The sequence below is a fragment of the Dasypus novemcinctus genome, chromosome 9, assembly GCF_030445035.2.
Source record: "Dasypus novemcinctus isolate mDasNov1 chromosome 9, mDasNov1.1.hap2, whole genome shotgun sequence".
Classification (NCBI taxonomy): domain Eukaryota; kingdom Metazoa; phylum Chordata; class Mammalia; order Cingulata; family Dasypodidae; genus Dasypus; species Dasypus novemcinctus.
In genome coordinates this window covers 8,599,982-8,888,339 of record NC_080681.1, presented here as the reverse complement: position 1 = coordinate 8,888,339, position 288,358 = coordinate 8,599,982, and the positions used below count along the sequence as shown (strand labels likewise).

At 39.6% G+C, this 288,358-nt stretch overlaps 3 protein-coding genes, 1 long non-coding RNA gene and 1 pseudogene across 9 annotated transcripts; 1 reads left to right on the top strand and 4 right to left on the bottom strand.

Annotated features, from left to right (window-relative positions):
- Positions 1-46,456: 46,456 nt before the first annotated feature.
- On the bottom strand, positions 46,457-47,246 carry LOC101431260 (large ribosomal subunit protein uL29m pseudogene; annotated as a pseudogene).
- A 75,964-nt stretch (positions 47,247-123,210) lies between these two features.
- BCAS2 (BCAS2 pre-mRNA processing factor) lies at positions 123,211-136,995 on the bottom strand. Its single transcript, XM_004462956.5, has 7 exons — positions 136,808-136,995; positions 136,608-136,700; positions 133,265-133,335; positions 130,000-130,161; positions 125,967-126,017; positions 125,286-125,366; positions 123,211-123,738 (listed from the first exon to the last, which is right to left on the bottom strand). Exons 1-7 carry the CDS (start codon positions 136,898-136,900, stop codon positions 123,612-123,614), a joined length of 678 nt encoding a protein of 225 aa, XP_004463013.2. The 5' UTR covers positions 136,901-136,995; the 3' UTR covers positions 123,211-123,611.
- A 99-nt stretch (positions 136,996-137,094) lies between these two features.
- LOC131279688 (uncharacterized) lies at positions 137,095-138,659 on the top strand. The gene is made up of 2 exons (XR_011649596.1): positions 137,095-137,172; positions 138,418-138,659. It is a non-coding gene; the product is annotated as an uncharacterized lncRNA (long non-coding RNA).
- A 352-nt stretch (positions 138,660-139,011) lies between these two features.
- On the bottom strand, positions 139,012-243,559 carry DENND2C (DENN domain containing 2C). Of its 6 annotated transcripts, none has more exons than XM_058303007.1 (20): positions 242,719-242,836; positions 224,081-224,186; positions 179,697-180,705; positions 179,024-179,160; positions 178,492-178,604; positions 177,780-177,950; positions 174,285-174,381; positions 168,691-168,735; positions 166,003-166,190; positions 162,011-162,120; positions 160,651-160,720; positions 159,741-159,818; positions 159,027-159,167; positions 158,388-158,536; positions 157,707-157,884; positions 153,582-153,623; positions 152,523-152,628; positions 142,272-142,511; positions 141,965-142,051; positions 139,012-140,949 (listed from the first exon to the last, which is right to left on the bottom strand). In XM_058303007.1, the coding sequence occupies exons 3-20, from the start codon at positions 180,500-180,502 to the stop codon at positions 140,918-140,920; spliced, it is 2,790 nt and encodes a 929-aa protein (XP_058158990.1). In that variant the 5' UTR covers positions 180,503-180,705; positions 224,081-224,186; positions 242,719-242,836; the 3' UTR covers positions 139,012-140,917. The 6 variants fall into 6 exon arrangements, with proteins under 6 accessions (XP_058158990.1, XP_058158992.1, XP_058158987.1 ...); XM_058303009.1 differs by having other exon boundaries at positions 142,272-142,508; XM_058303004.2 differs by having other exon boundaries at positions 224,104-224,186; positions 242,719-242,806.
- Positions 243,560-244,588: 1,029 nt separating this feature from the next.
- AMPD1 (adenosine monophosphate deaminase 1) lies at positions 244,589-266,274 on the bottom strand. The gene is made up of 15 exons (XM_058303003.1): positions 266,130-266,274; positions 261,416-261,587; positions 259,976-260,141; positions 257,369-257,534; positions 254,081-254,300; positions 253,048-253,177; positions 251,889-252,083; positions 251,490-251,621; positions 250,667-250,830; positions 248,099-248,225; positions 247,771-247,934; positions 246,938-247,058; positions 246,126-246,299; positions 245,849-245,959; positions 244,589-245,488 (listed from the first exon to the last, which is right to left on the bottom strand). Exons 1-15 carry the CDS (start codon positions 266,149-266,151, stop codon positions 245,330-245,332), a joined length of 2,223 nt encoding a protein of 740 aa, XP_058158986.1. The 5' UTR covers positions 266,152-266,274; the 3' UTR covers positions 244,589-245,329.
- Positions 266,275-288,358: the final 22,084 nt, after the last annotated feature.

Genomic DNA, 288,358 nt, shown 5'->3' with positions numbered 1-288,358 from the left:
CTATTTGTTTAAGAAAAAAATAGAAGTGGGATTTCTAAGGAAATGATTGGGCAAATGCCCAAAAATAGGAGAACATCTGTTGCAACATTGTTAAATAATGTTTGATTCATGTGTACAATGGATTGATTGTGCCTTGGAGTAGAGTTCAATAAAAGAAACTGGAGCAATGTCCTTCAAATTTATGGATTTCCCCTCCATTTTAATTTCCATATAATTGGAAGGTCATTCACTGCCCTCCACCACTGGCTCCCCACCTGAGCCTAAGTTTCAGGGAATTGGGTCAGAGGTTCTTAACTAGGAGGAAAGAAAGCACTATCAAAGGAAAGGAAGGAAAACACTGTTACCAATCCAAAATAAGACTCAGAAAAAAAAAGGTGGGGGGAAGGTGAGAGAGGAGAACATCCCAGCTGCAGTTGAGTTTCTGATAGTTCTGGGAAAGAGAAGAACCTATGGAATTTGAGGATCTTGAAGTTGATTTCCTCCAAGTTTCCCCTACCCTCGTACACCATGGCAAGTGTTCGTACCTCCCTTGTGGAAGCTTCTCCCAGTTTGGAGACTCCTGAGGTGATGCAGGTAAAGGAATCTAGTATGAAAACATGCAGTGCTCATAGTTAAGGGATCCCCTATGTGCCCCCAAGCCCTAATCCTGGTCTGATGTTAGAGACTTCTCCTCCTCTGACCTCCAATCCCATATACTGTCAAATCTTGATGCTGTTATTTTAACATTTCTTGGGTCTTTTCCTTCTCTCTACACCCTTGTATTAGCCAAAGGGGTGTTGACGCAAAATGCTAGAAATCTGTTGGCTTTTATAAAGGGTATTTTGTGAGTGAGCTGCAGGCGTCACTCCTTAAAGATGGCGCCAAGCCTCGCGGTAAACAACTGTGAGCCATTCCTAATTCTTCCCCAGGCCTCAGCAACAAGATCCCATGAGCCAACCAGCCTCGCTGAATTAGCATAACCAATCGGGTGCTTGCACGACGCCTAGCTTCCCCCCAGCCACCCATAAAAGTTGTTGCACTTCCTCAATAAACTAGACCTGTGCCACCAGCCTGTGGCTCCAGAGCGGTTACTGTGTGTTGTCTTGCTCTGTTTGTCCTTACCTCTTCTGGAGCGGAGCCGCTGGACGGCACCACAACAGTATTTATTTGCGAGTAGGAGCTTACAGGTACTAAGCCATAAAGCATAAGACTTCCACCAAAGTCTGTTGCCATGTGTTAGAGCAAGATGGCTGCTGATGTCTGCCAGGGATCAGGCTTCCTGGGTTCCTCTTTTCCTCATTCCTCTGGGCCAGCTGCTTAGTTCTCTCCACAAGGCCAGCTGTGAACTGTCAGGCGAACAGCTTGTCTCTCTTCCCAGGGTGTCTGCCATGTCTAATGGAATCTTCTCTCCTTCCTCATGTATCTGCTTCTCTGTGTATTTACTTCCTGGGGCTCCATCATTAAAAATTCCAACTAATTCTGTGCCTTGTCATTTTCTCTGTGAGTCCCCACCCACCAAGGAGCAAGGACCCAACATCCTACTGACATGCCCCGATCAAAGCCTTAATCATTATTCAATCAAGTAAAAGTGAAACCTCTGAATCCAATATAATCAATATGCCCAGAGGAACATACCAGTTTACAAACGTGATCCAATATCTATTTTTGAAATTCATAAACAATATTAAACTGCTACAACTCTCTTCTTTCTTGGGGCCATTGGTTAATTCTTGGGCCCACAGACATCTCATGGTCCTCTCCTGGCCTTCAACCTTTCCCTGAAGCTCACATGTAGGCAATCAGCCTACTGCTTCAAACAGATCAGATGCTAATTGTTAGGGGTTGACTTGTGTCTCTCAAAAAGACATGTTCAAGTCCTGTGACTGTGACTTCATCTGGAAATAGGGTCCTTATTAAGTAAGATGAGGCCAAACTGGATTAGAGTGGACCCTAATTCAATGTGACTGGTTTCCTTATAAAAAGAGGAAATTTGGACAGAGAGATGAGGGGAGAATGCCAAGTGATGACTGAGTCAGATTTCCAGCCTCAGAACTTTAGACAAAAAAATCTCTGATGTTTTAACTCCCCCCCCCCAAAAAAAAAGTTAAATTAGAAGAAGAAAAGATAAAAGGGGAATTGGGATTTCCAAAACCACAGAAATTTTGACTTACTTTATTGCTGTAAAGAAGGAACATTTCAAATTAAGGACTGAGGGATGTCCTTGGTCTTCTGAATTAACACAAGGGAAATTCCAGTGGACTTCACATGGAATGCAAATGCAGGATACTCATTTTGAGAAAGCAGATATTTCACTGTTCATTGGCCCTTTGCCCTCGATCTTTAGCTATAGGGAAACTATCATTTATCATCCAAACCAAAACATTTAAGAGTGAAAGAGGATGCTATTAATAAGAACAATGGGATTGTCCCGGGAAAATTGGGGCATATGGTCATACCTATTTATATGACATATGATTTTGCCATACTTGAGGAAAAACAACAGGTCCACCCAATTTTCTTCTTACCTGGCTCCTCCTTTAAAAATAGACTGATATTATTATAATTATTTTTACAGCTTCTTAGTCTGTTCTATTTGAAAAATGCTCTTGCGAGTCCTTGAGTTTGTTTTTTCCTTGAAAGATTCATTTATTACCCTCGCACCCACCTGCCATGCCCCTGCATGTCTGCTTGTCTTCCCCTTTAGGTGGCAGCGGGAACTGATTCTGGGACCCTCTGGAGTGGGAGAGAGGTGCCCAGTCTCCTGGACCACCTCAGCTCCCTGGTCTGCTGCATCTCTTTTTTTTTTTTTTTTTAATTATTTATTTATTTTTAAAAATTACATTAAAAAAATATGAGGTCCCAACCCACCCCACCGCCCCCACCCCCCACTCCCCCCACAGCAACACTCTCTCCCATCATCGTGACACATCCATTGCACCCGGTAAGTACATCTCTGAGCATCACTGCACCCCGTAGTCAATGGTCCACATCATAGCCCACACTCTCCCACGTTCCATCCAGTGGGCCCTGGGGGGATCTACAATGTCCCGTAATTGTCTCCCCTCTGTGCCTCTTTCTGTTGCATCATCTTGCTGCACCAGCTCTCTACGTGGGCCAGCTCACCTTCACCAGGAGGCCCCTGGAATCGAACCCTGGCCCTCCTATATGGTAGACGGTCCTAATCACTTGAGCCACATTCTCTTCCCTGAGATTCTTGTGTATTTACATATGTTGAAGTCTGAAAGGGAAATAGCACCAGGTACAGTAGGTTGGCTCACTCGAGCTTGATTCCAAACCCTTTTTTGCTTGCCTTACTCTACCATAGAGCTCATGTCCCCAGATTCTCTTATAGCCAAGTGTGACTGTGTGGCTCATTTCTGACTTAAGAGACTTAAGTGAAGGTCGTCTGCTGCTGCCTCTTCCTCTTTCTCTTTCCTCCTTGGAATGTATAAAATATCTGAAGGGCAGTATCCAGCAATTAGAGACAGAGAAGGAAGATAAAAGGAGCCCGGTTCTTTGTCAGCATCATTAAATTCCCTATACCAGTCCTCTACTACCTACTGATGGGCATATAAAACAAATAAAATTCTTTCTCAACAGCCTAATGCAGCCAAACTACACTTTCTGGTAATTTATAGCCAAATTAATATAGAAATCATAAATGGAAGTAATATATGGAGTATATTTTTAAAAATAACTTAATAAAAAACTGGAAGCTAGATTTGAGTTGGCTGACTGCTATAACAAACAATTCCAAAAATCTATGTCACCTAACTCAATGAAAGCTTATTTCCCTCTTTCATACCACAGTACAATGCAGAGGCAGGATGGAAGACAGGAGATGGAGATTAATTCAGGCTCATTTTATATTGTAGCTGTCAACTCATAATTTCTAAGACTAGTGAGAAGGTAAATATATTTAGCTTGTGTGTGGAGGATCAAATATCACTTTTGTATACCAAATACCGCTGGTTGTATACTTTGAATGAATTTTATGGTATATTAATATGTATTGATAAAATTGATTTGTAAATATATATATATTTATATAAATAAATAAATAAATATATATATATAATTTCTGCCCACGTTCCAAGGGTAGAACTAGTGATATGTATCACCAAGCTGAAAGAGCTCCTGGGAAAATGTAGTCTTCCATTGCACAGAGGAAGACGAGCTGGTTTAGTGAACACATCAAATTGTCTTCACCATGGTAAATTTTGTGGTGAAGGGTAGAGATCAAGAGCATCAAAACCTAGGATTCAGGGAAACGGACTTTGGCCCAGTGGTTAGGGCGTCCGTCTACCACATGGGAGGCCCCCGGTTCAAGCCCCGGGCCTCCTTGACCCATGTGGAGCTGGCCCATGCGCAGTGCTGATGCGCGCAAGGAGTGCTGCACCACGCAGGGTGTCCCCCGCATAGGGGAGCCCCACGCAGGGGAGCCCCACGCGCAAGGAGTGCACCCATAAGGAGAGCCGCCCAGCGCGAAGGAGGGAGCAGCCTGCCCAGGAATGGCGCCGCCCACACTTCCCGTGCCGCTGACGACAACAGAAGCGGACAAAGAAACAAGAAACAAGACGCAGCAAAAAGACACAGAAAACAGACAACCGGGGGAGGGGAGGGGAATTAAATAAATAAAAATAAATCTTTAAAACAACAAACAACAACAAAAAAAAAACAAAAAAAAACCTAGGATTCAGGGGAGCAGATGTAGCCCAAGCAGTTGTACTCCCAACCCCCACATGGGAGGTCCCAGGTTCAGTTCCCGGTGCCTCCTGAATAAAACAAAAACAAACAACAAGCAAAACAAATGAAAACACCAACTCAGGAGAGCTGATCTCTATCCTTCTCCACAAAATTTACCATACCATACTGGTAAATTTACTAGGTTTGGTTCCCAGTACCTCAAAAAATAAAGCAAAACAAAAAAACCTAGGATTCAAAAATCATATGTAGGGAAGCGGACTTGGCCCAGTGGTTAGGGCGTCTGTCTACCACATGGGAGGTCCTCGGTTCAAATCCGGTCCTTGACCCGTGTGGAGCTGGCCCATGCGCAGTGCTAATGTGCACAAGGAGTGCCGTGCCATGCAGGGCTGCCCCCCGCATAGGGGAGCCCCACGCTCAGGAAGTGCGCCCCGTAAAGAGAGCTGTCCAATGCGAAAGAAATTTCAGCCTGCCCAGGAATGGTGCCGCACACACGGAGAGCTGACACAACAAGATGACGTGACAAAAAGAAACACAGATTCCCGTGCCACTGACAAACAACAGAAGCAGACAAAGAAGAACATGCAGCAAAATGGACACAGAAAACAGACAACTGGGGCAGGGAGGGGGAAGGGGAGAGAAAAAAAAATCATATGTAATAAAATAAAAATTAAGAAAGTAATTTTTAATATATATTGCTACACCTGCTTTCCTCAATACAATAGAGTTCAGCAGAAACTTAATTCATTAGAGGTTTTGAGAAGTGTAGTATTTTGCTAACCGAATTGTATTAATAATTTAGGAAGAGCTCCCAAACTCTTGCTCTTTTGATTTTTGTTTAAAATCATCCTAAAATCTTATTGTGATCAATATCTCAAGTAATACAACATACAAATATTTATGTTACCAGTATGTATCTGTACTACCCTCCTAGTGCTGCTGTAACAAATTACAACAAATACACTATATTATACTTCTAGAGGTTGGAAGACTGAAATGAGTATGACTAGACTAAGATAAGGAAGTCTGGCAGCTCCATGGAGAATCTGTTTCTTTGCCTTTCTAGTTCCTAGAGGCTACGTGCACTCCTTGGCTGGTGGCTTCTTCCTCCATCCTCAAAGCCCACAGCATAGCATCTTCAAATGATTTTTTATTTTTTATTTTTTAAATTTTATTTATTTCTCTCCCTTCCCTCCACCCCCTCCCATGATCTGCTCTCTGTGTCCATTCACTGTGTGTTCTACTGCATCCGCTTGCATTATCAGGTGGCACTGGGAATCTGTGTCTCTTTTTTGTTGCATCATCTTGCTGTGTCACCTCTCCATGCGTGCAGCACCACTGCTGGACAGGCTGCACTTTTTTAATGCAGGGCAGCTCTCCTTGCGGGGTGCACTCCTTGCATGTGGGGCTCCCCTATGCAGGGGCACCCCTGTGTTGCACACACTCCTTGTGCGCAGCAGCACTGTGCATGGCCCAGCTTACCACATGGGTCAGGAGGTCCTTGGGATTGAACCCTGGACCCTCCATATGGTAGGCAGATGCTCTATCAGTTGAGCCACGTCCGCTTCCCTCAAATGTTTTTCTGCCTCTCTGTTTTACATTTAAAGGACCCTTGCAGGGAAGTGGATTGACTCAAGTGACAAGGCCTCCACCTACTGCATGGGAGGACCCAGGTTCAATCCCTGGGACCTCCTGGTGAAAAAAGAAGAGAAAGCATGCCTGTGCAGTGAGCCAGTGCCCAGTGGTGAGCCCAGTGCCCTCACGAGTGTCCAGTGGTGAGCCAGTGCCCATGCGGTGAGCCAGTGCCCGCACACGTGAGTCACGCAACAAGATGATGATGTAACAAAAGAGAGACAAAGGGGAGTCAAGGTGAAGTGCAGCAGAGACCAGGAACTGAGGGGGCGCCATTGACAGGGAACCTCTCTCCACATCAGAGGTCCCCAGGATCGAATTCCTCTGAATTCTAGAGGAGAAAGATGAGAACAGAAGGCAAAAAAAAAAAATAGATTCAGAAAATCACACAGGAATGGACAGACAGCAAAACACAACAGGGTGGGGACAGGGGAGGGGAAAAATAAATAAATCTTTAAAAAATAAATAAATAAAGGATCTCTGTGACTACCTCTGGTCTACCCAGATAATACAGGCTAATCTCTTTATTTTAAAGTCAATTTTTGGCAACCTAATTCCATCTGCAACATTAATTCCTCTTTGCCATGTAATATAACAGGTTCCAGGGGTTAGGGCATGGATGTTTTGGGGGGACAATTATTCTGCCTACCAAATGTCTTTAAAAAAAAAAAAAATCTGGGAAGCAGATATGGCTTAAGGAGTTGAGCTGCTGCCTACTACATGGGAGGCCCAGGGTTTGGTTCCCGGTGCCTCCTGGAGAAGACAAGCAAGACAGCGAGCTGGCACAATGGGCAGTCACAGCAAGATGATGCAACAAGATGATACAACAAGGAGACACAAAGAGGAAAGACAATAAGAAACACAACAAAGCAAGGAGCTGAGACCACTCAAGCAACTGAGTGCATCTCTCCCATGTGGAAGGTCCTGGGTTCAGTTTCTGGTGCCTCCTAAAGGGAAGATGAGCAGAACAAACAGCACACAACGAATGGATAGAGAGAGCAGACAGCAAGTGCAAACGACAAAGGGGAGAGTAAATAAATCTTTAAAAAAACTTTTGTAATAAACTACATTTATTGTAGAGAAATGGTGATATATAGAAAATTACAAAAAATTAAAATTAAAATAAGATGATTTTGCCACAACTGCTATTAACATCTTGTTGTATATCATTTTTAAATTAGATATGTATTTTTAAAACTGGGTTATACTGTATATTCTGTTTTCATTGAATATAAACATCTTTCCAAGTAAACAAATATGATTCAATATCATTGGTATCTTTTAAATTTTATATTCTAAATATTTAAAATATTTATATGGTTCAAAAGTGAAAACAACAGGGAAGCAGACTTGGCCCAGTGGTTAGGGCATCCGTTTACCACATGGGAGGTCCGCGGTTCAAACCCCGGGCCTCCTTGACCCGTGTGCAGCTGGCCCATGTGCAGTGCTGATGAGCCCAAGGAGTGCCATGCCATGCAGGGGTGTCCCCCGCGTAGGGGAGCCCCATGCGCAAGGAGTGCACCCCGTAAGGAGAGCCGCCCAGTGTGAAAGAAAGTACATCCTGCCCAGGAATGGCACCACACACACGGAGAGCTGACACAGCAAGATGATGCAACAAAAAGAAACACAGATTCCTGGTGCCACTGACAAGGATAGAAGCAGTCACGGAAGAATACACAGCGAATGAACACAGAGAGCAGACAACTGGGGGGCAAGGGGTGGGGGGAAGGGGAGAGAAACAAATAAAAAATGAATCGTTAAAAAAAATGAAAACAATATACAAAAGTATATTCAGAGACATCTTGCTCTTTTTTTATCCTCTATACTTCATTTCCACTCACCCCTATAATAACCTTTTTCAATTAGTTTCTGGTTTCTCCTTAAGATATTATGTCTTTGGGGTTTTTTTTTCATTGTGTTTTCAAAATGTGTATATATTCATATTTATAATTTCTTATTCAGAAGGCAGCATACTGTATGTACTCTTTTGAAGCTTATTTTTTTCATTCCTCATCAGAACATAGAGATCTTCCTCATTCTTTTTTATAACCACAGAGTACTCCATTGTACAATTTTTTAAAAGGAGAGCCACATTTTAATAAAAAGAAAAACAAATAAACTTAATTGCATATTAACAGCCACAGAGAGAAAAGAATTAATTTGTATTTTTTAACACAGGCTTCTCACTGTACCCAGTACGACATGATTTAAAAGGCAAAAAGAGCTACAATCTTGAAATAGTACGTAGGAGATTTGTTGTTGATAGTGATTTCGTTGTTGCAACTCTGAAACAGTTTTGTGAGTAATGTAGAGAAGAGCAGTTTATTTAATGTTGGGGAGCTGAGGTTTCACTTTGGGAAAGGAAAATACAAATATGGAATGGAGGAAGGCGAGAAAGAACCTTATGATGTTGAATTTGAATCAGAGGTGTCAGAGGAAACTCATGTCTTTTGTTTTATTCTGTTTTTTTTTTAAAGATTTATTTTTTATTTATTTCTCCCCCCCCCCCCCGCCCTGTTGCCTGTCCCCCCACCATTGTCTGTTCTCTGTGTCCATTTGCTGCGTATTCTTCTTTGTCCGCTTCTGTTGTCAGTGGCACGGGAATCTGTGGGGATTTTTTGTTGCGTCTTCTTGCTGTGTCAGCTCTCTGTGTGTGGGGCACCACTCCTGGGCAGGCTGCACTGTCTTTTCACGCTGGGCGGCTCTCCTTACAGGGCGCACTCCTTGTGTGTGGGGCTCCCCCACGTGGGGGATACTCCTGTGTGGCACGGCACTCCTTGTGTGCATCAGCACTGCGCATGGGCCAGCTCCACATGGGTCAAGGAGGCCCAGGGTTTGAACTGCGGACCTCCCATGTGGTAGACGGACGCCCGAACCACTGGGCCAAGTCCGCTTCCCTTTATTCTGTTTTGAAATGTATTTTCTAACTGTGCCCACAGAAAGGGCCTAGAAGGAATAACTACCCAAAATTAGTTTCTATTTTTTTTTAAGATTTGTTTTTTATTTATTTCTCTCCCCTTCCCCTTTCCCCACGCCCCCCTCCCCCAGTTGTCTGCTCTCTGTGTCCATTCGCTGTGTGTTCTTCTGTATCTGCTTGGATTCTTGCCAGCGGTACCCAGAATCTGTGTCTCTTTCTTTGTTGTATCATCTTGCTGCTTCAGCTCTCCATGTGTGCAGCCCCATTCCTGGGCAGGTTGCACTTTTTTCACTCTGGGCGGCTCTCCTTACGGGGCGCACTCCTTGAGCATGGGGCTCCCCTACGCAGGGGACACCCCTGTGTGGCAGGGCACTCCTTGCGCGCATCAGCACTGCACATGGGCCAGCTCCACACGGGTCAAGGAGGCCCGGGGTTTGAACCGTGGACCTCCCATGTGGTAGGCAGATGCTCTATCCATTGAGCCAAATCCGCTTCCCAACCAAAATGGTTTCTAAATACCACTCTCCATTATAAAGAACAAGACCTCCCTGGAGAAATGGCAAAGTCTAGGCCTGGGGAGAGAAAGTACAAGGTGATACTGGAGAGTTTTGTTATGCCAGACATTAAGGAAGTGTTCAGAGATTATCGAGAACATATTGTAAAGACAAAGGAAGATCAAGATGGCGGAATGAGAAGCGTCAAGGCTCTGTCCCTCCCATAGAAGCATTGAACAATCAGGAGAAACTGACAGAAACATCTTTCTAAAAGCTCCAGAAAACAGTAAAATGTTTGCAGTAACAGGGCAAGTGCCAAATCAAGAAAAAGGCAGCTTGTAAGTGGTATAATCTCCTCCTTCTCAATTCACTACGGAGCTGGCCTGTGCTCCCAGTACAGATCCCTTGTCCCAGTTCTGGAGGAAGCAGAGTAAATAACCCTCGTGCACATACCGGGAGCATGGATGGGTGGGTGGCCCGATCTGTCTGGAGGTGGCCTGAGGGACTTGCTGTCCCGGAACTTGCCCTGCCTGGAGAAGGCAGGTCACAGAGCACACCTACAGGAGAGAGCGGGACAGCCTGGGGCTACAGGACATACAGCACAGTGCTAGGGAGATGATCAAGCACGCCAATATAAGCACCGTGAACTTTAGATTTGAGATTTAGATGATAGTAATGTATCAATGTCAATATCCTGCTTTTGATGGTTGTATTTTAGTTAGGGAGGAAAATGCCTTGCCTGTAGGAATTATACATTAAAGTATGCAGTAGAGCTGGGGCAGTGTGTTAGCCACAAATAGTTCAGAAAAAATAAAAGTTCTTTGCATTACTGCTGTTTTCATGTGAGTTAAATTATTTCAAAATAAAAGAAGTTTTTTTAAATAAAAGTAAATATTTCCATTTACAGATACTGTGGTGGATTGAAGCTGTTATGTGACCGAGAAAGACAGGTTCTTAAATTGAATCCATTCCTGTGGGTGTGGACCCATTGTAAGTAGGGTCTTTGATGAGGCTACTTCGGGGGAGGTGTGACCCACTCAGTCAGGAGGGGCCTTAATCCTCTTACTGGAGTCCTTTATAACAAAATGAATACAGAGAGAGAGAGAAAGCCACAGGAGCAAGAAGCTGAAATCAGCGGAACCCGGAAGAGAAGGGAGAGACCAGCAGATGCCGTCACCGGCCTTGCCATGTGGCCAAGGAAGAAAGGATCACCAGCAACTGATCTTTGGGAAGAAAGCATCACCTTGATGATGCCTAAATTTGGATATTCTTATGGCCTCAAACTGTAAGCTAATAAATTCCTATTGTTTAAAGCAACCTATTTCATGGTATCTGCTTCGAGCAGCCTAGGAAACTAAAAACGACAAAGTTAAACAAAATGACTGAAAGAGGTAAGATATTTTTAATCCCTAAACTCAATATGGGATTAATAGCTAAAATACAAGTAACTCTGGGGAATCAATAAGAAAAAATCAGCAAACCCAAAAAACAAACAAAAAAAAAATGGAAAAAGAATATGAAGAGGTAATTGAGAAAAAGAGGAAACTAAATAACTGATCAAGTACAAGAAGGGATGCACAAACTCATTGATAGAGAAATTTCATTTAAAATAAAAACAATATGTTACTTTAGTTATTACATTGTTAAAATTTAGAAGCTGGATAATGCAGGTGATATGGTGGGTCTATGGGTGAATTGGTCAGCTGATGCAAAGTACCAGAAATCTGTTGGCATTTATAAAGGGTATTTATTTGGGGTAGAAGCTTACAGTTACAAGGCCCTAAAGAGTCCAACTCAAGGTACCATAAGAGGTATTTTCTCACCCAAAGTCATCGGCCACATGTTGAAGCACGATGGCGGGCAATATCTGTGAAGGTTCAGCCTTCCTCTTTCGCTTAAGGCTCCGTGGTGCCAGCTTCTTCCAATATCAGTTGTAGGGTGGGATATGTCTTGTCTGTCTCCCAAGGCTCATTTCTCTCTGGGTTCATCCACTCAGGGCTCTGGTCTCTGTAGCTGCAAACTATCTGGCAAATGGCTCATCTCTCTTCCTGGGGCCTCTGCCTTGTCTAAGGGAGCCTTATCTCTTTCCTTACATTTCTGCTTCTGTGTGTGTTTACTTCCCAGGGCTCCAGCATGAAAAAATCCAACTCTCTCCTCTGCCCTGTGGTTGTATCTGTGAATGCCCACCCACCAACAGGGTCTGACAGATGTTGCCCAATCAAAGCCCTAATCATAATTTGATCAAGTAAAAGTGAAATTTCTGAAGTTAATGCCATCTAATATGCCCACAAGAACAGACCAGTTTGCAAACATAATCCAATATCTATTTTTTTTGTAATTCATAAACAATGCCAATCTACTACAATGGGCATAAGAGAAGCCTCATGCTACTGTGGTGGGGAGTGTGGTTTGGTGCAGGCTTCTGGCATGCTCTGGCTCATGTTAGTCAAATTAAGGGTATCCGTACCTATATCCAACATTTTCCCTCCCTGGCAGTCTACAGTTTGACTACTACATGTGTCTGGGCACTCCTTCTTAATTAAAAAACACAGGAATAGAAAGAAACTTCCTCAACATAATAAAAGGCATTCATGGAAAACCCACAGTAACATCGTACTCAGTGGTGAAAGACTGAAATCTTTCCCCTTAAGATCAGGAACAAGACAATGATGACCACTGTCACCAATGTAAAAGTCAGTATTATATTGGAAATTCTAGTCGATGTAATTAGTAAGAAAAGAGATAAAACACATTCAGATTGGAAAGGAAGAAGTAAAATTTCCCTATTTGCTGATGATATGATCTTATATACAGAAAATCCTGAACAATTCACATCAAAGCCACTCAAGCTAATAAACAAATCCAGCAAAATGTCAAGGTACAAGACCAACATGCAAAAACAATAGTGTTTCTATTCCCTAGTAATGAACAATCTGAAGAGGAAATTAAGAAAAAAATTCTTTTATAATAGCAACTAAAGGAATCAAATTTCTAGGAATCAATTTAATCAAGGATGTAAGGGACTTATATGTGGAAACCTAAAAAACATTGCTAAAAGAAGTCAAAGAAGACCTAGACAAATGGAAGGACATTCTGTGTCCATGTGTTGGAAGACTAAATATTGTCAAGACATCAATTCTACCCTAAGTGATTTACAGATTCGATGGAATCCCAATTAAACTTCCAACAGCCATCATTGCTGAAATGGAAAAGCCAATAATGAAATATAAATGGAAGGGTAAGGGTCCCCAAATTTCCAAAGCCATTTTGAAAAAGAAGAATGAAGTTGGAGGATTCACACTACCCAATTTTAAAATGTAGTACAAAGCTGCAGTGGTCAAAACAGCATGGTACTGGTGCGCTACCCAGCTGGTCCTGCTTAGTGTTTTCAGGAAACATGGAAGCATTGGTGATATTTGGTGTCCAAGGACTCTTGTGATGGCCTCCAGATGTCCTCTGAGAGGAGAGAGGAGGATGCCACTGGAATCATCTTCCACTTTGTTGCCACTATCCTTCCCTTCTCCCTTACCCTCAGTACCAGACAATATTACTAACCTTCCTCTCCTCCAACGTCTGACATCACTTTCCAGGAGGTGAAATGTATTCTGCACTAGTTTGTCTGTTGGTCAGGCCCCCAGTGTGAATGTTTCCTATGGGACCTGGTGGCTGAGACAGTGCCAGGAAAATTGCAGCCACAGCTGGATGGTCTAAAGCAACTTATTTGTCTGGGGCAAACCAACCACCTTGTATCTTTGAGTGCCAGCTACATCTTTGGGATCATTGATTTCGAGGCTGGGCTGCACAGGAGTGCAATGAATTTGTCAGGCAACTGGAGGTCAGGGAACCAGAATTCATGGTAAAGTTTTACCAAGCAGTGGCTGCTACAGCTGGTAAGGGCCGGTAGGCATTAAAATCAAGGAGAAGACAACCGCAGTTGATGGAGTTGAGGCCATGACCCTACAAATAGAACTCAATTCAGATGTGTCACTTAAAGAGCTGGAGATGGAAACCCAATTATCTGGCTGAACACATAAGCACAGTTGTTTTAACATTAATAGCTTATCAACTGAACTCCTATTGTACATTTTTTCACCTAAGAAAATCCAGATATCAGCGTGCCTCTTAGCTTGCTTTTTTCTAAGAGATGTCAAACACCCAAGAATTTGATGGCTTCTGTTGCAATGCTAACCAAAAGGAGCCACAGCACTGTAACACAAGTTTTGATCTGCTGCTGGCCTGTATGGGGTATGAAGTAGAACCCTCCTATCCCAGAAACAAGAGAGATTACGGGTAACATAATGTCATGTTTCTATAGTTTAACTGGATTCAGATGACTAGTTTCACCACCCTTACCAGAATCTGGCATAACTATGTGACACTCCAGCCTCTAGCTTTCCCAATGATGATTTAATAAAATTGTGGAAAACCAGGAAAGCAAGATAATTGGTTATACCCTCCTCCATTGATGATTGTTTGAGTCCAAATAGGTTTTGAACTCAAAAAAAAAGCTAAATGTTTTTTTTTCTTAAACTATATGTGATATCCTTGGTAGCAGGTGTTCCTATACTCTAACTTTGCTCTGCAATAATATAATCACTCTTTATGGACTGAGGGTTTATATTTTTGTACTAAAATAAAGTACATATTTTCAGAAAAAAAAACCCAGCATGGTACTATCACAAGAAGTGACATATAGACCCATGGAATAGAATTGAGGGTTCAGAAATAAAACTTCACATCTATGGCCAATTGATTTTTGACAAGGGTGCCAAGTCCACTCAATGGGGAAAAAGCAGTCTGTTCAAAAATCTAGTGCTAGGAAAATGAGATAACCATATGCAAAAGAATGAAACTAGATCCTTATCAAATACCATATACAAAAACTAACTCAAAATGGATCAAACACCTAAATATAAGAACCAGAAGTATATAACTCCTAAAAGAAAATATAGGGAAACATCTTCAAGACCTTGTGTTAGATAACGGTCTCTTAGACTTGATACCCAAAACATGAACAACAAAAGAAAAAACTAGATAAATTGAGCTTCACCAAAATTAAAACCTCTTGTGCATCAAAGAACTTCATCATGAAACTGAAAATACAACCTACTGAATGGGAGAAAATATTTGGAAACTATAGGTCTGATATGAGTTTAATATCCAGAATATATAAAGAAATCATACAACTCAATAATAAAAAGACCAACAACCCAATTAAAAAATGTGCAAAATATTTGAAGACACATTTCCCCAAAGAAGATATCAAATGGCTAAAAAGCACACGAAAAAATGCCCAACATTACCATCTATTAGGGGAAATGTATATCAACGCTACAATAAGATACCATTTCACAATCATTAGAATTGCTGCTATTTTAAAAAAGAAAGAAAAATAGCAAGAGTTGGAGAACATGTGGAGAAATAGGAACACTCATTCATTGTTGGTGGGAATGTAAAATAGGGCAGTCACTCTGGTGGTTCCTCAGAGATTTAGGTATAGAATTATCATATGACCTGTCTATCCTATTTTTTATTATATACCACAAGAATTGAATGCAGGGACTTGGACAGATTTTTGCACATTAATGGTCATAGCAGCATTATTCACAATTACCAAAAGATGGAAGCAACCCAAGTGTCCATCAACAGATGAAAGAAGAAACAAATTGTGTTATATCCACACAATGGATTTTTTTTAGGAGATGCCGGGACTTGAACCCAGGACTTCATATATGGGAAGCAAGCATCAACCACTGAGCTACACCCACTCCCCCATACAATGGGATATTATTTGCCCATGAAAAGGAATGAAGTTCTAATATATGTGACAACATGGATGAACCTTGAAGACATCATGTTGAGTGAAATAAGCCAGACACAAAAGGTCAAATAGTATATGGTCTCACCAATATGAAATAATTAGAATAAGCAAATTCATAGTATCAGAAGCTAGAACATAGGTTACCAGGTACTAGGGTGGGTGTAGGGAATATGGAGTTTCTGCTTAATTGGTACAGAATATCTATTCTGGGTAATGGAAAATTTTTGGTAAAGGATGGTGGTGATGGTAGCACAACATTATGAATGTAATTTAACACCACTTAATTATATAAGTGTATTGGTTAAAAGGGGGGAAATTTAGGTTGTACATATGTTACTAGAATAAAAATTAAGAAAAAACACCATAAGCCTGTACAACACAGTGAACCCTAATGTAAGTAATTGACTATAGTTCATATTACCATTATTTTTTTTAATTTTTTTTAATTTGAACAAAGTTCTGTGGTTTTTTTGTTTTTTTTTTTAATTTTTTTATTCATTTTTTAAAAAATATTACATTCAAAAAATATGAGGTCCCATTCAACCCCACCACCCCGACCCCACCACTCCCGCCACAGCAACACTCTCTCCCATCATCATGACACATCCACTGCATTTGGTAAGTATATCTCTGGGCATCGCTGCACCTCATGGTCAGTGGTCCACATCATAGCCCATACTCTCCCACGTCCCATCCAGTGGGCCCTGGGGGGATCTACAATGTCCGGTAATTGTCCCTGAAGCACCACCCAGGACAACTCCAAGTCCCGAAAACGCCTCCGCATCTCATCTCTTCCTCCCATTCCCCGCACCCAGCAGCCACCATGGCCACTTTTCCCACACCAATGCCACATTTTCTCTGTGGACCTTGGATTGGTTGTGTCCATTGCACATCTATGTCAAGAGGAGGCTTAGATTCCACATGGATACTGGATGCAATCCTCCTGCTTTCAGTTGTAGGCACTCTACGCTCCATGGCATATTACCATTATGATAATGTTTTTCTTCAATTGTAACAAAGGTACCACATCAGGGCAAAGTATTAATAATGGGATATATGGGAACTCTGTATTTTCTATATGATTTCTCTGTGAACCTACAACTTCTTTAATTAAAAAAAAAATCATAAAATGAGGGTGAAATTAAGTCATTTTCCCAATAAAGAAAACTGAGGAAGTTCCTCACCACTGACCAGCCCTAAAGAGATGACAGAGTTATGCAGGTTGAAAGGAAAAACAATAGACAATAGATTGAAGCTGCAGGAGGAAATACATAGTTCCAGTAAGGGTAATGACATGAGTAAACATAAATTCCAGTCCTATTGTATTTTTTGTTTGTAATGCCATTATTTACTTCCTACAAGATCTAAAAGGCAAATGCATAAAATGTAAACTAAATTGGTGATTTTGGACTCATATACACATATAATTTGTGGCAAGAATTACATAAAGATGGAGGGACAGAGGTATATAGAACATAGTTTGTGTATACTATTGAAGTTAAGTTGGTATCAAAGTAAATGAGATTGCTATAGATTTAGTATGTTAAATTTCCTACAAAGTAAATATCAGAGAACATGCACGCTAATAGAGACAGAAATTAGATATAGGTTGCCAGGGGTTGGAGGTCAGGGGGATAGGGAGTCAGTGCATAATGGGTGTAGGGTTTCTATTTGGGGAAATGGGAGAGTTTTAGTAATGGAAGGTGGTAAGGGTACCACAATATTGTGAATGTGATTAATCCTAATAAATGGTATGCTTGGGAGTGGTTGAGATGGGAAGGTTTGATTTGTATATATGTTCCCACAATTAAAGAAAAAAAAGAGCAACTAAAGAGACAACGACAATTAAAAACAATACATAATCCTGGATGGGATCTAGTAAGGGGTGGGGAAAGGCTCAAAGGAACACTATTCCGACAAATGAAAAAATTGGAATATAGACTATAAGCTTTCTATCAATGTTAAATTGCTTGAAGTTGATAACTACATTTAAGGTAACTATAACTCTATAGATGAATATCCTTGTTAGGAAATGTACATGACAGTATTATGTACTCAAGAGCATGATGTATACAACCTACACTCAAGTGTTCAAAAAAGAGATGATTAGATAGATAGATAGATAGATAGATAGATAGATAGATAGATAGATAGATAGAATGATATGGCAAATGTGGCAAAATGTTAAAGTTGGTGAATTGGATATCCTTGGGGATAGGGGTATGTTGGAGTTCTCTGAACGGGGTTTGTATTACTTTTGTAATCTTCTTCCAAGTTTGAAATTATTTCAAAATAAAAAGTTACAAAAATAAAAACTAACGTACAGAATGGCAGTATTTGGCCAGTACAAATAGAATTGAAATGATGCCCTTTAAAAAATACTTAATTAAATTATTATCTGTTCTAGCTCTGCTTCCATTGCTACATGTTGTCCTCTTTTTCTTTTAGTTCGCCTCTCTATTTTGGTTTGTGAGTATATATTTCCCTGGGGCTGTTGCCTACTCTTTCTGGTAATTCCTACAAGAAATGAATGGGAAGCCAGACCATAATCTTTGTCAAACTGGAAGAATTTAAGTAGAGAGGAGAGGAGCAGTCTTAGGCTGTAAAGCCGAAACACTATAAAATCAGTTAACTCCAACCTCCTGCTATTGCTCCAGGTAGTAATTTAGCATTTTCCTTCTTGGGTAAGAACCTTTGGGAAGAAGCACTTCCTAGATTGTCATTCCGTTGGTTTGGAAGGTAAGGGAAAAGGAATAACGCTCAAAAGTTTTCCCAGTTATTCCAGCATGTACCAACTCCAGTGACTACTAGGACCAGGGGTCTTGGGCAATGTAGATTTCTGTAGTGAAGGCTCGTAATGACTGTTCCAATGCCAAGGGGATGAGCAGGCAAGAGGAATGTGAATTGTTTTTCTCCAAGTTATTTTCTCATTCTCAAACCAATATTCTCTGCCCAAAGATTCAGCCACCACTGCTACCCTAAGCCCCAGTACACTCACACTAGTTCAAAGCATCCTGCTGTCTTCCATGGGGGTTCTTATGGTTTGCTTGTTATTTCCTAGAAACACCTAGTTTCTACTTATTTGACTTTCGGGAAAGGAGCCAGCAGCCAATTTTTACCATATTGGTCAAAATATACTATTAAATACATTAGAATGCTGGCATATGAGAACAGGGGAGATGGGACTAGAGTATGGGGGCGAAAGGGAATTAATTAATTCCTTATATTGGGCAAAAAAAATCAAATAGTATTTGGGGCTTATTATAAGAAAGAGCAATTCCTTGCTGTATCACACTCTGTCCCAATTTCACAACACATATTGTTAATCTCCTTTAGATTTATCTTTTCCTATTAATCTTCATATACTAACCTTTTTATTTCTTGATATTCAGTTTTAGACATTTTCTATTGATTATAAAGAAATATTTATTGTGAAGCTAGTGAAACAGAAGTTTCATGGTCCTTCACTTAAACAGGACACTTCCAAGTCTTCATACTTAACTTTGAATTAATACTTTCATATTTTTTAAAAAGAGAATTCCTGGGAAGCAGCTGTGGCTCAATCAGTTGGGCTCCCGTCTACCATATGGGAGGGCCTGGGTTCGTGTCCTGGGGCCTCCTTGTGAAGGCAGGCTCACCTGCTTGTTGCAGAGAGTCACCCAGCCCTCAGGCGCCGCGGATAGCCGACTCAGCAAGGGATGCAACAACAAAAAAAGGGAGACAAGCAAGAACACAGAAGAGCATGCAGCGAATGGACACAGAGAGCAGACAGCAAGAGGGCCTCAAGAGGAGAGGGGAAATAAAAATAAATAAATACAGACATGGAAGAATGCACAGTGAATGGACACAGAGAGCCGACAGCATGCAAAAAAAAAAAAAAAAAAAAAAAGCCACGGGAGGGAAGGATTAAAAAAAAAAGAGAGAGAATTCCCCCAATTGTACAAGATTCCTACAATACCTGAATCCACTCTCTGATTTACTACCTACTCTGGAAGATGAGGATTTAGCTAACTTATATTCCACCCCCTGCACCACTCCTAAGACTGCGTAGTGAAGTACTTAAGCTTGTCCAAAGGGAGATCTGAACTTTGCCTCAGCTTCTGGGAGGTAATCTCTAAGCCCTTGGGATATTGTACCTGTTTAGACTGTCTTTGTCTGCCTGGGTCTTTGGGCAGTCAGAGAGTAAAAATGTGATTTAGGTGGGGGTTTTGGGTCACACAGTATCACCTTGACTCCCTGAGGGCTGGAGTCTAAGATCAGCCACGTGGGAAGTTCACCATGCTTACATGAAGGAGCCCTAGAGAAGACGATAGACATTAAGCCTTGGGTAAGCTTCCCCGGTTGGCAATACTGTGTATGTTGTTTAACATTGATGCCAGGAAGGTAAAGCTGTGTATGTCGACATGGAGAGAAGACATTGGAAGCTCTGTTTTGGGTACTTTCCTGGACTCTGTCCTATGCAATTCATACCTTGGCTGATTTTAATCTGTATCTTTTCCCTGTAATAAACTGTACCTATGGTTTATAACAGCTTTCAGTGGTGTCTGTGAGTCCTTCTAGCAAATATTGACCTGAGGGTGGTTTGGGGAAGCCCCTGAACTTGCAGATGGTGTTAGAAGTGAGGACAGTTTTGTGGACTGTGCTTCCTCTACTATGTGCACACTTCTAACATGCACATACTTCCTCTGCCCCAAACTCCCCATATTTTTTTATTTTTTATTTTGGCTCACCTATCATGTTATAACCTACAAGTGCTCTTTCTTATTACCTAATTGTTTCTTTTCCACACTACCCTGCTCTTGCAGAAGTAATATTTTATCTTTCTGGTTCTTTTGTAGAGTTTTGTTTCTGTTGGTTATTGCTTGATTTTTTTGGTTTAATTTCGTTTTGTTTTATTTCCTGAATTGTCTGTTTCTTCTAAGTTCTTTTTTCTGGATAGTTTGTTATTGTCTCTCTTTTACATTGGAGACTTTTCTTAAATGGATGATGATCTAATCACATTTAAGAATGAAGCACTTGGGGAGCAGATGTAGCTCAGTGGTTGAGCTCCTGATTCCCATGTACAAGGTCCTGGGTTCAATTCCCAGTACCTCCTAAAAAAAAAAATGAAGAATGAAGTACTAAAAGCTGATCAGAAGCTCAGATGGGGACATCTTGCTAAAGTACAGGTGTGGTAAGAAGCCTCTAAGGAGGCTCCCAATGATCTCTTCTCGTGGTATGCATACTCCCATGTAATTCTCTCCCTGTAAGTACGAGCTGGACTTATTGACTCACTTATAATAAATAAAACATGACAGAAGTGATGGGATGTCACCTCCAAGCTTAAGTTATAAATAAGCTGGGGCTTCCATCTTGGGCAATCTCTCTTGGATTGCTGGTTCAGGAATAGAAAGCTGTCATGCTCCAAGGCAGCCCTAGGTTGCTGAAGGACCAACAACCACACAAGTGAGCTTGGAAATAGATCCCCATTCTGGTCGGATTGTCAGATGAATCTCCAACTCTGGATATCTGCCTGAATGCAATCTCAGGAAAGATCTTGAGCCAAAGGCACTCACCTAAACCAAACCATGATTCTTTTTTTTTTCTAATTTTAAAGATTTTTACATTTCCCTCCCCTTCCCCCTATTGTCTGCTCTCTGGGTCCATTTGCTGTATGTTCTTCTGTGTCCAGTTGCATTCTCAGCAGCTCTGGGAATCTGTGTCTATTTTTTGTTGCATCATCTTGCTGTCTGTGTGTGCAGCACCCTCCTGGGCGGGCAGCACTTTTTGTGCAGGGCGACTCTCCTTGTGGCGCACATTCTTTGCACTCCTCTATGTGGGGGACACCCCTGAATGGCACAGCACTCCTTGAGCATGGCAGCACTGCACATGGGCCAGCTCACCACATGGGCCAGGAGGCCCTGGTTTTGAACCCTGGACCTCCCATATGGTAGGTGGATGCTCTATCAGTTGAGCCACATCTGCTTCCCTACACCATGATTCTTGACACACATAATCTGTGAGGTAATAAATGTTTGTTGTTTTGAGCCACTAAGTATTTGAAAAATTTGTTTCTCAATTATAGATTAATATAGTGTGCTATAGTGGAAGAAGATCAGGTGAACCTAGGTTTTGAGTGTCCACAAATATTTATCTGGAGATATTTCTTCTGGGGCCATTTGATTTCTATGTAGAACTCTCCAGTCTCCCACTGCATATATGTCTGGCTGCCTGAGTTCTGGAGAAAGACTGGAGAAGAGACCAAACTTTCATATTCTCTCCATTATTATTCCCAGGGCGAATTCCTTCCCGCTGCTGTGCTTGGAATGCCTATATCATTTATCTTGAGATGTTGTTGCCTATGGAGAAGGGGCCTTAGGGGTTTAATTGTTTTGTGTATAGACTTCCAACCATTTTCCTTGTGTTCAGTCCAGATCCTTGTCCCCTCCTTTAACAGTGACTAGTACCATTCACAAAAATCAACACCAGGAGAGTTATGATCTGTCATGAAAGACAGAAAATATAAAGCTTTTGGAAGATAACATAGAAGAATGTCTTCATGACCTCAGGGTAGAAAAATGTTTCTTAATATAGATTGAAAAAACATGGGAAGCAGATGTGGCTCAAGCGATTGGGGTCCTGTCTACCATATGGGAGGCCCAGGGTTTGATTCCTGGGGCCTCCTGGTGAAGGCAGGCTGGCCAGAGCAGGATTGCTGGCCCACATGACGAGCTGGCACAGCAGGATGATGCAACAAAAAGAGACACAGAGGGAAGCAGACTTGACCCAGTGAATAGGGCGTCCACCTACCACATGGGAGGTCCGCGGTTCAAACCCCGGGCCTCCTTGACCCGTGTGGAGCTGGCCCATGCGCAGTGCTGATGCGCGCAAGGAGTGCCCTGCCATACAGGTGTGTCCCCTGCATAGGGGAACCCCATGCACAAGGAGCGCGCCCCGTAAGGAGAGCCGCCCAGCGCGAAAGGAAGTGCAGCCTGCCCAGGAATGGCACTGTACACACGGAGAGCTGACACAACAAGATGACCCAACAAAAAGAAACACAGATTCCCGGTGCCACTGATAAGGATAGAAGCAGTCACAGAAGAACACACAGCAAATGGACATGGAGAGCAGACAGTGAGTGAAAAACAATGAGGGGGGAGAAATAAATAAACCTTTTTTTCTTTTTAACTCACAACCATAAGAAAAAAATGATAAATTGATCTACATTAAATATAACAACATTTTTCAACTAAAACACCATAAAAAGAGAGTAGAAAAACAAGACACAGAATGGGAAAAGATATTTACAAGACATATAACAAGAAAGCAGGTATAGTTCAGTAGTTGAGCACCTACTTAGCATATATGAGGTCCCAGGTTCAATCCCCAGTACCACATGAAAGAACAACAACAACAATGAAAAACACATATAACAGACAAAGGGCTCATAACTATATAAAGAGATCTTAAAATTCAATAAGAATCTAAAGGCACCCAAATGTGAAAATGGGCAAAAATAACTAAAAAGGCAATTCACAATTGAGGACATTTAGATGGTCAAAAAACATATCAAGAACTGCTTAATATTACTGGTAACCATGGAAATACAAATGAAAATCTAAATGAGTTACTACAACACATCCATGGGATACAAAGCAATTGTCCATCAGCAGAAACGTGGTAAGTAAATTATGGTTATTTTCAGACAATAGAATATTATCCTGCCAAGAAATGCAAAAGAATAGATGAACCTTGAAACACATCCTTAAATAAAAGAAGCAAAAGACAAAAGAGTAAATACAGTATGATTCTATTTATATATAAAGTCCAAAATCAGGACTATATTATTTATGAATACATATATAAAAGGTAAAAACTATAATTAAAAGAAAGCATATAATTATCATAAAGATTACCTAAGGGTGGGGGATGGAATTATGATCAAGAAAGGGTGCTAATAATGTTGTATTTCTTGACTCATGTTGTGTTTATGGAGTATTGGCTTTATAATTTTTTATTATTCTACAATTTGTATTTTATGTGTTTTTCTCTATGTTATAGTTAACACTTGAGAAGTCAAATTTTAAAAAAAATTTTAGTAGATGAATTAAGCCAGTTTATATTTGTTGGTGTAATTACTCTATTTGGTCTTAATTCTGTTTTTTGTTTGTATGTTCTTAGTCTTTCACTATATTTTTTGTTGTTACTATTACTGTAGTTCTTCTGCTATCTAAAAAGTTCTAGTTTATTTTCCTCATGGTTACATTTATATTTATATCTTTATATAATACCCTTATTCCTCTCTTTGTTTTAGCACTATTTCATGTTTCCCTGCAATGTGCAACAACACAGAGTTTATAACTTCTTCCTCTACTTTCAAGTCTACTTCTTCCCCCATTCAGTTTCAATCAATAACATTTCTTGACTCAGGGTTTACCATTGTTCTATGAAATATCTTTCTCTAACCTGATTTGTCACCTTTAAATAATTTCTTTTCGGATTAAAGATGACGCTTTCAAAACTTATTCTAGTTCCAACTTATATCTCTCTTCTCCTGCTTTTTGCATAATTATAATGTTCCTACATTGCCGGAGCATGTAGTATTCTGTCACCCTCTTTCTCACTTTCATCTTATTTACTTGCCTATTTGTTTTAGGTCTGAAATTTAAAATATTTGATTCTCACTGCCAGTCCTTTGGCTGAAGTTTGCCCACATTTCTCTTGGTTGGCTGCAGTTAGGCTTCTAGGAGTTTCCTCAAAGAGGGTTCAGATAATCAATATTCTTTGTTTTTTTGCTTGTTTAATACTGTTTGTCTTTGCCCTTAAGGTTTGGAAGACAGTTTGGCTGCATAAAAAATAATCATTGGCTCAATTTCTTTCCTTGAATGCATTGTAAGTATCGTGTATATGTCTTCTGCAATTAGATTTTGCTGTGGAGAAGTCCAATGCCAATCAGATTTTCCTTTCCTTTTAAAATAGTTTTATCTTTCTGCATGACTCACCAAATAATTATTTCTGAAAATTTGGGTAAATTTAATTTTTTCTTGAATTTATTTACTGTTGTTGGTTCTAATATAGTTATGATGGGGAAGCGGTTGTGGCTCAACTGATAGAGCGTCTGCCTACCACATGGGAGGTCCAGGGTTCAAACCCAGGGCCTCCTGATGGTGTGGAGCTGGCCCATGCGCAGTGCTGATGTGTGCAAGGAGTGCCCTGCCATGCAGGGGTGTCCCCCGCATAGGGGAGCCCCACATGCAAGGAGTGTACCCTGCAAGGAGAGCTACCCTGCGCAAAAAAAAAAAAAAAAAAAAATATATATATATATATATATATAGTTATGATGGATATCCTGTTTTCTTTGCCTGTGTACCAACTGAAATGTCTAGACAAAGGCCTTACCAAGAACAAAAACAGAGGCCAAGGACTTACACACTGGCACTTTCTTTAAGAGGTGTTATCACCCTGGTCCAAAATAATCCTGCCCCTGTTAACTCTATTTTTCTAGATCCTTGCTGGGGAGTGACATTAAAAAGAGAGAAAGAGGGAAATGGATGTGGCTCAACCAATTGGGCTCCTGTCTACCATATAGGAGGTCCAGGGTTCAATGCCCAGGGCCTCCTGGTGAGGGCGAGCTGGCCCATGTGGTGAGCTGGCCCTTGCCTGAGTGCCGGCCCATGCGGGAATGCAGCCCCATGCAGGAGTGTCATCCTGTGTGGGAATGCTGCCCAGTGCAGGAAAGCTGCCCTGCACAGGAGTGCCGGCTGACATGGAGAGCTGGTGCAGCAAGATGATGCAAGAGACACAGAGGAGAGAAAATAAGAAGACAGCAGAACAGGGACTTGAGGTGGCACAAGAGAGTAATTGCCTCTCTCCACTCCAGAAGGCCCCAGGATCGAGTCCCAGAGCTGCCTAATGGGAACATAAGCAGACACAGAAGAACACACAGCAAATGGACACAGAGAGCAGAAAACAGGGGGAACAGGGTGCAGTGAGAGATAATGAATATCTCTACCACCTCCAAAAGTTTCCCTATGCCCCTTTTAAACTATTACATTTGTGGCTTCATTCCTAAGTATCTATGATGGCTTACAGACTATAAAAAGGTAAACCATGTAAGACATTTGAATATTACTTCAAATTCATATGTATTTATAATTGTTTTGTTAATTAAATTTCACTTTGGAACTTGATAGAACTTTTAAATGCAAAAAGGCCGATCTTACTGATGGTGCAAGTTTTTTAAAAATTAGATAGAGGAGGATTGTGGGAAGGTGGAGGAATAGAAAGCTCCAGGAATCAGTTCCTCAACCAAAACAGCTGTTGAACTGGCTGGAATTGTCTGAATTAACTATTTTCAGACTCTGGAATCTAGTGGAACACTGTGCAGCATCCAAGGAGTATCTGGGGGAAGAGGCTGGTAAGTTATGGTGATTTTTGGTGAATTTCACCCACCACACAGGGTTACTACCCCATCCCCCAACCACGTGGCCGGCAGCAGTAGGGGCTGCTTTACCGGCTCCTGCAGCCTGCTTGTACTGGGGAAGGCTGTAAGGACCGGGTCCTCTAAAATCTGGGGTGTGTGTGTGTGCTCTTATTGCTGATCACTACTTTCAGTAAGCTACTTCACATTACTGGGGGGCTGGACAAAGGCCTACAAGAACCAAGAGCGGTGGTTCAAACCCCCCTCAGGTCAGAGCAGCCGAGGAGTCTTACAGAGGCTGTACCTTTTCTCCTCTTCCTCCTCCTGCTCTTCCTCCTTCCTTTCTCTTTTCACTCCTATTTGGGAGCAAAAATGGTTTGGAAAAGTCACAAATTGATGATTCCGTCCCTCGATACAAACAAACTAGCAATTCCAGGGGAGTGGGAGATTTCCAGAGTGATAATAACATAATACCAGTTCTCAACAAAATATTACAAAACACACAATGAAATATGAAAGAATGACCCTGTGGCAGTTCGATATTATTTATGAGTTCCAAAAAGAAGCATTGCTTATGTTTGTAAACTGGTCTGTTCCTCTGGGTGTGATACCCCTTTGATTGTATTAAATTCAGAGGTTTCACTTTTACTTCCCTAAATCAAGATTAGGGCTTTGATTCGACCACATCATTGGGGCAATGTTTCAGTTAGAGTCCCTGCCCCATTGGTGGGCTATATAAATGGACACTCAATCAAGAACACAGAAGTAGAGACACAGAAAAGAAGAACACAGAGAAAGAGAGACAGCTCCAAAGATGTGGCAGAGGCCCCAGGAAGAGAGAAGAGCCTGATAGTTTGCAACTGAAGAGAACAGAGCAGCTGAGAAGCCCTCAGAAACAAGGCTTATGCCAGCCTACAGCTGTGATAGGAAGAACCTGAAACCATGGAGCCTTGAGAAGAAGAGAGACTGAGTCCTCACAGACGTCGCCCGCCATTTTGCTTCAACATGTGGCAACAGACTTTAGATGAGAAAGTACCTCTTATGGTACCTTGATTTGGACTATTTAGGGCCTTGTGACTGTATAAATACCCTTTATAAAAGCCCACAGAGTTCTGGTACTTTGCATCAGCACCCCTGTGGTTGGTATATGCCCATTTGCAGGAAAAAAGAATTTGCTAGAAACCTTTCCTGAGGAAGCTCGGATATGGAATGATTAGTCAAAGATTTCAAATCATTTTTAAAACTATGTTCAATGAGCTAAAGGAATCCATATGCAAAGAGCTAAAGGGGATAAGTAAAACATTGTCTTAAAAAAATAAAGAGAAAGTATAAAAAAGAACCAAATGGACAATTTGGAACTACAAATTGAAGTGAAAAACTCATTGGATGGATTAAACAGCAGATTTGAAAAGGCAGAAAAAAGGATGAGTGAACTTAAAGAAATGACAACTGAAAGTATCCAGTATGAGGAGAAGAAAGAAAAAACAAAGAATAAAAATGAACAGAGCCGGAGGGACCTGTGGGACACCATTAAGCATACCAATATATACATCATTAGAGCCCCAGAAGGACACAAGAGAGAGAACGGGGCAGAAATGGTATTTGAAGAAATAATGGCCAAAAACATCTCAAATCTGATGAAAGTCATGAATATATATCCAGGAATCTCAATAATTCCAAGCAGGATAAACAATATAAAGGGGGAGAGGTGGAGATATTGGAGTAGAGAGCTTGTTTATACTGAAACTAGGTTGGTACTAGTTGAACAGGGTGATATTAGTTTAAGATAGTAATTGTAGTTACAAAGTAGCCACTAAAAAAACACTTACAATTTTAGAGAAGATGAAAGGAGAAAGTAGTCAACATGGTACATTTAAAAAAGCAACTATATACAAACAGGTTGTTTTAGTTTGCTAAGCTGCCAAAAGCATATACCATAAAATTTTTTGGCTTTTAACAATTAGAATTTATCAGCTTATAATTCTGAGGCTGAGAAAAATGTCCAAATCAAGGCATCATCAGGTGCTGCTTTCTTCCCAAAGACTGGGTGCCAGTGATACTGCACTCTAATGTTACATGCTGGTCTCACCTTCTTTTCTGGGTTTTGTTGTTTTCAGCTTCTTGTTTCTAGGGCTTCCTTTCCTCTCTTTCTATTCATTCTGTTTATAAAGGACTCCAGTAAGAAGATTAAGACCCGCCCTGGCCAAGCCTTAACTGAAGTAGCCTATTCAAAAGGTCCTACTTACAATAGTTACACCCACAGGAATGAAATAGCTTTAAGGACATTTTCTGGGGTCCATTCAGTTCCAGAACACCACAGGCAGTAAGAGTAATTGAGGACTAAGAAACATACAAGATGTAGGGAACAAATAGCTAAATGGCAGAAGTGAATCCTTCCTTCTTAATTATCACTTTAAATGTCAGTAGATTAAACTCTTTTAAAAGGCAGAAATTGGAAGTATGGATGAAAAAGCATGATCCATCTATATGCTCTCTACAAGAGGCTCACTTCAGGGACCAAGACATAAAGAGATTGAAAGTAAAAGGGTAGAAAAAAGACATTCCATGCAAACAGCAATGAAAAGAGAGCCAGAGTGGCTATAATATTGTCAGACAAAATGGACTTTAAGTTTAAAAAGGTAACAAGACAAAGAAGGATATTAAATATTGGGAAAAGTTTCAATCTAGCAAGAAGATACATAATGATGGTGACCATATATGCACCTCACAACAGAGCCCCACAAGGATGTGGAGAAATAGGAACCCTTGCATATTGTTGGTGGAAATGTGAAATAAAGGAGTCATTTTGGAAAACACTTTGGTAGTTCCTCAGAAAGTTAAACATAGCATTACCATATGGTCTGACAATTCCACTCCTAGGTATGTACCCCAAAAAATTTAAAACAGGGACTTGGACAGATATTTGTACACTAATGTTTCTTGTACCATCATTCACAACAGCCAAAATTGACACAAGTATCAATCAATCTATGAATAGATAAAATGTAGTATATACATACAATGGAATATTATTCAGTCATAAAAAGAAGTGAAATACTGGCACATGCCCGTATTGATGAACATAGATGAACCCTGAAGACATCATTTTGAATGAAATAAGCCTGACACAATAGGACAAATATTGTATAATTTCTCTTATATGATGTATAGTCAGCCAAAGGGGTGCTGTTGCAAAGTACCAGAAATTGGTTGGTTTTTATAAAGGGTATTTATTTACGGTAGGAGCTTACAGATACCAGGCCATAAAGCATATGTTACTACCCTCACCAAAGTCTATTTTCACGTGTTAGAGCAAGATGACTGCTGATGGCTACAAGGATTCAGACTTCCTGAGCTCTTCCTTTCCAGGGCCTTGCTTCTCTCTGGGTTCAAGGTTCCTTTCTTCCCAGGGCTTGCTTCTTCCTGGGCTCAGCATTCCTTTCTTCCTGGGGCTGGCTGCTCTTTCCTCCATGTGCTTACTTCCCATGGCTCCAGCTTAAGGCTTCAGTATTAAAGTCCAAAATCAAAACTCCAACATTAAAAATCCTCAACTCTCCCAAGTGCAGAGGCAAAGACCAACAAGGAAGGATGGTCCAATAATGAGCCCTGATGACTATACTTATGAGCCCGTGTGCCTGAAATATGCATTAGGCCTAGAGCTGCAGGGTGCCTAAGAGTTACCTCCTGAGAGCCTTCATGTTGCTCAAATGTGGCCACTCTCTAAGCCAAACTCAGCATGTAAATCCATTACCTTTCCCCCAGCATGGGACATGACTCCCGGGGATGAGCCTCCCTGGCACCAAGGGATTACTACCAATCACTAGCTGGTGATGCAACTAGAAAGAGACGTTGAATAAAAGGATCAACTCAGATCAGCAGAATATCTCAGCCTACATGTAGGATCAGGTGTTAAAAACTGCTTTTTGACCTTGAATAAAAGGAGAAAATGGCAAAGACAAATGAGTTTATATGGCTAAGAGTCTTCAAAAAAGAGTTGGGAGGTCATCAGAGGGGTCACACTTACACATGCCTCAGCAGGACCCCAGAAAAAGCCAAAGTTAGATACAACTCTAGGTACTGGCTCTCCTGAAGGCTATGGAGACCCACAGAGTATATGGTCATGGCAAATGGATTTGGAGTTCTGTGCCATATCAGAGGGCCCTACTTTGGAATTTATGCTCCTGAGTGTGGTAGAGCTGGACTCAGATGTGACCTTTCTACACATGCCTCTTCTGTCAATTTTACTGAGCCTGTGGCTAGCACTAGGGATGGTCCATACTCAGGAGACTAGAATCTCTGGACTGCGCATGTGCCAGCTGGGCCCTGAGCCTCAGCAGAGTTGCAGCTCCTACTCTCTGGTTCATTGGACTTACCCAGGTCAGCTAACAGGGAGGTGAAGATGGTTAGCCACCACACCAGGGAATCAAGAGTGCCTACAACTGCAAGCAGAATTGCTCCATCATCCATGTGGTATCTAAGCCCCCTCTTGATCTAGAGGTGGAGTGGACATCACCATCCCTGGGTCCCCTGGATGGAGGAATAAAATATGGATTAGAGTGGACTTGCTGATATTCTTCTATAAAACTATTTTGACTAGTAATATAAAGAATTGTAGCATTGAGGTGGAGAAAGTGGCCACAGTAGTTGCTGAGGGTAGGGAGAGGGAAGAAGAGATGTGATGTAGGGGCATTTTTTGTACTTTGAGTTGTCCTAAATGATATTGCAGGATCAGATGCTGGACTTTGTATATCCTGCTGAATGTACTGGGGGAGAGTGTGAACTACAGGGTAAACTATTATCCATGTGGTGCAGCAGTGCTCCAAAATATGTTAACCTAGTGTGATGAGTGAGTCACAATGATGGGGGAGGTTGTGGGTGTGGGAGAAGTGGGATGGGGAGGTGGGGGGTATACGGGAACCTCTTATGTTTTTTAATGTAACATTTTTTGAGATGTATATATCTTCAAAAAATACAATTTACAAAAATGATGGGGGTGGAGGGTTGGCAAGTGGGTTATATGGGAACCGCTTATGTTTTTTAATGTAACGTTCTTTGTGATCTATCAAGTTTAATAAAAAAATGTGTTTTAAAAAATCCTCCACTCTGTCCTTTGCCATGCCCTAATGATGTAGCCCAATCAAAGCCCTAATCATAACTTAGTCATGCCCAGGTACAGACCAGATTACAAACATAATCTAATATCTATTTTTGGAATTCATAACCATGTCAAACTGCTACATATGAAATACTTATAATAAGTAAATTCATAGTCAGAAAACAGAATGGTGGTTACAATGGGTGGGGAGAGGAGAGGATGGGTAGTTATTGTGAAATGAATATGAATTTTGGATTGGAATGATGGAAGTAGTCTGGAAATAGTGGCAAAAGTTACACAGTATTGTACTTAATGTAAAAGAATGTTCCACTTAAAATGACTGATCTTTATGTTATGTATATTTTCCCACAATTTCAAAAAGGAAATGTTTTTTAAAATGAATTATAGAAAGTAAAATATATAGAAATAAAACTGAGGGAAGCATCCAAATAAAAGATCAGTAATGGAAGTGTAACCTAACTTAAGTTTAAAGTAACTGGTGCTACATAAACACCAAAGATAAGATTATGGAATTCACTATAATGAACTTCTTGAAATATCACCTGAAAACCTGTTAATAAAGCAAACTAAATTTATCCAAACTCACTGCCATCAGGGAAACTACTCTGATGGAATCTTAGCACCATTTCAGAAGGGCACAGTCAGAAGGGGATATTTATATGTAATTGGGGAAGGTTTAAGGAATGTCATTCAAGGTAGGTAAAAGGTTGGAATTGTATAAAATTTGTAGTATAATATTTTATGACTGGGATACATAGCAAAGCAAAATTCCTGAAGTTATTCTTGATAAGTGAGCTGTTTGTCAGGTGAATAGACAATTGAGGAATTTCTTGAACAACCAATAAAATTAATCATTTGTTTACAGTTTTGTCTTTCCTGGACAAAGATTTCCTGGAAGAAATTCATATAATACAGGTGGTCTAAGGTCTTATCTAAGTTAAATTGACACAGACAGTGTCATTGTCATTTATTGAGTATTTTCCAAACTTCCCTCCTACTATTCAGACTTTAGCTAAATTTTCTCCGGCTGAACTGGTGCTAATCTGATAGAAACAGCAGGGGTAAAGTTGTCTACAAGAAGCTTCAGGGCTTTCTAAGAAATATATCTTTAACTGAAATGCTTTGACCTTTGTCTAAGATAGCCTCCAGCTTTCTGGAAGTCCTGATAAAAGGGAAAAAATGTCCAAGTTGTGGCTTTTTTGATGACATGTTTTATTATAAAACCCTGTATGCCTGGTCTTTTGTGGATAAGAAAATATTTTTTATTTCCTAGACCTTCCCTGTATCGATCTTTCCTGCCCTCTCCCTAACAATTGCTGGGGTTTGGGCCAATAAAATTAGTCTCTGGCAGAACAGTGCCAACATAATGCAAAGCTTGGTTTCTTTGAGAGACTGAATGAGTTTTTTCTAGGTTTCTTTATATTACTTGTCCTTTTCTAGCCTCATCATGACTTCATGCCTTTTATAGATTCTTCTGGTTTCAATTAACTCTAATTATGGGTTTTATTTTTGATGTTCAAATGTTGCTTCTTTACCTCCAACAGCTACCTCTTCTGGGTGGACTCTCAGGAATCTCTGAAATCACCTTTTTTTTTCCTGATAGGATGTATTAATGTATCTTTGGCTTATCTTCACTTTGATTTCTCCCACTTCAAACATAGCCTGAGGAATGTTCCAAGGACTCTTGTTTCTTTTAGTGGAGAATAGTATTAGAGATCAAAACCTGGAACTGGGTGCATATCAAATAGATTTACACAACCATTGGTGATAATTAGGATGGTATCAGAAAGGAGGCTATTTACTTCATAGTGTAAAAGCAGAAAAATGATCTGTTGGGATTGTTTTCCCCAATGACCTGGTTTTTTTAGTCCATGTTGATATTAACTAAGATGTTTCCCTAAACTATGTTCTAATATGAAAGCTTATGGATACATTGTTATTTTCTTTTTTCACTTGTGTTGTAGTTTGCTAATGCTGCGCAAAGCAAATATCATAAAATGGTTAGTTTTTAACAGTGGGAATTTGTTGGCTTACAAGCTTACAGTATCAAGGCTGTGAAAACTAGCCAAATCATGGCATCATCAGGCATTACTGCCTCCCAGAAGACTGGTTGCCAGAGATCCTGGACTCCTCTGCCACACGGCACGGCACTTGGTGGCTTCTGCTAGTCTCTGCTTTCTCTTCTGGGTTTCCTTGTTTTCAGCTTCTTGCTTCAATGGCTTTCTCTCTCTCTGTCTGAACTTCATTCTCTTTTGAAGGACTCCACTAAGAGGATTAAGACCCAACCTGGCTTTACATGTCTTAATTTATGTTAAGATCCTACTCACCAAAAGATTCAATTTACAATGGGCCCACACCCACAGGAATGGATTTACTTTAAGAACATACTTTTCTGGGGTTATATACAGCTTCAAACCATTACAACTTGTTTCTACATACCATGTTATAACATATTTTATGAAACGTTTAAATTACAATGTTGAATGCTCAACATCACTAGCCATTAGGGAAATGCAGATCAAAACTACAGTGGGACATCATTTCAAGCCTTACGAAATGGCCATTATTTAAACAACAGAATAATGCTGGAGAGGGTGTGGAGAAATAGGAACATTCCTTTACTGTTGGTGGAAATGTGAAATTATGCAGCCTCTGTGGAAGACAGTTTGGTGGTTCCTCAGGAAGCTAAATCTAGAACTGATGTATGATCTGGCAATCCCACTATTAGGAATATATTCAGAAGAACTCAAAGCAAGGACACAAACAGATATTTGCACACCAATGTTCATAATGGCATTATTCACAATTCCTAAAAGACAGAAACAACCTAAGTGCCCATCAATGAATGAATGGATAAACAAAATATGACACATACATATGATAGAACACTATTTAGCTGTAAAAAGTAATGAACTTGGGATGCATACAACATGGGTGAACCTTGAAGATTTTATATTGAGTGAAATTAGCCAGACACAAACGGATTAATATTGTATGGTCTCACTGATATGAACTAAATATCATGAGTAAATTTATGAAGTTAAACTATAGAGTATAGGTTAGTAGGAGACAGAATGTGGGTTGAGAAGGGGGAGCTGATACTGAATGTATGTAGAATGCTTAATAAGGTTGATTGTGGGTATGGATAGAGTTGATGATAACACATTATAATGAGTATGACTAACACTGCTGATTTATAGATGTCATTGTGGTTGAAAGAGATTGTCTAGGGAGGTTAATGTTAATTGAAAAATAGCTTAAGGATAATCTAGGAATAGTATAAGTGATTTTGGTGGTAGATGAGGATTGTGGTTAATAATACAAATACAAAAATGTTTCTCTATTACAAGGTGTTAAGAATATGGTGACACATGGGAAAAATACAACTGATGTAACTTATAGACTATAGCTAATAGTAATATTGTAATATGTTTGTAGCAAAGGCAAAGAAGGTACTATATTCATGCTAAAGATAAAAAAAAGAGAATATGGGATTTAGTTTCATGAGATATGAATATGGTCAAACTTTTTTTTCCATTTTCTTTATCATCAAGGAGACCTTGGTTATGTTATTTAACAAATCTGTGGTCATTTATTCATCTTTCTGAACACTAGAAAACAATTTATTTTGTTTTTAGGATTAAATAAGATAAATGTTCCTGGACTGGATTTTTTAAAAAATTTTTTAAGGAGGTACCGGGCATTGGAACTGGTATCTCATACATGGGAAGCAGGCAAGCAACCACTGAGCTATACTCACTCTCTTGGACTGGATTTTTTAAAGTAATGTTTCCATAATTTGTTAAGCTGTCTTCTGTCTGTTATTTATTTTTTGAAGGTGAAATAAAGTTTACTAATTTTGAAAAAAAACTACAATGCTGACCTCAAATTTTAGAACTTTATTGCTCTTTCTCTTTTTTACTTTTTTACAGCTACCTAGTTTTGGCTCCAATATAGGTGAAACCACATAATCTCCTCAACAACCTCATTTGACCACTAATCCTCTGAAAAGAAAAAGGAATTCCAGCCTTTTTCTCCAAAAGAATACTAAAGAATACATACAACAGGGCACCTGCATCTCAGCTAAAGTCACCCCAAAACAAGTCTTTGAGGTTTTACCTAAACTTTCCTTTAAGTTTTTGTTTTTATGGGCAATAGGATTTTACTTATATCTTATCCCAAATATCTTTATTTTGAAATCCACTATCTTTATTAAAAGTGTTTGTGTAAATACTTATAATTACTATTAAATACATATATTATCATTATATAATTACTATAAACTCCAAATTTTGAATAAGCTATTTAAGAATTTAGAAAATACAGCCTACTACTATGATAATATAATTGTCATAATCCTTCAAAACCATATATAGGTTTGTATTATTATAATATTGTCTAAGCTTAAAAGAATCAGCTCATAAAAGATACAGCATTTTTGTTACAGCGCATTTAAGTTACAATTTAATATTCACATTACATTTGGTTTTCCCCCAATGCGGCAGTTTGATATAATAATGAATTCCAGAAAGAAATACTGATTATGTTTGCCAACTGGTCTGTCTCTCTAGGCATGATACTCTTTGGTTATATTAAATTCAGAGATTTCCCTTTTGATTAAATTAAGATTAGCTTTGATTCTGACACATCAGTATGAAGTTGGGTCCCTGCTCCCTTGGTGGGCAGACACACACAGAAAACAACAAGGCAGAGGAAAGAGTTTTAGTTTTTGATGCTGGAGCCCTGGGGAGAGAGCCAAGCTGTTCACCTGGTAGTTTACAGCTGACCTTGTGAGAGAGCAGAGCAGCTCGGCCTGGAAAAAGATGAGCCCTAGGAAAGAAGACAAGCCTTACGCCAGCCTACAGCTGAGATTGGAAGAAGCTGGGACCATGGAACCTTAAGAAGAAGAGGAAGGCTGAACCCTCACAGAGACCAACAGCCATCTTGCTCTAACACATGGCAAAGACTTTGGCAAGGGAAGTAACTTACTCTTTCTGGCCTTGTGATTGTGAGCTTCTACCCCAAATAAATACTCTTTATAAAAACCAAAATCCAATTATTAAATGTACAAAATCAAGTTTAAAAAGATTAAAAAGCCAACAGAATTCTGGTACTTTGCCCCAGCACCTCTTTGGCTGACTAATACAGAATCTGGTACCAGGAGTGGGGTGGTGCTTTTGTAATTACCAAAATGATGGAACAGTTTTATAAATGGGTAAGGGGTATTTTTTGAAGGAATTGTGAGATGCTTGATAGAAAAGGCCTAGAGTGCTTTGAAGAGGCTGTTGGTAGGAATATGGAAGCTAAAGAGACTTTTTATGAGGTCTGAGAAGTAAATAATGATACTATTATTGGAAACTGGAGGAAAGGTGATCCATGTTTCAAAGTTGCAGAGAATTTAGCAAGCCTTGATGTTTTATGGAAGACAGAATTTGAAAATGGCAAGCCTGGTCATTTAGTGGAAGAACTTTCCAAAGTTAACTCAGAGAATGCAGCTTGGCTTCTTCTTGCAGCTTATAGTAAAGTATTAGACAAGAGAGATAAGCTGAGAACTGAATTGTTGGGCACAGCAAAACCAGAAATGGAATCTCGGCATTCCAAGCCTCTAGAAATCAAGCTCCCAGATGAAAGTGCCCTGTTGGAGGACTTAACTCAACTTGGAACTGTAAATCAGGATTGAAAATGCAGTTATCTAGGAAAGACTTATGAAAAGTCATACTGTCTGATGACTTGGACCCCTGCTTCTTGCATGCTAAACCAACAAGCTTTTTGCAAGAGCTGTATGAACAAAACCACTGGCAGTTTGGACTAAAAGGGACATAGAAAGGAGAAAAGGAAGGGGAAACAGCTTTAAGAGGAAAACCATGGAAACTGAGATTTGGAATTAAGACATCACCTTGGGCCAAGAGAAGAACCCCACCCATGTATACAAAGAGGGTGAGTTTCCCCCAGCAGTTGAAGAGGGTGGATGCCCCAACTGACTGTTCAGGGAGAGTTTTGCTGCCCCAGGCTACTGAGAGGGTGGAACATATTCCCCAAGGTTTGGGGAGAGTAAGGTCAATACCCCATAGGTCTGAAAGGGATGGGCCTGCCTCCCATAGACTAGGAAAGGCCAGGTCAACAACTCATTGCACTGAGAGGGTTGGGTTTGTAGGCCAGAGATTAGGGAGAATGTTGCCTTCCCATCATAGTACTAAGGGGTTGAGACTCTACCCCAAAGATTGGGTAAAGTATGGCCTATCACCTCAATGTTCTTGGAAGGTGAGGTCTATAGCTTGGTTACCACCCAGATGCTTGATGAGTGTCGAACCAAGAAAATGGCCATTGGGCAAGCCTATGGAAAGGATGGTCCTCATGAGGCCCCAGAGAGAAGAAATCATCGTCCTGAGAATGACTGTCAGACTATGAAATCTAATGAAGCATGCCCCACATGTTTTCAGAACTGCAGAGGACCAGTGACTCATGTCTCCCTCTCAAATTCTCCTTATGGTAATGCAAATGTTTATCCTTTGTCCATTTGTGTATTGGAAGCAGATAAATTGTTTTGTAAGTTTCAGAGGTCTACAGCCAGATGGGACTTTTTCCCAAGAAAAATTGTATTTCTATAAACTGATTATGATATGATTTTTACTTAACAATGCTATCAAAATAAGATTTTGGGGGGGAATATTGTAATGTCTTTTTGGAATTCAGAGGGTAGAGTGTGGCAGTTGATATTATTGACCAATTCCAAAAAGAAATATTGATTATGTTTGTAAACTAGTCTGTCCCTCTGGGCGTGATACCCTTCGATTGTATCAAATTCAGAGGCTTCACTTTTATTGATTAAAGTAAGTTTAGGGCTTTGATTCAGACACATCAGTAGGAAGGTGAGTCCCCACCCCCTTGGTGGGCTGACACTCACACAGAAAACAACCCAGGAGGAGAGAGTTAGTACTGATGCTGAAGCCCCAGGGAGAGATCAAGGCGTTCACTTGACAGTTTACAGCTGACCTTGTGGAGAAAGCAGAGCAGCTGAGCCCAGAAAGGGATAAGCTCCGGGGAAGAGAGAAACCTATGCCACATTAAAAAGGTAAAAAATAACAGGTGAAATCAATTTTAATAAAATGTTTTAGTTAGCGCAATATATTCAGAATATTATCATTTCAACAGGTAATCAATACACTAAAAATGTATTAGACATTTTACATTCCTTTTTTGGTTCTTAGTCTTCAAAATTTATTGTGCACTTTACATTTACATCTCAATTCAAACTAGCCACATTTCAAGTGCTCAATAGCCACATTGGACCAATGGCTACCAAGAGACTGATTAAACAAATGGACAATGACCTGGAAACTCTGATCCACTATCAGCAGTATTGGATCCAGGAAAGTTTGGCCCACGACCTAGAACTATGGGTCTAGGAAGCTGGTCATTATCTACAGCAAACATCCCAGAAAGAGAAATTATAATCCCTGTAGCAATTGTTTCATAATAGCAAAGATTTGATCAATAACTGGCAGTTTCTCTAATTTTTGCCCCTACTTCCAATTTATATCTAACCACAGAAAGCCAAATATGCCCCCCTAACCAATTTCCCCTTCTAATTAGCCCTCCTCCAGCTTCCCCATGCAAACAGCATCCAATGAGCTCATACCTGAAGTCTTCACTTTTTCTCACTATCAAGCTTCCCCACTTGTCTGCCTGCCTTTGAGTCGCCACCAAATGCCAGTGATGGTGGCTGAATCCCTTGTGTAGTAACGCTGAATAAATAGCTTCGGTTTATTCTCATTTGGTTATCCTTTGCTTATTTACAAACTACCATGTTGGACACTGCAGGCTTAATTAGCTTCTGCCACCAATGCAAGTGGCCACTGAGGGGGAGAAAATGAAAATTCCTGGTCCTCTCACCCTCACATTGCCTTAACATAGTACACAGCCTGCTTTCTCTTTCAAATGTTCTACATTCAGAGCATTTTAAAAAAACACACACACACACACACTAAATCTGTATCTTCTCCCTCCACATTCTCAGGGTGCATTTTTTTCACCAACATCTGGGGAGTGTGGTTTTGGTTCCACTAGGTCTCAAAAGACTCCCTCTCACCTATCTCTCTAATTTCTTCTTTCAACAAAACTAGGCTGGAGCTATGTGTGAGTTGGGTCCGCAACTTCCTGGGAGCTCTCTGCATAAGCTGCCAGCACAAACTCCGGCTCTTTTCCCATATTCCTGACTCTAGGACTCCTGAAAAACTGATTCACTCCAGTACTATTTTTCTATAATAAACTAGATTTTTTTCCCTCTTCAATATTATTCATTTAATAATATTGAATTGTTTGAGCCCCAGTTTAAACATTTTCAAGTCTTCTTTAGCATTCCCCACTTTCTACAGCAACTCTATCCCACCTGTAATTTTATTTCCCAGGTCAAAAGCCATGGATTCAAGCTTAGGTTCTAAAATGACCTGAAAAAAACCAAAGTGTATATATGTGTACTTGTGTGTATTCCACCAACTCCCCCAAAAGCTGTGAATCTTAATGAGACCCCAAGACTACTGCCTGAATTAACTAAGCACCTGAATGTATACCTCCACATTTCTCATCCCCCGTACAGTTAGGTGGGACCAGACAACTAAACCAGTTAATGGGCTGAAGGATTTAATGCCAGTGAGTAAACTTCTAGACTGCAATGACCAATATGGCGGCTGCTAGACATGTGTGGCTATTGAGCACTTGAAATGTGACTAATTTTAGTTGAGAGATGCTGTTAAGTGTAAAATAGTATTGCATTTTGAAGACTTATTTTTTCAGTAGCTTTTAAAGTTTTTATTGCAATAACATATAAGTAACATAATATTACCATTTTAGTCATTTTAAGTGTACAACTTAGTGGTATTAATTACATTCACAATGTTGTGCAACCATCACAACCATCCAGAACTGTTCATCGCCCCAAACAGAAACTCTGCACACATTAAGCATTAACTCCCCATTCCTCCCTTCCCACAGCTCTGGTAATCTCTTCTACTGTATGTCCCTACGAATTTACTTATTCTAGATATTTCATAAAAGTGGAATTTTACAGTATCTGTTCTTTTGTGTCTGACTTATTTCAGTTAGCATATTTTCAAGGTTCATCCTTGTTGTAGCAGGTATCAGAACTTCATTCCTTTCTATGGCTAAATAATGTTCCATGATGTATATACTGCATTTTGGTTTTGTATTGCTTCTGCCTTTTCACTATTAACTAATGCTGCTATGAACATTGGTGTACAAGTATGCTTGAGTCCCTTTCTTAAATTCTTTGGGTGAAATTGCCATGTTATATAGTAATTCTATGTTTAACTTTTTGAGGAATTACTAAAATGTTTCCACATCATTGCAGAATTTTAGATTCCCACCAGTAATATTTTTCCACATTCTTCTCAACATGTATTATTATTATTATTTTAAATGGTAGTCATCCTACTGGGTGTGAAATAGTTTCTCATTGTGGTATTGATTCACATTTCCTCAGTGGCTCATGATGTTTTTTATCTTTTCATGTGCTTTTGACCATATGTGTATCTTCTTTGGAGAAAAGGCTATTTAAGTCTTTTGTCCATTTTGTTCTATTTTGTTTTTTCAAAAATTTGTTTTATTGTTTATTTCTCCCCCACCACATTGTTTGCGCTCGCTGTCTGCTTGTTGTGTCCTCTCTGTCTGCCGGTCTTCTTTTTTCAGGAGGTACGGAGAACCAAACCTAGGACCTCCCATGTGGGAGGGAGGTGCCCAATCACTGGAGGTACATCCACTTTCCCTTTTGTCCATATTCAGGCAATGGAAGTCCTCCCATGTTGCTCTTCTTTTTTTCAGAATGCTTTGGTTATTCAGATGCACTTTCCCTTCCAAATAAATTTGTTAATTGCCTTTTCTATTTCTGTAAAGTAGGCTGTTGGAATTTTTATTGGTGTTGCATTGAATCTATTATTCAGTTTGGGTAGGATTGACATTTTCATGATACTTGGTATTCCAATCCATGAACACAAAATGTCTTTCCATTTGTTTAAGTCTTCTTTGATTTCTTTTAGCATTGTTTTGTAGTTTTCTGAATATAGGTTCTGTACTTTTTGATTAAATTGATTTCTAGGTATTTGAGTCTTTTTGCTGCTATTGTAAATGGAATTTTTTTTTCCTGATTTCCTCCACTCTTTGTTCAATACCAGTGTACAGAAGGAGTACTGATTGTGGCATGTTGGTCTTGTATCCTGCCACTTTGCTGAACTCGTTTATTAGCTTAAGCAGCTTTGTTGTAGACATTTCAGAATTTTCTAAATATATGTTCATGACATCTGCAAATAGTGAGAGTTTTATTCCCTCTATTCCTATTTGGATGCCTTTTTCTTCTTGTGTAATTTCTTTAGCTAGACCTTCTAGCACAATATTGAACAACACAGTGGGCATCCTGGTTTTGTTTCTGATCTTAGAGAGAAAGCTTTCAACCTTTCCTTATTGAATATGAGGATGGCCGTGGGTTTTTCTTATGTGTCCTTTATCATACTGAGGAATTTTCTTTCTATTCCTATCTCTCAAAATCTTTTTATCAAGAAAGGATGCTGGATTTTGCTGAATGCATTTTCTGCATCAATCAAGACGATCATGTTCTTTTTTCCCTTCAATTTGTTAATATGCTGTATTACTTACATTGATTTTCTTATGTTGAACCAGCCTTGCATACCAGGAATAAATCTCACTTGATCATGGTGTATAGTTCTTTTGATATGCTCCTGGATTCTATTTGCAAGTGTTTTTTTGTTTGTTTATTTGTTTGTTTGTTTAGAATTTTCCAATCTAGGTTCCTTAGAGAGATTGGACTGTAATTTTCGTTTTTTGTATTATCTTTATCTGGCTTTGCTATTAGTGTGATGTTGGCTTCATACAATGTGTTGGGTAATTTTCCATCCTCTTCAATTTTTTGGAAGACTTTAAACAGGATTAATGTAAATTCTTCTTGAAATGGTTGGTAGAATTCACCTGTGAAGTCATCTGGTCTTGGATTTTCCTTGGGAGACCTTTAATAATTGAGTCAATCTCTTTAAATGTAATTGGCTTTTTAAGTTCTTGTATTTCTTGTAGCGTTGGTGTAGGTTGTTTATATGTTTCTAGAAATTTGTCCATTTCATCTAGATTGCGGAGTTTGTTGAAAGATAGTTTCTCATAATATCCTCTTATGATCCTTTTTATTTTTGTGGGGTCAGTCATAAATTCTCCCTTTCAGTTTTGATTTTATCTGCATCTTTCCTCTTTGTTAGTCTAGCAAAGGTTTTGTTAATTTCATTGATCTTGTTGAGCAACTAGCTTTGGGTTTTGTTTATTTTTTCTCTATTTTTGTTGTTGTTGTTGTTCTCAATTCCATTTATTTCTGCTCTAATCTTTATTATGTCTTTCTATCTGATTTCTTTGGGAATGGTTTGCTCTTCTTTTTTTAGTTCTCTAGTTGTTCAGTTGGATCTTTTATTTTATCTCTTTCTTCATTCTTAATATAGAAGTTTAGGACTACAAATTTCCCTCTCAGCCCTGCATTTGCTGTATTCCATAAGTTTATTTTTTAAAAATATTTATTTTATTTATTTCTCACTCCCCCCCCCGCATTGTTTTGCACTCATTGTCTGCTCTCTATCTGTTCATTGTATGCCCACTTTCTTTTTAGGAGGGACTGGGAATCAAACCCAGGACCTCCATGTGGGAGGGAGGTGCCCAATTGCTTGAGCCCCTCTGCCCACTGCTTGTTGTGTCTCATTGTATTTCCTTGTTGTGTCATGTTGTTCCATCATCTTGTAGTGCCACTTCACTGTGCCAGCTTGCTGTCTCACTCATCTTTAGGAGGCACTGGGAACTGCACCAGGGACCTCCCATGTGGTAAGCGGGCAGCCAACTGCTTTGAGCCACATCTGCTTCCCTGCATAAGTTGTGTTCTCATTTTCATTCATCTCAATATATTCACCAATTTCACCTAAAATTTCTTCTTTGACCCCTTGATTGTTTAGGAATCAATTGCAAATTTCCCCTTCCTGTCTGTTATTGATTTCGTTTCATTCCATTATGATCTTAGAAGGTGCTTTGTATAATCTCGAACTTTTTATATTTATTGAGGCCTGCCTTGCAACCTAACATGTGGTCTCTCCTGGAGAAAGATTCATGAGCACTTCAGAAGAATGTATAAACCACTAATTTGGGATGCGTTGTACTGTATATGATGTCTGTTAGGTCTAGCTCATTTATTGTATTGTTCATGTTCTCTGTTTCCTTACTGATACTCTGTTTAGTTCTATCTATTTGTGAGTGGTATGGTAAAGTTTCCAGATATTATTGTAGAGATATCTATTTCTTTTTTCAGTTTTGTCAGAGATTGTATTGTGTATTTTGGTGCACCTTGGTTAGGAGCATATACATTTATAACTATTATTTCTTCCTGGTGGATTGTCCCTTTTATTAATATATAATGACCTTCTGTATCTCTTACAAAATTTTTCCATTTAAAATCTGTTTTGTCTGATATTAGTATAACTACCTCTGCTCATTTTTGCTTACTATTTGCACGGAGTATCTTTTTCTAGCCTTTCACTTTCAACCAGTTTGTATCCCTAGGTCTAAGGTAAGTTTCTTGTAGGCAGCATATGGGTGGCTCACATTTTTGTTTAATCCATTCTGTCAGTGTAAATCTTTTGATAGGGGAACGTAGCAGTTTGATATTATTTATGAATTTCAAAAAAGATATTTGATTATGTTTGTAAACTAGTCTGTTCCTCTGGGTGTGATACCCTTTGATTGTATTAAATTCAGCTGAGAAAAACAGATTTAGCTCAACTGATAGAGCATCTGCCTACCATATAGGAGGTCCAGGATGCGATAACCAGGGCCTCCTGGCCTGTGTGGTGAGCTGGCCTATACGCAGTGCTGTCATGCACAAGGAGTGCCATGCCACACAGGAGTGCCCCATGCGCAAGGAGTGTGCCCCACAAGGAGCGCCGCTCCATGCAAAAAATGTACAACCCACCCAGGGGTGGCATCACACACACGGAGAGCTGATGCAGCAAGGTGACACAACAAAAAAAGACACAGATTCCTGGTGCTGCCTGGCAAGAATGCAAGCGGACACAGAACACACAGCAAATGGACATAGAGCAGACAATGGGGGAGGGAAGAGAGGGGGAAAGGGCAGAGAAATAAATAAAATAAATCTTTTTTTTAAAAAAAGATTCAGCTGAGATGCTTTTGATTAAATTATGTTAAGAGTAGGATTTTGATTCTACCATATCATTAGGGCGACTCAGTCACCACCCACTCTGTGGGCTATATAAATGGACAGTCAATCAAGGAGACACACAGAAGTAGATACACAGAGAAGATACACAGAGGAATAGAGAGCGCCATAGACACACAAGAGGAGAGAACTTGTCAGCTTTGATCCTACAGCCTCAGGAAGAGAGATGAACCATTTGCCTGATAGTTTACAGCTGATTTTGTGAAGAGAACAGAGCAGCTGAGCCCAGAAATAAATGAGCCCTCCAGTCTTTAGCTGAGATGGGAAGAAGCTGGGCCCATGGAGCCTTAAGAGGAAGAGGAAGCCTCACAGACATCACCCACCATCTTGCTTAAAAACGTGGCAGTAGCTTTTGGTGAGTAAGTACTTCTTATGGTCCCTTGAGTTGGACTCTTTAGGGCCTTGTAATGTAAGCTTCTACCTCAAATAAATACCCTTTATAAAAGCCAACAGATTTCTCGTACTTTGCATCAGCACCCCTTTGGCTGACTAATATAGCAAACCTAATCCATTGACATTCAATGATATTACTGTAAATGCATTATTTACTTCCACCATTTTATCCTTTGGATTTCATGTCATATCTTACTTTTGTCTGCCTTTTTACTCTTTTGATTAGCCTTCTGCTATTCTTGCCTTCCACACTCTCCTCTAAGCATCTTCTTCTTTTAGGCTGCAAAGCTCCTTTTAAGCCTTCCTCAAAAGGTGGATTCTTTTTTTTACCAACTCCCTTAGTTTCTGTTTACTTGTGAATATTTTAAACTCACCTTCATATTTGAAGGACGATTTTGCTGGGTAAAGAATTCTCAGCTGGCAATTGTTCTCTTTCAGTATCCTAATCCTATCATACCACTGTCATCTAACCTCCATGGTTTCTGATGAGAAATCCACACCAAGTCTTACTAGGCTTCCCTTATATGTGATGGTTTGCTTCTCCCTTGCTCCTCTCATAATTTTCTCTTTATCTTTGACATTTGACATTCTGAGTAGTATTTGTCTAGGAGTAGGTCTATTTGCATTTATTCTGATTGGGGTGTGCTGTGCTTCTTGGACATGTAAATTCATTTCTTTAATAAGGCTGGGAAATTCCCAGCCATTATTTCATCAAATATTCTTTCTGCCCTTTTTCCTTCTCTTCTCCCTCTGGAATTGTTGCAGTTAGTGTTATCATTTAACTCCCTGAGCCCCTGCTTAATTTTTTCATTCTTTTCTCTCTGTTCTTCTCTCTCTTAAATTTCAGCTGTTCTGTCTTCTGCACCACTTATTCTTTCTTCTATCACTTGAAGTCTGCTGTTGTATCCCTGTAATGTGTGTTTTTTATCTCACCTATCATATATTTCTTTCCCAGTAGCTCTGTTATTTTTCTTTTTTTTAAAAGATTTATTTTATTTATTTCTCTCCTCTTCCACCACCCCCACATTGTCTGCACTCTGTGTCCATTCACTGTGTGTTCATCTGTGTTCACTTGCATTCTTAGTGGCACCGGGAAACCGCATCTCTTTTTTGTTGCATCATCTTGCTGCGTCAGCTCTCCATGTGTGCAGCACCACTTTTTTTCACGTGGGGTAGCTCTTCTTGTGGGGTGCACTCCTTGCATGTGCGGCTCCCCTACGTGGGGGTGCCCCTGCATGGCATGGCACTCCTTGCGCATGGCAGCACTGCATGTGGGCCAGCTCCACACGGGTCAGGAGGCCCTAGGTATCGAACCCTGGACCCTCCATATGGTAGATGGATGCTCTATCAGTTGAGTCATGTCCGCTTCCCACTGTTATTTTTCTAATCAGGTTTTCAAATTTTTCATTGTTCTCACTCAGTGTCTTCTTTTTTTTTTTTTTTTTGAATTCCAAAAGTCACTTTTATTGCCTTTCTATGGCAGTTGACATACACGTACAGAAAACAGGAACTAGAAGAACCCGCTTTAAAATGAGAATTTATGAAACAGGATTTAATTTGAACTTTATACTTGATTTTTTAAAAATTCATGATCATTTCCACAATTACTATGCCACATGCACATTTAGAACAATTTATAAGTAAATAGTCCTTTGGCTGATAATACAATTCCTTTAATAAATCCCTTGTTATATATTTATTTTCATATATATAGACTATTATTAAAAAAAGTGGTTGGGGTTCAGATGTCTTAGGCAAGACTTGACTTCTGGGTTTCAGAAAGATGGAAATTTTTTCTGAAGAAATTTTTCTTTCTTGTTCTGTAAGTTTTTCCTTCTTGCTTTGATATGGGCTTGCTTCTCACTTATGTCTGACAAAACGTTCCACATAAGGCATTGAAAAAAATCATTTCCTATTGTATCTTTTATTTAGGTGCCAAGGTATAGACCATTGCTTGAACTTGTACCAGCTAATTCTTCCAAAGATGTCTCTTCTCCAAGCACTGGGTCTAGCTTTTTCTTGACCAGTCTGAAGAAGCCTTAGGGCATCTTCCCTTTCCTGGACAACTTTATCTAATGCATCCATGGAATCTACCACCTTTTCTAATCGCTCTGGACTTGGCATTGGCAATCTCTGTCTCTTGGCCTCCTGTCTAGAGTTAGGAGTATGTTTCTTTCTTTCAACAGGACATACCAAAGTTTATGTAAATCTTCATTACTTTTGTTCCTTAATTGCTGACAGGTCCATGAAGCTCCAGATTTCACTTTTTCTCCCCCACCCCCCCCTAATTCTTTGGGTCATCAAAAAATTCTTCTAGTCCTTTCCTTGATAACATGGTATGAAGTAATCTACACTGGTGAAAAGATGTGACATTTGATGTATTCTTGGACAATAAACTAAGAGCAAACCTGAAAGCTGGACTAGCAGGGGTCTGAGAAATTACCAATGCTCTGAAAGCCTTCAGGGAGGATGGGACCATTTGACAAACAACCGTGAAACAAGACATTGTCATTTTTTCACATAATTCTCAGTGTCTTCCTGATGTCCTTTATCTCTTTTGCCATATTGTCTTTCAATTCATTAATTTGATTTTTGAAATTAGTATGAATCTCATTGATTAGTTGTCTCAAATCCTGTGTCTCATCTGGGGCTTTGATATGTTTCTTTGCTTGGGTCATTTCTTCCATTTTCTTAGTATGGCTTGTAATTTTTTCCTGATTTCTGGGTATGTGATTATGATGGTGAGCTTACTCTGCTACTCGTTTTTTCCCTCTTTTATGGGGATTTAGTGTCAGGAGGCTGTAATTCTGCCTTTCTTTCATTCTTGGTTCAACCTGTTCCTGATCTTTAGAATTGGCCCTTTTAGTTGCTCAACTCTGGGCCCTGGGCCCAGTAATGGGTCGCAGACCCACTTCCAAGGGCCTAAGGGAGGGAGGCTGTAAAGGCTGGAAAAAGCCTCTCTTCCACATTTAGTTTAAATTTCCTCAGGTGCACTTCTTTGGTCAGCCAGAAGATAGTGCTCTTTGGCAGACCTCTCTGTTCAAAGCCTGATTATAGTGTGTTTGCTGCAACACCTATTGGATCAATGTGACAGAGGGTCCTGTGTGGGGCCTAAGAGCCTAGCAATTTAATCTTTCTCAGAGGCTGTTCTCCAACCTTTGCCAGCAGTCTCTTTCTTTTCCTGGGTAGGAAATAATCCCACTCCCCTCTGTGTCCTCAATGCCCAGTGCTTGTCAGTAGGGAGGGTGACTGAATGGGTCAGGTCTCTTTAGTTCTATGCCAGCTCCCAAGGCAAAACATGGCATGGCCCTACCTGGCCTGGAGGCTTTACTGAAACACAGCAGACCACAGAGTGGGCCAAAAGAAGACTCAGCCTTAGGTTACATCCCTTTTTTTCCCCTTTCCTGGGAAGGTGGATCCTCCTGCCTGTTTGTTTGTAGCAGCCATTCTGAGGCAGAGAATTCAAAATTGTCTGCTCATAGGGTGGGGTAGGGGCACTGGCAGCTGCAGCTTCTACTCACAGTATTTCTGTGGAGATTCTTTTCCAGTGCCCCTCTCTGTTCTGAGTGGTGTCCAGCCTGCCCCTAGTGTCCTAAATCTTAGAACATTTTTTCCAGGCCATTTCTGCCTCTCTTCTAGCTACTTTTCTGTGAGAGGAGATGTCTCTCTAATATCCCATCTTCCTGGAAGTTTCCTATGACAGTTGTTTTAAAGTCTTTGTCTAGTAAGTCTGGACTTCCTCAGGGAAGTTTTCTGTCCCATTATTTTGTTCCTTTGAAAGAGTCATCCTTTCCTAATTTTTTTGCATTCCTTGTGGTTTTTTTAAAAATCTGGACATTTGGATATTATAATGTGATAACTTTGTCAGGGAAGTTTTCTGTCCCATTATTTTGTTCCTTTGAAAGAGTCATCCTTTCCTAATTTTTTTGCATTCCTTGTGGTTTTTTTAAAAATCTGGACATTTGGATATTATAATGTGATAACTTTGAAAATCGTTTTCTTCTCCTTGCCAGGGTTTCCTGTTTTTTGTTTGTTTGCTTTTCTTTCTTTTTTAATGTCAAAGACTTTACTAGTCTATGATTTTTCCGAACTATTTTTGCAAAGACTATTTTCTTTTTTTTTTAAGATTTATTTTATTTATTTTTGCCCCGTCCCATCCCCCCCCCCCCCCATTGTCTGCTCTCTGTGTCCATTCGCTGTATGTTCTTCTGTGTTTGCTTATCTTCTCATTAGGCGGCTCTGGGAACCGATCCTGGGACCTTCCAGAGTGGGAGAGAGGGGATTACTCTCTTGTGCTGCCTCAACTCCCTGTTCTGCTATGTCTTCTTATTTTCTCTCCTCTTTATGTCTTGTTGCATTATCTTGCTGTCCCAGCTCTCCGCATTGGCTGGCAGTCCTGTGCAACATGGCTTTCCCGTGCTGGACAGCATTCCCATGCAGGGTGGCACTCCTGCGCATCATGGCATTCCTACATGGGCCGGCACTCCACGTGGGCCAGCTGCCCTCACCAGGAGGCTCTGGGCATCAAACCCTGGATCTCCTATATGGTAGACAGGAGCCCAATTGGTTGAGTCACATCCATTTCCTGCAAAGACTATTTTCTTGGTTATTTGTGGTCACTGAAGTCTTTTATTCAACTAGTGTTTGACAGAGATTTCCTTGACCACCTAGAGTTTAAAATAAACAAACAAACATATAAAGGAAACACCTCTACCAGTCTAGCTAGGCTTGCACTGAGTCTAGAGATCAGCCAAGGTGAAAGCTGAGGTCTTTGCTGAGCAAATGTCTTGCCCTGTGTTTGCAGCATGGTTTTCTAAATTCCCCCATATACATCTCATTCCATAATGTATTAATTTTCTGAGGAAACTTTCCCCAGCATTTCCTCCCAGGCCCAGGTGCTCTATTGCATCTTCCCAATCTTTAAGATTGCCATCAAGTCAGGGAAGTGGTTGGGCAGGCACTAATAAAAGTGGCACATGTGGACCATTGACCATGAGGTGCAGCGGTGCTCAGAGATGTATTCACCAAGTGCAATGAATGTCTCATGATGATGGAGGAGGTTGTGGTTATAGGAGGAGTGGGGTGAGGGGGTGGAGGGTGTAATATGGGGAACCTCATATTTTTTTAATGTAATATTAAAAAAAAAAAGACAAAGAAATAAAAAAAAAATAGTAAGAAAAACCAAATGACTAAAGGAAATTGAAAGTGAGATGCTAATATGCCCAAGAAACCTGTGCTTAGATTTTTTAAAAAAATTTTTGGCAATGACGACTTTTATTAAACTCCCAAATTTCTTTATACTAAAAATAAAATAAAATAAAAGTGACACAAAGCTTTCCTGCTGTTTTTACGTTGCCTTTTTCTTGATTCAGCATTTACTTTTGACTTTTGCAGAGTTCTGAGAAAGTTGGTTCTGACAATTTCTAACTGTTTTTCAATGTTTCTATTCCACCATTTGTCTTTAATAACTTTTAAATAATTAAATGATATTTTGGATATAGCAGATCAAATAAAATTAATTTCATCTGTTTTTCACTCCATAAAATTAGCTCCAGGGAGCTAAAGGCAAGGATGTAGCTAACAGTAGAACTATATAAAAAATTTTAATATGCTGGGGAAAGATAACATAGGGCCAGTTAAATCCTATTCTTCTAAACAGATTAATCAATTGATATAAAAGTAACCACCAGAAGGGTGTAGTTGTGCAGGGGAGGAATGTGAGAGTGGTGCCGTGATACTTTTGGGTTGGGCAGTGCTAGTGTGTCAGGGGGGTAGGGTGTGGAGGGTGGGTTGGACTCTCCATGGAACTGGGGGGATGGTAGGGGGAGGGAGTAGGTGAGCACTGGAGACTGGTGGGTACATGGTTAAAACTAGAGTGTTGGGAATGTTCTTTTGGCAACATGGCAAGGGAGGGTTACTGGTTTAGCATCTTGGAATGTGAGGGGCATTCAGGACAGGGCACACCTGGGGCAGGCTTCCAGGGAGTGTGTGAGTGTTCATCTTGTCATAATGGGTTGTATCAGTGGGTGGAGACACACATAATGAGTGGGAAGGTGTTGGACTCTCATCCTGGGGAGTCCTGCTGTGTTCTCAAATAGAGGGACGGTAGTCTCTCAAGAGCATAGGCAGTGCATCATAGGGGAGGACATAGCGGTGTGTCAAGCCCTCTATGTTGTTGCAAGTAACTATGAATCTTGTCCTTCAAGGAGTGAACCCTGGTGGTTTCCATGGGTCCCGAGGGGAGGGAGAGGCAGGAATAGAATAGATGGAATGTGGGGCATTTTGGGGGTGATGGAAGTGTTCTACATGATCTTTGCAATGATGGATACAGGCCATGTTAAATTTCATCAAAATTTATAATAGGGTATGGCCCAAAATGTAAACCGTAATATAAACCATTGACAATGGTTAGTAGCTATGTTCCAATATTTGTACATCAATTGTAACAAATGTACCACCCACATATAAAATGTTACGAATAGGGGAAAGGGAGAAAGGGGGAGGATATTGGGTATATGGGAAACCCTATATTCTGTATGTGACTTTCCTGTAAACTAAAACTTCTTTAAAGGCCAAATGGAAAAAGTGAGACACTAGAGGAATAAACAGAAGAAATTATCACTATACACTCAAGACAACAGATCTGACAGCTATGAAAGATATAATGTCAAAAAATTTTTAATATTTTTTCATTATTTTTTATAACTCTGTATTAGTCAGTCAAAGGGGTGCTGATGCAAAATACCAGAAATTGGTTGGTTTTTATAAAGGGTATTTATTTGGGGTAGGAGCTTACAGACACCAGGCCATAAAGCATAAGTTATTTCCCTCACCAAAGTCTATTTCCACATGTTGGAGCAAGATGGCTACTGACATCTGTGAGGGTTCAGGCTTCCTGGGTTCCTCTCTTCCACAGTCTTGCTTCTCTCTGGGTTCAGGGTTCCTCTCTTCCCAGGGCTTGCTTCTCTTTACTCTATGAGCTTACTTCCTCCAGCTTAAGGCCCTTACTGGGCCTCCAGCTTAAGGCTTTAGCTTCAAACTCCAATATCAAAAACCCTCAACTCTGTCCTTTGCCCATGTCTTTTCCCTAATAATGTGGTCCAATCAAAGTCCTAATCATAACTTAACCACACCCAGGTACAGCCCAGATTACAAACATAATCCAATATCCATTTTTGGAATTCATAACCATATCAAACTGCTACATATTCTAAATCTTTATTTTTTATTTTCTTATTTTTTTTGTATTTTATTTCTTATTTTTAAACTATCATTATTATTTCATTTCTTTATTAATTGTATTTGCCTATTTTGTTGAATTCATTTTTGAAGAAGTTTTGGCTCACAGAAGGGTTACAAGTATGATAGAGGAGGATCATTTATGTGGGGTGTCACTAATGGGGGATACATGGGAGGAGGGTCACCTGGGCATACATACAAGGCATATGAATGTGTTCAGTTATTCATGGGGCATTGTCATGGTGGGTGGAGATTCACACAATAACCAAAAGAATATCAAATTCCCATCCTGGGGAGTTCTGCCACATTCTCTAATAAAACAGCAAAAACCCCCTGAGTACAGGGCAATGTCTAGTGAACGAGGATAATCCATTGATGGGCCCTTAATATTCATGATGGTACTTATGAACTGCTACTCTTGAAATTGAAACTTAGCCTAGTATTATAGGGTGTGTAAGAGTCACCTCCTGAGAGCCTCCTTGTTGCTCAAATGTGGCCTCTCTCTAAGCTGAACTCAGCATATAAATGCATTACCTTGCCCCCAGCATAGGACATGACTCCCAGGAATGAACCTCCCTGGCACCTAGGAATTACTACCAAGCAACAGCACTTAGGGATTACTACCAAGCACCAACTAGTAATGCAACTGGAAAAGATGTTGACCAAAAGGGGAAAAGGTAAAGATAAATCAGTTTACATGGCTAAGAGACTTCAAAGTGAGTTGGGAGGTCATTCCAGAGGTTAAGCTTATGCATGTTTCAGCAGGATCTCACTGACTGCCAAAGTAAGTACTACCTCAAACAGTGGGGCTTGTGAGAGCTCTGGAAACATCCTATATCCTGCCCTATAATCAGGGCAGACAGCTCAGGATTTTGGTGCCTTCCCAGTGGGCCTTACTTTGGTGTCTGGGCTCCCCTGGTGACAGAGTTGGACTCAGTTGTTATTTCCTTAAAATGACTCTTCTGACCCTTCTATTTGAACCTTTAATTAGTACTAGGATTGATAGGTATACATTCAAGAGACTAAAATCTTTGGGCTGTCCATCTGCCAGCTGGACCCTGAATCTTAACGGAGTTGCAACACCCACTCTCCAGTTCACTGGACTCACCCAGGACAACTAACAAGGAGATGATAATGAACAATGACCATCCCAAGGAACCGGGATAGTCTGCACCTGCAAGCAAGAGAGTCCCATCTCTCTGCCCCATGGGATTGAAGTCCCTCTCAATTAGAAGTGGAATGGGCATCACCATCCTAGAATCTTCAGGAATGGGGAATGAACTATGGACTAAAGTAGACTTATTTGTATTCTACTATAGACTTACTGTGATTCAAACAATGGAAGAAATTATATCATTGATATGGAGGCAGTGGCCTCTGGAAGTTCTGAGGGCAAGGAGAGGGGAAAAATAGGTGTAATATGGGGGAGTTTTCAGGACTTGGGAATTGTCCTGAATAACATTACAATGACAGATACAGACCATTACATATCTTGCCATAACGTACAAAAATATGCAGGAGGGAGTGTAAACTACAATGTAAATTATAATTCATGCTTAGTGGCAATGCTCCAAAATGTTTTCATCAATTTAACAAATGTACCTCGCTAATGAAGGATGTTGTATTGTGGGAAAATGTGGGAGGTGTAGGGAGTGGAACATATGAGAATCCCCTATATTTTTATATAACATTTATGTAATATAAATGTCTATTATATATATGTATATAGATACTATATGTGTGTGTGTGTTGTGTGTGTGTGTAACCACCAGAATGAACAAAATAGAAAAAATGTAGCTATTAAAAAATCACATACTTGACTCACATTCTACTTCTTTTTGGACAGTGTAGTTCTAGAACTCTCTTCCCCACCTTCACTGATCTGAAAGCCACGTGCTGAGAGGCTTCCATCATAGATTGCAGCAATCTGGACCGCTGAGGCATCTGGGGATTTCCAAGGATGTCTACCATGGAGAATTGTCCAATCCACACCAGAGTTTATATAATCAAGAATTAAACCACTGAGATTTTGTGGTTTGTTTTCATAGAATATAATAGCATATTTTGGTGACAAAAATGGTAACAAAATGCTGCAGTAACAAAACTTTAAATATTGCTATTTTCTTTGTGATAGGGTAACAAGCAACAAGGAAACTGAATTGGAGACTGGAAGTGTGGTAATCCATGTTATACAGTAGCAAAACATTTGCTAAAACTATTCAGTGTAATTACTTGGAAGGCAATAATAAATTTGTAGCCCTCAAGGAAGAGATTGAAAATAGAATCTTAAAATAGTTTATCTTTTGCAAAGTGTTACAAGAAAAAGATGAACTTAGGAAAAGTTGGCCAGTTAGTAATCAGAAAGAAAAGAAAGGAGAGCTTAGATATCAAAGTAGAAAAAGCTTCTGCACCCCAAAGTGAAAGAGATCAGATTTTAAAAGACTTCGAGAGAAAAATACCCACTAAATCTTATCACTTGATTAAAATGTCTGCAGGCAAATATCCCATAAATGAGTGGCCTTCATACCTATTATTAAAATTCCTCAATGTTTTAAAGTGCCTCAGGGAAAAGTTCAGATTAAAGTGTGGAGCCCAGTAAAATTTCTCATTTGGATAAAATGACTCAGGGCAAAGATCAAATTAAGGTAAAGTCTTTCTACCTATCATTTTGGTAATTTAAAGGGACTCACCATTAAGTTGAAAGATCTTTTCCCCAACTTTAAAAAAAGTTTTCGTTATTAAAATCTCATTTTGAAAATTCTCAAATCTACAAAAAAGTTGTAATAGTACAATAAATGCCCATATATCTTCACTTAGATTCATTAATTGTTAACAATTTGCCATGTTTTCTTTTTTTCTCTGTCAACAGTTTCATAAACACATATGCACATATTTTTACTGAAACATTTATAAGTTAGTTGCAGATAACATGACACTTCACCACTACCATAAGAACATTCTTCTATAAACCACATTGTAATTTTCTCATTCAGAAAACTTAACATTGCTGTGACATTATTGTCTAGTAGAATTTCCTTATTCATCTTTTAGCGGGGAAGCACTGTTTGCAGAACACTATGGATTCTGGGTTTCTGGGATCGTGGCTACCTCACATAAAGGAATTTAAGGACACCTCATAGGGTAGGCAAGGTAGTAAAGAGTTTATTAAGAAACAAGAAAACTAGAAATGAGATAATACACATCGTGAGACATGGATTGTGGTTGTGCTGCAGGGTAAGAGGCACATGTGAGGCTCAGGTTAGGCTTTTTAAAAGCCTTTCCCCGTCCCCTTTTCTAATGATGGGGAGGCCCAGCTGTTTGCTGTGCTGATTGGCTGCCCACCTTTTAGCTCTCAGGGGACCAATGGAGAGGCCTGCTGTTTGGAGGCATCTGGGGCTTCCCCTTGACCCCAGGAAGAACTCCAAATGGGACCTTGTGTTCAGAGTCTTGGTGGGGTCTTTCTGTCTTTGTTCTTTAGCAGCATCCTTCCCCTCAGGGGGCTTCTGGATGGGGTCTCACAGCCATATTCTCTGCCAGTACCAGCTGTGCCTCGTCTTCCCTTTCCCTAAGATAACCTGCCCCAGTGCCTCCCTCAGAGAGTTTACACCCTTGTTCTTAAGGGGGAGCTGAAGCGTGAGGGTCATTCTTCTGTAGCTGCTTCCTGCTGGATAGGGGCATTGGCCCTGCCTGATGTAAAACCCTCTGGCTATTCTGTTGAGATGGAGGGAAGATGGGTCTGGCACTGTGGTTGGAATTGGATAAAATCCCTGGATGACTAATATCTTGTTCTGGAAGGCACTCATTCTGGAAGAAATAAACTTAGTTAGAATTTAAGATACATGATCATACTAAAAAGGTTAAAGAAGTTGGTGGTGAGCAGGCCCAAAAATTGGGCCAGCCATGACATACTGGACCGCAAGAGGGAGAAAGTCCAGGTGCCTCAAGAGCCTTCATCCTCCCAAGGTTGATGGGAAATAACATTCTTCCTTAAGTTCTTTTATGCTGTTGGTTAATTCTAAAGAGAGATTTTGGTAGACCTGATGGTTTGGTATGAACTGTCAACCCCAGTTCCCATGGTGGTGGTATAGCTAGGACAGTTAGGAGAGATATGAAGAGAGGCGCTGCCCTAGACATAAACTCACAAAGACAGTATAGTCAACAATAAGACAAGCACATGGCAAGCAAAATAAAGACAGTACTTAAGAGAGCCATTCCTTTATCTTACAGGCATATTCATTGACTTCTTAGAAAATGAATTGTTTGCCAAGACTTTTAACATGTTCAATATCCTTCTGCATATGATTTAGAATAGAAAAGATATTATGATAGTCATCAGGCATCTAGGTACAGTAATTGATACTAATAAATACACCGACCAATGCATAAGTTCCTCTTTGAGCTGCAGTTAATAGATCTGAGCATCAGTTAGCAATACCGTATATATTGTCTCTCCATGGGACCAGGCCATAATGTCCATTATGTTTGTCTAAGTTCTGTTCACATTACCCTGATAATTATTGCTCCACTTGGTATTTCCTTCACACAGCCAGCTTGTTGCAACACCATCGGTCCTAGAGGGAGGCTCCAGTGTTTCCCTGGCCTGGAGCAGAGCCCTGTGTTAGCCAAAGGGGTGCTGGTGCACAGTATCAGAGCTCTGCTGGCTTTTATAAAGGGTGTGTATTTGGGGTACAAACTCAGTCACAAGGCCCTAAAGAGTCCAACTCAAGGTACTGTAAGAGGTACTTTTTCACCCAGAGTTAACACAATCTAATATGTCCAGAGGAACAGACCAGTTTACAAACATAATCCAATATCAATTTTCCTGGTCACAAGAGAGTCTGACAATATTGAAATCTATCTCTTAATTTTTAAAATACTTTCTAAATACTTCCAATGCTGTATATAACATATCAAATGAACTTAACTATTTTTAGTACTTTACTTTTTACTTTTATACCTTTACCATGATTAATTAAAAGATATTTTACTTTAGCAGTACAGGAAAAACTACTTTCTGCATTATTATATGAAAACCTAAAATTCCCTATAGAGTCAAGGTTATCTTCTCCCCTATCACCACTTTCATATGCAGATTGAGGTGGCCTCTGACAGGTTTCCCTGTTAAGAACTTACTTAGTTATCAATATCAGTTTAGGTTTCTAATTAATAATGGCTTCCTGGAATTAGCCATTTAAAAACTTCTATCTAGGGAAACGGACTTTGGCCCAGTGGTTAGGGCGTCCGTCTACCATATGGGAGGTCCACGGTTCAAACCCCGGGCCTCCCTGACCCGTGTGGAGCTGGCCATGCGCAGTGCTGATGCGCGCAAGGAGTGCCCTGCTACGCAGGGGTGTCCCCCGCTTGGGGAAGCCCCACGCGCAAGGAGTGCGCCCGTGAGGAGAGCCGCCCAGCGCGAAAAGAAAGAGCAGCCTGCCCAGGAATGGCGCCGCCCACACTTCCCCTGCCGCTGACGACAACAGAAGCGGACAAAGAAACAAGACGCAGCAAATAGACACCGAGAACAGACAACCAGGGGAGGGGGGGAAATTAAATAAATAAATAAATCTTTAAAAAATAAAATAAAATAAAAATAAAATCTTCTATTTAGATAATGCTTTTACAAACTTCCTATAACTAACCAGGCTACTTTTTGTTATCAATATCAGTTCAGGTTTCTATTTAATAATGGCTTCCTGGAACTAGTCATTTAAATATTTCAGTTTAGAAAATGTTTTTGCAAAGTTCCTATAAGCAACCATAACCATATAGACTAATCACTCTACCTTTGAATAAGCTTATTAAATTACAATAGGCAGGAAGCAAATGTGGCACAAGTGATTTGGCTCCCATCTACTATATGGGAGGTCCAGGGTTCGATTGGGGGGCCTCCTGGTGAAGGCAGGCTGGCTGCATGGTGAGCTTGCCCACGTGGAGAGCTGGCCTGCATGGAGTGCTGGGCCACACAGTGTGCTGGCCGTCACAGGAGCTGGCCTGCACGGAGTGCTGACCCATGCAGAGAGCTGGTGCGGCAAGATGATGCAACAAAAACAGACACAGAGGAGAGACAATAAGAGATGCAGCAGACCAGGGAGCTGAGGTGGCTCAAGAGCTTAAGCACCTCTCTCCACTCCGGAAGGTCTCAGGATTGGTTCCCAGTGCTGCCTAAAGAGAAGACAAGCAAGCATAGAAGAACACACAGCGAGTGGACACAGGTGCAAAAACACCAAAGGGAGCAAGGAATAAGTAAACAAATAAATCTTTTTTAAAAAATTACAATTAGCAACCAATTAAATTTAGCTTTATCCATTTAAGAGTCTTTTTTTGTTTTTTAAAGATTTATTTATTTTTAATCCCCCCTCCCTCCTCCGGTTGTCTGTTCTCTGTGTCTTTTTGCTGCGTCTTGTTTCTTTGTCCGCTTCTGTTGTCGTCAGCGGCACGGGAAGTGTGGGCGGCGCCATTCCTCGGCAGGCTGCTCCCTCCTTCGTGCTGGGCGGCTCTCCTTATGGGGCGCACTCCTTGTGCGTGGGGCTCCCCTATGCGGGGACACCCCTGCGTGGCAGGGCACTCCTTGCGCACATCAGCACTGCGCATGGGCCAGCTCCACACGGGTCAAGGAGGCCCGGGGTTTGAACGGACGCCCTAACCACTAGGCCAAGTCCGTTTCCCCATTTAAGAGTCTTATCTTACATTTCTCATTCTGTTCTGTGAAAACTAGTTATTTCACTTTAGGACATCTATAATTCATTAAACATGAACTTGGAATTTCTTCTTAAAGATTTAATACATATAATGCTAATTTATTTAATTGGTAATCTATAAACCTAAGGAGATAACACCCAAGCTAAATAAAATTGAAACCATTATAGCTTATGCAAGAAATTTTCTCTTCCTTCACAGGAGGATAAAACATCTTTTTTTTTAAATAAAATTCTAAAATTGTGAATAATCTTAAAAGTATACTGACTGCCAGGTTCTGGAATAATTATAATTGTTTAATTTGTTTTAATCATAATTTAGAAAAGATCTTTCCATAGCTTTAAGGACTTTACCTTTACTTACTGAAATTTGGCAATAGGATTATTAACCACCCTTATTTTAAGGGCATTACAGATTTACATTGGAGAATTAAAAGATAAACTGTGATTCTTAATTCCCCAGCCTAGAAGATAGTTTTTTTGTTTTTTTTAAAAAAGATTTTATTTTATTTATTTCTCTTCCCCTCCCCCCCATTGTCTGCTCTCTGTGCCCATTCACTGTTCTTCTGCGTCCACTTGCATTGTCAGGTGGCTCCGGGAAACTGTGTCTCTTTTTTTTTTGTTGCATCATCTTGCTGCATCAGCTCTCCGTGTGTGCAGTGCCACTCCTGGGCGAGCTGCGCTTTTTTTCACACTGGGCGGCTCTCCTCATGGGGCACAGTCCTTGTGCGGTGGGGCTCCTCTATGCAGGGGCGCCCCTGCGTGTCACAGCACTCCTTGCACGCGGCAGCACTGTGCATGGGCCAGCTCACCACATGGGTCAGGAGGCCCTGGGGATCGAAACCTGGACCCTCCCATATGGTAGATGGGCGCTCTATCAGTTGAGCCACGTCTGCTTCCCTAGAAGATAAGAGTTTTAAAGTGTCACACCTTGCCCTTCCCTCACCGCTCTTGCAAAGAGAAGGCCCTGGGGCTGGGTGAGTCAAAGAGCTTAGGAAAAACTTTTTCCTTTTCCCCAATGGTTTCTATATTCAGATTTCTATATGGCCTTTCCATTCTGCTTAGCCTAATTTGGACTCCACAATATTCATTTACATATATAAGAGCATATTTAATTTTTAACAATTAGAATAGAGTTCTTTTAAGAATTTTCACTTGCTAATTTGATATTACCATCCCAATGTGTGAAAATATACATTTAGCAAATAGGCAGCCCCAAATAGAGAATTAGACACAGAAACACACAACTCACTAAAGTTATTTATAATTTTCATTCTCTTCCAAAATAAGTTTAACTGTAAAATAACGTTCAAAAGATCTCTTTGAAAGCTATTTCTGATTATTCTAACTTGCACTGTGACCATGCAGTTTTGCACAAGAATTTTGTTCCTTTTAGTTATTAGCTTATACACAAACTGTTCCCAATGCTTTAAAATACACTCTATGACATTTTCCTTTACTCCAGAGCTCTGCTTATTTCCCATTTTGACTTTGACAGACCTTGAATGAGCAACACTAATTCCAGAATCTACTCACTGAGGTCACTGAAGTCTCAAGGTTAACTGTTTTTGTTTTTTTTAATTACCTACTGCTTTCAGAGTTCATGATGCTCAAGGTGGGAGGTGTTCTCCGCCCCACCCCTACCACCACCCGCGTTCCCCAGTCCTCAGAGACAACCGGACTCTTGTGGTCGCTGGCCGGGAAAGTGGACGTCCAACCCTGAGGGCCAAGGATTCACCCCACACGGAGATTTCCTCAGAGGTCACGGGGTCCCTCTGGGCTCTTGGCCTCAGTAGGTAAATTGGATCCACACCTGCACTGTCGAGAGAAAGCAGGGATATTAGCACCAGTGGAAGGGCAGGAGGCAGGGTTTTCTCAAATTCGCCTTCCCCTGAGCCATGGGGGGCAGGAGTTGCCATGCCTGCAAAGAGGGGAGAATACAGTGGGGTGGCAGTTTGGTGTTGTTTATGAATTTCAAAAATAGACCTTGGATGGTGTTTGTAAACTGGTCTGTTCCTCTGGGCATTTTAGATTGTATTAGATTCAGAGGTTTCACTTTTTCTTGATTAAATTACGGTTGAGGCTTTGATTCGGCCACATTAATAGGATGTGGAGTCCCCAACCCCTTGATGGGGGGACACATAGGGAAAACGACACGGAGAAGGAGAGCACAGAGGAGAAGAAGGCAGGATTAGAGGAGCTCCGTAGACACAGCAGAGGCCCCAGGAGGAGAGTGAGCCCACTAGCCTGCAGCTACCGCTGAGCCTGGAGAGGAATGAGCCCCAGGAGAGAGATGAAACTTACCCCAGCCTACAGCTGAGACCAGAAGCTGGGACCACGGAGCCTCAAGAGGAAGAGGGAGGCTGAACCCTCACGGACACAGCCCGCCATCTTGCGCAAGTTGTGGCAAACGACTTTGGGTGAGAAAGTACCTCTTATGGTACCTTGGGTTGGACTCTTCAGGGCGTTGTGACTGTAAGTTTGTACCCCAAATAAATACCCTTTATAAAAAGCCAAGAGAGTTCTGGTACTTTGCACCAGCACCCCTTTGGCTGATTACTACAAGTGGTTACCGCTACAATGGTGAGGCCAGTCCTGAAATAACCATAAGCAATGGCAAATTCAGTTCAGAATAACCATCACAAGCTCAAGTCTAAGGGCAAAGCTAGTAGCTACTCACAAAATAACCATAATCAAAGATAAGTTTAATCTAGAATTATCATCACAATAGTAGGTCTAGGCTAAATGCACCCAGTTATAGCAATTTCAGCTTTTGCTCTTATATAATAAAGGCATCTTTATAATGATCTTAAATCTTAGTTTGTAGTAAGTTTTCACTCCAAAACAAATTGGGCACATTCACTTATTAACTAAGAACTAAAACTATTTTATTAGTAACATTAATTTTGCTAAGTTTTCCCACTTTTCTAGCAGCTGAATCATTTCCATTTGTGATTTCTCTTATACATCAAAATCAATTGCAAGATACTGTTGAAATTTAAAGACTCATTTTTATGTCACCTTTTTGAAGGTATTCCATTTGTAATAGGTGAACCCCAAATCTGATTTACAAGTTCCTAGGCACAAGCAGATTGACAAAGTTAAACTAAGCACAGGTTCCATCAGAAGAGAGAATTTTAGGCATAGCATAGGGTAAGACCTGACGGGAGCCATTCTCCAGGAACGTTTTGATCTTAGTTGATGGCACATGAGGAGGCTCCTTATTCTAGACTGGAGAGGTTTAGTAAATGGCCTGGATCTTAACTGCCCGTTCGATCCCCTTACTAGGCATCACCAAGGCTAGAGAGATGGCAGTTGGGATCGAGTAAAGTGGCTCCCATGTTAATTAATAAATTAGGATTCTTCCCTGCCACGTCAAGGGTCACCTGAGGCTCCTGCTGGCTGAAGGCTCACGTGTAGCTTCAGGCCCCTCCTGCCCTGCCCTGGGACCAAGCCCCAGTGGTCCAGGTGGCAAGACAGCTTGGGGCCGGGGGCCTGCCTCCACACTTGAAGCAGGCTCCTGCTGATGTGCAAGCCTGAATTCGGGTAGGGGGCTTTTAATTGCGGCAGTTAAAAGGGGACCCTGCTTCTGGGCCCTGTGCCTGCTCCCTCCCCACCTGCTTCTCCTTGGCAGCTCAGCCTGGATTGTTGAAAACTGCAAAGGCTCTTTCTAAAAGGAAGTTAATGGAAGTCTGGCACCCGGGGAAGGGTTTTGCAACTTCCTACAGATGTCCGAGGCAGACTGGCTAATAAAGTGACAGGTTTGGTAGTGCATTTCCTACCCCTTTAAGGAGACATGGTCTCTGACCCTCAGATCTGCCTGTCCCCTCCTTCCCTCTTGGGCAGGTTTAACTGGAATTCAGGGTCCCCTACAGAGCCCACTCTTGGTCAAACTGCAGCCTCATGGTGTGGCAGGAAAAAAATAGCCTCTTCCTTTTTAGACCATCAGTAGGCAGGTTGTCCCAATTCCTGAGAAGGCACCCAATGGGGAGTCTGCTGGAGTGCTAGAGGTCATGCCCATTGTTCTAGGGAGAAATGGAAAAAAAGCTCTGTTAACCAACCTGGTGTCCCAGATCCCAGCCTGACTAAACCTTCAGCCTCCATACAGAGGTGCCCAAGTTGCCTAAGTCTTGAGAGATGTATGGAGTTGCTGCTCTCATTCTTGGCATCTCCAAAATCACATGTTCCATGCCCTGGGCATCCCTGGGGTGAACTAGGACTTGGGCGATGTCTGGACCTAGGTTCTGGACTGAAGCTGCCACGCTGAATTTTCTCCCTAGAGAAGTGGCTGGCTAGAGACTTCCTTTTAGCCTACTCTTGCAGAGGTCTTAGAAAGGTTGGCCACGAGAGAGGCCACTGCCAGGGGCTGAGTTTGCAGTTAAACAGGACATTAAGAGGCACGTTAAAAAGCAGAGGCTGAGCGTTCTTCAGCTTAAAGGCAAACAGCCTCGGGGGGCCTGGAGGTAAAGGATTAGCAGGAATCTCAGGGCCTGCCGGGGGCTGAGTAAGGAACAAACCTCTGTGCATGGCCCAGGGTGAGAGTCCCAGGGCCCTTGCTAATAAAACAAAAGAGGGCACAGACAGGCTTTAGTTGAAAACTCACCCCGTCTTCGGCAGCAGTCAGGGAATGTTACTTGCTTTATCTCCTGGTTGGCTCACCAAATATATTAACAGAATGCTCTGGATTCTGGGCTTCTTGGTTCTTGGCTATGTTGCATAAAAGAATTTAAGGACATGCCATAGGGTAGGCAAGTAGGTAAAGAGTTTGTTAAGAAACAAGAAATAAGTACACAACCCAAGACTTGGGTTGCAGGTGTGCTATGGGGTAAGAGGCTCACGTGGGACCCCAGGTCAGGCCTTTGTAAAGTCTTTCCTCTTCTTCCTTCCCAATGTTGGGGAGGGGCCCGGCTGTCTGCTGTTCTGACTGGTTGCCTTATGGTCCCCACGTGTTAGCTCTCAGGGGTCAATGTTGTTGGGAGGTATCTGGGGCTTCCCCTTAACCCCAGGAAGAGCTCCAAATAGGGCCTCGTGGCCAGGTCTCAGCAGGGTCTTCCCAGCTTTGTTCCTTAGTAGCAGCTTTCCCCTTAGGGCAGGGGTTCTTAACGTTTCTGCTCCACAGACCCCTTTGCCAGCCAGGTGAAAACCACAGACCCCTTACTAAGCCCACACTCTACTATGTGTTGTTTAATAAATAGGTCACAACCCCACCAACATGTCTCCACAAGAATAGTGTTTTTATGAATTTCAATTCAAGTTCACAGACCCCTAGATAAGAAGCCCCGCCTTAGGGACTTTCTGGGGCGGGGCAGGGGGGGGGTGTCTAAGCCCTGTTCTCTGCCAGGTACCAGCTGCAACTTGTCTTCTCTTTCCTCTAACTAACTTGCCTTCACACCAAAAAGCTGCCTAGAACCCTCTGCTTGTGGGTGGGTCCTATCAGCTCTGGTTTTCACTGCAGGATAATCTATTCATTTCAGTGGGGAACCCTTGAAGTCAGCGTCTTACACTTGGGCTGGCCAGATTTCCCCAGTGAGGGCTTGCAATCTCCTGCCTGAAGAAGGCTGCCAGCAGAGGGTGGGGTGGGGGTGGGGGGGGAAGATGGGGAAATTGTGCTATTAAGTATGTGAGCTCTCACTTAATCCCTCTTTCAATATTGAACACTTTTCCCCAACTGTGCTTGATGTTCCCCAAACCTTTGTTTTAATCTCTCCTGAAAATAGACCTCCCAAATTCTGCTTGCATTGGTGAAGAGCAGTTGCCCAATCATTTGGAGTTAGAGGGGGAATCTGAAGATCTAACGTTTCTTTTTCTTTTTAAACATTTATTTTAGTTATTTATTTCTCCCCATCCATCACTGTTTTTTGCATTTGCTGTGTCTGTTTGTTGCTTGCTGGTCCTCCTTTAAGTAGGCACCAGAAACCGAACCCAAGGCTTCCAGTGTGGGAGGGAGATGCCCAATCATTTGAGCCACCTCTGCTCCCTACTCTATTGTGTCTCTCATTATGCTTTCCTCATGTTTCTTGTTGCATCAGCTCACTCCTGCCTGTGTCAGCTTGCTGTCTTGCTCATTCTCTCCAGGAGGCATCAGGAACTGAAACTGGGGCCTCCCATGTGGTAGGCAGGAGCCCAATCACTTGAGCCACATCTACTTTCCCTAATTGTTTCTGTTTTTTTTTTTTTTAGTTTTGCTATTTTTAAATTTTTTATTCATTTAAAGATTTATTTATTTTTATTCACACATACAGATATCCCTGTCGTCTGTTCTCTGTGTCCATTTGGTGTGTGTTCTTCTGTGTCCGCTTGCATTCTTGTCAGCGGCACCATGAATCTGTGTTTCTTTTTGTTGCGTCATCTTGCTGTGTCAGCTCTCTGTGTGTGCGGTGCCACTCCTGGGCAGGCTGTGCTTTTTTCATGAGGGGCGGCTCTCCTTACAAGGTGAACTCCTTGCACGTGGGGTTTCCCTACACGGGGGCCATCCCTGCATGGCACAGCACTCCTTGCGCGCATCAGCACTGTGCGTGGGCCAGCTCCACACGTGTCAGGAGGCCCGGGGTTTGAACCCTGGACCTCCCATGTAGTAGGCAGACGCTCTATCAGTTGAGCCAAATCCACTTCCCCCTAATTGTTTCTTGAAGTTTATTTACAATAGCATATTTGGGGGACACTTAGGGGGGTATATATTTAGCTAATATCATCATGTCAATGTTTAATTTCATTTTTAGAATCACCTTTACCCTCTCCTCTTTTTAGTATCACTTTTAACTGCCCACCCTCTTCTAGAGGTCACTGGGTCACTGGTGCCACTAACTCCTGGTCCCAAAAGGGTTTGTTGGATGAATAAAAGTGCTTTTTAATTTAATTTAATTTTTGCTTTCTCCACTACTGGTTTATGGTTTAGCTTCCTTGTGCCTCTTAAATTCTTTGCCCCTCTTCCATCTGCTTTCCATCTCCAGTTTCTTGCTGTTGTCTCCTTACCCTTTCTCTTTGTTCTTGTGGGCTTGCACCTTTGAAAAATCCCTTTCCTCATGTTCTAGTGAGGTTTGGGGAGGGAGTAGACGGCAGGGCATGCACGTATGTCCCCATCTTTAACCTGAAGCTTTCCACTCTTGATTTCAACTTTAGCGTTACCCAGCAAAAACGGGGGCAAGGATGTGTCTCTGTCTGATGAACTTAAATGAGCAATTACTGAGACACCAGGGTTTCAAAGAGAAAGAGTTTATTGCTAAGCATTGGCCTAAAATCTGTCTTCCTGAGTCGAAGTTGGTGCAGGGTTTTATGGATTCAAACAAGGAAAGATGGAGTTGTTACCATTACAATAGCAAGTATAAACTAGGGCTGGGGCTAAGCTAAAATAACCATTATAACAGTGTAAACACTAGTCCACAGTTACAATGTTTCTATGAATGATAGCGCTCCAAGGACACAGCTTACTTGCAGCCTTGTCTTCAAGAGGAGCAAACTTAGTTCACACACATTGATACATAGTTACTCAGAGCAACTGACATTATTCCAGCTTTTTATTTTTCATAATTTCAAACCTAAGGATAGTATAATGCACACCCATATACTCTTTTTTTTTTTAAGATTTATTTACTTATTTCTCTCCCCTCCCCCCCGCGGCTGTCTGTTCTCTGTGTCTATTTGCTGCGTCTTCTTCTTTGTCCGCTTCTGTTGTTGTCAGCGGCACGGGAACCTGTGTCTCTTTTTGCTGCGTCATCTTGTGTCAGCTCTCCGTGCGACACCATTCCTGGGCAGGCTGCACTTTCTTTCGCGCTGGGCGGCTCTCCTTACGGGGTGCACTCCTTGTGCGGGGGGGCTCTCCTACACGGGGACACCCCTGCGTGGCAGGTCACTCCTTGCGTGCATCAGCACTGCACATGGGCCAGCTCCACACGGGTCAAGGAGGCCCGGGGTTTGAACCGCGGACCTCCCATGTGGTAGATGGATGCCCTAACCACTGGGCCAACTCCACCGCCCCCATATACTCTTTACCTAGGTTCACCTTATAGCTAATATTGTGCTACATTTGCTATCATCTATCTATCATCATCATCATCTTTATTATCTATCAATCTTTTGTGTATGTACTTTGTTTCTTGCTGAAACTCTTGAAAATAAGTCCTAGACACCATGACACTTCATCCTTAACAAACTTCAGCATGTATCTTGGAAGAACACAAACCTCAATACCTTTATCATCATGGATGGAATTAAACATTGACAAATATTATTTAAATAGAGTTCCCCAAATATCCCCCCAAATGCCCTTATTTCTGTTCTAACTTAATTTTTTCCCCTTTTCTCTAATTTGCAGGACTTCAGCTCCTCCTTTGTTTTCTTTGTGTTGCCAAGGAATCCTGGCCAGTGAAAGTAAAAGCTTACTTCAGGACCACTCTCATCCATGCTCACTTCTAAGGTCTCGGCAGTTATCCAGCTTCTGCTTGTGAATTTGCTTGCTCATGTTAGTGTGACTTGAGTGAGTGCACAATCCTTCTGCCAATGCTATTTTTTAGGAGGAGGATTGAACCCAGGACCTCGTACATGGGAAGCAGGTGCTCAACCTCTGAGCTACATCCGTTCCCCAACAAAAGCTGGTTTTTTCCTTTTGTTCGTTTTGTTTTTAGAAGGCACTGGGGAATGAACCTGGGATCTCAAATAGGGGAGCAGGCACTCAAGCACTTGAGCTGCATCCATTCCCCAGCACTAATGTTTTAACGCAGTTGTCTGTCCCAGATATCAGGGTCTACGGTTTTAAGTTTGGCTGCTCGTACAGACCTAGTTAACTAACTCGTCTGAAAAACCTCAGGATCCTCAGGAAAACCTCCGTGGCCTGAGCTGCTCTGGCAGGAGGTGACGGAGGCAACCATGTGACTATTCTTTTGGCCTCTTTGAATGTTGGTATTTTTCCAGTCGGTGCAAAACCACTTGAAGTCAAGGTGTGAGTGCCAAACTCCTTTAAGTTGGTTCCCTCCTCTTTACAACCCACAAACTTTTTTTGTGGTCTTGTCCCAAGGGTGGTCTGGGCACCATCCTATAAACCGTTTTTTTTTTAAAGGAGGTACCAGGGAATGAACCCTGAGACTCATATATGGGAAGCAGGTGCTCAACCATTGAGCTACATCCTCTCCCCCATCCTATAACTCTTGCATCATCTTTCTCTGCTTCCATTTCCCGACATCTTCCTTCAAATTACTTTAGGAAGTAGGGGCTTTGAGCTGATCTCACTTCCGATACCATCTTTATAGTTGTCAAACGGTGATGAGGCATCTACAGACTCCTTTAATGTAGGTGAACACACAGGAACTTTTTTAAAAAATTTCATTTATTTATTTACTTACTTACTCACTTCTCTCCCCTTCCCCACCACCCACCTCGGTTGTCTGTTCTCTGTGTTCTGTGTCTATTGGCTGTGTCTTCTTTGTCCACTTCTGTTGTCAGCAGCATTGGAATCTGTGTTTCTTTTTTGTTGTTGTTGTGTCATCTTGCTGTGTCAGCTCTCCCTGTGTGAGGCACTATTCCTGGGCAGGCTGCACTTTCTTTCGCGCTGGGCGGCTCTCCTTACGGGGTGCACTCCTTGCGCGTGGGGCTCCCCTATGCGGGGGGCACCCCTGCGTGGCACGGCACTCCTTGCGCGCATCAGCACTGCGCATGGCCAGCTCCACACGGGTCAAGGAGGCCCGGGGTTTGAACCTGGACCTCCCATGTGGTAGACGGACGCCCTAACCACTGGGCCAAGTCCGCCGCCCACACAGGAACTTACTTCCATGAGGGCAGCCAGCTGCGGCCGCCATAGCACAGCTGTCAGCGTTTTCTTTAGCTGCCTCCGCATGCACAGTACTTTGGCTGAGCCTCTTGCCTCAGCGCTGACTGGACCTTTGGCAGCGTTTAATAGCAACTTTTCAACCCTGGGCCGGGGGGGATGCCCCAGAGCTTAAACCCACATACCGCCACCACCCAGACCACCCACACACCTCACCTCAAGCCCAGAGCCCATCTCCAGGGAAAGCTAACCATCCCCACTGCCTCCGGACCCCCAGCCCTTCCCCTTTTCACACATTTGCTTTTGACTCGGGAGGGAACGCTCCTAGCCTGCGCCCCTCCACAGGAGAGGCACGGTAAGCCCGCAGGCCCCCCTCACCCTGCTGTGTGCTCCCCGCTTGCTGGTCGAGCCCCTGAGCCGACCGCTCCTCCCGTTGACCCCTCAGGGCACCTCACTGCCCGGTACCCGCGTGCAACACGGTTTATTTTGTTTCCATGCATTAAGGCCTCAGTTTCCCATTGGGTCACACCTGACCTCCACCCAGACCCAAATTCAAAATCTAACTTAGCTAATTCAGACCAGACCAGCTTCCCCGGGCTTGAAGTCCCTGTGAGGGCACCCAGCCTTTGCTGAATATCCTGATGAAGGCAGAGGTACCATCAGATCTTCCAAGACGCTCTCTTGCCATTCATTCTCTCAGGACTTTTAAACCCTCCAGGTCCTCCCAGCTTTTCTGGAGCTTCTAGCTACGTGCCTGCGTGCACATTCAGTACAATTGATTGGCAACAATTCCAGTCCATTTGACAATAATTCCGGTCCATTCCTGGATTTTGACTGTGAATGTGGGAAAGGAAAGTTGATTTCTTTTCCGTGCATATCATCCCTCTTTCAAGCATAGGCGTTAAGTCTGCCTGATGATTATCTTTGCAACAGAGATACTAGCATTTCTGCAAAAAGGGCAAAGGGCACCTTTTTTTTTTTTTTTAAAAGATTGATTTATTTATTTAATTTCCCCCCCTCCCCTGGTTGTCTGTTCTTGGTGTCTATTTGCTGCGTCTTGTTTCTTTGTCTGCTTCTGTTGTCGTCAGCGGCACGGGAAGTGTGGGCGGCGCCATTCCTGGGCAGGCTGCTCTTTCTTTTCACGCTGGGCAGCTTTCCTCACGGGCGCACTCCTTGCGCGTGGGGCTCCCCTATGCGGGGGACACCCCTGTGTGGCAGGGCACTCCTTGTGCGCATCAGCGCTGCGCATGGGCCAGCTCCACACGGGTCAAGGAGGCCCGGGGTTTGAACCGCGGACCTCCCATGTGGTAGGCGGACGCCCTAACCACTGGGCCAAAGTCCATTTCCCTAAAAAAATTTTTTTTCAGTCCTTTCAATTTGCCCTCTTAAAAGGTTGTAGCAATTTATAGCACTTCTTGTCCCGTCCTTACCCCCAACATTATGAGAGCTCCTTTTACCCCTAATCTTCTGTAACTTTGGGTATTATCAAAATTTTTTTTTTTTTTTTTGAGGTCTCAGAGCTGGGGATTGAACCCAGGATCTCTTTTGTGGGAAGCGAGTGCTCAACCACTGAGCCACATCGGCAACCCAGAGATAGTTTTTTTGTTTGTTTGCTAGTTGTTTTTTTTTTATTTTTTATTTTTTATTTTTATGAGGCACAGGGAACTGAAGTTGGGAAATCCCATGTGGGAAGCAGGTGCTCAACCCCTTGAGCCATATCTGGTTCCTATCAATTATTTTTATCTTGGCCAATCAGCTGGATTTAAAAATGAATATATCGTTGATTAAATTTGCATTTAAAAATTATGTCTACCTTGAAAACCACGGTTTTATTTTTCTAACAACTTGTAAATCTTTATTTGTAAACTGTCTTTATTACCTTTTGCCCAATTTTTTTCTATTGGATTGCTTGTCCTTTTCTTACCGTGTTTCCCTAAGTGCTGACCATATAAAAGATATTAGGGGGCAAACAGACTTGGCCCAGTGGTTAGGGCGTCCGCCTACCACATGGGAGGTCCGTGGTTCAAACCCCGGGCCTCCTTGACCCGTGTGCAGCTGGCCCATGTGCAGTGCTGATGCGCGCAAGGAGAGCCCTGCCACGCAGGGGTGTCCCCCGCGTAGGGGAGCCCCACGCGCAAGGAGTGCACCCATAAGGAGAGTCGCCTAGCATGAAAGAAAGTGCAGCCTGCCCAGGAATGGCGCCACACACACTTCCCGTGCTGCTGATGACAACAGAAGCAGACAAAGAAACAAGATGCAGCAAATAGACACAGAGAACAGACAATCAGGGGAGGGGGGGGGGAATTAAATAAATCTTTAAATCTTTTAAAAAATAAAAGATATTAGGGGAAGCAAATGTGGCTCAAGCAATTGAGCTCCTGCCTACCATACAGGAGATCCCAGATTTTGTTCCTGGTGCCTCCTGGAGAAGATGAGCAAGACAGCAAACTGACACAACAAAATCATGCAACAAGGAGACACAAAGAGGAAGCACAATGAGAGAGACAATAAAGCAGGGAGTGGAGGTAGCTCAAGCAATTGAGTATCTCTCTCCCACATGGGAGGTCTGAGGTTCAGTTCCTGGTGCCTCCTAAAGAGAAGACGAGCAGACGCTGAGAGCACAGAACAAATGGACACAGAGAGCAGACAGCGAGTGCAAACAATGGGGCGGGGAGGCCAATAAATAAAAATCTTTTTAAAAAAGGATATTAGCAGAAAAAGGATTATAAATATATTTTTAAGTAGCCATTATTTGTCTTTTGACTTTGGTTATAATTTTTCCCCTAAGTTTTAGTTAGTCAAATTATTACTATTTTCTTTTTTTGGCTTCTGGGTTTTTAGGTAGGCTTTTAAAAAGACATTCATGCTGCTCCAAGAAGTTAAAATAATTTAACCATACTTTCTTCAAGTGTTTTTAATGATTGTATTCATTATCTTATAATTTTTAATTTATGTAGAATTTATGCTCATATCATTTTTGAGAAATCTACCTTTTCCCATGGATTGGAAAAGGTGTTTATACACACCAAGTTTTATATATATACATTTAGGTCTGTTTTTCTACTTTCAGTTCTTTCCTTTGATCTAACTTAGGTCCATTTCTGCACCAGTGTTAATATGTGTGAATTATTATAGCATTATAATGTTTTATTATTATCTGGTTATTTGGTTTAGCCAGTCACACATTACTTATCTTTGTCAGATTTTACCTGCCTCTTCTTACACATTTTTTCTTCTAGATACATTATAACATCATTTCATCGAATTCCAATCAAATAAGTAACAATAACTAAACCAACTGGTATTGGGAGACATGTTGAAATAGCACATTGATTTTTTTGCAAATTGGTATATTTATAACCTATTTAGCATTCCCACCTAACATTAAGATATATGTATATATTTAATTTAGTCAAGTCATTTTTTAAAAAAGATATTTTAACAAATAGTTCTTTAGTGCCCAATGTGTCAGGTGCTATGCTAAGCATTGGGGATAAAAAAAAATGTATAACATCCCTCCCTAGGAACTCACATCTTTTGGGGAGTACTGACAAGTAAACAAATAACTTGAACATAATTTGATAAGTGCACATAAAAGTATGCCTGCAACTTTAAAGAACATAAATAAAGAAGAGCATAACTGTGCCTAATGGGGAAGGGCATTAGGGAAGGCTGCAGAGACGCTATAAATCTTAACACGCGCCTTAAACGAAGAGCCTAGCAAAGCAGGGAAGGTATTCCAAGGAGGGGAAGAAGCCTATGAGAAGGGACAAACTAGGGAAAGGGCGTGTCATGGTGGGTTTGGAGCATTATGAAACTTCATTATGGCTTGAGAATGGGGTTCAGGTTATGGATTAGCAAATGAGATTTAACGGGTAACTTGTCTTAGATTGGGAAATGATAATAGCAGCCCTTACTGTGGGTCAGGGACTGTTCTTGCCACTTTGTGTATTCATTCATGTAATCCTTACAACCCTATCAGATAGTTAGGATTATTGTGCTCATTATTCACATGAAAAACTGAGACACAGAGAAGTAAATGAACTTGCCAGGGGTCACATAGCTACTAAGTGACAGGTTTCATTTCCTGGCAGTTTGGTTTAGACACTAGGCTCATTTCTCTGCCTCTCTCTCCGAAAAATTCTGTATGCCATGACAAATATTAAATATTTTATTGTTTTGTCAAAAGTTGCAGACATTTCTAAGGAACAAAACAATCAGTTGTCAAGGACAATGTGAAAACTGCCTTATCCTGAAAGTCACATTTTTTCACAAACATTAAATAACATTTTTTGGAATCATAAAAAAAACAGTTATAACACAACTCCTTATATAGATATATGTATACACATTTTGCTTGGGAGATCTGTTCTTTTATTATAACTCACTAGTATAATGAATTTATAGCCTGTATATCAAAAAGAATTTTCAGGATTTATACTTTCTATTTTACTGAGTATTGGTGTAGTGGAAAAAGGGCATAATTTCTTTCAAGATATTACTTTGTCAACAGAAGTTTTGGGAGGAAGTGATTCTGGGAGAAGACCCACGATGGCGACAGAGCGGGACATTCGAACAATCAGCTCATCCCGCGGGGCAACAATAATCAGCCAGGATCTGTCTGGATCAACTGTCTGGGGACTCTGGGGACCAGAAGAACACAGAGTACCGTCCAGGGAAGAACAAGAAGAGGAGATTGACAATCTGCAGTGAAGGTTCCTGGGTAGCTTCCTCCACGTTGCAGAGGCGGTTGCCCATCACCTGCTGGCGAGACAGACCACCCGGGACCCACTCACTGGCTGGAAGCAGAAACTCTTTCCCAAAAGCAGGAGAGGAGAAGTGGCCTGGCACCAGTTATAGCTGTTGACTGGCACAATCGGCCAGCTGAATTCCAATCTTGAGCACAATGGAGGTTTAAACCTGCCCAAGCCACAAAGAAGCCCCCAGCAGTTGTGCTGTTGCCCAGCCCTGGCAGGAGTGGAGGCAGGGGTGATGGAAAAACACACCAGTCCTCCACGGCTGTAGGGATCAGATCCAGCGTGCCCAGTTTGGAAAGCCACTGCTCAGGCCCCCACACCCAGCACGAGTGGAAATTGGGTGCAGTCTGAACACTTTCTCAGGAGTGAGCAGGCAGATCACACTGGTCCAGATGCCCCCTGAAGGGGACGTGTGCGCTCTCTAGGGGCAGTGCCTGCCTTGAGCCTCTCCTGCACTCTCATCCCCAAGGTGCTCCGTGAAGGAGAAGAACCGAGAGTGGTCTGATCACTCTCTCAAGACAGTGCAGGCAGAGTCACCCTGCCCACCTGGGGGTGGGGCATGTGGGACAGGGGGTGGCGGTTGATGGGAGAACTCAGCTCTCAGGGGCTGGGAGCTGTGCAACAGTTTCTTCCTAGGTAGGCTGGCAACCTCAACCTCGCCATACCCCCACCAGGAGCCATGTCAGCTGAGAATTAAAGTCCCAGATAACCTTAGGGCAGCAGGGAATAGCTGAATAAAGAGGGTTATCTTCTGGGTACTTTAGAAAAGCCTAGATTGGGGGAGACATCAAAGAGAATATTGGAGGCCTTTAGGGTCTCTTCCCTAAAGCACATTGGAATTGATCTACACTCTCCTCATAAGTACCCTGGGACTATTTTGACAGGAAAACCAAAGCTGGGAAGGTTTTATCCAGGAGTACACTTCTATCAAAATTAGTCCTCCAGGAAAAGTAGTGAGAAAAGATGAAAGGAGTATTAAAAAAACACAGAGGCAAATAAAAACCAAACAAAACAGACTAATATTCATGGAGGAGGAAAAGGGGAAGCTTTAGCAAAAAGCCAACCAGTAAGATAGTCATAGGCTAAAGAGAGAAACTGAGCAGAGCATAAACACAGATGCCAAGACATCAGCAAAAAATTACAAGCCATACTAAGAAAGAGGAAGATATGGTCAAGACAAAGGAACAAATTAAGCCTTCAGAGACTTCAGATTTGAGACAACTAATCACAGATATCCAAACAAGTCTCCTTCATAAATTCAATGAAATGTTAAGGAGATTAAGGATTTTTAAGAAGACACTGGTTGATCACAAAGAAGAATTTGGAAGTTTGCAAAGAAGAGTAACAAATCTTATGGGAATGAAACACAGTGGAAGAGATTAAAAATACCCACATTGGTGGGTATTGGAACCCTGATAAAAATCCTGGATGCTCAAAGCCCAGCAGTTGAGGAGTTCTGGGAAGATAGCATTGGAATAGGCAGGCAGGGCACAGATAAATCACAAAAACAATGTAGAAAGGGCCAAAAGCTGTCTGAGGGAACTGTGTTGGGGATAGGCAGATCAGGACAGTGTTGCACAACTCTTAGGAAGGTGAGGGACAGAGAGGTGAAGAACCTGAAAAAACAAAAATGAGATACTAAACCCCCATAGTGGCTGATGAGGGTCCCCTACCCTACCCTCAAGACATTAAGCCAGGATACAACCCCTGACTCACTGCTGCCAACTGAGAGGAGAACAAATGTCTTCCTCCCTGTCAACTGTTACAAGGGAAGAGGGAGGGTGAGTCAGATGACTTCTCCTCATTGAATTCATCCAGTAGAGCTCTCTTTGAATTAGCTCTGCCCAGACCAGAAACATGAGAAAGCAGAGGAAAGAAACACCTCCAAGGAAAGGTTTGCCAATGAGTATCATCTGCTGGCCAGCAAGGAAATGGCAAGGAGAAAAAACTGTTCTAAGGTTTCTCTTTAGCCCCACCACTGGGAGAGAATCTGTGCCCCATTAGTTAGTCCCTGACCTGATTCTGATACCTTAAGCTGGGCAATTTTAAAGACTTAGAGTAAGTTGAACCAAAAAACAAAGAAGAGCTGGGGAAGAAAAACACTAGGCAAGAGAGAAATTGACCATTAGAGTAAAGTCACCAACATATTTAGATGTCTATACATCAGGAAAAAATTACAACCATGCTAGGAAACAGAAAGAGATGGCCCAGCCAAAGGAACAAACCAAATATCATGATAAGATACAGGATTTAAGATGACTAACAATGATAATCACACAAATCTCCTAAATTAATTCAAAGAGTTGAAGGAAAATATGAGTAAAGAGATAAGAGATATTAAGAAGATACTGGGTGTGCACAAATAACAGTGTGAAAGCCCACAGAGACAAGTAACAGAGCTTATGGGAATGAAAGACAAGATGGGTAAGATTAAAAATACATTAGAGGCACATAACAGGAGATTTGAATTGGTTGAAGACAGAATTAGCAATTTTGATGACAGTACATCTGAACTTGAAAACAGGAGAAAATAACGGAAAGAATGGAACAGGGTCTTGGGGAATTGAATGACAATGTGAAACACACTGCATAGTAGAAGAGAATGGAAAAGAGGCTGAAAAATACATGAGGAAACAATGACAGAAAGCTTCCCAACCCTTATAACAGGCATAAATATCAATATCCAAGAAGGGCTATGCACCCCAAACAGAATAAATCTGAATAGAACTGCTCTGAGACACTATTCAGAATGGCAAATATCAGAGATAAAGAGAGAATTCTGAAAACAGCAAGAGATAAGGAAAGCATCACATAAAAGGGAACCAAAATAAGATTAATTGCAAACCTCTCATCAGAAATCATGAAGGGAACAAGAAAGTGGTATGATGTATTTTAGGTACTGAAAGAGAAAAACTACCAACCAAGAATCATATATCTGGCAAAACTGTCCTTTAAAACTGAGGGTGACAGGGGAGCTCTGTCACATTCCCCAATGGAACAGCAATAACCCCCCAAGTGCAATGGCAAAGACCAACAAGGAAGGATGGTCCAATAATGAGCCCTTGATACTGATGACTATGCTTATGAGCTTGTATGCCTGAAATATGCACTAGGCCTAGAGCTGCAGGGTGCCTAAGAGTTACCTCCTGAGAGCCTTCATGTTGCTCAAATGTGGCCACTCTCTAAGCCAAACTCAGCATGTAAATCCATTACCTTCCCCCCAGCATGGGACATGACTCCTGGGGATGAGCCTCCCTGGCACTGAGGGATTACTACCAATCACTAACTGTTGATGCAACTAGAAAGAGACCTTGAATAAAACGGTAAACTCAGATCAGCAGAATATCTCAGCCTACATTTTGGATCAGGTATTAAAAACCACTTTTTCACCTTGAATAAAAGGGGGAAATGGCAAAGACAAATGAGTTTATATGGCTAAGAGTCTTCAAAAAAGAGTCAGGAAGTCATCAGAGGGGTCGTGCTTATGCACACCTCAGCAGGACCCCAGAAAAAGTCAAAGTAGATACAACTGTAGGTACTGGTTCTTCTGAGGCTACAGAGACCCACAGGGTATATGGTCATGTCAGATGGATTTGGAGTTCTGTGCCATGTTAGAGGGCCCTACTTTGGAATTTGTGCTCCTGAGTCTGATGGAGCTGTCCTCAGATGTGACCTTTATACACATGCCTCTCTGTCACTTTTACTGAACCTGTGGTTGGCACTAGGGATGGTGTATGCTCAGGGGACTTGAATCTCTGGACTGCCCATGTGCCAGCTGGGCCCTGAGTCTCAGGAGAGTTGTAACTCCTACTCTCTGGTTTGTTGGACTTACCCAGGTCAGCTAACAGGGAGGTGAAGATGGTCAACCACCACACCAGGGAATCAAGAGTGCTTACAACTGCAAGCAGAAGAATTACATCCATCATCCATGTGGAATCTAAGCCCCCTCTTGATCTAGAGATGGAGTGGACATCACCATCCCAGGGTCCACTGGATGGAGGAATAAAATATGGATTAGAGTGGACTTACTGATATTCTACTGTAAAACCATTGTGACTAGTAATAGAAGAAATTGTAGCACTGAGGTGGAGAAAGTGGCCAAAGAAGTTACTGAGGGCAGGGAGAGGGAAGAAGAGATATGATGTGGGGGCATTTTTTGTACTTTGAGTTGTCCTAAATGATATTGTTGGGTCAGATGCTGAACTGTATATATCCTGCTATAACCCACTGAATGTGCTGGGGGAGAGTGTGAACTACAGGGTAAACTATTTTCCATGTGGTGCAGCAGTGCTCCAAAATGTGTTCACCAAGTGCAATGAGTGTGCCGCAGTGATGGGGGAGGTTGTTGGTGTGGGAGGATTGGGGTGGGGAGGTGGAAGGTATACAGGAACCACTTAGGTTTTTTACATTTTTTGAAATGTATATATCTTCAAAAGATACAGTTTACAAAAATGATGGGGTGGGGGGTGGCAAGTGGGTTATATGGGAACCTCTTACGTTTTTTAATGTAACATTCTTTGTGATCTATTAACTTTAATTTTTAAAAAGTGTAAAAAATTAAAATAAAAATGAAGGTGAGTTTAAAGTCTTCAGAGACAAAAACTGAGAGAGTATGTTACTAAAAGACCAGAATTACAAGAGATACTAAAGGGAGTGCTTCAGCCTGAAAGGAAAAAACAAGGACAAGAGATGGAGAAGAGAATAGAAATGAAGATTATTAGCAAGGGTAAATTAAAGGGTAAAATACAGACAATAGTAGGATATAACAACAGAAAGCCAAAGGAAAAAATGGAGGAAGTAAGTAGTGCCTTTACAGTAATAACATTGAATGTTAATGACTTGAACACCCCAATCAAAAGACATAGACTTATGGAATGGATTTAAAAATATATGATCTATCTATATGCTATCTAAAAGAGAGGCACCTCAGATGTAAGGACACAACATGAAAATGAAAGTTGAAAAAGGATATTCCACGCAAATAGTAACCAAAAAAGAGCTGGAATAGCAATACTAATATTGGTCAAAGTAGATTTTAAATGCAAAACTGTTATAAGGGATAAAGATGATCACTATATATTACTAAAAAAGGACAATTCACCAAGAAGAAATAAGTAAAATATTTATGCACCTAACTGAGGTGCCCCAAGATACATGAGGCACACACTAGCATAACTGAAGGGAGAAATAGATGTCTCTACAATAAGTTGGAGACTTCAATGCACCACCCTTAGTATGGGATAGAACATCTGGACAGAGGAGAAATTAACAGAGAGCTTGAATAATATGATAAATGAGCTAGAAATAGCAGATATTTATAGAACATTGCACCCTAAAACAGCAGGATATAAATTCCTTCAAGGGCCCATGGATCCTTCTCCAGGATAGACTCTATGTTAGGTCATAAGACAGGTCTCAATAAATTTTAAAAGATTAAAATTATACAAAACACTTCCTCTGATCATAACAGAATGAAGCTGGAAACCAATAATGGATAGAAAAAAGGGAAAATTCATAAATATATTGAGAGTAAATCACTCTTAAATAATCAGTGGGTCAAAGAAGAAATTGCAAGAGAATTCAGTAAATATTTGAGACAAATGAAAATGAAAACACAACATATCAAAACCTATGGGACACCAGAAAGACAGTGCTGAGAGGGAAATTTATAGCCCTCAATGCTTACATTAAGAAAGAAGAAAGAGCTAAAATTGAAGGTCTAATTGCATACCTCAGAGGAACTAGAAAAAGAACAGTAAACTAATCCCAACCAAGCTGATGGAAAGAAACAGTAAAGATCAAAGCAGACATAAATGAAATTGAGAACAGAAAACAATACAGTGAATCAACAAAACCAAAATTTGTTTCTTGGAGAAACCATTGGCTAGGCTGACAAAGAAAAAAATAGAGAAGACACAATTAAATGAACTTAGATATGGGATGGGGGACATTACTACTGACCCCACAGAAATAAAAAGAGATCATAAAAGGAAACTGTGAACAACTGTGTGCAAAAAAAAAAAGCTGGACAATGTAAACAAGATGGGCACATTCCTAGCAACAAATGAATAACCTACACTGACCTTAGAAAACACAGAAGAACTCAACAAGTCAATGACAATAGAAGAGATTGAAAGAGTTATCAAAAACCTCCCAAAGATGGAAAGTGCAGGCCCAGATGGCTTCACAGGTGAACTCGGCCAATCATTCAAAGATGATCTAATGCCTTGCTCAAGCTTCTCCAAAAAAAATGAATAGGAAAAAAATGCTACCAAACTCATTGTATGTAGCCAACATCATCCTAATACCAAAGTCAGATAAAGATACCATGAAAAAAGAAAATTACAGACCACTATCTCTAATGAATATAGATGCAAAAATTCTCAACTAAATACTTGCAAACAATATCCAAAAGCACATTAAAAGAATTATACACCACAATCATGTGTGTTTTGTCATAGGTATGCAAGAGTGGTTCAACACAAGAAAATCTAAAAGTGTAAGAAACCACACTGATAAATTGAAGAAGAAAAATCACATGATCCTCTTGATTGATGCAGAAAAAGCATTTGACAATATAAAACAGGCTTTCTTTTATTATTTTTTAAAGATTTATTTATGTATTGCCCTCTCCTTTTTCCCTCCCCATGCCCTGCTGTTTTTATTGTCTGTGTCCATTTGCTGTGTGATTTTCTGTATCTATTTCTCTTTTTGTCTTCTCTTCTCATTTTTTCTCCTCTAGGATTCACTGGGATTTGATCCTTGGGGCCTCTATGTGGAGAGAGGTTCCCTGTCAGCTGTGCCACCTCAGTTCCTAGTTTCTGCTGTGCTTTGCCTTGACTCTCCCCTTCATCTCTCTTTTGTTACATCATCATCTTGCTGCATGACTCACTTGCATGGACACTGGCTCACCACACAGGCACTTAGCTCACCATTCAGGCACTTGGCTCACATGTGGGTACTGGCTCACCACACAGGCACTCATGTGGGCACTTGGCTCATTGTGTGGGCACTTGGCTCACCATGCAGACATACTTTCTCTTCTTTTTCACCAAGAGGCCCCAGGGATAGAACCCGGGTCCTCCCATATGGTGGGCAGAAGCCCTATCACTTGAGCCACCTCCACTTACCATGACAGACTTTCTTGATAAAAACACTCCAAAAGATAGAAATAGAAGGAAGTTTCTCAGTATGGTAAAATGCATATGAAAGCTTTCCCACTGAGATCAGGAACAAGACAAGGATAAACACTGTTACCACTGTTATTTAATGTTGTGCTAGAAGTTCTAGCCAGAGCAATTAGGCTAGATAAAGAAATAAAAAGCACCAAGATTGGAAAGGAAGAAGTAAAACTTTCACTATTTGCTGATGATATGATCCTTTATCTAGAAAATACTGAAAAATCTACAAGATACACAATTAATACACAAAAATCAATGGTGTTTCTATACACTACTGATGAGCAATCCAAGGAGGAAATCAGAAAAAAAAATTCCATTTATAATAGCAACTAAAAGAATCAAATATGTAAGAATAAATTTAACTAAGGATATAAAGGGCCTATGTTCAGAAAACTACAAAACATTTCTAAAAAACAAAGAAGACTTAAATAAGTGGAAGGACATTCCGTGTTCATGGACTGGAAGACTAAATATCATTAAGATGTCAATTCTATCCAAAGTGATTCAATGCAATCCCAATAACAATCCCAACAGCCTTTTTTTTTTTTTTGCAGAAATGAATATGCCAATTATCAAATTTATTTGGAAGAGTAAAGGGTCCCAAATAGCTAAAAATGTCTTTAAAAAGAAGAATGAAGTTGGAGGATTCTCACTTCCTGACTTTAAATCATATTACTTAGCTACAGTAGTAAAAAAGTAAAAAAAAGTAGGCCAATGGAACTGAATTGAGAAGTCAGAAATAAATCCTCATGTCTACAGTCAAGTGATTTTTGACAAGGCTCTCAAAGCCTCCCAGCTGGGCCAGAAGAGTCTATTCAACAAATGTTGCTGGGAGAACTGGATAGCCATATCTAAAAGAAAGAAAGAGGACCCCTATCTTACACCTCATACAAAAATTAACTCAAAATGGATCAAGGATCTAAATATAAAAATGACAACCATAAATAAATTAAACACTTTTGCACCTCAAAGGACTTTTTCAAAAGGATGAAAAGGCAGTCAATTCTATGGGAGAAAATATTTGGAAACCACATATCTGATAAGGGTTTAATATCTATGATAGATAAAAAGATACTACAACTCAACAATAAAAAGATAAATGACCCAATTTTTAAAATGGGCAAAAGGCTTGAATAGACAATTGTCCAAAGAAGAAATACAAATGGCAATAAAACACATGAAAAATGTTCAACATCCCTAGGGATTGTGGAAATGCAAATCAAAACTACAATGAGGTATCATTTCACACCTATTAGATTGGCCACTATTAAAATGTCAGGAAGACCCAGGAAATTGGCACCCCATTACCTCCACAATGTATCAGAATTAGAATATAATTTTCCTAGACATGATTCTTCTGCCCCTTTTACTTGAACCTATAATTAGCACTATACCCATTAATTGTATGTCCCAGAGACATAAGTCTTCCAGCTGTTCCTATGCCAGTTGAGCCCTGAATCTCAGCAGAGTTGCAGCCAACTCCTACTCACCAATTCATAAGACTTACCCAGGGCAACTGGAAAAATGATGATGGCGGATGTATTAGTCAGCCAAAAGGGGTGCTCATGCAAAATACCAGAAATCTGCTGGGTGTTATCAAGGGTATTTGGAGTAGGAACTTACAGATACCAGGCCATAAAGCATAAGTTACTTCCCTCACCAAAGTCTATTGGGAGTAAGATGACTGCTGACATCTGCAAGGGTTCAGGCTTCCGGGGTTCCTACATTCCTGGGGCTTGCTTTTCTCTGGGTTCAAGATTCCGTTCTTTCTGGGGCTGGCTTCTCTTTCCTCTGTGTGCTGACTTCCCAGGGCTCTGGCTCAAGTCTTCAGCATCATACTCCAACATCAAAACTCCAACATCAGAAACCTGCAACTCTGTCCTTTGCCATGTCTTTTATCTGTGAATCCCCACCCACCAAAGGGTGGGAATTCAGTGCCCTAATGACATGGCCTAATTAAAGCCCTAATCATAATTCAATCAGTCCCAGGAACAGATCAGATTACAAACAAAATCCAATATCTATTTTTGGAATTCATAACCATATCAAACTGCTACAGTGGACAATGTCCATTCCAAAAAATGAGAGTATCTACAACTGTAAGCAACACAGTTACATCCATCTGCTCCATGGGATCTAAGCTCACTCTCAAATGGAAGCAGAATGAGCATCACCATCCCCAAATCCTCAAGATTGTAGAATAAATGAACATAAGGAGGAAATGCAACTATGAACTAAAGTAAACATATTATTATTTTAGTAACAGAAGAACTTGTAACATTGATACAAAGACAGTGGTCACCAGAGATTCTGGAGGGGAGGGAGAGGGAAAAATAGGTGTAACATGGGACATTTGGGGTCATTGGAATTGTTCTACATGATATTGCAATAACTGATACAAGCCATTATGCATTTTGTCAAAACCTATAAAATTGTGCAGTGCCAAGTGTAAACCATAATGTAAACTATAGACCATGGTTAGTAGCAATGCTTCAGTATGTGTTCATCAATGGTAAAAAATGTCCCACACTAACGAAAGATGTTAATAGGGGAAAGTGTGAGAGGGGAAGGAGGTGCGATATATTGAAATTCCCTATATTTTCAATGTAACATTTTTGTAATCTAAAGTTTCTATAAAAATAAAAATAAAAAGTATATTTAAATCTGGTAAGTGGTATGGAGTTTTCCTTCTGGAGTAATGAAAAAAATCTAAAAATTTTTGTGATGATGACTGCACAACAATATGATTTTACTAAAAGGCATTGATTATACACTTTAGATAGATTGTATGGTATGTGAATACATCGGTTTTTTTAAGATTTACTTATTTATTTCTCTCCCCTCCCTCATCTGCTCTCTGCATCCATACACTGTCTGTTCTGTGTCTGCTTGTATTGTCATTAGGTGGCTCCAAGAACCGATCCTGGGACCTTCCAGAGTGGGAGAGATGCAATCATTCTCTTGCACCACCTGAGTTCCCTGATTTTGTTAAGTCTCTTTTTGTCTCTCCTCTGTTTCTTTTTGTTGTGTCATTCTGCTGAGTCAGCTCTCTGCATTGGCCAGCACTCCTGCACAGGCAGGTACTCCTGCGTGGGGTGGCATTTCTGCACAGGGCAGCACCCAGTGTGGGCCGGCACTCTGTGTGGGCCAGCTCACCATGCAGGCCAGCTTGCCTTTCACCAGGAGGCCCTGGGTATTGAACCCTGGGCCTCCTATATGGTACACAGGAGCCCAATTGTTTGAGCCACATCCACTTCCCTCTTAATAAAACTGTTTAATAAAAAACACACAATAACAATGCAATAACAACCAGAAATAGCAGCTATGTGCAGCAGGGGAAACAGATTGAAAGGTGAAGAATTCTGTCTGTTTCTTGTTTATTATTATTATTGTTGTTATTGAAAGAATGAAAATGCTCTAATAATGATTGAAGTGTTGAATGCACAACTATGTGATTATACTAAATACCACTGATTGTACACTTTGGATGAATTGTATGCTTTATTAATATGTATCAATAAAATTGACTTGTTAACAAATTAATTCTTACATTTCTTTATAAAGTTTTCTTTTTGAAGAAAAAAATCAGAAAACTACAAGTGTTGGAGAGGATGTGGAGAGATAGGAACATTTATTCATTGTTGGTGGGAATGTAGAATTGAACAGCCACTGTGGAGGACTGTTTGGCAGTTCCTAAGGAAGTTGAATATAGACTTGTCATGTGACCCAGCAATACCACTACTAGATATACAGCCAGAAGAACTAAGAGGAGTGACATGATCATACATCTGCATGCTGATGTTCATAGCAGCATTATTCACAATTCCCAAAAGATGGAAACAACCCAGGTGTCCATCAACTAAAGAACGGTTAAATAAACTGTGGTGTATACACACAATGGAATATTATGCAACTATAAGAAATGAAGTCATGAAGCATATGATAACATTGGTGAACCTGTAGGACATTATGCTGAATGAAGCATGCCAGACACAAAAGAAAAATACTGCATGATTGTGTTATTATGAACTAAAAATATTGTGTAAATTCATGGAGTAAATAATTAGAATATAAGTCACCAGAGAATAGAATGAGAGTAGAGAATGGAAAGGTGAGGTTTATTCTGCAGAATATGTAAAAAGTTTGCATGTAAATCTTTGGAAATAAATAGAGCTGGTGAAAGCACATGATAGTGTTTGTAACTAGCAGAGCTATTATATGGGTACAACAGTGATTGAAAGGAAAAGTCTAGGGTCATGCGTATTAGTAGAAGGAAAGCCCAAAAATATAACATGGGACTGTTTAACATAGTGAAACCTTGGGAAATACAAATATGGGTAATATTGCATATATAAGACAGATTTTAGAAAATATAAATACAAATAAACTAGAGACAGAAAAATATCAGCAGGAGAAAGATAGAGAGATTGAGAGGTAATGAGTTTTTGTCTGTAATTTATTTATTATTATTTTTGGAATAATGGAAATGCTCTAATAATGATTGAAGTGATGAATGTACAGCTATGTGTTTATACAAAATACCATTGATTGAACACTTTGGAGGGATTTCTGCTGTATTAATATGTATCAATAAAATTTATTTGTTAAAAAATAAGAAAATACATTGGCAGCATATAATAGCAGATTTGAATTGGTTGAGGATAGAATGGGTTGGAGGACAGAGCACCTGATTTGAGGAGAACAGAAAGAGAAAAGAATAGAAAAAAAATCAAACAAGGTCTCAGGGACTTGAATGACAACATGAAATGCATAAGCATACATGTTACATGTGTCCTAGAAGGACAAAAGAATGGAAAAGGGGCAGAAAAATATTTGAGGAATTAATGACTGAAAATTCCCAATTCTTAAGAAAGACATAAATATCAATATCCAAAAAGTAGAACACACATCAGACAGAATAAATCCAAATCGACCTACTCTGAGACATCTACTATTCAGAATGTCAAATACCAGAGATAGAGAGTTCTGAAAGCAGCAAGAGAAAAATGATTCATCACATACAAGGAATTCTCAATAAGACTAAGCACGAATTTCTCAACAGAAACCATGGAGGCAAGAAGGTAGTGGTATGATATATTAAAGGTTCTGAAAGAGAAAAACTGCCAGCCAAGAATTCTTTATCTGGCAAAACTGTCCTTCAAAACTGAGGGTGAGTTTAAAGTCTTCATAGATAAATGAAAACTCAAAGAGAATGTCACCAGGAGACTGAATTTACAAGTGATACTAAATGGAGTGCTGCAACCTAAAAGGAAAGGACAGAAGAGTGAGGCCTGGAGAGGAGTGTAGAATGAAGATTATTAGTAAGGGTAGCAAAAAGAGAGAAAAGACAGATACTATTAAGGTAGGCCAATGGAAAGTCAAAAGATCTAATAGACAAAGTAAGTAATGGCTTTACAGTAATAATGTTGAATTTTTTAAAAAGATTTATTTATCTATCTATCTATCTATCTATTTATTTATTTATTTATCTCCCCTCCCCCCACACACTCCGGTTGTCTGTTCTCTGTGTCTTTTTGCTGCGTCTTCTTTGTCAGCTTCTGTTGTTGTCAGTGGCACCAGGAATCTGTGTTTCTTTTTGTTGCGTCATCTTGTTGCATCAGCTCTCCGTGTGTGCGGTGCCATTCCTGGGCAGGCTGCACTTTCTTTCATGCTGGGTGGCTCTCCTTATGGGACACACTCCTTGCGCGTGGGACTCCCCTATGTGGGGGACACCCCTGCGTGGCAGGGCACTCCTTGCACGCATCAGCACTGCACATGGGCCAGCTCCACATGTGTCAAGGAGGCCTGGGGTTTGAATGGCAGACCTCCCATGTGATAGATGGATGCCCTAACCACTGGGCCAAGTCTGCCGCCCAATGTTGAATGTTAATGGATTGAACTCCCCAATCAAAAAACACAGACTGATAGAATAGTTAAAAATATATCAGCTATCTATATGCTGACTACAAGAGACTCACCTTACATGCAAGGGCAAAACTAACTGAAAGTAAAAGGTTGGAAAAAGATATTCCATGCAAACATTAATCAAAAAAGAACTGGAGTAGTGATATCAATATTGGACAAAATAGACTTTAAATACAAAACAGCTGTAAGAGATGAAGAAGGGCATTATAAATTAATAAAAGGAGCAATTCATTAAGAAGAAATAACAATAATACATATTTATGCACCTAAACAGGGTATCCCTAAATACATGAGGTACACATGGACAAAACTGAAGAAAGAAATAGATGTCTCTACAACCATAGCTGAAGACTTCAATATAACACTCCCATATTTTGATAGAACAACTGAACAAAGGATCAATAAGGAAACAAAGAATTTGAGTAATAAGATAAATTAACTAGACCACAGACATATATAGAATATTGCATCCCAAAACAGCAGGATATTACATTCTTCTCCAGTGCTCATGGATCTTTCTCCAGGATAGACCACATGTTGGGTCACAAAACAAGTCTCAATAAATTTTAAATGATTGAAATTACACAAAGCACTACCTCTGTTTATAATGGAATAAAGCTGGGAATCAATACCAGGTGGAGAAAAGAAAAACTTATATGGAAGTTAAACAATACACTCTTGGTAGTGGACTTGGCCCAGTGGTTAGGGCATCCATCTACCACATGGGAGGTCCACGGTTCAAACCCTGGGGCTCCTTGACCCGTGTGCAGCTGGCGCATGCACAGTGCTGATGTGCGCAAGGAGTGCCCTGCCATGCAGGGATTTCCCCCGCGTAGGGGAGTCCCACGCGCAAGGAGTGTGCCCCATAAGGAGAGCCACCCAGCGCGAAAGAAAGTGCAGCCTGCCCAGGAATGGTGCCGCACACACGGAGAGCTGACACAGCAAGATGACACAACCAAAAGAAACACAGATTCCCATGCTGCTGACAACAACAGAAGCTGACAAAGAAGCCGCAGCAAATAGACACAGAAAGAAAAAAACAAAACAAAACAGACAACCTGGGTGGGAAGGGGAAGGGGAAAGAAAAAACAATACACTCTTAAACAATCAGTGGACCAAAGAAGAAATCACAAGAGAAATAATTTCTCAAGATGAATGAAAATGAGGAAACAAAATATCAAAACTTATGGGATGCAACAAAGGCTGTGTGGAGAGGAAAATTTATAGCCCTCAATGCTTACATTAAAGAAGTACAAAGAGTTAAAATCAAAGACCCAACTGAACACCAGCAATAACTATAAAAAGAACAGTAAACTAATCCCAAAGTAAGCAGAAGGAAAGAAATAACAAAGATTAGAGCAGAAATAAATGAAATTGAGAACAAAAACAAAAAACAAAAATAGAATTTGATTCTTTGAGAAGATCAATAAAAGTTAAAACCTCTTAACTAGACTAAGAGAAGATACAAATAAATAAAATAAAAAATAAGAGGGGGGATGTTACTACCAACTCTACAGAAATAAAAGAGATGATAAAAGAATACTATGAACAACTGTACACCAACAAACTAGATGATGTAGACCAAATGGACAAATTCCTAGAAACACACATACAACTTATACTATAATAAAAGACCTCAACATGTCAATCACAAATAAGGAGATTGAAATAGTCATCAAAAAGCTCCCAAAGGGGAAGCAGATGTGGCTCAAGTGATAGAGCTTCTGCCTACCATATAGGAGGACCTGGTTTCAATCCCTGGGGCCTCCTGGTGAAAAAGAAGAAGAGAAAGTGTGCTTGCACAGTGAGCCAGTGCCCATGCACATGTCTGTGTGGTGTGTGAGTGCCCACACGAGTGCCCATGTGGTGAGCCAGTGCCCTGCACAAGTGAGTCCCGCAGCAAGATGATGAGGCATCAAAAGAGAGACAAGGGGAGAGTCAAGGTGAAGCACAGCAGAGACCAGGAACTGAGGTGGTGCAATTGACAGGGAACCTCTCTCCCCATCAGCGATCTCCAGGATCAAATCCTGGTGAATCCTAGAGGAGAGAAAATGAGAAGAGAAGACGACACAGAAAGCAAAAACAGCAGGGTGGGAGGAGGGAAAGGGGGGAAAATAAATAAATAAATCTTTAAAAACAAAAAACCTCTCAAAGGGAGCAGATGTGTCTCAAGTGATTGGGCACCGGCTTCCAACATACAAGGTCCCAGGTTCAATCCCTGGCCCCAGTACCTCAAAAAACAAACAAAAACAAACAAACAAACAAAAACCCTCCCAAAGATGAAAACCCCAGGACCAGATGGCTTTACAGGGGAATTCTGCTAATCATTCAAAGAAGAATTAAAACCAGTCTTGCTAAAACTCTTCCAAAAAATAGATTAGGAGGGAACGCTACCAAACTCATTCTATGAAACCAACATCATGACCCTAATACCAAAGTCAGATAAAGAAAACATGAAAAAAGAAAATTAAAGACCAATTTCTCTAATAAATATAGATGCAAAAATCCTCTACTTGCTAATTGAATCTAACAGCACATTAAAAGAAATATACATCATGATCAAGTGGGTTTTATCCCAGGTATGCAAGGATGGTTCAACACAAGAAAACCAAAATAATACATTGCATTAGTCAGCCAAATGGGTGCTGATGCAAAACACAGAAATCTGTTGGCTTTTATAAAGGGTATTTATTTGGGGTAGAAGCTTACATTTATCAGGCATAAAGCATAAGTTACTTTCTTCACCAAAGTCTATTTCCAAATGTTGAGGCAAGATGGCTACTGATGTCTACAAGAATTCAGGCTTCCTGGGCTCCTCTCTTCCCGGGGCTCCATGTCTCTCTGGGCTCAGCTGCTGTGCTCTCTCCACAAAGCCAGCTGTAGACTATCAGGCAAATGGCTCTGTCTCTCTCCCTGGGAACTTCTGCCTTGTCTAAAAAGCCGTCTCTATTCCTCTGTGCTCCCCTGTGTATTCACTTCCTGGGCTCCAGCTCAACATTCCCAACTCTTCCTTTGTCACATATTTTCTCTGTGAGTCCCTGCCCACCAAGAGGAGAGGACTCAACACCCTATTGACATGGCCCAGTCAAAATCCTAATCCTAATTTGTCAATTAAAAGTGATACCTCTGACAGTTTACAAACATAATCCAATAACTATTTTTGGAATTCATAAAAAATGCCAAACTACTACATACATCATATTACTAAATTGAGGAAGAAAAATAACATGATCATCTCAGTTGATGAAGAAAAGGCATCTGACAATATCCAACATCCTTTCTTGATGAAAACTCTCCAAAAGATAAGAATTGAAGAAAACTTTTTCAACATGATAAAATGCATACATGAAAACCCAGAGCTAACATTGTACTCAATCAGAAAGACTGAAGACTTTCCTGCTGAGATCAGTAACAAGTCAAGGATGCCCAGTGTCACCACTGTTATTCAGTAGTGTGCTGGAAGTTCTAGTTAGAGCAATTAGGCAAGAAAGAGAAATAAAAGACATCCAAATAGGAAAGGAAGAAGTAACTGTTTGCTGATGACATCATCCTATATCTAGAAATTCCCAAAAAAATCCACAGCAAAGCTATTAGAACTCAGGGACAAGTTCAGCAAATTGGCAGTGTACAAGATTAATATGCAAAAATCAGTACTATTTATGTAGAGTACTAATGACAAATCTGAGGAAGAAGTCAGGGGGAAAAAACCCATTTACAATAGGGACTAAAAGAATCAAATATTTAGGAATAAACTTAACTGAGGACATAAAAGACTTGTATTCAGAAAACTACCAAACACTGCTAAAAGAAACCACAGAAGACCTAAATAATTAGAAGGACATTCTATGTTCTTGGATTGGAAGACAAAACATCTTTAAGATGTCAATTCTACCTAAACTTATTCAACAGATTAAATGCAATCCCAATAAAACTTCCAACAGTTTTTTTTTTTTCTCACAGAATCAGAAAGGCCAAATATTAAATTTATTTGAAAGGCTAAGAGGTCCTGAACAGCCAAAGATATCTTTAAAAAGAATAATGATGAGAGATTTTGGGGGCAAGATGGTGGCTGAATGAGTGCACCTGATAATCTCTCCTGTAAAGAAGTGGCTGGGCAGTGTTGGAAATTCTTTGGGACCAGGCTGTTTCGGGATTTTGCAGGGCAGGAGGTGTCTGGACATCCATTTGGTGGGAAGATAACAGAGAAAATTTGTGTATAAGGTAAAATTGAGGCTCTATTACACAGAGTTGGGGGCTGCAAGTGGGACGCTCCCTCCTGGGGTGGGTGGATCTGTGGCACCAGCACTGTAGCAGTGATTCTTGGAGGCTCTGTGGTACTGGGGAATTCATAAGCCATGAGCAGGCTATTGGGAGGCTAACAGGGCAGGAGGCCTTTGCAGGCCTTTGGGGACACAGACGGGAATTGTTTGCAAGGCAGGGAATTTTTTATTTCTGACATGAATAATAGCACTTCCGGCTAGAGCCCCGCCCCCAAAGCAGGCTGCTGATCTGCAGCAGCCTTAAATAGTTTGCAATAAAGAGACATCACCAGGAGGCTATTTCGGGGGATTGCAGGGTGGGAAGTGTCTGGAACCTGATTAGGGGAATCTTTTGTGAAGCGTGGGACTTTTGGTTTCAGACACTGATACAGCGCTTCTGGCTAGAGCCCCGCCCCCTAGGCCTGTCTGTGGATCTGAAGCATCCTTAAATTGGCTGCAATATAGAGGCACCCCCAACTGGCTGTTTCGGGGGCTTGCAGGGCGGTAGGTGTCCTGAAGTTGAATTGGTTATACAGCCACAGAAGAGACCCTAGAGAGAGGGGGAATTGCGGGTTTCGGACACATAGGTCAGAGTTTGCGGATGTGACCTCTCCCATAGGGCTGGTACCCAGCTGCAGGGATCCCTGAAGGCTGTGTTGCACTGCAGTGCTCCCAGGCTCCCTGTTAACCGGATTTGAGGTTGCCAGGTCTGTGTCCCCTAAACTCTGGTGGCCCACACCCCAGAGACTCACAACTCTTGAGTGCAATATCACAGACTTTCTATCCCTGAATCCACCATGCCCTGAGGCCCATCTAAGGTCCTTGATTGTCCTAGCCCTCAATGTTTGTGTTTTTTTTTTTATTTTAATTTTAATTTTTAATTTTTAATTTTTTATTGTCCTGGTTGCTAATATTGCATTATTTCCTAGTCTTTTCTCCCATTGTATCTCCAAGGTCTTTTTTTTTTTTTTCATTTATTTAGGGGTTTTTTGTTGTTGCTGTTGTTGGTGTTCTATATCTTCTTTTCTTTTCCTTACTTGTTCCCCTCCCTTTTGTTTACCCACACCCCCCTTTTTCTTTCTTTCTTTCTTCTCTCTTTTTTTTTTCTCTCTTTTCTCTTGTCCCTCATTTTCTTCTTATTTTATTTTATCTTAATTATACAATAGGTGCTGCAGGGAACACCTCATATTTGTTGGGTTTCCTCATCCTCCGTTGCCTCATTTCTGTGTGAATTGATTTTGGCTACCTACACTATCCCCTTTCCCCCACATCTTGATATCCTCCATCATCTACTGTCTCTCCTATATTCCACCTCCCTTTCTTTGATCCCCAAATTGTCTAACTCTTAATTTCTGATACCTTTATTTTGTTTTCTGTCTTTTATCCACTCTTGAAACTATTGCCATTCTTTTCTCTTTCCCTCTCTCATGAAAACACTAGCTTTTAAATTCATACCATATTCCTCCCATAGTAAGTCAACTACCTCATTATAGGTACTCTACCTACTGCTATAACTCTACACAACTTAGATGAATCTAATATCCATCCTCCCAGATCTCATATTGTTGCTCTGTTAACATTTATTACCAATACTACTTTACACATTTTCCTTTCTTACACAATTGCCTTTCCCTGGCCCTAATACTTTCCTTTAAAGTGAACTCAGCCAGCAATAAGAAATTAGAATAAGAAGAACAAAATGACAAAGAGAAGATATAACACTTACGCAGAAACAACAGCTAATTAATCCCCAAGACTAGACAAAGAAGCTAAGGAACTGATTAAACCTGTCAAGATAAAATGATGACCAGACAGCAACAAAAATCTACAAACCAAACCAGTAATCAGGAAAACATGGCTGAATTCAATGAACAAACTAAAAACCAGAAAGGGGAGCAGAACTTCACACAAGTAATTAAAGATCTCAGAACATATATCACAGACAAATTTAATGAAGTAAAGGAAGAGGTTAACAATATGAAGACAACACTTGGAGGGGAAATTGCAGGCATATGCAAAAAGATAACAGATATAATGGGAATGAACACCACAATTCAAGAAATCAAAAATACACTCGCAGCAAATAACAGCAGATTAGAAGAGGCAGAGCAGAGAATTAGTGATGTGGAAGACAGTACATTGGAAATCAAACAGATAGTAGAATTGATCGATAAAAAGATAGAAAAAATCCAGCTAGGACTTAGGGACCTGAATGACAATGCAAAATGCACAAACATACATATTATAGGCATCCCAGAAGGAGAAGAGAAGGGAAAGGTGTCAGAAGGAGTGTTGCAGGAAATAATGGCTGAAAACTTCCCAAATCTACTGAAAGAGACAGATGTATATATCCAAGAAGCACAGTGCACCCAAAACATCATAAACCTCAACAGACCCACCCCAAGACATATACTTGTCAAATTATCCAACGCTCAAGACAAAGAGAAAATTCTAAAAGCAGCAAGAGAAAAGAAAACCATCACATACAAGGGAAGCTCCATAAGATTAAGTGCTGATTTCTCATCTGAAACCATGGAGGCAAGAGGGCAGTGGTATGATATAGTCAAGGTACTAAAAGAAAAAAATTTCCAGCCAAGAATACTCTATCCAGGTAAACTAGCATTCAAAAATGATGGAGAGTTCAAAATATTCACAGATAATTGAAAGAGTATGCCAACAAGAAACCTCCCCTTCAAGAAATTCTAAAGGGAGTTCTGCAGGAAGAAAGGAAAAACAGGACAGGCAGAGTTGGAGGAGAGTGTAAGAGCAACAAAAAAGACAAAAAGAGAAGAAGAAAAAAAAAAACAAAATATGACAAACACAAGTCCAATCAAAATATGGCTAACATAAATAATTCCTTGAAAGTAATAACACTGAATGTCAATGGATTAAACTCACCTATCAAAAAATTCAGACTGGGACATTGGATAAGGAAATATGACCCATCTATATGTTGTCTACAAGAGACACATCTTAGACCCAGAGACTCATGGAGGCTGAAAGTGAATGGTTGGAAAACAATCTTACAAGCAAACAATAACCAAAAAAAGGCAGGAGTAGCTATATTAATATCAGACAAAATAGACTTTAAATGCAAAACAATTCTGAGAGACAAAGAAGTAGACTACATATTAGTGAAAGGGACAATCTGTCAAGAAGAACGAACAATCATAAATATTTATACTCCTAACAAGGGCGCCTCTATATACGTGAGGCAAACGCTGGAAAAACTAAGTGAAAGAATAGATGCATCTACAATTATAGTGGGGGATTTTAATACACCACTATCAACTCTGGACAGAACATCTCAAAAGAGAATCACTAAAGAAATGAAATATTTGAACAGTATATTAGAGGAGCTGGATCTAATAGACATATACAGATCATTACACCCAAACACAGCAGGATATACATTTTTCTCAAGTGCACATGGATCATTCTCCAAGATAGACCATATGCTAGGTCACAAAGAAAGGCTTAATGAATTCAGAAAGTACGAAATCATACAAAATAATATCTCTGACCCAGTGGAGTGAAGCTGGAATTCTGCAAGGGCCAGAGGCCCAGATTTCACACCAAGATATGGAAATTAAACAGCACACTCTTAGAAAAACAGTGGGTCAAAGAGGAAATCTCAAGAGAAATCAATGACTACCTTGAAACAAATGATAATGATAACACAACATACCAAAATTTATGGGATGCAGCAAATGCAGTACTGAGAGGGAAATTTATAGCCATAAATTCACACATCAAAAAAGAAAGAGCAAAAATTGAAGAACTAACTGCACATTTGGAGGAATTAGGAAAAAAAAAAAAAGGTAATCCCACAGGAAGAAGAAGGAAGGAAATAACAAAGATAAGAGCAGAACTAAATGAAATAGAAAATAAGAAAGCACTTGAAAAGATAAACAAGACCAAGAGCTGGTTTTTTGAGAAGATCAATAAAATTGACAAACCTTTAGCGAGACTAACAAAGAAAAAAAGAGAGAAGATGCAAATACACAAATAAGAAATGAGAAAGGAGATATCACCACTGACCCTACAGAAATAAAGACTATCATAAGAGGATACTTTGAAAAACTATATTCCAACAAAAATGACAATTCAGAGGAAATGGACAAATTCATAGAAACACATAAGCAGCCTATATTGATGAAAGAAGAAATTGATGATCTCAACAAACCAATCACAAGTAAAGAGATAGAATCAGTCATTAAAAACCTCCCAACTAAGAAGAGCCCAGGGCCAGACGGCTTCACAGGTGAATTCCGGAAAGAACTAACACCAATCCTGCTGAAACTCTTCCAAAAAATCAAAACAGAAGGAACATTGCCTAACTCCTTCTATGATGCCAACATTACCCTAGTACCAAAGCCAAACAAAGACACCACAACAAAGGAAAATTACAGACCAATTTCTCTAATGACCCTAGACGCAAAAATACTTAACATAATACTTGCTAATCGTATTCAACAACACATTAAACGAATTATACACCACGACCAAGTGGGATTCATTCCAGGTATGCAAGGATGGTTCAACATAAGAAAATCAATCAATGTAATACACCATATAAACAGATTGAAGAAAAAAAATCACATGATTATATCTATAGATGCAGAAAAAGCATTTGACAAAATACAGCACCCTTTCTTGATAAAAACACTCCAAAAGATTGGAATATAAGGAAATTTTTTGAACATGATAAAGAGTATATATGAAAAACCTACAGCCAACATCGTTTACAATGGAGAAATCCTAAAATCCTTCCCTCTAAAGTCAGGAACAAGACAAGGGTGACCACTGTCTCCCCTTCTATTTAACATTGTCTCAGAAGTACTTGCTCGAGCACTGAGGCAAGAACCAGATATAAAAGGCATTCAAATTGGAAAGGAAGAAGTCAAAATTTCATTATTTGCAGATGACGTGATCCTATACATAGAAAACCTTGAGAGGTCTGCAACAAAGCTTCTAGAACTCATAAATGAGTTTAGTAAAGTCGCAGGTTATAAGATCAATGTACAAAAATCAGTAGCATTTCTGTACACCAATAATGAGCAAGATCAGGAGGAAATCAAGAAACAAACACCATTCACAATAGCAAATAAAAAAATAAAATATTTAGGAATAAATTTAACTAAAGATGTAAAAAACTTATACACTGAGAACTATACAAGACTGTTCAAGGAAATCAAAGAAGACCTAAATAAATGGAAGAATATTCCCTGTTCATGGATAAGAAGACTAAATATTATTAAGATGTCTATCCTACCAAAACAGACCTATACATTCAATGCAATCCCAATAAAAATCAACACAGCCTTCTTTAAGGAACTAGAAAAACTAACTATGAAATTTATTTGGAAAGAAAGAGGCCCAAATAACCAAAGACATACTGAAAAAGAAAAACGAAATTGGAGGAATCACACTACCTGACTTCAAAACATACTACAAAGCTACAGTAGTGAAAACAGCATGGTATTGGCATAAGGAGAGACACATAGACCAATGAAATCGAATTCAAAGTTCTGATATAGAACCTCATAGATATAGCCATATAATATTTGATAAAGCCACCAAACCCTCTCAACTGGGAGAGAATGGCCTATTCAACAAATGGTGCCTGGAGAACTGGATATCCAAATGTAGAAGAATGAAAGAGGATTACCATCTCACACCTTATACAAAGATTAACTCAAGATGGATCAAAGACCTAAATATAAGAGCCAAGACCATAAAGACCTTGGAAAGCAGTGTAGGGAAACATCTACAAGACCTTGTAATAGGAAATGGCTTCATGAACATCACACCAAAAGCAAGAGCAGCAAAAGAACAAATAAATAAATGGGACTTCCTCATAATTAAAGCCTTCTGCACCTCAAAGGAGTTTGTCAAGAAAGTGAAAAGGGAACCTACACAATGGGAGAAAATATTTGGCAACCATATATCCAATAAGAGACTTATAACTTGCATATATAAAGAACTCCTATATCTTGAAAATAAAAAGATAAACAACCCATTTAAAAAATGGGAAAAAGATTTAAACAGACACTTCTCCAAAGAAGAAATACAAATGGCTAAAAAGCACATGAAAAAATGCTTCAAATCTTTAGCTATCAGGGAAATGCAAATCAAAACTACAATGAGATACCATCTTACTCCCATAAGATTGGCAGCTATGAAAAAAACAGAATAATACAAATGCTGGAGAGGGTGTGAAGAAATGGGAACACTCATCCACTGCTGGTGGGAATGCAGAAGGATCCAACCATTCTGGAGGACAGTTTGGCAGTTTCTCAAAAAACTAACCATATATTTGCCATATGACCCAGCAATACTACTGCTGGGTATATACCCAGCAGAACTGAAAACAAGGACACAATCTGATATATGCACACCAATGTTCATAGCAGCATTGTTCACTATCGCCAAAAGTTGGAATCAACCCAAATGCCCATCAACAGATGAATGGATCAATAAAATGTGGTATATACATACAATGGAATACTAAGCAGCTTTAAGAACAAATACACTACAAACACACGTGATAACATGGATGAATCTTGAGAAACTTATGTTGAGTGAAGCAATGCAGGCATTGAAGGACACATACTACTTGACCTCAATGATATGAAATAAGCAAGCTGCCTCAGAGAGCTAGAGACTGGAAGATAGGCTTACAGGAAATCGGGGGCTAGAGGAAGCATGTAAGCTGACATCTACATGGGTGAAATCTATGATAAGCTGGTGGTAAGTATGTGCACAAGGAAGAGATAAAATGGGGGCATAGGGTTAACTTTGGGTGGGGCTTTGCGGGTTTGAGGGGGGCTAGGGATGGGCAGATGGGTAATACTGCCCAAGAAATTGGGGGGAGGGAGGGGCAACATACGAACATAGGAGATTGCCAGGTGTTGGTTGAAAGTAAAATGCTGAGAAAACCTTTTCAAAATATAATTAGGAAAGTTACCTGTTTAAGATACTCAAAGGGGATAATCTGACGCAGGACAGACTCCTAGGGAATATCTGAATGCTCACTTTGCCAGAGTGGGTTATACCATTGGGTAGAGACCCATACAATGAGAATGAAGGTAGACCCACATCCTGGGGAGGACTAATGCCATCAAATAGAGGGAACCGTATCTCTCAAGAGAAATGGTGGCTCCCAGGGCATTAGGGCAGTTGAGCAAGTCAAGCCCTCAACACTGTTGCAAGTATCTCTGAACGTAGCTCCTCAAGAAATGAAGATTGACTGTCACTGTGGGCCCCAAGGGAAGGGGGAAATAGATATTGAATAGATGGAACCAAAGTAACTGTGAGGGCAAAAGAAGTGTTTCACAAGAGTACACAAGGATGGATATAAAACATGTAATATTACACCAAAAACATATAGGGGACGACAGACTAATAATGCAAACCATAATGTAAAACATAGGATAAAATAATGTAAACCATAATGTAAAACATAGGATAAAAAAATTTAGAAAACTGTATAGCCTAAAGTATAAACCACAAGGTAAACACAAATGTTACCTTGTTTGAAAGCTATTGTCTCAATATCTGTACATCAGTTTCAGTAAATATGATACGAATAAGTTAAAAGATTATCACTGTGGAAGGGAAAAGGTTTTATAATGGATATGTGGGAGTACCGTATATTGTTTGTATGAATTACTGTGACCTAAGGCTCTTGTGAAGAGAAGCTCAATAATTAGGAAAAAAGAAAAGAAAAAGATAGGATGTAGAATTTTTCCAAATCAATATGTATTCTATATCTAACCTTTAAACTCATCGCTATATTCCATTTTACTAGTAAGGGAACCTGACATTATATTGGGCTTCACTTTTCAGGAAGTTTTGGATCACAGAGTGGTTCAACAATGGCAGCAAGGAATACTGGTATGGGATGTTATTGACAGGCGATATATGGTTGACAGGGAGTTATACAGGACATGTGTCCAGGGTTCATGGAAATGTTTGGATATACTCATAGTGGAAACAATTAAAAACGACAGCTGGGGGGGTACTGGGTTCCTGGCCGGCGGGGGGGTGGGGCTCTGTCGTGGTCCCTAGGGGAGAAGTGGCAGTCCCCCAGGTGCAACGGTAAGGACCAGGAAGGAATTAGGGTCCAACAGTGAGCCCCTGATACTAATGACTATGCTTGTGAGCCTATACATCTGAAATAAGAACAAGGCCTAGAGCAGCACTGTGCCTAAGAGTTCCCTCCTGACAGCCTCTGTGTTACTCAAATGTGGCCAGTCTCAAAGCCAAACTCAGCATGTAAATGCAATGCCCTCCTCCCAGCGTGGGACATGACACCTGGGGATGAGCCTCCCTGGCACCGAGGGATCACTACCAAGTACCAGCTGATGATATAACTAGAAAATGACCTTGAATTAAAGGTTCAACGCGGACCAGCAGAATATCCCTGTCTACATATAATAACAGGAGTTAAAAATGCTGTTTGACCTAAAATAAGAGAGAAATGGAAAGGACAAATGAGTTCATATGGCTATGAGTCTCTAAAAAAGAGTCTAGAGGTTGTCAGAAGGATTGCCCTTATGCATACCTGAGCAGAGTCTCAGAGACAGATAAAGTAGATACAACCCCAGGTATTGGTCCTTTTGAGGGCTAAAGAGACCCACAGGTTCTATGGTCATGGCAGATGGGGTTCACTGCCATGTCAGTTGGCCCTTCTTTGGAGGTGGTGTTTCTGCGTGATGGAGCTGGACTCAGATGGGATCTCTTTTCACAAGCCTTTCATGCTGCTTTACTGGAATTGTAGTTGGTGCTGGAGTTTAAGATATATCTAGGGGATTTGAATCTCTGGACTGACAATGCAATGGCCAGGCCCTGAGCCTCAAGAGACTTCAGCTCCTACACTCTGATTATTGAACTTACCCCACTCAGCTAACATGGAGTCGAAGAATGTCAACCACCGCACCATGGAGCCTAGAGTGCCTACAACTGAAAGCAGGAGGATTGCATCCAATATCTATGTGGAATCTAAACCCCCTCTTGACATAGATGTGGAATGGACACAACCAAGCCAAGGGCCACAGGAAGGAGGAATACAGTAAGGATTAGAGTGGACTTAATGATATCCTATTCATGAACTATTGTGGTTAATAATCGAGAAAATGTGGCATTGGTGTGGAAAAAGTGGCCATGGTGGCTGCTGGGTGCAGGGAATGGGAGGAAGAGATGAGATGTGGGGGCGTTTTCAGGACTTGGAGTTGTCCTGGGTGGTGCTCCAGGGACAATTGCCAGACATTGTATGTCCTCCCATGGCCCACTGGATGGAATGTGGGAGAGTGTGGGCTATGGTGTGGACCACAGGCCATGGGGTACAGCGATGCCCAGAGATGTACTCACCAGATGCAATGGAGGTGTCATGATGATGGGGGAGAGTGTTACTGTGGGGGGAGTGGTGGGGGTGAATGGGGACCTCATGTTTTTTGAATGTAATATTTTTTAAAAAGTGAATAAATTGAGTAGAATTTGGAAAAAAAAACAAATAAAAAAAAGATGGGTGTGGATGTGGGGAGTGGGGTATATGGGAACCTCATGTTTTTTAATGTAACATTTTGTGTGATCTATTAACTTTAAAAAGAGATAATGAATAAAATAAAATTAAAAAAATAAATAAAAAGAATAATGAAGTTGGAGGACTCTCATTTCTGACTTTAAAGCATATTATTTAGCTACAGTGGTTAAAACAGCATGATACTGGCATAAAGACAGATATTTTGACCAAGAGAATAGAATTGAGTGTTCAGAAATAGATCCTCAAATTTATGGTAAAGGGATTTTTGACAAGGCTTTCAATCCTGCCCAGCTGACCCAGAACAGTCTATTCAACAAACGATGCTGGGAGAACCAGGTATTCATATCCAAAAGAAAGGAGGGCCCCTATCTCACACCTTATACAAAAATTAGTTCAAAATGGATAAAAAAAAATTTTTTTAAACAAATTAAATATAAAAGCTACAACCATAATGCTCCTAGAAGAAAATGTAGGGAAACATCTTCAAGATCTTGTGGTTAAAAAAAAAAAAGATCTTGTGGTATGTGGTAGTTTCTTAAGCCTTGCCCCCAAAGCACAAGCAATGAAAGAAAAAACAGATAAATGGACCTACTCAAACGTAACAATTTTGTGCATCAAAGGACTTTGCCAAGAAGGTGAAAAAAGCAGTCTACTGACTGGGAGAAAATATTTGGAAACCACATATCTAATAAGGGTTTGATATTCTTGTTATATAAAGAGATTATACAACAACACTTAAAAGAGAAGCAACACAATTTAAAAATGGGCAAAAGACTTGAGTAGACATTTCTCCAAAGAGGAAATACAAATGGCCAAAAAAGTACGTGAAAAAATGCTCAACACCATTGCTATTAGGGAAATGCAGATCAAAACTACACTGAGATATCATTTCACACCTTATAAAATGGCTATTATTTTTAAAAAACAGAAAACTACAAGTGCTGGAGAGATGTAGAGAACTAGGAACACTTCACTGTTGATGGAAATGTAGACTGGTGCAGCCTTTGTGGAAGTCAGTTTGGTGGTTCCTCAAGAAATTACTTTAGAACTACCATATGATCCAGCAATACTGTTACTAGGAATATATTCAGAAGAACTGAAAGCAAGGACACAGACATTTGCACACCAATATTTACAGCAGCATTATTCACAATTGCTAAAATATGGGAACAACCAAGTGTCTATCAACCAATGGATGGATAAACAAAATTTAGTATACACACACAATGGAATACTATTTAGCTGTTACGAAGAAATGAAATCGGGATGCATGACAACATGGATGAACCTTGAGGACATTATGTTGAGTGAACTAAGCCAGACACAAAAGGACAAATATTGTATGGTGTTATTAATATAAACTAAAACAATAAGTGAATTCATGGAGGTAAACTCTAGAGTATAGGTTACTAGGAAATAGAATGTGGGTTGAGAATGTGTGCTGATGCTTAATGTATGTACAATTTTTAATAAGATTTATTGTAAATGTGTGGAAATTAATAGAGTTGATGGTAATACATCATAATATAACTAACACTGCTGATTTATAAATGTGATTGGGGCAGAAAGGGGTAGTCTGTGGATGTAATATTTCAATTGAAAGGAAGTTAGAGAATAACATAGGCACTGTATAACAGTGATTTTGGTGATAGATGAAGATTGTGGTTAATAGTATAAGAATGCTCTTCTTTTAAAAAGTTAAGAATATGGTGATACACAGGAAAATTACAACTAATATAACTTATGGATATAGTTAACACTAATATTGCAGTATTTTTGCAGCAATGGCAAAGAAGGTACATCAGTTCTAAAGGACAACATTAGGAGGGTATAAGGGGGTATGGGATTTTTCCTTTTGGCGTAATGAAAACATTCTAAAGTTCACTGCGGTGATGACAGCACAACTTTGTGATGAATATGACAGCCACTGAGTGTACACTTTGAATAGATCATACAAAGCATGGGACTTTATAACACAATGAATCCTAAGGTAAAAGTCGAACTGTGGTTAACCAAACAAATATGAGAACATTCTCTCGTAAATTATAACAAGTATATAATACTAATACAGGGTGTCAATAACTGAGCAGATTGGGGCGGGGGGGGCGATACACCAAATGCAAGATTTTGGCTATAGTTAGTAGTAATTATTTTTTAAGGAGGTACTAGGGATTGAACTCAGGACCTTGTACGTGGGAAGCAGGTGCTCAAACCACTGAGCTACACCCACTCAGTAGTAATGGTTTCATGATGCTCTTTCACAGTTTGTAACAACTATTTCACCATAATGCAAGGTGTTGGCGGTGGGGTGTCAGTTCCAAGCCCCTCAGTCAGAGGGGGGAGTCAGGGCCGTTAGCAAAAAAAAAAAAAAAAGGCACATGGAGCCGCAGGGACTTTATGTATATTGAGTTTATTCCATGCTCTTTCCCTTCCTCTGTTCTCTCTCTGCTCCTGTTCCTTTAAGATTTGTTCTCTCTGCTCCTCTGTTTACAAGGGAGCTGCTTTTATGTTACTAGGAACATAAAAGAGTTAGGAAATAGGATTGGGAAATATGTAAATTGTCAATCAGTCTCCATTTATAAATTATAAAATTTTCTTACTGCTAAACAGGACAACTTTATAATAACAACAGAAAGGAAAAAAATTTTTAGACTAAGAAGAGCCTTTATTATAGCATAAATCCCAAAAAAGGTAAATAGTTTTTAAAGGAAACTTCCACTTTTCTTACTAGCAGTCTTTGAAAGGAAATCCCTTTTCTGGTTTTAATTTTGAGAAGTCTGACCTAGGCACTGCTCCAGCTGAGAACTTGCTACAAGTTCCTCCAGAGATGTGTGGTCAAATTCTGATGGTAGCTGATACCCAGGAAAAAAATACGGAAGCAGCTCCCTTATATTAGATTTCAGTTTTCTCACCATGTCCTTGATAGAAATGCTTTGTGACTTCGTCAGAAGAGACGCAACTTTACAATCACCATTCACAGAAACTCTGGCTTTGGTTCTGGACCCAAAAGGATGCCTAACTGGCATACTTTCCCGGTTAGGTAAGGAAGAGTTCTTTTCTTCTGGAGCAACATTGCACAGCTCCTACTTTATTTTGTTCATAAAAGGAACTTCTTTTCTCTCGTTTCAATGAAACATTGGTGTAGTTTTAATTTAAAACCGGGATTATACCTGGATTGTTGGTTTCAACTTTGATCAACACCATACATTTCCCAAGAAGATGCCTTTGGCAGTGAAGTTCATCAGGTGTAGGGAACTCACTGATGCTGCTTGTTGTACAACCTGAAGCGTGGCTGCTCTTCTTCCAGTCTTTTTTGATACCTCTGGAAAGATTCTCCAAGCTGCTTCTCTTTCTCATCTTTTGATGGTGATAGTATGCTCATGGTGCTCAGGTGAATGGAAAGAAGATGTCTGGTCCTATGACAACTGGATCCTGGACTATACCAGCAGTCTCCTCGGAGGTCTGGCTCAGCCCTTTGCTCTAAGTCCTCTTCCAAATTACTCTTCACTCCCAATAAAGGTTTTTAAACAAAGGAGTGGCCTTATTAGATTAATTTAGGGGGAAGATTACTTTGGTAGCAACTTGGAAAGTGAACTAATGGGGAAACAAAGGTTACAAAGAGAACAAGAGGCAACTTCTATCACTCAGAGACAGGGAAGGCCTGAATTCATGACTGGCAGTGAACATAGAGATAAGGGTTGGTGTGAAATTTCCAAGGTAAATCAGTAGGATTTGGTGACCAATTGGATTAGGGAGGAGTTAAGGACAAGTTGAGACAGAATATTGCAGAATACCCACGTAGAGCTGTCAGCTGTAATAAACTGGAGAGAGAGCAAAGAAATAGGTAGATTAGTGCGTCATCCAGTTTATTGGTGGTATCTGACACTTATGAGAAAGGATGGCTCAGGTTAGATGGCCCAATACTGAGCCTCGGTGTAGCAATTTGACATTACTTATTAATTCCAAAAAAAGGATTATGTTTGTAACCTGGTCTCTTCCTCTCGATGTGATACCCTTTGACTGTATTAGAGTCAGCTGACAAGCCTTGATTAAATTACCTGTTAGAGTGAGGACTTTGATTTGACCCCGTCAGTAGGCCATGGCTTAGAGCTGAGTTCCCGCCCCGTTGGTGGGCTAATATAAACGGGCACTCACAGAAGAAGGCACACAGGAGAGAGAGAGAGCTCCATAGGCACAGCAGAAGAGAGAATGTAGATCCTGCGGCCCCAGGAAGAGAGATGAGCCATTCTCCCGATAGTTTGCAGTTGAGCCCAGAAAGAAACAAGCCCTATGCCAGGCTGTGGCTGAGAGAGAGGAAGGCTGCGCCCTCACAGAGATCAACAGCTGTCTTGCTTCAACATGTGGCAGCTGACTTTGGGAGAGGAAGTCCCTCTTATGGTACCTTGAGTTGGACTCTTTAGGCCTGGTAGCTGTAAGCTTCTACCCCAAATAAATCCCCTTTATAAAAGCCAACAGATTTCTGGTACTTTGCATCAGCACCCCTTTGGCAGACTAATACAGGAATGCACATCAGTTCAACTTGTGAAGAGAGTAGTAACTATGAACAGCTAAGCATAAACAATGAATACCAGTCCAAAGTGAAGAATGAGTTTGTGGCAATCACATCTTACCAGGTTATATCTTTGACTAATGGAGGACATCGCTGCTAATGGAGTTTTAATACTGCTGAGGGTACAGGTGCCCCCCCAGAGGCTATATAAACCTGGAATTTTTATAGATTGTTGTTTTGGGTCACAAAGAAATTGTGACACCATTTGATTTTTTGTGTGTGCAATTCTCAAAACATCTTATTTTATATACTTGCTCTTAGCACCATTATTTAAAAATTACCAGCCATAGCACAACCAGAAGGCTTTCAGCTAAGCACCTTGTAGCAGTGTGATATGGTTATGAATTTCAAAAATAGATATTGGATTATGTTTGTGATCCGGTCTGTACCTGGGCGTGATTAAGTTATGATTGGGGCTTTGATTGGGCCACATCATGAGGGTGTCGAGAGGGGTGGGGACTCACGATAAAAGGCATGGCAAAGGACAGAGTTGAGGATTCTTACTGTTGGAGTTTGGATATTGGAGTTTGATGCTGAAGTCTTAAGCTGGAGCCCCATGAAGTAAGCACACAGAGGAAAGAGAAGCAAGCCCTGGGAAGAAAGGAAACTTGAACCCAGAGAGAAGCAAGACCCTGGAAGGGAGGAACCCAGGAAGCCTGAGCCCCTGCAGACATTGGCAGACATCTTGTTCCAACACCTGAAAATAGACTTTGGTGAGGGAAGTAACTTTTGCTTATTGACCTGGTATCTGTAAGCTCCTACCCCAAATACATACCCTTTATCAAAACCAACTAATTTCTGGTATTTTGCATCAGCACCCCTTTGGCCAATACACACGTTATTCTTCTTTAGCTTAAAAGAACCCTATAAAAGTTCAGAAATTTAAAACAATGGAAGGAAAACAGGCCACAAAATATTGACATTGTAAAACTGGCAGTAAAGTGATCAGCATTGTTAGAATGGCTGTCTCAAAGTGTCTACAATATCAAAGTGCTTGCACAAAATACGTTGCTTAGAAGATGACTGAGATGATTAGTCTGATACCTTTTGAGAGGAAGGAAGGGGTAGGAGAGAAGGGTGAAAGAGAATGGCCATCCATATACTGATAGCCTGTGTCACGTTTTTGTCTTTATGATGTCTTGTTTTTCAAAATATCTTCCCTCAACAAGATTAATAGACGCAATTTTAGAAAAAAATTGCCTTTATTTGCTCACTGAAATTATCGAGTTTTTAATTCTGAAGTACAAGGAGTTGCTTGCATTTTTTATGACACATATGAATTCTGTAAAATGAAACATGTATTGAAAATGCTGGGTCTGCAATGGACATATTGCCAAAAATAAATTATATCCTGTGCTGTTATTATGTATTCAGCAATAATGAATACTTGGAGAAAATAGCAAAGTAGTAATTATACCAATTACATCTGATTAGTTGGTATTAACATAAAAAGATGTGCTCATTTTATTATAATCTATTATGCCACAAGAAAGCACTGATATATTAAGATAGCTAATCCCTTTTTATTTTGAAACCTCTTTTATAATTAATTAAATATAGTGAATTTGAAAGGAGATTGGGGAATTTGTATTATTAACCCAAGATGGAATTTTATTTAGTTCTGCTACAAATTTCATTGTTTTATGCCACTATAGCTTCTAATTTTCTAATCTGTTTTCCTCAGTGTTATTAGAATAGTCTTACTGCATTTTAAAAAATAAAGCAATTAATCCAAAAAAACTGTAATAACTGAAGTTCATCAATATCCACTATTGTTTACTTTTTTGTTAGAAACTGATATTAAAGGTGGGCCATGTAATTGCTATTCTATATCAAGCAGAAATTCTGTTGCTTTACAGACTGCCAAAGTGTGAATTTGACAGCTTAGTAGGACACATTGATAAACTTAGAATCTTCTGGTAAGTTGGATAACCTTTAGATGTTTAACAATGAAAGTGAGGTCTACATGAGATTAAATTCAATCTCCGAAAAAAATGAAAGATTCTCCAATATCTCAAACTCCAAAGTAAATCTAATTATCTCCATTTTCTGAAGTCCTGGAAATGGAGAGCAGACAAGATAGTAGAAATTGCTACATGGGTAATTTGTTTAAATTTTAGTGATTTTCTGCCCTCTATAGTCAACCAAGAATACTACAAAAAATAAGCAGCTTCTTTCTTAAAGGCAGGGGAGTATTAAGGAAATGAGGAAGACCTCAATACCCAAATTACTTGACCAAAATTTTTTTGAAATCTAGAGAAAAGTAATTTATGTTGGGGAGACTATATTTTTTTTCTTTTGTTCTATTTTTTCTTCTTTATTTTCTTTTAAATGTCACATTCAAAAAATATGAGGTCCCCATATACCCCCCACCCCTCTCACATCAACAACCTCTTTCATCATGGTGGCACATCCACTGCACCTGGCAAATACATTCTGGAGCACCGCTGCACCACATGGACAGTGGTCCACATTGTAGTCCACACTCTCCCCCAGTCCACCCAGTGGGCCATGGCAGCACACACAACATCACCCATCCGTCCCTGCAGCACCACCCAGGACAACTCCAAATCCTGAAAATGCCCCCACACCATATCTCTTCTTCCGTCTCCCTACCATCAGCAGCTACCATGGCCACCCTCTCCACATCACTACTACAATTTCTTCCCTTACTAATCACAATAGTTTCCCAGCAGAACACCAGTAAGTCCATTCTAATCCATACTCTATTCCTCCATCCTGTGGACCCTGGGATGGTTATGTCCAGTCTCCCTCTACATCAAGAGGGGGCTTAGATTCCACATGGATGATGGATGTAATTCTCCTGCTTGCAGATGTAGGTGCTCTTGGCTCCCTGGTGTGGTGGTTGACCCTCTTCACCTCCCTGTCAGCTGGCCAGGGTAAGTGGGGTGACTGTATTAACACCCCTCATTCTCCTGTTGTATTTAAAGCATTTTTTTATTAGAGAAGTTTTTTTATTAGAGATTTACAAATATAGTGATTACTTCATTATGGCTGAATAATATTCCATTGTGTGTATATACCACATTTTGCTTATCCATTCATAGATTGATGGACACTTGTGTTGCTTCCATCTCTTGACAGTTATGAATAATGCCACTATGAACATTGGTGTACAAATATCTCTTTGAGACCCTGCTTTCAATTCTTTGGGGGTATATACCTTATAGTATGATTGCTGGGCCATGAGGTAACTCTATACATAACTTTCTGAGGAACTATTAAACTGTTTTGCACAAGGGCTACACCATTTTACATTCCCACCAACACTGAATGAGTGTTCCTATTTCTCTACGTCTTCTCTTGTAATATTTCATTTTTTATTTCTAATGGGTATGAAATGGTATCTCACTGTGGTTTGGATTTGCATTTCTCTAAAGGCTATTGCTGGAAAGCAGATGTGGCTCAGTGATAAGGCCTCTGCCTACCATATGGGAGGACGCAGATTTTGATCCTGAAAAAGAAGAGAAAGCATGCCTGCCTGACAAGCCAGTGCCCGCAGTGAGCCAAGTGCCCACGCAGTGAGCTGAGTGCCCATGTGGGTGCCCATGTGAAGTGCCTGTGCAGCAAGCCTAGTGCCGGTGCAGTGAGCCAGTGTCTGCACAAGTGAGTGACGCAGCAAGATGATGATGCAACAAAAGAGATGAAGGGGTGAGTCAAGGTGAAGCGCAGCAGCAGCAGAGACCAGGAACTGAGGTGGCACAACCTCTCAGTTGTTCCCTGCAGACAGGGAACCTCTCTCCACATCAGAGTTCCCTAGGATCAAATCCTGGTGAATCCTAGAGGAGAAAGATGAGAAGACAAAAAGAGAAATAGATACAGAAGATCACACAGCAAATGGACAGAACAGCAAAAACAGCAGGGCAAAGGAGGGGGAAGGGAAGAAAAATATCCTAAAGGCTATTGCTTTTGAGCATTTTTTCATATACTATTTGGCAATTTGTATATCTTCTTTGAAAAAAATGTCTATACAAGTCTTTTGCCCCCTTTTTAATTGGGTTGTTTGTTGTTGAATTGAATGGTTTCTTTTTATTTTCTCAATATTAAACCCTTACTGGATATGTGGTTTCCAAATATTTTCTCAATTATATAGGTTGTCATTTTACTATCGTGATAAAGTCCTTTGAGGCACCAAAGTTTTAAATTTCCATGAGGTCCTATCTATCACTTTTTTCTTTTGTTGCTTGTGCTTTGGGTATAAAGTCTAAGAAATCATTGCCTAATTCAAGGTCCTGAAGATGCTTCCTTATGTTTTCTACTAGGAATTATATCCTTCTAGATCATTTATTTAGGTCTTTGATTTATTTTGAGTTGAATTTTGTATATGGTGTGAGGTAGCAGTCCATCTTCATTCATTTGCAAATGGAGATCCGGTTTTCCCAGTACTGTTTGTTTAAGAGACTGTTCTTTCTCAATTGGCTGGTCTTTGCCGCTTGTCAAAACTAAGTTGGTCATAAGTGTGAGGGTTGATTTCTGAACTCTTGATTTGAGCCTATTGGTCTATATGCCTTTCCTTGCACCAGTAACATGCTGTTTTTGGTTACTGTAGCTTTGTAATAAGTTTTAAGATTGGGAAGTGTCAGTCTCTTTCTTCTTTTTCAAAATAGTTTTGCCTATTTGCCATATCAGTCTGATTGACTTTTCCATTTCTGCAAAGAAGGTTGTTGTAATTTTGATTGGGATTTTGGTGAATCTGTAAATTGCTTTAAGTAGCGTATTAGTGAGAGGAAAGATAAAGGTACAATGGAAAGTTATTTTTCCTTGTCCAACTTCTTTTTCCCTTTCTGGTAGAAGCACCAACCCATCTTACTCTGGGGAACTCTTACTCCAATCCAGTTAACTGCTAACTGTACCATCCAGACCACAAGTACATGATCTAGGCTTGGCCAATCACAGTATTCCAAACCCCTGGCCATAGCTCTTAGTCCAAGGATTGAACATGTGATCCAAACCAGATCAATCAGAATGCTTCTTTGGAATTTATATATGTTGCTATAATGGCATAAATAATCTCAAACTGCCACAGTCCACCCTCTGAATTCCAAAAAAAGACAATACGAGATTCAAACAACCTAAATCCTTTCAGTTAGCAATGTTAAATACAAAATTACATTTCAATCAGTTTATAGAAATACAGTTTGTCTTGGGGCAAAGATCTCTCTGGCTGTAAACTTGAGAAACTTAGAATTTATCTGTTTCCAATATATAAAGGGACAGACATTTGCATTACCATAAGGATAGTTTGGGAGGGAAATATGAGTCACTGGTCCCCAACAATCCTGAAATCCTGCAGGGCATACATCATTAGATTTCAAAGTCAGAGAGTCATTCTCAAGATGATGGTTTCTTCTCCCTGGGGCCTCATGTGGACCCACCCTTTCCATGGGCTTGCCCAACAGCCATTTTCTTGGTTCTACCCTCATCAAGCATCTGAGTGGTGACCAAGATCCAGACCTCACCCTCCAAGAACATTGGGGTGATGGCCACACTTTCCCCAGTCTCTGATGTATAGTCTCAACCCACTTCGTACGGTGAGGTGGTTGCAACATTTTCCCTAATCTCTGACAAACAGGCCCAACCCTCTCAGAACAGTGAGTTGGTGACCTGGCCTTCCCTAATCTTTGTGGGACAGGCCCACCCCTCTCAGAGCCCTGGGGTGTTGACTTCACTCTCCCCAACCCTTAGGGAATGTGCCCCACCCTCTGTAGCATGGAGCAGCAAGTTTTCCCCTGAACAGTGGGCTTGAACATCCACCCTTTTCAAATGCTGGGGTAAACTCACCCTCTTTTTACACGTGGGTGAGGTCCTTCCTGGCCCAAGGTGATATCTTAATTCCAGACCTCAGCTTCCATGGTTTTCCTCCTAAAGCTGTTTTCCCTTCCGTCTTTCCCCTCCATGTCCCTTTTATTCCAGGCTGGCAGTGGTTTTGTTCATTCAGCTCTTGCAAAAAGCTTGTTGGTTTAGCATGCAGGAAGCAGGTCATCACATAATAAGACTTTCTACAAGTCTTGTCTAGATAATTGCATTTTCAATCCTGATTTACAAGGTCCAAGTTTAGTTAATTCCTCAAATGGGGCACTATCATCCGGGGGCTTGATTTCTGGAGGCTTGGAATTTCCGGGATCAGTTTCGGCTTGCTTTGTGCCCAAGAATTCTGCTATCAGCTCATCTCTTTCCTCTAAAATTTTGCTATAAGCTGTAAGGAGAGGTTAAGCTGCACTGTCCACATTTAGTTTGGAAGTCTTTTTGGCTAAATGTCCAAATCTGTAATTTTCAAATTCTTCCTTCCATATAACATCAGGAGTCTTACATGGAACTCTTTATAACTTTTGCTAAGTTCTCTGCAATTTTAGAACATGGATTGCCTTTTCTCCAGTTTCCAATAATAGCTGTATCATTTCCTTCTAAGGCCTTATCAAAAGTCTCTTTAGCATCCATATTCCTACCAACAGTCTCTTCAAAGCAATCTAAGTCATTTCTATCAAGCATCTCACAATTCCTCCAAAAAATACCCCTTACCCATTTATAAAACAGTTCCAACATTTTTGGTAATTGCAAAAGCATGACCCTACTTCTCCTGGTTCCAAAGTCTGTGTCAGCCAAAAGGGGCACTGATGTAAAGTACCAGAAATCTATTGGCTTTTATTTGAGGTATTTATTTGGGGGTAAAAGCTTACAGTTATAAGGCCCTAAAGAGTTCACCTCAAGGTTGATTTCTCACTCAAAGTCATTTGCCACATATTGAAGCACGATGGCAGCCTTTGTCTTTCTTTTAGGGCCATGTGGGGCCAGTTTTTTCCTGGCTCAGCTGCTCTGTTCTCTTCACAAGGTCAGCTGTAAACTATTAGGTGAATGGCTCATCTCTCTCCTAGGGTGGCAGGATCAAAGTTCTCTCCTCTGCCATGTCTATGGATCTTTCTTCCTCTGTGTATTTCTATTTCTGTCTCCTTAATTGACTGTATGTGGTATATAGCTTACCAAGGGGCTGGGGACTCAACCCTGAGTCCCCCTAATGACATAGTCAAATCAGAGCCCTAATCTTGATTTAATCAAGTAAATATAAAATCTTTGAATTTAATATAATCAAAGGGTATCATGCTCAGAGGAACAAGCCAGCTTACAAACATAATATCTTATGGGAATTCATAAATAATCTCAAACTGCCACACGGCTTTCCTCTTAGACTGCTAAATTAGGATGATGTAAATCTGGAGCTGCCAGTGACGTTGGTTCCTGTTGTACAGAGAAGACTTCCCTGTAGGAGGAGAGAATAAGGCCAGAAAGGGTGGGGGTTGGGGGGAGATGAAAAAAACACTTATGACATTGAATACCTGGATTTAGTCGACCCTGCAGTCAGTTCCACCCGTCCTTATTAGTTAAATCAACCAATGCATCCCCTTTTACTTAGTTTTAGTTAGCTTTCTGAAACTTGCAAATAATTTCAATAGATAGAAATACATTCTAAGGATGGAGGAAGCAAAGATGATCTAACTATAACACATGCTATATATATAATATATAATGTATAATGTTTATTTATTTTTTATTGACTTTGTAATAATATTACATTAAAAATATATATGTGAGGTCCCATTCAAATTGTTTATTTTATAATATATAATATGCACATAGCCAAACACTTCCAGCAGGCCAGGGAGGGGAGAGCGGGAATTTCATCAGGATACAGGTAAGGCAAGTCAAGTACAGATGAGAATGTGGGCCAGGCTCATGAGGTCATTCTGTTCCTCAGGTAGTAAAATGGTCTGAGCATCTTATTGATGACAGCTCTCTTAAGTCACAATACTCCAATCTGAACTGGTTGGCCTCTAACTGGTGCACAAATATAATCCTGGGATCTCCTTTCACCAATCTTCTTGGAAAAGTCCCTTTATCTCTTCCCCATGTTGGATCAGAAAAGTGCATCCTCCAGTAGCTCAAAAGAGGAAAATCAGGAAGTAAATATTTTGAAAATGTCTTTCTTCTATCCTCATGCTTGACTGGGAATAGGTTGGAATAAATTTTCTTCTGCAGACACAGTTCCGTTGCTTTCTAGCTTTCAGAGTTGCTGTTGAGAAGCCTGAAGACATTCTGATTCCTGATCCCTTGTCTGCTGTATCTTCTCTTTGTCCTTGTTGTTCTGAAACATTACAAATAATATGCCTTGGATATGATCTGTTTTCATCCATTGTGCTGAGACCTTTGAATCTGGAAACTCGTATTTTTCCATTCTGGAAAATTCTGAATTCTTTTGTTGATGAATTCCTCCCCTCTCTTTACTGTTTTCTTTTCTGAAACTCATTATTATTCATATATTGACCTTACAGATTATTCCTATTTTCGTATATTTTCCCTATTTTCCATTTATTGGAAAACCTTCAACTTCAGCATCTTTAGATCTTTCCTCTTGGGTTAGGTTAGTCAGATACTCTAGAAGACCCCTCAATTTTTTCCTGCTAAGAGGGATGATGAGGGCTTGAAGATCCCAGCATTTGGTATGCACTCATCCATGTAATTCCTTTTTTTCAGTACAGTACCCTGACTCTCAATTGTATCTTAATGTATCCCTATCCTAGTGACCCTTTTTCATCCTCTCCAGAGTCTAAACCTCTAAGCTAGTTGTAGAATGGGTTACTGGGTTGTACAGCAGTGTGAATAAAGGAAGGAACCTAGGGATCCAAATGCATTTCAGACAACAATCAATTCTTTTTAGAACTTCCCTCCTTTTCTCTATTTCTAGGGTACTTGGACTCTTAGCCATTCTTTTAAAGAATTTAGATGGCTCCCACTTTTCCCTACTGCTGGTTTTATGATTAGACTTTTAAATATCTGCCAAGTCCTATCAGTCCTCTATCTGTTTTCCAATTACCAAAATGCTATTTCTTTTTTCCCTAATCTGCTCTTCTCATACTTGGGAATTTATGCCTTAAAAAAACACACACACACACAAACTAAAAACATCTCCTTTACTGAGGTTTTAGTAGAGTTTTCCTGTAGAGGTATTTACCAATTTGTAAGCTAATGAGTGGCTTACAGGCCAAAGTGGCAGCTAGGAAGCTGAGAAGTTGAGCAGAGTTCAGCAAGAGACCTTCACTATGGAGGTGAGACAAAAACTGGGATTCAGAGTCCATTAAGGAGGAAGTGGGAAACACCCTAGACTTTTAGCTGGAACTCCTAAGGGTTACACCCTAGGAGCAAGAGCAAATAAAAATAAAGCAGCTTTCATAAAGACTGACTCACAGCTTCATTTATCAGCTCAATCCCAGACTGGATTAAAGGCATCAGACTGGACTGAGGGGACATTCCTTTACCTGATTGACAGAAGTAAAAGTAAATCTTCTCTGGAGAAAGAGAACATATTCAGGACGTCAAATTATCTTTACTTTTCTCAAAATATGTTCCAGCATTCAATCAAAAATTACCAAGCATTCCAAGAGAAAAAAATAAATGATCAAAAGCCAAGAGATGAAAGACAAAAGAAACATATCCCCAGAAAAGTCTTTTTATTGGAGTTATACTGACTTTAACGGTGATGAATATGTTCAAGAAAACAGAAAATATGGGCGTTTCACTTGAGAACTGTAGTAGAATATATAAAAAAGAACCAAAGGCTCACATGGCTGTGGGGATGCTCACGTGGCTGTGGGGATGGGCAAGTCCAAATTCTGTATGGTAGGCTGCAAGCTGGGCACTCCAGGGAAGGTTCCCTTTTTTTTTTTTTTTAAAGATTTATTTATTTATTTAATTCCCGCCCTCCCCCGGTTGTCTGTTCTCTGTGTCTATTTGCTGCATCTTGTTTCTTTGTCCCTTCTGTTGTCGTCAGCGGCACGGGAAGTGTGGGCGGCGCCATTCCTGGGCAGGCTGCACTCTCTTTCGTGCTGGGCAGCTCTCCTTACGGGCGCACTCCTTGCGCGTGGGGCTCCCCTACGCGGGGGACACCCCTTGCGCACATCAGCACTGCACAGGGACCAGATCCACATGGTGGAGGCCTGGGGTTTGAACCACGGACCTCCCATGTGGTAGACGGATGTCCTAACCACTGGGCCAAGTCCGTTTCCCATCCAGTGAAGGTTCTTGATGAATTCCCCAGGAGAACCTGACTGCTGCAGTAGGCTTGGAAATTCTCCCTTCTGACTTCTGAAATCATCACTTGTCCTTTCAAGGCTTTCAACTGATTGGATGAAATTTCTCTAATTATTGAAGGCAATCTCCTCAGTTGATTGTAATGTAAGCAGCTATAGATGCAATCAATTTACTGATTATGTAAATCCACAAAATATCCTCACAGCAGCAATCAGGCCAATGCTTGCTTGACCAAGCAGCTGGCACCATAACCTGGACAAACTGACACATGAACTTAACCTTCGCAGTCCATCCCTTGTCAATTAGGCATCCATACACATCTCCTTAATCCATACTTAATCTCTAAATAAAAACAAGTCATTTTTGCCTAACAATATTCAACTGTCCTGTATACAACTGGAAATTCACTAACTCTCCCCAGAATATGGTACAAGTCCTTAGGTAATATTCACACTTATATTTGATATCCTATATCTTAAATACTACAACCTGAAGTTAATATAACCTTATGTCATATAATAAGAGGGAAGATAGGGAAGAAAACAAAGATATTTGTTTTACGTATATATACAAACACACTTAACAAGGAATAGTCATTGTTTCTGTAACTGGTGACATGGTGGTAGCTCAGATTTATAATTACCTTCTTCCACCACCCATTCCATATTCTGGTTACCCTCAGCAAGCACCTCAGCTGGCCATGGTTCTTTGCCTGGTGAAGTGACCCAAACCTTCATTCCTGAAGTTTCTGGGCCATTGGTAGTCCTGCCTGGATTGGGTTTTTGCAGTTTTCCACCCTAGGGGATCTCCTGTATTCCAGGCAAATTCTTGTTTACATCCATTGTGTAGTTACAGTCCTATTTCCCCTTGATAGTCAGGATCAATCACCCCAGCCAGTACAGTAATTCTCTTCTTTTCCTGTTGATTCTGAGGCATGAGGGGCCCAAAGGAGCCAGGAGGCACTTAACTTCCAGCTCAATGGAATCTCCTGGTGGAAGCACTCCTAAGACCTAAAGAGCAGCAGAACTTAAGGCTCCAGGGATAGGAAGCAAAAACTTTCTTAGTGGATCACTAAGGATAATAGTGAGTGGTGCCACTCCCACTTCTATCCCTTGATTGTTGGGCCCATGTATCCTGACTATGGGAGAAATAGGTGATGCTGATTTAGAGCATACATAGCCTCCTGGAGCACACTGCCCCAGACCTGCAAGCTATTGCTACCTAGTTGGCACAATAATTAGGTCTTCAAAAGGCCATTCCACAATTCTATCAATCCAGTTGCTTCAGGATGATGGGTATATTAGTCAGCCGAAGGGTGCTGATGCAAAATATGGAAATTGGTTGGTTTTTATAAAGGGTATTTATTTGGGTGAGGAGCTTACAGATACCAGGCCATAAAGCATAAGTTACTTTCCTCACCAAAGTCTATTTTCATGTGTGGGAGCAAGATGTCTGCTGACATCTGTGAGGGTTCAGGCTTCCTGGGTTCCTCTGGGCTCAGCTCTTCTGGTTTCTCCACAAGGTCAGCTGTAGACTATCAGGTGAACAGCTCTGTCTCTCTCCCCGGAGCTCCAGCTTAAGATTTAAGCATCAAACTCAAACATCAAAACCCCAAAATTAAGAACCCTCAACTCTGTTCTTTGCCATGACTTTTATCTGTGAGTTCCCACCCACCAAGGGACAGGAACTCAATGCCCTAATGATGTGGCCCTAATCATAACTTAATCATGCACAGGTACAGATCAGATTACAAATATAATCCAATATCCATTTTCGGAATTCATAACCATACCAAACTGCTACAATGGGAAACATGGTAAGAGCAGTGAATTCCATGGACATGTGCTCATTCCTGCACTTTATTTACCAAGAAGTGGTTCCTTGATCAGAAGCAATGCTGTGTGGAATAACATGACCGTGGATAAGGCATTTTCTAAGTCCACAGATGGTAGTGTGGCAGAGCATTGAGTGCAGGGAAGGCAAACCCAGATCTGGGGTGTATTAGTCAGCCAAAGGGGTGCTGATGCAAAATACTGGAAATTGGTTGTTTTTTATAAAGGGCATTTATTTGGGGTAGGAGCTTACAGCTACCAGGCCATAAAGCCTAAGTTACTTCCCTCACCAAAGTCCATTTTCACGTGTTGGAGCAAGATGGCTGCCGACATCTGTGAGGGTTCAGACTTCCTGGGTTCTCTCTTCAGGGGTCTTGCTTCTTCCTGGGTTCAGAACTCCTCTCTTCCTGGGGCTGGCTTCTCTTTCCTCTGTGTGCTTACTTCCCAGGGCTCCAGCTTAGGACTTCAGCATCAAACTCCAACACCAAAAACCCTCAACTCTGTCCTTTGCCATCTCTTTTATCTGAGTCCCCCACCACCAAGGGGCTGGGTCTTGATGCCCTACTGGCACAGAGGTTTACTTGATTATTGAATCCAATATAATCTAGTATACCCAGAGGAAAAGACAAGTTTACAAATATAATCCAATATTTCTTTTTGGGATTCATCAGTAAAATCAAACTGCTACACCAAGTGTGTCCATTTCAGTTAGAACAAAATGTTGCCCCTTCCATGATAGAAGTGGCTCAATGTAATCAACCTGCCACCAGGTAGCAGTCTGATCACCTCAGGGAATGGTGCCATATAAGGGATTGAGTGTTGGTCTCTGCTGCTGGCAGACTGGGCACCCAGCAGGGGCTATAGCCAAACCCTTGGAGAATAGAAGTCCACATTGTTAAGCCTATGTGTAACCTCCATTTCTACCACCATGGCCACTTTGTTCATGAGCTTTTTGGGCAATGATAGAAGTGGTCGGAGAAAAAGGCTGGCTCGTATCCACAGAATTATCCACTTGATTATTAAAATCTTCCTCTGCTTAAGTCGCCTTCTGATGAGCATTCATGTGGGACACAAATATCTTCATGGGCTTTGCCCATTCAGAAAGGTCTATCCATATACCTCTCCCCAAACCTCTTTGTCACCAATTTTCCAATCATGTTCCTTCCCTGTCTCTGACCATCTAGTCAAACCATTAGTGACAGCCTATGAATCTGTATACAAATCCATCTCCAGCCGTTTCTCCTTCCACGTAAAATGACCAACCAGGTGCACTGCTTGAAGTTCTGCCCACCGGGAGGATCGACCTTCACCCCAGAAAGGGACTGTAGTGCTTCACCTCCACTTTCAGATAGCACCTGGATATTGTGCAGAATTGCCTGTAAACCAGGCCCAAGTTTCCTCTTCCTCAGTCAACCGATCATAAAGAACTCTCTAAGAGGCCACAGCTGGGGGCTAGGAAAGAGAGGGTAACATGGCAGGAGAGGGGGCCATGGGCATTTGGGCCGTTTCCTCCTGTACCTTGCGTCTTCAAGACCTGCTCAAACCCTATGTTATATACCACTTCAGTTTAATGATGGAGTGCTGCTGTGCATGCCCAACTTTATGGCTTGGTGGGTCAGACCACACCTATAACTGATTTTGATGAGTCTGTACACTGCACTGTTTCTGAAATGACTTAAGGCTTTTGGGATGCTGTGAGGGTAAGAATGTATTTTGCATGTAGAAATAACATGTCTTAGAGGGGCCTAGATGGTAGAGTGTGGTGGTTTAGAGCTTTTTGTACCTCTAAAAATCATGTTCTTATATTTAATGCATTCCACTGAGTATGAACCCATTCTAAGTAAGACCTTTTGATGGGGTTACTCTAGTTAAAGTGTGGCCCAAATGAATCAGGATGGGACTTAATCCTTTTACTGGAGGCCTTTACAAGCAAATGAAAGTCAGACATAAGAGAGTCAAAGGGAGCAGCCAAAAGCTGAACATCACAGGAACCCTGGAGAGAAGTTAGAGAGCCAAGACATGTTGCCATGTACCTTGCCACATGACAAACTAAGGACCAAGGGTCACCAACAGCCAGCCCCAGAATGCCAGTCTCTGGGGAAAATGCTTTCTTCATTTTGGCTTTTCTTCACCTCGAAACCATGAGCAAGTAGGTTCCCATTGTTTAAACCAACCCATTGATGGATGTAGGATGACCGAATACTTAAAGTAACTTGTTTGTCTCCCTGTTGCTAGGATACAAAGAAAATAATTGTATGTAAATCAGAAGGTAATGAAATGGAACCCTCTCTTTGGGCCAAATTCCGCTTTTGGTGGTCAAGAATATCCTGCTGAAGCGATGAAGTATGAAAACCAGCTTCAACCAGTTGGCCGGACCTGTACAGAAGTAGCCCCTTGCTGTCCTCTCTTCAACTTGCTTAATTAACATAGTAAAATTCCCACCCAGGGGTGGAGTTATCCACCCCTTTCTTGATCATGCAATGTATGTGCAAGCATGATTTCCTGAACATGCTAATCATACAATTATATAACCAGCTATGTGTGTTCATCCATATGTATAAAAACTAATGCATAATCAAAGCAAATACTAAGTAGTAACTTGGATATTTAAGCAAGAGTGAAACTGCAGCACGGGGAGCCAGGTCTGAGTCACTATGAACTGGCCTTGGCTCCTTACCTCTGCAGATGTAATAAATATGAGTTTGCCTAACTCTCACGTTGAAGTTTTCTTCATGCCATCTCTGGTTATTCAGAAAAGCCTTGTTTTGAGGCCTAACACCATTGCATGGTACTTGCTTGAGAAGCCAAGGAATTTTAAACATGGGGACTCTGGGAAAACAGTGGCTATGGTAGGTGTTTTTTGTGTTTTTTTAACCTCAAAATTTTCAACAAATATAGACAGCACAAATAACAAAACCAAAAACTCAGGACAAAACCTATATAAAAACGGGTAACGAGGTGGTGATCCTGGCAGCAGCGGCCAGCAGCCCAGCTTTATGAAGGCTCTCTGCGCCCCGTGTCCTGCAGCACCCAGCTTGTGCCCCCCCCAGATGCAAAGATGCCTAAGAAGAAAGTCAGCTCACCTGAAGGGATGGTTAAGGAGAAGCCCATGAAAGAGGACCCCGAGAGATCAGCAAGGTTGTCAGTTAAACCTGCTCCTGTGAAAGTGGAAAGAAAGCCAAAAAAGGCAGCAGGAAAGGATAAATCTTCAGATTAAAAAGTACAAAGGGCAAAGAAACCAAGTCTGAAAAATATCACACACAATGTCTTAGCCAAGATCTCTGTACCTCCTTGTACAATCTAGAGGATTATTTTTTTTATCAACTATTTTGCAAACCCAAGTTTTTTAGTAGCTCCAGAAGAAACATTTTTAATGAGATCGGAATCTCATCTCATCCCATTTTGTAAGTGGAAATGCTTTTTCTTTTTAAGAAGTGAAATTATTTGCTGGTTGTCTGTTCTTTGGTACAACCAGAAAACAGTGAGATATTGAATTACTGGAGGTTCCATCTTGGATGCCAACTTAACATTGCATAGGTTTTAATATTGCTGGATTTAATTTGCTATTATTTTGGTTTTACCTTTAATGTCAGCTCATAAAAATATTTAAAAGAATATTTTTTCCCTTGTATGAAGACAGCAGATAAAGGTACCACTCTGAACTATATACTGTGAGATAAACATTGTAAAAATCAGGTCTTTGGCTGCATGTGTTACAACCCTTCAGAAAGGCCTGGATATTTTATCTTGAGGACTGTAAGTTTATGTTGCAAGTGGTAGAAAACCCATCTCAAAACAGAATAGGCAATTTATTGGCTCACATATTTAAGGTAGGGTTAGGTAACTTGCACCATTAGTTCATTCAATATCACAGACTCAGTTCCTCTTAATTTTGTTGGGTTCATCCCCAAACTCCATGTGGTTATTTACAAACAGAGTGTTCTGGTGAATGGGACAAAACTAAAGGAGTATGTTGAACCTAAAAAATCAGAACTACTACCTTTATTTAAAGGCTTGTCCACTACAAAAGGCACCTGCTTTTCATGGGGTAATACACCATGAACTTGACACACCAATTTCACTTAGGCCAAGAAATGTGCAGGCTTTTTAGCAAAACAGTCCGACAGAATCAGGAGGTATGAATTTTGCAAGGAGCAGGTATTACCTGAAGTCCTCTCTCAGGGAAGGGCTGGAGAAGAGGAACTTCTTAAGGCTGAGTAGAAGGTGCAACCAATTAGACTATGTGATAGAATGAATCCTTCCTTCACTTAAAAAATAAGTCAAAGATTATAACATTTGGTGGTCATGGCAGGTCACTGCAGGTGATAAGCCTCAGGTTAAACCACCATCCCTCCACTCAAAAGGTGGTATTCATCTTCTCCATTAAGAAAAACTGAAAGGCACTGTTTTAGCACTTCACCTTATTCTCCCCAAGAACTCGATTCAACAAAGACCATAGTTAGGGGATGTGAAGGGCAAGGGGATGGTGGGACTTGAGGTAACTGAATAGTCATGTCTACCAGGGAGGAACCTTTCTTGCATTACAGACCCCTTTGAGAACCTGATAAAAGCTATACTTTCTATTAAAAAATGCATGCACAGATCCACACAAAATTTTACACGTGGTTTGGAATACTTTATGGAAACCTTGAAGCCCATTTTAGGTAAAATTTAATTTTACCTAAACAAGACAACCTAGTGTATACTTGTTCAGATATTGCCCACAGGAGGGAAAGGTTTTTTTTTTTTTATATGAATCCCTGAATATGTTTAGAAAAGTGAGAAATAAAAATAGTGGTGGGGGAGGGGGTGGAATGACAGTTGTTTCCTGAAAGCTAGAAGAAAAATCCTAAATCATAGTATTTTTTCCCATGCATGTTGCTAACTTTAAAAAAAATGTATTATCAACTCTCATCCTTAAGAAAACATCTGTTATAAGGGAAAATGTTAAATGTAATTCTTTTTTCCCTTTTCATAATAAAGAAATGCATAGCAAGCATTTACCTCATCAACAGTTTGAACATAAGACCACGGACCTCCCCTGAGATTCAGATCACTGGAATGCATTCTGGATGCCAATTCTCAGTTTAAAAGATTTTACTTCATCGCTATACCTTTTTGATGTGGATAAGTATTTAATACATTTCCTAATTTTCTTTTCCACTGCAATTAAGTCAACTAGCTAAAGACCAATGGACCTCAAACTTAGGCTAAAGGTTTGCCAATTTAATGATATTATATATTTCCCAGTCCTTTTTACTTAAAAAAAAAGGCAATGTAAGAAAACATTCAATAAATTACATAATTACTGCTATACAAAAGAAGGGCAAAACCGAACCTTCGGCTGGCATCAGCACTACCTCAAAATGTGAAATACCTGTTTGGCAGCTCATACAGGAAACTCCAAATTTAATGAGTAGTGAGTGTATAGGAGTGTCAACATATATGTTTAAAAAAAGATGATTAAAAAAAATCGTAAGTGGGTGATGGTAGTACAATATTGTGAATTAATGCCAACCAATTGTATAGTTAGAAGTAGTTAAAATAGGAAATTTTATGTTGTGTGGCACCACGTGTACACAGAAAAATTTCATAAAAAAGGTATTATAGGGGAAGCAGACATGGCTCAACTGATAGAGCGCCCATCTACAATATGGAGGGTCCAGGATTTGATCCCTAAGGCGTCTTGACTCGTGTGGTAAGCTGGCCCACGTGCGGTGCTGTGGAGTGCCATGTCACGCAGGGACATCCCTGCGTAGGGGTGCCCCACTCGAAAGGAATGCGCCCTGCAAGGAGAGCCACCTGGCACGAAAAAAAAGTACAGCCCACCCGGGAGTGACGCCACACACACGGAGAGCTGATGCAGCAAGATGATGCAACAAAAAAGAGACACAGTTTCCCAGTGCTGCCAGATAATGCAAATGGACGCAAGAGAACACACAGTGAAAGAACACAAAGAGCAGATAAAGAGGGGGCGGGGGAAGGGGAGAGAAATAAGTAAAAAATAAATCTTTAAAAACAAAAGGTATTATACAAATTGTTCTTTAACCTGTTTTTCCTAAACACACATTTCAAAAGCACTGACCACTATCAATACCATACAATAAAAAGTTCTAGCTTTATTTTGTGTTATTAATGCGCTAAAGATCTTCACATGTTTTTCCAGTGGGCTATTCATCTCTCACTAATTTGAAAAAAGCCTTTGTACATTAAGACTATGTATCCTTCAATTTGCTGCAAACATTTTTTCTCAACTGGGCAGTAATCTTTTATACTTTTTAATGTCTTAAGAAGTAGAGGGGTAATAACACAAATTTGGTGCTAGACTAGGTGGGTTCAAAATCTGGCTCTGGTACTTCCTACCTATAAAACTGTGGCAACTACTTAACAGGTATCTATTATGTGCCTGCAAATGGGTACCTACCTCCTTGGGCTTTTGTGAGGATCAAATGATTTTATTCACGTAGATTTAGTTCATCTGCCTAAAGCGTTTAGAAAACTGCTCAGCATGTATTAACCTCTATGTAACTGTTACCCGTTATGATGATGATGATGACAACATATACAGAACCACTGCATTTCTGAATCTTGCTCAGTAATCAATAAGTTGTTTAGACCACCTCTTTATTTGACAAATATATATATAAAAGCTTCCAACTTGTTGTATATGTTGAAAGTTTTCGAAAAACAGATCACTTGGATATGAAATATGGTCCAAGTTGCCCAAAATTAATTCTATGACAGAGTATTAGTCTAAATACTCTTGAAAGCCTAGTGTTTTCTTCCTCTCTATGGCTATCAATTTTTCACCAAGTTGAAAATTTTTATTTTGGTAAGATGTACAAATGGAATTAATACAACAGTCTACACATTCTGTAGTTTCTAAACATTTACCACTGATGGTGTCCATAAGAAGTTGCTGTCCTTCACAGTTAGAAAGAGTTCAGAGGCTTGAAATTCTGTGAAAGTCCAACTTTTCCTTCTTTCTATCCAAATTAATTTTTCTTTTCAGAAGTCTTGCCGGATGTTTTCTTTGTTTGCCTCTCCATGTTGCTGCTTAATTTGATAGATTTCATTTTCTAGTTGTACAATAGTCCGTTCAATCTCATAATTCTTACTAACCAGGGATACCCAACTATAACAGAAAAAAAAAAAGGAAAAATTATCCAAAGAAAGTAAGTCATTGAAGGTATATATATTTTCACCCAGGGCCCTAATATTACCTTCATTTTCTAACTTTCCATTTAAAAAACTGAGGCAAAATGACAGGAAACTGGGTAATGGGTACATGGGATTTCTGTATTATTTTTGTAACTACAGTTATCTCAAAATAAAAAGTTTAATTGAAAAAAGCAAACTATGGAGATGATGTAGCTTAGTGATTGAGCACTTGCTTCTCATGCACAAGGTCCCAGGTTTAATCCCTGGTACCTCCAGAAAAAATAATAAAGGTAAAATGGTTACAACTGAAGAATTAGTAAAACAGAAGGAACGTGGAAGATACAGTGATGGAAAATAGCATTTAATTAGATTACAGAAAAGAAGAAGATAACAGAGTTGAGGCATTACTTAAAGAGATACAGATTCCCGGTGCGACAGACAAGAATACAAGTGGATACAGACAGCAGACAACCGGGGGCGGTGGGGGGAGACGGGGAGACGGGGGAAGAGGAGAGAAATAAATAAAAAATATATCTTTAAAAAAAAGAGAGAGATAATGGTGGAAAAGTTTCTAGAACTGATTAAAAAAAAAAAAAAAGGCAATCCCATAGTTTCAAGAAGACTCCTCTCCCCAAAAGAATCACTAGGACAAAAAAGAAAAGAAAAAAAGAAAGGAAACATGCATGCAGAAATCTTTGTTTATAAGATTATATAAGCTTAAAGAAAAATGTGAAAGGATGTATAATAGGTTGAGAACACAGGGTATTTAGGCATGGAGGGGAAAGAGAGGGTGAAGCAAGGAGAATGACATGGGTGACAGAGGAAAGCAGTAAAAAGTCAAAAAAGGAAAGAGAAAAGACAAAAATTCATGATTATATTTTGGGATTTATATAAACTTACGAAGGTACACATATGTAGAACAACATTTAAAAATGAAATGTACAGGGAAAGTATGTAGCTCAAGTGGTTGAACACATGCTTCTCATGTATGAGGTCCCGGGTTCGAACCTCAATATCTCCTAAAAACAAACAAACAAACAAAAAAAACCAACTCTTGTTGGGGAGTAGATGTAGCTCAGGGCTTGAGCACCTGCTTCCCAAGTATGGGGTCCTAGTTTCAATCCCTGAGAGCTCCCCCAAAAAAAGTATATGAAGGGAAAAATAACCGAGGCACAAACCAATTATCAAGAAAGGCATGGCATTTGTTTCCTGCAAGATTTAAGAGAAGACAATTTTTTAAAAAGGAGAATACTGGTAGAATACTATTCAGAACCAGAAATACTGGACTGCAACAGGGCTCTCTAAGCCAGGACCACTTAGCAGAGGTTCTACTCTTATTGCTTCTCATCGCATTCTAAACTCACACCTCAGAAAGGACAAAGGCAGCAAAAGGCAGAACACAGAAAGCATCACTCCTTTCATATGTGTAAGAATCCTACTTGAAGACTAAATCATGTGATCAAATATTGACCTTAAAATGTGCTAAGCAATTAAAAAGATGATGGAATTGAGGATACTCACGTTGACTCCATTTCTCTCAGTTTAGATCCAGCTGTTAGTTGCATGTTCTTTCGCTGCCAGTTTAAATCTTGAATGTGCTTCCTGTAAAAAATTATTTGCATAACCCAACTACATTTTAATCTGAGACTAAAATCATAGAAAAACCAAAAGTCAACACAATCCCTTTACACACACACACACACACACAGAGTTATAAACTACTTCCAGGTAGTAATTTCTAATTATTTTTCAATTACAAATTTAATAAAACATGCACTCCATGAGAAATGAAAACAGAGAGACACAGATTAAAAACTGAAAGTCCATCCTCCCACATGCTACTCCCTGGTAACTGCTGTTCAGCTTGGTGGGTGTCCTTACCAACTCTTTTCTGTATGTGTATGTACAGATTAGCTTTTCATATAAAATCAGACTATACCTGCTGGTCTACAATCTTTCCCCCTTCTAAAAGTACCTTTTCTAAGTCTGCAAACTTGCAAGTTGCAAATGATCAGGTAGAGATGTTTTCAGACCTCAGGCATATTTCTCCTGTACTCAGGCAAACCTAGTGCCAGACACTGGAGTAGTTCAATCTTTTATTCTCATATGACTAGTCTCATTGGTTTTTCTTCCTATTCTCTATTATATCTATTATGGGTTCACCTAAACTATATTCTAAAATAATGGGAAAAAATAATTTACCTTAACTTCTGGAGCTCTTTCTGGGCATGCTCAATCATATGAACTAGATTTCTAAAGAAGAAAAAGAGACATTTAGATTAAGGTACATTAAAATCTTATTAGAACCAACTAAAAGCCAACTAGGTGATACAAAGTCAAGTTTTACTTCTAAAAATAGTTAATATTTACTGAGCTCTCAAGCACCATATTAGATACAAGTATTAATTTGATTCTTACAGGAATTCTTTGGGTTATACTACTCCCCTGATGTTTTTTTTCCACTACTACCCTGATTTTGAGTACTTATGTCACTTCTGAAAATGCCATGACCACAAGTGGATGTAGCTCAAGTGGTTGAGTGCCTGCTTCCCATGTATGGGTTCAATTCCTAGTCCCTCCTAAGAATAAAACAAACAAATGAAAAAGGCAAACTCTTATTGGGAAGCGAATATGGCCCACAGGCTGAGCACCTGCTTCCCATGTATGAGGTCCTAGGTTCAATCCCTGGTACTTCCTTTTAAAAAAAAGCCATGACCTCTGTTCATGGAAAAGACAGAAAATACCTGTACAACTATCCTCATTTGGTTTACCTCCATAATTATGTATCTATATTTATCTTGTCATTCTCCCTGTCTGTTTACTGCTAATTAGAGGAAAGGAAAAGAAAGCTGGAGATTCAGATTCCAGGCCAAGTCTGCTCTCACTAGTACAGGGGAAATGATGATCCATACAGATTAACATGTGGTGGTTACTGTTATACAGTGTTTCAACAGACGTCAGTTTCCTTAAAAATAAACACCAGCTTTATTAATATAATTCACATACTATTATCGATTTCCTTTTATGGCTGCAGTTCAATCATGTCTGGGGTCTATTTCAACCACATTGGTCCTGATGTGCTGTCATTCCAGATTCAAAATTGCTGGCATTTGTGACGCAAACCTGTTGCTGCTCACTTGAGTTACTGTCCTAGCTCTACCAACTGTTTTCCTTTCACAACTGTAATTGCCTCCACAGCCTATCTCTAAACGGCTGTGCCACCGATTCCCCTCAGCTCATCGCATTCTACTTGGCTTCAATACTCACTCTACCTGAGAACTATTAAATTTAAAACTCTAATCCCGACCTCTAACCATCAACAGGGAGATTTCCTTTGAATTACCTCTTCTGAAAGCCTAGTTTGTAGTCTTCTCCCTTCTTCCATTCTCCCTCTTATGTAACAGGTCCTTCCTCAAGCAATTTGAACACGTCTATCATCCTGGAAAACTGAAGACTTGGGTTCTAGTCCTAGCTGTCCCCAGCAGCTGTGTAAACTTATCATGAGTCACTTGATGCCACTGGGTTGCTAAGCCTACTTATTTGTAAAATCAGGGCTGATGCTGAAGATTTCTAAAGGTTTACCTGGAAATAAAATTCTAAGTTGTAAGTACAGTATTTCTACCTCATTAATGAAGTACTACTTCTTTAGCAATTCTGCACCAAAATCTGAAAGTTAAAAGCTGTCTACCAGCATGCCTGACCCTCAAAACCTTTCATGGGAAAGAAAATTTATTTTGATAAGATACAGTACAGGGAAATGGATGTGGCTCAACCACTGGGCTCCCATCTACCACATAGGAGGTCCAGGGTTTGATGCCCGGGGCCTCCTGGTAAGGGCAAGCTGGCCCACGTAGAGTGCCCCCCCCCCACAAGAATGCCATCCTGCATGGGAATGCCGTCCCATACAAGAAAAGCCACCCTGCACAGGAGTGCTGGCCGATGCAGAGAGCTGGTGCAACAAGATGACACAAGAGACAAAGAGGAGAGAAAATAAGAAGACGTAGCAGAACAGGGAGCTGAGGTAGCACAAGAGAGTAATTGCCTCTCTCCCACTCTAGAAGGTCCCAGAATCAGTTCCCAGAGCCACCTAATAAGAATACAAGCAGACACAGAGGAACACACAGTGAATGGACACAGAGAGTAGACAATGGTGATGGGGGGCAATAAATAAAATAAATCTTAAAAAAAAAAAAAGATACAGTACACCTCCTCTGGAGAACTGTCCAATGGGTTTGGAGGAGACAAAATATGCTCAAGGGAAAGTTAAACACTATACTATATCATGTGATTAAACGGAAAACAAGTGACCCACAGTAATTAGAATAGTTATTTAGAAGGAGAGATTACTAGAAGCAGAATTTCAATCAGGGAACACAAGTCACCTGACTTGAGTTGGGTCTTAAGTTAAACTGGAATAGAATAAGTAAGGACATTCTAGGAGGCAGCCAGGCATCAACAAAAGGCCAGAGCCAGGGTTTATGATGATCATCAGTGAGAGAACTAGTTTGGATTGAGTGAAAGTCTACAAATGAGGTTTGGAAAGTCTTGGATACAATGTCAAATAGTCTGGATTTATCTTGCAGGTAATGGGGAATTATTAGTTTCCAGAGAGCAGACTGACAAGGGGAAAGCAATGTTCTTTGCAATTCAATATTCCTTCCCCTGCAACCATTTTTCCCCATTCCTAGAACTCTTTCCTCTAAATATCCAGATCTCACACTTCTGTACTGACCTTCATTTTTAATGTCCTGTCTCTGAATCTCCCAGTTTACAGACCAGAGCATATAATATAGCACTTTTTAAAATATTATCAAAAAATTGGGCTATCGGTTATTTTGAATAGAACACATATTGTCTCAACTAGATAAACCTTCTTGAGAAGCATCACATTTTCCCACTCTATGAAACACATATTTTTGATTGATCTGCCTCTTAATTTCTTAATCACCCCGACTCCATTTTTTTTTGACACATATAATTCATCCAAAGTGTACAATCAATGGTATTTGGTATAATCACAGAATTGTGTATTCATCACTTCAATTGTTATTAGAACATTTTTATTATTTCAATAATAATAATAATAATAATAATAATAATAAACTAAAACCAGACAAATAAGAAAATTCTTTTATCTCTCAATCTATGCTTCCACTGCCATACAAAGCTGTGATTTCTGGCTATTCTTGCACATTTATTTTTTAAGTCATTTTATCATATTATATTCACATTCCATATGATCTATCCAAAGTGTATAATCAATGGCTTTTAGTATAATCACAAAATTCTTCACCTCTTAATCTATGCTTCCACTGCCACATAAAGCTGTGATTTCTGGCTATTCTTGCACATTATTTTTTTTTAAGTCATTTTATCGTATATTTGCATACCATATGATCTATCCAAAGTATATAATCAATGGCTTTTCTATAATCACAATGTTGTGCATTCATCACCACAAAAAGTTTTAGAACAATTTCATTACTCCAAAAAGAAAAATTGTTCCATTCCTTCTTTTTACCCCTTGCAATGTATTCACAAAAGAAACTGAGTTGTCTGTTCTGTAGTGTTTCCCAAATTTCTGGATCCTCATGTGGTCACAAATTTAAAACATTCTCTGGAGAGTTGAGAAAAGGTATTTATCATTTTGTAGTTTTACTTTATTTTATACAGTCATGTTTCAGGAACATACATACAGTCATATTTCAGGAAACATAATCTAACAAATAGTTTTAAATACATTCATGAGGCTCAGTGACTTTTCCTTCCTTAAACACATAATAGGCACAGGCGGTTTTAGGACTTCATGGGGGCACAGAGATAAATAAGGAAAATGAACTCTAGTTAGATAATAAATGCTAAAGCTAAAGCTAGCTACACAGAACAGAAAAGGTGGTCAACAGTTGTTTTGGCAGAAAAATCCTTTGGGTATTAATTCTCTAGGTTTAAGCAATCTCTACCTTTCTATCATATGGGGATTTGTAAACCAGACCTCAGAACTCACTTCCTTACAGTATTAAATAATAAATGTGGTAGTTAGATTTAGGTCCCCTTGGCATTACTGAACTTTGAAGTGGATCTCCAAGTAGTAGCTTTTCATATGGGTTGGAAATTCTAGGCCATGGTCCCTAGTAAAATCTAGTTATACTTACTGTCATCCCACTTCCTTTATCCTACTCTTCACACTTCTTAAAATTCCAAATGGGTTTAAAAAAAAAAAAAAGAAGCTTCTTACTCATTATATACTTTCCAGGCATTGCATCCATGCTGTGACATTAGTTCCAGATTCTCAATTCGAACAGCCTGATGCTCTAACTGGGCCATAGAATTGTTAACACATTCTTGCCATGCAGTAATATCATTTTTCTGACCTGAGGAAGGAGCTGGGAGCTCATATCTGAAATTAAATAGCAAAATAAAAGAAAGCCATATATCCCACCAAATCTACATTCCTCCTTTCAAAAGAATGGCTCACATGTTTATGCATACTGTAAAGACTAAAAAAGACTAAATATACGACGTGGACCTTACAATAATAAGAAGCTATGTATTTTAAGAATCAATCCATTAACAGAGAACATTAGGTACCATTATATACAATAACAAAAAAATTGTTCACTTTAATGTCTAATATAAGGAAACTGATTAAATAAACTAAAATTTTATATATAAAATTTTCTATATTAGCTATGAGATGCTACAGAACACTTAAATATTAAGATTTTTATAGAGTAAGTGAAAAAAGATACAAGAAGCTATGCAATCTTTTTTGTAAAAATCACATATATGCACACCCCTCTAGAAGAAAAAATGTTGAGGATATAGCAATTCTTTGCATTTGGAATTCACCGCATTATCTCTCTTCATATCACACTTTCCTTCATCACTGCCAAGATAATCAGTAAATCTGCTCTTCGTAAATTAATGAATTACTACAAACGAAGTTTAACTCTCTACTTTTTACTATTCTTACTAGAGTTCAAATGATAAGTTTTCCTGTGAAAATCTGAAGGACAGAAACTGGGATTAAGAGATGATAAACTATTTCTTTTTTTTCAACAAACAGGGAGTGGGGATGTGGCTCAAGCAGTTGGGCACCTGCCTACCACACAGGAGATCCAGGTTCAGTTCCTGGTGCCTCCTATAGAAGATGAGCAAGACAGTGGGCTAGCATGACAGGCTGGCACAGTGGGCTGATGCAACAAGGAGACACAAAGAGGAAACACAATGAGAGACAAAGTGAAGCAGGGAATGGATGTGGCTCAAGCGATTGAGTGCCTCTCCCCTACATGGGAGATCCTGGGTTCAGTTCCCAGTGCCTCTGAAAGAGAAGCTGAGCAGACAGAAAGCACACAACGAATGGACACAGAGAACAACAAGCGCAAACAACGGCCCTGGGGACACGGAGGGGGAGAAATAAATACAATAAATCTTTGGGAAAAAAAAGAAACAAGCAAAACAAATGAAAAAACCAACTCAGGGAAGCCAATGTAGCACCCGCTTCAAACAAACAAGGTCCTGGGTTCAGTCCCCAGGCCCCAGTAACTCAAAAACAAACAAAAGAACCCAAAATAAAATAGCTTAAAAGATACACCATAAATATAGCATTTTTAAAACTTTTAATCTTACTCCACAGCAAAAGATATATTTTACAATGCAATGCAGTACACGAATAAGCATAGTTGAACAAATGTTTCAGGAAAAAATACTCATATCTCTGTATGTAATGCACTCTGTTCTCTTCCTTTAAAAAAGTATTGCTGGTGTCTTACTAAATTTATTTCATTGCCTGCTGCTTAACAGGTCATTTTCCATGGTTTGAAACATAGTGCCATAAAGGAATTACTATCATTATGAAACCTTTTATTAGAGTAGAGGTAGCAGGAAATGGAAATACTGAGGAGTCTTGGAAGGTGGCTACCTCACAGATCTGTCCTGCCTTCACCATTCAGGTCAGACAGGAAAATGGGGCATAAGAAAGGGAAGCGATGGGAAGCGGACTTGGCCCAGTGGTTAGGGCGTCTGTCTACCACATGGGAGGTCCGCGGTTCAAACCCTGGGCCTCCTTGAGATGCGCGCAAGGAGGGCCCTGCCACACAGGGGTGTCCCCGTGTAGGAGAGCCCCACACGCAAGGGGTGCGCACCGTATGGAGAGCCGCCCAGTGCAAAAGAAAAGGGCAGTCTGCCCAGGAACGGTACCACACACACGGAGAGCTGACACAATAAGATGACGCAACAACAACAAAAAAGAAACATAGATTCCCATGCCGCTAACAGAAGCGGACAAAGAAGAACACACAGCAAATAGACACAGAGAACAGACAATTGGGGCCGGATGGGATGGGATGGGATGGGGTGGGGTGGGGTGAGGGAGGGAGGAAGGGAGTGGGGGAGAAAGGAAGGAAGGAAGGAAGGAAGGGGAAGCGAGGAGCGGATGAAGCTCAGTGGTTGAGTGCCCAATTCTGATGTATGAGGTCCTGGGTTCAATCCCTGGTACCTCCTAAAAAAAAAAGGAAGCACTGAAATGACCCCTTGGGTACAAAAAAAGAAAAAACCAAACAAACCTGAGATCTAGATTTGAGTAAGATGCACACAGATCAGATCAGCTCTGAAAAATACATACATCACTCAAAACATGACCATCAGCAGGTTTTGAAAAATTGGTGCTGTCTATAGGGAACAATTTAAAGAAGGTATCTTCAGTGTACTTTTTTTTCCCCTCAAAGGTTTATTTATTTATTGCTGCTTCTCCCTCCATTGTCTGCTCTGTGTCCATTCCCTGTGTCTTTTTCTGTGTTTGCTTGTCTTCTCTTTAGGTGGCTCTGGCAACTGATCCTGGAACTTCCGGAGTGGGAGAGAGGCAATCATTTTCTTACACCACCTCAGCTCCCTGGTCTGCTGTGTCTCTTATTATCTCTCCTCTGTGTTTCTTTTTGTTGCGTCATCTTGCTGCGCCAGCTCTCCATGTGGGCCAGCACTCCTGGTTGGGCCAGCTCACCACACCGGCCAGCTTAATTTGAACCCTGGACCTCCTATATGGTAGACAGGAGCCCAAGTACTTGAGCCACATCTACTTCCCATACATATTTTTTAAAAAGTGAAGCAATCATCATTATAAGCCATAACACTGGTTACATACACACATACAATCAGTGAAGAACTAGATGGCTAATCAGGATATCGAGATATGTGCTTGGGAATTCTTAAGCACGAATTTCATTACAATGTATATTAATGTCATCACAATTTAATTACCATTCCCTTGTTGTTGAGTTTTAAAATATTTTGCACTTTTAAATAATGGTGCAAAGAACATCTTTCAATATTAGAAGGATTAAATGAACCACTGTTATTTGGAAAAACACAAATACATAAAAATGGACAAGAATATTTTCTTTTATACATTTACTCTGACGTGGCCACAGCACTGTTTAACTAATGAATTGAAGTTAAAAGTAAACGACGACTTGAATCAAGCTGAATCCAGAAATAAGACTTACCGTTTCATACTGAGCAATTCAGTTGGTTGTCGGGCAGCCAGTCTTTCAAATTCATTTCTCATTATGTCGGTCTAATGTACAAATCAGAGAAAGAATCATCTCCAAGATCAAAACTACAAACTGAAATTAACAGTCATAAAACAACGAATTAACCTACTCAGGTATTTACATCCTCTAATATACTGAATCATTTCCCTTCCCCTAAGTCTTCTCTGAGGTAAATGCTCTCTAGGAGCCGGAGAAGGAAAAACACACAAACAGTAAATTCACACTTCTTCAAATCCATACCAATTTCAGGCAGGAAAGACAGCATATACATAGGGAGCGCACAGAGAAAAAAAATTAATCCTAAACTGGTGGTTCTTAAGCACATTAGAATCAGTTGGGGAGCTTTGAGAACAATATAATCCCAATCACCCCTAACCCTTCTCCACACTTCCATTTAATTGGTCTGGGTGGATCCTAGATGTAGTTATTATGATTTTCGTTTTTAATTCACCAGTTGATTATAAAATGAAGCCAGTGTTCATTTTACTAAGAACCACGGTTATAAGTTTTCCTTAGGGATGGGGGAATAAGGGAAAGGGCTTGGACATAAAATACTTTGCTTTGGGGTTATTTTGGTCCTGGCTGTTATTTTCAAACTTTTCTCTTTGCAAAGAAAGGAGGAAAGCAAGGAGAAGACACAAAAAGAACTGATTTCTGTCACCTCATCTAGCAATTTTATCAGTTTAAAAAGAATATAGTGGGAAACGGACTTTGGCCCAGTGGTTAGGGCATCCGTCTACCATATGGGAGGTCCGCGGTTCAAGCCCCGGGCCTCCTTGACCCGTGTGGAGCTGGCCCATGCGCAGCGCTGATGCGCGCAAGGAGTGCCGTGCCACGCAAGGGTGTCCCCACGTGGGGGAGCCCCACGCGCAAGGAGTGCGCCCGTGAGGAAGGCCGCCCAGCGTGAAAAGAAAGAACAGCCTGCCCAGGAATGGCGCCGCCCATACTTCCCGTGCCGCTGACGACAACAGAAGCGGACAAAGAAACAAGACGCAGCAAATAGACACCAAGAACAGACAACCAGGGGAGGGGGGGGAAATTAAATAAATAAATCTTAAAAAAAAAAAAAAAAAAAGAATATAGTAACTCCATCTGCCTCGAGGAGCCCATACCAAATCTTGGTGTGTATTTATGTCTTTTTCTCTCCCATTTCTCAGCAAGCTCTGTCCTTTCCCCTATTTCCCTTTCTTTATTGGCCTAGCTAAAAAAAAAAAAAAAAAAGAATGTAGTAGAGCTGGGCCCCTTTAGGCATTTTGGGGATCAGTATCTAGATCAATACCCTATTGTAGTTCTGTTCTGCCCATTTCCTGCCACAAGTACTAAAAACTGTTTAAGTTTTTATAATTATATTGGTATCTCAGCTAACCCATGCAATTTCAGTTTTCTGAGGGCTTCAACTTCTTAACAATGAAAGACTAAAAAAGTAAGCAAAAAAGACCTTTCAGAAGCCCTGACATCTATTTAAAAGTTCGGCAATAAGCATTTCTCATTGGAGACTGCGGTTTTTTTCCCCCTTAGTTATATACAACTCTAAAAAAACATGGATATCTAGTTTCCTACAGAAAACCATGACATTTTAGCTAGAGAGCTATGTACAGTGACAAGGAGTAACTACTGACAGGTAAGAGAGAAACTGTAACAATCTAGTACAAGAAGTCCTTAGCAATATAACATAGAAGCCCTTACCTAAATCCCATCACTGGAAGTGATAGATCTGGAATTTTAACTTGTCTCCAAAGACAGAGCCTACAGTCAGGGCTCTTGTGAAGATTAAATGAGGTAAAAGTCACGAAAAGAATTTCTAGGCATGTCTGGCACACAGTAAGTATTCATTAAATAAAACTGCCTTAGAAGCTGTTCATAGATTCAACTGATAAATATTTGGGGTCTACTGTGGGCCAGGCACTGTTCTAGTTGATGGAGTGATAGAATGAAGAGTCATGGAACTAACATCAGTTTCATCTCAGCTTAGAGAGGCCTTCCTCAGTCTCCTCAGTCATCCAACAATCTAATGTAGCCACCTGCTTGCTCTATCACATTACAACTCTAATTCTCTGAGTTCCCTTTACCATCAACATAACTTTCTGATTTGTCTGTCACAACACTCTAGAACATAAGTTCTAGTAAGGATCTTGCTTATTCTGTTCCTCACTGCCTGGCACACGATAGACCACCATAAACAGTTGTTAAATGAATGAATGTAAGAGTAGTTTCAAAGAGTAGTTAAGGTCTTTGGAAAATTAGTTAAGCTCTCTAAGCCACAGTTTTCCTATCTAAAAAATGAGGATAGGAGGATGTAGCTCCAGTGGCTGAGTGCCTGTTTCCCATGTATGAGGTTCTAGGTTTGATCCCTGGTACCTCCTAAAAAAAAAAAGAATAAACATATTTCATAGGGCTGTTTTGAGGATTGAGCCCAATACACTCTTTAGCTCCTATTAAGGAGAGAGTAAATGATCAGTTTACTAATTATAAAAGTAGGAAGCATATGTTGTATTTAAGAGTGCTTTTAAAAAAATCAAACACTGGTTAAAATATTTAAACGTTTTTGGATGTAGTTATCTGAAATCTTCAGAAATCAGTCCAATAAGGAATCATTACTGAATTTCGTTCTTAACGCACAATCTACATTTAGAAAAAATATGGAGGAAAAAAGCATTTAGTAGGACCAACTCCTACTTAAAACTTAACCAACATTTTTATATATAAGGGGGGGAAGGGGGACCCAAACATATAATGTATTACTACCTAACAATTCAATAGTTTAGAAATAATATTTTACATTTCATTTAGCTGACCAGATCCCAACTAGCATCTTGGGTGCACTCTAAGCTAACCAATTTAAAATGTCGTACAGGTGACTTAGATATGTTTACCCATTCATTCGCACAGATCTTCCGTAAGCGCAAAGCCCGCCATCTAGTGGTTCTAAAGAGCCCAGGTATAAGAATTAGGAATACAGAGAAAACGTAGATCGCTCGTTTTAGGGTGCGCCTTAGAAAGCAGCGGATGCCTTTGAGAATTTGTCTCTGGGCCCTACCACGGAAAAGTGTACACGCAAGTGTTTGTTTTAAGGCAAGGGGCTTGTAAACGCGCAGAAGGGTTTCAGGAAGAGAATCGCGGGGGATTCTTATCCTTCTCGCTGTTTTCAATGGACTGATACCTGAACGACAGGTAATAGCTAAGCAAGCAGCAGGGAAGGCTGAAATCTGAAATTCACTTCACATAGCTGTGACGCCCAGTCGAAAATAAACAAAGGAACTCTCGCCGGACGCCGGGCTCGAGACATCACACTTACTTCAAAAGCGGAATAATCCGGGGCCGTGAGGTAGCTCAGGTAGTTCTTGGTAGGCCGGTACCGGCGAGTTTCTTCCTCCACCAGCGCCGCAGCCTAAGAACGAGAACAGGGGCCGGGGTACGGGCAGCGCAATGCACCGGGCTCCCTCCAGCACTGCAGGGCCGGAGGGCGCGGGGGCTACCCAGGCGCCCCTCACTCACCGCTTCCCGCACGCCAGGCGCTTCATAGCCTTGATCAAAATAGGGCAGCGCATCCACCACAACCTCTCCGGCGACCAGACCCGTGCCCGCCATCCCAGGAACCGTCGGTGGGCCGCGGGGTTCCGAGGGCGCGCCCGCCACCGAAGAGCCTACGTCACCGGCTGACTGACCCACGCACGCGCAGCTGATAGTTCCGAAGGTGCGTTCGCCAGGCTGTTAGGAATTGCTAGGCGGGTTCATCTTGGACGTGACGTCACTTCCAGATTTTTTTTTTTTTTTTTTTTGCCCGCGTCAACGGAAGATCTCAATTTTCTTCTTCCGGCTTGCTCCACTTTTCCACCTCCGGCTGGAAACGGTTTGATAAGGCAAGGGACTTTTGGTTTGGACGCTGTCTGGGAAGGGAGCCCTTTAGGTATTTTTGCGGGAACTAGCCGCAACGTTTGGCGGGGAGAAACAGGTTTTCTAGTTTGGTTTAATCCCCTACCCTTCCTCCTTCCCTTGAACGTTGGTCCCTTTGCACCGGGCTTTTTTTCTTTTGCGCTTCCTTGCTGTAACCCCGCTTTCCTTAACTTGGTGCCTTGAGAAACTCTGCATTAAGTTCAGTTCTTTCACAGACTCGAGTGGTCGCCGGTCTCCAGTTAAAATTAGGAAACTTTAGGGTCTGCATAATAAAAGGAATCTTATCCCTGCCCAGAGCGAGCCTAGTAATGACCCACAACCCCAAATATTAACAAGCCCGTCTTTTGTCTTTAGAGGGTATATAATATACAACTATTTTGCCTTTAGAGATTCTGGTAATAGTGTTCCTCACTGCCTCTCTTCTGTGCCTGCTGCTGCATCTCAGCTACCTGGCTCCCCATTCCCTTTGAGAGAGCAGGCAAGAACTATATAATCTGGCGGCTATGCAATCTAAACACAGATTTAGTCTCCTAAGAGCTGAAATGTTGGTCACAGTTATTAAGCCTGGCTGGTCTAAGAACAATTCTGATTAATCTACTATGATGGTTAATTTCATGTGTCAACTTGTCTATGTTATGGTCCAATGGTTTGGTCAAGCAAGCACTAGTCAAAATTGTGAGGGTATTTCATAGATCTAAATCAACAGTTGATTGCATCTAGGACTGATAACATCTATAATCAATTTAAAAAATACTTTGTCTCCACCTCCCCTCGTTGTTTGCACTTGCTGTCTGTTCATCTTGTTTCTTTAGGAGGCACGGGACACCAAATCTGGGACCTCCGATGTGGGAGGGAGGCATCTAATCGCCTGAGCCACCTCTGTTCCCTGCTTTGTTGGGTCTCTTGTGCCAGCTTGCTGTCTTTAGGAGGCACCAGGGACCTCCTGTGTGATAGGCAGCAGCCCAATCGCTTGAGCAACATCTACTTCCCCATCTATAATCAATAAAAAAGATTGCCTTCAGCAGTTAGAAGTCTTATCATCTATGATGGTTTGAAGTTATGTACCCCAGAAAACCAAGTTCTTAATCTCCATACATTCTTGCAGTGTAAGCCTATTTTAAGTAGAAGCTTCTGATGAGGTTACTTCATTTAAGGTGTAGCCCAACTCAATCAAGATGGGTCTTAATCCTATTACTGGACTCCTTTATTAGCAGAATGAAATTCAGAGACAACCACAGAGGGAGCAGCCAGAAGCTGAACATCCGTGGAACTTGAAAGAAGGGAGAGGCCAGGAGAGGCTGCAGTGTGCATTGCCATGTGACAGAGTAGCCGAGGACCAATGATCACCAGCAGCCTGCCCCAGAACACCAGTCTTCCTGAAGAAAGCATTGCCTTGATTTGAACTTCTCCTAGCCTGGAAACAGCCAATAAATTCCGTTATTAAGCCAACCTATCACATGGTATTTGCTTGAGCAGCCAAGGAAACGAAAATATGATCTAATCGTTGAAGAACTTAAAGGGAGAACTGAGGATTTCGGTAGCTAGAAAATTATTTCTGTCTCTACTTCAGACAGCCAGCTTTTCCTGGGAAACTCAATGTCACCTTCATCAAGTTTCCAACTGGTGGCCTGCCCTATGGAATTCAGACTTGCCAAATGCCACAGTCACATGAACCAATTCCTATAATCTCAGTATTTACATATACATGCACACACACACGTTTTGTTTGTCTGGAGGACCCTAACTAATATACTACCATTAGTTAGATAAATGTGCTAGGTTTAGGTATTAGTGAAATAAAAGACTTTTACATCTTAAGCAATTTTATTTAAAATCCTCCAGGATATCTATGGGATTTTTATGTGTTTATTCTTTAAAAGATCTGTAAACAACATTTTATATATAAATCTCAAGCAATTCCTTTACACACATGTCCACAAATCTTAATACTTTACAAAAACAAAACACAACAGATCCAAGGAAAGGAAGCAGCTTCAGATTGTAGCGATAAAGTAGGTCCCCATCCCTGAAGTACAGGTTTCCTTGCAGAGCATGGATGACCAGGATTACCACAGTAATATTCCTTACCCCATTTTATAAACACTCGTTTCCCAATTGCAAATTGGTTGTTACCTCAGGGTTGGAGTGTTAGAAGAAACCAAATAGGGAGGTATCTGGTAGGACTCCCATAGGGTAAAAGCTGCTTAATAAACATTTTTAAGAAGACATAGGCTCAGTTCTATTCCCTGGACCCACATCTATAGAAATTATGTTATACAGCACCAGTCTTTAAATGGTGTCTGCTGCAGACATATTCATGCATTCCTGATTGGGTTGTAATGACAACACTGTACAGATAAATAAAGTGTATCAGAACACAATTTACAAGGTTTTGTTAAGTTTGAATTAACATTTTTTATGTCAGTTTAAACCATCAGTACAAGTTGAAGAAAATAAACTGACATTTATTAAAACATTTACAATTAAAATTGCACCATCACTGATATGTTTCTATTTCCAATGACTAATACTACTTTAGATTTTAAGGGTCTGGGTGATTAATTGGCATATGCCCAGGGAAACAGTCATATTATATAAGTCCAATTTAATTAGAGCAAATAGTCTAATAATTCTAGGGGAGCCAAAACGTCTCATCTAAGACACTATAGTTTGAAGTTCTTCATCCTCATAGCTGGGAGGTGGTTCTGGTACACTTCAACTTAATAGAAAAGTATTAAAATAGCTGTAATTCCACAGAGTTCAAATTTCCCTCTGCAGGACTAACCAACTGTCTCTGTATTCATAAAATAATAGTCTTGGCCTTCAGTACAGGCTCTGTTGTATAGCTTTGGGCAAGTTGTTTAACCTCTTTGAATTCCAGTTTCTTCATTAGCAAAATGGAGAGTTGATTTAAGGATTAAATGAGATGACATACATATATGTAGCATAGTGCATGGCACATGGTGGACTACCCCCTCCCCGGCCAAAAAAAAAAGGAGTTCCTATGCCCTTAAAAGACATTTAAAAAATAGCCAAAATTCTACAAAGTTTAATGTTGGCACATGAGGGACAGGCTACCCGAATGCCACATATCATGGAGGAGGAGCTGCATGATGTGTATGTACTTTTGTACTTGATAACAGTGCTAACAAGTAGAGTTCCACAAGCATGAGATTCCTCAAGGAAGAACAGCAGACAAAAAAAAAAAAAATGGAGATGTATGATGAGAATATTACTTAGCCTGGCTCAAACAGCTCATGGGGTTAAAGCTGACATATTTCAGTTAATAAAATTATGCATGTAGCGCTAACATTTTCCACTTCCATCATGCCTACCTAGTATCCTAAAATCAGCATATCCCTCATTCTGCTCTTCTTTGCACTGTTTTTCAAATATAATACCAAGTCTTTCCCTTGCAAAACACAAGTGCTTCACAGACTAAGCACAAAACAGAGAATAAGTACAAGATGAAGTAGAAAAATCCACTTTAAAAACTGGAGGCAGAGTGAAGAAGGCACTAGTTTCAGATTTCTCCCAACAATTCTCCAGTGATTACTACAGCAGCAGTAGGAGAATCTTCCTCTGAGAACCTGATCTGATCTGAAACCTTTAAACTTCCAAGATTTTGTAGAATACTTCAAGGCATCCTGACTCTTGGAAAAAATATTTTCTTTGGCATTTTCTGTTCTATTTAGGATGTAGACAAAGGTTTCATTTCTTCTGCAGAAATTTCATTTTACTTCCTAAAGAGAGGATAAAATAGTGTGAACTCTCATAATTCATTTTTATTTACTGTAGATTATTTGAGGCAAGGGATGAACAATCCAGTCATTCAGAATAGCACAGGAGTAAACTGCCATTCTAACCTATCAGCTTCAGAATGTATATTCTGAAATTATATTTTAACATTATCCACCCCCCTCCACACCCCCCTAAGTGTCTAATTATTGCAATAGAAGAAGCTCAGATATCATCTAATCCAGTGGTTCTCCACCCTTGACCATAGGTTAAAACCATCTGACCTGCTCCCTGGACATTTGTTAGAGCCAAGGAAAAAAACATTTTTTAAGCTCCCTAGAGCTGGTTTAAAGAGGAAACAGCAGCCAAGGATATAGTTTAACCATGAGAACCATGGTCTCTGAGCTATTAAGGTAGGCCTAATTAGGGACATATATTTCAAAGACCACAGAATGTAGGTGCTTCATTGTTTTGCACTAGCCATACCCCTGTACTCCTATATCATGATAGATGAATAAAAGCTAACTCTAATTGAAAAATCATAACTGTTTCTTTATAAAGTATAAAATTAAGAGGTAGAATGCTTCAGATTCTGTCTAAATCAGGTGCTTTTAATCTGGAATCTATGGATGAGCTTCAAGGGGTCCATGGACTTCCTAAAATTATTTGCAAAATTAGTTTGTATACCATAGGTGTATGTTTTTCTGGAAAGAAGGACCAGAGGTTTTATAAAATTCTCCAAGGGTTGTTGCTTAGGATATGAAAAATCTTATGTCTAAAGGAGCTTTCATCTGCGGGAAATGATTCCATGGGCCTTGGACAGGGAATCCAACCTAAGAAAAACTCCTTTTCTTCCAAAAACTTGGGAATGTTGGTCATGATTTCTGGTCAGCCTACTAGAGGTTATCCATACTCACATATATTGCTCATATGATTATGATTATAAAGCCTTTGTGATGAGGCATGCTTATTGCTACAGTTTTTTAAGCCACATTAACTCAAGAAAATACAGCAACTCACCAAGACTTCGCAAAATTCTGTTCACCCCACTAGGCTCAGACTCAGGAATTGTTTCCAAATACTGGAGGGCCCGGACCTCAAACAAACCTATCAGGAAAACTCATGTTGGTGAAATTATCAACATTCAAAACTAAAATTTAAATAAAACTTGTATAAAACTATATTACAAAATAAATAATTTCCATTGTAAACAACTCAGATCTTGAGCCCTTGTAGCTATTATACTGTGTTTTTTGTGTTTTGTTTCTATGGTTCTCCAGTTTTTCAAGTACTTACAAATAGAGGGAACTTTCTTATAGAAACTGACCTTTCACCCCACTTTTCCGAAGCTCTCGGTCCTGGATGAATCCTGCAAACATCTGAGTTTCCATGAAGAGATCCAGAAAGTGGCGCACACTTCGGGAAGTGTGGGACTTACGGAATGGCTCCCTTTGGAATACACGCTCCCCACGTTCAGTGACAGTCATGCTCAAAGAATAATGTCCCACCAGCTCCACAAAAAACCTCACAAATGCTTCAGACACCAGAGAGTTGAGTGTCACATCTGCTGCAGGAAGGAAAAAAGAAAAGAAAAAATTTCCTACGTTTTGTGTATCTGGGAACATCAGCTCTGGTTATGGAAGTAATGCCTAAGATGTCATTCATTAAAGGACTGAGAATAAATCCTGATTCTTAGCTTTCTTGCACTCTTCATGACTGCAGAAAAGCAAATGGTTTACACCCTTAGCTTTGTTTTCTTATCATACCTACTCTCATTTAGTCTTGCAACCAGCTTGCACATCTGATTTCACCGAAACTGCTCTTTCAAAGGCCACCAATGAGAACTAGCTAAATTCAATCTGCTTTTCTATTTTTATCTTCCTTTAAACCCTATGCTGCATTTGTGCTGATCAATCATTCCTCTTATCTCCCACTTTATGCTCTCTTGATTTCCTGATTCTTTTCCTGCCTTTATGATGAAGCATTTGTTTTCTTGTTTCCTTCCTCTTCCTGAGGTGGTCTCTTCAATACTCCTTTCCTTTGAGAGCTATTTGGCATAGAGAGAGAGCTAGCTTTCTGGGTTGGAATTCCAAATCTGAAATTTCCAGCCCTGAAATTTCATTAATATTTCCTCTGTACATTTTCAGGCTGCCTATGGTGATCATTGTTTGGCATCCCATTAACACCTTACATTCCATTTGCTTACCAGTCACTGTATCAGGTCTTTTTTGCAATTTGGTAGAATATAAATCAATTACATAAACAATACATGTCTAAAACCAAATTCATTATATTCTACCATCATATCAGTTTTCCTCTCAATGTTCCCATTTTGTATAGTACCATGATTATGCCATAATAAAATTCACTGAGAGCTTAAAGTATGTGAAGCACAGTATTAAGTGCTTTTACAAACATCATAATCACATGGGGTAGGTATTATAATTCCCCTGTTAGAGATGAGGAAACCTAAGACTCAAAATGATTAAAGAAACTCTCCAGGATCATCCTGTCCAATAAGTGGAGGAGCTGCCACACTTCCAAGCAAGGCGCTTTACTAAGCACTGTAATATATTGCCTCCCAGGTCCAAGGCTTAAATCTCAGATTTAACTAACATTTCCCCGTTTTCTTCTATGTACAAATAGCACTTTTTTCCCTTTAATCATGTCTCTTGCTCTTTTTCACGGGCTCCAGCCTGGATTAGGAATCGGAAACCTAGGTTTAGTCAGGGTTCAACCATGAAGCAGCTGTATGATAGTGGGTAGCTCACTTCACCTCTCTTGGCCTCTCTCTTTTCTTTTTTAAAGGTTTATTTTATTTCTTTATTTCTCCCCACCCCTTGTTGTTTGCATTTTGCTGTGTCTGCTTGTTTTCTTTTCAGGAGGCCCTGGGAACCAAATGCAGGATCTCCGATGTGGGAGGGAGGAGCTTAATTGCCCGAGCCACCTCCACTCCCTACTTCGTTGTGTCTCTCATGATGTTTTTGCCTCGTGTCTCTTGTTGCCTCATCTTGTTGCGTCAGCTTGCTATGCCTGCCCCATCACGTCAGCTCGCCCATCTTCTTTAAGAGGTGCTGGGAACCGAACCTGGGACCTCCCATGTGGCAGATGGGAGCTCAATAACTTGAGCTACATCTACTTCCCCTATTTGTTTTTAGTTCTTTTTTAAAAAAAATTATTGAAGTACATCACTCACACATGAACATAAATAAATAATAAGTGTTTAGTAATAGTTGAGAACTTACAAAACAAACATACATAACATCAAACAGGGCTCTCATACCTTACCCTACCACCAATACCTTGCATTGTTGTTACACATTTTTTAAGTAATGATTAAAATCATCCTCAAAATATTACTACTAACCAAAGTATTTTTCCCTCAATCCACCCTATTTTATATAAGATTTTATATTGCCAAAATCTTACTAATAATTATAGTCCTTATTTTACATTTGGTGTATTTTCCCCCCAATCCACCCTATTATTATTTTTTAAATATATCTTTATGACAGAAGTTGTAAACTTAAAAAAAAACATGTACATGTGCAGAATTCCCAAGCAACACCCTTGTGTCAACACACCACACCATGGTGGAACATTTGTTACAGATTATGAGATAATATCATCCGATTATTACCAGGTCCATTGCAATATTTGGCACATTTTCCATACTCCCCCATTATCAACAGAGTGCATCTTTGGCATAGATGCAAGGATATTACATTATTACTCTTAACCACAGTCCATAGGTCACTCCAGCTGTAATTTTCCCATGCTTCTCCACATTGCCACCACCCTGCACTAGTGATGCACATTTGCACTAGGTCACAAAGGACTCTCTTGCATCTGTACCATCAACCACAATTCTCATCCACCTCTTGGTATGCTGTGCTATTCAGTTCCTACATTATTTTCCAGCATTCTGTCGACTGGCACTTACATCCCTAGACTACCATTTTCAGCCACATCCCCACTTATAAACCAGCTGTTATTCACTATGTGTTTACCATCAACTCTATACATGTCCACACTTTTACAATAAAGTTAAACTTTCACATATATTAAGCATCAGTAGTCCATCTCAGTCCTCCTCTCATCTCCTTTAAAAATCCACCACTACCATCAGGGCTTGAAGGTATTTTCCTACATTTTCTTCTAGAAGCTTACGGTTCTTGCTTTTATTTTAGGTTATTTTTAGGTTTTTGATTCATTTTGAGTTAATTTTTGTATAAGGTATGAGTCAGGGGTCCTTTTTCCTTCTTTTGGCTATGGAAATCCAGTTCTCCCAGCACCATTTGTTGAATGGACCGTTCTGCTGGAGCTGGCTGGTTTTGACAGTCTAGTCAAAAATCACTTGACCATACATGTGAGGGTCTGTTTCTGAACCATCAATTTGGTTCCATTGGTCTATGTGTCTGTCTTTATGCCAGTACCATGGTGTTTTTACCATTGTAGCTAGGTAATGTGATTCAAAGTCTGGAGATGAGATGAGAGTCTTCCAACTTTGCTTTACATTTTTAAGATGTTTCTGGTTATTAAGGACCCCTTACCCTTCCAAATAAACTTGATAATCATGTTTTCCATTTATTTAAAAAATGCTGGTGGAATTTTTATTAGGATTTCATTGAATCTGTATATCAATTTGAGTAGAATTGACATCTTAATGATATTTAATCATCCAGTCCATGAGCATGGAATGTTCTTTCAATTATTTAGGCCTTCTTTTATTTAACAATGAATTGTAGTTTTCTGAATATAAATGCTTAACATCATTAAGTTTGTTCCTGATTATCTGGGTTTTATCTGTCATATTTTATTTTCACCATTCTTTTGCCATTTTAGTTATTTTTATTGATAGAATCTTCATTTTCAGATTCTTTTCCAGGCCTCTCTCTACTGTCTTTACTTTTCAGGCTGTAGCATACCACTTAGTATTTCCTGCAATGCCAGTCTCTTGGTTACAGACTCTCTCACTTTCTGTTTATCTGGGAATATTCCTTTTTTTTTTTTTACTCTCTCCCTTCCCCCTCCCCAGCCCAGTGTTCTGTTCTCTGTGTCCATTCGCTGTGTGTTCTTCTGTGTCTGCTTCTATTCTTGCCAGCGGCACTGGGAATCTGTATCTCTTCTTTGTTGTGTCATCTTGCTGCGTCAGCTCTCTGTGTATGCGGTGCCAATCCTGGGCAGGCTGCACTTTTTTTTTTTTTTTTTGTGCTAGGTGGCTCTCCTTACAGGGCACACTCCTTGCACGTGGGGCTCCCCTGCGCAGGGGACACCCCTGCGTGGCACGGCACTCCTTGCGTGCATCAGCACTGTGTGTGCGCCAGCTCCACATGGTCAAGGAGGCCTGGGGTTTGAACTGCGGACCTCCCATGTGGTAGGTGGATGCCCTATCCATTGAGCCAAGTCCGCTTCCCTATCTGTGAATATTCTGAACTCACACTCATTTTTGAAAGACAATCTTTCCAAATATAAGATGCTTGGCTGGAAGTTTTCCTCTTGCAGTATCTTAAATATATCATACCACTGTCTTCTTGCTGCCATGGTTTCTGGGAAGAAATCAGCACTTAATCTTATTGGGTATCCCTTATATGTTATACTCTCAAAATTCCCTCTGTCTTTGGCATTCTGAGAAGTATGTGTCTCAGAGTTGGTCTATTCATATTCTTTCAGATGCAAGTATATTGTGCTTCTTGGACACTGATATCCATGTCCTTCAATAAGGCTGGGAAATTTTCTAACATTATTTCTTTAAATATTCCTTCTGCCTCTTTTTCCTTCTCTCTTCTCCTTCTGGAACACCCATGACACATATGTTTGCATGTCTCTTGCTGTCGTTTAGTTCCCTGAGAACTTGTTCAATTTTTTCCATTCTTTTCTTCATCTGTTCTTTTGTATGTTCACTTTCAGAGGCCATTTCTTCAAGCTCAGCAATCCTTTCTTCTCCCTTCTCAAATCTGCTATTATATGATTCCAGTGTATTTTTTTAAAAAGACTTATTTTACTTCATTTTATTTATGCCCACTCCCCTTGTCATTTGTGCTGTCTGCTGTCACCTCATGGTGGCCCGGGCCATCAGATCTCTGTGGCAGTGTGGTCCAGCTTGCCTTCAGCAGGACTCCTGGGGCCTCCCATATGGTAGACAGGAGCCCAATCACCTGAGCCACATCCACTTCCCAGAGTATTCTTAATTTCATTTATTGTGCCTTTCATTCCCATAAGATCTGCTATTTTTCTATGTATGCTTTCAAATTCTTCTTTGTGCTCATCTAATGTCTTCTTAATGTCCTTCATCTCTTTAGCCATCTCACTGAATTTAAGATTTGTTTGAACATCTATGATTAGTTGTCTTAACTCCTTTATCATCTGGATGCTTATCTTGTTCCTTTAACTGGGCCCTAGCTTCCTGTTTCTTAGTGTAGATTGTAATTTTTTATTGGTGTCTTGACATCGGGCTTTTTAGAGTCTTTATTCTGGGTGCAGTTTTTCTCTTTAGTTTAGGGCTTCCTGCCCTTTCTCCCTTGCTGGTTTTGCAGTAGAAACCAAGGATGTAGTTGGTGTTATAAAGCCATGGAGGCTCAAGCTGCCCTCACTGCCCCAGGAACCAGTAAAGTTTCTGCCAACTTTCTCATTTGCCAGGGGTAGGGTCAGAGCCACAGCTTTGTGGAATAATTCAAGTTTTGCAGGCCTAGACTTTAGTTATCGAGAGAGGCTGATCAAGCTTCAAGCTCCTTTCTCCCCTGCCTGGGGTGTGGATGGAGCTGCAGGTGTGGGTAGCAATCCATGCCGTGCGGGTCCAAGATGACTGTAGTTACCCAGTAGACTTTCAACAATTCAGTCTGTGCCAGCCAAAAGTACCTGCAGTTACCCAAGGAGGTTGGTGCAAGGCCTGCCAGCCTCCTCCCTGCTAGAGGTGGGGCTAAAGCTTAGGCTAGGGCTGCAGGCCAATCTGGGTGAAAGAAATTGGTCCCTACCATCACTATGATTTTCAGTCAGTCCGGAATCCCCTCATGCTGGGGGCGGAGTAAAAATGGCAGGTACCAGCCTCTTTCTGACTTGGTCAGGTTCAAACTTCAGCTGTTCTTAGGGTTGTACTTTAGTCAGCCAAGTTTATTAATCTGAAGTTGGAGGCCAACCATCTCTTCCTCCTGTTTTTGGGAAATGGAGCTTCAAATTCCAGCCACAGAATAGCTCCTGGGGCAGCTTGTACTGCCAGAATAGGATGATCACCGGCCTCTGTGGTATGGCCTGTATTTTCCTGGAGAGGCTAGGTATGGGTCCCTGCAGCTTCCTCCATGCTGGAGGCAGGGGCTTATTCTAGAGCTGCAATCTGACCAGGATGGAAAGAAGCCAGTCCCCACCAGCTCTGTGATTTTCAGTCTGCCCCGCTTCCCCCCGTGCCAGGCACAGAGTTACGATGGCGGCTACTGGCCTCTTTCTGACTTGGACAAGCTCAAACTTTAGGTGTTCTTAGTATTATACTTTAGCTAGTCAAATTTACTAATCAGTAGCTGAAGTTGGTGTCCATCCATCTCTTCCTCTCCCATTTTTTGCAAAGTGGAGCTTCCAAATCCAGGCACAGAACAGCTCCCGAGGCAGCTTGTGCCTCCAGTGGAGGATGGGCACTGGCCTCCATGGCGTGGAGCCTCTACTTACAAATCTTCTCTGCAAGGATGTGGCAGGATGCTCTTTTGATCTCGTGGAGTCCCTAAACAGGTGCTTTAGATAGCTCTGGGTGATTACTAACTGCCCTGTAGCAGGAGCTGACTCTAGGAGCATGTTACTCTGCCATCTTTTTATTTTTAATATATTTTTATTTATTTTTAAAAGATACATCAATCACATAAAATGTTACATTAAAAATACTGGAGGTTCCCATATGCCCCACTCCACACCCCCCACTTTTCCCACATCAACAGCCTCTTTCATCAGTGTGGGATGTTCATTGCATTTGATGAATACATTTTTGAACACTGCTGTGCAGCATGCATTATAGTTTACATTGTAGTTTACACCTCTCCCAGTCCATTCAGTGGGTTACAGCAGGACATATAATGTTCTGCATCTGTCCTGGCAATATCATTCAGGACAACTCCAAGTCCTGAAAATGCCTCCATATCTCACTTCCTTTTCCCACTCCCTGCCTTCAGCAACTCCCGTGGGCACTGTCTCCACATCAATGATATAATTTCTTCCATTGCTAGAATCACAATAATTCTGTAGTAGAATACCAGTAAGTCCAATCTAGTCCATATTTTATTCCTCCATCCTGAGGACACTGGGGTGGCGATGCCCACTCCACCTCTCAGCTGAAAGGGAAATTTGATCCCACACAGCTGGTGGATGGGACTCTTCCTGCCTGCAGCTGTAGACTCTCCCGGTTTCTTGGTGTGGTGGCTGTCCATCCTCACCTCCCTGTCAGCTAACCTGGGTAAGTCCAACGAACTGGAGAAAAAGTGCTGCAACACTGCTGAGGCTCAGGGCCCAGCTTCTCCTGCCATCTTGCTGGTTGTCCTTCTTGGCCATTCTTTTCATAGCTGTATAATGAGGGGGCTGATCAGATGATTTCTAAGGTCTCTTCCAGCATTATAATTTTATTCCAATCTAGGTTTTTGTTATATTTTGTTCAACAGACATTCTTCTACAGTTTAGAATTCATGGTCCATTGGTGCATTTATCTTCATCACTTTCGCCCTGCCTTCCCATACACTCCAGTTATTGCCCCATCTCTCTTGCAGCAAAATTTCTTGAAAGAGATGTTTATGCCTGTTGTACTCAGTGTTTTATGTCTAATTTCCTTTCTTATTTTTTCCTTAGTTTTTTTTTTTTTTGTAAGGAGGTACTGGGAATTGAACCTGGGACCTCATTCATGCAAAAGACACACTCCATCACTGAGCTACACCTGCTCCTCCTTTCTTTTTAAATTACATTTTTCTATAATTTATCTTCCATTCTTGTTTTTTTTTAATGTACATACTTTATATATTCTTTTCTATATATGATTATTTCATGAAATGAATACTCAAGTACTCACCACATGGCTTAAAAACAGAACGTTACTAATATCTCTGAAGCTCCCTGTGTGACTCCCTTGCAATGGTGTCCTTCCCCATTCCAAAGGAGGGTGACGATTATTTAGAATTTTATATTTATCTTTCCCTTGCTTTACTTTATAGTTTCACTATATACAGATGTGACCCCTAACCATCAACATATTGTTAGGATTTACATATCTCTGAACATTATATAAAATATATTCTTCTGCAACTATTATTTTATTCAATTTGCTTTTAATATTCATTTTTAATGCTATATTCTCCTGTCAATGGACATCTGGGTTTAGTTTAATTTTTGGTATCACATACAGTGCCATTTGAAAATTACTGTACTTATTTCCTATTGATATATTCAAGAGTTCCTCTACAGTATATTTCTAAAGTAGAATTGTTGGTTTGTAGATGTTGTTAAATACATCTTTTATTTTACTATATGATGCCAAATTGTTTTCCACAGTGGTTGAAACTAATTTACACATTCTTCCCAACACCTGATATTGTCAGACTTAAATTTTTGCTAATATCATGGGTGTGTGATTGTGGTTTTTCTTTACATTTCTCTATTTTAATGATATTGCATGTCTCTTCACATGTTTTTGGGCCTTTCATAGTTCCTCTCCTATATGAAATTGACTGTTCATACCTTTTCTCCCTTTTTCTCTTGGGTTGTTCATCTTTTTCTTATTGAGTTGTAGTAATTCGTTATATATTTTAGACTCTATCCCTTTGCAGTTATGTTTATTGAAAAAGTCTTCAATTTTTAATTTCTTTTCCATGTGAACCTTTATGATCATAAGTTTTCAATTTTAACATAGTCAAATTAACTGATCTTCTCTTTTATTGTTTGTGTTCTTTGTGCTATATTTAAGAAATCTATCACTGCCCCAAGGATATAAAATATTCTCATTTCTTTTCTAAAAGTTTTTAAAGTTTTGTTTTTAATACTTGAATCTCTAATTCACTAGTATTAATTTTGTGCATAGTATGAGGGAAGGATCCATCATCATTTCCTTTCATATGGAAAACCAATTGCCCTATCACTGTTTATTGAATAGTTCATCCTTTTCCCACAGATGTGCAGTTACAACTCTGACACAGCCAGGCTTCCATGCGCACGTGAGCTCTCTAGTCTTTCCATTGGTCTATCTGTTTACTCCTGCACCAAAACCAAACTATCTTAATTACTATTAAGCTTTATAATAAATATTCAATAAACAAGCCCTTCAATTTCATTCTTCTTTTTCAGGAGTGTCTTGGCTATTTTTCTTGGCCTTTGTACTTCCACATACATTACATTCTAGAATCAGCTAAGTGGCATTCCAATTTTCTCTTGAGCCTTTCCAATCATGTTATCTTCCTAACATTTCACTGAATCTGCTGTCATTGAGGTCTTCAAAGACCTTTCCATTATCAAATTCAATGGTCAATTCTCAGTCCTCGCCTTATTTGACCTCTTCACAGCATTAGGCACATTTGTTTATTCTTTCCCTCATGAAGTACTTTCTTCATGCGGCTTCCGTAATATCACACTCTCCTTGTTTTTCTCTTACCTCATTAGCTGATCCTCTTAGGTTCCTTCTCTGGGTCCCTCTCTTCTCAACTTCCTAATCTTGGAAATCTAACCATACCATTCCCAACCCAGGGCTCAATCCTTAAACCTCTGTTTTATTCTATCTATACCCTTCTATAGAATAATCTCATCTAGTCTATTAGCTTTAAAATAGAAACTTCTGAATGTATACCTAGCCACAAATCTTTCTTCTGACACCTACATTCAAGAATATAATGCCAACTTGTTATTTCAAACTAAATATACAAAGCTGAACTTCCAACTGCACCTCTGAACCTGCTCCTTCCCTAATGTTTCCATCAAGATTTTTTTAATCTATAAAATGAGGACTAAATGAAATCTGCTTCACAAGGATACTATAAAAAAGATGAAATATGATGTATGTGAAGTGCTTAGCACAATTTCTGGTACAAATTAAGCACCCAATAAATATTAGTCGCCTATTTATTCAACAAATACTTACTGAGTACCTACTTATTGAAAGCTTATTTTAATACTGTTTAAAATATTGGGGATAGAGAGGAAAATAAAGTTGTTGCCTCTATGGAACTTAGATTATAGCTCAATACATGGTGATAAGAACCATGGAGAAAAACAAGGCAGGAAAGGAAAATAGGGAATGCTGGAGAAGGGATACAATTTTAAACAAGATGGTCAGGAGAGGACTTCTTGAGAAAATGACACGTGAGCATGGACCTGAAGGAGGAAAGGGATAGGAGTTCTGAGGATATCTAGGGGAGTAGCAGTCCACAAAGGAAATTAAAAAAAGCATGTGCAAAAGCCTTTAAAGAGAAGGGGACCTGGCCTCTCTGAGGATCAGTTAGGAAGCTGGTAAGATTTTCAAAGTATAGACAGTCAACGCTTCTGTAAATCCAAAAGTGTTCAGCAGGGTGCTGAGCATCCAGGAAATACTTACTGCCTTACCTTAAGTACAAGCCCACTTGTCTCATACCTTGTGAAAAATTCTGCTCCTGAGCCAAAATTTCATTTCGTTCTTCTAAAATCTGTATCAGGGCAGCTTGGAGTTTAGGTGGTAAGATTTCATCCTCATCAGTTACCTTAACAAAAAAAGAAAATGAAATTTTGCATGAGGAAAGTCTCAAACATGTAACTTACTGGTCTCCAAGGTTCCACAGATAGCTTTGTATACTTTTTGGCTGCAGAGTTATTCTGAAGTTTCCTTCCCAATGTTGAGCAGAGTTCATTATATTTATATATGTATCTTAACTATATTTTGAGAAAAATAAATAATATACATGATAAACTTTTCTGGGTCTTGGATCAAACAATACCCACAACCAGTATGTTTCTACCAAATACCTCTACAAGTCTTATGCCATGTAACAAAGATCATCCAAATAAACGGTGTTTCAAACATGAAGAACTAATTGATTAAAACAAAAACAAAGTCTTGAGAAACATTGTTTTTACCCTGTGTTTTGGAGCTTATAAACCTACATATAGATTTTGTATAAAGGACTACTCTAAGAAGGCTTACCTAATGCTCCTCTCCACTTCAATATTCAGAAAAAAATGACCACCTTCCTTTTTTGCCCCCATTGTACTACCTTGCACAATTTTCTACTATGCCTTCTCTAAAAGTTCCTAAATTCCTAAGTTTCCCCACTGTTAGACAATAGGCCTGAGGGCTCATCTTTAGATTCCAAATGACATACAGAATATCTAGAAATAATAGTTGTTTAATAAATGCTTGTTAAATTAGAAGCTTACATATCAAACCATCTGGACTTAAAGGGAGGGTGGTCTCCTCTTTCAAGAATGACATTTATTCTGTTTCCTTCTTCCTTCTTTGGGATAGACAGCTATAAACGCAAGCCAAAATTTTCAGGTCAATCTTGTATGATTGGCCACAATGTCAATTTGTATATGCAAGAACTAAAAGTCTTGCTTGAGTCATCTCTTCTAAGTATTTTCACATGTTTTCTGTCCAATTATCTTTGGAGAGACCTTTATCCCCAAACATTACATAATCACCTCATTTGTCACTCACCTCCTGTAAGAACTTGTCTGCACAGAGATCAACTATCAGCACCTATGGGATAAAGAAGCCAGGCAAGTTAAACCAGAGACATTCACAGAGAAATATGTTAGATACTGCTAGATTAAGAGTGTTTAGATTCTTTCAAGCAATGGAAATGGATTTAAAAAGAATTAACTCAAACTTGTAGTCCATTAAAAGGTTACCCATAAACATATCAACATATAAACAAGTTAAAAATGGTGGCAGTCATATCTACAGATTAAAAGAGTCCTAAAAATAACATAACCAAAAGCAATGTCTGGACTTTGAGTCCTGATTCAAAAACAAACTACTAAGAAATTATAAAAAAATTATGAGACAACTGGAATTATTAAAGATTTTAGGTGTGATAATGGCTTTGTGGTTATTGTTTAAGTGACCTTACATTTTAGAGACTCATACTGTACTATTTACAAATGAAATTATGTCAGGGATGTTTCAAAATACTTTGGGGGACAGGAACAGGTAAGTGTAAAGACAGACCATAACTTGAGAAGTACTGAAGTTGGGTGACTGACAGATGAGTGTTTATTTTACTTTTCTGACTACTTGTATATATTTAAACTTTTTTCCATAATAAAAAGTTAATTTTAAAAGAACCCAGAAGAGTAGTGAGTGAAGAACAGTCTTTTCAATAAAGGGTGTTTGGACTTTTTGGATAACCATCTGGAAAAAGAAAAAAAAAAAGCTTGACCCCTACCCTTACATCATTCACACACACACACACACACACACACACACACACACACACACCAAGTCCTAGGAAGACTCAGAATAAAAGAATAAAAGGCAAAATAATAAAAGTTCCAAGAGAAGATTAATTTTCTGAAGTTGATAGAAAAAAAAACTTAAGTAACACACAAAAAGACATTAATTATAAAGAAATATTTATAATTTTTACCAAATTAAAAGAACTTTGGTACATTAGCAAATACCATTTTGGAGAGTGAAAAGACAAAGGGCTGGTATCCAGAGTATAAAAAGACCTCTTAGAAATCAATAAGAAGGTAAACAAAATCCATTGGGAAGATGGACAATGGATTTCACAAAAGATGACATTCAAATTGCCAATAAACATATAGAAAGATGCTCAACCTCAATAATAATCAAGATAAGTAAATCAAACCATAGTCCACAACTTTATATATATATATAAAACTTTGGATTCATGTGCACTATAATATTTTTCTCACTTTAATAAAAAGATACAAAAAGCATGATAACTTAATATATTAATTACATATATTAATAGTATGGCAGTTTGATAATACTTATGAATTCCAAAAAGAGATAGTATGTTTATAAACTGCTCTGCTCCTCTGGGCATGATAACCCTTTGATTGTATTAGATTCAGCCAAGACGTCTGATTAAATTATGTTAAGATTAGGGCTTTGATTCCACCACATCATTAGAGTGCGACTCAGTGTTGAGTCTCGGCCTCCTTTGAGCTGATAAAATAGATTCATACGAAAGAAGATATGCAGAGAAAAAGAACACAGAGACAGCTCCAGCCCGAGGAAGATGAGTGTGAAAGTCTACAGCTGACCTAGTATAGAGCAGCTGAGCCCGGAAAAAGAGCCTCGGGGAAAGAGGCGAGCCTCATGCCAGCCTACAGCTGAGATCGGAAGAAGCTGGGCCCATGGAGCCTTTAGAGGAAGAAGGAAGGCTGAACCCTTGCAGACATTGCCCGCCATCTTGCTTCAACATGTGACCAATGACTTTGGGTGAGAAAGTATTTCTTATGGTACCTTGAGTTGGACTTTTTTGACTGTAAGCTTCTACCCCAAATAAATTCCCTTTATAAAAACTAACAGATTTCTGGTACTTGGCATCAGCACCCCTTTGGCTGACTAATACAAATAGTAAATTACTGACAACTTCATTACTCTTAAAGATCAGAATGTTCTCATTTGTCAGTGCTCCAATCTTTTCCATTAGTTAAATTTTATATGGTCATATATCAGAGCCCAGAATAATTAATAATCTTTTTTCCATTTACAAGTACTTTTCATATTTCTACGGAGACTTAAAAATTAAAACTTGTCATGGCTCATACCACTCCATTAACTTAATTGTGCCATACTTTAGCTTCTCCTCCCTAATGCTAGATAACTTTTTTCCAATTTTTCACTCTTCTAAATAATTTTTAGTCAATATCATCATTCATAAAGCCTCATCATTCTTTTGGATTATTTTCCTGGGATAGGTTCCCAGGAGTAGAAATGATAGGTCTTGCTCCTTACCATTACATTTACAGTTCACAATATGTTGACTACTATTCTAGGTGCTTTGCTGCTAATCATTATGAAAATCTGCAAGGGAGGTATTACTATCATTTTACAGATAAATTGAGGCTCAGAAAGGTTAAGCAAGTTGCTTAAGATCATATAACTAGCAAGTACAGAACTGGGAATTGAACTCAAAAAAGTCAACCTCCAAAGCCTGTGCTTGCTCTGTCATCTGTATTACACTGCTTGTATGAAATCAGTTGCCAATTTACTTTCTTCTTTTTTTTTTTTTTAAGATTTATTTTTATTTATTTAATTCCCCTCCCCTCCCCCGGTTGTCTGTTTTCTGTGTCTTTTTGCTGCGTCCTGTTTCTTTGTCCGCTTCTGTTGTCGTCAGTGGCACAGGAAGTGTGGGTGGCGCCATTCCTCGGCAGGCTGCTCCCTCCTTCGCGCTGGGCGGCTCTCCTTATGGGTGCACTCCTTGCGCGTGGGGCTCCCCTACGCGGGGGACACCCCTGTGTAGCAGGGCACTCCTTGCGTGCATCAGCACTGCGCTTGGGCCAGTTCCACACGGATCAAGGAGGTCCGGGGCTTGAACCGCGGACCTCCCATGTGGTAGACAGACGCCCTAACCACTGGGCCAAAGTCCGTTTCCCCACCAATTTACTTTCATCTTTTACCACATCCTTGTCAGGAATATTAGCATTATTTTTAATATTTGGATAGCTGCAAGTGGTATCTCCTTGGTTTTTATGTGCGTGTTTTTTAACTTTGAAAATGTGTTTTATTGAAAAAGTCATAACTTTGTATACATAAAACTGTATTCCTTTGAAACTGAACAAATGTATGTTAATGTTACAAGATGTTAATACCAGACAATTAATTATGCTAAGGGAAAGAAATCAGACACAAAGTACTACATATCGTATGATTTCATTTATATAAAATGTAATTAAATCACTTTATAAAGATGGAATTAGATTAGTGGCCATGTAGGGCTGGAGAGGGATAGAGGGATTAAGAGGTGACTGCTAAGGTGTATAGAGTTTTTCTTTTTGGAGTAATGAAATTGTTCTAAAATGTTTTGTGGTGATGAATGCACAGCATTGTGGTTATAATAAAAGCCACTGATTGTGAAAAAAGCAAACTCATATATAACTATGTTCCAGGCATTGTTCTAAGAACTTTACAAATATTGTGCATTTATTTCTCATAACCATCCTATGAAGAAGGCACTGCTATTTACTTTATAGATAAGAAACTAAGGCACCTGGATTGCTGGTTTTTAAAATGTTTTTGTAGTAAAATACATACAACTCAAAATTTCCCATTTTAACCACTTTCGTACATATAATTCAGTGATAATAAATTATATTCACAATATTGTGCTATCCTCATGATCTCATGATCCATTACGAATCATATATATATATCTCTATATAGTACCAGGGCCGGGACCACATATGTGGGAAGCCAGCTCTCGACCACTGAGCCATATCGGCTCCCCTGAGTTGGTTTTTGTGTTTGTTTGCTTGTTGTTTGTTTTTGTTTTTAGGAGGCACTGGGGACCAAACCCAGGACCTCCCATGTGCAAAGCAAGCGCTCAACAGCTTGAGCCATATCCGCTCCCTCAAATCATTTTCATCACACCAAAGAGAAACACTGTACCGATTAAGCCATTACTCCCCATTCCCACTTCTGCTCCAGTGTTGTTTTAACTCATTCTTTGATAACAAAAGGTGAATGTTTCTCGTGTTTTTAAATTTTTATTGCAACCTTTTGATAAATAATTTTTATAATTAGTATGGATGAGTGCATTGGAAACCTTTTCATAAATACTTTGAAGTATCATTTCTCCCTTCTCACCTCTTCAATGGGTAAGTCCTGGAGCTGTGGTAAGGAGCAAGACAGGATTCCAATAAGGAACGGAGTAGGTGAGCACACAATGTCGATCATCGATGCTGGCAGAACTGGGATGTAGGTATGCTGCCAGGTGAATGGATACAGTGTGGCTACCACAGCATGGCCACATTTTGACAAGGTGCTAGCCAGAGAAGAAAGCACATGGTGTCAAAAACAAGGGAACACATGGAGGGCCTTTCATATATTATGTTTTAAAAATTTTAAACTGATGCCTGCTAATGATTACAGATTAACAACTCTGTGATTATCCATTACTTCTTAATACTTTAAATTTTTTAATTTAGTTCACTGGTAATGTTCAATACCAATGAACCTCTTGCCCACAACTTATCCTGAAAATGAATGTGTACTTAAGAAAAGCAATATTAGTTTTTAATAACAGTTTAAGGAAAATGTATTTGGAAAGGTAAATTTGTTACACCCCCAAAACAGTAATTGCTACAGCCTAATGAAAATGGCTTTTCGATTATTTACTATTTGGGCTTTTATATGTCACTATTCTACTTCATTAGCATAGATAATTGAGAGACTGGCTCTACATTTTTTTTTAATATGCTCAAACTGCATAATAACAAGAGCAAGTAAATCACCATTATGAAGTGAAATATTTTACTTATTTCTCACCTTAGGCTGTTGGCAACGAAGATTACCCTACGCTCCAAAAGGAGAGAGGCACAGACCCGAATGAGATGACACACACTTAGGCACTTAAAAAGACATTCAAAATCGACATGTTCCAATCGGGAATCCAATGGTCGACAGAGTTCAATCGACTGAAATGCAAGTATTTGAATCGGGGGAGATGATGTTGAAAATCAATCTAATGACAACACTAACAAATACTGTCATTATTTTACAGGATAAATTCAAGGAGAATTTGCTACAAAGCGTTTATGAAGCTGCCAACCCTAGTTCCAAAATCCAATACCTTATTTTTCTGCTGCAAAGTTCTGGTAAAATACTTTATTTCGTGTCAATCATATGCATAATTTTCATGTATCAGACTGAAATTGTCATTACAAAAGTATTCAATCTATGTATGGCAAAAAACTTCTGGTTCCTGCATCTAGGATCAACTATCTCACAGACCAACTGGGCACTCCAGCAGTGCTTTGTGAGAATAAGCCATATTCTTCATAGTGTATGGAAAAGGGAACAACTATGTTCTGAAGTTTCTGATAACTCCTAGCAGTATAATTTTATGGAATATACCAAGCCTGATTTCTAGAGGCTATCAAGACTTTTAATAATGCGCTAACTTACCCCATCTCCAGCCCCAGGGAGATAGCTCTTAACCGTGATGGTGCGTCCGGGAGCTGGGAAAGGAGCCTCCATGACACTTCGCATGAACGGGTAAACCAGGGCTGGAGATATTTCTCTTCTCTTCTCTACTTCATCTAGAATCTACACACAAAAAAGGTGTTATTTTATTATGGACTCAGTTCAAAAACAAAAGAAGCCAATTAAAGGAACTGCCAACAAATTGGTATACAAGCTTGAAAAATATCACCGATAAGAATTTAAGACAGATATAAACTTCTACAACCAAGTAAAGGTATAAAGGTAATTTTATGCAGCCCCCCACACACCTGCCACAAAGTTTCTAAAATAGGTCATCAACTTTTTTTAGAAGAGAAGCCCTTTCTCATTTCTCTAAGAACTTAAGACTTAGTTAGGGGCAAAGAAGGTGACAATGGCAACAATATTCTGCAATATGGAGTCTGGGAAAGACAGGACACTAGAGCTTCCAGCTATTTCTCCTACAAGCTGGGCGTTTTAGCAAACCAAAAAGAAGACATGGCAATGGTAGGTAGAGAGAGATCTAAACTTAGGCCTTCAAGCCTGTTTCCTAATCTGCTAACGGGGAATTCTTTTTAAAGTCTATGCCACTTAGCACTGCCTGGTGAAGCTGTTACAAACAGAAACTTCAAAGCTCAGGAAGAACACCTCTTTTCACAAAGCCCATCTTTCACTCACTTTTGAAAAAAGGTTGAAGCAGCCCAGGCGACTAACCATGCAGTATACCTCAGGGAGTCTCTTTCCTTTGCCTTCTGGCTAAAAGAAAAATAACAACAACAACAAAACAAAGTAATAATCAAGCAGCACAAAATCAAAAGTTTTACCTACTTGGACTCTTAATACTCTTTGTAAGTAAAGAGAAGAAATCAAGGCTCTCACCATCACTTGAACACACAGAAACATTGGAGAAGGGCTAAAAAAATCATAGTATGACCTATTCCAGGTATAGCGGAGGTATCCAAAGCGAGAAGAAAGCCCCAATATGGTTGGTACATAACAGAGCTCCCTCCATTGGCTCATTGTTCTCTACTCCTCAAAAATACCCAGACCCCCTGGTATCTGGGCACTACGTCAGCAGTTTCTTTTTCCATTACAGAAGAATAAATAATATCATATCTTTCTATTCTGGAGCACTCCTTGGCTAAGCTCCGCCCTGATATGTATAGCTTCTTTATTTTGCTTTTTGTAGGTTTTTTAATTTTTAATTTTAATTTTTTAAAGATATTTAGATTACATGAGTGTTACATAAGAAATATAGGGGATTCCCATACACCCTGCTCCCCACACCACCCACATTTACCCCCATTAACAACATCCTTTATTAGTGTGGCACATTCATTGCAACTGATAAACGTATTTTGGAGCATTGCCACTAAGCATGGATTATAGCTTACATTGTAATTTATACTCCCTCCCACACAATTCTGTAGGTTATGGCAAAATATATAATGGCCTGTATCTATTGTTGCAAAGTCATTCAGATCACTGAATAGCCCTCAAACTCATCTAGAGACAGTGTTTCTGAAATTTCTAGTCTGATGCTGCTGTTCCTTGACAAATCTGCTGGCAGCTCAAGTCTGGTACTCACCAAGAGCTTCTTACAGTAACCAAACCACCGGCTCCCATCTTCACCAGTCAAGACAAAGGAGAAAGTTTCACTGGGGGAAAAATGCCAGTAGTTATTTTGAGACTGACAAACAACTACCTATGGCATTCCTCATGCAACAAACAAATGAAAATTAGGGTCCAGCAACACCTATTTTATGACCTAAGATAGCATTAATATTATATTATTTCTGGTCACATTCAACCTGAGGGAGATGTCCAGGCCTTGAGGCTATCTTGCCTTGGACTGGAGTGAGAACATAGGCATGAGATGAGCTGTTGATATTTATAATTACTTAATCACTCTATATTGCTCAAATAAAGATTGGAAGGGAATATATCAAAATATTTAGTGATCTGTCAACCAGATTGACAGTGATTTCCAATTCCTGCTTTTTACTCTTCTATATTTTCCAAATATTATAGAGAAAATACATATATAATTTGTCAAGGGAAAAAAGCCAACCATGGAGCAGCTAACCCAATGTAAAAAAAACAAAAAACAACATAAAACTGCTTATGGGGTTAGGAGTGGAAATAGCAACACAAGAACACCAGGATTGATGGCTGAGCGATGAGAGTGGCAATCAGTCTAAACCAGTTACAAAAGATAGCAGCTTTGTCTGGAGGCCACAGCCGCGGCTGTCACCCAGTAGATCACCAGCATACTATAAACGCTCACACAGTCAAGCTTTTATGTCTTAAGTAGCAAAATCTTATTGCAATTTTGAACAAAGCAGTTATCTATTTTTACAAATAGGATTCAGAGGTGATGAAGATTTAATATATGAAAATGTCAATTTTCTCTAGATATTGAGAAGAAATGCTTTAGCACCTTCTCTTCTCAATATACCGCACAAAATTTACCCTCCTTCCCCCCTGCCTCCCAAATAAGAGACTCTCTTCATACAAGTTCCACAGGGGAACATACAACCTGGGCTGTGACTCCTCCTATAAACTTAAAAGGAGAAATAAGATGTAGACATTGTTCTATTTAGTTCTGTTTCTGGGTAGAGTGCCAAAATCCAAGTCTGTTTTCCTTTTCTGTCCACTTGGGGGCATTTTTGATTATATGCGAAGTGGAACTTTTTTTTCCTGCAGAATTGGCAAACCCAGAGACTCTCAAACTTGTTTTCCTTCTGACATTGAAATTATTCAGTGTTTTTTTTTCTTGAGCCTCACATAGGAAATGTTCTAACTCTGTTTCTTCCTTTCCTCCTACTGCATCCTTGACCTGCCAGTGTTCACTTAGGTTTTATTGCTGGCTCAATCCATTTCTCAAATATTCTGGCTCTGCTTTTGCATTTCCAACAAAGAGAAATCAGATAAAGTAGCACATTTACCTCCTGAATTCTGAGGTTGGCACCCAGGTCTCTGAATCAGGAAAGCAAAATTTTGGGATAACTTTGAGCCTCTCCTCAATGTCTCTGGATTGTTTAAAGCCATGATCACCCTGAAAAATAGATGTAAATAGAGAAAAGAAATAAAAGTTTAGTCTGGTCTCAGGAAAAGAGATCTCTGATAAGCTTAAGTAGTTGTCTCAGCATGGTTTTGAATGGCTTAACAAAATAGGAAGGCCAGTGCTGGTAATCACTGCAAATGCACTGAGTTACTAAAAATAAAGAATCCTATTTTTACATAGAAATGGTATGTGTGGAAATCCTATAATCTGATTTAATAGAAGAGACTGAAAATAGTTTCTTAACTAGAAGTAGAATCTTTCTAAAAATTTTTATTTTATTTAGTTTTGATTCATTTTTTAGAAGTAGAATCTTAAAATTAACACTCTTGTGAGAACCTGATATTTTTATGAATTGTGGGACATAAAATAAAAAAATCCAAATTCATTCTATAATATACTGATAGCAAGAACCTAGTCAGCTCAAAACACTCTCTGATAATCAAAGACACTTTGAAAGGCAGATGAATGTTACTTAGAAAAATACTACTTTTAGAATCCTTCCATATATAGCCATTTCCCTTACATATAATCTTTGCTCCCTAATTGCTGGTTTGCAACTTCCTATAAAATTTTAGCATGGAAGACCCTTTTGTACAAGTCTGGAAGTACACTTTAAAAGTTTAAATTCAGTTAAATCAAAAGACATTTTAGGGAAACGGACTTTGGCCCAGTGGTTAGGGCGTCCGTCTACCATATGGGAGGTCCGCGGTTCAAACCCCGGGCCTCCTTGACCCGTGTGGAGCTGGCCATGCGCAGTGCTGATGCGCGCAAGGAGTGCCGTGCCACGCAAGGGTGTCCCCCACGTGGGGGAGCCCCACGCGCAAGGAGTGCGCCCATGAGGAAAGCCGCCCAGCGTGAAAAGAAAGAGCAGCCTGCCCAGGAATGGCGCCGCCCACACTTCCCGTGCCGCTGATGACAACAGAAGTGGACAAAGAAACAAGACGCAGCAAATAGACACCAAGAACAGACAACCAGGGGAGGGGGGGAAATTAAATAAATAAAATAAATCTTTTAAAAAAAAAAAAAAAAGGACATTTTAGAAATTAGTATGACCTGTCCTACTATAGAAATAAGCAGATATATCTTATTACCATATTGCCTACATGAAGCTAATAAAAAAGATCTATCCTTTTACTCTCAATTTCTAAAACAAAGCATGTGGCCATTCTGGCACTTGGATATTAAGCTCTTTAAAATGGAGAACATATTACAACTTTTTAGCTGTATACTGGTAAATGATTCACAATCATCTTCATTCAAGATTTTCCATAACAGAATCTAGAGGGGCTCCACAAGCACTTTCCCTCCCTAACCTAGGGGTGCCTGAAGCACAAAAAATGCCAAGTAATTTGCTCAGAGACATCCCTGAATCACTGCCAGAGTTAATTGGGTCCTTAACAGGCTCTGAGCCCATTAATTTAGGATGTATGGAAAACAGATTCAACCTTGAAATTTCCTTCTACAAATATATGACTGATCAAAAACAGGAAAAAAAATCTCCCCTTGATTGGGAAATTTGATTATTCATTATTATCTACATTACATTATTTTAGATTCTTATGGCACTGTTATATTAAACAGTACTGTGACATTATGTTCCTAGGCTACATTGAATAATTTTATAAGAAATGAAAATTGATTTAATTACTGTAGGGATGCTGTTAAGGACATTATATTTTCTTATGAGGATCCATGTAGGAAATGTCTCTTAGATGCCAGCACAGTTGCTTCTCTAGGGTTGGGCTTCACTAGCTTTTTTAGTGAAACAATATGGGTGTCAAAATGCCAAAACTCTCAAGTGGCTAGGAAGATAACTTAAATGAAAGAAGTGGCCCACGAGGTAAGTTAGACAGTGAATACATGTCCCACATAAAGGGGACCACTCCTTACCAGGACCAGCTACATAATTTGCAGAGCACAATGAAAAATGTGGATTTGGCTCAACTGAAAGAGCATCCGCCTACCACATTGGAGGTCCAGGGTTCAAACCCAGGGCCTCCTAACCCGTGTGGTGAGCTGGACCATGCGCAGTGCTGATGCGCGCAAGGAGTGCTGTGCCATGCAGAGGTATCCCCATGTAGGAGAGCCCCACGCACAAGGAGTGCACCCCGTAAGGAAAGCCACCCCATGCGAAAAAAGTCCAGCCTGCCCAGGAATGGCGCCGTACACACGGAGAGCTGACGCAGCAAGATGATGCAACAAAGAGACAGAGATTCCTGGTGCCGCTGACAAGAATACAAAACACAAACACACAGTGAATGGACACAGAGAACAGAAAACGGTGGGGGACAGGGGGAGGGGGCAGGAAGGAAGGGGAGAAAAATAAATCTTAAAAAAAAAAAAAAGGAAAACAGTGCTGTTAAATATACGCTGTAAGACTTTTCCCTTTCTTCTGTAGTTTCTCTCTCAATTTGTAATGAGGTGGGGGTTTTTGTTGTTCTTTTTGTAATGAGGTTTCATTTATTTATTTAATGTCACACTCCCTCAGGCACAAGGACACTTTGAGGAAGCGGTAGACCCTCACAGGTGCCTGGGGGCCTGCCCCAAGACTTAATGTACAGAGTTGCTGGGTTTCTCTTCTGGCCAGTCTTGGGAATGACATTCTGTGTCCAGACAGGGAGTGGGTAAGTGAAGCTTTCCTTTTCCACGGGATTGCTTCTCCAACCCATAGCAGCTGGGCAACTCCCAAGGCATTGCACCCTCCATGCTGGGACGTGCTTGGCACCTGGACTGGGGGTGGTTAGGAGGCTTGCTCCTGCCAGGTCACCTGATGAACATGCCGTAGTTCTGCCAGCCCAGGGCAGGGGAGGCCGCCACCGTGCCCTGCCCAGAGATGCTGCAGGGCAAGCCTGCCTGAGCACGACCTTCCCTCTGCTTGTGCACAGGCTCCTGCCAGGGGCAGAGGGTGGTAGCAGTCTCTGGTGGGTGGGAGGAGGGAGTGAAAGACTAAGCAGGGCCTGGGGCACGAGAGGGTGGGAGAGGGCAGCCAGAGAACTCATGCTGGGAAGATGGCAAGAGAGGGGACCACACAAAAATCAAGACTTTCAGACCCCAGCACAATCCCTATTGTCCCATTATACTTCACTTACAAACCACAAATGCAAAGATAAAACCATTAAGAATTTCCAGGTAGGATCCAGAGAGCATTAAACCCCAAGTGGGGGCGCTTCTGACCGCAGGTCCTGTGTGCCTGCCCTGGCCACATGCCCCTGAAGCCAGCCTGCTCTATACTCCGCTTTAGCCAATTGCTGCCACTTAGGAATGGGCCGGGTGTCGGCAGTTCTTCCAATTTCTCAAGAGATTTTTACATGAAATTTGATTTTGAAACACTAGCAACAAAATTTATTACTATTTTTTACAAAAACACTATATGCAAATCAAAAAATACTCCACATCTTAGGGCTCAGTTTACTCACATGCCACCAGTTTGCAAACCCTGGTAACATCTTGCTTCTGTTTTTGTATCTGCCTCCATAATGCCTACAGTCACACTTGATGTCTCTGTTGTAAGCTCGAGGGGCAGGAACAAAAAGACCTTTTTCACCTGTATCCCCGGTATCTAGCCCTGGCAAATAGTAGGTTTTTAATATATACTTGTTGATTAAATGAATGAATGAATGTTTTTTTAAACGTAGAGAAATACCAGGTAATGTTAATAATAGTAACAGCTACCATTTAATAAGTACATACTATGTGCCAGGAACTGCATTAACACATTCCATACATTATCTCATTTTGTCAAATCACTTACTGGATCCTACAACAAGTCTAGTAATGGTAAAGCTGGTTAAGATAACAATAAACGAGAAGAGAGGAAATAAACACAGAGAAACAGGAACACTCCTCAGTGCCTCTTGGCCTCCTTGTACCTACCTTGCTAGGGAATTGTTGTATGACCTGGGGAACATAACTGATTTCTGATAGCTTCTTCTGTAAAGACACTACCACAAAAAGTTCAAACAGCTGCTGCTCCTGTAATTCAATAAGATCCCGCTCCAAGGTCTGGTAGTGAGGATTCCTCTTGGAAGACTGCTGCAGTTGTGCCAAGCGCTTGTGGCGATCTGAAATGAAATAAAGGAGCAATGCTTTTCACTGTCGCCCTAACTTCCTTCTAGTCCCTAGAGGTCATCACCCACAGAGGACTAATCCTCACGCAGTTGTTGCTGAGTGAGGTTCACTAGCCACATTCCACCACACAGACACACCTCTCAGGACCATGGCAGGACTGCTGCAGACCCTCACGGGCACCCGGGTGCCTTGCCCCACACCTGGGTGGACACATGACCCACCAGCTGCTGAGTCTCCCCTCCGACCTGCTGTGAGACTGACTCTCTGTGTCCCATAACCACCAGGGCACATGAAAGAACGTGTGGAAAATGTCAGGAAAAAGCCCTGGACTGGCAACAGGTACCACTGTTGGGAACATGAAATCATAGATGTGGGGCAGGGAGAGAAGATTTGATAAAAGAAGTGAGTCTGATACAGGGTCAGTGCATAAAAGGGAAGACTCCGATAAAAAGAAACTCTCCTTTTCCCTTCTCTCCTTTGGCATATGTTACTAATAATGGCTATATTCTTATATATATATATATTCTTATATAAATTGCACTAAGCACAAGAGGGAAAAAATAGAGGGGAGATGGCATCTATTAATATTCAGGGAAGCGGATGTGGCTCAAGTGATAGAGCTTCCACCTACCATATGGGTGGACCTGGGTTCAATCCCTGGGGCCTCCTGGCGAAAAAGAAGAGAAAGCGTGCCCGTGTGGTGAGCCAGTGCCCGTGTGGTGAGCCAGTGCCCGCGCAAGTGCCCGTGCGGTGAGCCACTGCCCACGCAAGTGAGTTATGCAGCAAGATGATGTCGTATCAAAAGAGAGACAAGGGGAGAGTCAAGGTAAAGCATAGCAGAGACCAGGAACTGAGGTGGCACAATTGACAGGAAACCTCTCTCCCATCAAAGGTCTCTAGGATCGAATCCCAGTGAATCCTAGGAGAGAAAATGAGAAGAGAAGACAACAAAAACAGCAAAAACAGCAGGGCAGGAGGAGGGAAAGGAAGGAAATTGAAAAAAAAAAAAAAAAGGAATACTCAGGGGAGTGGATATAGCTCAAGTGATTAAGCACCTGCTTCCCATATACGAGGTCCTGGGTTTGATCCCTGGTACCTCCTAAAAACAAACAAATGAAAAAAAGAAAACAACTCTCAGTGGGGAGCAGATGTAGCTCAGTGGTTGAGTGCCTGTTTCCCATGTACGAGGTCCTGGGTTCAATCCCCTGTACCTCAGGGTGGGGGCGGGGAAGAATATTCATCAAAAGACTAAAATTATGGAAGTATACTATTTAAACTGCACCATAATACCACTCAAAACTAGATAGCTTCTATCCTCTATTCTCATTTATTCCTAACTTCTGAACAATTTGGGACAGTCTCCACTAGAGGAAACTATATACTTGCAGAAGATATAGTCTAAGTGTCCCAGAGATTTGCTTATGTGTAATTCTAAACCTATCACTGAAAGACTCATCCTCTGACTGATTTTTTCCTTTTGAGATACGCATTCTTCCCCAAATGAAGATACACTATGGAACAAAATATTAACGCTTTTTAAAAACACATCTAGGATTGAATAAGCCCCATGTCTCCCCAGAATTATCCAGTATACTCAGTGCTCTCTCTGCAAAGCTTTACTTACCCCAAAGGGCAGAGTTCAACTCAAGAAAAGGTAGGTCCTGTTTCTCAGTACCAGCAACACTAAATTAGTCATCTTCATACATCCTGGCTGAATCTGACGATGATTTAAGTTTCATCTTTAGTCAGACTACAGAATCAAACACCTGTAGCAACTCAGGCCAGTGGCAGGAGCACAAGACTAGTAATCATAAGACGAGAGTATCAGACTTGGTACTGCCCCATGCCCTGCTTTGATAATTCATGTCTCCTTTTCCCAAGCTTCAGTATGCTAGTTGGTTCATTAGGAACGAAATAACTTGTTGTGAAAAATTCATTAGATGAAGGATACAGAGCACCTTTAAATACTTGGACAAATACAGTCAGAAATGCATGCTACTGTTTCACATATTATCACAGAGAGTATAAAGAGCATAATAATTTGAAATATAAATGCTTTTGAATAAGAAACAGCTGTTTCTTTCTCAGTGTCAACGATATCAAAGTTACTTAAATAATTACACTTGAGTGACTATGAAAAGTCATATTTTAATGCTAAGTATTTGTCTCAGAGGATGATTCAGATAATCTCTTGACTGCCTGGAAAGCACTGCACATCTGTCTGGACATGCAGCTCTGTGCCACACCCGACAAGCATTCCACCCAAGAACCACACGCTTTGCTTTACTCCACGATGGGAGGCTGACTGCTCTCGAATATCTGACAGTATACCATTTAGTTCTCCCAAACCTCAGCAGGTTCTGATAATGACGAAATCACCAACACGGTGGAACTTCACGTGGGAAGAGCATGCTCCATCACAAAGCCAAGCGCCACTTCCCCGCCCCCGCCATGACCGCCACAGGAAGGGAGCAGCCCTGCTGATTCACTCACTCTTTGGAAGATACTCGGCATCGCTTTCGTTCCCACTGGTTTCACCTGAAAAGAGAGAAAGCGTTTCCATTTTTATTGTTCCACAGTAGGAAGTACATAGGACGGGAACAACGCAGAGCCTGCACAGACCTGGGCTTGCAGCAGGGAACAACAAGCATGCTGAGCGGTTCTCTGAACCACTTAGTTATATCAGGCTAGGGCAGTTACCAGAAGAGAATAAAAGCTGAGAAGAAACTACTGTATTCCATCTTTTCCCCATCCTACCTCCCTCCTCAGCTGCCCTCTCATCTCTAACTAGATCTTTACTTTGAACTCTTACAGTACTCATCCTATTTTGCACTGTTCTTATTTTTGCCCAATCAGATTTGAAGTATCTTGAAGATAAAGATGTTTATGCAAGAGAGTTGTTTTGTACCTACAGTGCTGAGCACACAAATTGCCAAACAAACAAAAAACCATTTTAAATAAATGAATGAAATATTTCTGGAGTATGTTTGAACTGTTAAAGCAAAATTTTAAAGATGCAAAGAAAGGGAAAATATTCAAATATATCAGGAAAAACAAAGCCTGAGAGTCATAAATGAAAAAATAGATATGTTTTAAGAAAAATGTAAATGTTCTATCCAATAAAAAACACCATTAATAAATTCAGGTGAATTATAAACTGGGAAAATATTTGTAATACACATTGCAGACAAAATGCTAAGCTTTCTGTTAAAACAGCTGTTACAAATCAATAGGAAAAAGAGCACAAAGAAAAACAAGTAAAGGATAGGAACTGGCAATTCATAAAAGATATATAAATTGTTGAATAACATGGAAGGTACCCAAATTTATAATTAAAGAAATGTACATTGAACCAATAAACAAGATTGTATTGGAAAAAATTAAACATTTGATAAAACACATTATTGGTGAAGATATGGGTAAAGAGGCATTTTCAAATACTTTTGATGGAAACAAACTGGGAGTGGATGTGGCTCAAGCAGTTGAGCACCTGCTTCCCACATGGGAGGTTCTGGGTCCAGTCACCAGTGAATCCTAAAAACAAAAAAGCATACAAACAAAAAAGGCCAACTCAGGGGAGCAGATGTGGCTCAGTGGCTAAGCACTAGCTTCCGGCATATGAGATCCTGGGTTCAATCCCCAGCCCCAGTACCTCAAAAAAGAAAAAAAGAAATGAACTGTTAAAATCTTTTTGTGGGACAATTTGACAGCTATAAAAATTTTAAATGCATGTATTCCTTGATTAAATCCATTCCTAGGAACTTATTCTACAGATGTCTTCTTACGAATATACAAAAGTAGAAGTAAAAGGATACATGTTGCAGCAATGTCTGAAGGAGCCAAAAATATATAAAACCTCTGAATAGTCACAGCTTAAATAAACTATTAGAAAAACAAAACATCTACAAGCTAAATAAAATTATTTTACATACAAACAATGGAATATGGTACAGCTAAATGGATATTTATGTGATGATAGTGAAAAGGCTTTTATATATATATATATTTTAAAGGAAGTACCAGGGATTGAATCCCAGACCTTGTATGTGGGAGGCAGGTGCTCAATCACTAAGCTATATCTGCTCTTATTTTTCTTAAAAAGATGTACACAAAATGTTAATATCGACAAAAAAATTTATACTAAGTGAAGGAGACCAGACACAGAGTACCATATAGTATATGATTCCATTTAAATAAAATGTAAATATAAATCAATTTATAAAATGAAATGAGATTAATGATTATGTAGATCTGCGGGAGGAATGCTAAGGGGTATGGAGTCTTTCTGAAGTAATGAAATTTTTCCAAAACTTTTGAGATGATGAATGTACAACATTGTGACTATACTAAAAGCCATTGGTTTATACTTTCAATTGAATAGCCAGAAACAGCAACTATGTACAGTGGGGAAAACAGAGAGAGATTGAGAGGTGAGGAATTTTCTTGTTTGTCTGTTTTTTGTTTATTATTACTGAAATAATGAAAATGCTCTAACGATGACTGCTCTAATAATATGAACAAACAACTATATGATTATACCAAATATCACTGATTGTACATTTTGGATGAACTGTATGCTTTATTAATATGTATCAATAAAATTGATTTGTTTATAAAAAGAAAACAGCAAGGTATACAAAGTCAAAATAGTATAATACTAATTATATATAAAAAGTGTCTGGGGAGCAGAGGGAGGAGGTTTGGGAAACTTTGGCGTTTCATTTGACCTTGTTCTATATTATTGTAATGTCTTTCTGTGCTCATTTTAGTTTGTAATAAAGAATATAAGAACATTAAAAGAAACGCATCAGGTGGTGGACTTGGCCCAGTGGTTAGGGCGTCCACCTACCACACGGGAGGTCCGTGGTTCAAACCCCGGGCCTCCTTGACCCGTGTGCAGCTGGCCCATGTGCAGTGCTGATGCGCACAAGGAGTGCCCTGCCACGTAGGGGTGTCCCCTGCGTAGGGGAGCCCCACGCGCAAGGAGTGCGCCCCGTAAGGAGAGCGGTCCAGCGCGAAAGAAAGTGCAGCCTGCCCAGGAATGGCGCCGCACACACAGAGAGCTGACACAGCAAGATGACGCAACAGAAAGAGACACAGATTCCCGTGCCGCTGACACAACAAAAGCGGACAAAGACGACGACGCAGCAAATGGACACAGAGAATAGACAACCAGGGTGAGGGGGGAGGGGAGAGAAATAAATAAATCTTTAAAAAAAAAAAAAGAAACTCATTAAAGAACATTAAATATAACAGTGAAACTTCATGTGAAAAATGAATATAGGTGATACTGCATATATAAAACTGTTTTTACAAAATATAAATACAAATAAACTACAGATGGAAACAGAATAGCAGCTATGTACAGCAGGGGAAGAACAGAGATTTTGTTTTTTATTATTATTATTATTATTGGAATAATGAAAATGCTCTAATAATGACTGAAGTGATGAATGCATGACTATGTGATTATACCAGATACCACTGATTGTACACATTGGGTGAATTTATGCTTTATTAATATGTATCAATAAAATTGATTTGTTAAAAATAATAAAAAAAAGAAATGATACATAAGAGATGTTGAAAAAAGTAGCTTATGCAAACACTTGGTGCTGTATAGGCTTTATAACTTCACATTAAACACCATGACAAAAAATATACAGGGGCTACAAACATTGTTCAAAGGTAGGAAGGAACAAATGCTGTGAGCAATTTAGTCCTATTGTATAGCTAGCACCAGATACATTTTAGGAGCTTACGAAGTATCCCTAAGGAAGAAAAGAAAGGAGAAGGGGAAGAAAGGCAATATAACTGGGAAAAACCTTAAAAAGATGGGTTAAGTGGGCTTTTTTTTTTTAATTAGAGAAGTTGTGAGCTTACAAAACAATCATGCATAATATGCTTAACTCCCATATATCACCCCTCCACTGACACCTTGGTTTAAGTGGATTTAATATAGTCACACTACAGGTTTTGGCAACCTGCATCCTAGGACACGGAATGAAGGTTAAGGGGATATGTGCCAATAGGGAAATCTATTGAGAATCTACTGAGACTAAACAAAGTACGTTGGTGTCCATTTTTACATGAGACTTCAAAACATGACATTATACTGGCAGGACTGAAGGACAATAAATCACTTTCTAATATCTGAAAAATGAAAGTTAAGAAATGTTTAGATTGGAATATATAGTAAACCTTAGCAGGTAATGACAGAATAGGTAAATATAATAATCCAGTTCTGTTTTCCTTTTCTGTAACTAGTTCTGAATTATACAAATAAAGTCATTTGACAATATCCTTGTTGTGCCACTATCAAGATCACCCATTACTAAAATGTTTTCATCACCCTAAACAAAAATTCTGTACCCATTAAGCAATAACTCTTACTTCACCTTCCCCTAGTAACCTCTAATCTGATTTCTGTCTCTGAATTTGCTAATTCTAGATATTTCATGGAAGTGGAATCACACAGTATTTGTCCTTTTGTGTCTGGCTTATTTCACTCAACATGCAGTCTTCAAGGTTCATGCATGTTGTAGCATGTATCAGAACTTCATTCTTTTTTCAGTAGAATAATATTCCATTGTATGGATATACCACAATTTGTTTATCCACTCATCTGTTGATGGACATTTGGGTTTCTTCTACCTTTTGGCTATTGTGAATAATGCTGCTATGAACAGTTGTATAATCTGTATAAATTCCCACTTTTAATTTTTGGGGTATATACCTAAGAATGGAACTGCATATGGTAATTATATGTTTAATTTTTTGAGGAACTGCCAAACTTCCACAGTGGCTATACCATTTTACATTTCACCAGCAATATACAAGGGTTCCAATTTTCTGCATCCTTGCTAACACTTATTTCCTGTTTTTTTTAATAATAGTTACCTAGTGGGTATTAAGTGCCTTCTCACTGTGGTTGTGATTTGTATTTCTCTAATAGCTTATGATGTTGAACATTTATCTTTTCATGTGCTTATGGCCATTTGCATATCTTTGAAAAAAATGCTTATTTAAGTCCTTTGCCCATTTTTATTTTTATTTTTTTAAAGATTTATTTATTTATTTAATTCCCCCCCCTCCCCTGGTTATCTGTTCTTGGTGTCTATTTGCTGCGTCTTGTTTCTTTGTCCGCTTCTGTTGTCGTCAGCGGCACGGGAAGTGTGGGCGGCGCCATTCCTGGGCAGGCTGCTCTTTCTTTTCACGCTGGGCGGCTTTCCTCACGGGCGCACTCCTTGCGCGTGGGGCTCCCCCACGCGGGGGACACCCTTGCGTGGCACGGAACTCCTTGCGTGCATCAGCGCTGCGCATGGCCAGCTCCACACGGGTCAAGGAGGCCCGGGGTTTGAACCGCGGACCTCCCATATGGTAGACGGACGCCCTAACCACTGGGCCAAAGTCCGTTTCCCTTTGCCCATTTTTAAATTGGGTTGTCTTTTTGTTGTTGAGTTGTAGAAGGACTTTATACATTCTGGATATTAAACCCTTATCAGATATATGATTTGAAATCATTTTCTCCCATTCTGCTGGTTGTCTTTTCAAGTTTGTGATAATTTCCTGTGATGCACAAAAGTTTATCTTGATGCAGTTCAATCTATTTTTTGTTGTTGTTGCTTATGCTTTTGGTGTCACAGCTGCATATTTCTTAATTAAAACAATAAGTTTTAGCTAAGCATCTGCAGGGAAAAACTACTAAATTTATCAGGTGTCCAGAGGTTGAATATATATCGAACATTTTCATTTTCTCCACCAAAAGAGTAATGATTAATTACTATAAATCAAAGCATGACTACAAAATAATGATGCAAACTATCTATAAAAATTAGTTTCGTTTGGCTTATAATTATCTTTTCATTTATTTACTTATTTACCCAATAGTTAATACTTGGCACAGAACTAAATAAAAGGGATAAGCAGGAGAATAAGAAATGGTCCCTTGTTCTTAAGAAATTTTTATTTAGGTGAGATAAAAAAGTAAACCAAAAATTATGATGCACATCAAAATTAAGTTATGTAACAATTCTACCCCTTTACACTGATAGCTAAAGAGAGCTGGAAAAGAATGCAATTTTTACCTTTTGAGGGAGGTGCCTCTTTTCCAGTGTAAGGCTGTAACTTTACCTTCTTCTTTCCTCTCTTAGATTCAAATATGTCATCTATCTTCAACACAATCTGAAAAAGACCAGAAAAGTATAAATTAAAACTAAAACCCACAAGTTTTCAGCTTGATATAATTTTTTGGTGATTCTCATTCAGAGAAAAGATCTATTTTAGAAGTAAAACATTTAAAAATTTCAATTCTGAATCCAAACTGATGCTCTTTAGTTAAATGATATGTGCTCTAGCACAAAGTCCATATAACACGAGTAAGGGACGTGAGAAAGGACATCTTCTTTCCAAAAGAACACAGGCTTTTATGGAGATTTCCTATCACTCCATTTGACAACATGCAGGAGATCTGGCTACGGCACGCCATACAGTGACCAAGCTTTCACCATAGAGCTCAGGTTTTTGCTTGCCCAGAATAGGAAGTGAACACTCATTCCCTTGGAAGGCAGGGTGAGGCTCGGTTATTTCTGCTCCCAGGAATTCTTCACAGAGCATAATCACATTTAGAAAGCTTTTCTCTTATATCCTTGCTACTGGACTGGGAATGCTAAAGTTACAATTTATTTGAGAAATATGATATAAAATAGGAAGACTATCAAATATGCTCAAATACAAAATCCATGCTTTTCCCCCCTTTCCTCTCAGCAATCTATCTCTTAAGCAAGCGGCTCCCAGGGCATTCATTTTTAAATCATTATATAACTGCCTCTCTCTATTTAATAGACATTATTCACCAGAATTATTTCTTCGCCGCTGGGAGGTGTGAGTGTGTGTATGAGTGTGTGTGTGTGAGACAGAGAAAGATAGAGAGACATACTTGTGTAAAATAGAAGAATTAGAGCTGATCAATCAACAGTTCTAAAAGAATTGAATGATTAGTTTTTTTCCATTTTCACTTTCCTCTTTTTTAATTCCAAGTTTTTTCTTACTATTAGTACTGATTGAATATATTTAAATCTGGAATTACAACTGATGGGGATATTATATAACATAATAATCATAGTTGCTTGTAACTGTTCTTGTTTTCCATTTTGCTCTTGTTTCTCTAGCAATCCTGGCAATCAGTAAGTAGTGAATCAGTCCAGCACAAGAAAAATAACATGAGAAGCATATGCTTCCAATACGCTGATTATTCCCATATTTTTGGATGAGGTTTTTTAAAGATTTTTGTACAGCTATCATTCAAGTAAAAATTAACATTCTTAAATATTACCAATACAAAAAAAAAAAACAACAAAATAAGCTAGCCTAAAATGCTATTATTATAGGCCATAGGAAAGATCTGAAGGCAAACTTGTATTTTGGGTATACAATGACCAAAGATAGGCTAATTTTTAACATGCATTTGAAAAGTAAACTCTATTATAATAAAATAAAGGAAACTGTTCTAGAAAGCATGAGAAAAAGTAATAAAATTTAAATTTAGATTCTGAGCTAGGAAGGAGAGCCTACATTTACCTTCTAGTTGTAGAAAATACTGTAGCATATTCTCCCTAAGAAATGATAGGAACCAAATTGCTGTAGACGTTTGACAGAAACAATACAAAACATGAGGAAATCTGCTCCAGCAAACAACCACATACAAGCTCCCACAAAAGGAAAAGAAAGGAAGGGTGGAGTACAGTCATATGGACTAGATCAGTGATTTTTAAACCATGAAAGCAGTTTCCCTTCCAGGGATAGCTCTAGTCATCAAAGGGAAAATAAATGAAAAATGCTTTTCTAGAGGAATGCAATTCCTGAAGATAATCCAAAGCTAAAATCTGTGTTGCATATGGACTATCCTAAAATGATTTAATCCCAAGAGGGCCACAGGTAAAAACGCTAACATCCTGTTCTTGCCCAATATTTAAGAGTTCATTACTATTTTTTTTTGTTTTGCCCACTTCTAAAAGAACTTTGGAGAAAATATCAGAGAAATTGGATCACATAATCTTTCTGACTATAACACCTACAATCAGAAAAGGAACAAGCTTTGAGTACTCATGGGATCCACAATAAATAAAATACTGAGGCATGAAATCAAAAGCACTTTAAAATCTCCTTGGGTCTCCTTAATCTCTACAATCACAATTTTTAAATATTTGTTACTGCTATTCCAAGAGCCACACCTTAAGGTGATCCCTTCTCTGTTTGTATTCTTCCTTCTGGGAACACATGGATCTGTTGCTTCTGGTCCACAGAGGAGGCAGCTTTGTTGTGCCAACATGATCCACAGGAGTTGAGGGCTACTGGCAGTTTTTTAAGCCTCTTATTTTTAAGTATTCCTCACTACACACAGAAGAATAAACAGTTCAAGATATTTTCGTTCCACTGAGAGAGCTCAGTTTTGTGCTTTTTCAAAACTATGTGTCTTTTAATTATTCACATATCAAAGAGAGAGGGGCAGGAAATAGAACTGAAGAATTAAAGCATTTGTGGAACTGAGTATTTCCCATGGAACCAATCAACAACTACTAAAGTAACAGCTGTACTATTGTGTAATGTTAAAATCAGGTACAAAAATTACATGCTAAGGAACGGAAGTGGTGCAATTGACAGGGAATCTCTCTCCCCAGAGAATCCTAGAGGAGAGAAAATGAGAAAAGAAGACAATACAGACAGCAAAAACAGCAAGGCAGGAGGAGGGGAAGGGGTGGAAATAAATAAATCTTGAAAAAAACACTGCACACTAAAAGATTACACACAGCTAATTCTGACAGGGTTAAGAAAGGAGTATTTAAACGACCTGATTTCTCCATTGCTGCATAATACCTGCATAGCATCACCTCAATACTGAAAACATCCTTAACTGCATAACAAAATAATACTGAGTTTAAGAAGTGTTTCATATAATTTCTTAAGTGTCTTTCCTAGAAGAAATAGATCTGTCCACCTGTAACTTCAATTTCTTCATTTTGAGTCCAACAACTCTAGTCTAGACAACTTACAAGCATATTGTCTTCTCTTTCTTGAAAGGGAAGTCATTTATGTACTTGTTGATAATTTCTATTCCCAAAGGATAGTCAGATTTCTTTTTCCTTCCTCTAAACAGATATTTTTGCCCAAATTAATGGCATATATTTTGTCATTATTAAAAATCCATAAACTCAGGCACAAACTGCATTCACGTTGTCAGCTGATATAAGTGAGTGAATTAGAGTAAAAAGACACTTAAATTGGCTTGATAGAACATCCTTTTGTATGAGAGTCTAGCTCTTCAGCTGATTTTAATGAGAGCTAAGGTAACTGAAGTTCTCTATCTAAAATCAATTTTCCAAGTCTATAAAATATGTTGGCAGAAGCCATTCATGAGTTTATCTTGCATGAGTAAAAATTTAAAACTTAAAACTGCTCTACAAATCTTCTGATGCCAGTTGGTCAGTTATAACCTATTACTCATTTCAGTCTAAAGTTTATTTATTCTTATTCATTGAAATGCTGAAGTGAGAATCAAATAATGAAGATACTGGAGTCCTTACCCCTGGAAGATTTTTCCTTTTCCTGTTTGCAACTTCTCCAGCTCGGAACAGCTTCCACTCCATTAAGGTAATGGGCAAAGTGGCATCCTTCATGAGCTTTGGTCGTAAACAAGCTTGTGAGTTCTTCAGTTCCATAGTCTTCCGGTGAAGGAACTGAGGTTTGGGAGGAAGCTAAACATGGGAAGAGGTAAGGGCTGAGATGACCTAGTTTATGGCTGTGTTCTCATGCAGAGGCAAAGTCCCAAGAGAAAGTATATATCTTATCTTTAAAATCATCTCAAATGAGGATTCCATAGTTTCCTTCATCATTTGTAAAGAGGTTTCTCAAATTGCTAATTCAAAATTCTTCTACTATAATATAATCAAATTCCAGAATCAATGGCTCGTATTCCTCATTAACTCAAGGGAGACTGTTTTTAGGGGTCAGGAATGTTTTGAGGGGGCAGACTGGTAATTTGGGCCATAGGTCAGATGTGAAAATAATAGGAAGAGATGAGAACTCCAGTGAACTGAAAAGTCTGTGTTCTGTCTAAAGGCTTCAAAGAAAACAAAAACTGCATGTTAACCCCGAAAAGAAACAAAACAAAGACCCACCAGAAAACTCCACATTTGCAGTCCCTGTTAGTTTTGGCCCAGGTAAATAAGCTTTGCCCTTTTGTAGGGATCATAAAGAAGATTCCAAACTTATCTTCAGTTAATTCCCTGGTCATACCTTGGGTGCTCTGAATGCACTTTTGGGTGGTGGTAGCTTCCATGCTGAAGGAGTTCTCCACATGGGTAAAGGCTGCATTGGAATATCTTCATATGAATTTTCTTTGGAAGGATCTTGAAAAAATAATTTAAAAATTAATTTAGGGTAAAATAATTAAATGGAAGCAAAGTGATCATAGCTTGCAAAGGAAATAAAAAACTGCCTAAATACATTCAGCTTTCTTATGCTACATTGATGTAGGGATAAGGGTCTTAAAATCAATGTCTCTTTTAGCTTATAAACCACTTGGGAGTCTAATTGAGCTAAAAAAAATGATCAAAATACTATATATAAATATCTACTTCTAAACTGGGCAGTACAGTTACAAAATTCATTAAAGAATGAAAGAAAAGATGCACCAAAAGTTTCCATATTAAAAAGAAAAATCTAGAGCAATATATGCCTGTCTGTAAAATAAAACGCCATCCTACAGTTAAGGACTTCACAAAATACATACTCATTACATTTAATTACAAAGGCTGTGGACACCTACATATGATATCCTCATAGATATTGTCCTCAGACTGTGTATAATAAAGTACTGAACGAGAATTTCTTCCCAGTTCTTCATGAATCTTCTCTGAGTTCTGGTTTCGAAAATGCTGAATATCCTCAAATTCAAATGATTTCCTTAAGAAAGGAGATACATTTTAAAGTTATGTCTTTAAATATTCTTATCGTTAAATTGGTATGGTACACAGAAATTGATAAGTAAAGGACTTGTGTGCAAAATTACATAAGAGTTTTATCGAATAATAAACGAGGTTAGTGCCTTGTATGGACAGAGAGAAAACTATAAGCTTTTAGTCAATCATATCGTATTCTTCATTGGGTCCCTTTATTAAGTTCACTATCTAATAAAGAGTGGGACTAAAGCCAGCATTCCTTAAATGAAGTGGAAGAATGTATCTGTTTCCCTACAGATTCTTAAAGATATAAATTGGAAGTTTTTTTGATACTCCTATGTCAGCAGATTATCTTAGCTATTTCCTATACTTCTGTTTTTCCCTCTTGTACTTATTTTATCCTAGGGTTATCCAATATATGTTTGTTTGAATTAGGGATCTACCTAAACAGAGAAATGTAAATTGGTTTGAAAAGGAAAAATAAGCTCAATAATCCTGTAAGCAAACTACTTACAAATCATCTATCAAATAAAAACATACCTTTTAGATCTCCCTCTGATTTTTCCACCATTTTTCTTTGGCTCAGGCTCCTGAAAAGAGGCCAAGGAAGAGTCTACACAAGAATTATTTTCACAGCATTTTCTGTCACAGTTTCTCTCTTTATAAGGCATAACCCCAGACTCAGATAAATATCTGAATGTCCTACGAGGTTTCGGCAAGGGATTTATGGAAGGTCCACATTCTTGCCCCTCAGGTTCAGAGTAAATATTTTCTAAGCTCTTGGTTATTCCATATGAACTATCAAGAACTCTGAAATTCAGTTCTTTTTCTGGAGAGTCGCAATGTTCTAAAGCCAAATTAAAGATTTTTTCTGGTGGAAGTGCTTCTATTTTCTTCCACAATATCTGTGAGGTATAGAAGTTTCCTGGAGGTAATGAGGTCTCTGGATCCAAAACAGCTTCTTTCCAGCTTTCGTTATGTTTGACCTGAGAACAGAGCCACTTTGTTTCTGATTCATTTTTAAAGTGTGTACCAACATATTCACGTTTCTCACTTTCACCATCACTTTGATCGAGGCTTTTGATATCTTCACTCAGATTGAGACCCACATTTTGAGAGTTGGTTTCACTGAAGTTTTTGCTCTTTTCCTCAGCAACAGTTGTTTTCTTAGAGAGAATATCTTGGTGATAGTTTTTATACCTTACTCCGAAGTCCTTTGGGTGCCACTTATCTGGATTAGATATACCATTAGTCCTTCCTTCCCACTGAGAAATTTTCTGTTTGATATTTTTGCAGTGGCTTCTCGACAGTGTCTGAACAGTAGAACGAGAAAATCCAACATCCATGTTCCCTGATGGGTGCACAGTAAGTGATGAATTTTACAAAGCTTTCATTGTAAGTAACTATAAAATGTATTATTTACCCTGTCAGAATCTAAACGATTCTGGTATTGTCCATTCATCTTTAACTTGAAAATCTCTTTAAAAATTTTTTTTGATCATTGATCCTTGTTGAAAATGGTTACATTACAGCTTTATCTTGAATAATCCTATTAAAACAAGACAAAAATGTGTTAATACCGTTTTATAATTTCCCAATTTCAACTCCACTAATACTTTGGCTACCTCTCTCTAAATAGTTCATTTATACTGTGCATATAAAAATATACCTGACCTCTATTACATAATTCCACTCCATAAAGACACACGTAATGTGACTGATATAATAGCACTGAGAAGACATTACTTGTGGTATTTTTCAAATTACTAAAGTTAGGAAGATTGGGGTTTTACAAGAGAGTACATGTAGCAGTAGACAATATTATTTTTTACTAAATCAAGTATTTATGGTATCTTTTCTTAATGAAACAAGGACCAGTGGAGTAGTATAAAAAGCATACATAGAAATACACCTCAGTGGCCAAAAGGTTTATGTATATGTCCAGAACAAGACCCAGTTAGTCTAGAAACACACCAACAGATAATTTCCTCCTCATGTCCTATGTTGATAGATAATATTAGCCTATTACATACCCTCATTTCAGTTTTACTCTCATCAGCAGGGAATTCCATATACACCATACTGAAGACAATCCAATTAACTATTAGTTGCTTTAAAATGTAGTAATCTATTGTGTCACTGACTGAACTTCCCACATCTCTGCCACCACACCCTTGACCCAAATCAGCAAAAATACTTACTGTGTCACTGTCAAATTCCTTCCTTTCACATAGAGGCTTCACTCAGTTAGACCCATAAACTGTTTCCTCAAATGTAAAAATTTGGCAGAAAACTTTTTCTGCTGTCTAAATGAAGACCTGATCTCAAGTTCTACTGTATACTGGTTATAAATAGCAATTGTCGCAAAACTTCCTGAAGCAAGCGTTATCCTTCCTTGAGCTCTGTCTGTGTGGCCTTGATTAACAGGCAGGAAAATATCTTGGTCCAGTTCTGTCAGTGCAGCTGACCAAAGCTGATACACTCAACAACAGCACACACACACACACACATTTATTCTAGGCAGAACAAATGTTAATCAGGACTTTTACCAACTTAAACCATTCCTACAAGTTTGTAGGAAAACAAACTTGCCAGCAAATAAAATTGGGGAGGGTCTGAAGCAAAGAAAATCATTCTAAATGATTTAAGAAATTAAATACATGTAGGTGGAAAAAACAAAGAAAACAAAGAAACAAACAAAAATAGCAAGAGTGTTACCCAAAAACACTTGATAAAAGACTCATGCATAGAATCTGAAGACCAAATCAGCTAGTGTTTATGACTACAACTCTGAAAATCATTTTTCTGCTTCCAATTTTTATGGGCATAGTAAGACTTTTAGAGTGTCCCAGAGACTCCAATTTTCTTTACCATCGATAAGATTGGAGATTTTTGTCTCTGGCTTCTGAATATCTAATAGAGATTTTGGCAGTCCTTGTTAATAACCCTTTCTTTACTCTTCCCTGATTAACGTGTTTTAAGTGTGAATGACTCAAACTGAGAAGAGAATAAAAATCATCAGTGCTAAAAAAATTTTTAACTTGAAAATTACTAACAAATTGCTTAACCTATGAAATTTACACAAAAATATAAATGATGTATATTGATGTATTATGGTGTTTTAGTAGCAATAGACTGGCACAGCACCATAAAAAACTCCTAACATAGGTATTAGAAAGAGAAATCCTACTTTGCTCCTAAATGTATTTATTAATACAAGGCAGCTTTAAAAAAAAAAAATTTAATCAACTACATCAAAAAACAGAAAAAGTTTAAAGCATCTTAACACAATCTATGACTATATTGATAGTATAAAGGATGTGTCATAAAGATTTCATAGTTTTAATTTTTGCCAAATTAACTTAAGCCCTGTATAATGTGGCTTATTTATTCCCACTTAGAGGTTATGATTGGTCTTGTCCCATCCACAAAGTAAGAATCAATCACGAAGCAAGAGTTGCCTCAGTCTTTTCTTACAGGTATCTCACCTCTGTTCTTTTATTATAACTTTTCTGGAGTCATTTTGCCCCTTAGTACCTCTTCCTCTATGGCTCTCTTAAACTGCAAGACCTGAGTATCTCCTAGTTCCCACGTTAACCTTCATTATATGTGAACAGTCCAACCCCTGAGCACTGGCCCAGCTTTTAATATGAGCTTTCTCCTAAGCTTCACCATTTGGAGACTCTCTATAGCTAACTTATTCACACTCTTGACCCTAGAGCTTGCTTTCACAAGTTTCAACAATCCTAACTAAAACAGAGGTTGAGACAATCTAATAGCTTCAACAAATTTAAAAATAGTTTTGTTTCTCCACTTAAGTACTCCATAATGAGTCCGAGACTTTTCCAGCTATCGAAAAAGGCTATTGAAGTCAGGTAGGACTCACAAAAAGAGGAAGTAGAGTATATATATCCACAATGGAGAATCTTAACCGATGAAAACAGCAGTAGTTCCTCAATTCCTCAAGTGAGCAAAAGAAGTATAAGTGAAAAATTAAAAGTAATTTTTTAAAGTAATAAAAAGAGTACTAAGAGTAAAGGGTACCAGTCAAACTTTTTTTCTACACCATGTTCCCAAGAAGGTGATTCTTTATCATGTCCCCTTCCCACTTTTTTGTCTATTGCTCTTCTGGATATTTACTTTCATCCAAGAAATACATAAACTATAGTTTCATTAGCATAAACTACTTTTATCATATATGAGATTCTGTATTTTTAACATATTAAAAGAAACCAATCTGAATCCATTCAGGTTTAAGTGAAAATACCCACAATGACGTTCCTTTTGGGAAAGTGAACACTGATGTTCTACTTTACTAACTCAAGTCTTACAAAGAGAAAGTTTCTCATTCCAAATCCTTTAAAATATTTTATTTGAATAAATGTAAGGATCTGGAAATATAGGAAGAATTAGAACATTTCAAATGTTCATTTAAAATTGATCAAGGGGTTCACTCTAAAATGGTTAATTTTATGTTCTGTGAATTTTAACTCAGATTTTAAAAATTGAAGAAATGGACCAGGAAGACTTCCACTTCTGGCCATGATGGAGTAACTTGACTCAATGTGCCTTCCCAATATAAACAACTGGAAAATATAAGTATCTGCATATGATTGATGACTGCACATGACTGTGATCCTTGAGAGAAGAGAAACAAATTAAGTGGGCTCTATGATTGCCTTAGCTTTCTTCCTAGAGGCTCTTTCCCAGAGAGCAGCACTGGGAGGGGGAACGCAAATGGAACATGACCATCTTGCCAAGTTGAGGATAAAGAGATTGGAGTTCGGAGAGGCTAAGGCAAATGGAATTTTTAGGGCCAGGTATCAAAAAGAAGGGAGTTACACAGAAAAAAGGCTCCAGAAATCTACACAGTGTCCTCTAGCATCTCTGGCTGAATGATAAGCTGCAAATACAGGGTAACACTTCATGAGGACAGACAACAAATAGCCACTGGGAAAAGAACAACTATCAAAGAACTATAAAAAAAAATACTTAGAGTTCACTTAGTAGTGGGAAATGTTCAAGTTCTAACCATCTAGAGGGGAGTGATCTCACTGAACACAGGAGGGTTGTGTCCTATACACAGGACTAAACTGGCCCATGAGTACGGGCCAATTTAAAGCCATCCTAACAAAGATTTTAAAAAGCTCAAATGGATAAAATTAATCCATAACTAATTTAATGACCCACAAAAACAAAACTCAATAATTTTACACAAAGACAACAAAATCCAGACTCTCAACACTGTAACATTTACAATGGTAAGCATCCAATCAAAATTACTAAACATGCAAATAAATATGAAAATGAGACCTATATAACAAGGAGAAAAGATACAGATCCAAAAATGAAAGACACAAATTGGAAGATAACCTCATATCATACATTATAAGTATATTTATAAATTTAAAGGAAATATGAACATAACGAGTAGAGAAATATAGGATATAAAAAAAGAAAACAACTGGAAATTCTGGAGCTTATAACCACACTACCTGAAATGAAAAATTCCCTGACTGGGATGAACAGGAGATTATATACTGGAGAAGAAAGGACCAGTGAAATTGAATAAATAGCAATAGAAACTATCAAGAGCACATACAGAAGAAAAAAGGCTTAAAAAAACAATAACCACAGAGCCTCAGTGGTACAATATCAGGTGGTCTAACTTACATATAATTGGAGTCCCAGAGTGAAGCGGGAGTAGGTAAAGAACAATATTTCAAGAAATAATGACTGGGAATTTTCCAAATATGATGAAAAAATTAAACTCACAGATCCAAGAGGTTCAATGAACACCAAATACAATAAGCACAAGCTAGGAATAGAAGAGAATGTAATTTGGTAAAGGTCATTTATGGAAAACATAAACAAAAACAAAAAAACTAGTTAATATTACACTAAGTAGTAAAAGATTGAACATTTTTCCTCACGACTGAGAAAAAAACAAGGATGTCTTCTCTTACCACTTTTATTCAATATAGTATAAGAAGGTCATAATTAGGGAAGTGGACACGGCTCAACTAATAGAGCGTCCACCTACCATATAGAGGGTCCAGGGTTCAAACCCAGGGTCTCCTGACCTGTGTGTGAGCTGGCCCATGTGCAGTGCTGCCGCACGCAAGGAGTGCCATGCCATGCAGGGGCAGCCCTGCGTAGGAGCCCTACGCACAAGGAGTGTGCCCCACAAGAAGAGCTGCCCGATGTGAAAAAAGTGCAGCCCACCCAGGGGTGGCACCACACACACACAGAGCTGACAGAGCAAGAAGACACAACAACAACAAAAAAGAGACACAGTTTCCCGGTGCAGCCTGACAATGCAAATGGATGCAGAAGAACACACAACAAATGGACAAACAACGGGGAAGGGAAGAGAAATAAAATTTTTTAAATCTTTAAAAAAAAAAGGTTTAAGAAAAAGAAGTTATAATCAATGTAATAAGGCAAGAAAAATTACATAAAAGGATAAAGTTGGAATAGAACTAAAACTGTGTTTATTTGAAAATATGATCATGTATGTATAAAATCCTAAGAAATCTGTCATCAAAAACTACTAGAGCTCTCTCCCAAATTACTGCCATGCTAACATCATGGACACAAGCCATGTACAGCTCATAGAGCTGGCAAGGGTCCACCAAGGTGCTGGGCAGGACTGGCTCACAGAGATAGTGCAAGTTATTGGATGGCATGAGCCACTGACAGGTACTCATCCTGTTAGAGTCTGAGAAGTTGCACCGAGCCTGATAGGTCCTGGATGTTTTATGTCTACTGCCTGGCCCAAGGGGATGATCTGTGGCTGCTAAATAAAACATTTTCATTCAATTATGCAAAAGAAAAAAAGCTATCCAAAAGAGAATTTAGCAAGGTCTTAGAATACAAGGTCAATATATAAGAAGCAATTGGGCTTCTACAAACTAAGAATGAACTACTGTAAAATGAAATTCAAAATGACATTTACAATAGCATAAAACATAAAACACTCAGAGATATAAGATGAATATAGTGAAAACTATAAAATACTACTGATACAAATTAAGGAATAACTAAAATAACAGACTACATTACATTAATGCATTAGAAAATTAAATCTTGTTAAGATATGAAATTGTTTTCAATTGATCTATAGATTAAGCACTATAGGCTTTATTACAGAAAGTGACAAGTTGTTTCTCAAATTTATACAGAAATGCAAAGGACTACAACAGCCTGAACACTTTTCAAGAAGAAAAACAAGATTGGAAGACCTATACTACATAATTTCAAGACATTATAAAACCACAGTAACCAAGACCATGTATTAGTGAAAGAATTCACAAACAGATCAGTTAGAAGAGCACAGAACCCAAAAATATACCCCCACTTATACAGTAAATTGATTTCCATAAAGTTGGCAAGGCAATTCAAAGGGGAAAGAATAATGTTTTCAACAAACAGGAGTGAAGCACGTAGATATCAGTAAGGAAAAAATGAACCCAGACCCTTACTTCACACCATTTACAAAAATTAATATCAAGTGGTAAGGAAGGGGCAAGATGGTGGCAAAGTAGGGTGCTCCAAGAGTCAGTTCCTCCTACAGTACTGTTAGTAATCACCCAGAGCTATTTAAATCACCTGTTTGGGGGACCCAGGAGAGAAGAGCATTTGCAACATCGCTGGAAGAATGGAAGGAGAAGACTGCCCATCTGCAGTGAAGACTCATTGAGTAGAGCGTGCCACATCATGGAAGCCAGTACCCACCACCCACTGAAAGAACAAGATACCTCCAGAGCAATTCCCTAGCTGGAGTTGGAAGCTCCATTTCCCAAAAACGAGAGAAGAAGAGATGGTTGAGCACCAATTTCAGCTACTAACTAGCAAATTCAGCTGGCTAAAGTCCAGTCCTAAGAATAGCTTAAGTTTGAATCTGTCCAAGTCAGAAAGAGGCCAGTAGCCTCCATTTTAACTCTGTCCCTGGCAGGAAGGGAAGGGGGCTGACTGAAAATCACAGTAATAGGAGGGACCACTTCTCTTCACCCAGGTTGGTTTGCTGCCCTAGCCTGAGCTCCAGTTCTACCTCTGGCAGGAGGAAGCTTGAGGGGACCTAAACCAGCCTCTCTGGGCAACTGTAATTGCTTTTGGCCTGCATGGACTAGATTGTTGGGAATAACCAAATAGGACAGGAGGGAAGGTGGCGCTTTGTCGGCATCTCTGGGCAACTTTAGGCACTTTCAACCCACACAGACACATGTTGGGCAAACCTGTGACTACAATAGTTCCCAGTAGGACAAATGGGTAGGGGGTTTCCTCAACCTCTTTGGGCAACTGCAGGCACTTTTGGCCCACACAGACTAGACTGGTGGACACACGTGGCTCCATCTCCACCCCCAATACGGGAGGGTAGGGGGTTGTTTCCCCAGCTTCCCTGGGCAACTGCAGCTGCTTTTGACCTGCATGGACTAGATTGTTGGGCACTCCTGGGGCTCCACCCGCACCCCTAACAGGGGAAGAGGGACAGTGCTCCCTCAGCCTCTCTGGGCAACTGTAGCCACTTTTGGCCTGCATCAACTAGACTGTTGTACACAACTCTGGCTCCATACCCACCCCAGCCAGGGCAGAACGAAGGAGAGTGCTCCCTTAACCTCTCTGGGCAACTGTAGCCCACATGGATTAGACTGTAGGATACATCTGTGGTCCCATCACAGCCTCTGACAGGGAGGAGGAGGGACAGTGCTCCCTCAGCCTCTCTGGGCTACTGCAACTGCCTTCAGCTCAAATGGACCAGACTGTTGGACTCATCTGCAGCTCCATCCCCACCCTTGACAGGGCAGGTGGAGGGACAGTGCTCCCTCAGCCTGTCCGGGCAACTGCAGTTGTTTTCAGCCCTCACAGACAAGATTGCTGTGTGCCCCTGGGGTGGCATCCCCAGCCCTGGCAGGGGAGGAGGGGTGGGGGACAGGGCTTTGTCAGTCTACCGGGGCAACTGCAGTCAGCTTTGACCCACACAGCTTAGTTTACTGCCCACATCTGTGGCTCCATACCCACTCCAGGCAGGGAAGAAAGGGTGTGGAGCTTCATCAGTCTCTCCAGGCAACTACAGATGGACTTGGCTTACACGGCCTGGATTACTGGGAGAAAGGTGGGAGAAGTTCATTGGTTCCTGAGGCAACATGGGCAGCTTCAGCTTCCACAGTTTACAGTATCAACCACATCCTCAACTCCGACGCCATGCTCAGCAAGGGAGAAAGGCCAAGAAGCAGATGAAACAGAGCTGAAAAAATTCAGACTGGCTACACATGAGCCACTATAAAGTTCAAAATTAAGTTGAACCAAGTATCAAAGAGTCTATAGCACAAAGCCAATGAAATAGAAAGCCCTAGACTAAAGAGAGAAACTGAACCCAAAATAATACATAAAATAAAACAGATGCTAGGACACCAACAAAAAATTACAATCCTAACAAGAAACCAGAAGATATGGCTCAGTCAGAGTTTACTAAGCCTCCAGATGACATAAAGGAGTTGAGACAACTAATCATAGATGTTCAAATAAATTTCTTTAATAAATTCAATGAGATGATTTATGAGATTAAGGATATTAAGATGATACAAGGTGAGCACAAAAAAAAATATGAGAGCGTACATAGAAAAATAGCAGGTCTTATGAAAATGAAAGGAACAATAAATGAAATAAAAATTACAATGAAGGCATATAGCAGTATTTGAAAAGGAAGAAGAAAGGATTGGTGAGTATGAAGACAAGGCCTCCAAAAGCAAACATACAAAAGAACAGATAAAGAAAAGAATGGAAAAAATTGAACAGGGTCTCAGGGAACTAAATGACCACAAGAAACATGCAAACATACATGTCATGGGTGTCCCAGAAGAAGAAGAGAAGGGAAAAGGAGCAGAAGGAATATTTGAAGAAATAATGGTAGAAAATATCCCACCTCTACTGAAGGACATAGATAGCCATGTCCAAAAAGCGCAACGTACTCCCATCCAAATAAATCCAAATAGACCTATTCTGAGACACATACTAATCAGAATGTGAAATTGCCAAAGACAAAGAGAGAATCCTGAGGGCAGCAAGAGAAAAATGATTCATCACATACAAGGGATGTCCAATAAGATTAAATGCAGATTTCTCATAAGAAATCATGATGGTAAGAAGGCAGTGGTATGATAGATTCAAGATACTTTAAAGAGAATAACCACTAGCCAAGAACTCATATCTGGTAAAACTGTCTTTCAATTATGAGGTGAGCTTAGAATACTCTCAGATAAAGAGAAACCATGAGTGTCTGTAACCAAGATATGAACTTTACTGGAAAAACTAAAAGGAGTGACAAATACTAAAGGGACTGACAGAAAAGAGAGAAGATGCAAATAAATAAAATCAGAAATGAAAATGGGAATATTACTACTGACTCACAGAAATAAAAGAGATCATAAGAAGATACTATGGGGAAGCGGACTTGGCCCAGTGGTTAGGGCATCTGTCTACCACATGGGAGGTCCCCGGTTCAAACCCCGGACCTCTTTGACCCATGTGCAGCTGGCCCACATACAGTGCTGATGCACGCAAGGAGTGCCGTGCCACACAGGGGTGTCCCAACGTAGGGGTGTCCCCGCGTAGGGGAGCCCCACGCGCAAGGAGTGCGTCCCATAAGGAGAGCTGCCCAGCATGAAAGAAAGTGCAGCCTGCCCAAGAATGGCGCCGCACACATGGAGAGCTGATGCAGCAAGATGACGCAACAAGAAGAGACACAGATTCCCATGCCACTGACAACAACAGAAGCAGACAAAGAAGAACACGCAGCAGATAGACACAGAGAACAGACAACTGGGGGGGGGGGGCGGAAGGGGAAGGGGAGAGAAATAAAATAAATAAATCTTTAAAAAAAAAGAAGATACTATGGGGGAAACAGACTTTGGCCCAGTGGTTAGGGCTTCCGTCTACCATATGGGAGGTCCACGGTTCAAACCCCGGGCCTCCTTGACCCATGTGGAGCTGGCCATGTGCAGTGCTGATGCGCGCAAGGAGTGCCGTGCCATGCAAGGGTGTCCCCCGCGTGGGGGAGCCCCACGCACAAGGAGTGCGCCCGTAAGGAGAGCCGCCCAGCGTGAAAAGAAAGTGCAGCCTGCCCAGGAATGGCGCCGCCCACACTTCTCATGCCGCTGATGACAACAGAAGCGGATAAAGAAACAAGACGCAGCAAATAGACACCAAGAACAGACAACCAGGGGAGGGGGGGAAATTAAATAAATAAATCAATCTTTAAAAAAAAAAAAAAAAAAAAAGAAGATACTATGAACGGCTCTATGCCAACAAACTAGACAATGTAGATGAAATGGATAAACTCCTAGTGCACAACCTACACTAATCTTAGAAGAAATAGAAGACTTCAGCAAACCAATCGTAAGCCAAGAAATTGAAACATTCATCAAACAACTTCTCAAATTGAAAAGCCCTGGACCAGATGGCTTCAGAGGTGAAGTCTACCAAGCACTCAAAGAAGATTTAGCACCATCTTACTCAGACTCTTCCAGAAAACTGAACATTCTATGCTACTGAACATTCTATGAGGCAAGGGGATTTGGCTCAAGTGATAGAGCATCTGCCTACCACATGGAAGTCCAGGATTCAAACTCAGGGCCTCCTGACCCATGTGATGAGCTGGCCCAAGCGCAGTGCTGATGTGCACAAGGAGTGCTGTGCCACGCAGGGGTGTCACCTGCATAGGGGGGCCCATGCACAAGGAGTGAGACCTGTAAGGAGAGCCACCCAGTGTGAAAAAAGTGTAGCCTGCCAGGAGTGGCGCCACACACATGGAGAGCTGACACAGCAAAATTACACAACAAAAATAGATACAGATTCCTGGTGCTGCTGACAAGAATACAAGCGGACACAGAAGAACACACAGCGAATCGACATAGAGAGCAGACAACTGTGGGGGATGGAGTGGGCAGGGAAGGGGAGAGAAATAAAAAATAAATCTTTAAAAAAAAAAAGACAATATCTCCCTAATGCCAAAACCAAATATAGATATTACTAAAAAAGAAAATTACAGACCCATTTCCCAAATTTATATAGATGCAAAAATTTTCAACAAAATACTTGCTATTCAAATCCAACAACACATTAAAAGAATTATTCAAGAAATGGTGAAAGCACATTTTAGTGTTTGTTACTAGCAGAACTATTATATGGGTAAGTCTAAGGTCATGTATATTACTAGATAGAAAGCTAAAAAACATATCATGGAACTGTATGACATAGTGAACCTCATGTAAAATATGAATATGGGTGATACTTTATATATAAGAATGTTTTTACAAAATATAAATACAAATAAACCAGAGAGATTGAAACAGAATAGCAGCTATGTAAAGCAGAGGAAGCAGAGAGGGATTGAGAGGTGATGAGATTTTGTTTGGTTGGTTTGGTTTTTTAAATTTTTATTATTATTATTATTGAAATAATGAAAATGCTCTAGAAATGACTGAAGTGATGAATGTACAATTATGTGATTATACTAAATACACTGATTGAACACTCTGGATAGCTTTATACTTTATTAATAAGTATCAATAAAATTGATTTGTTAAAAAAAAAAAAAAGAACTATTCATCATGATCAAGCAAGTTTTATACCAGGCATGCAAAGGTGGTTCAAGACAAGAAAATCAATCAGCGTAATACATCACATCAATAATTCAAAGATGAAAAAGCACACGATCATCACTGACACAAAAAAGACAGTTGACAAAATCCAGCATCCTTTCTTGATAAAAATACTTCAAAGGAAAACTTTCTCAACATGATAAAGGGGATATATGATAAACCTACAGCTAACACTGAACTCAACGGTAAAAGACTGAAAGCTTTCCCACTGAGATCGGGAAAAAGAAAAGAATGCCCATTGTCACCACTGTTGTTCAATATACTGCTAGAGGTTCTAGAGCAATTAGGCAAGGAAAAGAAATAAAAGGCATCCAAATCAGAAAGGAAGAAGTAAAACTTTCTCTATTTGCAGATGATATTATCCTTTACCTAGAAAATCTCGAAAAATCTACAACAAAAGCTACGAGAACTAATAAATGAGTTCAGGAGAGTGACAGGATACAAGATTAATATGGAAAAATCATAGTGTTTCTACACATTAGTAATGAGCAATCTAAGGAGGAAGTCAGGAAAAAAAGTCTATTTATAATAGCAACTAAAAGAATCAAAATATTTAGGAATAAACTTAACCAAGGAAGTAAAGCACTTCTATTCAGAAAACTACAATGTATTGCTAAAAGAAATCAAAGTCCTAAATAAGTGGAAGACTAAATATTGTTAAGATATCAATTCTACTCAAATCAATATACAGACTCAATGCAATCTCCACAAACATTCCAAGCCTTTTTAAAAGAAATGGAAGACCTAATTATGAAATTTATTTGGAAGGATAAGGGGCCCCAAATAGCCAGAAAATCTTAACAAGGAAGAACAAAGTTGGAGGATTCTCGTTCCCAGACTTTAAATCATATTACCTAGCAACAGTGGTAGAAACAGCATGGTACTGTCATAAAGGTAGACATATAGACCAATGGAGCCAAATTTATGGTTCAGAAGCAGACCCTCACATCTATGGTCAAGTGATTTCTGACAAGGCTGTCAAGCCCACCCAGCTGGGTCAGAACAGTCTATTCAACAAATGGTGCTGGGAGAACTGGACAGCCATAGCCAAAAGAAAGGAAGAGGACCCCTATCTCACACCTTATACAAACAATTAACTCAAAATAGATCAAAGACACAATTTGTCTATGTATTCATGTTGTTGGGCATTTGGGTTGTTTCCAGTTAGGAGCTATTATGAATAAATCTGCTGTCAATATTCATTCAGAAGTATTTGTGTGGATATTATTTTCTCCTTTCATATGGAATACATAAAAGTGAGACTGATAGGTCATATAGCAATTATGTGCTTAATTTTACGAGAAACTGCTGAACTGTTTTCCAAAGAGTTTGTATTATTTTACTCCTACCTGCAAGTTGTGAGAGTTTGAGGTGTTCTACTACTTGGTATTACCATTCTTTTTTATTTTAACCATTCTAGTGGTTGTGTGGTGGTATCTTGTATTTTAATTTGCATTTCCTTGATGACTAGTAATGACGTGCATCTTTTCATGTAATTTATTGTGCTTATTGGTTACTCATAACTTTCTTTTGTGATGTGTCTGTTCATATATTTAATCATATTTTAATTATGTTTGTTGTTTTATCATTTGGTTCTAGTTCTTTATATATTCTGAATTTAATCCTTGTCAGATATATGCATAGAGAATATTTTCTCTCAGTCTGGAGCTTGCCATTTCATTATTTAAACAATGTCTTTAAAACGCCACAAATTTTAAAATTTTGTGAAGTCCAGTTTATCCGTTTTTTCCCCTTTATGCTTAGAAATCTTTTTCTTTCCTAGAGTCCTGAATATTTTCTATTTTTTTTCTTCTAGAAATTTAACAGTTTTAGCTCTTATGTTTAAGTATATGATCCACTTGATATTATTTTTAATATATATTTTTAGTAGAGAAGTTGTGAGCTTACAAAACAATCATGCATAATGAGCAGAATTCCCATCCACCCCTCCACCAACACCTTGTATTGCTGTGGAACATTTGTTATAGATTATGAAGGAGCATCATCAGACTATTACCTATACCTATGATACATAGCTTACCTTTGGTATATTTTCCCCATACACTGCCCCCCCATTAACACCATGTATTAGCGTTGTACCTTTGTTATACAGAGTTGTGCAGTCATTGCCTCAGTAAAATTTCGAACGTTTTCCTTAATTCAAAAGAAAAAAATCAGGGAAACGGACGTGGCCCAGTGGTTAGGGCATCCACCTACCACATGGGAGGTCCGCGGTTCAAACCCCGGGCCTCCTTGACCCGTGTGGAGCTGGCCCATGTGCAGTGCTGATGCACGCAAGGAGTGCTGCCCCATGCAGGGGTGTCCCCCGCGTAGGGGAGCCCCCACGCGCAAGGAGTGCACCCGTAAGGAGAGCCGCCCAGCGCGAAAGAAAGTGCAGCCTGCCCAGGAATGGCCCCGCCCACACTTCCCCGCCGCTGACGACAACAGAAGTGGACAAAGAAACAAGACACAGCAAATAGACACAGAGAACAGACAACCGGGGGAGGGGGGGAATTAAATAAATAAATAAATCTTTTTGAAAAAAAGAAAAAATCACATACCCTCTATTTTTTCCCTTTAGATAAATATGGTACCTTCTTTGACAGTGATGCAAAAATATTACAATATTGTTAACTACAGTCCATAAACTATATTATTTTGTCTCCATGAATCACAATATTCCTCACCACCTTGTAACACCACATAAATTTCTTCTAGCTCGTAGAAATGCATTCTTGTACCTGTACTATTAACCACAATCCTCATCCACCTCTGGGTTCACTATGTAATTAAGTTCCTAAATTATTCTCTAGTTTTCTAGCTTTCTCTCAATTGACCTTTACGTCCCTAAAGTATCCCATTTATGAACCAGCCGTGTTATACCTACTATAACATGTTACCATCAACTCTGTCCATTTCCACATTTTTATAGTCAAGGTAATTAAAAATTCCACATACATTAAGCATCAGTACCCCTTCTCGCCCCTCAACATAATTTTTAGTAACCTTTACTCGAGGTTTTAACTCCATGTGCTTATTCTTCATATTTAGTTCATATTAGTGAGACCACACAGTATTTGTCCTTTTTTGTCTGGCTTATTTCAACTCAGAATAATGTCTTCGAGGTTCATCCATGTTATCATATGTCCCAATCTCATTTCTTCTTACAGCAGCATAGTATTCCATCATATGTATATATCACATTTTGTTTATCCATTAATCAATTGATGGGCACTTGGGTTGTTTCCATCTTTTGGCAATTATGAATAATGCGGCAATAGACATAAGTGTGCAAATGTCTGTTCGTGTCATTTTCTTTAGTTCTTCTGGATGTATTTCTAGTAGAGAGATGGCCAGGTCATACAGCAGTTCTATATTTAGTTTCTTGAGGAACCACCAAACTGTTTTCCACAGAGGCTGCACCATTTTCCATTCTCACCAACAGTGGAATGTTCCTATTTCTCCACATTCTCTCCAGCACTTGTTTTTTTGTTTGTTTGGTTTGGGGTTTTTTGTTTTGCTTTTTTAAATAATGGCCATTCTACAAGGTGTGAGTTGGTATCAAACCTCATTGGATATGCAGTTTGCAAATATTTTCTCCCATTTAGTGCGCTGTTTTTTCACCTTCTTTACAAAGACCTTTGAAGCACAAAAGTGATTTGAGGTCACATTTATCCATGTTTTCTTTCTTTGCTTATGCTGTGATATAACAGCAATAAAAAGGCTCAAACTGATGATATGCAGAATAACATGGATATATCTCAAAAACATTATGAATAAACAGAGTCCATAATGTATGATTTCATTTATGTGAAATTCTAGAACAGGCAAAACTAATCTATACGATAGAAAACAGATCAGCGGTTGCCTAGGGCCAGGAAAGTGAGAAATGACGGCAAAGAGGTATGAGGGAAATTTCTGGGGTGTTGAAAATGTTAGGCGGTAGTTACGTAAGTGTAGACATTTGTCAAAATTCATTGATCATATGCTTAAAATGGGTGCATTTTATTGTATGTAAATTATACCTCAATAAAATTAGTTTTTAGAAGTAAAAATAGTGACGGAAGGTAAAATATCTAAGTACTTTTTGAAAGTTGCATGAATTTTTGCCCTTAATATGAATAAGAAAATCACCCTAACTTATTAAAAAGATTTTAAATGTGCCATTTACTCAAACATTAAATTACATAACATTTTCAGTTACAAAGTAGTTTCAGTTAATCCTTTTCTCCTTATAACAACCTTTATATATATATAAATATATATAATATATTGTATAGATATCACTGTATACATTTTATAGCTAAGGACCAAGCTCAGAGAAGATAAAAGAATTGATGAGGTTCCAATGTCCAAAGTTTTTCTTCTATTTCACAGGTATTACTAAATACTTGATGAGTAATTTCAACTTGTTTCCTCTATGCCAGAGTCACTGAGCTCTGTTTCCCATGCAGAAAAAAAAAATGCCAAAAGGATTACACTTCCTGAATCTGCATGTTTTAAGGGGAAACACTGCCAATATCAAATTTTATAACAAATGAGTGCCTCTCAGAGAAAGTGCTGCCTCTCTTCCATATCCTTAATGAAGCAACAATCATTTAAGTAGTATTAATAATATATTACTTAATAAGCAAAGTCCAAACAGTGAATTTTACCTCTGAGACAATTTGACTGCAGTAAAACTGACATTCAAATTTCACATAGGCTCACTAACTTAAGGGCAAATGACATTTTGCATTTAATAAGAGCCATATTTGTAATGAATGTCAAACGTTTTAGAGGAAGTATACATATGTTGGATAAGATATGGTTAATTATTCTAAACAAAATTCTTTATTTTCAAGCCTAGATTCTGTAGAACCAAAATCTTTTCTCTGAAAAATATATTTTGATCAGGAAATCTAAAATTAGCTATCATACAACCATATTTTTAAACATTTAATAATTTGAGTTTTTTCTTCAGCAATGCATTGAGCACCAAAGGAATATTATACTATTCACTGCAGTTTTACCTTAAGCTCTTAGATCTATTTTTGTTCTGGGAAAGGGGCTTAGGTGTGGATGCCTATTTTGAAAACACCAGTTTCAGGTTTAGTGCCAGAATAACTGTTTATAGGAATTAAATAGGTGCGAAAGAGATTCAACTACTCAGCCACTAGAAGGAACACAGCCAAATGGAAATACAATTACTACTGGAATCATAAGGATTGTTTCTTTCAAGGAATAGATAAGGTTCAAGGCAAGACCTCTAGGAAAGATTAATCTATTGATTAAAAATGAAGACAGCATAGCATAATAGAAAGAAGAGAACTAATATTTACTTCATGTATACAAGGTGCACAGTACTTTAAAGAACCTGCTAAATTGTCCCCTCAACTATAAGTATTCATTTCACCAAGCCACATTCTCAACTGAAAAGTGAAAAGTGACTTCCCCAAGTTCAAGGGGCCAACAGTAAAAGAAACTAGTACTCCAAAGTCAGTAACTTGTATTAAAGCAGTTTTACTCAGATATATTCACACGCTGTACAATCTATCCAAAGTGTACAATCAATGGCTTTTAGTTTAATCACAGTGTTGTGTATTCATCACCACAAAATATTTTAGAACAATTTCATTACTCCAAAAAGAAAAACTCCATCCCTTAGCAGTTACCTCTCAATCCCTCTATCCTACCCCAGCTCTACATAACCACTTATCTAACTGCATCTTTATAAATTGATTTATATTTACATTTTACATAAATGGAATCATGCCATTTGTAGTACTTTGAGCCTGGTTTGTTTCACTTAGTATAATGTTGTTTGTTTTATTGCCTGATATTAACATACATTTGTTCAGTTTCAAAGAAAAACAATCTTATATATGCAATATTACTCATATTCCATATTTCACATGAGCTTTTACTCTGCTATACAGTCCCATGTTACATTTAGCTTTCCTTCTAGTAATATACGTGACCTCAGACTTACCCTTTCAACCACTGTCATACCCATATAATAACTATGCTAGTTACAAACACTATGATGTGCTTTCACCTTTTCTATTCACTTCCAAAGATTAGCAAACAAACTTTCTACCAATTCTGCAAGGTTAACCCTCAGCTTTCCACTCTGTAAATTCATTCTATTTTCTGATGACCCTTATTCTAGTTATTAAACCAATGAGATTACGCAATATGTTTAGTTCATAGTAGCGCAAACAGTATTTGTCCTTTTGTGCCTGACTTGCTTCACTCAACATAATGTCCTCCAGGTTCATCCATGTTGTCTTATGCGTCACAACTTCATTTCTTCTTACAGCTGCATAATATCCCATGTGTGTATATATCACGTTTGCTTATGCATTCATCAGCTGATGGGCATCTGGGTTTTTTCCATCTTCTGGCAATCATGAATAATGCCGCTGTGAACATAGGTGTGCGCATGTCTGTTCGTGTCACTGCTCTCAGTTCTTTTGGGTATAGACCCAGGAGTGGTGTTCCTGGGCCACATGGCAAATCTATATTCAACTTCTTTAGGAACTACCGAACAATTCTCCACAGTGGCTGTACCATTCTACATTCCCACCAACAGTGAATAAGTGCTCCTATCTCTCCCCATAGGAGCCAGTAAGTGCTCCAATCTCACCAATACTTGTAGTTCTCTGATTTTTTAATAGTGGCCATCATAAGAGCTGTGAAAAAGTATCTCGTAGCTTTGATTTGCATTTCCCTAATTGCAATTGATTTTGAACATTTTTCCAAGTGTTCTTCTGTCATTTGTATTTCTTCTTTGGACAAATGTCTATTCAAGCCTTTTGCGTTTTTTAATCAGGTTGTTTGTTTTTGGATGAGTTGCAACATCTCTTTATATATCATGGATATTAAACCCTTATCAGATAAGTGATTTCCAAGCCATTTTCTCCCATTAAGTCGGCTGCCTATTCATCCTTTTGACAGAGTGCTTTGATGTGTGTTTAATTTTAAGGAGGTCCAGTTTATCCATCTTTTCTTTTGTTGCTGATGCTTTGGGTATAAGGACCAAGAAACTACCACCTACCACAAGATGTACATTTTCTACTAGTAGTTTTATGGTCCTATAAAACTATGGAGGGTAGTTGTCCCTCCTCTTCAATCTAGGTTAGGAGTTGTCAATTTTATTGATAGTCTCAAAGAACTAGCTTTTGGTGGTGTGTTTTTTTTCCTCTATTGCTTTTTTCTTCTCAATTTCATTTATTTCTGTTTAATCTTTACTATTTCTTTCCTTCTGCTTCCTTTGGGAATGGTTTGCAGTTCTTATCTAGTTTTTCCAGTTGTTCAGTTAATCTTTGATTTTAGCTCTGTCTTCTTTTTTTAATACAGGTGTTTAGTTATAAAATTTCCCTCTCAGCACTGCCTTTGCTGTATCCCATATGTTTTGATAAGTTTTGTTATCCTTTTCATTCATCTCAATATATTTACTAATTCCACTTAGTTTCTTCTTTGACTAATTGTTTAAGAGTGTGCTGCTCAGCCTCCACACATTTGCAATTTTACCTCTTTCCCATCTATTATTGATTTCCAATTTCATTCCATGATGATCTGAGAAGGTACTTTGTATAATTCCAATCTTTTTATATTAAGACCTGCCTTATGACCTAACATGCAGTCTATCCTGGAGAAAGATCCATGAGCACTTGAGAAGAATGTATAACCTGCTGAGTTCTGGTGCAACGTTCTGTATATGTTTGTTAGGTCTAGCTCATTTAACATATGGTTCAAATTCTGTTTCCTTGCTGATTTTCTGTCTAGTTGTTCTATCAAATGATGTGAGCAGTATGTTAAAGTCTCCATCTATTACTGAGAGATATCTATTTCTCCCTTCAGTTTTGCCAGTGTTTGCGCCTCATGTATTTTGGGACATGCTGCTTAGGTGCACAAATATTTGTAACTGTTATTTCTTCCTGGTGAATTGTTCCTTTTATTAATATATGACAGCCTTCTGTATCTCTTGTAACTCTTTCGCATTTAAAGTGTGTTTTGTCGCATATGCTACCCTTGCCCATTTTTGGATAATGTTCACGTGGAATATCTTTTTCCAACCGTTCACTTTTAGCTCGTTTGTATCCCTGGGTCTAAGGTGAGTCTCTTGCAGACAGCATATGTATGGTTCATGGTTTTTTTATCCATTCTGTCAGCCTATGTCTTTCGATTGGGGAGTTTAATCCATTCACATTCAATGATATTATTGTAAATGCATTATTTACTTCCAAGATTTTATTCTTTGGTATTCATATGTCATATCTTATTTTCATCTTTTTACTCTTTCGGTTATCTTTTCTGCTATTTTTGCCTTCTATACTCTCCTCCAAGTCGCTCTCTTCAGTTTTTTTTCTTTTGGACTGTAAGGCTCCCTTCAGTACTTCCTACAAAGGTGGATTCTTTTTTACACACTTTGTTTCTGTATGTGAATATTTTAAACGCACCTTCATATCTGAAGGACAATTTTGCTGGATAAAGAATTCTTGTCAGCTATTTTTCTCTTTCAGTATTCGTAGCAGTTTGGTATAGTTTATGAATTCCAAAATTAGTTATTGGATTGTTTGTAAACTGGTCTGTCAGAGGAATCACTCTTAATTAAATTATGATTAGGGCTTTGATTGGGCCACGTCAATAGGGCATTGAGTCCCCACTCCTTGGTGGGCAGGGACTCACAGAGAAAAGACATGGCAAAGGGCAGAGTTGGGAGATTTTTAAACTGGAGCCTGTGTGAACACACAGGAGAATATAGAGGAACAGAGCCAGCGCCACAGACACAGCAGAAGCCCTGGTGAGAGAGACAGAGCCATTCGCCTGATAGTCTACAGCTGGCCTTGTGGAGAGAGCACAGCAGCTGAGCCCAGAGAGAAACAAGCCCCGGGAAGAGAGGAACCGGGGAAGCCTGAACCCTTGCAGTCATCGGCAGCCATCTTGCCCCAATACATGGCAACAGACTTTAGCGAGGGAAATAACTTATGCTTTATGGCCTGGTAACTGTAAGCTCCTACCCCCAATAAATACCCTTTATAAAAGCCAACAGATTTCTGGTATTTTGCATCAGCACTGTTTGGCTGAGTAATACACTATCCTAATTGTATCGTACCACTGTCTTCTCGTCTCTGTGGTTTCTGATGAGAGATCCACACTGTATTATTGGGCATCCCTTGTATGTGATGGTTTGCTTCTCCTTTGCTGCTCTCTGAATTTTCTCTTTATGTTTGACGTTTGACATTCTGAGTAGTTAGTGTCTTTTACTTATTAATGTTTCATTTCCTCACATGCACTTCCTTGTTTGGTCAGCAGATGGTGCTCTTTGGCAGACCTGCCAGTTCAAAGCCTGGTGGGAATGGTTTGCAGCAACACAGACCTGATCAATGTGATAGAGGATCCTGCTTGGAGGCTAAGAGCCTTGCAATTCAAACTCTCAGAAGCCAGTTCTTCACACCTTTGCAGGCAGCCCTCTCCCTTTTCCCTGGTAGGAAATAATTACACTCCCCTTTGCATCCTCAACAACCAGTCCTGATCAGTAGGGAGGGTGAATGAGAGGGTCATATCTCTTTAGTCCAGTGCAGGGTCCTTCCCATGCTGGAAGGGCTGGTGGGACACAGCAGACCAAATCTGTGGGCCAAAAGCGGAATCAGCCTTAGGCTGAGCCCCTCTTCCTCCCATTTCCTGGGGAGGTGAGTCCCTGTGCAGCCTCTCTTCCTCCCATTTCCTGGGGAGGTGAGTCCCTGTGCAGCCTCTCTTCCTCCCATTTCCTGGGGAGGTGAATCCCTGTGGCCCTCTCTGTAGCCATGCCCCCGAGGCCAGAGATTTCAAAACTGTCTGCTCGTGTAGCAGGGGAGGAGCAAAGGCAGCTGCAGTCGCAGCTTCTATTCACAGTCTTTCCATCAGCATTTTTTCCTGTGCCTCTCTCTCTTCTGGTGGTGTCCAGCCTTCCCTCTGTCCTAAAAGCTAGAACAATTTTTTCCAGGTCATTTCTGCCTGTCCTCTAGCCAAATTTCTGGGAGAGAAGGAAGTCCTGTCTTTCTAATCCACCATCTTCAGTAAATTGCTTTTTAAATTTTTATTTTTAGCTTTTTATTTTGAAAAATATTTTCAAACCTTCAGGACAGATATAAAAAAAAAATACAAATCCCACTCAGAGAATTCCAACACACCCTCACCACCCTCAGATACACAGATCCACCTATTATAACATTTTGCCATCTTTGGCATTTTCTTCTTCTCTTTCTGCAAAGACACCTTTACCAGATAAATAATTCTCGGTTGGCAGTTTTTTGCTTTCGTACTTTTTTTGCTTTCAGTACTTTAAATGTCTTCCCACTGTCTTCTTGCCTCCATGGTTTCTGATGAGAAACTGGCACTTAATCTTAATGAGGCTTCCTTTTATGTGACTTGATTCTCTCTTGTGGCTTTCAGAATTATCTATCGTTGGCATTTGACAGTTTGATTATAACATGGTTTGGTAGGATCTATTTGGATTTTTCCTGTTTGGAGTTCTTTAAGCATCTTGGCTGTGCATAATCATGTCTTTCACTAAATTTGGGAAATTTTCAACCTTCATTTCTTTGAATATTCTCTTTGTTCATTTCTCTCTCTTCTTCTCCCCGGTTTCCATAGTGCATATTTCGGTACCCTTAGTACAGTCTCGCAAGTTTCTCAGGCTCCGTTCACTTTTCTTCATTCTTTCTCCTGCTCCTAAAACTGAATGATTTTAACTGTCTTATCTTCATGTTCACTGATTCTTTCTTCTGCCAGCTCCAATCTGCTGTTGAACCATTCTAGGGAATTTTTAATTTCTGTTACTGTCATCTTCAGCTCTGTTTGGTTCCTTTTCATAGTTTCTTTCTATTGATATTTTCTTTGTATTCATCTACCATTTTCCAGATTTACTTTAGTTCTTTGTCCATGTTTTCCTTTAGCAATATGAGTTTATTTTTTAAGTCTTTGTCTGGAAATTTCCAGGCCTGATCCTCCTCACTGAAGGTTGCTGATATATTTTTTAAGATTTATTTTATTCATTTATTTCTTCCCCCACCCCCTCCTGGTTGTTTGCACTCGCTGTCTGCTCTCTGAGTCTGTTCATGTGTGCTCTCTGTGTTTGCTCATCTTTTTTTTAGGAGGCACTGGGAACCGAACCCAGGACTCCCATGTTGGAGGGAAGCACCCACTCACTTGGGCCACCTCTGCTCCCTGCTTGTTGTATCTCTCATTGTGTTTCCTCAGCATCATTTCATTGCGTCATTTTGTTGCATCAACTCGCTGTACCAATCCATCACACCAGCTCATTGTCTTGCTCATCTTCTTTAGGAGGCTCTGGGAACCGAACCTGGATCTCCCGTGTGTTAGGTGTGCACCCAAATGCTTGAGCACTTCCCAAGATTTCTGGTATTTTTTTATCTCTCCTTTGCCTGGGCCATCATTTCCCTTTTTTTTTTTTTTTTTTTTTTGCTTTGTAATCTTTTGTTGAAGCCTAAACATTTTGATATTTTAATGTGTTAAAGCCAGAATTTAGACTCTGAAGCATCTATTTAAGCTTCTATACAGCTAGTATTGAGAGCACTTCCTTGAATTTCAGAAACCAAAAAAAAAGGAAGAAAGAAAATACCTTTCTTAGTCTTAGCAAATTGACCTGTGTGAGTGCTTTCCTCACACGATCAGTTTAGAACACAGCTCCAGGGCAAAGTGCAGGGCATACATTTTTTGGTGCCAGGAATATTGCCCTCCCCAATCCCAAACCCCACGTCCTGTTTACATGGATCTGACTGTCCTCTCTTTCCTAGGAAACAGTTTCCTCAGAGTCCCAAGCACTGCACTGTATCCTATAGCCAGCAGTCCCTTCCCAAGCAGCCACTTGACTATTCTCCCAGTGTTCCGTAGGGGTCACTTTCTACATGTGGGGCAAGTTCTGGGATGGAAAGCAAGTCCTCAGGCCACCACCAGCCAGGCCAGACATACGAGCTTCTAGGATGTACAAGAGGGTTCCTTTGCTCTCTATGGAACTGGGACCAGAGACCCAAACTGGAACTCTGCCAGCAAAGCACCAAGCCAGTGAGAGTTGTGGGAGGGACCAGTCAGGGTGCCAGGAGATCCTACTGCTTTTTTCAAAATATCAATTTTATTGAAATGTATTCATAACCATATAATCCAGGGGTTCTTAACAAAGATTTCAGGGGATATGTGAGCTTGAACTGGAAATTCAAAAAAACATTGTTCTTATGGGACATGTTGGTGAGAGTGTGATATACTTATTAAATAATAAGTATGTGAATTTAGTAAGGGGTCTGTGGTTTTCACCTGACTGGCAAGGGCGTCCATGGTACAAAAAAGGTTAAGAACGCCTGAATAATCCATCTAAAGTGTACAATCAATGGCATTTGGTATAATCACAGAGTTATACATTCATCAATCAATATTAGAGCATTTTTTCCCTTACTCAAAAAAAAAAAGAAAAAACAAAAACAAACAAAACCCCTACCCTTAGTAGTCATCTCTCAATCAATCACTCTCTCCATTTATAACATCTGAACTATTTCCAACTCCATAGTTTATTTGTATTTACATGGTGTGTAGACAAAGTCTAACAATATTGATCCTCCTGCTTTTCAGTGGCTTTTTTCTTGATTTGGCACTTGTCCTGTTACTGCTTTGAGAAAGATGTTTCTGTCAATTCTTCCTGGTTGTTCAAAGTTTCTGTGGGGGGACAGAGACCTGAAGCTGTTGCTCCACCATTCTGATCCCAAAGTCACTTGCTTTTTCCACTCAGTACGCTATACTGTTTCCCAGAGAACACTGAACTAGAGATGTAGTCCTAACCCTGCAACTTCTTTAGCTATGTGATCTTAGGAAAGTCACTTTACCTTTCTGGGTTTTGGTTTTCTCATCTAGAAATTATGAGTAATCACTGTTGTCAGAGTATTTCCTTTAACATTTCTTGTAGTGCAGATCTGACAGCAAAAAGTTTTGTCAGCTTTCATTAATCTAAAAATATTTTTATTTTACCTTCATTTTTGAAAGGTAATTTTGCTGAACATAGAACTCTAGGATGACAGTATTTTCTTTAATTAAATTGAAAGTTGTCATTCTATTAACTTAAAGTTTGCATGGTTTCTGATGAGAAGTTAGCCATTTCTTATTCTAGTTCCCCTGTACATACTGTGACTTTTGATTCTTTAGCTGCTTTTAAGATTTTCTCTTTTTCACTGCTTTTCAGCATTTTGTTTAGATAAACCTAAAGGTAGTTTTCTTTGTATTTATTCTGCTTGAAGTTTGTAGAGATTCTTGGATCTTGGGCTGATGTTTTACAACAAATCCTAATTTTTTTGTCTGCCCCATTCTCTCCCTCCTCTCCTTCTCAGACTCAAACTGCACGTTACACCACTTAATATTATCTCATAGATTACTGCTCCTCTGTTCATTTCTCTGTTTTCTGTCTGCTTCAATAAGGATAAATTATATTCACCTGTCTTCAAGTGTACTGATCCTTTTTTCTACAAAATGGAGTCTAATTAACCTTCAAATTCATCTAATATTTTTAAAATTTCAGATAATATATTTTTCAGCTTTAAATTTTCTACATGGTTCTTTTTTTAACATTTCCATTTCACTTCTGAAATACTCTATCTCTTCCCCCATTATATTAATCTTTTCCTGTTATTATTTGATATATTTATAATAATTTAAAATTTCTTTTTGGCCAATTCCAACAACTGTAAGTAAATACTAGCAAAATGACAAAACAAATAATATATAGCCAATAAATATTAATGAAAGAAATCAGAAAAGTCAGTCATGCAGAATTTTAAAACTTTTTAAAATGTCCTAGGTATATGACACTTGTGTTTGTATAGTATATACACAAAATATGCCATAATTTTCCAATTAAAATAGGTTCTGGTATAAATGATAAAATAAAGCATGCAAATATTTTATAGTGTGCTAGAAAAAAAGATAAAGCACTTACTCCTTAGTACAACTCTCTGATTCCAGCTTTGACTTCTGCCACTTACCCTGCTTATAGCCTACATTCCAGTTACACCAAATAACTTAGGAACTAGAACTTTGGACTTATACAAAATTCACAATACCATCAGACTTGGTTCCAGCTATGTAACCTTAATCAAGCTATTTAATCCATCCTAAGTCTGCTTCCTCAGAATGATCATAATGATTATAGATAATACTTATTGAGCACTTACTATGAGCCAGGCATAGTTCTAATCACTTTACAGCTATAATTCATGTATTTATTATAACAACCCCATGAGTTAGAAGTTATCCTCATTTTATAGCTAAGGATACTTATTTCATAAGGTTGTTGTGATGGTTCTAAGTGAAATTATGTAAATAAACTCTTAAAGGCAGTAGCTTATTATAATAAGTGCAAATAACAGCTATTAACTATTCCCAGAACACACTATGTATATCAAGGTCAAAGTTTTCCTGTGAAACTTTTTTTAACCCTTTCCCCTTCTATATGCTTTAAGCATTATACTTATTAGTAAAGTATAATACTTTACCAATTTTGAATTCTCCTTATAGCAAATACTTCTGTATTCATTTTCCATAACCTCAAGAATCTTAGTACTGTGAAGTCATTCCTGCTGGGATACTTAGAAAAAGAGGAAACTCAAGAGTGAGACTGAAAAGGGAAGTAGCATAAATAATCAGAAAGAAACATATGCTGATTTAATATCCATGATATATAAAGAGATGCTATAACTCAATGAAAAAAAGAAAAATGGCCTGATTTAAAAATGAACAAAAGATGAATAGATACAACATTTGTCCCAAGAAAAATTACAAATGGCAAAAAAAAAAAACCGCATGAAAAATGTTCACTAGCAGTTAGGGAAATACAAATCAAAGTTACAATGAGATATCATTTCACACCTATTAAAATGATCACTATTAAAAAGACAGATAACCACAAGTGTTGGAGAGGATGTGGAGAGACAGTGTTGTAGAAGTTGAGAGAGGTTCAACTATTTGCATATAGAAAGGCCAGGACTCAGGAATGATCTTGAGAAAGAAAAATGATTTATTGATGGCCGGCCGGACTCGGGAGTTTCCTGTTTCAAACCCGAGTCCCGAACAAGAATTTTGAGTTTCTTTTATACAGAGAGGAAGGGCTAAATTGTTTATTGTTTCAGTGCTCAGTAGGCTTGAATTAGCAAATATTTTCTACATCCTAGGTAAGCTTTTAGCATGGACTTTATACATTTTAGATAAGCTTTTAGCACATTTGGCTTGCATTTTCTCTGAATATTTAGTTTATAGAGTTTGCATTGATAAACTGTTTTCCAGGACTGGAGTCGTTGCCATGGTCACCAAGGGCAGGACTGCAGCCTCTTACTGTCCCACACCCACACGTCAGGACACAGACCGCTTAGGTTATCTACAAAGAGATAAACAGCCTTCCACCCATAGCCCACATCATTTTCCCCCCTTATGCTGAAGCTTAATTTGTTAATTGTTGGAGCTATGAGGTGGGTGGTTGTTTGTTGTTTTGATTCATTACTTATTAATTTTTAGTGTAGTATCCGGGACTTTGTTTTTAGAAGTTTAAAAGTTTTTTCGTTCTGGACAACAGAATCTTGGGATGGGGGCCCCTGCAGTTATTCTGGGGCCACAAGATTTCTAGTTAGGCTCTAGATTTATTTATTTATTTTATTTTATTTTTAAAGAGTTACACCTTTAATTTTAAAGGGGTGTTGAAGGGAGATGATTTTTTTTTTTTTGTAACTGCTTTTTGCTGGCCATGGGTTGTAGTTATTGCTTAATAAGGTGTAAAACCTTTATTTTATTTTAACTGGAAGAAGATAGATCTGGCATTTTGTACGAAGCTGGATGAAGTTTTTATATGGTTAATAAGATGTTTATTCTGAAAGAAACAAACTTAATTAAAATTTTGGAATATTCATTTTTAAAAGAGGACATTGGATTACAGAGGTAGACAAGGTTAGGTGCTTATAAAGATGGCACTCTTTTAAAAGTTGGTGGAAACAGTATATACATACATATTTTTTTAAATTATTTATTTTTAGACAGAAATTGCAACAGATATTTAGTTTTGTTTTAAAGACGCATTTTATGCAGTGGCTATGTCATGATGATAGGAGAGAGTGTTGCTGGGGGGGAGTAGTGGGGTGGGGGTGGTGGGGTTGAATGGGACCTCATATTTTTTTAACGTAATATTTTTACAAAATGAATTTTAAAAAATTAAAAGATTAAAGACGCATTTTAGGCTGTTTAATGATTGGCATTCATGTGCTCTGTTAGATACTCTTGGTGAACCGGCAATTTTTAGACAGTTGGTTTTATTTAGGATTAGTGTACTAAGTTGGAAATTTTTTTAGTTTTTAGCTGTGGGAGTGATCAGAATTACAGAATAAAGTTTTTTTTACATTTTGGTTTTAATTGTACAATTTCTGGTAATTTTGACTGTTCGATAGGTGACCTATTATTAGAAAGCGAGCTTTGTTTTTGTTACACAGTAGAGTACAGTAGAATAGTAAGTTGGCTAAGCCTGACTAAGACTGCCACTTTATTTTATAGACATGTTTATTAACTACTTAGAAAATGAAGTTACCAGGAATTTAACATGTTTAATATACTTTTGTATTTGATCCAGAATAGAAAAGATAATGTTATAATTATTAGGTATATATTTAGTACAGGATAAAAGTACAGTATTTAATATTAATTAATCTATTACTTAATGTATAAGGATTCTGAGTTGCAATTAATAGTTTTAAGGGAAGCGGACTTGGCCCAGTGGTTAGGGCATCTGTCTACCACATGGGAGGTCTGTGGTTCAAACCCCGGGCCTCCTTGACCCGTGTGGAGCTGGCCCATGTGCAGTGCTGATGCGCACAAGGAGTGCCGTGCCACGCAGGGGTGTCCCCCGTGTAGGGGAGCCCCACGCACAAGGACTGTGCCTCATAAGGAGAGCCGCCCAGCGCGAAAGAAAGTGCAGCCTGCCCAAGAATGGCACCGCACACATGGAGAGCTGACACAAGATGACGCAACAAAAAGAAACAGAGATTCCCGTGCTGCTAACAACAACAGAAGTGGGCAAAGAAGAACACACAGCGAATAAACACAGAGAACAGACAACTGGGGCAGGGCAAGGGGAGAGAAATGAATAAATAAATCTTTTTAAAAAAATAGTTTTAAGTTTCAGGTTTGTAACACCACATGTTATCTTTTTATGGGAGCAGGCCGAAATGCCAATTGTGTTTAAATTAACAGTATCTTGGTAATTGTGGCTCTACTTAGTATGTTTTTTTACACAGTGAGCAAGCTGCAGCATTGTTGATTCTAGAGAGAGTTTCTAGTATTTTACTAGTCTGGTGTGTAGTGCTCTCTGGCACTACGGAACAGTGCCAGTTTGGAGGCGATATCTATTGTACGCCTGGCTGTACGGAGTTATTATTGGCTGCTGTAGGAGCCTGAAACTGCAATGGAGTTTTCGTTGACTTTAGGAGTATAACCAGAGGCTGATACAGCAAATATTTTTATTTGAGGGGTTAGTGGCCAGCCTAGCTAATAATTCACATGGAGAGGCAATTTGTAATGTATTTAAGACCTGCTTTGAATGCACAAGAGACTTCGACAATGTTAAAGTTTTATTTCTTGTTTTAATATATTTTTTTAACATTTTTACTGCAATATATTATGTATCAAATGATGTTATGTTTTTACATTTTACCATGAAGATACTAGCAGGCATTTTATTTTAGTAGTAGAAGGAAAAAATTATTTTTTCACTGTTAGCTTAAAAATGGAAGATGTTTAATACAATTAAGGTAACTTTTATTATTATTTATTTAAATTATGCATTTTGTGGTGATTTTTAGACAGGTTTTATTATTTTTGCCATTAATACACTCGGTTTAGGTTTTTTAGTTAACAATGGCTTCTAGAACTAGAACTGTTTTAGTTTGGAAGATGCTTTTATAAATTTTTTATAATTGACCATAACTACATAGACTAGTTATTTTACATTTAAATAAACTTATTAAATTACAATTACTAACTAGTTTATTTTATTTATTTAAGAGAGCATATTTACAATTTTTTAGCTTAATTTTATTAATATGAACTTACAATTTTTATTACTCTAAAGATTTTGTACATATAATGTTAATTTATTTAATGGGTATTTTATAAACTAAGGGAGATTACACTTAAGCTAAATAAAATTAAAACTATTATAGTTTATGCAAGGAATGTTTTGTTTTTTTTTACAGGAAGCTAAAACTCTTTTTTTTTTGTTTAAGTTTTGAAACTGCGTAAGTTTTAAAAGCATACTGACTACTAGGTTTTAAAACACATTATAAGGAAGTGAACTTGGCCCAGTGGATGGGGCATCTGCCTACCACATGGGAGGTCCACAGTTCAAACCCCGGGCCTCCTTGACCCATGTGGAGCTGGCCCACGTGCAGGGCTGATGCGCACAAGGAGTGCCCTGCCACTCAGGGGTGATCCCTCTGCGTAGGGGAGCCTCACATGCAAGGAGTGCGCCCTGTAAGGAGAGCCGCCCAGCGTGAAAGGAAGTGCAGCCTGCCCAGGAATGGTGCCGCACACATGGAGAGCTGGCGCAACAAGATGACGCAAAAAAAAGAAAAAACACAGATTCTCAGTGCCATTGATAAGGATAGAAGCGGTTACAGAAGAACACACAGCAAATGGACACAGAGAGCAGACAACTGGGGGGTGGGGGATAAGGGGAGAGAAATAAATAAAATAATAATAATAACAAATTGTTGGGAAATAAATAAAATAAAACACATTATAGGTAAGTGGACTTGGCCCAATGGATGGGGCATCCACCTACCACATGGGAGGTCCACGGTTCAAACCCCAGGCCTCCTTGACCCATGTGGTGAGCTGGACCACACAACAGGGTTGATGCACGCAAGGAGTGCCGTGCCACGCAGGGGTGTCCCCTGTATAGGGGAGCCCCACGCGCAAGGAGTGCGCCCAGTAAGGAGAACCACCCCGTGTGAAGGAGAGTGCAGCCTGCCCAAGAATGGCGCCACACACACGGAGAGCTGATGCAACAAGATGATGAAACAAAAAGAAACACGGATTCCCAGTGCCGCTGATAAGGATGGAAGCAGTCACAGAAGAACACACAACGAATGGACACAGAGAGCAGACAGCTGGGGCGGGGGTGGGAGGGGAGAGAAATAAATTTTTAAAAAATCTTTAAAAATAAAAATAAAACACATTATAATTACATAATTTGTTTAATCATAATCTAGGAAAGATTTTTTTATAGTTTTTATGGACTTTTTTTAATTACTGGAATTTGGCAACAGAATTACTAACTACTTTTTTTTAAGGCTGTTAAAAGATTTAAACTGGGAAATTACAGGGCAAACTGATTTTTAATTTCCCAGCCTAGTAGATGGAACTTGCTACACCTAGTTTCACTTTTAAAGCTCTTGCAAAGAGAAGGCCTTTTTCTAATAGTTCTTATAATTAGATTTTTATATGACTTTTTTATTCTGCTTAGTTTAATTTGGGCTCTAGGAATATTTATTTACATATATAAATGCATATTTAACTTTTAACAATTTGAATAGAGCTTTTTAAAGAATAATTTGTTAATTTGATATTATCCTGATGTATAAAGATATACACTGACCAAGTAGTCAGACACAAATAGAGTTAGACACAGAAACACAACTCATTGATGTTACTTATAATTTGTATTATTTTATATATTGTTTAGCTTAATTTGGGTTCCAGAAATATATATTACTTACATAACTGCATATTTAACTCTAACTATTTGAGCAAATAGGCAGACATGAATAGTTTGATATAGAAACATAATTTAGTTACTTAAAACTTTATTTTTATAAAATAAGTATGACTGTAAAACATTTTAAAGACTCCTGAAAGTTTTTTTTAATTTGCACTATGACCATGCAGTTTTATACAAGAATTTTGTTTTTTAACTAATGGCTTGTAACCAAAATGTTTCTAATGTTTTAACACAATTTTTTTTTGTTTCAGAACTTTATATTTTATCTTGAATTTACCAGAATTTTGGATGAGCAACAAGACTAATTCTATGCATATCTACCGAGGCTATTGAAGCTTCAGGGAGACTGTTTTTTTTAATGAATTGCCACTCTTGGGAACACTGACAGTCAAGGCAGGAGACTTCTTTTTTTCTAGTTTTTGGAGACAATAAAATTTTAGTGGTTGTTCAACCCCAAGGGTTAAGAATTTCACTAGGCAGTGATTTAGTTTACACTTGGAATCATAAGAGAAAGCAGGGTTACTAATACCAGTAGGACAGGAGACAGGGATGTCCCAGCTTTTCCCTGGACTGTAGGGGCAGAAGCTGTTATGAAATAACCATAAGCAAAGGCATGGGGTGAGGGTAGGCTTGAAGTAACTATAAACGAAGGTAAGGTTAGTTTAGAATTTACACTTACTATAGTTTCAGGCGAAATTTACTCAGTTAAAATCTCAGTTATTATTTTTCTGCTGTTTTATAATATAAATGCATTTATAAATGATTTTAACTTTCAGTTATAGTTTTTATTAAGTTTTAACTTTAAGGTGAATTGGATATTTTTATTTATTAAGCTACAAGAATTTTATTAGTAACAATTCTGTGAAGTCTTGCTTTTTTTTAGTAATGGAACAAATTTTTACCTGCAAGTTATGCATTTAATTTATTAGCAAGAGAGTATTGATATTTAATGATTTATTTTTAAACTACATTTTATTGTGAATTTTTAAGCGCCAGCAACTGATAAAAGCTAAACACAGATTTTAAAGCGGAGGTTTATCCTTTTTTTTTTTTTTGTAGTTTTACAACCCTGAAGTTCTCAGCCAGATCATTAAAAAGGCTATTAAGTGATTACACATTATTGTTTTAAGCGATAGCCTCCTTTTTTCAGACAAGTTTACAGTTCTAAAACATTTTAAAGCATTAATACAGTTTCATAGAGAGAGAGATTCGGAAAAGTAGAAGAACTTGGGCAGAATGCAAATTTATTTTGGCTTTTGACACCTTAGGGAGGGAACTTGACTGCATTTATCTTGATCCTGTTTTTTATTCACTTTACTGTCTCCTTTCCAGGCATCTGGGTGATCAAATAGGAATGCGGTTTATGAAGAGAAGGCATGGATTCACTGGAAGGGGGCAAGCCGCTTCTCCCTTTCCAGCTCTCAGCCAAAATGGGCAGACAGAACCTACTCAAATTCGGCACTCTTTCCGGGGACCCAGCTATCCTGACTGGGGCAGCACCAACAAACCCGTGTGTGTGGCGTGGACATGGACGGCCTTCAAGCCCCCGCAAAGGGGCGGACTAGAGACAAGACAGCAGAGCAGGCACAAACATTCAGACTCCACAGTTTTGCCTCATAATCAATTCACTCCCTTGCCAATGGCAAGGCAGGGTTTCAGTTCAACCAAATTCCACCACTTTACATAACTACACAATTCTAACACCAGCACTGAGCTGACACAGACAGAAGCACAAAGGTTACTAATCTTACTCAAGTTTTATATATATATATTTTTTAGCACGGCTGCCTCTGCAGCCATCACAAACCTTAGAAAGAGCGAACACTTAACATTAACATCTGGTATAAAGCGAATTCATTTGCAATTCAGCACCATAATAAAAGATTTTAGCTAGACCTTTTTCACTGTTTAACTTTACACTCAGACCAAGCTCTACTAAAAAGGCCAATCCAGTTTCCTGTAACCAAGTTTTTTTTTAAAAATCCAGATCAATTTTTAGGATGTTAGGATTCAAACCTATAAACATCTCTTATTATAATCAAGCCTCCACTCTTTCAGCAGAGATAAAACCAGTTACCAGATTCTAACATGCAGTTAGACAAATTCAAAACACCAGGCTTTTTTCTTTTTCCAGACTTAGAGAGAATGGCTTCTCCCAAATTTCTGGGGCTACTAGAGCTCTCTCTCTCTCGGTAGGTGATCAGCCTCCTACCCTAGCAATTAATGCTAGGGTTCTCCTGACTGTGCTTCCCGGGGAGTCTTACTTTTTTCCACGTCTGGAGATTTTTTTTGTTCTCTGAATTTTTTTATTTTAGACCTTCCATTGCCCTTGATTTTCGTCAGGAAGACTCTGGTGGGGCCCACATCTTTCTGGATTAAATTTAATCCAGGGGCGCCCTGATGACTGTAGTTTACCCAAGTCTTCCCAGCTTTCTTGGGGATCTGGAAGGGGCAGCAAAAATGCTATCGTTTCTGGCCTTGGTTTGTAATCCCAGACGAGCCCCAAAAATGTTGTAGAAGTTGAGTAGAGGTTCAATTATTTGCATATAGAAAGGCCAGGACTCAGGAATGATCTTGAGAAAGAAAAATGATTTATTGATAGCCAGCCAGACTCGGGAGTTTCCTGTTTCAAACCCGAGCTCTGAACAAGAAGTTTGAGTTTCTTTTATACAGAGAGGAAGGGCTAACTTGTTTTTTGTTTCAGTGCTCAGTAGGCTTAAATTAGCAAATATTTTCTACATCCTAGGTAAGCTTTTATCATGGACTTTATACATTTTAGATAAGCACATTTGGTTTGCATTTTCTCTAAATATTTAAAGTTTATAGAGTTTGCATTGCTAAACTGTTTTCCGGGACTGGAGTCATTGCCTCTTACCGTCCCACACCCACAAGTCAGAAAACAGACAACTTAGGTTATCTACAAAGAGATGAACAGCCTCCCACCCACAACCCACATTAATAGGAATGCTTATTCACTGTTGGTGGGAATGCAGAATGGTACAGCCACTGTGGAGGACTGTATGGCGCTTCCTAAAGAAGTTGAATATAGATTTACCACATGGCAATACTCACCCAGAAGAACTGAGTCCAATGACACAAACAGACATTTGCTCACTTATATTCATAGTGGTGTTACTGACAATTGCCAAAAGATGGAAATAACCCAGGTGTCTATCAACCAATGATTGGATAAACAAACTGTGATGTACACACACGATGGACTATTATACAGTTGTAAGAAGAAATGAAGTTGTGCAGTAAATGGCAACATGGATGAACCTGGAGGACATTATGTTGAGTGAAACAAGCCAGACACAAAAGGAAAATACTGTATGACTGCGCTATTATGAACTAAATATTGTGTAAATTCATGGAGTTAAAAACACAGTGTTTGTAACTAGCAGTGCCATTATATGGGTATGACAGTGGTTGAAAGGGAAAGTCTAAAGTCATGTATATTACTAGAAGGAAAGCTAAAAACATGGGACTGTATAGCATAGTAAAACCTCATGTGAAGTATGAATATGGGTAATACTGTATATATAAGACTTTTTCTTTGAAACTTAACAAACGTATGTTAATGTTACAATTGTTAATATCAGGCAAAAACACAACATCATTATGCTAAGTGAAAGAAACCAAACGCAAAATACTACATACTGTATGATTTTGTTTACATAAAAGGTAAACATAATTAATTTATAAAAACGGGGGGAAAAAGAAGTAAATGCTTCTGCAATGCTCTCATGGAAGACCTGATGAAGTCAACGTAAATCTCAAAATGGCATTCCAATACCTGTTAAAGCAGAGGATACTAAGACACATCAGAGAAAAAGAGAACACAATAAAGTCTGCTCAGGAAGATGAGTGAGAATTTGAACTGCTCACACTATTTGATCTTTTGAATTTTGTTTTAACTATATTTATATTAAAATGTTAATCATATTTAATGTGTAAAGCAGTGAGATAAAATTTATAATAAAGCCCAAAGAACTAAATCCTACACAGAACTCTTCTATTGAGTTTAGCTAAAAGTATTTTAAAGCAAATGATAAAGGACCAAAGTAACAGAGAAAAAGAAAGCAACTGTCAAACTGGCTTCTACTTTTCAAACTTTTATCAATTTGTTGACTGTTCCTTAAATAACAAACCTTCAAAGCAAGTACCTACAGGATATCGGCCTTTTATCTCACTCCTACCAGAGGAAACAGCCTTTATAGGTAACTATAAATGGTTCCCAAAATAGCAAAGAAACTTGAAAAACTCCTAATATTACTTATAACATACAAACTTCTCAAGTAGTCACTGTACCTAACTGTAAAAGCAAGAAATACTTAAGATTCATCAAAAAATAAAATTTAATTATTCCACAATTATATCAACTCTACTGAAAATTTGCCATGGGAATTGTTTTAAATTTTTTTAAATGAAAGAATGAAAAATGATAGTTGATATCATGCAGATTATATTCAGAATTTTCACATACAAGCCAAAGACTCAGAATAATGTTAACTTTGTGATTGTGTTACATGGTTGGTTATCCACATTATTCATACAACCTCCCAAATGTCTACAATTACTCTTTTTCTTTGTTATTCACTAATTTTTAAAATCTTTTAAAAAATTTATTATCTTTTTTTATTCTGAAGAAGCAGGAACTATTTTTGTAAGGTGTGAAATAACATGCCTGAGATCATTTTCATGTGGCTAGCCCTTAGGCTTTCCTGAATAACAGGGAAACACACACACAAAAAAAAGCCTAGATGAGAAGGGGAGATATGCAATAGGAGGAAAGAAGAAAGGGATTTAGAAAACCCATTTGACTCAGTCTAAATATCAAGGAGACCAGCAAGCACGACAGTAGCTGTGCTTCTCCTGCAGCTGAAACTTTAATCTACTATTCCAACTAGTAATATAGTTTAGAGACAATTTAGTTAAGGTTATTGGAAATTGTACCACATCCAGAAACGTACCAGTCCTAAGAGGCATTACGTGCCCCTAGGGAAATATGCCTTAAAAGTAGAAAAAAGCTAATTCTTCAAACCAACTTCTTACATCACGAAGTTATTAACCAAGTTGATACCAGGATTTAGAGGAAAATTCAAAATCCCTAGGAGTGTGGCAGCAGGTTCTTCAGCAAATCACAACTAGTGGAATTTAAGAGGTAATTCTGATTTTCAAAGAGTTATTTTGGAGCACAAGAGATCAATTTAGATTTGGAACTTGGAGTCACAGGAGCCAAGTGAGTCCTTCATAACCTGGGAAATGCTTAACTAATGATTCCTACCTTAGCATAGGGACCAAGCTCCCAGAAACTCCTGCCTTGTCCTTTATAGAGGTCTCCTTTAAAATCTAGGAATTTCTTTGGGACACATATTCAGTTCAACATGAAAGGTACATGAATGTTTCTTTCACGGAAAATAAGGTATCTCTTTTAGATGTAGCAAAACATACACATAAAATATTATTATTCTGGCCAAAGAGGATGAGAACAATTTAATTTGCATAGTGGATACTATAAGAGTCAATAATAGATTATGAATTCCTAGCTGATCCAGAAGATGATAACCCACTATTCAAATCTCTAATATACTGTTGGTTTCTCAAGCCATTTAGTTGATTTCTAAATCACCTCTTCCTGCTACTAAGTAATGTTTGTCAAAGGAATACAAACTAATTTTATTATGGTAAACCCCTTTTATAACATATACATGCTAATTAGTACAATGATCAAATTACAGTCCTGAACTGAAACATAACTACATCAAATAAAATCTAGGGTTCACCTATAAGGTAATGTCTTACCAAATGCCAGTGTTTTAAAGATAGCCAACTAAATTTAACTAAAGAAAAATAAATTAAGAAAGATACTTTTAAAAAATGAAAAATATATAATATAACCCCAAAGTTTTAAAAAAAAAGTATTTTTCAAATTATCAAATGATATGGTTATTATCTACAAATAAAAAGAAGGCTATAAGTTAATAGAGCATTTTATGACTGCTAATAGCATGTCTGAGGACAAAGAAGTCCTCTTAGAACAAATCATTTCTTCCATATTTCTGATGAGCAGTAGAAGCTAACTACCACATCCAAATAGGCACAGAAGAAGGATGTATGTTTAGCAATGTGGTATTTTAAGTTATAATAGTAATTATTTATTAAGTGCTTGCCTGTGCCAAGCACTGTGCTGAACATTTCCTCTCACTGTTATGTTTAATTCTCACAACACTGACAGGTAGTTAGTATAACCTCCATTTTGTGGATGAGGAAGCTAGGGCAGAATTGTAACACAAACCTAGTTCTGCTCAGACTCCAAAGCTTGAGCACTTAACCACTACATACTGTTTGCAGGTAGACATAACAATAACATCAGCTAATATAACAGGATGTCAAATGCAACTCTTCCTGTACTCTCTGAGTTTCAGCAAAGGTCTCCAAGGTCAAAATCAAAACAAGAGAAAGCAAATACCACCACATTCTAAAGAGAAGGGCAACACTTACAAAGTGGAATAGACAAAAACTGGTTATGCTGATATCAATTCACCCCTTCCCAGACTATATAAGAAGAGAATTACAATTCATTAGTTATGAGAACTGCAAGGGCCAATAGAGAGGACTTCTTTAAAGAAACTGGACTGTGTGTGTGTCCCTGCACAGGGGAAAGGAGGAAGGTATCTCCTGCCACCTCAAGCCAAGGGGCTGGAATTTCAAGACAACTATTTTGAGTACTTAATAAATATCCTCCAAAGTATAAGAGAGACAGGGACTGGTGTCAGATTCTCCTACCTGGGAAAGAAAAAAGAGCTAGCACGGCTAAATTCTAGAGATTTCTCAGATAAGCAGTCAAATGAAAAGTTTCGGCAGAAGGGTAAGTTTTACAAAATGCCACAATGTGGAGAATTTTATACAAAATTAACTTTAACAATAACATGAAATTTAAGACATTCAGTACATTAATGCAATGTCAGTAAGAATCTATATAATTAAATGAAGCTTATCTTTTTTTATCTAATTATCTTTCTAAAAGCCCTCTCACCTAAAGTTAGAAATAACTGCCCCAAATTAGAGCTTTTTAGTTTTACAAATACCTTTGAAATAACTTAGGGTTACCTACTTTTAAATCACAAATTCACTTGTCTAAATTCCTCTTGCATGACACTGGAAAATAAAAGCAGCAAAATTCTTACTTCCTAAAGTGTTCAAAGGTTGAAAAAATTCAAGAAAGTAAAAAGAAGCAATTTTTAAAGTTTTAAAAGTCATAAAGCAATACTACCTTTTAGAAATTATGAAAATAGAGGAAAGGAAAAAATTACCTATAAGCCTACCACCTTCAGCAAATCACTGGTATATTTTCTCCCTGTCTTTTTTCAAAACTATATTTTTATATAGTTGCAATTATAGCATATATTATTGTATCCAGCTTTTCTGGCATTATATAAAAAGATACAATTTTCAAGAAGTTAGAACTACAGACAACCATATCTGCTTCTCCCCAAAACAAACATTTATACCCACTGTTTAATACACCTTCCAGCTTCATTCTAAAGTTAAAAAGTCAGAAGACTGATTTCTCAAGTTTTCAAATCACATACCCAAATTATACATTAACTGGATGTTTTATCTTACTTGACAATACAAGAGCAACAAAAAATAAAACAGCATTTACATGATTATTAACCACATCTCATATTCTTCAAGTTACCATTTAAAACACATGGAATTGGAAAGTGGACGTGGCTCAACTGACAGAGTGTCCGTCTACCATATGGAGGTCCAGGGTTCAATCCCAGGGCCTCCTGACCCGTGTGGTGAGCTGGCCCACGCGCAGTGCTGCCACGCGCAAGGAGTGCTGTGCCACGCAGGGGCTTCCCCGCATAGGGGTGCCCCATGAGTAAGATGTGCGCCCTATAAGGAGAGCTGCCCTGTGTGAAAAAAGTACATCCCACCCAGGAGTGGTGCCACACACAGGGAAAGCTGATGCAGCAAGACGACGCAACAAAAAAGAGAAGCAGATTCTCAGTGCCGCCTGATAATGAAAGCAGACGCAGAAGAACACACAGCGAATGGACACAGAGAGCAGACAACAGGGGGGAAGGGAGAGAAATAAATAAACCTTTAAAAAATAAAACACATGGAATGGGGGAGAGGTGTAGTTCAAGTGGTTGAATGCCTGCCTCCCATGTACAAAGGCCTGGGTTCACTCCCCAGTACCTCCTAAAACCAAAATAAAACAAAACAAAAACACATGGAATGCTAGGTCTGCAATACAGTAACCCTTGAACCCAACAATATCACTTAGAAACAAAGTTGGGAAGTGGATTTGGCTCAACTGATAGTGTCCACCTACCATATGGGAGGTCCAGGGTTCAAGCCCAGAGCCTCCTGATCCATGTGGTGAGCTGACCCACACGCAGTGCTGATGTGCACAATGGGTGCCGTGCCACACAGAGGTGGCCCCCACAAAGAGGAGCCCCACGTGCAAGGAGTGTGCCCCACATGGACAGCTGCCTCATGCGAAAAAAGCACAGCCTGCCAAGGAGTGGTGCTGCACACATGGAGAGTTGATGCAGCAAGATGATGCAACAAAAAAGAGACTCAGTTTCCTAGTGCTGCTGGATAATGCAAGTGGACACAGAAGAATACACAGTGAATGGATGGACACAGAGAGCAGACAACGGGTGGGGGGGGAGAGAAATAAATAAAAAATTTAAAAATCTTAAAAAAAAAAAAAAGAAGCTCGATGGAAAAAAAGAAAAAAGAAGCAAAGTTATCTAAGATCAATAAATTATTATCAGCTCTTCCTGCCCTCTTCTGAACAATTTAGCACTAAAGCTATTAGGTAAAACAGAGTAAGGCAGGCATCCACGCCAGATGCTAAGGAGCCACACGGGCTAGAGCTAGGTGTATGTGTGTGGAGTGAGGAGGACGGCTCTGTAGGAGGGCTGCCCTACAGGAACTGTCAGGAACCAAAAGGCGAAGGAGGCATCCCCAAAAGATGGACAGTCCAGTAAGGGATATGAGAGCTCGAGCCAGGCATGGAGGGTGTCCAAGCAGACGGATGGCCTGGCATGGGCTGTCAGAGCCAGATCAGGGTGAGGAGAGCATCCAAGAAGGAGAGCAGACTAGAGCACAGTACTGGCAAGAGAACCATGGGCTGGATTTCAGTCCACGCCTTCCTCCTTGGCTGTCTGCCTTTGTGCTACGCACAGGCTACTCACTCAAGCACAGTACCCTGATTGAATACTAAGCAATATTAAAAAGAATGAGGTAGAGAACTGTGTGCAGATATGGAAAGATGGCCAAAACATAAGTGGGGGGAAAGCAAGGAGAAAAACAATGCTCTAGTATAATTCTTTTCCATAGATTTTCAAAAATGGATATACTGCACTTACACCTATACATACCTCACACATACCCTGCAATAATGTGAATTTGGATGTTACACATGTGACTTCTATCTTCTATCCAGTTCACTGTTCTCAAAAGTGGGGGTTGGTTAGAATTCTCCTCTTCTTCAAAGTGATGGAGAAGAGTGATTAGTAAATGACCATCCTGTGATGATTTGGATTCTCTTAGTTCAGTATATTGTCAGTTGAATTAGTAAAAGTTTCATTATCTTCACACTAGTATTTCTTACACCAACCTTATTTTTTAAATATTATTTCCTCATTAATCTTGTAATAAAATGACTCAATGTTTTATGGACCCTATTTATTTAAGTATGGCAGATACTCAAGATATTGCCAACAATAGTACCAGTGAAGAGACAGACCTGGGGACCAGGGGAGCAAATTTTTTACTCTTCATTTTATAACTTTTCATAATTCTTGAAATTTTTTTTACCAAGGGTAAATATTTCTTTGTTGTTGCTGTTGTTTATTGGTAAGAGATGATCTATTTGGATACTGGTATAAGAGGCCATTTTAATAGTATTCTTAACATTATTCTCTTTTAAATCAATGGTTTCTTAAAATTGCACATGCCAAAGGGAGACCAAGTATTATTAAGCAGCCACTCCTCATTGTCCCACTTCCCTGCCCCCGGCAACCATTATACTGCCTTCTATTTCTTGGATTTATCTATTCTGGATGCTTCTATAGTTGGAATCATGAATAAATGACCTTTTACGTCCATTCATATTTTCACTTACCTTAATGTTTTCAAGTTTCAAAAAAACTGTACATCCATTATGATGCAAAGCTATCACTTCCAGTAATGTACCTTAAGGAAATAATTGGACAAATTCACAAAAAGATATAAAAAACAATAGATTTAGAATATATTGCAAAATTGAAAATAACCTAAATTTCCAAAAGGAGACTATTAGATGTATTATGGTAATCCATACACTGAAATATGATGAAGTTATAAAAAAGATTATGGAGATGCATATTTACTGTTGTAGAAAAATATATAAGATCTGTTAAGTAAAATAAGAATTTTACACAAGAATGTGTGGTATGAGTTCATTTTAAAATCTGCATGAAGAAACAGGATTTAGAAGTGCATATTGGGAAGCAGACCTGGCCCAGTGGTTAGGGCGTCCGCCTACCACATGGGAAGTCCACGATTCAAACCCTGGGCCTCCTTGACCCGCGTGGAGCTGGCCCATGCTCAGTGCTGATGCACGCAAGGAGTGCCGTGCCACACAGTGGTGTCCCCGAGTAGGGGAGCCCCATGCGCAAGGAGTGCACCCCGTAAGGAGAGTCGCCCAGCGCGAAAGAAAGTGCAGCCTGCCCAGGAATGGCGCCGCACACATGGAGAGCTGACACAGCAAGATGATGCAACAAAAAGAAACACAGATTCCCGTGCTGCTGACAACAGAAGCGGAGAAAGAAAAACACACAGCAAATAGTCACAGAGAATAGACAAATGGGGTGGGGAGGGGGAAGGGGAGAGAAATAAATAAATAAAAATAAATCTTTAAAAAAAAAAGAAATGAATATGGATGTATGCCAAAATGGTAATAGTGAAAATTTCTGGGTAGTAGGACTATGGTTGAGTTTTCTTTTAGTTTTTCTGCATTTTTAAGTTTTTTCCAATAAACATAAGTTGCTTATATAAGTATTCCTTAAAAAGGTACTTCCTCATTTAAAGATTCACTAAATCATCAAATCAAATATGAGCACCCACTTCATATAAGGGAACAGTTGTTAAATTTTACTAAGCACTTTCTATATGACAGACATTTAAATGACATCTCAATTCTCATAGCACCTCTTTGGGGTACTACATCAGTTAGAATTAAGTTTGGGTACTTATAATTGAAAAATATAAAACAGCAGTGGCTTAAACAATATAGATGTTTATTCTCTTCCGCTTAAAAAAAAAAAAAAGACACAGAATGGGCAGTCTAGGGAGTTATTAGGTACCTAAACTGCGTTTCTGCTATGTTCTCCTCAACACATGGCGTCTATCTTCAGAGCCAGCCATTACATCCAAGGTTCCAGGAAGCAGAAAGGAGAAAAGGCAGCTCTATTTAAGCAGCTTTCCTACAAGTCCCATTCAACGTATCTGCTTTTTGCTGAGAGCTCACTGACCAGGACTTAGTCACTTACACAAGCTGCAAGTGAGGCTGGGAAATCTTGAATTATTTTATTCTACAATGTGCCCAGGTAAATCTGGGTTCTGTTACTTTGTAGAGAATGGATATCAGAGTAGGCAACTAAGCATCTCTACCATAGACTGGCAGGTATTATCCTCATCTGCAGACACTGGAAACAGAGATGTAGAGAGATGAAGTAACTTGCCCAAAGTCAAGCAACACTTTGTTAGGCAGCAGAGCCATAATTTGAAAGCAGTCTATATACCTATCACTACATATTCTGTGATCTATTAGAAAATTAAATAAATGAAAATAATATACTAAACACACTCACAGAACATATAAATATAGTAAAAGACAGTCTATTATTAAATGTGGCTTGACAAATGAGAAGGCATTTATAAAATATACAAGACTAAAAGAGGGTATTCCTGGGGAAGAAAACAAAAGTGACAAATATTTATGAACTACCAATTATGTGCCATGGGTTTTTGGAGGCACTGGAGCTTTACCAGTGAACAAAACTGATAAAAAGTTTTCCTTCCCCTGACGTTACTTACACTCGAGTGAGGGGAGAGGTTCAGTGAGCCAAAAGTTCCAGTGAGGGGAGAGAGATGAATGGAAAACTAAAGCTGAATATGGAGGATAGAAAATGCTGGTGTATGTATGAAGGGTGCTGCAATTTATGCAGGATGGTAAGGACTCTCTGATGAAGTGACATTTGAGCAGAGTCATGAAGGAAGTAAAGAAGCAAGACACAGGCAGATCAGGAAAGAATACATCTGACTAAAAGAAAAGAGCAAATGCCTTTAGGGCACATGCTTTGGCAAGTCTGAGGAATGGCAAGGGGGCCGGTGTGAGGAGTACAGTGAGCGAAGGAGAAGTAAATGTAGCAGGAAATGAGGTTAGAGCAACAGTGGGGGCTGGATCATACCGGACTATGGATTTTACTCTGACCAGGTAGTTTGGAGCAGATGAGTGAGTGGCATGACATGGCCTTGTTGTAGCAGAATCACTATGGCAGCTGGGTTAGGAAGGGCCTGCAGGGAAGCAAGAAAAATGGGAATCAGGTTAGGAGGCTATTTCTATCATTCAGGAAAAAGATAGTGATGGCTTGGACTAAACAGCAGCAATGGAGATAATCAGAAGTAATTGCATTCGGGATATGTGCCAAAAGGATTAATTGATGGGAATGTGACATGAAAATAATCATGGATGACTGTAAGAATTTTTTTAAAATCTCAGCAACTGGGTGAATAGCAGAATTGAGATGGGAAACACTGGGAAAAGAGCAGCTTGTTGGGTGGGGAAATGGGAAAGTTGAAAATCAGGAATTCTGTTTTGGACACTAGATTTGAGATGACAAAGAGACAAATGGCTATATAAATCTAGAATTCAAACTGGAGCCAGATATGTAAACCCAGGAGTCTTCATAAATGTTTTTTTACATTCATGGGACTAGTGAGATCACCTATAGAGCAAGTACAGACAAAAGCAAAAGAAGGGCTCTAAGACTCCCTCAGGTACCTCAATGTAAGAGGAACAGTGTTTGTTCATGGGCACAGAGGCATGCAAGAATACAGAATGAACAAGGTGACGGCCACATTCTACTGTGCCATAGTCAAGCCACACTGAATATTTCTCCCAGTCATAAAGAGACTACAGCTTGTTTTAGTTTATAATTCTTCTTTAGTCATACTGGTCCTCCTGCCTTATTTCCTTGACAAATTCATACTCTTCAAGACCCAGCTCAAACTGTAATCTCCTCATTCCAGATTTTCTACTCTGTCCTCAATTTATTTCCTCATCTATATTCTCTTCATAGGCTTTATATGCCTTTATTATAGCCCTTATCAACCTTTCAGATCAAATCAGTAGGATATGGTAATTAACTGAATATGAAAGAATGAGAAAAGGGAAGGAGTCAAACATGACATCCAAGTTTCTAGCTTGGGCAATGGAGATGATGATAATGCCACTCTCTGAGAAGGGAAAATAGGTGGAGAAGGAAGTTGGGAGGGGAAAAGTGACAATGAATTGAGTTTGTACAAGTTGAGTTTTGGGTGTCTCAGGGAAATCTAAATGAGTTGCCTAGCAAGCAACTGCATATAAAGGGCCACAGTTCAAGATGAGCAGTCTGGCCTTCAGCTGGGAGACATTATTTATCTGGGAGTCTATATACCAGAAGCTTCCAAACAATAGAATTTATCTCAAGGGATATTTTTAATATGTTTTCAAATCATTTCAGGATATTTTTCTGCCATTTTTAAGGAACTTAATATGTACAGCAAATTGTGACTTGAGAGAACTGACTACAAAACACATTTATGTTTTCAAAAGTAAATATTGTAAGATTTTTCCTGATTTCAGATCAATCCAGATGTTTTAATATAAAAATAAAACTCTTATAGTTTTCTACTGACACACGATATATATATTTAAATAAAGGTATTCTAAGTCCTGTGCGTTTTTGTCTTTTTAGTATAACATACAAAAAGCATATAAAGTTCACTAATCTTAAGCGAATGGCTCAAAGAATATTTTACTCATGTATACACCTATGTAAATGCCACACAGCACCCCAGAAGGTTCTTTCATGTCCTCTCCTAGTCAATAACCATGCCCTCAGAGGGAATCACTCCTTTAATCACTATCACCATGGATAAGTCTTGCCTGTTCTTGAATTTCATTTAAGTTAAATCAGAGAGTAGGTCCTCTTCTGCTTATAGTTTCTTTTGTTTGACATATTAATAATATCTGTAAGATGTATTAATGTTATTGTATATATCGGTAGTTCTTTCTTCTTTGTTGCTGTAGAATATGTGATGCACCCATGTTTACTTATCCATTCTCCTCTTGATGGGTATATGAACTGTTTCCAGTTTTTGCCTATCATTAAGAAAGATATTACAAACATTCTTATACATGTCTTTGACAGACATAATCACTCATTTCTCTTGGATAGAAGTGCTGGGTTACAGAATTGTTGCTTAACTTTAGTATACACTACCAAAGAGTTTTTAAAAGGGGTTGTACCAATTCACATTCTTATCAGCAATATATGAAAGCTCTAGTCATTCCTCAATCTCACCAACACTCGGTATTGTTAATCTTTTTAATTTTTGTCATTCTAAGTAGCATCTCACAGTGGTTTCCATGGAAACTTTTAAAACCCATTTATTTCTTACCCTTTTAAGTCTGTATATCATACTTGATTTTTAAAATGACTTTTCAGATATTCAATTATATGAATTCCAAAAAACATTGGTAACCCCGAACAGGTCAGTTCTAGGACATTCTAGGTCAGTACTCTTCTATCATTGATGGTAATTTAAGTCATTAAAATAGATAAAATTGGCCAGGGAATATGCAGAATAAAGATAGAACTGCAGGAACAGATGTGGCTCAGGTAGTTGGGTGCCTGCCTCCTACATGAGAGGTCTTGGGTTCAGTTCCTAGTGCCTCTTAAAGAAGAAACAAAGAGACAACAAGCAGACAACGAGCAAAAACGAGTAGACAACAAACAGATGAGGGAGCTATCTGGAGGGAGGGGGGAATTTTATATATATATATATATATATTTTTTTTTTTTTTAAAGAGAGAACTGCATCTGCATCCTAGCATACAATAGGCACAGGGAAAGGATCCTGCAAAGACAGACATGCCCAGAAAGATGGGAAAATATGAAGTGTGTGGAATCATGCGATCAAAGGAAGAGAACCTTTTAGGAAGTGATCAACAGTGAGAGATACATTGCCAAACCTTCAAGTAAGATAAAGACTGCCTGTTGGTCATTAGGACCTGGGCAAGAGCAGTTTTGATGATGGGGAAAGACTGAAGGGAGAGCACCATGAACTGAAAACCGAACAGAAGAAGAAGAAATGGAAACACCAATTGTAGGCAACCCTTTCAGGGAGTTTATCCAGGTGGGCAAAGGGACACATAGAACAGTAGCTGGAGGGGAATATGGGGTCCTAGAAAGCTTTGCTTCCACAATTTTTTAAAGATAGAACAGAACTAAGATCATTTAAACACTGATGGAAAGTAGTAGAGGGAAGAAAGAAGGTAAAGAGCAAATAGCCTAAGAGGGAGAAAGAAAATGGACTCCAATTAGAGATGGAGGGATTAGCATTCAACAGGACGGCTCTTCCACTGGAACAGAGGGAAGGAGGAAAGGAATATAAGAATGAAGACAGAATTGTAGGTCTGCGGCCTGTACATTGACTGGCTTCCCTCTGGATGGCTTCTACTTTCTTTTTGGAAAGAACAGGCATGGTTATCTGCTAAGACTGAAGTGAGAGAAGGAAAAGTTAAAGGTCTAGGTTGAGTAAAGAAGGCTTAAAATTGGCACTGTGGAGGGAAAACATAGTTTCCATGAGAGGAGAGTAAAAAAAGGGAAAAAAAAGGCAAACCTTTGAGAACATTCATCATGATTAGAAGCCACAGATGAGAAGAAAAGAGAGAATCAGAAAAAGGAGGGGATGGGGGGCAAGTCAAAACCAGGATATTGTGGCTCAAAGATATCATGCTAGGAAAAAGTTCTGAAAAGAAAAGAAAGATACAGGTAAGGAGAATAAAGACTGAGAAATGGTCCTTGTATTGATAACAGAGCTTTAAAGAATGGTTTCTGAAAGATCTGAGGACAGATAATAGCAGAACCATAGGCAGAAAACAAGTGTGAAAATGGAGAAGTCATGAATACAGAATTTATTCAAAAGTCTAACTGTAAAAGGGATAACAAAAAACAGAAGGAGGAAGCAACTTCAAACCAAGCATTTTAATGTCGGAAAAAACCTGTATCTTTGAAACAGAAGCAAAAATAAACTAAACAATAATGAGGGATATAATAAATATGTGGAAGAGAAGAGGGGAAAGTTACTTAGCTAGGGCTTCCACAGGGGTCTGAGAAAGATAACTTCTTCTGGAACTGGAAGAAAAGGTGAGAGGATATGTATATAATAAAGAACAAGAAGAAGTCAGTTGAACCTGCTCATAATCTGACCTCTATCTATAAAAATAAAAAAAATTAAAAAAATGTTAAGACTTGGAGAATAAGCCTGGCTATTTAAGAATAAAATTCATAAGAGCTTTTGAACAATGAACTGGGTAGTTAATAGGAAATTATTGGTAGGACACTCAGTTGAGGTTGAATAGTAAGACAGATAGAAGGTCTAGTCTTCAGGGTTCTTAATCTCCCTCCAGAATATGGGCACAAGATTGGAAAAAGTAAAATTGGGACCAAAGATAGGAAAATGATGTTTCTTGGTGTGTATGACAGATCATTAGAGCCAAAAGGAACTAGTGATATGATGAGAACAAAATTGAAGTCTAGGGCATTGAAGGAAGGAGAGGGATATTAGTAGGGAGAAATTGAGTTTGAGGGAAGCAATAAACACAAGGAAAAGAGGAACACATAATATTAAAATGTGGAGGAGATAGAATGAGCAATCATAACAATTTTTCTGGGGAGAAATGGAAAATCAAAGAGGGAAGTGGATTTGGCCCAATGGATAGAGCGTCCGCTTACCACATGGGAGGTGCAAGATTCAAACCCCGGGCCTCCATGACCCGTGTGATGAGCTGGCCCACGCACAGTGCTGATGTGCGCAAGGAGTGACATACCACACAGGGGTGTCCCCGTGTAGGGGAGCCCCATGAGCAATGAGTGCACCCCGTAAGGAGAGCTGCCCAGCGTGAAAAAAGCACAGCCTGCCCAGGAATGGTGCCATACACATGGATGATGCAATAAAAAGAGACACAGATTCTGGGTGCCACTGACAAGAATACAAGCAGACACAGAAGAGAAGAAGAACATACAGCAAATGGACACAGACAGCATGGGAGCGGAGGGGGCCGGGGAAGACAAGAGAAACAAATAAAAAATAAATCTTAAAAAAAAAATAAAGAACATCAAAGAGGGGTCATCTAAGGGTAGTTACAGCAGTAGAGTATTTTGATGTGGCTGTACATAATATACACACATACACATATACAAACACAATCCCTAAGGGTCTTGAGCCTGACTAGTGGGAGAGAAGCACTACCTATTCAATCAAATCAACCTTTTCTTACAATATAGGCCAACATTTCTTGAGCTTTTTTTTTTTTAAAGATTCATTTTATTTTCCCCTCTCCCCCCCATTGCCCCAATCATCTGCTCTCTGCATCCATTCACTGTGTGTTCTTCTGTGTCTGCTTGTATTCTCATTAGGCGACTCCAGGAACCAATCCCAGGACCTTCAGGAGTGGGAGAGAGGTGATTACTCTCTTGCACCACCTCAACTCCCTGTTTTGCTACATCTTTTTATTTTCTCTCCCATGTCTCTTGCTGTGTCATCTTGCTGCGCCAGCTCTCCACATCAGTCAGCACTCCTGTGCAGGGCAGCATTCCCATGTGGGCCGACACTCTGCGTGGGCCAGCTCGCTGCATGGGCCAGTTTGCCCTTACCAGGAGGCTGTAGACATCAAACCCTGGACCTCCTATGTGGTAGATGGAAGCCCAATTGGTTGAGCCACATCCATTTCCCATGTTTCTTGAACTTTTTGGACCAAAATTCATGGTAAGAAATACAATGACATCACAAGTCCTCCACCCCACAACTAAAACAGAAATTTTACAAAACAATAACCCTCTTTACTACATGTGATAAATAGCAATGTTTTAAAAAGTATTATTTCATCATTATTTAAATACATTTAAAATTCCAAGATAAGTAATATAAAAATTTAAATTAGAAAAGATTCAATTTAATACATTGGGTGAGCTTTCCTGTTCATAAATTCATTCCAGTCTTGAAAATACATGGACAATGTCTGTGCTTATCAGGGTCATTGTTAAGTCTGTTTTATTCATTTGCTTTAATTGGGTCAGGGTCAAAAACCCTAGTTCAAACAGTAAGTTGCTGAATGATAAAAAACAGTACAGTTTTTTAAAATTAGCAATGCAAATTATTTAATCTTCTTTAAGATTATGAAAATGATGTCATTCTTCAGAGTTAAATTATAAAGACTCAAGCTGCAATAATTCATTTTCTTCTTGGAGCACACACTGAGCTTAATTATTGAATACATGCACTGAAAAGAAAATGGATCTTCAGCTGAATGTTTTTCTTTAATGTTTCAAATTTCTCTTCTGGAAAATAAAAATTAAAAGTTTGAGACAGAGAAGTGAGATGTAACAATATCCCTACATCTTATTTTGTTCAAATTTTCATTGATAATGCTCTCTTTGAGATAACAGCAACAATATTTGAAAGATACAGCGGCTAGCAGAAAGGTCTTGCTGGTCATAAAGTCTTTTGGAACCCTTAGACAGATAGTTTCAAATATAGTTCACTAGGGATTGAAAAAAAATCAGTTACATATGCAAATTTTGTTATTTGGAAAATATTTTCCAAATGACACTGTATTCCAACAAGAAAAATTCTGGATTCACTCCCTCTACTTAGCTAACACACTCTGATATGACATAGTAAGTAGGTACAGTTAGCTCCAAAATATGAATAATATATTTTTAAAACTTGGCTACTCAGCAAACTTCCTTTAATAAAATTAACAATTCTCACTGTTTTTTCAATATAGCCATGAGACTGAGAGGGATTTCTACACATACCAAAACTTTGTGACATGTAAAACAGTAATTTCCATCAGTTGTCCTAAGAACAAATGGAAGAGAGCACCCCACAGCAGGTTGCCCAGCCTCTTGTTTCCACTCTATGAAAAGCTTCAAGGAGATCAGTGATCCCACAGCCCTGCATGTTCAGAAGAAAGCAGAAAGATACACACAACTCTCAGCTACATTGCTGTGAATACTGTCTATTTCCCTCTCTTTACCTCCCTCTCTTGGGGTTTGGAAGACCGCTTTGAGGATATAATGAATAAAATATAAGCAGGAGGGAAGTGGACATGGCTCAACTGGTACAGCGTCCGCCTACCATATGGGAGGGTCCAGGGTTCAAATCCAGGGCCTCCTGACCCATGTGGTGAACTGGCCCATGCGCAGAGCTGCTGTGTGCAAGGAGTGCTGGGCCACGCAGGGGTGTCCCCCGCGTAGGAGAGCCCCATGTGCAAGAAGTGTGCCCTGCAGAAAAAAGGTACAGCCCACCCAGAAGTGGTGCCACACACACGGAGAGCTGACACAGCAAGATGACCCAACAAAAAAGAGATGCAGTTTCCTGGTGCTGCTCAGGATGCAAGAAGACACAGTGAATGGACACAGAGAACAGACAATGGGGGGGGGCGGAAAGAGAAAATTAATAAAAATACATCTTTAAAAAATTTTATATATAAGCAAAAGCCTTGAAAAAGAAGCACTATTATTATTAGCAGCCTCAGGCAATGCTTAAAATAACTCCTCTACGATTTCTAATCATATTTTCTATTCTATTATTTATATATATTTTTAATTTTTTCCCATTTTTAACTCAAAAGGATCAACAATTCACTTTTTTAAACTCCGTAAATACACATTCTTGGTTAATTTTGAAGAACAGAGGAAATCCTGCTTATTAATTGACATCTTGCTCCCACTAGACAAACTAAAAGCATACTACAACTTAAAATATCACTGGTCAATCAACATGGATTGTAAAATCCAGACTATAACCACATTATAAATGTTAGCTCATTAATGTCCCATAATGACACAGAATAAAAATACGTCATTGGGGAAACGGACTTAGCCCAGTGGTTAGGGAGTCCGTCTACCACATGGGAGGTCCGCGGTTCAAACCCCGGGCCTCCTTGACCCGTGTGGAGCTGGCCCATGCGCAGTGCTGATGCGTGCAAGGAGTGCCCTGCCACGCAGGGGCATCCCCCGCGTAGGGGAGCCCCACGTGCAAGGAGTGTGCCCCGTAAGGAGAGCGGCCCAGCGTGAAAGAAAGTGCAGCCTGCCCAGGAATGGCGCCGCCCACACTTCCCGGGCCGCTGACGACAACAGAAGCAGACAAAGAAACAAGACGCAGCAAATAGACACAGAGAACGGACAACCAGGGGTTGGGGGGAATTAAATAAATAAATAAATCTTAAAAAAAAAAAAATACATCATCGCTAAGAGTTAAAGTTTTTAATTTTCAAAAATTAGAAACTGATATCAAAATTTAAAAATTAAAAACTAGTATCAAAAATCATAATCACAACATCCATGCATTCTAGAGGAACACTTTTTTTCAAGTGCTATGCAGATATTTTTATCTTATGCTCTGGACTTCAACTATATTCATTTCCTAGATGCTAAAACAAATACCCTATAATGGATTGGCTTAACAAAAGGAATTGATTGGCTCCCGGTTTCAGAGGCTAGAAGGCTTGCTGAAATGGCAGTGGCAGTTGCTATCTTTTGCCTGGCTGGCAATCCTAGGGTTCCTTGGCTTTTCTGTTCCCCGGCAATGTACACGGCAGTATCTTCTCCTTTCTCTTCCAGACTTCCAGCTTTTGGTTGCCCCATGGCTTCTTTTTTGTGTGTCAAATTTCCTTTGCTTATAAGGACTTTAATCATACTGGATTTAGGGCCATCCTTATTCAGTTTGGGCATACCTTAACTAATAATATCTTCAAAGGTTCTGGTTATAAATATTCACACCCACAAGACCAGAAGTTGGGACCAGAAACATGTCTTTGGTGGGGGACATGATTTAATCCCTAACAACAACGAAATAAGAAAATAATGAAACTTTCTCAGGAATATTCTTAAAATAAATAGGAACTTGAGATAACTTTATCTTTTTTTGTCTCTGAAAATATTTGAAAGAGTTTACCAAAAAGTCCAGTATGCCATATTCCCAAGAATCTTTTTATTAAAAAAATTTTTAACTTTCATTTGCGACATATTTACAAATAGATGGAGTCTGTCATTTTAATTGGACTTTTCACATTTGATAAAACCATATTTTAAATAATTTTCATTAAAAGTCATACTATTTCACAAGTCACCACTTTCCTCAACTATCGAACATGCCTCTGGATTTTTGTTCTACTTCATGCTTTATTTTTCTAATAATGAAAAAAACCAATAAATTTTAAGGGCAAATTTACGTAGTTGGATTCAAAAGTTACAATCATCATGAACTCTTTAAACATCACACCTGAAAAATGTACTGACTTCAAAACTAAAACTCAGTTGAACATCTCACCAATTTTGCCAGCAGCAGATAAAATTCTCTCACACTTTGCTTGATTGCAAATTATGTTAATATAAATTAACTGTACAATGATGACCACTGCATAATGTTCATGATCAAATTGACCATCACTGTAATTCACATAATTTTCCTCTTTTTTCCTGTATTATCCCTTACAGTTAAAATAGGGGCATGGGGGAGAAATGGATGTGGCTCAAGCAATTGAGTACCTGCCTCCCACATGGGAGGTCCCGGATTCAGGTGTCTCCTAGAAAAGACAAACACATACACACACACAAAAGAAGACAAACAACAATGGGCAGACAACAAGCAAAAACAATAAGCAGACAATGAGCCAAAAAACAAGTAAACAATGAGCAGACAAGTGAAAACAAAACAAGCAAGGAGCAGAGGAGCACCCACCTCCCACATGGGAGGTTCCTGGTGCCTCCTAAAGAAAAACCGAGCAGACAACAAGTACAAACAATTAGCAAACAGATGAGGGAGCTATATGGGGGTGGGGGGGAATAGAGGCTAAGGTAAAGGGAATTTTCAGGAAATAGTGCTGTGGAGAAGGCTGTATCATTTCCTCCCAGCAGGCCTTATCATTATCAACCTTAATAGATCCTTATTTAATCAGAATATAAAGGAGTACAGATAAATATTTAAATACAAACATGCTTTAGATTCCTAAGTAACTAATATAAACAGATCCTAAACAGCTGACTGGTTTTTTTTTTTTAATTGCAATAGAAAAATAAAGAAGATAAAAAGCAAATCTCTTTTAAGTAGTAGCAAGAATAACACACATATAGAAATACAAATACACCAATCTGTCCTAAATTTTTAATTATTCAGGCAGAAAAATATCCATATATAAGCCATTTCCATGAATTCAAACTTCAAGGGAAAACTAATAATAATTTCCCTGTAAAACCTCTGTTGGAAATATTTACCATGACTATGAAAAGCTCATAAAAATATAAGTATTATTATCCTTATAATGTATAATCCATTAGTACAAATGGATTAATATTACCCAATCTGAATGCTACAAATCCTATTTACAGGCTGCTAACCCGAGAATTAGAGGGAGAATAATAACCTTGGATTTTTCTCCTCAAAAAAAAAAAAAAAAAAAAAAATAGGGAGTGCAAGAGAAATACCTGGGATAGCTAGATGTGGTAAGTTAGTAAGTCCTTTAAATTCCCTTCTCTTATCTGACCATCATTTACATAATCCTTCTATCTTATAACCTACTATAATGCCTGTGAAGAAAAGTTCATGTTTTCTTTTCCTTAGGATAGAAATTATTCATTTAATACAGAGAAGAAAAAGTCAAGGCTCCCATCCTGTCCAACCCTCTGGTAAGCAAACTCCTCCAGGATTTGGTCTTTTACTTCATGGAGGTTTCAATGTTTCCGCTTTCCTTGAGGCAAAGAGATCATTGCTTTACTGGTCCAGTAAGGAGTCTATTTGTAAACATAATTTCAACTCTGACCATGTACAAGAATAACAATAAAGGGAATATTTTCCTATATGAGAAATGAAGGATAAATGAAAATGTTTTCAGATGTTTTAGAAAAGTACTAGAGCCTAATAAAACAGACCAATACACATCAAATCTGCAATATTAATGCACATCTAACTACAAACTTTTTTCTTCCAAAATTGAAACTTAGCCTAATAATAACTATTGCCTAAAAGTTACTCAAATGTGGACTCTTTCAACATATAAACACATTACCTTCCCCTAGACATGGGACATGATTCCCGGGGATGAGCCTCCCTGGGACCATGGGATTAATATGAAGCACCAATCAGTGATGCATTTGGAAAAAGACCTTGACCAAAAAGGGGAAATATCAAATACAAAAGATTTTTTATGGCTAAGAGATTTCAAAATGAGTCATTCCAGAGGTTACACTCATGCATGTCTGTGGCAGATCTCATTAACTGCCACTGTGAACAAAGCTTCAAACAGAGGTGCCCCTGAGGGCTCTAGTGCCATTTGGACACTACAGGCAAGGATACAACCTCTTGAAATCAACACACTGTCAGAGGGCCTTACCTTGGAATATAAGACAACCTATTTCCCCAATGTAAGAGTTAAGACTCATTTATAATTTCCCTACACATGATTCTTCTACCTTATTATTTGAGCCTATAATTAGCACTATACCCATTAAATCTATGTCCCAGAAACTTAAATCTTCAGTCCATTCATAAGCCAGTAGAGCCCTGAATCTCAGCAGAGTTGGGACCAATATCTATTTTCTTTTTTATTTTTTTAAATGGATTTTTCCCTTTACTTTATTTGTTTGTTTGTTTATTTTATTTCTCTCCCCTCCTCCCCCCACCCCGGTTGTCTGTTCTCTGTGTTTATTTGCTGCGTCTTCTTTGTCCACTTCTGTTGTTGTGAACGGCACAGGAATCTGTGTTTCTTTTTGTTGCGGGATCTTCTTGTGTCAGCTCTCCATGTGTGTGGCACCATTCCTGGACAGGCTGCACTTTCTTTCACGCTGGGTGGCTGTCCTTAAGGGGCGCACTCCTTGTGCGTGGGGCTCCCCTATGTGGCAGACACCCCCGTGTGGCATGGCACTCCTTGCGCGCATCAGCACTGCACATTGGCCAGCTCCACACGAGTCAAGGAGGCCCGGGGTTTGAACCGTGGACCTCCCATGTGGTAGACGGATGCCCTAACCACTGGGCCAAGTCCGCCACCTCTTTATTTCTTTTAAATGTTACATTCAAAAAATATGAGGTCCCCATATATTCCCCACCCCCCTATCCCACTCTTCCCACATCAACAACCTCTTCCATCATCGTGGCACATTCACTGCACCTGGTGAATACATTTTGGAGCACTGCAGCACCACATGGACAGTGATCTACATTGTAGTCTACACTCTCCCCCAGTCCACCCAGTGGGCCATGGCAGGACACACAAGGTCCAACATCTGTCCCTGCAGCACCACCCAGGACAACTCCAAATCCTGAAAATGCCCCAACATCATATCTCTTCTTCCCTCTCCCTACTATTAGCAGCTATGGTGGCCACTTTCTTCACATCAATACTACAATTTCTTCCCTTACTAATCACAATAGTTTCCCAGCAGAACACCACTAAGTCCACTCTAATCCATACTCTATTCCTCCATCCTGTGGACCCTGGGATGGTTATATCCACTCCCCCTCTATATCGAGAGGGGGCTTAGATTCCACATGGATGATGGATGCAATTCTCCTGCTTGCAATTGTAGGCACTCTTGGCTCTTACTTTCTAATTCATCAGACTTACTCAGGACAACTAACAAAATGATGATGATGGACAACTTCCATCCCCTCCCAAAAAAGCAAAACAGCTCCTTCCATCTGCCCCTTACAATCAAGACCCCTTTCAATCTAAGACAAAGCAGGCATCACCACCCCAAAACCCTCAAGGTTGAAGAATAAACAAACTTAAGGGGAATGTAACCATGGACAAAGCAAACTTATTAATATTGTAGTAATGGAAGAACATACAACATCGATATAAAGATAGTGGTTACTGGAGGTTCTGAGGGGAGGGGGACAGATTAATAGTTCAAATATAGGGCATGTTTAGGGCATTGGAATTAAATGTAAACCACAATGGACCTTGGTTATAGAAATACTTTAATATTTATTCATCAATTGTAACAAATGTACCACACAACTGTAAGATGTTACTACCAGGGGAAGATGTGTGGGGGGGGAAGGAAGCATTAATACTTTCGATGTAACTTTTCTGTAATCTAAAACCTCTTCAAAAATAGTTTACTATATTTTAAACTAGAAATGTACTAGAATTTAGAAACAGGACATTTAACTTTGAAGAACCATGATTTTTTAAAAATTGAACTTAAAATTCCAAGTACCTCTAAAAACGTGCATTAGGACCAGGTTGGCAAACCATGGCCTACAGGCCAAATCAGGCCCAGCATGTTTCTTTATGGTCTGTGAGCTAAGAGTGGTTTTTATATTTTTTAATGCTTGGGGGGAAAATTAAAGAATAATAATATTTCATCATATGAAAATTATATAAAATTCAAATTTCAGCATCTATAAATAAAGTTTTAGTGGAACACAGACATGTTCATTAAGTATTGTCTATGGCTGCTTTTTGGGGAGAATTCAGTATTTGCAACAGAGACAATATGGCCCACAAACCTGAAAATATTCACTATTTGGCCTTTTACAGAAAAAAGTTTGCCAACCTCTGCCTTTTAATAATACTACAAATGGGGGGGGGATTTTTCTAAAAATCAATTTTAATGATACATATTAATAAAGCATAGACTCCATCCAAATTATACAATCAATGGTATTTGGTATAATCACATAAGTTGTACATACATGAAGAAAACTTTTGAAACTCCTGTTTTGAAAATGTCCCAGTGACAGTTTGAAGTTATTTTATAAGTCCCAAAAAGAAAAAGAGTATGTTTTTCAACTAATCCATTCCTGTGGGTGTGGTGCCCTCTTGATTGGACTTGATCAACAAGGCATGACACAGGTTGGGTTTCTTCTGCCTTCTTGCTGGGCCTTATACAAATGGAGACACACAGAGAAAGGAAGCCACCATTTTTGACCTGCCCTTTGAGAGAGGACTCACATGGATTGCTGGCAGCCAAAGCTTAAGCACAAAGCCCCCAAAGGGCTGGGTCCACAGAGCAGCTTAAGGCTGAGGAGAGGAGCCACATGCTTGATAGCTCCTAGCTATTCAGGAGGAAAGCAGAGCAGCTGAGATTGAGGAGGCCCAGAAAGAGACAAGCCCTATGCCTAGTTGCCCACAACAGAGCTCCGGGAGATGGTAGATTCTGGAGGGAAAGCGAGGACGTCAGCAGAGACTGGAAGCCACCTTGCTTCGCCACAAGGCAGGACTCCAGGATCACCAGTAGCTGACTTCGGTGAGAAAGCACTTCCGCTGACGGCTTGATTTGAACCTTTCATAACCTCTGAACTGTAAGCTTTTACCCCAAATAAATCCCCTTTATGAAAGCCAGACCATTTCTGGTACTTTGCATCGGCAGCCCTTTGGCAAACCAAGACACCCCCAAAGCCATACGTAACACATTCTTCTGAATAGCCTCAGTGGTGGCAAGTCTTCATTCTTTGGAGATGAACATGAATTTTGGAAATGGCTAAACGATTTGGAGCTAAGACTGAATAAAGGTGGTCATCAAGAAGAATCAATCAGCAAGCATCTACTGATAATCTAAAAGCATGGGAGACAAAGATTTTTTGTTTAAAAAGCACTGTCACTGAACTTTTACCAGTCTTCAGGAAGAAAGCATCACTTTGATGATGCCTTGATTTGGACTTTCTTTTAGCCTCAAAGCCATTAGCAAATAAATTCTCATTGTTAAACCCAACCCATTTTCATGATATTTGTTTGAGCAGCCTAGGAAACCAAAACAACATGCCATAAAAATATAGAGTACGAGAAGGAAAAGTAATTCTTTAATAAAGTTAGAAGATCTACTTTCTTGTGTGGCTATAAATTTGCTATCAAGTCTTTTACAAAGAGGAACTCCAATAATACTTTGGGCAATACAATTTTAGAATAAGTGAGTGGTTCCAAAATGAAATTTAAGAAAAAATGACTCATTTGAATGTAAAAGCTGTTTAACCTTTAATTAAAAAGTTTATAATCACAGTTTATAAGACACATTTGGCAAAACAAAAACAAAAATTAAAGAGAGCCCTTCTACTCACACAAAGCTAATCTTTGGCCCTCTTCCTTCTAATTCTATACGCTCTCCCTGAACAACTTTATCTGCTCCTATGGTTTCTATTACCACTTACTGGCTAACTGAAATCTGAATGTCCAATCTTGGCCTTGTTTCTGGGCTTCTGAACCCTCTTGACATCTCCACACAAATGTTCCAAGGATACCTGAAACTCAACATGTTCAAAATTAAAATGGGTATCTTCTTCCCACATTAAAAAATAAATTCTTCTAATCTCATAGTTTCCTGAAGCTAATTATGTTTTACTTCTTTGTTCATCCTTGATAGCCTGTCAGAGTTTTTGTTTTGTTTTGTTTTGGTGTTTTTTTTTAGAAGGTACCAGGGATTGAGCCTGGGACCTCATTCATGGGAAGGAAGTCTCAACCACAGAGCTACACCCACTCCGCCATCAGCTTTCAAGCCCTGTAAATTCTACATCTTCATCTGTCCTCTCCCCTCCATCCCAATTACTATTTTCTACTTTGGGCACTTTACCTCTCTCATATGGACTATTTCAATAACAAGAGCCTCTTAGCTTATTCCCTTTATCTTTTGCCCGCCCCCCCCAATCTAGCCCACAAGCCATGCCACCAGACATGCTATCTTTCTTAATTACTGAGAATCCTTCATTGACTCTTCATTGTTTGTAGAATCAAGTCCAAAATTCTTAGCATGATACAAGAAGCTCTTCACACCTAGTGCCAGCATACTCTTCCCCCCTCTTCTTCTGAATTAAAAGTTTTTACTTACCTCACTCTGTATCTTGTTTTATAATATATCCTATACTTCAAAGTATTAAATGTGCCTTCAAACACCACATTCTATAGAGAAAGATTTGGCAAACTGGACTGATTACACACTACATTTTCTAAAAGTAGGGAACTGAAATCCCACACTTATATTATTCCTTTTAGTAATTACAATGACCTTACTGTAATCAGCAACCAAACTTTGCAATTTTCTTTTCTAGTTTATCTCCACGTATTGTCTCCTTGGCCCAACCACCCATCTCTATACACCCTGATCAATAGTGACAAGATATCTTTCAAACATACCACATACTTTCACAGCTTTTCATCCATATCTTCTGTTCCCTTTCCCAACTCAGCAAACTCCTATTAATTCTTCAAAGCACAATTCAAATATGGTATCTTTTCTGTAATCCCCCTCCTAACCACATGTGGGGAATTATTTTCCCTCATCAGTGTTCCCACTAAACCCTATCTATATCTCTGTTATAGTTCATTTCATACTATATTATACTGATTTATTCAGGTCTGAATATAAACTTCCTGAAGGCAGGGAAGCATATTCTTTTCTTGAATCTAGCATTTAACTGAAGGATTTACGATCTGAGAACAGATTTTTTGTCAAGATAATGCCATAACTGTAGTTACTGAGGGACTGAGAATGTAATAACAAAAAGAAACTCCACATCATTCACCAGAGAAAAAATGCTTTCACACACAATGTATAATTAAATTCAACATGCCTTCACCTACATCCTGCAATACCAGTTTCTTTCTCTCTTTCCCTTTCTTTTTGAAGAAGTTCTTTACAGATTTCTTTCTTCCATTCCCACCGGATTTTGTTCATATCTTTCTCACAAAATTTGAAAATTATTATAGCAGAGGTTAAAAGCAGGGTCTTTGGAGTCAGATTATTTGGTTTGAATCAAACAGCTACCTCCGCTGTTTGATCATGAGCAAGTTACATCAAACCCTCTATGCCTCTCGATGAGATCATCATAATAACGTTCCTCGTGTTGTTGGGAGAATTAAATAAGATAATACAAGAATTTAGAACAGTGCCTGGCAAGAACAGGTCCCAATAAATGCTACTTGATGCTGTTACCATCATCAGTTTTTAAAAAAACAGCTTTCTCTGAACTTTTGCCCATTTGGTAGTGTGCAATCACCTAGGTGAAAGGAATATGTCCTGATCATATATTACGAACTGTAATTGCTAAAACTTTGCCTTGGAATATAAAAGATGCTCAATAAATATTGAGAATTTAAGTTCATGCAAATTTAAAGCTTCAAGCTGCCAAGGTTAGCAAATTATAAACAGCACAATTTGTAGATGGAGTATATGTTCAAAACTGCTGTTTTAAGTTAATTTCAAAAAAACCCATCTTCCACTGAACTGTTGAAATATTTTTAAGCAAAACTTTTAAAGCCCCACGAAAATTATGTTCACTATGAACTTTCCCTCTAAATCCTCCATTTAATTTGATCTTGGTGTCCAGTAATCTAAAATTCTTGCCTAAAAAACTTACTATAGACTTGTAAAAGTAATATAATTTCCAAGTTGAGAAAACTGCTTATTGTTACATCAGAAAAATTAGTATTCTTCCTAAGTCTACTGCCACATTTAACACACAAGCACACACAAAGAATGAAAGGACAAGAGACACAATTACTACATTTCCTGATTTCTGCCTGGCAAACTACCTCAAAAACACTCCTCCAAGTAACTCCAGTAAAAGTAGCTGGTTATAAACAGCTCTTCCCCTTTTTATTTCGCATCATTCCCCCAAAGCCCCCTCATACATACCCATAATACAGAATGCAAATATTTATAATCAAGGCTATAAAATATAGCTATACATTAATTTTATTGTGGACTTAAATTTTCCTGTAAGCCCCTCAACGTAAAAAACACAAACGAAAGTCCTGATTTGAAATAATAACTCCCAGCTTACTTCACTAGGTATCTTAAACTTCAAGTATTTACCTAAGGAAAAGAGGTAGATTTGATTGCTACCAAACTTTACGGTAAATGATTACGTAACTGTGCTTCAAAGTGGTTTTGTGAAAAGAGAGCTCAAACTGAATTCCACAACAAACAGATTTAAGATATTTATCTAAATCATTGTAAGTGATCAATCACTAGCTTTAGGGTCAGGGCTTACGGAGGGCCTACTATGTGCTATTCACTCAGTAGTTGCTGAGTAAATTATAGAATTTGCACGCTGCAGATGGATGGTCAAATAATTTGCAACATGTGTAGAATACTTCCACTCTTCTCATTTGACCCCCAGAACACCCACCGGCGTGAGCATCCCAGTTTTAAAACTAAGGAAGCAGAGTCCCAGAAAAGTGAAGTAATTTGACCCAAGTTGTCACATCTGGTGTGTGGGTCCTGGCCAAGACTCCCGTCTTTTGAGTCATAATCGAATCATCTTCTGCTGTACTGGTTACTCAAACGTTTTTTTTTAGGTGTTCCACTGTCATATTTTTTAAAATAAACCCTACTGGACTTTCAGTATTGTGTCAAGCGTCTGTTAAGAACCAAAGCACAAGAAGGCAAAAGCAGAGTTTTAAGCGCCGGGTCTCGGCCGGTCGACGTTCGGCTTCCCCGGCTCCCCCCGGCAGGAGCTGAGTTTCCTCTCGGATGCGGTTCGCTCCCGGGACCGCCGGCGCCGCCTCGCCCGGAGCCCGCGCGCCTGAGGTGAGCGGGGAGGAGGCGCTCCCTGGGCCCCGCCAAGCCCGCGCGGCCGAGCAGCGGGGCTCCCCGAGCGTCCCTCGGGGTCCGCGGCGGCAGGGCCGGGGCGATCCCTCCACCCGCTCCCGCACGGCCCGCGGGCGCCCCCCGGCAGTCCCGCAGCTCCACCGCGACGCCCACGGGCGACGCCGACCGCCCCGAGCGGGCGAAGCCCCCGCGGCCTCACGTCCCACCGCGGACGACCCCGTCCCTACCTGCCCTGAGCCTCGACGCCGCCTCGGCGCGGGGTTCCGAGGCTCGCGCGCCGCTCGGCGGGGACGCCGGGTCTCCGGGGCCCGCTCCGGCTCGGCTGTGCCGCGGCGCCGAGCGGCTGAGTCGCGGCTGCGTCCCGCCCCCGCAGGCCCGGCCCAGCGCCCCGCCCGCCCCCGCCAGGCCGCAGCCCCGCCAGGCCCCCAGCCCCGCGCTCATTGGCGCCTCTTCCCGCCCCCCACGCCCGGGCCCGCCCACGGCACCTCCCCGAGCCGGGCGTGAGGGAACCCTCGTCTCCCCGCGGCCACGCAGGGGCTGGGACGCCCCCGGGACGTGGGGCTCCTGCGACGCCAAGGCCCGTAGGCCGGCAGCCGGCACCCCCGCGGGCCCGGGCACCCCCGCCTCCGCCCCGCACACCGGCCCCGTGGCGACTGGCGTGACCTTCACACGACCTGGTGAATGTCCGCAGCACCCCGCGAGGTAAATCCTGGCTTAGTTAGGGAACGCAAGTGGCACCTCCCAGAAGCAGCCCGGGGACTGCTGCCCGCCCCAGGGCCGGGTAGGCCTGGAGGCTCTGGCCAGGCTGCAGCTCCGTTTCTCTGGCCGAGCTCGAGGCGCTAACATTTCCCGGGCAATTGCAGGACGGTGCCGCCTGAGACGGAGGCGACGCGGGTAACGCCCCAGAGCGCGGTACCTTTGCTATCCCAGAGCCTGAGGTCGGGCCCCCGCGCCCTGTCGTGACACATGCACAAGCAGGCCGCCTGCAACACCTCACGCCCAGGTATGCGCCTGGCGCTGTGCCCGCTGCAGGCAGCAGCCAGTTTCACGAGGCTTCGAGTCAAGACTGAGGCGAGCCTGTTTCCCAGGCGCTCGCGAACCACCCCGCCCCGCCGCGCCCCTTCCCATCCGCCCCACCCTGCCAGAGCCTCTTGGGTTTAGAGACCAAACCTCCCACATTTGTTCACATAGAGGTACCAAAATAGAAGACTGCCAGGGAGGTGTTTGGTTACACATGGCAGAATACTGTCACAAACCCACTTGGCAAAAACAAGAACAGCATACCCCAAGCCCTTGGGAAAACCAAGAGCTGTGAAACAATAAACTAGGAGTTACAGTCTATGATTTTTAAAAAGTATTGCTGGACTTTTTTTTTTTAAATTTAAATAATGCCCCGGTGAGGAAATAAAGATGAATATTATTTGTAGTCAATTTTGAACACTGAGCTTTATGGACACGTAATGTGTAATATGTTTAGAAATCTTCCCAGACAGTTCTAAAAGGAAAATTTGGGATAGAATAGTGTGACTTGAAATTTACTCCTTGAGTTTTTCATTCTGGGAGATATGGCAGAATGAAACAGAATGAATTCCAAATGCTATATATGAAGCCAAATCTGGAGTGGGTTCAGTGGAGGTAATAAAGTGAACGCACATGTATGTATTCTACTGCCCTCTCATGGGTAAGATGGAGCTGTACATAATGGTAGTAAATACCTTTTAAGTCTGAGAATAAAGTGTTTAATTTAGCAATTTGTATTATTTTGGTAAAGACCAAGGTGAAACAAAATCAGGTTTTTTGAGGGACTTACAAACTGCTCCGCAAACAAAACCTCAATTGCAGAAGCCAGGGAGAGGTTCTTCCACCAAGGCTAGTACAAACATGCCGTTGGGATCACACCAATGTTTCAGGGTAACTGCACAGAATGTGAAAACATGCAGGAATTTGGGGCTAATTTTTTCCCATTTGAAACATCATTACTTTCTGAGATGTTTCACAAAATGCTGTTTTTCACATTTGTATCCATTCTGTGAAACACTTGAGGACAGGAATAAAATCTTAATTCTGTATATCTAGAACAGTGTCTGATACTTTAGATATTTGAGCAGTTATTGTTTATTGAATAAATGGAATGAAATATCAACCCAGCCACCAGATGGCAACACAGTTGGCTAATTGGAGTTCCACCCCATCTCCAGTAACAGACATGCTTCTAAAAAGTTACATGTATTTTGGTAATTGAAATCGTTTAAATTATACCAGTGTAGCTCATTATAACCTTACTGTCTTAAAGCTAAGAACGCTTTTGTAAGATAAATTATCCCTTAGTATAGTAACTCTTAAGTATAGACTTTCCTTTATTGAGGTACATCTATTCTGTTTTTGTCAATGAAAGCTACTATTCAGTCATACCCTATCAAAAAAACTTTTTTAATGCTCCTAAGGAATGCCTTATGCAAATTTCCCTCTACAAATCAAAAGCTTATATTCTCCCAGTGACAATTCATTTGCTAGTGTTTTCCCAGTCTTAATAACTGTTTTGCCTCAACAGTCTTGGAGGTTTTGGAGTCAGACAAACCTAGGTCTCCATTGCTGCTCCTCACTAGGTATATCCTTGTGCAGGTTATTAACTTCTCCAAAACTCAGCTTACTAATCTTCTCCCAAGTGGGAATAAAAATATCTACTTTCTAAAGTTGTAAAAGGATTAAGTTAAATAATAGCTGTGAGACATTTAAGGCAGTCCTTGGCATACATTAGGGATTCAATAACTGGTAAATATTATTGTTCAAACTCTACAGGGAAAATGTCACCCCATATTATTATTTGGTTTATTTCTTTTATTCTGCTATTTTAAGACCCTCAGCAATTAGATTGAGTTCATAACACCAAGTTTCATAGCGATAGGCCATGCGAATTTGGGCTACATTTGTCTTCCGGATATCATTTCCAATAGGGCCTTCCTCAAGGTAGTTCTCACCCAGAAACTTTGCTTTCTCCTATAAGAGAAAAAGAAGAATGATTGCTCAGTCTTTCCACCCTGATAGAGACAATAAATTTATCCTCCACAAAATCCCTTTCTTAAGCTAGCCATTGGTAATAGGAAAGAAATAAACCATTAAAAGCACTGACCCAGTGTTCAAAATGTTCGCAATCTGCTGAGAAGTCAAGTATATTTTATTTCCCTTGGCCAGAAGGCATGGCCAGAGGGATAGGCCAATTCTTTTTAGTCATCCCTGTCCATAGTTATTGCATTATGATTTGTGGGACAATTTTTTTATATGGGTTTCTGCAATTTTTCAGTTTTCAAGTTACCAGACCCTATACTCAGAAGGGAGATAGGTCAAGGACAAGTCTACCTCATGAGAAATTCCACACTGCAGGACACTGTTTCTTGCCACTTCACACATATCACAGGTGCTTAGCTTGAAAACTTGTGCAGCGATGGCATATTCTTCCATGAGGGGCTCCTTCAATTATTCATTTAAACAAAACGAACAAGAAGGAATGTATTAATAAAAGAACTCACATGCATCCTGCACAAAAAGAATAAATACCTTAATCCAGCTTCAAAATTCTGGATGGGAAACAGTCCAGCAAAATATACTTGCATTGTTCAAGATTTTGTATATATACCTTGGTAAAGTGGAATTGCATGGGGTCATCTGTAGACAGTGAGATCATTAGCCCTTTCTGAAGGAATTCTAAAAAAGGATTTTTGCCATACTCTAGAAATAAGCTGTTGTTACTTAGTGGTGACATGGCAATAGGAATCTGGGCTAAGAAAAACAAATACTGTAGCACAGGACTCTGGAAAAGAAAAGTGAAAAAGATTTTAAAGAGATTGGAAATAGATACCAACTAAAGACATTAAAATCCTATGTTCTACTTTAAACTTCAGCTTTCAACAAAATTATCACCTGCTCTTTAAATCCCCTAGTAGAGAAGATTAATTCTAGTTATTCGATGTCAATACTATTTAGAAGAAATTTATTTAGGATCATCAATTTTCCATAGTATCGAGTCAAACCAAGAGTTATTTGAGCTTTAATTTCCCAAGCAGGATGTTTTAGCTCAGGCAAAAGACTTGACCTTAAAACTTTTTTTTTCCTCTACAAGAAAGTTCTGACTCTCACAAGAGGCATTTTAAGCATGTCATAACAAGGAATCTGGCAAAAATTAGCTTAAGGAAACCCAAGCCACCCCTGATTATCCTTTGTCAGAGTTCTGAAATGGAAATTAGGAGATAGGCTTTCACTCGTCCCAGCTACCAACTTGTCGGGTAGTTCTCTGGGCCTCTGCAAAATGAACCCCGCTGAAGGATTTTCTGCCCTACTTTTCCTTGATGCCAGTGTGGATAATGACATGTGACAGTATGGTTTAAAAAAAAAAAAAGATTCCTGAAGCTCTGATATACAAGGTAGTATTAAGAAGACTCTCCCACTCACCTTTTTTAAATTTAGGCCGTGGGAGATGTTGTCGGCGGTCATGAACGCGGTCATAAGATGGGTGAGTGCTCCAGCTTCCCCGCAGTGAGGCCGGAACAGGAACGTGTTCATACCTCGTTCCCTAGGGAAATGGAGCTGCTGTAGGAGTCGCCTGTGACTGACTAGGACCTGGCAAACAATTCTGGGCATCAAGTGATGTACAAGAAACTCTGGTAGAAAAATTAGCACCTCAAGAAGGAGGTGGGGTGGCCAAAGGATACAGCAAACCCAGGCAATCCCACATCGTAATGTCGATCTGGTAGTTCTTCCTTAAACACAGACTTTTTAAAAAGGAGGCAGCAGAGGATATGGGCAGAAGGAAGGAAGCCAAGAGTTGAATAACTGAACAGAAACATTGTCAGTCGTGACAGAAAATTTACTGCTATCACCATCTCATCACACCTCCTACTTATACTTTAGGGGGAAAATGTTCCTAGAAAACCCTATTATAATAATCCTCCACTTCTTCCTTAATCAAACATATCAAGAAGGGTAAAATTTATGGAGAGTTTTGTCATAAATTGCATTGGGCTTAGTGTAAATTCACAAATTCCAAAAGAAAGGCTATTTACTGAAAATTTCTGAAGACTCCAAAATGTCAATTCCTGCTCCTAAAGAGATAAAGAAAAGAAAAACTGAAGGAGTTAAGCCTATTGGAGGCATAGGCTCCAGCTGAGCCAATTGGAAGCATCTCAGGAATGCAGCGCGGGTCCTGGACCATAGCGAGTGCAGACGAGTGAGGAAAGACAGTGAAACACAGACTCGCCTTCCAGCTTCAGGTCTCCTCTACTTACTTTCTTAAGCTGTTGAGAACCATGATGTTTACAAACATGTAGTAGGCATAGTAAGTGTAAGATGGATTGTTTTTCATGGTCCACTCCTGCGGCTTGGGGCTCTTGGAAGAGAACATGTGGCCACTGTGTTTGGACTCATCATCCACACTGTCGAAGCCAGTGATCTGTCAGGGAAAGTGAGCAGTGCAGTGGGTTCAGTCCTGCAGGTCTGTCCTTTCAGCCCCAAAGGGAGGGGCCAAACGTCAGTGACAAGCACTAGGAGTGACAGGGCCAGGTAGGAGGGCTGGTGGAGAAGCCGCTGCATGGAGGCCTAAGGGGTCAGGCTTACATGCTTGAGGAAGACACTGAGGTGAGGGTGAGCCTGGGGGTTGATGGTGGCCTCAAACACGGGCATGAAAACATTCTCCAGCATCTTTCCAAAGTGCGGGAGGAAATTCTTGGATCGGAACACATCACTAGAGGCAAGAATAAAGAGAATTTAGGAGGAAAGGGAGAATTTTCAGAATGGATAGTCCCAGTATGAGGGAACCAGAAGACGTGGTATTTCCATCCTAAGTTCCCTCTGATACATCATCTTCATTACCCATAAGTTAGGGTTCAGCTTGGGTTGGGCATGGGATGTAGACATTTCATGCTGGACCACATGCCCCCATCTAGACTTCCACAAATCCTCTGTGGTAAGAAAACTACACATTCCCAGCAAAGGCTAGATGGAGAGTGAGGAGTATAGTAACCATGTCATAATAGGGTCAACGACATATATATGTATGACCTGCAAGATGGTGAGCAAGAAATGATTATCAATCTGCGATAGCCAGGGGCAATTTAACAAATCCTCATTTTTTAACAAATTCTTTTTTTTTTAAGATGTATTTTTTATTTATTTCTCTCCCCTTCCCTCCTCCCCTAACCCCCCCCTCCCCGTTGTCTGCTCCCTGTGTCCATTCGCTGTGTGTTCTTCTATGATGGCTTCTATCCTTATCAGCGGCACGGGAATCTGTGTTTCTTTTTGTTGCATCATCTTGCTGCGTCAGCTCTCCGTATGTGCAGCGCCATTCCTGGGCAGGCTGCGCTTTCTTTCGCGCTGGGCAGCACTCCTTACAGGGCCCGCTCCTTGCGCTTGGGGCTCCCCTCGGGGACACCCCTGCATGGCCTGGCACTCTTTGCATGCATCAGCACTGCGCATGGGCCAGCTCCGCACAGGTCAAGGAGGCCGGGGTTTTGAACTGCGGACCTCCCATGTGGTAGGCAGATGCCCTAACCACTTGGCCAAGTCCGCTTCCCAACAAATTCTTTATAGCACTTCCTATGCTACTTTTCTAAGTGGCTAGAAATACAGCGAATTTAATCCTCCTAACAACCCAGTAAGTTAGGTATCATTATTACCTCCATTTTAGAGATGACAAAGGAGATAAAGTAACTTGCCCAAAGTCACACAGCTAGTAAATAGTGGGGCCAGGATTCAAGCACAGCCAGTATTTGTCCAGAGTCGGTACTCCTAACTATCACACTCTACTTCCTCTCTGCTTTAATGATATTAGACAGGAAATACTTGTACAGTCATAAAGTTACTCTTTTGGCTAAAAAGACTGGATGCAGCTCTTGCATTGCCACAGGCACACAGAACAAAGAGGCAGGTGACCAGAGAATAAACACTTAAGTTAAATGGAAAAACAGTGATACTATGTGCAGAGAGAAACCATGCCTGAGGGCAATGAGTGATTAGCAGGTGGTAGGAGAGGGAGCAGACTTCCTCAGGAGTACCACGAATAAATACTCATTAATTATGGAGAACTTGAGCACTTCCAGTTTAGACAATCAGCAGACAATAGTGAAGGTTCTGATACAAAAAGGCCACATCCCAGTGGAGATAAGCATGGGAGAGAGTGAACTGACCAAAGAGAAGACCAGGAGAAAGAACATGTATAATATAATATACATAGTTCTTTTTCTTGTATAGTTTTTGCTGTTTGTTTGTTTTGGGGTGCCGGGGCCAGGGGATTGAACCCGAGACCTCTTACATGGGAAGCAGGCACTCAACCCCTGAGCCACATCAGCTTTCCTGAGTTGGTTTTTATTGTTTGTTTTGCTTGTTGTTTGTTTTTGTTTTCTCTGGAGGCACCAAGAACCAAACCTGGGACCTCCCGTGTGGGAGGCAGGAGCTCAACCTCTTGAGCCACATCTGCTCCCATTCTTGTGTCGTTTTAATCATCTTCAATAAATTCTTTTGTGATCTTCATAAAGTTATATGTTAAAAAACAAAATACCTTCTGGTTAGAAAACTGGACTGAGGGAAACGGACTTGGCCCAGTGGTTAGGGCGTCCGTCTACCACATGGGAGGTCCGCGGTTCAAACCCCAGGCCTCCTTGACCTGTGTGGAGCTGGCCCACGCGCAGTGCTGATGCGCGCAACGAGTGCCGTGCCATGCAGGGGTGTCCCCAGCGTAGGGGAGCCCCACGCACAAGGAGTGCGCCCTTAAGGAGAGCCGCCCAGCATGAAAGAAAGAGTAGCCTGCCCAGGAATGGCGCCACCCACACTTCCCGTGCCGCTGACGACAATAGAAGCGGACAAAGAAACAAGACAACAAGACGCAGTAAATGGACACAGAGAACGGACAACTGGGGGAGGGGGGGATTTAAATAAATAAATAAATATTAAAAAAAAAAAAGAAAAGAAAACTGGACTGAAGTGATCTTCCTAACTCTTGTCTGTGATCAAGTGTCCTGTACGCACAGTAGGCAAAACTAGGCATGCAAGACCCAGCACTGAGTGCTGCTTTAACAAAACTTGTTTCTGTGTAGTTGTGCTGCACACTCCTTGTTCACGGCGGGGGCAGGGGGATGAGGCAGATGAGACAAGGGCAGGCTTCAGGGTTTCCAAGGGGCAGGTACATACTAGATCCTGGGGACCTGGATCATCCATGTCATGTTGGGGCAGTGGATGCGGTTGCTGACGAACCAGGTCGCAAGTTTGTTCCACTCATCAGGACTGCGGCCGTAGATTGACAGACGTGGCTCTGCGTGCTGGTACTTGGCCTCCACCAGGTCTGCCCCTACCTCCTGCAAAGCCAAGAAAGGAGTCCAAAGTCAGGAATCCCCACAAGTCCCTCAGGGGTCTAAACCTGTGGGGTCTAGGGAGAGGAGATGGGTACTGAAAGGAATTGGGGAAATGTGAAAGGAGCAAGGAGGCAAGAATACCAAAGGTAGAGGTCTTAGGGAACTGAGAGTGGAGGGGAGTCCAATGGGGATGCAAGGGGAGACTCAGAACATAACGGAGATAAGGAGTGAAAAAGTCAGACTAAGGATAATGAGGTGTCCAAGGCACCTGCAAACGAATTTTAGCTTTTCCTATTCTCCATACCTCCCAAAACACCATCTCCAACTTCACGTGCTATTCCTGCTTCCTAATCTATAGGCACCATGAAGATGAGGGGTTCCTAATCTTAACCCTCCAGTTTCCAAGGTCTGAAAGGGACAGGTCCTTAATTAATTCCGAATCCATACCCTTAGCTTCCTTATGCTAGATAGAGAGCCCTTTTCCAGTGATTAGTGGAAGTTTCAGAAGATCTTCCTAAACTCGTTTGTGTAGTGTTTGGCCCCAGAGATAGCACCTTGCCTGCCTGCCTGCCTTCTCCTTCTCTCTTTCCTTTCTTTCCTCCCTCTCCTGAAGATCCATGCCAGGGACCTCCTCCACAGAGATCTGGTGGGTTCCTCCTCACCTTGATAATAGTGGCAAAATATTCCCCGTTAATGCTATTGTCTGTCTTCAGGTAGAGGTCCCGTAGCTCACTCGCTCCTACAGGATTGTACTTGTCGTTGAACTTATCAAAACGCTGGAAGGTCTGGCGTCCCTGAAACAGGAAACAGGAGCACAAGTGTGTAATAACCAGGGCTACCTGGGCACAGAGAACTGCGAATGCCCAAGAGTAACAGAGTATGGGAGCAGGGAGGGAAGTGGGGCTCCAAGAATAGAATCTGGAGCAGTTGACAATGGGTGGACCTCAAAGTTGTAACTTCTTGCAGTCAGCATGGCAAGCCAACATGCCTAAGAGGGTTCTGAGAAAGTCACGTGGGGTTCTGAGAAACAGAGTGAAACTGACATTATCTTTTCAACTTACAGCATGAACATCCAGAGAATCAACAGTCAAGTCGTAGGGATGCATTTTTAATTTATTAAAGAGTTCCTTTAGGGTCAGATTTTTCTCTTGGGTGCTATAGACCACTCTGTCAGCATCAATCTGGTAAGATTTCTTAATAAAGCGCAGCAGATGTTTCTGGTTCATGCAGGCAGCTGCATGGATGTGGGTGTCCACCTGCATGTAAAAGAAAAATCAGCAATCAGCCTTAGTCTGCTCCTTGGTTAGAAGCTATGGTGCCTGCAATTCTGCTTCAGTGGGAGAAAGGAGTACCTAATAGGAGTGTGACCTCACACCCATAAGAACTTTTATATCCCACACAAGGAGTGCAGGCAGCCACATGCCGGCTTAGGCTAGATGTACTAATGCTTGCTTCTTCTGTCTATCTGTCCATCCAATTTGCCCCCTACATTCTAGCCACACACAATTCTTGGGGACCATTCCCCACCCTTGAGGTAAAGTAGCCCCATAAGGAGAAAGGATTGACATGGGAGTCATGGCACAGTGATGACATTCAGGAGTAGGTATAGTTATAATTTTGTGCACTGAGGCTCTGACAGACTGAGTAACCCAAGGTCATGCAGAAGACTGAACCAGGATTTGGGCCCAAATCTCTGCTCATAAATTTCCTGTTCCTACTTCCTGGCAATCATTTCATCAGAACACACTTTGGAACTGTTTCTAATTGACTGGTTTTCACAATCATTAGCACATTCGGTATTTACAACTCCCATATGAGCTGGATTGAACAGATATATTTCCCAATTTTACAAATGAGGAAACTGAAACTCAAAGATATTTCATCACTTCCCCCAAGGTCAGGCAGTCAAGAAGTGAGACAAGACTAGAACCCAAAACTTCCAAATCCCAGAATAGTTTTGAGGTTTTATTTATATTCTTCTTCTTGTTCTTGATTAAGAAGTATAATTTTTTAATGCCAAGGATGTGGTAAATCTACGGGGAAAACAATAGAAATGGCATTTTAACTTTCTCAACATAATTTATCTGCTTTCTGTAATACACTAAACCTGCAGAAATCATAGATTAATTGAAAAAAGCAATATTCTTCTTGTCTTTCTCAAGAAATAATTGGATTCACGTTTTTGCTCAGGAATTACCTCTGAGCAGCTAAAATCATTACCTTCCTGCAGTTATAAAAGTCTCGGTGGGGGTTGTTCTTCAGCTCCTTTAACTCATCCATCTCATTGAGCATCTGATGGACCTGGAATTTGGAGGACAGGAACTTCAGGCGTCGATGGGTATAGGTTTTACTATGAAAAATAAAATTACACAATTTTTTTTTAAATTTCAGGCATTTTAGGAAAACAATCACAATTTCAAATCTATCAAGACTTGAAAATAATTAATGGAACAGACATCTCCCACTGAAAAGTATTGAACTCCAAGGGTTGATCTTTTCATCAAAGTAGGACATAACAATGAGGGAGGATTCAAGAACATGTTTTAAAAATCAGCAGTTTTGTTCAAGGTTAAGGGCCTTGACTTTTGGGTCAGCAGATTTGGGCTGGTATCCTGGCTCAGCCAACTGTGTGACTCTGGTGAGAGTCTTGACTAATAAAACTAGAATTATAGGAATATCTTGTAGAGCAGTTAAAAGAAATAATGTACATGAAGTGCTTAATATAGTGTTCAAATATAGCAGGGGGAAATTTTTAAAAAACAACAACACAGAAACAAATATAGCAGGGGTTCTTAACCTTTTTTGTTCCACAGACCTCTTTGCCAGTCAGGTGAAAACCATGGAGCCCTTCTCAGAATGCAGCAGCAGATAGTTTTAGAACACTCAACTAGTATAGGGTCTAACAACTCAGGTCTAACAACTACCGTAATTTCCAAGTATGGATGAGCATAAGCAATTTTTTGAGAAATGCAACAACTTTAATATGTAGGAAATGAATACTACTGTCATTTATTGCATACATTATGAGTGAAGGAAATGCTAGATTTCAGTCAGAGGCCAGAGAAAATAAAGATAATAAATTGATTTTTTTCATTTCAAGCTCACAGACCCCCTGAAATCCTCCTACGGACCCCTTGGGGATCCCTGGTTAAGAACCTTGGACCCCTGGTTAAGAACCCCTGAATATAGTAAGTACTTCACCACTTATTGTTACCAAGTAACAATTGTTGTCAAGGTCTCACTCAATACTCACACAGGTCCTTGCGCAATCAAAGCAAGTAAAAAATTCATATCATCTAAGAAGGAGTCCAAATTTGGGTAAGGAAGTGGCTTAGGCTCGTCTTTGCTGGCTGCTGCTTCATTAGGATAGATGTAAACGACACCGTCCTTCATTTTGAGGTGGTAGCCCAGGTTTTCAGGAAGGTCATCTGTACTGAAGGGGTCTTTTCCCTTCTTCACAGGAGGGGTAAAGACTTTTTCAATAAAACAGTGAGTAAAATATTAGTGTGTAGGATGAATGATCACATAAAATAATCAAAACATGTGATACTGTAAAATCTCACTCATTTGGATCCCTGCAATTCATAATTGGTAATTATCCAGACCTAAGCTAAGGTTCATTCTTTACATTATTTGTTGAAGGTGGCTGTTAGTAGCATAAAGTAAGTATAAAAATAATATTTTGTGTAAAAACAATTCTCAAGTTCTTCAGAAGTGCTGTTTCTATAGAAGTCATTGATACACTACTTACAAATAATTTTGATTTACCAAAGTTGGTCATCAAAGGCTTCCTGTTTAGAGCATTGTATTAACCTATAAAATAATTGCATAGAAATAAAAGTAAAACTACAGTTAAAAATATACTGGAATCTTTACATTATTTAAACCAGCTTTCTAAATTAGTCTCAATTTAGAGTAATTTTAAAATTCAGGAGGAAATAAAATAAATTCTTAATTTTAGGAATTATAACTCTTATTATAATTGTTTTCCATCTTTGAAAGCATCTAAAAATTTCTGCTAAGGGAATTGAGAGGGATTCTATGGGTAAATTTCCCCTTCTTTCCACTGCTAACAATTTCAACCTAAGAAAGATAAGAATAAATTGCACAGTCACTCATTCTTTTACTTTCAACAATTATGGCCATTTAGCCTCTTCAGCTGCTTTGTCCAAGGTACCAGAAATTCTCCTGTTTCTAAGTGATGACTGGAGCAGCAGAGTGAGAAAAATAATAAAGAAAAAGTTTGCACACTTCCTATTCAAAACTGGGAGATAAGGAACAGAAAGGGAGTGTAACAGAGTACGTTTCTACATTGAATGTCAATTTTCAAATCCCTATACTTAAGCAGAATAGAGAGATGAAGTATAATTTAGGGGGAACAGAGATAAGAGAAACATCCTAAATATAAATGCTAAAGAGGATAAGGAAGAACATACTGATTTACCAAACTGGACACCTGTTTAATATGACTTTAATATTAAGATGAATAACAAAGAGGAAGTGGTAGAACTGGAGATCATCAATAATATGACAATTTGGAAAAGAAACCTTTCATAGGGAAGTGGATGTGGCTCAAGTGATAGAGCTTCTGCGTATCATATGGGAGGACCTGCGCTTGCTCCCCGGTGCCTCCTGGTAAAAAAGAAGAGAAGGCATGCCCACGTGTTGAGCCAGTGCCCGCATGGTGAGCCAGTGCCCACGAGAGTGCCCACATGTTGAGCTAATGCCCACGTGTTAAGCCAGTGCCCGTGTGGTGAGCCAGTGCCCGCGCAAGTGAGTCACGCAGCAAGATGATGCTACATCAAAAGAGAGACAAGGGGAGAATCAAGGTGAAGCGCAGCAGAAACCAGAACTGAGGTGGCACAATTGATAGGGAACCTCTCTCCACATCAGGGATCTCCAGGACTGGGAAAGAAAATGAGAAGAGAAGACAACACAGGCAGCAAAAACAGCAGAGCAGGAGGAGGAGAAGGGGGAAAAATAAATAAATAAAATAAATCTTTAAAAAAAAAAAACTTTTCATATTTGCTGCCTTGCAAATTCCCATTCTAGGAAGATAATCCTAAAGAAATTATATGACAACTGCACAAAGATGTTTATATATTAGGATGTTTATTGTAGCCCTATTGGAAACAGATTTATAAAAGTCAGCAACCTAAATGCCTAAAAATAGGAATTGCTTAAATAAATTATGATACAGTGATACAATAGAAATTCATGCAAATTTTGGTTAACAGCATGACAGCAGTACACGAAACGGACAGTGCTGGCGTTCAAGACCGCCAGCATCTGGCCTCCTAACTACATTTTAATTGTCTGTCCTTCTGTTTGTTTATTTGTGGACATGCACATCTGCTCCATCTTTTATCCTCTTTAATCTGGTTAGAACTATTCCTATTCTCCACATAGATTGGCACTTTGGGCTTCATTTTGTAGAAAATGGGGAGCGGTTTAAGATTTTTGTGAGGAGAGGGATATGCTCAGCTGTGTGTGTGGTTTTGTATGTTGTTGTTGTTTTTTTTTTAAGTGCTAGGGACCGGGGAATGAACCTGGGACCTCGTATGTGGGAAGCTGGCACTCAACCACTTAGCCAACATAAGCTCCCCTGAGTTGGTTTTTCGTTTGTTTTGCTTGTTATTTGTTTTTATTTTATTTTATTTTAGGAGGCACCAGAAACCAGACGCAGGACCTCCCATGTGGGAATCGAGCGCTCCTCCACTTGAGCCGCATCTGTTCCCTCATCTTTGTTTTAATAAGATAATTTGCCTCAAAGTGAGGATGAAGAAAAAGTGCGTGAGATTGGCATTTAGCAGACTAGGAGACTCTTGTAATAATCTGTTAAGCTGAGTCCACTTCCCATGTAATAATCTGAATACGGGGAAATACTGGCCTAGATTAGGGTGTGGAAAATGAAATTAGGAGAACAGGCTTTGAGAGATGTAACACAGACTGAACCAAGTCATTGGGCACATGGAGCCAAACATGGCTATGTTAATTTTAGACTCATAATATGTGGGCATATTTTAAATATAATATTTAGTACTTAAACCTAAAGATATAGTCTGAACATTTCATAAGAAAATTAATTACCCTCCTGACATAGAGGTGCAACAGACACAACCAATCCAAGGCCCACAGAGAAAAGGTGGCATTGGAGTGGGAAAAGTGGACATGGTGGCTGATGGATATGGGGAATGGCAGGAAGAGATGAGATGTGGAGGCGCCTTTGGGACTTGGAGTTGCCCTAGATGGTGCTTCAGGGGCAATCACCGGACATTGTAAATCCTCCCAGGGACCACTGGATGGAATGTGGGAGAGTAAGGGCCATGATGTGGACCATTGACCATGAGGTGCAGAGATGCCCAGAGATGTACTTACCAAATGCAATGGATGTGTCATGATGAAGGGAGTGAGTGTTGCTGGGAGGGGAGTGGTGGGGTGCGGGTGGTGGAGTTGAATGGGACCTCATATAATTTTTTTTTAATGTAATATTTTTACAAAATCAATAAAAAGTTAAAAAAAAAAAAAGAAAATTAATTACCTGGATAGAAGCTCTCATTTGTTACCCAAGCCTCACCATCAATGTTCCGTAAGTACTTGGAAGGGGTCTTAGGGAACCTCTGAAATGACTTTTGCATGTATTTCTCCCGGATACACAATGCCCGATACAGACCTTTGCAAACCACTTCAAAATCTTCAATAGTAACCTGCCAAGAAATGGGTAAAGCTTGTTTCCCAGCTCTCCCATTTGTTGTACCATTTGTTGCAGCCGGAAGAGAAATCGATCCCACCCTCCATGCATGCAGCATCTTCAGGAGGACCTGGCTGCTTCCTAGCTGACTTGAATCCTGCATCTCTCTCCAGGATCAAGTACTAAAATTTTTCTAACTCTTTCTTCTCTAACCAACACTTATGTGTCCTATGATTCATTTCCTTACAGTCCTGTGTTTGCTTCTGGTTTTTGCAAGATAACAGTGATTATCTGGCAAATATGATTAAAATAACCCAATCTAATGTGGTAAATACTTCCTTTCAGGTGCGATATGGACATTTGGGATATGGGCTTCTGAAGACACTCCCTCAACTGAAAGACAAAGTGACTCTAATTATAAGGTCAGTAAGGAAAATACTTTGGGATTATAAGGTGTCACACATCCCTCAAATCTTGTTGTACACGAGCTGCCTTTGGCAGCTACAGATGGGTCAAAACATCACCCTGGGAGAAGTCATTATTTTGGATGGTTCTAAAGAGCATTTTATCTGTGGCTAAAAAACAGAGAGCCAAGTTGTATTAGAGCTGCTGTAAATGTCCTGAAATGGCCTCTTTCCCCAGCCCCCATCCCATTTCAGGGCTGGGCCAGGCTTGCCCAAGCAATTCTAACTGGAAATCATTGAATGCTCGTTATCAGAGTCCAAAAACTTTCTCTGTGGGAACAATGTGGGCTTGTTCCAAATGGTTTCAGGTGCAGATACTCAACTTAATTATTTTAACTATTTTTAAAAGACCTGATAATTTTAAAGACTATTTTTAAAAATTATTTTAACTATTTTTAAAGACTATTTTTACCTCTTTTATAGTTGACCTTGACTCTGACACAAGGTACTAGGCCTGGGCATCTGCTTCCAATGGCATGCTTGTTTTTATGTTTTTTGTTTTGTTTTGACCATCTAATGGGCCACCAATCTATCAGCTTCTCAAGGACAAGAGCTGGGTCTTGCTCACTTTCATGTCCCCAGCACAATGCCTAGCACAGAGCAGGTGCTCAGTCTCAATAAGGACTGACTGAATTGAATCAATGGCTTACCAGGAATTAATGACTTTGTGAACTTAGTCCAGAAGTCTCCTTTACCCCTCTGTTTCAGTAGAAGAATGAAGACTAAATCAGGTACAGACTACAGTCAGGTGGAGCATTGCTCAGCAGCTCAGCCACATCCCACCAACAGGTGTGTGAAAATGTTTGGTTCTTCAAAGACCCCAGGCCAAGGTTTTAGGTGGTCTCCAGCTTTCAAAGAAAGACCAGCTTCTCCTAAACTTCTGTGTACCTTGTCTTTCCTCCCATCTTTTTCCTTTTTATTCCTGCTTTCACTCCAACCAAACACCTAGATTGCAAGCTTGTCTTCTAATGTTTGTGCTTTTTTGAATCCTAGTGATCTCTCCAGTTGCTAAACTTTGCTTTCCACTATTAAACATTTCATTTCAGCTCTTCAGCATATAAAATACCTGCGATTTTCAGAACACCCATGCTATCATATCAGAAAATGAATAAACTAGAACAATGTGTATTTCATTGCTCTGGCACTTTTAAGCATTTTAGGACTGATCCTAAACGGGTCCATTATATTAGAAGAAGGCCCAAACCTAGTAATTAAAACTATATTTGGAGCACAGACAAATGGCCAAACAGCAGTTTCACCAATATGCTGATCTGCAAATCCATGTGGCAGAGATTTATTAATCGACCAACTGTTCTAGATGGGATAAGCAGATCAAGTGTTGGTGACATGAGCTTACTAGCCCTAGCCCTATGGCATACTAGAGTCTGTTCCAAGCAATAACCTCCTGTGTAAGCATCTGCAGTGAAATCGGAGAGGACTGTTGATCAACTAACAGTAGCCTTGTGGAATTTTTTTAACTTCTCTCTCATTGCTCTTCTTTTCTCTCTTTTCTCTTTCTTCTCTCATTGCCTTCCCCTTCTCCCAGTCTGTTTTCTTTGATTGGTTCCCACTACTTGAAGCCCTTTTCTCTATTCCAGTTTTTCACTAGGTCCCATCTCTTCCTGAGAGACATGTCTCGACAAACTCTCTTTCCTGCTTTGTGATGCCATCAGTAAAGTGAGACCATCAGCTGCTCTCTTTGGTCCTTGTGCCAAAATCTGTGTACTGCCTTCTGTAATACATATGCTGCATTCTGCTGCATGGTCTCCATGTGCAAGCAAATGAGATAAAGGAGGAGAAATTATGTTGGATGATAAAAGTAATACAGAAATATAAGACACGGCATATTAGTATTGAAATGCAATAATGAACAATACCAAAGGGCCAGAGAATTAACACTTTTCTCATCAGGAAGGGGAGGAAGGTGAGAAGCTGGAACAGTGAAGCTTAATCGCTTCCCAGTAGCTATATTTGAGGGGCAAGGACAACTCACCCCAGAGGCATAATCGCCTGTGATCTGCACTCTCTGGAAATCGGGCACGGTCTGGTAGGTTGGAGATGAAGAAATGTATTCATCAATATGGGATAGTCTAGTGGAAGATTTTTCGCTTAATGGAATGGACAAATTAACGGTCTTCCGCCCGTGGAAACGCCTTTTTCTGTGTTTGAAATTAAAAAATAAAAGGACTTAACTCTTCTTCATCAGGAGTTTCATTGTGCTAGCTTGTTGTTTCACTATAAATTTTATTTTGAGGACAAAAAGTAAAAATTTAAATGTGGGCCAGGTGTCAGAAACAGGACCCAACCAGAGCGGGAGGTGAAATCACTTAGGACACACAGCAGTGTCCCCTTCTTTATTCCTGGTATAGCTTGAAACAGTGATCTTAGAGAAACTGTTCCAAGACCTCGACCACTCCTAGCAGAAGAGGCATAGACACAGGCTCTGCCAGTTACTGGCTTATCACTCTCTGCATGTGCCTTAAGCCCTGTGAGCCTCCCCATCGGAAGAACAGGCGCACCCTGTAGGATTTCTGTGAGATTCGACGTATATAAAATGGTTAGCACAGTATCTGGAAATTATAAAGTGCTTAATCAATATTATTTCCTCAAACCAACACGTATTTTTTGAGTTTCTTCTTTGATCCAAGTCCTCTGTTGGTCCTATAAAGGTTGTCAAAGAAGGTGAAACATTGTTCTTTCCTTAAAGACTTAAGACCAAGAGAAAGACACCCCCAGGAGGCAGGGAGCAGAGTTGCTGTGAGGAGGGGCCCCCGCAAGTGGTTAATACGGTTTTGAGGACTGAAATGTTGCGGAAAATGACAGGGAGTGAGTCCTAGAGTAATTCAAATAAGGGAAAATAAGCAGGCTTTGTGGAGCGGGGTCCAGGAAGGCTGCAGGGGAGGCCGCGCGTGTGCGTCCTGGTGACGAGGTGGGCGGGGCATCAGAAAGAAAGGAGACCCCTACCCCTGGGGCCAGCAGAAGTGGACTGGCTGGGGGCAGGCTTCAGGGCAGGGAGCACAGCGCTGGGCTGGCTAGAGAAGGAGTCCGACAATGAAGAATCTGGAGTTCTGGTTGGCATAATCCTTGTGTGTGCTTTGAGTATGTTCCCAGCAACCATCAGCCCACTTTGGTTTGGAAAAATTGCATCAGTGACATGAGTTCTCTTACTCAGAGAAGGGAGGTTTTGACTAAAAGAATTGTGGATGAGGGCATGAGGCTCACTGTTTTCTTCTTCTGTTTTTTCTTTTTTTTAGTTATGGGTATCTGCCCCCCGGGATATACAGAGTGGGGGGCGGGGGGGGGGCATTTATAACCCTGGCAGAGTTCTTCCTCTGAGTTTGACCATCAACCAAACAGATTGAATCATATTTACCAAGACATTTACACTCTTTGTGCCTCCATGTACTAAGTATTCCCCTTGCACGCCACTTACCTCCTGCCTTCCACCAGAGTCTCCAGGCGGAATACGTGTTCTTGCATCTCATGGTGAGAAACTGGGCAGATCTCGTCCACATCAAAGGGGGAAATCTCGTGACGGCCTCCCTCGTCTTTGACTTCAGAGGCAAACACTTTTTCAGCAAAGCTACGCATCGCATCATCGATATCTAAGAAAGGTTTTCACATGTTAGTGTCAGACCCCATCCCAAAAGTCACCAGAGAGTTTCTGCTGTGTGTAAGGCACAGTGCTGTGACTGCACTGGGTACCTGGCTCCTCTGCTCCCTGCACCAGGGTCCCAGAAGCATGATAAGAGTCCAGTACCTGCTCTTCCTGTTCTGGGCTCCTGCACTGGTAGCTTGGAAATATGCTCCCACAAACGGGGCAGATTCTCACAGCACATTACGGGAGGGTCCCAAGCTGGGACTGGGCTTTTGCATGACTTCATGTGAGAACACCCAGTTTCTGGCAGAACTGAGGCTCAGTAGATCACCATGCAGTAGATCACCTTCACATTAGGCTGGTGGAGTTTCTCTGGAGGTTTTGAAGATGGGGATAGAGTTGCTGATCCTTGGAACTTTCTTAGGACAGATATTGTATTTCTTAGGACAGATATTGTATTTCTCTCACACATCACAACCTTGTTGTTTTCCAAATCCTGACAACTTAGTGATATGTTGGGTGTTAGAGGGTCACTAAAATTTACTACCCAGTGTTGGTAGTCCCATTTCCTTGACACGTGACTTCTGTAATGAATAACCCCTGAAAAGCCAATTTTACTCTTGCGTGTTTTAATTTCCTCATTTTTAAAATGGGGGTGGGGGTGGGGAGTGGGAGTGAACCTCAGCTTGGTAATGAATAAACCCAAGACACTCAGAATTTAAGAGAAAACAGTTCCATTGTTTAGGGTGACAGTAGACAGCAGGTGTCTGCTTTTCCACTGTGTGCACCAGACACCCAACTGTTTCCATCTGAGTGGTCATTAACTTCATACTTCTAAAAGTCTCTGACTGGAATTTCCACAAAAGAGCAGATAGCAATAAGAGAATGCCACACAGCTAGATTTTTGGAGTGACTGTAAATGACCACAAGCATTCCCCATAGGATGACACTGCAAACACTGCACACAGAAAGAAAGATCCCCCATACCATCAGGGTCTACGTAGGCCTCCATAAGGCCACATTTTCAATTAATTTAAGGAGCTATAACATGTTCAAGTCCCTGCTCTGCACTTACCAACTCCTTCAACTTCCTCTGTTTTAGTTCTTATCTCTGAAAAGGGAATACTAATACCTACCTAGCCTCACTGACAAGGCTGTTGTGACATCAAACGAGATAATGCACATGGAAATGCTTTAAGGAAAACAAACCACCAGATGAAATTAAATGATGTAATTTCATAGCATTGGCCAAATAGACATTTCGTATTTTGGGTTAGCTTTGGGCAACTGAAATCAAAGATACCTATTAAGGGAGTGATAAATGATATGACAGTATAGATGGGAGCATATATTAGAAATGATAGTCATTGATTCATCATTTCAACAACACTAACACTTAGGTCAGTCAGTTTTAAGAATCTGGCTTATAGCCAAGTTAATAGAGAAGCCCACAGTGTTGGCTCAATGTCATGCATCTGTTCTCATCAAACCAAGCACTTTCTGAAATTGAATAGCATCTTTGGATGTTGTGTAGTTTCTTTGGCAAGCACCATGGTACAGGAAGGAACAAATGGAACATTAAGTAGATTCATTTGGATGGCTGAGGGTCCCTTTTCACTGCAAGGCTAAAGAATCCTGAGAAATTGTATCAGCATCACAAGCAAGCACATGCACTTCAAGGATGGGAGGCAAGCATGAATTAGAAGAGGCTTCATGCACCATGAAAGGCAAATGGAAGTAGACCAGTGGTTATGATGATGAGGATGAGGATGACAGTGCATCTGGCTTGGCATGCTGGGTCTTGGCAATGTTGTGGGAGGCCTCAGGAAGGATCAGTGAAAATGGATGCCCGGACACCATACCCTACTTGCTTGAACTCTGGCTGTTCCAGAAGAAGCATTCATTATTTGCGACTGCCTATATCCATTTGTTTCATATTTTTAAACATTAATGGTTTTGTTAAGGTTGTATCTACCTAAACCACTATCAGCAGTTGAAAAGGAGAAATTCTACTTTCAGGAAGTTTATGATGAATGAAAATTATATGATTGGTATTTCCTTCCACTGAGTCAACCAGTTCTTTTTGACTTCATGTGACCACAGCTGAAATTTGACTACTAATTCAAGAGCTCTGCCTTTCAAAAATAATTCAGGGAGTGATAGTGGTGATAAAAAGGGAAAAGTGAAACCTGTATTTTCAAAAGATGAGCAGATAAGATTTGGTGACAAACTGAATTCATGGAGTGAGAGAGAAGACTTCCCTGCCCTGCCTCTGGTGTACATATAATTGCTGAGTTCTTTCTTTTGAGCATGTTATGTTTAAGATTATGGAGATTCCAAGCGAAAATATGTTAAGGAAAGGAAACCTACATTTGGAGAAAGAACAGGCAAAAGAATAGAAACAAGAAGCAGAATGATAAAGCAGAAAGATCACTGGACTAGGAGTCAGAAAAAGTGCCAATGCCAGCTGAGTGGCCTTGAGCAGAACCACAGAATAACTAGAACCCTCAGTTTTCATCATCATAAAAGGGACTTATTAATAATAATGCCAACTTCAGAGATTTATATAAGATTGAATAAGAAATGCTTTTAAAACCAAGTATTTAAAAACAAGTACCAAGAAGTTGGGAATTATTATTATTAACTCAGGAAGTGCAATACTCTGGAGAAAAGGAATATCATGCATGCTTTTTCACCCAACAGATCCAGAAAAACATACTTATTTCTCAGCAGTGTTTTATTAATGTGAAGGAAAGGCAGGTTTATAAGCTTTAATCTGCCATGTCCCACAGAGGAAATCAGACACAGATCTATTATCAGTCAGCTGAAAGACAAGTCTAATTTGAGATGGAGGGGAATGTACAACTAAATCTACAGTATTATAAAAAATGGGTATTTTTTAATCAGGTCACAAAAATTCACAATGAAGTTTTTGCATTGAAGTTGAGGGTTAACTTCAGTTAGGCCCTTTTGATTAATCTCTATCCAATGGAGAGGATAATTTTATTTCAAATAAGTGTCCCATAAATTTCTCTATTAGAAAATGTTTTGGTTTTTTTGCTTTTGTTTTGTTTTTGGTGTCCAGAAAAGTCCATGAGTTCATTTGCCATACTATGGGATATCTATGGCTATTATTAATTTTTGTTGCCTTTCAGTGGTGTCATTTAATTAACACTGCTGAAAAATATCCATGTTTCAAAATTAAGAAACAGTATCACTTCTTTAATTGGTACTGGTGGGAAAAATAAGCCAAAATACTCACGTTTTTCTTCCGCTATATGAAATAAAATAAAATAAAATAATTTACAGAAATCATAGTGGTTATTAATCAGTACTTGGGAATAGAAACATGTTGACAGGTGCAAGAAAGAGGTGTGGTGGATGCATTATTACAGCTCCATTTTTCCAGTTGGTTTAGTTTGCTTCCATGAGAAAATCCTGGGTCTCCTTATACATCTTCATTTTTTTTTTCCTTTCCAATAAGTTTCTTTAAATTTATGTTTGTGATCTTTAAAAGGTATTCATTATAAATACAATTTTTTAAAAAACCTGACAAAGAAGGATAGCTCTCATATGAAGCTGTTGGCAGGTAAACTGAAATAGCTCATTTGGTAAATAATTTTGTAGCACCTACCAACAGCTATTTCTGAGACTCTATCTATCCAATAGAAATAATCCATAAACATGGAAAGGGTTTTAGGTGCAAAGATTATTGTCAAAGCATATCTACACTTACAAAAACCTGTAAATAACCTAAGGGATTAGTTAGGAAAATTAGAATATTACACAGCCATTAAAAATGATGTTTAGGAAGAGTTTGAAATACCATGATAAAATGATTAAGTTATAATGCTTAACCAAAAATGCAGAATATAAAATTACATGTATACAATCATGACTATATTTTTTAAAACTCTTTAATTTTGCATAGAAAATAGAAGAAAAGAAAAACACAATGCCATGAATAGGTATCTTTGGATGACGGAACTATAATGTTTTTTCTCATTATTACTTTCCTAAATTTCCCTGATTTTCTAAATGAGTATTTATTACTTTTATTTTTCAGTGTAATTTCTCCCTTTGTATTTTTATGTGAAAAATATATTGCTTTTAAAATAAAAGAACATGACTTATTATTTTAAAAACTACTCTGTGTACAAGCCTATATTGTAAACCATCAGAATGCCTAGTTTGAGTCAGTATTTCCATTGTGCTTATGATTTTCAGCTGATCCTATAGCTAAAGACGTTGTATAGGACTCTTCTTAGAACTGTGACAGCATAGGTTTTGTTTAGATGAGTACAATAGATATTAAATATCTCGCTCAATTTTATACTAGGCTCACTGAAGATGCTACACACAGGATACAGTGTTAGACAGTTATTCCCCCCACAAAACTAAAGGTAAAACAAAACAAACTTCCCTCTGAATATATTATTAAAGCAATTATGAACCCTAAATAAAAAAGATTCTCAAAGCTAACATGATAGTTAAAGGAATGGTTGCATCTGAAAAGAAGTTTGCTGTCCAAACACTTTTTCACACCTACCTGCTACCTTTAACAAGGACATCGTTGCTAGGATCCTTGATTCTAGGATAGCACAGTAGAAAGGAAGGGAGAGCAGACTGGAGAAAATTGACTGACACTATAAAACACCCTGACATTCATTTTATTATTTTGCTTTGCCCCCTGAAATCTGACGCTTCTCTGCTAAAAGGAGAGAGATGAGCTTTGGACCTATTTTTAGATTTAGGCAACTGACAGTGAGAAACAGGTGAAGTCCACAGTCTTTACTACGAGATTTTAGAAAAGAGATCTGTGATGGGTCAGGAATTGCATTTCAAAGCTCTGTAAATCTTCCAGCAGATTATGTTCTCTTTAACTGTGGTTTTTGTATGAGACTTAACTGCTGGTGATTATTGTACTCCTTAGTGAAATACAGTGGAGTCTTCCAGGCTTTTGAAAAGTCAAGGTACTCGGCTTTATTGTGGCTGGTGGATATGCTGATACATTCATCAAGCTCCCAACACCCACACGCAAGCCAATACATTTTTCATTACAAATATCCCTGACTTTACAGAAAATTATTTAACAGAAATTACTTAATGAATTAAGTGGTAAATTTACTTTAAGTCTTACAGAAACAGCTCTCATCTAGAGTGCTCAGTTATCCCTACTCTATATATTATTAAAAATACCAGGACAAAGAAACAAGATGCAGCAAATAGACACAGAGAACAGACAACCGGGGGAGGGGGGGAAATTAAATAAATAAATCTTTAAAAAAAAAATACCATTTTTCCCTTTTATAACATTCTGTAGTTTATAAAGCACTTTCCAGACATTATCTATTTTATCCTAATTACATTCTGGAAGGAAAGCAGTACATTATCCCCTCTTCCCAAATGGGAAAACTGGGCTCTGAGAAGTTATATGTCTTGCCCAAAGTCATTCTGCTCATAATAGCAAAGCCAAGGCTCTCTGGATCAAAATGCCATGTTCATTCTATAATAACACACTGTCTTAGTTAGAGATGATTTTTTATAATTACTGTTAGTTAAAGAAACTACTTACTTAGCCCAGCAGAGTTTATAACAATTTATATTGAAGATAGTAGTTAATTGGTTGGAACTTCCTATTAGAAACAAAATGGTGGGCATAGACTGAATGCTGTTTTTTTTTTTGTTTTTTTTTTAACATTAACTATTTCATATTGAACATTAGGACAAGGATCATTGTTGGCAAAATGGCTATTTTAGTGCTTATGGCTTTCATTTCTTGCCGAGACCCACAGGAGATAGATAGATAGATAGATAGATAGATAGATAGATAGATAGATAGATAAATCTTTAGGAGAAAAAAAAGTCCAGAACCAGAAAGCTTCACAGGGAAATTTTACCAAACATTCCAAGAAGAATTAACACCAATCATGCTCACACTCTTCAAAAAAATTGAAGAGGAGAGAACACTCCCAAATTCATTGTACAAGGTCAATATCACCCTCAGACCAAATCCAGATAAAGATACCACAAGAAAATTACAGAGCAATATCTCTAATGAATATAGATGCAAAAATCCTCAACAAAATACTAGCAAACCAAATCCTACAGTATGTTAAAAGAATTATACAGCATGTTCAAGCGTGATTTATCCCAGGTATGCAAGGATGGTTCAACATGAGAAAATCAATGAATGTACTATACCACATTAATAGGACAAATAATCATCATCCCAACTGATGCACAGAAGACACTTGACAAAACCCAGTACCCCTTCTTGATGAAAATTCTTAGAACACTAAGAATGGAAGAAAAATTCCTCAAAATGATAAAGAACGTATATGAAAAACTCACAGCTAATATTATACTTAGCAGTGAAAGCCTAAAAGCTTTCCCTCTAAGATTGGGAACAAGACAGGATGCCCAGTGTCACCACTGGTATTCAACATTGTCCTGGAAGCTCTGGAAGTTCCAGCCAGAGCACTTAGGCAAGAAAAAGAAATAAAAGGCATCCGAATTGGAAAGGAAGAAGTAAAACTTTCACTATTTGCGGATGATATGATCTTATATGCAGAAAATCCTGAAAAATCCACAACAAAGCTGCTGGAATTAATAAATGAATTCAGTGAAGTAATAGGGTATAAGATCAACACCCCAAAATTAGTACTGTTTCTACATACTAGTAAAGAACAATCAGAAGAAATAAAGAAAAAAATTCCATTTACAATAGCAACTAAAATAATAAATAGTTAGGAATAAATCTAGTCAAAGATGAAAGGACATATACACAGAAAACTGTAAAACATTGCCAAAAGAAATCAAAGAAGTCCTAAATAAATGGAAGGATATTCCAGGTTCATAGATCTGAAGACTAAATATTAAGATGTCAGTTCTACCCCAAATGATTTACATATTCAACACAATTCTCATCAAAATTCCAACAGCCTTTTTGCAGAAATGGAAAGGCAAATCATCAAATTTATATGGAAAGGTAAAGGGCTCTGAATAGCCAAAGGCTTCTTGAAAAAAAACAACAGTTAGAGGACTCATACTTCCCAATTTTAAACTCATTACAAAGTCACAGTAATCAAAACAGCATGGTCCTGGCACAAGGACAGATTAACTGAATTGAATTGTGAGTTCAGAAATCAGCCTTCACATTTATGGTCAACTGATTTTTTCATCAATTTTATTGATGCATATTAATAAAATATATAATCCCTCCCAAGTATACTTTCCATCCAAAGTGTACAATCAATGGTATTTGGCATAATCACATAGTTGTGCATTCATCATTCCAATCATTATTGCAGCAATTTCATTATTCCAGTACTACTAATAATAAACAAAAACAGACAAAAAGTTCTACATCTTAATAATCACCTCTCAATATCTCTGTGCTTCCCATGGCAGATATAGCTGCTATTCTGTTTATGTCTTTCTAATTTATTTGTATTTATATTTTATATAGATAGAGGCAAACAATATGTAGTACCTTTGATCTAGTTTCTTTCATGTAATTATATTTGCTTTATTTTCACCCTTATTGGAAGGTTATTAATATATTACTGTACCACACTTGTCCATATTTTGCTTTGGTGTATTTCCCCTCATATTAACATCTTGTAACATTAACATGCATTTTTTCAGTTTCAAAGAAAAGCAGTCTTATATATGCAATATTACCCATACTCATATTTCACATGAGGTTTCACTATGCTATACTATTCATATTACATCTTTTAGCTTTCCTTCTAGTTAATATACATGACCTTAGACTTGGCCTTTCAACCACTGTCATACCCAGATAATATCTCTGCTACTTACAAACAATGTGATGTACTTTTACCTTTTCTATCCATTTCCAAAGAATTTAACAAACAACCTTTTACCAATCTGCACATATTAACCCTCAGCTTCCCACCCTCTAACCTCATTCTATTTTCTGGTGACCTATATTCTAGTTATTAACTCCCTGAGTTTACACAATATATTTACTTTCATAACAGCACAATCATATAGTATTTGTTCTTCTGTGTCTGGCTTGCTTCATTCAACATAATGTCCTCCAGGTTCATCATGTTGTCATATGCTTCACAAATTCACTTCTTCTTACAGCTGCATAGTATTCCATTGTACACATACACTACAGTTTGTTTATTCTTTTGGTTGATGGACACTTGGGTTTTTTCTATCTTTTGACAATCATGAATAATGCTGCTATGAACATTGGTGGGCAAATGTCTGTTCATGTCACTGCTCTTGGTTCTTCTGGGTATATACCTAGTAGTGGTATTACTGGATCACATGGCAAATCTATATTCAACTTCCTTAGGATTAATCCTAAGTCCTCCACACTGGCTGTACAATGCTACAGTCCCACCAACAGTGAATAAGCATTTCTATCTCTCCACATCCTCTCCAACACTTGTAGTGTTGCAACTTTTTAGTAGTGGCCAGTCTAATAGGTATGAAATCATATCTCATTGTAGCTTTGGTTTGCATTTTCCTAATCACTAGTGATGTTGAACATTTTTTTCATGTATGTTTTCGCCATTTGTATTTCTTCTTTGGAAAAAAATGTTTATTCACATCTTTTGCCCATTTTTTAATTGGATAGTTTTGGTCTTTTTATTTCTGAGTTGTATGATCTCCTGTATATCATGGATAGCAAACCCTTATCAGATATGTGATTGCCAAAAATTTCCCTCATTGAGCTGGCTGTCTTTTCACCCTTTTGACAAAGTCCTTTGATGTGCAAAAGTGTTCAGTTTTGAGGAGGTACCATTTATCTGTTTTTTCTTTTGTTGCTTGTGCTTTGGGTGTAAGGTTTAAGAAACTACCACCTACCACAGATGGAATATTATGCAGTGGTAAGAAGAAATGAAGTCATGAAACATGACAACATGGATGAACCTGGAGGACATTATATTGAGTGAAACAAGCCAGACACAAAAGGACAAATACTGTCACAGAGTCATACAAATACTGACACAGAGTCCTACATGATGTATGATTTCATTTATATAAAATGTAAATATAAATCAATTTATAAAGATGAAATTAGATGAGTTATATTGCCCTGAGGAAGAAATGCTAAGGGGTGTAGAGTCTTTCTTTTTGGAGTAATGAAATTGTTCTAAAATTTTAGAGATGATGAATATACAACATTGTGATTATACTAAAAGCCATTGATTATATGCTTTGGATAGATCATATGGTGTGTGAATATATCTCAATAAAACTGTTTAATAAACAAACAATTGTGCAAGAATAGCCAGAAATAGCAGCTATTTACAGCAGGGGAAACATAGAGAGATCGAGAGGTGACAAATATTCTTGTTAGTCTGTTTTTTTATTATTATTATTATTGAAATAATGAAAATACTTTAATAATGATTGAAGTGATTAATGTACAACTATATGATTTTACGAAATACCGTTCATTGTACATTTTGGATAAATTGTATGCTTTATTAATGTGTATCAATGAAATTTATTTTTTTTAAAAAAAGGAATGGAAATCTGATTCTGATGCACACAACAACATGGATGAATCTGAAACACATCATGTTGAGTGAGATAAGTCAGACACAAAAGGACAAAAATTATATGATCTCATTGATATGGAATAATTAGAATAAGCAAATTCATAGAGTCAGAAACCAGAATACAGGTTACCAGGGGCTGGAGTGAAGGTAGGAAAAGGGGAGTTAATACTTAAATTGTAGTTTCTATTTGAGACAATGGAATAGTTTTGGTTCTGTATAATGGTCACGGTAGCACAATATTATGAACATAACAGCACTAAATTATAAATTTGAATGTGTTAAGGAGGAAATTTTAAGTTACTAGAATACAATCTTTTAAAAATCCATAAGACTGTACACAGAAACAGTGAACCCTGAAGTAAACCATTGGCTAGAGTTGATAGTACAATTAAAAAAATGTTCTTTACTCAATTGTGACAAATGTACCACACTAATACAAGGTGTTAATAACAGGGTGGTATATATGAACTCTGTATTTTATGTATGACTTTTCTGTAAACCTTCAACTTCTATAATTAAAAAAAGAATGAGTGAGCAGAAAGACAGAAAGAACCAGGGTCCCTGACAGCATCGTGAAGCCACCACGTTAGCCTTGAACTGCTTACCTCTAGACTTCTTGATACATAAGAAAAATAAATTCGTTTTAGCCACTGGTTAGTCAGGTTTTTGGTTACTCACAGTCAATGTGATTCTAAGTCATTAGTTACCTTAAATTCAAATGATAACAACACATTTCTAGTTATTTTCCCTACCTCTAATCCATACAGCATAATACTGCCAGATTAAATCTTCTTGAAATACCTCTTTGATCATTATATTCTCAGTTCAAAAACATTCACTGATTGCTCATTCATTTTTTAAAAAATCTTATTTATCCCCCCACCCCCGCCCTCTTGTCTGCTCTCTGTGCTCATTCACTGTGTATTCTTCTCTCTGCATGTATTTTCATTAGACAGCTTCAGGCACTGATCCTGGGACCTTCCGGAGTGGGAGAGAGGCATTCATTCTCCTCCGCCACCTCAGCTCTCTGCTCTGCTATATCTTTTATTGTCTCTCCTCTGTGTCTCTTTGTTACATCATCCTGCTGCGCCAGCTCTCCGCATGGGCCAGCACTTCTGCACGGGGCAGCACTCTGTGTGGGCCAGCTCTCATCTCAGGCCAGTTTGCCACAGGGGCCAGCTTGCCTTCACCAGGTTGCCTCAGATATCGAACCATGGACCTCCTATATAGTAGATGGGAGGCCAATTGCTTCAGCCACATCTGCTTCCCCCTCATTCATTTTTTCAACAAATACTTCTCAGGCACTTAAAAGACAGTAAGCCTAAGTGTTTAAAGTCAGACACACCCAAGTTCTAACTCTATTTTCTCCTCTTATCAACTGTGTGGCCACAAATTTTAAATTTAACTGGGGGAAGTGGATTTGGCTCAATGGATAGAGCATCCGCCTACCACATGGGAGGTCCACAGTTCAAACCCAGGGCCTCCTTGACCCATGTGGAGCTGGCCCGCGTGCAGTACTGATGTGTGCAAGGAGTGCCGTGCCATGCAGGGATGTCCCCCACATAGGGGAGCCCCACGTGCATGGAGTGTGCCCTCTAAGGAGAACCGCCCAGTGTGAAAGAAAGTTCTGCCTGCACAGGAGTGGCGGCCACACACACGGAGAGTTGATGCAACAAGATAATGCAACAAAAAGTAACACAGATTCCCGGTGCCACTGATAAGGATAGAAGCGGTCACAGAAAAACACATGGCGAATGGACACAGAGAGCAGACAACTGGGGTGGTAGTGGGGGGGGGGGAAGGGAAGAGAAATAAATCTTTAAAAAAAAAACTTAACTGGGCACTATCCTGGCAGTGGCATATAGTGAACAAGAAACACAAGGCCCCAGCCTATATTCTAATGGACTGTATATAATACACAGTAAGATAATTTCCTATAGAAATACCTGAGCCTCTTGTGGAATGTCAGTTAGTTCAGTATGGTTTAGGCTGAAACATAGAGTTTGAGAAGGTGTGTAGCAAGAGACAGGGAAGCGAGAAAGGCAAAAATTGGACCATGCTAACGGTTTTGAGTTTAAGCAATGTTGAACTGGGGAACCATTTAAAAGTTAAACACCAATGAAGAGTTTTTAAGAAGGAAGTGACAACAATGATTGTTTTAGTTTCCTAGGCTTCTCAAGTCAATGAAATGAGTCTGGTTAAACAATGGGAATTTATTTACGCATGATTTTGAGGCTAAAAGAAAGTCCAAATCAAGGCATCATCAAAATGATGCTTTCTTCCCAAAGACTGGAGTTCTGGGGCTGACTGCTGGTGATCCTTGATCCTTAGTTTGTCACATGGCAAGGCACATGGTGACATGTCCAGATCTCTCCCTTCTCTTCTGGATTCTGTTGATGCTTTCTCTCTGTCTGAATTTCATTCCACTTATAAAGGACTCCATCCCATATAAGACCCATCCTGATTAGGCTGGGCCACCTTAACTGAAATAACCTTATCGAGAGGTCCTACTTACAAAAGAAGTTCAAGAGAGAGTCCTAAACTAGAGATAGATTTGAGAGTCATCAGGAATAATGTTGTGTAAAACTCAGATAATCAATTACATCCCTTAGGGGAGCTGTGTGGAGAGAAAAAAAGCCAAACACAATGGATAAATTCCTTAAGGATCACCAATATTGGAGGGTTGGTTAAAGAAAGAGGAGGCCACAAAAAGAAAGAGACGAAATGGTGAAGGGGAAGGATGAGAACCAGGAGATATTTATCATGGAAACCAGGGAAGAAGAAAAATTGGAACTGAGTATAGGGTTAAATGTTGTAAGACTTCATGACAGGGCAGAATGCAGTCCATAGGCTTTGTCCATTAGGAAAGTGGTGATCGCTTTTAGGTCAGTTCAAGTCCTCCAAGAAGAAGCAACTCAGGCAGAATTAGATATACAAGAGATGTTTGGGGCATAATACCTGTAAAGGATATGGCAAGGGGTAGCAAGAGTAGGTATGGAGTACCTTCAGACCATGATGTGATGCACCTCTGACATCTGTGAAATGAGAGAGGTAAGGAAGAGGATTGAGAAAGAAGAGCCTCAGGCTGTAATGCAGCTCTGAGAAAGCCTTGACCAAGCCAGTGGAAAGTTCTCAAAGAAAAACTGTCTATTAGAGGAATCCTGCATAGAGCAGAAATGGTCCATTTCTAGTATCCTCATATGTTCATCAATGACTGTAGGATAAGGGAAGGGAAGGAACTGAACATGCCTTGAAGTCACAGATATATGGGTGTGGCAAGTGGAAACTGTTAGCCAGGTACAATCCTTGTGGCAGCTTCAAGAGCCTCTTCTCCCACTTCCCCCATAGTGTTGGAGAAATTTCAGATGACCCATAGGAGTGGAGACTTGATGGCTGTGAGTTGAAGAGTGAATGGGAGGTAAGGAAGTAGACTTTTCTTTCCTAATGATATGCTCAGAGACCAGAATGAGAAAAAAAAAAAAATAGAGTAACTGCTAGAGGGCAACCAGGGCCAAGTGAACATAGTTATAGGATTCTGGGTACAGAAACAAGTAGAGAAGTAAAAATTAAAATAGAAAAATGTGGGAACTAATGGGCAGAACAAGTTTCTGGTGCTAGAGGAGATGGAAAAAGGTGGGATCAAGATACAGGTCTTAAGAAAGGAAGTCTTAAGAAAGTACAGAACTCTGTCCTCTGACACTGGAGTAGAGGAGGGGAAAAGAATACAGACAGAGGCACTTGGAGATGCAGATGTAGTGAGTTTGTGGAATTCACATTCTGTATTATTAAAAAATCCCTGGACCTCAACCCAAGATCTCAAGATGGGAGAGTGAGATGCTTCTGAGCTCCATCTCCCCATAAAAACTTTCAAAAACCAGCAAGAAATGACAAAGGTATCTTTCTCAAAGCTCCAAAAAATAGTTAAAGAATTACAGTAAGACGGTATCCAGTAAAGGGCCACTTAAAAGCAGTTAGGATATTGTGGTGCCCTGACTGGCCACTACCCACTCACCAGCCTGGCGTGGAGCCAGCCTGCACTTCCAGTGTGAGTCCCTGGTCACAGTTCCAGAGGGAGCAGGGTAACCCTCATGCACATACTGAGAATATGTATGCCTGGCACAATTTTTCTGGTGGCAGCCTGAGGGACTGAACAAGGATATTTGTTGCAGGCTCAGAATTTGCCCTGCACAGTGCTCTTTTATAGATTGCTGTGGGAGAGCAGTCAAGTTGCAGCTGCCTGGGGCAGGAGATTGCTGGCTATAGGGCACACAGTACAGTGCTGGGACCACAAGAAAACTGTTTCCTAGGGAAGAGAGAACACACATATGTGCAAATGGGGGAATTCCTAAGGCCACACATGCACAGACCCAAGTCAAGAAGCATCTGCAGGAAGGATCAGGGTAGCCCTAGGCTTTGGTGTGAATAGTCTCTGAAGGAAATCATTGACACAGATCAGTCTGCAAAGATGTGAAGACTGGGAAAAGTGCCTTCTTCCCTCCTTCCCTCCCTCCCTCCTTCCCTCCCTCCCTCCCTCCTTCCCTCCCTCCCTCCTTCCTTCCCTCCCTCCTTCCTTCCTTCCCTCCCTCCTTCCTTCCTTCCCTCCTTCCCTCCCTCCTTCCTTCCTTCCCTCCCTCCCTCCTTCCCTCCCTCCTTCCTTCCCTCCCTCCTTCCTTCCTTCCTTCCTTCCCTCCCTCCTTCCTTCCTTCCTTCCTTCCTTCCTTCCTTCCTTCCTTCCTTCCTTCCTTCCTTCCCTCCCTCCTTCCTTCCTTCCCTCCTTCCCTCCCTCCTTCCTTCCTTCCTTCCTTCCCTCCCTCCTTCCTTCCTTCCCTCCTTCCCTCCCTCCTTCCTTCCCTCCTTCCTTCCTTCCTTCCTTCCTTCCTTCCTTCCTTCCCTCCCTCCCTCCCTCCTTCCTTCCTTCCTTCCTTCCTTCCTTCCTTCCTTCCTTCCTTCCTTCCTTCCTTCCTTCCTTCCTTCCTTCCTTCCTTCCTTCCTTCTCTTTCTCCTTCTCCTTCTCTCCTCTGTACCTTCTTCCTCCCTTCCTCCCTCCCTCCTTCCCCCTTCCCTTCTTCTTTCCTTCCCCTCCACCTACCTTCCCCTTTCTTCCCTCTTCCTCCCTCCCTCTCTCTCTCCCACTCGCTCTCTCCTTTCCTTCCTTCCTTCTTCCCTCCCTCCCTCCCTTCCTTTTTTCCTTCCTTTTAGCTCCTGGCATTCAAGTAAAGCTGTGTCATACCACTAGCTGAATATAGGCTTAAGGAACAGATGCCTTACAGTCTAAATTCCAGTGGTAACACAAAATATAAAAATTTATATGTTTCAGCAAAAAGTTACAAAACATGCAAAGAAACAGGCAGTGATAATCCAGGCAAAGGAAAAAATTAAAGCTTTAGAAACTATCAATGGGGAGGGTCAGATCTGGGACATACCAGATAAAGGCTTAACAAAATGGTCCTAAATATATTCAGAAAGCTGAAGGAAAACATGAACAAAGACCTAAAGAAAATAAGGAAAATGATAGGTGAACAATAAGAGAATATCAGTAGAAGGATGGAAATTATGGAAAGAAATGAAACCAAGTTAAAGACCACAGTAACAGAATTGCAAAATCCCTCAAGAGGTTCAACACCAGATTGGAGCTGCAGTAGAAAGAATCAGTGAAGTTGAATATGAGACTATTGAAATAATCCTGCCTAAGGAACAGAAATAAAAAAGAATGAAGAAAAATGAAAAGAGCCTAAGGACCCTGTGGGATACCATCAAGTGAACCAATATGTGCATTGTGGAAATCCCTGAAGGAGTAGAAAGAGAGATAAGGGCAGAGAGAATATTCAAAGAAGCAATGGCTGAAATTTTTTCCATATTAACTGAAAGACATGAATATTCACATCCAAGATGCTCAGTAAACTCCAAATAAGATAAACTCAAATAGACCCACACTGTGGCATATCATAATCAAATTGTCAAATGCCAAAGATAAAGAGAAGATTCTGAAAGCCCCAAGAGAGAAGCAACATGTCACAAAGCAGGGAGCATCAGTAAGATCATGTGTCAATTTCTCATCAGAAACAAACACCATGGAGACAAGGCAGAGGACAACATCCTTAAAGTGCTGAAAGCAGAAAAGTAGCCAACCAAGAACTCTATATCAGCAAAAACATCTTTCAAAAATTAGGGAGACATGAAGATATTCCCAGATAAACAAAAGCTAAGAAAATTTGTCACCACTGGACCAGTCCTACAAGAGATGCTGAAGGGAGTTCTGCAGGTTGAAATGAAAGGATGATAGACATTAGCTTGAAGCTGCAGGAAGAAATAAAGATCTCTGGTGAGGGTAATGACTTGAATAAATATAAATATCAGTACTACTGTATTTTTTGGTTTGTAACTCCACTTTTTACTTCCTACAAAGTCTAAAAGGCAAGTGGATAAAATGTAATGAGAAGGCAATGGTTGTGGACTCATAATGTATAAACATGTAATTTTGTGACAAGAACTACATAAAGGTGAGTGGAGCAAGGGGTATAGGAACATAGTTTATTACGTTGAAGTTAAGTTGTTATCTAAGAAAATGAGATTGTTACAGATTTAGGATGTCATCTTGAAGCCCTGTGTTATCTGCAAAGAAAAGATCAGAGAATGTGCAAGTTCCAGACACAGGAATTAAAGGACAAGGTACTAGGAACAGGGGGTAAGGGCGATGGTGTCTTAATGCATAATGGTTGCACAGTTTCTGTTCAGGATGATAGGAAATTTCTGGTAATGGTGAGGGTAGCATAACATTGAGAATGTGCTTATTTCCACTGAATGGTATACTTGGGAAGGGTTGGAATAGGATGATATATGTGGTATATATGTTCACGCAATTTTTAAAAAGGAGCAATTCAAGAAAGAATGCTAATTAAATGCATTCTTGATGCTATCTAACAAGGGAGGAGAAAAGGCTCAAAAGGACATATGAAAAATCAAGTATAGAATGTAAGTTTTATATCAGTGTTAAATTACTTGAACTGGATAACTGAACTTAAGTGAATATCCTTGGTCTTAGGAAATGTAGTACATAGCAGTATTAAGTGTTCAAGGAGCATGATGTATACAACCTGTACTAAAATGTTAAGAAAATGGATTGATAGAAAAAAAGATGGACAGACAGATAGATGGACTGATAGATGGATAGAGAGAATGATATGGTTAATGTGGCAAAAGAGTAAAATGGTGGATATAGATATCTGGCGGGCAGGGGAGATAAGGGCATGTTGGAGGTCTCGTATGGGGTCCGTGTTATTATTGTTATTTTTTAAAGATTTATTTTTTATTTATGTCTCTCCCCTTCCCCGCCCCCCAGTTGTCTGCTCTCTGTGTCCATTCGCTATGTGTTCTTCTGTGACCGCTTCTATCCTTATCAGCGGCACCGGGAATCCTGCCTCTTTTTGTTGCGTCATCTTGTGTCAGCTTTCCGTGTGTGGCACCATTCCTGGGCAGGCTGCACTTTCTTTCGCGCTGGGCGGCTCTCCTTATGGGGTGCACTCCTTGCGCATGGGGCTCCCCTATGTGGGGGACACCACTGTGTGGCAGGGGACTCCTCACATGCATCAGCACTGTGCATGGGCCAGCTCAACATGGATCAAGGAGGCCCAGGGTTTGAACCGTGGACCTCCCATGTGGTAGGCAGACGCCCTATCCATTGGGCCAAGTCTGCTTCCCCATGTTATTTTTTAAGTGCCCTATAAGTTTGAAGATTTCAAAATAAAAACATTTAAATTTTTTTCATTAGAGGAGTTGTAGCTTTACAGAAAAATCATGCCTGAAATACAGAGTTTCCAATCTTCGCCAAGTGTCCTCTATCATTAACATTTAGTATTAATGTGGTACCTTTGTTACAACTGATGAAACAATATTATTATAATTATGCTATTAACTATAGCTTCTAGTTCACATTAGGGTCCACTGTGTTTTAGATTTACGGTTTAAAAAATTTTACTTCAGTAACATAGTTATAACCTAAAATTTCCCTTTTAACCACATACAAATATATAATTCAGTGGTGTTAATTACATAAACAATGTTGTGCTACCATCACCACCATCCATAACCAAAACTTTTCCACCACTCCAAACAGAAACTGTACGAATTAAGCATTAACTACCCATTTGTCGTTGTTTCCGTGCTTCTCCCCCCGGGGTACCCAGCCCGGATGAGTGCGCCGGAGCCGAGGAACCACACAAAGTGAACACTCTGGGGACACAGGCTCATGGCACAGGTCTAGTTTATTGAAAAAGTTTAGTGGTATATATCGGTGAGTGAGGGGAGGTAGGATGGTGTGTAAGAACTGGATTGGTTATGTTAATTTGATAAGGCTGATTGGCTCCAGAGGTCTTGTTACTGAGGGCAGGGGCAGTTTAGGCAGACTCAATGGTTGTTTACTTGAGCACTTCAGCGCCATCTTTGAGGAGTGGGTCTTTTGTCTCACCCACACCCATTCCTTACCTCCACTCCAACCCCCAGTAATCTGTATTCTAATTTCTGTCTCTCCATGAGTTTATTCTAATTATTTCTTATAGTGAGACTATATAATATTTGTCCTTTTGTGCCTGACGTATTTCATTCAACATATGTCTTCCAGGTTCATCCGCGTTGTCACATGTATCAGAACTTCATTCCTTTGCAGGACTGAGAATTATTTCATTGTAGGTATATACCACATTTTGTTTATCCATTCATAAGTTGATGGATACTTTGGTTGCTGCTATCTTTTGGCAATTGTGAATAATGTGGTTGTGAACATTGGTTTGCAAATATCTGTTTTTGAGTTTCTGCTTTCAATTTGTTAGGTATATACCTAGAAATGGGATTGCTAGGTCATATGGTAATTCTGTCCTTAAATGTCTGAAGAACTGACACATTGTCTTCCACAACACCTGCACCATTTTACTTTTCCACCAATAATGAACAGGTGTTCTTATTTCCTCACATCCTCTAACACTTTTCATATTTTTGAATCGTAGCCATTCCAGTGAGTGTGAAATGATATGTCAGTGAGATTTTTTATTTGTATTTCCCTAATGGATAATGATGTTGAGCATCTTTTCATGTGTGTGTGGTTTTGTTTTGTTTTGTTTTTGGTAATTTTTATATCTCCTTTGGAGACAAGTCTATTCAAGTCTTTTTCCCATTTTAAAATTAGGTTCTTTGTCTTTCTAATGTTGAGTTGCAGGATTTCTTTATATATTCTGGATATTAAATCCTTATTGGATGTGTGGTTTCCAAATATTTTCTCCATCTGTAGGTTGTCTTTTTTAAAAAAATACTTAATTTTTTTAAAAACATACTTAGATTACATAACTGTTACATTAAAAATATAGAGAATTCCCATATGCCCTGCTCCCTAGCCCTCCCACAATTTCCCACATTAACAACATCCTTCATTAGTGTGGTATATTTGTTACAATTGATGAACACATTTTGGAGCATTGCCACTAAATGTGGATTATAGTTTACACTGTAGTTTACACTCTCTCTCACAGAATTTTGTAACTTATGACAAGATATATAATGGCCTGTATCTGCCATTGCATCATTTAGGACAATTCCCAAGTCCTGAAAATGCCCCCATATTACACCTGTTTTCCCCTCTCCCTCTCCTCAGAACCTCCAGTGGCCACTGCCTCCACATCAATGATAAAAGTTTTACCATTGCTAGAATCACAATAAGTTTATAATAGAATACCATTAAGTCTATTGTAGTTCGTCATTCATTCCCCAATCCTGAGGATTCTGGGACGGTGATGCCCACTCCACCTCTAATTGAGAGGGGGCTCAGATACATGGAGCAGATGGATGGGACTTTCTTGCTGGAAGTTGCAGATTCTCTCTGTTCTTTGAGATGGTCATTATCCATCATCATCTCCTTGTTAGTTGTCTTAGGTGAGTCCAATGAACTGGAGAGTAGGTGTTGCAAACCTGTTGAGATTCAGGGCCCAACTGGTACATGGACAGCCCAAAGATTTAAGTCTCTTTGACATATACCTATTAACTCTAGTACTAACCATAGTTTCAGATAGAAGGGGCAGAAGAGCAATGTGTAGGGAAACCACAACTGAGTCCAATTCTGTCATAATGGGGAGCTAAATTCTAAAGTAGGGCCCAATGTCAGGGCGCCAAAGTCCTGAGCTGTCTGCCCTGCCCATAGTGTCTGGATGTCTCCAGAGCCCTAAGGAGTCCCGCTATTTGAGGCAATATTTATTTTGGCAGTCAGTGAGATCCTGCTGAGAACTGCATAAGCATAACCTCTGTAATGACCTCCCAACTCACTTTGAAGCTCATAGCTATTTGTCTTTACCCTTTCCCCCTTTTTGTCAACGTCTTTCTCCAGTTGCAGGTAAGTTGTCTTTTTGCTGTCATTATTAAACCTTTTGTTGTGAAAAAAAATTTTTAATTTTGATGAGGTCCCATTTACCTATTTTTTGTTTTGTTTCATTTAGTGTAAAGTCTAAGAAACCATTGCCTCCCTCAAGGACCTGAAGATACTTCCCCATGTTTTTTTCTAGAAATTTTATGGTTTTGGTTCTTTCAATTAGGTCTTTTATCCATTTTGAGTTAATTTTTGCATATAGTGAGAAATAGGACTCCACCTTCATTCTTTGGCATGTGGATATCTAGTTTTTCCAGTATCATTTGTTGAAGAGATTATTCTACCCACTCCCCCCCACCATTGAATGGGGTTGGCACCCCTGACAAAAATCAGTTGGCCATAGATGTGGGGATTTATTTCTAAATTCTCTATTTGATTCCACTGGTCTACACATCTGTCTTTGTACCAATACCATGCTAGGTTTTTTATTTTTATTTTTATTTTTTTAAATATTTATTTATTATTATTATTTTTAATTACATTAAAAAAAATATATGAGGTCCCATTCAACCCCACCGCCCCCGCCCCCCACTCCCCCCACAGCAACACTCTCTCCCATCATCGTGATACATCCATTGCACCTGGTAAGTTCATCTCTGAGCATCACTGCACCCCATAGTCAATGGTCCACATCATAGCCCAGACTCTCTCATGTTCCATCCAGTGGGCCCTGGGGGGATCTACAGTGTCCCGTAATTGTCCGTGAAGCACTATCCAGGACAACTCCACGTCCCGAAAACGCCTCCACATCTCATCTCTTCCTCCCGTTCCCCACACCCAGCAGCCCCCATGGCTACCGTTCCCACACCCATTCCACATTTTCTCTGTGGACATTGGATTGGTTGTGTCCATTGCACACCTATGTCAAGTGAGGGCTTAGATTGCACATGGGTACTGGATGCACTCTTCCCGCTTCTAGTTGTAGACACTCTAGGCTCCATGTTGTGGTGGTTGACCTTCTTCAACTCCATGTTAGCTGAGTGGAGTAAGTCCAATAAGTCAAAGTGTAGGAGCTGAAGTCTGTGGTTTTTTAAAAAAGCAGTTTTATTGAGATATATTCACATACTATACAAATCCTTCCAAGGTGTATAATTAGTGGCTTTTAGTATAACCACAGAGTTGTACATTCATCATCACAATCGATTTTAGAACATTTTCATTACAACAAAAAGAAAAATCCCATACCTCTTAGCAGTCACCTCCCAACCCCTCTATCTTTCCCCAGCCCTACATAACCACTAATCTAATTCTATCTCTATAGATTTATTTATATTTACATTTCATACAAATGGAATCATGCCATACATAGTACTTTGTGTCTGGTTTCTTTCACTTAGCATGTTTTTTAAAATTACTATAATTTCTTTAATTACAAAAGTTGTAGGTTTATATGAATCATGTGAAAAATACAGTATTCCCATATACCTCCATATAGTGTCACTTTACATTGGTGCAGTACCTTTGCTTCAGTTGATGAAGGACCTAAAATATTGCTGTTAACTATAGTCCACAGTGTGCATTAGCTATATTCTTCCCATGTGCCACCCTATTTTAACACTTTGTAATAGTGATGTACATTTGTTTTTTTTTTTTTTGTTTTGTTTTTTTTAAAGATTTATTTATTTATTTATTTCCCCCCCCCCTCCCCTGGTTGTCTGTTCTTGGTGTCTATTTGCTGCGTCTTGTTTCTTTGTCCGCCTCTGTTGTCGTCAGCGGCACAGGAAGTGTGGGCGGCGCCATTCCTGGGCAGGCTGCACTTTCTTTTCACGCTGGGCGGCTTTCCTCACGGGCGCACTCCTTGCACGTGGGGCTGCCCCACGCGGGGGACACCCTTGCGTGGCACGGCACTCCTTGCGCGCATCAGCGCTGCGCATGGCCAGCTCCACATGGGTCAAGGAGGCCTGGGGTTTGAACCGCAGACCTCCCATATGGTAGACGGACGCCCTAACCACTGGGCCAAAGTCCGTTTCCCTACATTTGTTATAGTTTGTGAAAGAACATTCTTATATTTGTACTATTAACTACAGTTGTTGTTCACCACACGGTTCACTGTGTTATACAGTCCCATGTTTTATCCTCTAGCTTTCCTTCTAGTAACATAGACGACCCAAAACTTCCCTTTTCAATCACATTCACATGTATAATACAGCACAGTTAATATGTATATACCACATTTTGTTTATTCATACATTGGTTAATGGACACTAGGTTGCTTCCATCTTTTGGCAATTGTAAATAATGCCGCTATGAACATCAGTGTGCAAATGTCGGTTCATACCCCTACTTTCAGTTCTTCTGGGTGTATACCTAGTTGAGGGATTGCCCAATCATATGGCAATTGTATACTTAGCTTCCTGAGGAACTGTGAAACTCTTCCACAGTGACTGCACCATTTTATAATGCCACTAGCAGTGAATTTATTTATTTATTTATCCCCCCTTCCCCCAAGATTTTCATTTGCTGTCTGCTCTCTGTGTCTGCTCATCTTCTTTTAGAGAGCACCGGGAACTGAATCTGGGACCTCCCGTGTGGGACAGAGGCATCCAATTGCTTGAGCTACATCCACACCCTGTTTGTTGTGTTTCTCATTGTGTCTCCTTGTTGTGTCATCTTGTTGCATCAGCTCGCTGAGCTAGCCCATCACATCAGCTCACTGTCTTGCTTGTCTTCTTTAGGAGGCACCGGGAACTGAACCTGAGACCTCCCATTTGTTAGTGGGTGCCCAGCTGCTTGAACCGTGTCTGCTTCTCTTCTTCTCTAATATGGATATCTTTTATTTCTTTTCCTTGCCTACCTTCTCTAGCTAGAACGTCTAGTACAATGTTGAATACCATTGGTGGAAGTGAGCATCCTGCCTTGTTCCTGATCTTAGAGGGAAAGCTTTCAGTCCCTGCCACTAAGTATGATGTTAGCTGTGGATATTTCATATATGTAATTTATCATATTGAGGAAGTTTCCTTCTATTCTTATCTTTTGAAGAGTTTTTTTTTTTTAATCAAGACAGGATGTTGGATTTAGTCAAGTCTTTTCTGCATCAATCAAGATGATCATGTAGCTTTCCCCTTTGATTTGTTAATGGTGTATTACCTTAATTGATTTTCTTGTGTTGAAGCTCCTTTGCATACCCGGCATAAAACCTACTCGATCATGGTATATAATTCATTTAGTATCCTCTTGGATTATATTTGTTATTATTTTGTTGAGGATTTTTGTATCCATATTCATTAGAGAAATTGGTCTGTAATTTCCTTTTCTCATAGTATCATTATCTGACTTTTATATTAGGCTGATGTTGGCTTCATAGAATAAATTCAGTTGTGTTCCCTTCTCTTCCATTTGTTGGAAGAGTTTGAGCAGGATTGATATTAATTCTTCTTGGAGTGATTGGTAAAATTCACCTGTGAAGCCATCTGGTCCTGGAATTTTCTTCGTTGGGAAGTTTTTGATAACTGATGCAATCTCTTTACGTGTAATTGTTTTTTTGCCATCTTCTATTCCTTCTAAAGTCAGTGTTAGATTGTTCATTTTTCTAAGAAGTTGTCCATTTCATTTAAGATGTCTGATTTGTTGGCATACAGTTGTTCATACAGTGGTATCCTGTTACAATCTTTTTCTTTCTGTGATGTCAGTAGTAATGGCCCTATCTCGTTTCTGATTTAATTTATTTGCATCATCTCTCCTTTTTTTCTTTGTCAGTCTAGCTAAGGGTTTGTCAATTTTATTGATCTTCACCAAAAAACAACTTTTGGTTCCACTGATTCTATTTTTTTATTCTCAATTTCATTTATTTCTGCTTTAGTCTTTGTTATTTCTTTCCTTCTGCTTGCTTTGGGATTAGTTTGCTGTTCTTTTTCTAGCTCCTCCAGGTATACAGTTAGGTCTTTGATTTTAGCTCGCTCTTCTTTTTTTAAATGTAGGTATTCAGGGCGCCTCTCAGCACTCTGCCTTCTGTGTATCCCATCAGATTCGATATATTGTGTTCTCATGTTCATTTGTCTTGAGATATTTACTGATTTCTCTTGCAATTTCTTCTTTGACTCATTGATTGTTTAAGAATGTGTTGTTTAACCTCCATATGTCTGTGAATTTTCCAGTTCTCCACCTTTTATTCATATCCATTTTCATTCCATTGTGGTCAGAAAAAGTGATTTGTATAATTTCAATCTCTTTTAATTTGTTGAGATTTGTTTTGTGACCCAATATGTGGTCTATGGAGAATAATCCATGAACACGTGAAAGTACATCCTGCTGTTTTGGGGTGCAATGTTCTGTATATGTCTGTTAGGTCTAGTTCACTTATCATAATTTTCAAGTTCTCTGTTTCCTTATTGATCCTGTCCAGATGGTCTATCTATTGATGTGAGTGGTGTATTGAAGTCTCCAACTATTATTGTAGAGATGTCTATTTCTCCCTTCAGTTTTGCCAGTGTTTACATCATGTATTTTGCAGCATGCTGTTAGGTGTCTAAACACTTGTGATTGTTATTTCTTCTCCTTTCATTAATATGTAGTGTCCTTCTTTGCTTCTTATAATAGTTTTGTGTTTAAAGTCTATTTTGCCTGATAATAGTATACCTACCACAGCCCTTTTCTTTGGTTACTGTTTGTAAGCAAATATTCCATACTGTTTGTGTTTAACTTTCAACCTCTTTGTGTCTTTGGGTCTAATATTAGTCTTTTATAGACTGGATATAGTTGGGTCATACTTTTTTAATCCATTTTGCAAATGTCTTTTAATTGGGGAGTTTAGTCCATTGACATTCAATTTGATTTTTATAAGTTGTGATGGCTAGGCTAATGTGTCAACTTGGCCAGGTAATGGCACTCAGTTGTTTGGTCAAGAAAGCACTGGGCTAATTATAATACAAGAGCATTTCATGGACTTTAATCATTACTGAATTGGTTGCATGTATGACTGACTACATCTACAATCAACTAGAGGAGCCTCGGTTGAAGACCTTAAATAAGAAAGACAGTCTCCTGGGAACCCATTGAGGACCTTCTTTGGAGCCCCTGGCTTGCAGCCTGCCCTACAGAATTTGGACTTCTGCATCCCCATAGTCATGTGAGACAATTTTATAACATCTCATCCTATTTATAGATATCTCCTCTCAGTTCTGTTTCCCTAGAGGACACTAATAAATGGTGTTCTTTTTGTCTCTCTTTTCACCCTTTTAATTACTCTTATTGATAATTTTCATTTCTGCACTCTCCTCTAAGCCTCTCTCTCCTGTCTTTCTTTCAGTCTGCACATTCCCCTTTAGTATTTCTTGTAGGGCAGGTCTCTAGTTGATGAATTCTCTCAGTTTCTGTTTATCTGTGAATATTTTAAACTCTCCTTCATTTTCAAAGGAGAGCTTTACCCAATAAAGACTTTTTGTCTTGCAGGTTTTTCTTTCAGTATGTTAAATGTATCACACCACTGCCTTCTGACCTCCGTGGTTTCTGAAAACTTGGCACTTAAAATTATTGCTGTTCCCTTGTACGTGAAGAGTCTCTTTTCTTTGCTGCTTTCAAGATTCTCTTTATCTTTGGCATTTGGCATTCTAATTAATATGTGTCTTGGAGCTCAGATTAGGTCTATTAGGACTTACTCTGTTTGGATTACAGTGCACTTCTTGGACATGAATATCTTAAATCTTTCTTAAGAATTGGGAAATTTCTGACCATTATTTCCTCAAATACACTTTCTGTTCCATTTTCCTTCTCTTCTACTTCTGGGACATCTATGATATATGTGTTTGTATGCTTCATGCTGTCATTCAATTCCCTGAGATTCTGCTCACTTTTTTCCCATTCTTTTCTCTCTGTTCTTGTCTGCAAGATTTCAAATGTCCTATCTCGACTTCGTTGATTCTTTCTTCTACCTGTTTAAATCTGCTGTTTTCTGCCTCTATTATATACATGTGTGTATGTGTGTGTGTGTGTATTATATATATATATTTATTTATTTTAGGATGTACTGGGCATTGAACCCAAGACCTCGTACACGGGGAACAGGCACTCAACTATTGATCTACATCTGCTCTACTTTAGTATATATATATTTTTCTAGTATATGTATGTTTTTAAATTAATTTATTGAAGTATATCACTCATACATAAACATATATAAACAATAAGGGTATAAATAATAGTTGTAAACTTACAAAATAAACATATATATCATCATACAGGACTCTCATAACTCACCCTACCACCAATAACTTGCATGGTTGTTAAACCTTTTTAACTAATGATTAAAGAACATTGTCAAACTATTACTATGAACTGAAGTATTTTCCCCAAGCCAACCCTATTATTGTTATCTTTATATCATTTATATATGAACATACATAAACAATTAACATTATAGTAAAAGTTGTGACCTTACAAAGCAAACATGCATAGCATCATACAGGGGTCCCATATATCAACCCTCCACCAACAACTTGCATGTTGTGAGACAGTTGTTACAATTTATGAAAGAATATTTTCAAAATCTTACTACTAATCCTAGTTCTTATCTTACATTTGGTGTGTTTTCTCCCCAATCCATCCTATTACTATTTTTTAAATATAGTTTTTATGACAGAAGTTGTAAACTTATAAAACAATCATGCACATGTGCAGAATTCCCAAACAACACCCCTCCATCAAAATACTGTGGTGGAACATTTGCTACAGATAAGATAATATCATCTGATTGTTACCATGTCCATAGTGTACATTTGACTCACATTTTCCATACTGCCTCATTATCATTATCTATTCTTTCGCATAGATGCAAGAATATTATATTATTACTATTACCCACAGTTCATAGGTCACTCGAGCTGTATT

Excerpts from the sequence above, each read along its gene's own strand:
- AMPD1 (XM_058303003.1), bottom strand. The coding sequence starts at position 266,151 with ATGTCCTTGTTAAAGGTAGCAG. Across the intron at positions 253,178-254,080 it reads TTGATTGCGCAAGGACCTGT|TAAAACCTATACCCATCGAC; the intron begins GTGAGTATTGAG and ends TATTTTTCATAG. Across the intron at positions 252,084-253,047 it reads ACTTTTATAACTGCAGGAAG|GTGGACACCCACATCCATGC; the intron begins GTAATGATTTTA and ends TTTTACATGCAG.
- DENND2C (XM_058303006.1), bottom strand. The coding sequence starts at position 180,502 with ATGGATGTTGGATTTTCTCGTTCTACTGTTCAGACACTGTCGAGAAGC. Across the intron at positions 179,161-179,696 it reads ATCAGAGGGAGATCTAAAAG|GAAATCATTTGAATTTGAGG; the intron begins GTATGTTTTTAT and ends TCCTTTCTTAAG. Across the intron at positions 162,121-166,002 it reads TACAACAATTCCCTAGCAAG|GGTGATCATGGCTTTAAACA; the intron begins GTAGGTACAAGG and ends TCTATTTTTCAG.
- BCAS2 (XM_004462956.5), bottom strand. The coding sequence starts at position 136,900 with ATGGCGGGCACGGGTCTGGTCGCCGGAGAGGTTGTGGTGGATGCGCTG. Across the intron at positions 133,336-136,607 it reads CGGATTATTCCGCTTTTGAA|ACCGACATAATGAGAAATGA; the intron begins GTAAGTGTGATG and ends TTTGTACATTAG. Across the intron at positions 123,739-125,285 it reads CTGAGAGAAATGGAGTCAAC|TTGGGTATCCCTGGTTAGTA; the intron begins GTGAGTATCCTC and ends TTTCTGTTATAG.